The following is a 288,358-nucleotide window of genomic DNA, read 5'->3' as shown; positions in this document are numbered from 1 at the left end:
CCCGACTAGGAACCATGAGGTTGAGGGTTCGATCCCTGCCCTTGCTCAGGGGGTTAGAGATCCGGCGTTGCCATGAGCTGTGGTGTAGGTCGCAGACGCGGCTCGGATCCCTCATTGCTGTGGCTCTGGCGTAGGCTGGCAGCTACAGCTCCGATTAGACCCGTAGCTTGGGAACCTCCATATGCCGCGGGAGCGGCCCAAGAAATGGCCAAAAAAAAAAAGTGTATATCCTTTGGGAGTTCTCGTCGTGGCTCAGTGGTTAACGAATCCAACTAGGAACCATGAGGTTGTGGGTTCGATCCCTGTCCTTGCTCAGGGGGTTAAGGATCTGGTGTTGCTGTGGCGTAGATCGCAGATGCAGCTCAGATGCTGCATTGCTGTGGCTCTGGTGTAGGCCGGTGGCTACAGCTCTGATTTGACCCCTAGCCTGGGAACCTCCATATGCCGCGGGAGCAGCGCAAGAAACGGCAAAAAAAACTCCAAAAACGTGTATAGCCTTTTTCATCCCCACATTCCTATCTTGAGCTCCCATCACACCAAGGCACCCTATTCTTCTCTTTTCTTTCTTTCCTTTTTTTTTTTCTTTTTGGCTACACTCTTGACATCTGTAAGTTCCTGAGCCGACCATGGAACCCAAGGCAGTGAGTGACATGTGGGATCCTTAACCTGTCCCATTAGGCCACCAGGGAACTCTCAAGGTACCCTATTCGTGCAAAAGTGTGTTTAGTACACCATACCATGACCTCAAATGCATATTATTACCCGGGAAACGTGCATTACTATGTAGGCAGCAGAGGTTGAATGCATCATTCACGGCCCCCTTCAAAATAATTTCCTCCTTTGAATCATGTGGCCCTTTCTGTGGAAGTTGAGCCTGTCTTCCTTAGTAATCGGTTTCCCAGGTTTTCCAGGTTTTTGTCTCCCTTTTCTAAATTCAGTCAAAACTCTTCTTATCTGGTCACACTGTCCCCATGACATATGTAGCCATCTCAACACTCCTCGCGGGTGTTCCTTCCCTAGTCGTGTCAGTTTGCTTTTTTTTTTTTTTGTCTTTTTAGGGCCACACCCACAGCGTATGGAGGTTCCCAGGCTAGGGGTCAAATCAGAGCTGCAGCTGCCGGCCTACACCACGGCCACAGCAATGAAGGATCTGAGCCACCTTTGCAACCTACACCACAGCTTGTGGCAACGCCAGATCCTTAACCCACTGAGCAAGGCCAGGGGTTGAACCTTCATCCTCATGGATGCTAGTCAGATTCATTTCTGCTGAGCCACGACAGGAACTCCCCAGTTTGTTATTTTAAAAGAGTGTAGGAGTTCCCGTCGTGGCGCAGTGGTTAACGAACCCGACTAGGAACCATGAGGTTGCGGGTTCAGTCCCTGCCCTTGCTCAGTGGGTTAACGATCCGGCATTGCCGTGAGCTGTGGTGTAGGTTGCAGACGCGGCTCGGATCCTGCGTTACTGTGGCTCTGGCGTAGGCCAGTGGCTACAGCTCCGATTAGACCCCTAGCCTGGGAACCTCCATATGCCGTGGGAGCGGCCCAAAGAAATGGCAAAAAGACAAAAAAAAAAAAAAAAAAAAAAAGTGTAGACGTTTGGCTTTGTTACACTGTTATTTAGAGGCTCTGATAGAGATTTTTTTTTCTTTTGACTAACAGATTACTCTTGCTTTGATTTCAGTGTTGTTCTTCTTTGAAATGGTCAATCTAGGAGGGGAGAGTTTTACACCTTCCCCCCCACTCACCCCGTACTCTTCAGTGGAAAACAGAGATCTAGAATCTCCATTCTCTTCCTTCATGGCACCAGCCTTCAAGCCCGATTCTCACACATTTACTGAAGAACCCTAATCATAGCCGACTTAGAAACTCCATTTTGTTTTTGAAAGTCTGTTGACACAAAGTTTATTTTTTTTAAAAGTTTATTTTGTTTTCTTATGCAATCTCTATTAAAGGGATTACTAACCTATCAAATTTTTAGTTATTTTTCTTTTTCTTTTTACAGTTGTGCTTGCGGCGTATGGAAGTTCTCAGGCTAGGGGTCAAATCAGAGCTGCAACTGCTGGCCTACACCAGAGCCAGAGCCAGAGCCAGGGCCACAGCCACGCTGGATCTGAGCTGACTCTGTGACCTATGCTGTAGTTTGTGATAACACTGAATCCTTAACCCACTGAGGCCCAGGATAGAACCTGCATCCTCATGGATACTAGTTGGGTTCTTAACTCACTGAACCACAAGGGGATAAGCAACCTATTCTTAAGAAAATAATGTGAAAAGCATCTTATTTTTGCTGTGTCAAATAAGGACAAAGGATATATTTTAAAAAAATCCATCCATCAATCAATCCTGAGGATATAGAGAGGAAAATCTGAACAAATTCCCTTTATTTTTTTTTTTTTAGGGCCACACCCTCAGCATATGGAGGTTCCCAGGCTAGGGGTCCAACTGGAGCTACAGCTGCCGACCTACACCACAGCCATAGCAACGCCGGATCCGAGCCACATCTGTGATCTACACCACAGCTCAAGGCAATGCCAGATCCTTAACCCACTGAACGAGGCCAGGGATCAAACCCACAACCTCATGGTTCCTAGTCGGATGCGTTTCTGCTATACCACGACGGGAACTCCCTTGAGCAAATTCACTTTAGATGCCAGTGTCTTCAAGGTGCGGGAGGACCAAGATGATGGTGTGAAGGAGATGGTGTGATTGGATGGGATGAATTTCAAGAGGGGTCCTCTTCTCTGTGATCCGTTGGACTCTTCCCTTGCCAATTCCCAGCCCTGGATAAACACAAACACCTGTCTCCTTCATGCTTCGTCACAGACCGCTGAGCCTTGCCGTGACAAACCATACCATGTTATGCAATGTCACATGTACCCTCACCATCACCATCACTCATGGTCCTTCGTACTTCATTCCTTGTTGATGTCTCGTTCCCAATCCAACACCTGGGCCTTGCCTGCCATTCGGAAGCCACACGTCCAGATTGTGTGAGACAGGCTGCAACATGCTCAGAGGCTTAGCTGCTCAAACCCTGTCTTCTGAAGACTCCTTGAAAGAATGATGTTTAGTTGAAGAACATGAGAGCTGATTTCAAAAGTATGGTTGTCCTTCTAGAGGTCCCAGGGGCTGGAACTTGGACCAGCCAGCCTGAGTGGCAGAGAGCAGGATTGAGGGGTCAGCCTAAAGGAGGAGACATCAGAGCTGTCCACAAATGCAATGAGCTGTGATGGGCACAATTTCCCTTTCACTGGCGCTGATCATATCAAAGTTTAATCTCCAAGATGTGGTGGAAGTACAGTTTGAGGATCCCTCATGATCAAGAGAGCCTATTCTGTATTGCAACTTCCAAATTTACTGACATCTATGCAGTATTTTATTTATTTATTATTTATTTATTTATTTATTTTGTCTTTTTGCCTTTTCTCGAGCCGCTCCCGTGGCATGTGGAGGTTCCCAGGCTAGGGGTCGAATCGGAGCTGTAGCCACCAGCCTGCGCCAGAGCCACAGCAACACAGTATCCAAGCTGCGTCTGTGACCCGCACCACAGCTCACAGCAATGCCGGATCCTTAACCCACTGAGCAAGGGCAGGGATCGAACCCTCAACCTCATGGTTCCTAGTCAGGTTCGTTAATCACTGAGCCACAACGGGAACTCCTATTCAGCATTTTATGTACGGGGATACATTCATTATGATTGACACTGGGTTTCTGCCTGCCTGGACACAAATGTGAAAAGACCATAGTGCCGGGGTGTCTAAGAAAGTCCAGGGATGTCTAAGACAGCACATGGGAGGAGTGAGTACTGCTGGGGAAGCGAGGTTTTAGTAAATGAGGTGGGTTTTCAGGTCAGTTTTATAGAACTTGGCTAATGTGTTCATCTAGAAGAAGCAGCATGTGCAAAAGTACAGAAAAATTATACCTGGTGTAGATACTCAGTGAGTATAAATGATGACAAGCTTTAAAAGCAGTTGAAGGCCAGTTGTTTTGGGGGTTTTTTGGGTTGTTTTTTTGTTTTTGTCTTTTTAGGGCCACACCCACGGCATTTAGAAGTTCCCCAGCTCAGGGTCCAATCCGAGCTGCAGCTGCCAGCCTCCACCACAGCCACAGCAACACCAGATCCAAGCCATGTCTGTGACCTACACCACAGCTCACGGCAATACTGGTTCCTTAACCCACTGAGCCGAGGCCAGGGATCGAACCCTCGGCCTTATAGATCTTAGTTGGGTTCATTACTGCTGAGCCACGACGGGAATTCCCATAAGGCCAGATTTTGAATGACTCCAGTGGCTTTTGCTTGTCATGGGACGACGAAGCAGAGAATGAAATGATTGAGTTGGTGTTGTAGGAAGCTGTGCTGCGTGTGTTGTAGGAGGTGGTATGTACTCTGGAGTGATGGAGGCTGGGAGGATTCTGAATTGGGGTGGTGGAGCTGGAATGGGGAGATGGGATGGAGCAGATAATTATTGGACAATTGACACGACTGAGATAGGGGATTGTGAGGAAGCAGGATCCATTGAATATCATTCAGACACTGGATCATAACCGCTGAGCCACAACCGGAACTTCCAGATTTCTTTCTTTCTTTCTTTCTTTCTTTCTTTCTTTCTTTCTTTCTTTCTTTCTTTCTTTCTTTCTTTCTTTCTTTCTTTCTTTTTCTTTTTTTTATCTTTTTGCCATTTCTTGGGTCTCTCCTGCAGCATGTGGAGGTTCCCACGCTAGGGTCTAATCGGAGCTGTAGCTGCCAGGGAACACCAGAGCCACAGCAACTCAGGATCCCAGCCACGTCTGCGACCTACACCACAGCTCACGGCAACACCGGATCCTTAACCCACTGAGCAAGGGCAGGGATCGAACCCGCAACCTCATGGTTCCTAGTCGGATTTGTTAACCACCGAGCCACAATGGGAACTCCCCAGATTTTTCTGAATTTAAAGAAAATTTCCAACATGTATTAAAGTAGACAGAATAGCATAATGAACCCCCATGCCCCTAATCATCAAGTTTCAACAACGATCAATTCACGGCCAATCTTTTTTGGGGAGGAGGTAGGGGTATAGTTGATTTATGATGTTGTCTTAGTTTCAGGTTCACAACAAAGTGAATCAGTTATCCATATACATATATCATTCATGGCCAGTCTTATTTCAGCTCTACTTCCATGTGCTTCTTCTCCTTCCATACTGTTTTGAAGCAAATACCAAACATCTGGGGTTGTATTCTCTGGCATTAGAATGTGTATAAACAGAAGACAGGAATTTTTGCCATCATGTTTCTATCATGTTGAGGTAGCCAGTTTCATGTAAGCAGGAGTGACACTGACATAAAGAAAAAAATAAGGAGAAAGTATCTTGGTGGCTTTTGTCTTTGGTTCCTGATGTTCTAGAAGCCTTTCCACATTTTGGTTGTTCAAACCTATGGATGCTGTGAGCCAAAAATCTCCCTTTCTGCCTTAACCAGGAAGTGGGTTGAGTTTCTGTCTCTTACAACCAAGTGTCCTGATTAAGACACATCAGCAGTGCCCTAATGATTAAAGCTCCACCAGAGTGTATCCTCACCTGTAAAACAGCTTCCTCCACCCCTGAATGTCCAAATCAAGGCTACCTCTTAGTGACAGCTTCCCTAATCCCAGTAGCAGGAAGTGTCCCCTCCCATCTCTGAATCATGGGACACTTTATCTCAGCATCCTCATTTCATGACCCACATTCCCTTTTGTTCTGTAGCTATTTGGGTGGGTGATTAGCTTTCTGTTACAAATTGTAAGTACCCTGAAAACAGGAACTGTTTCCCGTCAGAAACAGTATCAGTATTTTTTTTTTTTTTTTTTTCCTTTTTAGGGCCACACTCGTGGCATATGGAAGTTCCCAGGCTAGGGGTCCAATCAAAGCCACAGCTGCCGGCCTATGCCAGAGTCACAGCAACATCAGATCTGAGCCGTGTCTGTGACCCTCACCCAGCTCATGGCAACGCCAGATCTCCAACCCACTGAGTGAGGCCAGGGATCTATTCTGCAACCTCATTGTTTCTAGTCAGATTTGTTTCCGCTGTGTCATGATGGGGACTCCCAGTATTGGTGATTTTTTATTCCCTATCTCACCCCACAATACCATACCTGGTGTAAGTTCTCAGTCCACTGATTGAATGAGAAACAAAGGATTCATTTTGTTAAAAAAGATTACATGCCATTTAAAGCTTGAGAGAAATGGATGGAAAGAGATGTAGGAGTGTTTCTCTAGAGTCTTTTAAAGTCAAGTGCATGCAATAGATACAGAGTTCATCATCATTCAGAAATACAATAAAACTGAGGAAACAGCATTACAGTTATATAATAGTAACTTAATGAAAACATAGAGGCTACCAACTTGAGACCACAACGTCTGCCCTCTTCGACAACCCCCCCTAATGAAAATATATTGTCTTCTTTCATCTAAAGGCAGAATGGCATGTTTTATGTAGCTGCTTCTCAAACTTTATACTGGATTCACCTGTGGGAATCCTGTTAAAAGGAAGATTCTGCCTCAGCAGGTCTGGCCAGGATCTGAAATGATTCCCCCCCTCCCTCCCTTCCTTCTTTCCTTTCTTTCAACTAAAGTATAGTCGATTTACAATAGTGTATTGGTTTCAGGTATACAATATAGTGATTCAATATTTTGTAGATTATATTCCTTTTATTTTTTTATTTTTTTGTCTTTTTGCTATTTCTTGGGCCGCTCCAGCGGCATATGGAGGTTCCCAGGCTAGGGGTCCAATCGGAGCTGTAGCCACCGACCTACGCCAGAGCCACAGCAACTCGGGATCCGAGCTGTGTCTGCAACCTACACCACAGCTCACGGCAGCAACGCCGGATCGTTAACCCACTGAGCAAGGGCAGGGACCGAACCTGCAACCTCATGGTTCCTAGTCAGATTCGTTAACCACTGTGCCATGACGGGAACTCCGATTATATTTAAAGTTATTTTAAGATAGTGGCTATTTTCCCTGTGATGTACCGAGATGATGCATTTCTGACGCCCAGGCTGCTAGTTCGTGGACCACACGGAGTATCAAGGATCTGTACCAGTGGCTCCCAAACATGACTACCTGCTGAAACCACCAGGGAGCCTCAGACACTACTGGTGCCTGTGTCCCACCGCCAGGTCCTGTTGATGCCAGAAAGATGTTGCCAGAATCCGGGTTCTTCTTCATGCAGTGGAAGAATGAACTTTGTGAACACACAGGCAGCAAGCAAGCAAGGTTACAAGAAAGTTACAAGTTACTTATTACAAGAAAGTAAATAGCTCCCAGGACTGCTGGGAGGGGGAGAAGAGCCCCCTTCTCTACTGTCTTATAGGAGTTTTTATCCCTTAAAGATGGGGGGTTACCAACGTGGGGTCCAGAAAGATGTGTTTTTCTCCCATTGGCTTTGCCCAGTTACCTGTATCAGTCCTTGTCCAGTATGGGTCTTAGGGGTGGAAATGTCCCGTAAGTCTCATAGTTTCTTTGCCTTTTTATTCCCTTAAACTGAGTCACAGGGGCTTAGAGATCAATGTCCATCTGGTGTCGGTACACTCCCTATAGGAAACAAGGCCTGTGGGAATGTGACTCCCTGGAGCCCTTAAGCCACAAATGTTAATCAATGGCCATATCAAAGAATGTATGGAGCCCATACTCCTACACTGACTACCTGAGTTAATATTCTGCCTCACTGTGACTTAAGTCTAGAGTGTAGCCTAGGGTTTTGGAAATTTTAAAAGATCCTCAGGTGTTTTGAATGTGCAGATGAGTTTGGGAACCACTGCTCTATTCAAAACACAATTAGAGGAGTTCCTGTCGTGGCTCAGTGGTTAACGAATCTGACTAGGAACCATGAGGTTGCGGGTTCTGTCCTTGCCCTTTCTCAGTGGGTTAACAATCCAGCATTGCCGTGAGCGGTGGTGTAGATTGCAGATGCAGCTCAGATCCTGTGCTGCTGTGGCTGTGGCGTAGGCCAGAAGCTATAGCTCCGATTCCACCCCTAGCCTGGGAACCTCTATATGCCACGGGAGAGCAGCCCAAGAAATGGCAAAAAGACAAAAACAAAAAAAAAAACAAAAAAACCCCACCACAATTAGGTTCAAAACAGTCAGATCTGAATTCCGCCTCTGCTACTTTCTGGCTGGCTGGGTTATCTTGGGCAAATCAGTTATTTCCCTGAGTTTCAGTTTTCTCATCTCTAACATAGAACCCGTGTCTCTGTTGAACCCAAGTGAGCTCTGTCTCTCAGAAAAAGCTAGAAAAAGCATGGGGACATTTTTGTAACCTCTGCAGTTTTGTATGAATATAAGGAATTTCTTTTTATTTTATTTTATGTTATTTTATTTTTTGGGTTTTTTTAGGGCCACACCTGCAGCATATGGAGGTTCCCAGGCTAGGGGTCTAATCGAAGCTGCAGCTGGCGTCCTACACCACAGCTCACGGTAATGCCGGATCCTTAACCCACTGAGCGAGGCCAGGGATAGAACCCGCAGCCTCATGGTTCCTAGTGGGATTCGTTTCCGCTGTGCCACGATGGGAACTCCATGAATACAAGGAATTTCTTGAGAACGAGTCTGGCTCAGTTCTCTATGACTTGACATGTACTCACCACCAGTGACTTTTTTTTTTTTTTTTCTGGCCACACCAAGGCACATGGCAGTTTCCAGGCTAGAGATAGAGTCTGGGCCTCAGCTGCAGCTATGGCAACACCAGATCCTTAACCTACTGTGCTGGGCTGGGGATCAAACCAGCACCTCCATGGAGACAAGCTGGATCATCATTAACCCACTGTGCCATAGCAGAAACTCCCCACTTGTGACTACTGACTGAGCACTTGAAAGGTGGCTAGTGCCACATGTTGAAAATATTTTGGATATATTGTATTAAATAAAATATATTATAAAATTAATTCCACCTCTTTCTTTTTACTTTTGTAATGTGGCTACTAGAAAATTTAATGTACGTGCCTCATGTTAAATTTCTTCTGGACCAGTGCTGGCCTAGACACTTAAAAGAAACAGTAGGTAACAAAAAATTAACTTGACATTACTCAACGCTAATATAAGAATTCTAAAGTTCCTAAGTACTTTAAACACTTAAAGGAGTATCTTGGGATGAATAAGCCCTTTCTGTGTCCTGCTAAGGCTTCCTGGCCAGAGTGCAGAGGGAGAAGGATTCTGCCCTCAGTTCAGGATGGGATATGAGTGGTGCTGCCACTCAGGCCACCTGCCCTGGTGGACCCCATGGTGCCAGGGGATCTCATGACGGGTGAGAAGACTGTGTGAGGTCGGAGAGTCCAGCACAGTCCCCTGGAGTTCGGGAACAAAGCCATGCTCTCCATAGCGGGGAACTGGTTTCCATTTGAAAAGCAGATGCTGGAATACTGCTGGATCCCCGTTGAGATGTGAGTCACTGAAGGACCACAGCTGCCCTTAGGTTTTGCTGACAAACCCACCAAGTCATTAGGCGAGGCTGGGCACAAAGGCTGGACACGACGGGAACAGTGCACCTGTGGTTAGACCCGAACAAGTCTGGAGGTCACACGTAAACTCTGCAGACAGACACCTGCCAAGTCATCCACTTCTGTGGCACCAGGCATCAGCTCAAACCCATGGCCTCCTGCAGAGAGTTCTGTCCAACTAGCCGATGGAGGAATCCATCACTGTAGCGCACCAGTGGTGACCTTAAATGGAAGGCCGCCACCGCAGCGACGCTCAGGGGTGGTCCTGAAAACAGCAGTGGGGGAGTAGGTCACTTCTCATTGGACAGAACTTCCAAAAGGACATCTGGTTGTCAGATGGATGTGGAGGGAGAAGTAGCCTGACCTAATAAAACTGTCATCTGGGGGAAGAGAAAAGCAGATTTACTAAAGAAAAAGTGGATTTGCCACGCGGCGCGGCGGCTGCTGCTGCTGGCCTGTGTCAGCTTGAGGGTTATGACTCCTAAAGTGAACCAGTCATCCAGATAATGGACTCATCTCTAGGGACGTTCAGGGCACAGGGAGCAAGGACAAGGGAAGCCACGAGGTGAGTTCCACTAGGATTGAAGTTTTGCCAGCTAAATATGATAGAGGGAGAAAGGAGCAAGGCAGTAAAGGGATTTTAAAGCACATATTGTGATGATGACACATGAAGACACCAGGGAGGTAAAGCGGTGTTGGAATTTTAATACCAACAGTGACGTCCAAGAATTATTGAAGTGGAGATTAGAGAAAGTGAGTTGGAGGGAGAGCAAGATGTTTGCAATGAATCCAGGAGTCCTAGGTCTGGGGTGGGATGATGGGAAGAAAGGGGCTGGGCTGGATTGGAGGTAAGGGGATTAAGGAATTGAAAGGCCAACACTTGAATAGTTGGATACTGAAGTCCCCTGGGATTAAGGCGGGAGGGAGGGAGGGAGGGAGGGAGGGAGGGAGGGGAGAGAGGAAGTCAGAGAGCCAGGAGGCCAAGTCCTTCGTGAATATGGGAGGAGAAGCCCGGAAGGCAGTTGGCAGGGCAGATTCTCGGGTGGAGTGAGATGTAAGGAGCTGGATGGTGGGCGGGAGGGAGGATGGAGTTCCTGTTGTGCCTCACTCAGGGGGTGAAGAACCTGACATAGTGTCAGTGAGGATGCGGGTTCGAATCCCTGGCCTTGCTTGGTTGGTTTAAGTTTCCAGCGTTGCTGTGAGCTGTGGTGTAGGTCGCAGATGTGGCTCGGATCTGGTGCCGTGGCTATGGCTGTGGTGTAGGCTGGCAGCTGCAGCTCCAAGTTGACCCCTAGCCCAGGAACCTCCAAATGCCACAGATGCGGCCCTAAAAGGAGAAAAAACAAAAAACAAACAAACAAAAAAACGAAAACGGAAGGAGAGAGGAGAGGAAGCAGAAGTGCCTCGTAAGAAACAACAGGGATCCAGGAAGAAATCTTGACATCCCCTCCTGGCCCTTATCAACAACTGATGGATGGTGATGACCTAGGAAATATGAATATTGCCAAAGTGCTGAGCTATTTCTTAAATTGTAACAATAACCTTGGTCTATAGGAAATGGATCTAATGAGGATCTATCAGGCATTTGTAGTTTAAGTAGCACAGGATAAACCTATTCGGTCCTCTAAGGTAGCCAGCAGCTATCAAGCCCTTGGAATGTGATTCATCTGAATGTACAGTGTCAAATACATACAGACTTTCAAAGACTTGGTAGAGAAAAATGTAAAATATCTGTTATAATTTCTATATTGATTGTTTGAATGATAGCATTTTTGATACAGTGGGCTAAATAAAATAAATTGATGACATTGAAAAAAATGATTGGGCTTGATTTAAACACCTATCAGTTATTATTGAGTTTATTGCCAAGCAGCGGAAAACTGAAGTTCCTGCTGTGGCTCAGGGGTCACGAACCTGACTAGTATCCATTAGGACATGGGTTTGATTCCTGGCCCCACTCAGTGGGTCTGGGATCTGGCATTGCTGTGAGCTGTGGTATAGGTCTCAGACATGGTTTGGATCCCGCGTTGCTGTGGCCGTGGCAAGGCCAGCAACTACAGCTCTGATTCGATCCCTAGCCTGGGAACTTCTGTATGCCGCAGGTGCGGCCCTAAAAAGCAAAAAAAACCAAAGCAGTAACCCTCTGAGGCAGGTATTACTCCTATTGTACAGCTTTTGAAACAGTGAAATTCCCCCAAGCACAAAAGCACTCATGCACACATGGCTTAAAATGAACTAATAGGTTTTTTTTTTTTTTGTCTTTTTGAGGGTTAACTTAAAATCCCAGTCTGTGGTTCAACTATCAAGAATAGAATATTGTGTATTATTCAGACCATGCATTTGTATATCTATTCATCTATATATACAAACAGTTATATTTTTGCCAAAATAGGACTATATCCATACGGCTCTTTAATTTACCATAATTTATTTAAACAATCCACACATTTAGGGACATTTATATTGCTGGGCATTTAAATTATTCCATGCTTAGTTTCTATGCTATGTTTGTAGATTTTTTTTTAAGTGGTAATTAGTTTAATTCTGCTTTTTTTTTTTTTTCCTGTGGCATATGGAAGTTCTCAGGCTAGGGCTTTGAATAGGAGCTATATCTGCTGGCCTACACCACAGCCACAGCAACGTGGGATCTGAGCCACATCTGTGACCTATGCCACAGCTCACAGCAACACCAGAACCCTGACCCACTGAGCGAGGCCAGGGATCAAACCCACATCCTCATGGATACTAGTAGAATTCCTTTCTGTTGTGCCACAACGGGAATTCCCTTCTTCTTTTTTTTTTTTTTTTCATTTTAAAAAATTCTCCTGTGGGATTGCTGGATCAAATGGTAATTCTAGTTTAGTTTTCTGAGGAATCTCCATACTGTTTTCCACAGGGGTTGCACCAATTTGCACTCCCACCCAGAGTGTAAGAGGGCTCCCCTTTCTCTACACCCTCTCCAGCATTTATTGTTTGTAGGCTTTTTGATGATGGCCATTCTGGCCAGTGGAACTCTCTTCTGCTTTTACTTAAAATTTTTTTCTTATGATTTTGGCCATTTGCATTTCTTTTCAAAATACAATGTTCTGTTTATCTCTTCTGCCCCTATTTCTGTTAGGAAAGATCGAAATTCATCTACATAATCTTAAAAGTCAAAGATTACTAAAATGTTTTTAATTAATAACCCCGCTTGCCTCTTCCAGCTGTTTCCCATGACTTATTATTTTTTTTTTTTTAGGGCTGCACCCGTGGCACATGGAAATTCCCAGGCTAGGGGTCTAATCGGAGCTGTAGCCACCAGCCTACGCTGGAGCCACAGCAACGCCAGATCCGAGCCACGTCTGCGACCTACATACACCACAGCTCACGGCAATGTCGGATCCACCCACTGAGTGAGGCCAGGGATCGAACCCGCAACTTCATGGTTTCTAGTCCGATTCGTTTCCACTGCGTCACGATGGGAACTCCTCCCATGACTTTTTGCTGTTTTAGTTCAACATGGTCCTTATGTTCTTGAATTAGCTGCCAAACTGGGGGCTAAACTCAAGTATCTTCCAGCCTATTTCAAACTCTTTGCCCCCTCTGTTTCAGAGGATGGAGCAAGTACATTGATTCTTATATCCTCTTTGTATTCTTTTGTGCTAAAAACTTTACCCTCTCAGATTGAAACCTGAAAGTAACATTTAAGTGTATAATTTCTAGCTTAATTTGTGACATCTTAAGAATTCAACTGGAGGGAGTTCCCGTCGTGGCGCAGTGGTTAACGAATCCGACTAGGAACCATGAGGTTGCGGGTTCGGTCCCTGCCCAATGCCGGTTAACGATCCGGTGTTGCCGTGAGCTGTGGTGTAGGTTGCAGATGTGGCTTGGATCCCGCGTTGCTGTGGCTCTGGCGTAGGCCGGTGGCTACAGCTCCAATTGGACCCCTAGCCTGGGAACCTCCATATGCCGCGGGAGCGGCCCAAAGAAATAGCAAAAAGACAAAAAAAAAAAAAAAAAAAAAAAAGAATTCAACTGGAGTTCTGTTGTGACTCAGCAGGAACGAATCCAACTAGTATCCGTGAGGACGCAGGTTTGATCCTGCCCTCTGTCAGTGGATCAGGGATCCAGTGTTGCCGTGAGTTCTGGTGTAGGTCGCATATAGGGCTCAGATCTTGAGTAGCTGTGGTGTAGGCTGGCATCTATAGCTCTGATTCGACCCCTAACCTGGGATCTTCCCTATGACATGGGTGTGGCCACAGGGGGAAAAAAAACCCAGCAGAATTCAACTGGAATATTTCTCCTGCTTTGTTTTGTTTGTTTTTTTCTGATCTTGTTATCATGTTCCCTATGCCGAGTCAAAAGTTTCCAGTATCTTCACTATGAGGCACCACCTTCCACTAGCCAGAATGGCCATCATCAAAAAGCCTACAAACAATAAATGCTGGAGAGGGTGTAGAGAAAGGGGAGCCCTCTTACACTCTGGGTGGGAGTGCAAATTGGTGCAACCCCTGTGGAAAACAGTATGGAGATTCCTCAGAAAACTAAACTAGAATTACCATTTGATCCAGCAATCCCACTCCTGGGCATCTATCCAGAGAAAACCATGACTCGAAAAGATACATGTACTCCAGCATTCATTGTAGCACTGTATACAATAGCCAAAACATGGAAACAACCTAAATGTCCATCGACAGAGGAGTGGATCAAGAAGTGGTACCTATACACAATGGAATATTACTCAGCCACTAAAAGGAAAGAAATAATGGCATTTGCAGCAACATGGATGGACCTAGAAATTATCATGCTAAGTGGGATCAGTCAGACAGTGAGACACCAACAACATATGTTATCACTGACATGTGGAATCTAAAAAAAGGACACAATGAACTTCTTTGCAGGACAGATGCTGACTCACAGTCTGAAAAACTTATGGTTTCCAAAGTAGACAGGTTGGGGGGGTAGGGGGATGTGCTGGGGCTTTGGGATGGAAATGCTGTAAAACGGGGTTGTGATGATTGTTGTACACCTACGAATGTAATAAAATTCATTCAGTAATTTTAAAAAAGTTTCCATATCTTGATCTTCCAAAACACACAGAAACTCCTCCCGTTAGGTATAATTCCCAATACTCTTCCTCTCTGGGTTACTGTCATTCTGGGAAAACTAAGCCTCCCAGAATGAGATTTATCTCCTGATCCCTCTCTTCATTCTGTGGCCTCCGTATGAAGGTAGACAGAAGGGCACATCTGAGGACTGAACTGATTTTTTGAAATTATCTCCAGGTCATGGTGCAGAGAAATAGAGCCCAGGCGGAAAGCAAGAATCTTGCTGGATGGAGGAAACAGACATTAGACTTTGGGGCTGCCAAGGTTGCTGGGGTTAGGGTCAGTGTACTTGTAAGAAGAGAGACTTGTGGAGTTCCCTGGTGGCTCTGTAGGTTAATGATCTGTCATTGTCACTGCTGTGGCTCAGGTTCCATCCCTGGCCTAGGAACTCCCTGGCCCACAGTTGTGGCCAAAAAAAAAAAAAAAAAAAAATGGAAAAGAGAACCTCAGAAAAGGAATGAAAAAAAAAATCCCCCCCCCAAATTCCCTTTTTCCTCATCATATCTTTGGCTGAATCCTACACTTAAAAAAAATTTTTTTTAATTTATTTATTTTTGTCTTTTTTTTTTTTTTTTTTTTTTTTTGGTCTTTTTCTAGAGCCGCATCCGAGGCATATGGAAGTTCCCAGGCTAGGGGTCTAATCGGAGCTGTTGTTGCCAGCCTACTCCAGAGCCACAGCAACGCCAGATCTGAGCTGCATCTGCGACCTATACCACAGCTCACAGCAACGCCAGATCCTTAACCTATTGAGCAAGGCCAGGGATCAAACCCACAACCTCATGGTTCCTATTCGGATTCATTAACGACTGAGCTATGATGGGAACTCCTGAATCCTACACTTTTTATGTGACCCTAAAAAGCCAAAAAAAAAAAAAAAAAAGAGGGGGTAATGGATGAAAAGAATGGACATTTCAACAGAGAATTAAACTGCTTTTTAAAATAACCTAGTGGACATTCTAGAAATATGAAAAATAGTGCCTGAAATTAGGAATTTATAAGACTGGTCACAGCAGGGAATGGGAAGAAAAATCTGTAGACAATACTGGAACTGATGCACAGAGGTAGTGGAGAAGTTCCTTTTGTCACCATTCTCTAAAACGGTCCCTTGTCAGTAATTAAACTCTCCAATCTCATTAGTAATTAGAACTTCATAGTTTATTCCAGGCGGAGAATGCTCATCCTTCCCTCGCTTTGAACTATGTGAACTGGAATCCAAAGGGATTCCTTCCCCCCACCCCAACCCTGTCTTGTTTTTCTACTACTCCTCATCCATCTCGTTAGCCAGTTTCAACTCTCCCGAGTTGGAGAACAACAGGATGCAGAGGAGAAAATGAACAGGATATTTCTCAATCGACTATCAAAGTGAGTTGTTGTATTCTTTTCATGTCAGGGTTTAAAGTTAACTCTTTCTTTTCCATGCACGTAAAAGGGTTCCTCAACTCCCCACTCCCGCATTTCCTATGTCTGCGTTTTCCTCTAGCTGTTGTTTACAGCTCCTTCTATAGTTCAGACGTCCCGAGGGGACAAGCTTTGCAGGTCAGCAGGGAAGGCGAGAAGGAACATTCTCCACCTCCTCCGTCATGAAAGCTTTTTAAGTTCCCTGCTTATCAGGCTCAATGAGCAAACACTACCCTGTATTATCGCTTGATCAGACCTCACTATGGCTGTTTATAGAGGGTGAATATAGATGAGACCTGCTTTATGGGCTGTTAACTTGTCTTGATTCTATTTTTTAAGAACTTGATTTCCCAATCTATAATCTGAGATGACTTAAAAAGACTAGAAAATCTTTCGGGGGTTCTTTTGTAGCTCAGCAGTTTAAGGATCTGGCATTGTCCCTGCAGTGGCCCAGGTCACTGCTGTGGCATGGATTTGATCCCTGGCCTGGGAGCTTCTGCATGTCACAGGTGTGGCAAAAAAAGAAAGAAAGAGAAAGAAAGAAAGGAAGAAAGAAAGAGGACGGAAGGAAGGAGGGAGGAGGAAAGAAAGAAACTAGGCACATTTAATTATGTAATTAAAAATTCTAGCAAAACAACATAAAATGAAAGGACCAACAATTGTTTGGAGGATATTTTTTTTAAAGACTAGATAACCTTTCAAAGAAGTAGATAGCCTTGTAAGTCCATGCCAGCTCTCATATTTTAGATCTTTAAAATTCTGTGGACCTCAAAACAATGACAGCTATAACAAATTCTGCACACTTTTATAACCAGCAAAAGATGAAGACATTACACAAACTGGTGATCTTTTTTTTTTCTTTCTTTTTAGGGCTACACCTGTGGTATATGGAAGTTCCCAGGCTACGAGTCGAATTGTAGCTGCAGCTGCCGGCCCACACCACAGCCTCAGCAGTGCCATATCCGAGCCCAGTCTTTGACCCACATCACAGCTTGCAGCAATGCCAGATTCTTAACCCAGTGAGCAAGGCCAGGGGTTGAACCCACACCATGTCGGGTTCTGAACTCACTGAGCTATAAAGAGAACTCCACAAGTTCCCTTCGTGGCTCAGTGGTTAACGAATCCAGCTAGGAACCGTGAGGTTGTGGGTTCGATCCGTGTCCTTGTTCAGTGGGTTAAGGATCCGGCGTTGATGTGAGCTGTGGTGTAGGTCATAGGCTCGGCTTGGATCTGGCATTGCTGTGACGTGGTATAGGCCAGCAGCTACAGCTCTGATTCGACCCCTAGTCTGGGAACCTCCATATGCCGAGAGTGTGGCCCTAGAAAAGACAAAAAGACAAAAAACAAAAACAAAACAAAACAAAACAAAACCCAAAGAGAACTCCAGAGACAGGTGATAGAATCTCAGAATTAATGTTCTGCCCTGGATTCTTAATATTGGTTTTACAATGTAAGCATAAAAACCTTGTCCTGGTATACAGTGTATTCCAGAATGAGTCTTTCCCTGTTCCTATGAACAAATTCAGCTCAGTTTTCAACTAAGTTTCATTCAGTGACCCCTTCCTCAGTGCTAGGCAGTTTGCCAGTGGAATGGACAATGAGAAAGGGATCGAGATGGGGGGGTGAAAAAGAGGCACAGACAGAGTGCCAGGAAGCCCACAGGTGGAAAGGCCCTCCAGGTAGGGAGGATCTAGGAAGCCTTCATGGAGGAGGTAGCAGAGCAAATTGATTCCATCGATATTTGTTTCTTTTCTTTTTTCTTTTTTTGTCTTTTGTCTTTTTAGGGCTGCACCCGCGGCATATAGAGGTTCCCTGGCTAGGGGTGGAATTAGAGCCGTAGCTTCCAGCCTATGCCGCAGCCACAGCAATGCCAGATCCGAGCCGCATCTTCCACCTACACCACAGCTCACAGCAACGCCGGATCCTTAACCCACTGAGCGAGGCCAGGGATCGAACCTGCAACCTCATGGTTCCTAGCTGGATTCGTTTCCTCTGAGCAACGACAGGAACTCATGGTTCAGTTCTCTGTATTTAATGTGTATTCATTGAGCCATTACTCCGTGCCCTGCACGGTACCATAGGAAGGCTCTGGGGATACGAGGATGAGGAAGACAGAGTCTTTGTCTGCAAAGAGTTCCTGAGCAAACAAGTACAATAGCATGGGACCAAGGTGGGTGGAGAAGGCTCCAACCCCCTCAGGGACAGGCTTGTGAAGGCTTCTAGGAGAAAGGGGCAGGGCTAAGCTTGTACTTAAAGGATGTAGAGGAGTGATAGGGGCAGATAGATAGTGAAGCGAAAGGCACTCTTTGCAAAGCCAGCAGCAGGTGCAAAGGTCTGGTGGTGGGAGAGAGAGAGCACAGCGCACCTGGGGCAAGATAAGCACCTCAGTGTCTCCAAGGCAGAAAACGCGGGAGTGGAAAGTGATGGGGGGAGGGGCTGTTGGTAAAGATCTGAGTAATCAACGAACAGAGCCCGATGCTCTGGTAAAACGAACCTAATGGCAGAGAAGATGAATGTCATTAAAATAAAAAGGTAGAAGAGATAGGCATAGATCCCAGAGAAACTCATGAGGCAAGAATACCAGAAGCCTTCTATTTCTCCAACTGTTGTCACCCCTGTCATGTGAGCGAACAACTCATCTTTTGAAAAAAAGGAGAGGAAATGAGATTTATCATGTATTGAACAATTGGATTTTCCATTTTCTCCTAAAGCGGAATTTACTTCTGTCCCGGAAAACCACAATCCACAGAAGAGGAGAATAAACGAGACATAAATATAAACAGACTCTCCTGAAGGGCGGTCGGCAGACAAAAGTCCTCTTGAGGAGATGCACCAGTTGATGTCATCGTGAAGTCAGATACAATTACTCATCTCCATTCCGTCCACTGAAGAAAAGGAGGTGGGGGAGACAGAGCGAAGGTCGTGGAAACCGTGGATGGCAAATGATTCCAGGCAAAGCCACCGTCCCAGGCATCTTTTGCTTATGCTACAGTGAATGGACAGGGGAAGTATTCTGGAAGCTGCTGTTTCCTGGCTTATCATCTGGGCTCCTTCTGGGTTGTTGCGTCCTTTGACGGTATCCTCATCCAAACCCAGACTCCACAGCAGAACAGCATCTGCGGGGGTCTAGCTCAGCCACTCCCTGTGGCACTCTGAGGGCGCAAACTTGCCAGCATGTGCTTTTAATTCAGTTCAAGTGCCCTGAGTCCTGTCCCCGATCCCCACAGGCCTCGCCCTCACTTTATAGGGACCTCACCATGTCCCGCAATGGCCCCTGCAGGCCTCCGAGACCTTGCCAGCGTCTTCCTGTCAGAGCCCTGCAGGGTCAGCCTCTCACTGCTCCACGGGACGCCGGGCCATCTCTGTCTCCTATGAACTCAGCCTGGACAGTCTTCCCCTGGCTCTTTCCAGCTTCCCCACCCTCCTAAGCACTCTTCTCTGAATCCTTTTCGCATTTCAATGGTTAAGAAAAGGTGATGTGAGGAGTTCCCTGGTGGCTCAGGGGGTTAAAGATCCAGTGTGGTCACTGCAACAGCCTGGGTCACTGATGTGACGTGGGTTCTATCCTTGGCCTAGGAACTTCTGCATGCCCTGGGCATGGCCAAAAAAAGGGGGATGGGATTTTAGTTTGCACTAGCAGAAGCACAGAACTTACAAGGAGAGAAAGGATAAGCCAGCTCTGTGCTGCTACTCGCCTGCTCCCAACGTTGTTGTGAGGGTTCCGGGCAGAGCGCCTTTTGCTACATCACATAGAACTTCTATCCTCAGAGATGTTCTGTTTGCTATACACAGCCCAGGACCAAACCCCAGGGCATCTGCACTTGTCTTCCTTGAGACAGGTTACCAGGTAGCGCAGCAATGAATCTGTGGCTCTACCCTCCAGGGGTCCCCATCTATAGAGGGGGCAGGATAAGGAGCTGAAGAGGGTTCCAGGGTAAGGAGGTGGTGGGCACATGGGGGAGAGAGAGCCCTCACTCCTGGCCCAGTCCCCTGATGGTGCACTCTCTCTCAGGGTTAACATCCCAGCGGGAAGCTGGAGGCACCAGCCCACCCTGGAGCAGCCCACTGTGTGGGGACTGTGTCTGCAGGAGCCTCTGACTAAACACGCAGGTGTAGTTCCAGTGACAGCACAGTGGGAGGACTGCCCAGCGCCAGGTAAGGAAGGCTCCTGAAGAGGGACCAGGAAGCTTCACCTCCCCGAATACACACCACCCAGGCAGGTGCAGCCCAGGCTTCTCTCGCTTCCAAACAGCATCTAAAAATCAAGCTTCACGCCTGATCTTGGCTTGTTGGCGCCTTAGCAAACTTATCCATATGCTTGAGGAAGAGGAGGGAAGGGGAGAAGTGATGTGAGTGTGGCTGCAGTGTTACTCAGTGTTACTGGTCCCTGATCATGAGCTGAAAATGTCCCGCATGAATCAGGGTGATGGTGACCTTCCTGGGAGCCAAAACTCTGTCTCCCCTGACATGGTGAGAAGCCACAGACATGGCGAGGATGACTCAGTGTTAGAGTCCGCACGCGACAAAATTTGAAAATTATGAAACGAGCATCTCAGGTGACCATGAGTCAATTTCCAGGCAGGATCCAGTTCCTTCCCATGTGTTAAGGGAGGTGGCTTCAGGCTCTGCGGCATCAGGGCCAATTTCTTATGTGCTCAAAATCCCAGTTTCTCTAGGTGTAAAGCAGAGGGTGTTGGGATGATGAAGTGAGATAATTTAACATTCTTACAGTACCTGGGTGACAAGCCGCTGGTTTGCTGGGGTCCAAGGGATTCCCAGAACATGGGACCTTCAGTGCTAAACCCATGACAGATCCAGGTAAATCAGATGCACCCTGGTTACCCCGGCAGTGCCTGCCCTATGGCAGATGATCGATAATGTCAGCAATAGGTACTTACTACAATTATTACTTTTTTTTTTTTTTTGTCTTTTTAGGCCTGCACAAATGGCACATGGAAGTTCCCAGGCTAGGGGTCGAAACTGGAGCTTCAGCTGCCAGTCTGCACCACAGCTATAGCAATGCAGGGTCCGAGCTGTGTCTGTGACCTGCACCACAGCTCACGGCAACACCGGATCCTTAACCCACTGAGCAAAGCCAGGGATTGAACCCACGTCCTCATGGATACTAGTCGGGTTCAGATTCATTAATGGCTGAGCCACGACAGGAACTCCCACATTATACAATCTTAATCCATATGCTATGCCCTTGTCTGTCAAATGGTTACTAAGCACTAACCATGTCCTAGGCATTGTTCTAAGTGTTAAACTATTTATTTATTTCTTACAATGATCCTATTACTACTATTATAGACCAAAAAGGAAGGAAGGCTTATTTGGGAGAATGGGCAGGAATGCAGAAGACACTAGTTGTGCAATTGCTGAACCTGGTATATAAAAATATGGTGACCTGAGTTCCTGCTGTGGTGCAGCAGAATCAACAATATCTCTAGATCGCTGGAATGCAAGTTTGACCCTGGGTTACGGATCCAGCATTGCTGCAGCTATGGTGCAGGTTGGATCCAGCATTGCTGCCACTGTGGAGCAGGTTGCAACTTCAGCTTAGATCCGATCCCTGGCGCAGGAACTTCCATATGCCCTGGGGCAGCCGAGAGAGAGAGAGAGAGAGAGAGAGAGAGAGAGAGAGAGAGAGAGAGAGAGAGCGAGAGAGTGAGAGCGAGAGAGTGAGAGCGAGAGAGAGAGAGAAAGAAAGAAAGAAAGAAAGAAAGAAAGAAAGAAAGAAAGAAAGAAAGAAAGAAAGAAAGAAAGAAAGAAAGATATGGTGACCAATCAGTACTGGTTTTAGTACTGAAAGTTGTATTGCAGGAGCCTCCTCAGTCTTGGGCAAACCAGGGCAGCTGGTCACCCAGTCTGAGAGCTACTACATGGCAGCAGGCCCACGCAAGCCAGAAACCCAAGGATCATGGCTCCAAGCCTGGGAACGTCCGGATGCCTCGGGTGTGGCCTTAAAAAAAAAAAAAAAAAAAAATCCAAAGCTCATTCAAGCAAGAGGAGATACAATTTGCAAAAAAGAGAAATGGATACCTACTTAACCTTCCTAGTTATCAAGGAAATGTAAAAATATAACAAGTGAGTAAATGTTTCAAATAATATTAATAATCACACCAGTTTTGGGAAACTGTACACTCATCTCTTGGTGACACTGGTGAAAGCACCCAGTGAAATACAGCTTGGCTATTAAACCCAGCAAGTTTACGTAGCAACATGGAAACATGCTTCTAGGGGAGGCTGAGTGAGAACAGAATCAGGCCCTGCTGTGTTTACCACAACCAAACATTTTTGCATAAATGTCATCAGGGCCTGGACAAGGATTTGGAAAAATAAAAACATCTGATGTGTTTTAAGGAAAATTGTGGTGTTTTTTTTGCTGTTTTTTTCTGCGGTCTATTGTTGCGGTTTCATTCGTTTGTGTAATAAATGCGAAGAAAGGCCAACACCCCGAAATGACCCACTTTTCTGTCTTTAGCAGGCATGCGGCTCAGGACCAACTCTGCCCCTCCTAACTGGCTGGGGCGGCTGGGGACTGAGCCGGTCTCCTTCCCTCGAGCCCCACCTCCCGCTGGGTTCCTCCCCTCCCTCCCGTGGTCCCTCATCTGCCTCCACCAGCCGTCTGGGGTCGTAGTTCGGGGCCTTGAGGGGGAGAAAGGACCCATCAGGCTGGGTGCTCACTCCACGTGCCTGACAGCCAGTTGCCACGAAAGCAAGATTTTGAATCCAGCACTTTGATTTCCTCTTTCTAGTTTCTCTGTTTGCAAGAGGCCAACAGGGCAATGGCAGCCTGGGTGAGGTTCAAGAGGCCTGAACTGCCTCAAACTATTGGAAGAGAGGGAGTCCCTGTTGTGGCTCAGCAGGTTATGAACCTGGCTAGTATCCATGAGGATGCGGGTTCGATCCACGGCCTCGCTCATCAGGTTAAGGATCCAGCGTTGCCGTGGGCTGTGGTATAGGTCTCGGATGTGGCTTAGGTCCTGCGTGGCTGTGGCTGTGGTGTAGGTTGGCAGCTGCAGCTCTGATTCCACCCCTAGCCTGGGAACCTCCATATGCTGTGGGTGCAACTTTAAAAAGACAGTTAATTAATTAATTAAAAAATAAAATTATTGGAACAGAGATGACGAGGTAGGTAATTTTCTAGGTAATCTGGTACCTCATAAGAGAGATAGGAGAGAGGAGGACAAAATACCAGTATGTCCTGCCAGCTGTGGGAGGGAAGATGGAAACCCCAGGTTTGGATGTTACATCAGCCAGCCTCTAGCTCAACCTTCCATTGTACAGCCAGAGAAACTGAGGTCAAGAAGTGAAATGACACACCCGCTGCAAGTTGTTAGTCCTGGTGCCAGCTCAGGCCTGGGTTTCTCCACCCCGCACCGGCCAGCTTCAGCAGCCGCAGCTGTCTCTCTGGCCTGCCAAAGGGACGGAAATTTCTGTCATGCATGAGTCAGCCATTCTCTTTGGGAGTGGCATTCTGATCTGAGGAAGTCGAGCTAAATAGTAGTTCAATTTCCTGAAAGCGGTAACTCAGGAACTCACTGCTGGCCAGGCTGGATCACTTTGTCTAAAGGTCTAGCCATAAACTAGGCCCTGGCGGAGATGTGGACAAAGAAAGGATAGATTTTTGATGGCCAAGGAGGGACCAGGGAGAGAAGCCCAGGGTGGCTGGACACAGACGCTAGAGGGGAGGGATGCGGATGTTGGGATCAGCCCATGGTTGTGGGTGCAAGAAGACAGAGTGGGCGTGGGGCTGGGGGGCACATCCCAGGCATCTCTTCCTTGTTCTTATGAACTGGAGACGGGCACTTGCCATCTGCCTCTACAACGATTGACTCCTGAGCCACTGCAGCTGCTGACTCTCAACAGCCTCTGAAAGGAGCTCAGGGTGGGGATCAGGAGTGAGGGACTCTGGGAAAACTGGCAGGACAGGTCTTCAGAGAGTTAAGTATTTTCAGAAGATTTTATGAGCCCAATCCTTGCATCTCCTCACATCTAGAAAAGCACTGAAATCTTTCATGGTGACGTCTGCTCCTCGTGATTAGCAGTTACCTTCACGAGACTAGCAGCGACCTTCTGCAAAATGCATGCTTGATTACACGTACCTCCTTGCTTCACCCAAATCACATATATTGAGCTCCCCTCTCTTTGGGGTGTTTTTTTTTCCGGAGCTCTCAGAAATGCTGTCTCCTGGGCTATAGTCCTCATTTTGCTCCAGATAAAACTTAATTCATAGCTCTCATATTGTATACTTTTTTTTCTTTTTTTTTTTTTTTTTTTTTGCTGCCCCATAGCATATGGAGTTCCCAGGCCAGGGATCAGATTTGAGCCACAGGTGCCACCTAAGCCGCAGCTGTGCCAGGCTGGGGATTGAACCTTGGTCTCAAGACACCACTGATCCTGTTGCACCACAGCAGGAACTCCTCATGTTGTGTACTTTTTTGAGTTGACATTCTAAAGTGCAATCTTGGGCAAGTCTTTCTGAGAATTGGTTTCCCTTTTCATAAAATAGGGTAACAACACCTGCCCTCACTCCCAACAATTGAGAGGGTCAAAGGAGACAAGGTCATAGCACTTTACAAGGTGAAAGCCATCTGGTGCTGGCTGGGCCAGAGAAGACCCATGTCCAGTCCAATGGCACATGGCGCATCAGGGGCCCATCTGTGGCCACAACCATCTCCAGACTCCAGTCCAAGTGTCTGACGATGGGAAGTTCTCAGATAACTGCCAAAGTGCTTATGGTTCATACTGGACCAAGGCAATCATCCCAAGTGGTCCAGGCAGCAAGGTTTGCTGATGTGCTGGATGCAGGTCTGTGCCTAGAAATTGCTGATCTCGAGAGCCGTCCTTCTGCTTCCAGGTCCCAAATGTCCATCCTTCTGCTTCACTGTAGACTGAGCAGCATTTCCCGTGCTCTGTGGGTAGAAGGGCCCAGTTCCTTCTGGCACACAGACTCCAGGACACGGTGGGAAACGGAGCACCAGGAGGAGGATGTGAAGCCAAAGTGAAAGGAGAGCTGGAGGTTTGCGCAAAAGCAACGGGGCAGGAGGTCCCATCGCGGCTCAGCGGAAACGAATCTGAATAGCATCCATGAGGACACAGGTTCGATCCCTGGCCTTGCTCAGTGGGTTAAAGATCTGGCGTTGCCATGAGCTGTGGTGTAGGTCACAGACCTGGCTCAGATCTAGCGTTGCTATGCCTGTGGTGTAGGCTGGCAGCTACAGTTCTGATTCAACCCCTCGGTTGGGAACTTCCATATGCCATGGGTGAGGCCCTTAAAAAAAAGCGGGGAAGGGAGTTCCTGTCGTGGTGCAGTGGTTAACGAATCCGAATAGGAACCACGATGTTGGGGGTTCAATCCCTGGCCTTGCTCAGTGGGTTAACGATCCGGCATTGCCGTGAATTTTGGTGTAGGTCGCAGACACGGCTCCGATCCCGAGTTGCTGTGGGGTCCGATTCGACCCCTAGCCTGGGAACCTCCACATGCCGCGGAAGCGGCCAAAGAAATAGCAAAAAGACAAAAAACAAAAACAAAAAAAACGGGGAGGGCAAAGCACCTCATGGACTATAAACTGTCACTATGTGCAGGCTTTATCCTGTATGCTTTACATTTAATCCTCATGAGAACTCTGCACCCCCATTTTGCAGATGAGGAAACAGGCACAGAGAGGGTAAGTAACTTGTCAGAATTTTCACAGCTAGCACCTGCTTGAGCCAGGACTTGAACCTGGGCACGCTGACACCAAGAGGCCCTGCGCTTTACTGTTGCACCAGGCAGCGATCTGGTGACCCCAGGGAAAGTTCCCACAAAATGTTTCTCACCCACGTAGAGTCATCTGGCAAAAATAGAGCTGGAGGAGGTGGCAAGAGTCTGGTCCTACTCCCAACTCAGCTATTAATGTTCCACTCAAATCCCAACAAGGCATCTGGAAGCGGTCTGGGTCTTGGCATCCTGGGGTAATTTGGGGTGGGGGCGGGGTGGGGCAGTCGCAGCGGGTGAAGTTTAAGAGAGGCTTCAATTCCAATGTGAAAAACGTCCCCCTGAAATCAAGAGTTTTCCCACCGACACTAGGTGGTGGTTTGTGTAGGTCAGTAGAGACAGATCTAGAGGAAGTTGGAGGCTTCCAAATCAGAGAAAAGTTGTTTTGCAAAATATTTTCAAAGACGAAGCGAACTTGTTAAAAACAATGGAGGCATTTTCTCTTCTTTCCAAAGGAAATGATTCAACCGAACCAAAGGTCACTTAACGAAAGAGACGAATTCAATCACGTTAGAAACATTAGAGATTCTGCAACTCTTCACAGCCAGCTGGAGAAACAGCCCTGGGCTTCTGCTGTGTGTGTGTGTGTGTGTGTGTGTGTGTGTGTGTGTGTGTGTGTGTGTGTGTGTGTGTGTGTGTGTGTGTGTTCCTTCTAGAGGATTCTGCTCAAAACTACCTACATGTTGAATTCGTTGAGGTACGTGTGGCTGAAATCTCAGCTGCGTCTGTCCACCGATGCCACCTAGAAACACGGAGACAAGAGTTGGAGGAAACAGAACTAGAAGCTTTAATTGCCAGGCAAAGAGGGAACACAGCAGGCTAGTGCCTCCAGGTCTGTGCTCGCCCCTAGAGGGGGTAGTGAGGAGTCATGGTATTTGAGGAGCAGGGCGTGATCAGCTCATGGACATTTTTCTGATCCGTGGGTGGTGAGATAATTGGAGTCAGCATCGTCAGCCTTCTGGTTCCCACGCGTGCTTGTGGGCAGCATAAAAAAGTTGACTTCTTCTACCCAGTGGGGGCTTCAGCACCTGCAAAAGAGCTGCAAGGACACGGCTCAGAATATTATCTATAGTCTTTGAAGAACTGAAGGTCCTTGACTTTGTTGAATGGCTGAATTATTATTACTGTTTTCTTTTTTCTATGTATTTTTTCACTTCCCGCATTAAATTGGTTCTTGGACTAAAGTTTTTCTATAAATAAACAGGCAGGTGGAGGACACACATAGGGGTTCACCCTGGGAAGCCCTCCCAGGGTCCTGCTCGGTTACACGTGCAATTCCATTTTGAGGTTTGAAAACATATGGGCCCCCTCCCGGCTCAAATTATTCGAGTCAACTAGATGGCTCAGTCTCCTCTTCTATGCTGTGATCCTCCTGACTCCTTACTCATTTTTAAAAAGCATGATGGGAGTTCCCGTTGTGACTCAGTGGGTTCAAAACCCGACTAGTATCCATGAGGATTCTGGTTCGATCCTTGCCCTTGTTCAGTGGGCTAAGGATCTGGCGTTGCCTTGAGCTGCGTTGTAGGTCACAGACCTACACAGGCTTGGATCCCTGGTTGCTGTGGCTGTGGTGCAGGCTGGCAGCTGCATTTCTGATTCGACCCCTAGCCTGGGAACCTCCAACTGCCAAAGGTGTGACACTAAAAAGACAAAAAAAAAGGGGGGGGGGGATAAACTAAGATAAAGCCTTCGCTCTTCTGACACCGGGGATGGCTTCCTCAGGTGAGGGAGACGGGTGGGGGAGACATCGCAGACACCCCCACGCTGGCACAATACGCCAGGTGTCTTTGCCACAAGCCTGAAACGGGGATTCTCTGTTTTCTTGAAGACCAAGTGTTCACCCAACAAATCAACGGACTTAAAAACTGCATTTAAAAAACAACCAATTTAATCAAAACCAGCCAAATTTTGATTAAATTAAATTGGGCCAATTTGCTCAAAATGTTTAAATAGCACTTTAATTTTGGAGGTATAGAAGCGAGAGTATACATTAAGACAGGATGTGTCTAGAGCAGTGTTTTGCAACCCTGTCTGTATGTTGTGAAATTCTGAAGTGCTGCAAGGCCTGAGTCCTGCCCAATCAATTATTATGATGGTCGAATTGGTTTGGGGTGTGACTGTGGCAAGAGGGCCTTTAAAAACTTCCCTTTAGGGAGTTCCCACTGTGGCTCAGCGGGTTAAAAATCTGATTAGCATCCATGAGGATGCACGTTTGATCCCTGGCCTTCATCAGTGGGTTAAGGATCTGATGTTGCCATGAGCTGAGGCACAGACACAGCTTGGATCTGGCAGCTGCATCTCCGATTCTACCTACCTCTAGCTTGGGAACTCCCATATGCCACAGGTGTGGCCCTATAAAGAAAAAATAAGAAAAATCAAAAAACTTCCCTTTTAAAAATTATCTCTTACATATATGCACATGCATGCATAATGCAGTGGGATCATGCTAAATGTATGTATTTGCTTTTTTAAATTTACTTTTTTTCTTTCTTTCCTTTTTTCCTCCCTCTCTCTCCCCCCTTCCTTCCTTCTTTCCATCTCTCCTTCTTTCCCTTTTTTTTTTTTTTTTTTTTTTTTTTTGGCTGTGCCCATGGCATGCAAAAGTTCTTGGGCCAGGAACTGAACTCACGCCACAGCTGTAGCCCAAGCCTTAAACTGCTAGGCCACCAGAGAAGTCCTAAATTTGATTTTTTTCTACTTTATTAAGTAATATTATTCCACAAACATTTTTATATGTCTGTATGTTCTTGTTTACAGGTTTTGTTTTGTTTTACAGCTGCACCTGAGCACATGGAAGTTCCTGGGCCAGGGGTCGAATTGGAGCGCAGCTTCTGCCCTACACTGAAGCCACAGCAATGCTGTATCCAAGCTGCATCTATGATCTATGTTGCAGCTTGCAGCAACACTGGATCCTTAACCCATTGATCAAGGTCAGGGATCGAACCTGCATCCTCACAGAGACAATGTCCGATCCTTAACCCACTGAGCCACAACAGAAACTCTTACAGGATTATTTTAACTTAGACATTTAAAATGTGCTGTTATACTTAGTGTAAATAGTATGTTCTGTACATTTTGAATGAATTATTTAGACCTTTCAACATCTTTTTTTTTTTTTTTTTTTTTTTTTTGTCTTTTTTTTTTGCTATTTCTTGGGCCGCTCCCGCGGCATATGGAGGTTCCCAGGCTAGGGGTCCAATCCGAGCTGTAGCCACCGGCCTATGCCAGAGCCACAGCAACGCGGGATCCGAGCCGCGTCTGCGACCTACACCACAGCTCACGGCAACGCCGGATCGTTAACCCACTGAGCAAGGCCAGGGACCGAACCCGCAACCTCATGGTTCCTAGTCGGATTCGTTAACCACTGCGCCACGACGGGAACTCCTCAACATCTTAATACTATTTTATATTGTGGATTTCCACGAATTATCTAACATCTATTAGATTTATAGTTGACTTTAGCCTTTTCGCTCTCGTAAATAACACGTTAGTAAACCGTCCATTACAGCATTTATTTAGTGCCCAACAATAATTATTTCCTGAGAATCAATGGCTATCATCCACATTAAACTTTGTTAACACGCATAGCAAATGGCGTTTCAATATTGATTTTTTTCTTGTTCCTCTTAAAAAAATTACTGGAGGAGTTGAACATTTGTGTATATGCATAGTCGTATTACATTTTTTTTTTTTTTTTTCCTTTTCTAGGGCTGCACCACGGCATACGGAGGTTCCCAGGCTAGGGGTCTAATTGGAGCTGTAGCCGCCGGCCTGCACCACAGCCACAGCCACATGGGATCTGAGCTGTGTCTGCAAACTACACCATAGCTCACGGCAACACCGGATCCTTAACCCACGGAGCGAGGCCAGGGATGGAACCTGCAACCTCATGGTTCCTAGTCGGATTCGTTAACCACTGCGCCACGATGGAAACTCCAAGAACTGGTGGACACATTTTGGATGACGTTCTAGACCTTCTTAAAACAGTACCTTCTAGTCCCCCCCGGGCCTGGCGTCCCACAGGAGGCTGGCTCTGGAAGCTGGAGTGATTCCAATGGGAACAGGAAGAACAGGAAGGCAGTCCCTCCTCCCTGTCTCTCTCTCTTTTCAGTTTCTCTCTTATGCCTCCGTCTGGCAAAATCTAAACGGGGGCCATCCGGCAAGCGGTTCTGGGAAGTGTAGTTTGCAGAGTTGCCACCCTGGCTCTGTTAAGTCAGGAAAGAAAGGGCGGGTCTCTAAGTAGCATACAGAAGGGTAAGACCCCAGGGGCGCAAGAAGTACACACAGGGAGGGTAAGACCCTTTGGGACATGACTCCCCTGGCTTTTATCTCCCGCCTGGCTCATCCATCTCTCCATGCTCATGACCTTCTGGGAGTTCCCTTTACCAGAGTGGTTCATTCCTAGTGCGGAGAGGCTCCTCTGTGTAGGCTCGGCTTCACGGTCACTGAGGTGTCCTTCCTTCCACACGCTGACCACTGACATGTGCTCTCTGATAGGCTATTTGCCTCCTGGTTTTGGAAGAAGACGCCACCAAGGGGCCACTAAGTCAATATTAACTCCAGATGGCAGAATGACATATACCAAACAGGAAATGAAATATTTCCCTTGCCGTATCTACAGAACACGAGTCTGTCAACTTGACCTTTAGAGAATTCTCATACCGCTTATTGACTTCCTCCCGTCAGAATGTCATGTTGCACACAATTAGAGCTTTCCTTTTCCTGCTGAGTCTCTGCATCATGATCACTCTGGCCAGAGAACACGGTAGCCAAGAATAGTAGAAATGTGCTGACCAGTCTTTGGTCCCTCTGGGTGGGCGACACCCACTGGTTTTCCTCTAGGACATGCACGTGTCTGGCTCACGCAGAAGGGAGCCAGTGGTCGTAAACCCGGCAAAGTTTCAATTCCACCTTCTTTTCATGAGCATTAACCCCCCCTCTTTCCTACTCCTTGTTCTGCTCCCACGGACACCCACCCCTTGCCTTCCAGCAGCCTGCTCTGCAGATTCAGATGCCAGAGATGGGAGTAAGAAGGCAGGTGTTCCTCAGGGGACCACAGCCAACTGCACGCTCAGGTCCCTGGGAGAGTTCACCTGATGAGTGGTCATGAGAACCTGTCTAGAGCATCTGAAAATCTCCATAGGGAAGCATCTTCCTACCAACTGAACTGGAGAAACTCCAGTCTCACCACAACCGTGAGAAAAATGAAAGAAAGGGTTAGGAGGAAATTAACTAGGGGTCTTGTACCCGCTTCTCTGCTTTACATCCCTTCTCCTCCCTCTCTTACCCCAGGAATCTTTTCATAGTCTGCCTTCTGAACTCTCTCTCTTGGTATTGCTTATTCACCCCGTTAACCTGTCATGTCAGGTCCTTCTGTCTTTTGCTTTCTCCTTGAGACTCATCCTTGCATCCCGCCTTGTTCCCATGCCTACCCCACCTGGGACAGCCCACCAACCTCCCTCAGCTATGCTAGAACCTCCATTCACGGGGTCCATTCTGACCTGTGGAGTGACCTCTTCTTCAGCTGCCTTCTTCCCTCCCCTCAGCGTTGCCCTGCTCAGTTCACGCGATTTTGAAGGAGAAGGATTTCCTTGGACAGGGGCGAGGGCCATCGTTCGCCACCATCAGTCTCCCTTTCCCCCAGCAGGATGCGATGGGAACTGCAGGAAACAACCCAGCAGAGTCAGGCCCCTGCCTGGCCCACCCATCCAGCACCCATCTCCAAGGCCAGCCGATGACTCTTATAGGTGGCTGTGATGCACAGAAGCTGAAGTCCGAGGGCATTAGGGGGCCTCGTCTCATCCCCAGAGCACACATTCTTCCTCCAAGCTCCCAAACACCTGGAGCATATGGAGGTTCCCAGGCTAGGGGTCTAATCGGAGCTGTAGCCACTGGCCTACACCAGAGCCACAGCAACGCGGGATCTGAGCCGCGTCTGCAACCTACACCACAGCTCACGGCAACGCCAGATCCTTAACCCACTGAGCAAGGCCAGGGATCGAACCCGCAACCTCATGGTTCCTAGTCGGATTCGTTAACCACTGAGCCACGACGGGAACTCCGGCCAGATAGATTTTGCTGTGCAAATATGTCTCAGAAATCTCCACACAACAAATTCCACTTAGACTTCAGTGCCAGAGCAGCTCCCATTCCCTCAAGGAGGGAGGGAGAATGTGCTTCTGCCTCTTTAATACAAACAAAGATGTGAAAGCCATCTTTGTTCTCCCCTGGGTACACTGACCCAGGAGTTTTGACAAAATTGGAGGAGTTCCAGCATGAAATTTGTGGTCCATTCACAGAGTCCCTGGGGGTGGGGGGCTGTCTGTGGGCTTGTGAACAGAGCCGCTCAGCACCACCGCCCCCTCCTCTGTTGCTGTTGGCTCTGTTTCTGTGCAGGACCAGTGATTACAGGGAACAGCAGAAGCCCACACAGAACCTCGGGATCAGTAGGTGGCAAAAGAGGAAAGGAAGGAAGCTTCCATCACTGGCACTCAGTGTTGGCTGGATTGGCGAATAACCAAATGTTATGTATGTCATGTGTGAACGAATGCACATGAGAGGAGAAGAATGGATTAAACAAAGCTGCATTTGTAAGGCCCGTTTTCTCCCAGCTTATGCTCTACCTGGGATCGAAATGAGATGCTTCCTGGCCTATTTAGCGACCTTAGGCCATGAAAGGCTCAGTCTATGCTGGTCATTTTGGCCCTCGGTCCCCTTTCCATTGCTCTGTGTGCTGCCCTGTGTGGCAGGGGGCTGGGCCCTGGGCACTGCATTTAGATTCTGTGCACTGGTTGGATTATGGCCTTGGGGGCACCTGGCAGAAGGTTGGAAGATGGGGAGGAGAAGGCCTGCCTAGCGGTTGTTCCTGCAGCAGCCGTGGGGAGGGTGGACACCTGGGATCCAGCTCAGGCTCAGTGACGTCAACAGGTTCTTCAGAAAGGTGCTCGGGGGCTGTGGCTCAGTGTAAAGGGGCCAGCAGGGGTGGTCCAGCTGTCTGGCTCCAATGGCAGCAGAGGAATGCAGGCTCTTTCTGGGGCACCAAAGTGTTGGCAGGAGGCAGGGGTGTGTGAGCCCAACCTCAGGTCATGTAGATCCCAGATTCTAGGTAGCACCATCTCCCTGTGGGCTCTCTCCTCTAGGGGTCCTCAGATGCTCCCTACGCTCATCTTCTTTTCTCTGCTCCTCCAGCCTTTCCTGTGCGTTTGTAATCGTTTCCCTGTATTCAATTCCCACTGTTGGGAACCCACAGAGCAACTTCTGTTTTCCTGGCTAGTCATCAATAGACACCTCTTCCCTCTGTAGATCAAAAAGTACACTAAGCACTTGCCTAACCTTATTCTCATACGTTTGTTTCTGAAACAGATTCTGGGGTTAAAGGACATTGGGGTGTTGCCATTCTGCGTGAACTCAGGAAAGATGGATGGTGGGCTAGGGTGATCCCCACTGCGTTTTCATAGCACAATCAGCCACCCCTCTGCAGGGTCAACCCTGTAAACCAATAATAAATAAAGCCCTTCATGGCCTGGAAAATTAGACTTGCCAATTTCAGGTCATGTCACTAGGGTCCCAGTTGGAGCTCAGTTGCGTGGAACCAATGGCTGTCACGCAGCAAAGCAGGGAGATCCCCTGGAGAGGGCCTGTGGGAAGCTGAGCTTCCCCCCTTGGGACTGGCTGAGCGGGATTCTAAACGCGAGTGTCCTGGTTAGTTGGCTTTTCCTCTGCATTTTCACATCCTGAATTTGCAGGGTGCTTGGATTCCAAACAATGTGTCTTCAGACCCATTTTATCCCTGGCTGTTGGGGAATAAACCTTGTTGAAAGTCTGTAGGTTTTGGTATCTGTAATAACAGTTGGTATCAGAGCAACTTTTGTTTTTTTCTTTTTAGGGCCGCACCTGTGGCATATGGAAGTTCCCAGGCTAAGGGTGGAATCGGAGCTGCAGCTGCCAGCCTACACCACAGCCGCAGCAACGTCAGATCCGAGCTGCGTCTGCGACCTACATCACAGCTCATGGCAATGCCAGATCCTTTAACTCACCGAGCGAGGCTAGAGGTCGAACCCACATCCTCAGAGATACCAGTCAGGTTCTTAACCTGATGAGCCACAACGGGAACTCCCATGTGTAAGTTTTTTGTGTGAGCATTTTCATTCTTGGGCATACATCTAGGAGTAGATTTAATGCTATATTTAACTTATTGAGGAACAGTTAGAGGGTTTTCCAAAGTTGCTGCACCATTTTGCATTCCCCCCAGGAAAGTATGAAGATTCTCATTTTCTTTGTGGCTACAATTTGACAGTAATTGGTTTTGTACCTCTCCCTAATGTACTCAGGATCAGAAATATTTTGATGGAAAACTCAAGACCAGGATTGGCAGTGAGGTGAGGTTTCCAGGGTCTCACCTAGAAGCAACATGGCCCTGGAGGTCTCTTTTTCTGACCACTGCCCACAGCTGTGGGAGGTATATGGCCACACATACCTCCACGTAATCATTTTCAATGATTACATGTCAGTTTACAGAATGTTCTTGAGTAGGATGATTATGAATAAACATTTGTTATTTTTTTGTCTTTGGAGCATTTAAACTCTTCATACACACACACACATATACATATGTATGTACACACACACACACACACACACACATATTTGGAGATGACTGTATCGTATGAGGCAAATCTGAAAAATGCCACCCATTTGCTTCCCCAGGATCCCTGGAATTGCCCTGCAATATGGACTCTGAGGAAGATTCTGGTGGCTGTGCAAGATCCATACTTCTTCTTTTTTTTTTTTTTGTTTTGGTTTTTAGGGCCATGCCCACAGCATATGGAAGTTCCCAGGCTAGGGGTCGAATTGGAGCTGTAGCTGCAGCTGCTAGCCTACACCACAGCCACAGCAACGCTAGATCCAAGCCGTGTCTGTGACCTACACCACAGCTCACTGCAATGCTGGATCCTTAACCCACTGAGTGAGGTCTGGGATTGTACCTGCATCCTTATGGATCCTAGTCAGATTCGTTTCCACTGAGCCACGATGGGAACTCCAGGATCCACACTTCTGATGGGAGGCAGCTGAAGCAGTGGGCTCCAGTAGCTATCAGGAGTGGCTTCTAAAAAAGAAAATGTATTGAAGTATAGTGGATTTACAATGTCGTGTTTAATTTCCACTGTCTTGCAAGGTGACTCAATTATGTGCATATATATTCCTTTTCATATTCTTTTCCATCATGGTGTGTCACAGGATACCGAATAGAGTTCCCTCTGCTACACAGTAGGACCTCATCCTTTACCCATCCTGTGTAGGCTAGTCTGCCTCTGCTAACCCCAACCTCCCCATCTTCCCCTCCCCCACCTCCACCCCCATCAGGACTGGGTCTGACTTGCCTGTGAGGTGGCCGTATTTTCACACAGTCCGTATTAGGTACAGTCTCGCTAGATAAGAGGTTTCAAATCAGAAGCTTGCTGGCTGAAGCTGGACCGTGAATATGTTTTGCTTAGCCAGCACGGTTTCCTAAAGATTGGGAGTTTTAACTAAGAAATCCAGATTTTCAGTTTACCTGAAAAAAACCAAAGCTCTGGCAGCCCTGGGCCAGTTTCCACATAAGGTAACACTTGGCTGGAGCCATTGCCTCCTGGGATGTGGTTTGAAGGGGGTGCGAACGCTTCAGTTTCCGGCTGTGTTACACCCCCTGCCCCCACCCCCACCCCAGCTTCTCTTCATTCATTTATTTTACCTGCTTGGCCCCAAGGAGACAATTCTCCTATCTTCATATAGCACCGCCCTGCCTGTAGGGTGCCCAGCCTTTGGAAGAACTAAGCCTTAAGCACTTCCGCTAAGGGCTTCAGGGAGCCATCCTTCTTTATTTTTTAAAGGAGGCAAAGTGCCTTCTTGGTTTATTTTTTATTTTTAAATTTTTTTTGTCTTTTTGCCTTTTCTAGGGTCCTTCCCACGGCATATGGAGGTTCCCAGGCTAGTGGTCTAATTGGAGCTGTAGCCACCGGCCTAAGCCAGAGGCACAGCAACGTGGGATCTGAGCCACATCTGCGACCCACACCACAGCTCACTGCAGCTCACGCCAACACCAGATCCTTAACCCATGGCAATGACGGATCCTTAACCTACTGAGCAAGGCCAGGGATGGAAACTGCAACCTTGAGGTTCCTAGTCAGATTCGTTAACCACTGCACCATGATGGGAACTCCGAGCCATCCTTCTTTAGAACAGTGGTCCCCAAACTTACCTACACATTAAAATCACCTGCAGATTTAAAAAAAATTTCCAAAGCCTGGCTACATTCCAGACCGGTTAAATCCCAATCTCAGGGGTGGGACAGAGGCAGTAGTACGCTGGTCAATGTGTAACCACAGGTCCTCTGGGGAGAAAAAAAGCCCAGATCTGTAGACTTTGGTGATTTTCTTTTCTTTTCTTTTTCTTTTTTTTGTCTTTTTGTCTTTTCTAGGGCCGCTCCCTCGGCACATGGAGGTTCCCAGGCTAGGGGTCTAATCGGAGCTTGTAGCCACCGGCCTACGCCAGAGCCACAGCAATGTGGGACCCGAGCTGCGTCTGTGACCCACACCACAGCTCACGGCAACGCTGGATCGTTAACCCACTGAGCAAGGCCAGGGATCAAACCCACAACCTCATGGTTCCTAGTCAGATTTGTTAACCACTGAGCCATGACAGGAACTCCTAGATTTTGCTGATTTCTCTGCTTGATATATTCTCATTAATGTCGGTTTCACCAATGTGCCTTCTCTAAATGCAAAAGAGAAGCAAACCATTACATACTATTTTCACCATACAGACAAAAACGGATATACTCTCAAGACTATAGATCATAGTAAAATATAGTAAGGTGATTTAGAACATTGGGGCGTTGCCATTCTGCGTAAACTAAGAAAAGTATCGATGAGTTTTGAATATTATTATCTTTATTTTTAATAAAATGCATTTGTTTATTTTTTTCTTAAAAAAATTTTTTTTTGGTGTGTAGAAGTTCCTGGGCCAGGGCTCGAACCATCTTGTGGTTACAGCTGCAATGGCAAAGACAGATCTTTAACCCACTGCGTCACAAGGGACTATCCAACAAAATACATTAAATGCAAGTTTATATAAAATTTAATTTTAAATAATGGCTGCGTTAAATACCTAGGTGATAAATTTTCTGAAACTTAAAAAATCAGCTCTTGGGAGTTTCCGTCATGGCTCAGTGGAGACGAATCTGACTAGCAGCCATGAGGACGCAGGTTTGATCCCTGGCCTTGCTCAGTGGGTTAAATAAAGATCCGGTGTTGCCGTGAGCTGTGGTGTAAGTTGCAGACGTGGTTCAGATCCCACGTTGCTGTGGCTGTGGGGTAGGCCAGTGGCTATAGCCCTGATTTGATCCCTAACCTGGAAACTTCCATATGCCTTGTACAAGCCGGCTGCAGCCCACTACTGGAACAAGCTTTAGTCATTTTCGTAAAGCTTGATCCCAAAGTGCAATAAATTTGGAGTCTGCTGATTTTGAACAATGGCCCTCAAATTTTAACAGGCTTCGGGATCGCCTGGAGGGCTTGATAAAACAGACTGCTGTGCCCACCCCTCCTCCAATTTCTGACTTTGTAGGTCCGTCTTGGGGGGGGTAGGAATTTGATGCCCCCCCCTTTTGCTTTCTAGGTCTGCACCTGCAGCATATAGGAGTTCCCAGGCTAGGGGTCCAATTGGAGCTATAGCTGCCAGCCTATGCCACAGCCACAGCAATGCAGGGTCCGAGGGGCATCTGCAACCTACACCACAGCTCATGGCAACATCGGATCCTTAACCCACTGAGTGAGGCTAACGACTGAATCCGCAATCTTATGGTTCCCAGTCAGATTCGTTTCCACTGCGCCACGATGGGAACTCCAACTTCTTTCTTTCTTTTCTTTTCTTTTTCTTTCTTTCTTCTTTTTTTTTTTTTTGTAAAAGTTCTTAGTTTATTAGGCCCCTCATGAAAATTATGCACAATCCCCACAGACACAGTCACTGCAGAATCTTTGCTCCTTCTGTTGTCCAATCTCCAGCTCACTTTTTGCCAGCAGGTCCCCTGACTTTCTTCATCCTGTTCTTGTATTCTTGTCTTCTTTTTTGCCTTTTCTACGGCCGCTCCTGCAGCACATGGAGTTTCCCAGGCTAGGGGTCCAATCAGAGCTGTAGTCACCGGCCTATACCAGAGCCACAGCAATGTGGGATCCGAGCCGCGTTTGTGACCTACACCACAGCTCACGGCAACGCCAGATCCTTAACCCACTGAGCAAGGCCAGGGATTGAACCCGAAACCTCAGGGTTCCCAGTCAGATTCGTTAACCACTGCGCCATGATGGAAACTCCCCGTTCTTGCATTCTTTTCTCTGTTTTCTTGAGGTCTTTTTCTTCTTATACAAGTCATGTCTTGCAAGCCTGAGTTTGGGCTCATTTTTCTTTGCGTAATCCAAGGAATCAAAAATGATGCCAAAGCCAGTTGTCTTGCCACCTCCAAAATGGGTTCTGAATCCAAAGACAAAGATGACGTCTGGTGGAGTCTTGTACATTTTGGCTAGTTTTTCCCGAATTTCTGTCTCAGGTACTGTTGCCTTCCCAGGGTGAAGGGCAGCAATGACCATTTATTTCTGCTGAAGCAGTCAGTTGGCCATGAACTTCCTGGTCCGGAGAGTTACTGTGTCATTCATGATGGAGACTAGTCTGCAAACAGCCAGGAAGGAAAAGAGCCTAACTTCTTCAGGTAACAATTCCTATAGCAGAGGGTGGCAGGCATGGTGAAGGTCAGATGCCTGGGTGAGTTGCTCCAACCTTGTGGATGCCGTGGGCGTTTCTTCCCCTCCTCCAGCACACACTCATTCCTGCTCCCAGGGCCAAGGGTAAGTGGGTGGGGGTGGGGAGCAAGCAGCAAAGCTCTCACTTGGAAAGGCCATTACCAGCTCCCTGGGGGCAGTCTCAAGTGCCCGACCCCGTCACCATGGAGACTGACCGGTTACTGGTGGGCTGGGATCCAGAGGAGTGAGGACTGAGTCTAGGCAAAGGTGGAAGGCTGCCTTAGCCCTTCAGGTCCAGGGGCTAAGGGGAATCAGAGGCTTTTTGTTGTGGGCCTCTTGAGAGGTTTAAGAAAAAGCCATCAATCTCTCTGCTACATTAGGTGAGAAGAGGAACAGGAAGTGTGACCTGAAGTTTGGCACCTGCCATCAGCCTCTACATGGAGTAAAACATGAGCCACTGCAGGAGTTCCTGTCGTGGCACAGAGGAAATGAATCTAGCTAGGAACAGTGAGGTTGCGGGTTCGATCCCTGGCATTGCCCTGAGCTGTGCTGTGCTTGCAGACGAGGCTTGGATTCCAAGTTGCCGGGGCTGTGGTGTAGGCCAGCAGCTGTAGCTCCGATTTGACCCCTAGCCTGGGAAGCTGCCTGTGCCTAGGTGCGGCCCTAAAAAGATAAAAGGACAAAAACACCCAAATAAACAAAAACCAACAACACAGCATGAGCCACTGCAGCTGCCGACCTGCAGCACCCCCTGGGCGGAGATCAGGAATGAGGCGCTCTGTGCTCTGGGAAAACTGGAAGAACAGGACTTCAGATGGTTAGAGATTTTCAGGAGAAGATTTTATGAGCCCCAATTCTTGAATCTCTTCCTATCTAGAAAAAAACTAAAATTCGTCCATGATGACTGCTGTCTGTGACGAGTAGTAACCTTCACGAGACCAGAAGACAACTGTGAAATGTGTGTCTGGCTGCAGGCACTTCCCCCTTCACCTTTATGACATATCTTGATATTTTCCCATTTCCTCTGAAATACTGCCTCCTGGGCTGTAGCTAGTGGGCAAAACAAAAGATGTCATGGTCACCTGTGAGAACAGCTACTCCCAAGGGCCGGCCAGTGACCCCTTGAGGGAACTCAGGAAGCCCAGACATGTACCTCTTCCCATAGCAATGGTTTCTGTAAATCTTCTGTAAACCTGGTTGTCTGTACATCTTTTGTTCCCGCCACCTCCCCACTGTTACAAAAACTCATAGATCCTAGCTTCCCCCCTCATCTCTTTGGAGAGGTTTCTCGGGGCTCCTTGAGATGCTGTCTCCTGGGCTTAAGTCCTAATTTCACCCCAAACAAAACTTAACTCTCAACTTCCAGGTTGTATTTTTTTGATGGAAAGAGGATTCATCAGGTTGGAAGCAGATGATGCTGCGTGCATTCTTGAAGGGGCTAAGCAAACAGTGACCTCCCTGGAGACTGGGGCTTTGTCCTATCCTCTGCCCCAAAGCAGGGCTTGTGGAGAGCAGAGCAGGATTTCAACACAGGCTTGCCCACGGGGAATTTGAATGATGTACGCCATGCATCTCAGAGTCCGATGGAGCCACCCCCTCTGGGTTCTATGTTCCCCCTTCATAGCATGATCTGAGAAGGCAGGGGTTCGTGACAGATTTCTATGTTCTCTCAAGACAGAGACTTCAGCTTCCTAAGCTTCGTTCCTTCATCCATAAAATGGAGATGGTATAATGGGGTCTATCATGTGGGACTGATGGAGACTTAAGTGATTCATGACAAAGTACAGAGCAGTGACCGGCAGGCAATCAACATTCACTGTTGTGACACAAAGAGCTGGGAAGCACAAATGGACTGAAGTTGGCACCCCCTACCCTGCCCCAGTGCTTCCGAAGTATCTGTAGAACATCCGGGGAGCTGTGTATGAGGAGCAGAAGCCTCTACCCTCCCAACGACCCCAGTGATGGGCAGTGCCCCCTTCACATCCTATGGTGAAAACATGCCATGAAAACTTAGGGGCTGCAAATGTCTAACTATAGGATCAATTAGAGAAGCGACAGTCCATCCATGGCATAAAATAGAATACAGTAAAATTATTTAAAATAATTCTATAGCAGACTAAAAACATGGACATGTATAGTTAATTTCAAAAGCCAGGCTATAGCACATTACAATCCTAATTTTTTTTTTTTTTTGGTCTTTTTGCCTTTTCTAGGGCTGCTCCCGTGGCATATGGAGGTTCCCAGGCTAGGGGTCCAATTGGAGCTGTAGCCACCGGCCTATGCCAGAGCCACAGCAACGCGGGATCCGAGCCGCATCTGCAACCTACACCACAGCTTGAGGCAACGCCGGATCCTTAACCCACTGAGCAAGGCCAGGGATCGAACCCGCAACCTCATGGTTCCCAGTCAGATTCGTTAACAGGTGAGTCATGATGGGAACTCCTACAATCCTAATTTTTTAAATGTATAAATATATGGGGGGAAGGGCCATAACGATGCTGGAAAGGTATATACCAAAATGCTAACCATGATTAGGGATGCTTTTTTTTTGGTAGCAGCTTTTTTTTGCAATATCACTCACTACAAAATCCACCCATTTAAAACATACAGTTCAGTGGTTTATGTATATTCACAAAGCTGCACAATCATCACCATGACCCATTTTAGAACATTGGCATCACCCCAGAGAGAAACTGTGCCAATTAGTGGTTACCGCCTCCCAGCCCTAGGCAACCACTGATTGGCTTGTCTCTCTAGGTGTGTCTATTCTGTATATTTCATGCAAATGAAATAAAATATATGTTTTTTTCCCCTTTTTTAGGGCTGCACTGGTGGCATATGGAAGTTCCCAGCCACAGCAACATCAGATCCGAGCCGTGTCTGCGACCCTCACCACAGCTCACGGCGACACTGGATCCTTAACCCACTGAGCGAGGCCAGAGATTGAACCCGCATCCCCATGGATCCTAGTCGGGTTCGTTAACAGCTGAGCCGTGACTGGAACTCCTGTGTGGTCTTTTGTTTTGAGAATACAATAGATTTAGAATAATACTTTTTCATCCCTGTGGTAGCTTGCAACAGTACTTCTTCATTCCTTTTATGACTGAGTAATATTATATTGTGTAGATATATCACATGATTTTATTTATCCATCCACCAGTTGATGGACATTTGGCTTGTTTTCACTTTTTGCTGTTACGAATAATACTGCTATGACCATTCTTCTTTCAATTTTAAGTATTGTTGATTTCCAGTAGTGTTCATTGCTACTGTACAGCAAAGTGATTCAGTTACACACACACACTCTTTTTTATATTCTTTTCCATTATGGTTTATCATAGGACAGTGAGTATATTTCTCTGTGCTGTACAATGGAATCTTGTCCATTATCCCCTCCATGTCTTTCAGTTTACGTCTGCTAATCTCAACCCCACAGTCCGTCTCTCCCCTGCCAACCCCCTACCCCTTGGCAACCCCAAGTCTGCTCTTCACGTCTGTGAGTCTGTTTCTATTTTGTAGATGGGTTTGTTTGTGCCATATTTGAGATTCCACATATAAGCGATAACATATGGCATTCATCTTTCTCCTTCTGACTTACTTCATTTAGTATGATAATCTTTAATTGCATCCATGTTGCTGCAAATGGCATTATTTCATTCTTTTTTATGACTGAGCAGTAGTCCACACATCTTCTTTATCCATTCATCTATCAATGGACATTAATGTTGCTTCCATGACTTGGCTATTAGGAATGGTGCTGCTATGAACTAGGGGTGCATGCATCTTTTTGAATTATAGTTTTATCCAGATATATGCCCAGGAGTGGGACTGCTGGATCATATGGTAACTCTATCCTTAGTTTTCTGAGGAACCTCCATACTGTGTTCCATAGTGGCTGTACCAACGTACACTCCCACCAAGCATGTAGGAAGGTTCTCTTTTCTCTACACCCTCTCCAGTATTTATTTTTTGTAGATTTTTAATGATGGCCATTCTGACCAGTGTGAGGTGGTACCTCACTGTAGTTTTGATTTGCGTTTCTCCTATGAATATTCTTGTGAAGTTTTTGTGTAGATACATGTTTGCAATTCTCTTGAATACATTTGAAGGAGTAGAATTGCTGTGTGTCTTTTGAAGAACTGCCAAACTGGTTTCCTGTCTGCACCATTTAATAATCCCACCAGCACGGTATGGAGTTTTAGTTTCTCTTACATTTATTTCTTTGATCCATGTTAATATGGATATGGATATGGAGTGAGGTAGAGGGTCCAACTTCTTTCTTTTGCATGAGGATATACAGTTGTCCAGTACTAATTGTTGAAAACCCTATTCATTCTCTATTGAATTTTCTTGGCACTCTTGTGGAAAATCAGTTGACTGTAAGTGTGAGGGTTTGCTTCTGCATTTTCAGTTCAATCTTATTTATCTCTATGTCTGTCCTTATGCTAGCGCCACACTGGTTTCTCCATTATTATAGTTCTACAGTAAGTTTGAATTGGGAAATATGAGTCCTCCAATTCTAACTTTGTGTGTGTGTGTGTGTGTATGTGTGTGTCTTTTCCAGGGCCGCTCCCATGGCATATGGAGGTTCCCAAGCTAGGGGTCCAATCGGAGCTGTAGCTGCCGGCCTACACCACAGCCACAGCAACTCGGGATTCAAGCCTTGTCTGTGACCTACACCACAGCTCACGGCAATGCCAGATCCTTAACCCACTGAGCGAGGCCAGGGATCGAACCGGCAACCTCATGGTTCCTAGTCAGAATTGTTAACTACTGCGCCACGATGGGAACTCCTAATTCTATCCTTTTAAAAGATGTTTTAACTAATCTGAGTCCTTTGAATTTGTATATAAATTTTAGAATAAGCTTATCAATTTCTGTAAAGAACCCAAATGGAATTTTGATTAGGACTATGTTGAATCTGTAGATCAATTTGTACTGCCGTCTTTATTTGTGCGTGTCTTTTTAGGGCCACACCCAAGGCATATGGAAGTTTCCAGGCTAGGGGTCGAATGGGAGTTACAGCTGCCGGCCTACACCACAGCAACAGCAACACCAGATCCAAGCCGCATCTGCGACCTACACCACAGCTCAAGCAAAGCCGGATCCTTAACCCACTGAGCAAGGCCAGAGATCAAACCGTCGTCCTCATGGATGCAAGTCAGATTCATTTCTACTGAGCCACGATGGGAACTCCTCCACAAAGTTTTATAGGTTTTGGAGTATAAGTTTTGGACTTTTGTTAATGGGTAATTTTTTATTGCCATAAAGTGTACATAAGAAAAAATTTACCATTTTGTCCATTTTTAAGTGTGCAGTTCAACAGCGTTAAGTTCATTCACCTTACTGTGCATCCACCATCACCACCCATCTCCAGAACTTCATTTTCCCAAAGTGAAACTCTACATCCATGAAAAAATAACTCCCCATTTCCCCCTTCACGCAAAGCTTGATCTTCACCATCCTGCTTTCTGTCCCTATGAATTTGATTATCCTTTATACGTACATAAGTGAAATCATATGTTCTGGGAGTCTGTCAACATTTCCCATCATCGGTGAACTAATACGTATTGACAGTGGAGCCAATGTGTGATGCATGGAATCACTCTGCTGACAGCTTGGAATCTTATCTCATTTCCTTCCTCAGACTTGCGGGTCAGTTCCAACACGATGGGTCTAAGTACTCTGGGCTTTTTTCTGTGAGCAGTAGAGCCTGATACTTGTGTCTAATCTGTACCTCTCACCCCACCTTCATGCTGCAGTACTGGGGGAGGGTTATACCATCCCTGGGTGTGCAACAGCAAAGGGGAGACCGTCCAGCTGCTGTGATACCCTCTGTCTTCTGATGGTTAGGCTTTTTCTGTCCTAACCATGTGGTCTTCCTCTCCCCAGGCAGGACAGAACACAACTCAATGCAGCAGCTTTGGCCAACGAGTCAACACGCAAACGGGAACAAGAGCCCTGGGACTTTCCTAAGATAAACAAAGGATTTAGAAGGAATAACAATATTTAGCAGAACTCAAAACTCCCACTTCCAGATGAAGAAAACACCATGCTGCAAACAACTTAAGACATTTAAAATTAGGTCTACTTTTGACCCCAAACTCTCTCATCACGGCACCAAAGGAGGTACATTAAGAAATGTTTTGAAGATGGGAAAAGGTCAGTTTCCAGCTTCAGGAAGAACGGCTGAGTCCTCAGCGGATCCACCTCAATGGCTCATCCCGACGCTTTGAGTTCATTCCTGCTTCCCCAAGTGCACGGTTTCCTGTCAAATGGCTGTTGTCCCTAAACCTTCACATTTCCTCTTAATCATATTTCTTCCCCTAGGCCCTTTGGCAGTAATGAGTCAAAGCTCGAGGCAGCTGTCACATATTCCTCTTGTGCAGCCAAGCCTCCAAAGGAGTGACACCACGAAGTAAAGACACAAGCGGATGTGACGAGGCCATTGATGTTGGACTTGGCACAGCCCTGGGCAGAGAAATGGAGCTGCAGGGGGAGGATCCAGCCAGAGCCAGGATGCACTTGACTTCCAGAAGAGTCAGCAGGATACCAACTGCACATGGCCCGAACTCAGAGGCCAGGGGTCAAAGCTCACGGGAGATCACACGGTCCAGAGGCCCTCACCCCAGCTGACACTGGGGATCGGTAAACATTGTAGACCAAGGGTCTGAAAACTGTGGCTCCTGGGCCAGCTATATGATCCTCTGCCTATTTTTGTATGGCTGGCATGCTCTGAGTGATTTTTACACTTTTAAATCACTGAAAAAAATTTAATATTGTTGACATTAGAATTTATACAGTTAAAGTTTCTGTGTCTAAATGAAAGTGTTAGCGAACACCACCACATCCATTTACCGATGCCAGTGCCTCTGGCTGCGTCCTTGCTACACGAGAAGAGCTGAGTAGTTGTGGCAGAGACTGCACGGCCCCCAAAGGCTAAAAATAGTTCCTCTCTGGCCCTTGGCGGAAAGCATTTGCTGTCTCCTGTATTAAACTTTTTTTTTTTTTTTTTGCAAACCACAGCAGCAAGAGAGGAGAAAGGAGCAGGAGGGAGTTCCCTCGTGGTCTAGTGGTTAGGACCCAGCGCTTTCACCACTGCTGCCTGGGTTCCATCCCTGATCTGTGGACTGAGACCCCATGTCAAGCTGATGCACGCCACAGCCAAAAAATAAAAAAGATAAAAAAAAAAAAATTAAAAAGGGAAAGGAGCAGGGAAAGAGTCAAGCCATAACCATCACCTCTGAGAAGGGGAGCTTCACCATGTCAGATAGGAGTACTGTTTAGGAATCACTGATTAGGTCTGGCCACAGTGTTTCCATGATGTATCTTCTGTCTCCTCCTCCTTCTTCTTGTCTTTTTAGGGCCACACCTGCAGCATATGGAAGTTCTCAGACTAGGAGTCGAATCGGAGCTGGAGCTGCCAGTCTGTAACACAAACACAGCAACGCCAGATCCGAGCCTTGACTGCACCCTACACCACAGCTCACGGCAACACCGGATCCTTAACCCATTGAGTGGGGCCAGGGATCGAACCCATGTCCTCATGGATACTAGTCGGGTTCATAACTGCTGAGCCACATTGGGAACTCCTGCATGCATTGAGGGTGGGCCAGGCCCAGTGACTGTCCCCGCTGAACATGTGTGGTAGTGTCCCACCCCACTAGGGGCCTTCCTTGTCACTCTGTGTGCCTCTGGATGACCATTATGAGAACAGCCATTCCTGTTCTAGTCCCCAGGGGAGGAAAAGTCTAAGTTCAGCTCCATCTTGCAGATGGAGAATTTGGATGTGGGTTCAAGAAAGACCTGGATTAGAAGCAATGCTGGGTGCCATGGACATACTCCTGATCAGTCCCTTCTCTAAATTCAGCTCTGGTCCTGGCTCCTTTTCCAGTCTCTGGGCTCAGTCCTGTGTCCCAGTACAGCCTGAGGGAGGGGATAAAGTCTTCAGACAGTAGCTCAGCGGAAATGAACCCAGTTGGTCTCCATGTGGACACCAGGTTCGATCCCTGACCTTGTTCAGTGGGTTAAGGATCTGGCATTGCTGTGAGCTGTGGTGTAGGTCGCAGACACAGCTCGGATCCTGCATTGCTACGGCTGTAGTATAGGCCAGCAGCTGCAGCTCCAATTCAACCTCTAGCCTGGGAACTTCCATATGCCTAGGGTGTGGCGTATGGGTCTTTTCCTTAAAAGAAAGGGAAAAAAACAAAAACAAAACAAAACAAAACAAAAGCCTCAGACTTCCCAGGATGCTTGCAAGGTCCCAGAGGTCAGAACTAGTCCTAATGGTGGAGTCATAGCAGAGTTGAACTCAAGCTGGGGAAGGCTCACTTCACATGTGCTCAGCCGAGCTGGAAGCTGCTGCCCTGGGAGCCCATGAGCTTTCTGCTTTAGCAGGAGGGCTGTGGGTTGAGCAAGATGGCCATGTCAGGTGACCGCTGGGTGCTAGGATTCTATGTATCAGAGACCTCATGGATGAAGGGGCAGAGGACTCGGACCCTGAATGCAGTAGCTCAGAGCATGAGCCTCGAAGTCAGAGCTGTCCTTAGTTCAAATCCGTCACTTCCGTGTCATTTGGTAAAGCGAGTTAAGATGAGCGTCAGCTGCCACCTCTGTAAAATGCCAATGAGGTCCTTGCCTCGTCGAGATACGGATAAATTATAGCACGTTCAGTGTCAACACGTAGTAGCTATTGTGCCCAAGAGATCTTCATCAGTGACTTATACATCAGCTGAGTCCAATCTTGGTAGGAAAATTTATCTTTCCTTTGCAAAGTATCCTCAATTTCAAAGCCATTTGAGGGCAGGGAATAGAGGACATGTGGAAATAAATAAAACAGCTCTCTTGGATTACATGTCAGCCTTCAGGCAGGAGATGGTGACTGTCCCCTGTGTGCCTTCCTGGGGTCAGTGACATCAGTGTGTATTTCACGGAGACTATTGCTTCAAATTGGGTTGTTGGGTTTTCTCCCCATGTTTCCAAAGCCTGGGTCAAAGATGAGACATGCTCATCAGATGCCTGATGGTAATATATTACCGATGCTGGTTTCCAGGGATTTGCGAATCAGAAAACATCACATTAATTTGTTTTTATATTTTCCCCAAATATTTTACAAAACCATTAATCAAGAACCCATTTGGTTGAAAAACAAACGCTGGCGGTGAGTAATGAGTACCAGCTTCCGTCACATTTGCCCTTTTCTGGGAGTTTCTGAAGTTTGGGGCTTGCTGGCTTGACAGTTTACTGCCACCAAGGGAGATTTTTACAAATTGCAGCATCTATGGGCTCTTTTACCAACGTCAGGAGCTGAGCCCACGTTTAAAAGAGCATAAGGCAGGGAAGCTTAACATGGTCTGCAAGGATGCACATTTCTTTTCTGTCTCTCTCTCTCTTTTTTTTTGGCCGTGCCTTGAGCACGCTCAAGTGCCCAGGCCGAGGACTGAGCCCTCGCCATAGCAGCGACAACACCAGATCTTTAATGTCTAGGCCACCATGGAACTCTGAGATGCATGTTTCTTGAATTCATTTTAACCTAGTTCTCCTACTGGATGCCAAACACTGTATGAGGCTTTAGAGATACAGAAGTGAGTGGGACACAGGCGCTGTCCTTGAGGGGACCATCTGGTGAGAAATGCTGTGTCCATACAAAGTGTCACCTGCCCCACACTGAGCATGGAACAGGAATGCCTTGTGCATTAGGCCTCATTGGGGGGGTGAGCTGAGAAGGCTTCCTGGGGGGGGGGTCACTCCTGAACTAAGTTTGGAAGGATCAGTAGTTAAGGTCGTCAGCAGCAGAGCTGCTGCCGAGTCAAAGGCCTGAAGGCTGGAATAGCTGGCATTGCAGCTGGAGGGAGGGATGGGTGGAACCTTACAGGAGGCCTTGAACGCCCTGTGAAACAGAAAGCCTCTCCTATGCTCTTATTCAGGAATCATGAAGGGTTGTAGGAAGACAGGAGTCAATCAGATTTGCACTTTTTTTTTTTTTTTTTTTTTTTTAGGGCCCTACCCTTGGCATATGGAGGTCCCCAGGCTAGGGGTCAAATCAGAGCTACAGCTGCCAGCCCATGCCACAGCGATAGCGATGCTGGATCCAAGCGGCACCTGTGACCTAAACCACAGCTCATGGCAATGCTGGATCCTTAACCCACTGAGCAAGGCCAAGGATGGAACCCACATTCTCATGGATCCTAGTCAGGTTTGTTAACCCCTGAACCACGAAAGGAACTCCAGATTTGCACTGTATTTTGAGAGCCAGAATGTGGAAGACCAGCTAGAAGAGATGAGTCTGGGCTTGGGGGCTGCTGAGAGGCTGATGAGGCACAAAGGACAGCAAAGACCCCTTCTCCTCTCCCTCTGAGCCCTCACCCTCTGCCCCAGCATGTCCTCATGGGAAGAGGGGGGTCACTCAGTGTTTGCTGATTCAGCAGGAAATTGTATCAGCAGACCCAAGTGCCCTGGGGTCTGCGTGTGTGCGAGTGTGTGTGTCTATTTAACAGGAGTTTCCATCAACCTTGACAATGACAGGGAAACCAGACATGCTTGCATTGTGCTGCACATCAGTCAGAGGTGAGCCATTTGCATTTTGAATTCAAGAGGCCCTCATTGAAGTCTGCCAGGGGAGGAAAAATTGCTTCCATCATGGAGCCTACTTAAACACGATCAAATTTAGCTCTTGCAGGTGTCGTAGGTCAGAGAGAGGAGGATGCATTAAACACCAGGGCTGGCAGAGGGAGGGGCACATGCATGACAGGAGCCAGATTCCCAGGCGTATGGAGAATTCCCACAGGCGTCAGCTCAGAGCAGTTCTGTGTTAGCCTTGCGAGAGCCCCGGAACACCAGATCCGAGCTACGTCTATGACCTATGCCCGCAGCTGGAGGCAACCCTGGATCCTTAACCTACTGAGAGAGACCAGGGATCAAACCTGCTTCCTCATAGATACTAGTCAGGTTCTTAACCCCCTGAGCCATAAAGGGAACTCCACAACTGAGTTCTGATAACCACAGCACTGGCGTCAGAATGAGACCATTTTCCCCTTGATAGGTGTGATGGGTGACCACGCAAAGATGTCCACATCCTCATCCCTGGATCCTGTGACTATGTCACCTTACGTGGCAGAAAAGACTCTACAGATGTGATGAAGTTAAGGGTCTTGAGATGGGAGATGAGCCTGGATTTTCAGAGTGGACCCCATGGGAATCACAAACCCTATATGAGGGAGGCTGGAGGATCAGAATGGGTAGTAGAAGATATGACAGTGGAAATAAGAGGTTGGAGTTACTTGAGGAAAGAGTCTTGAGCCAAGGAGTGCAGGCAGACTGTAGAGGTTAAAAAAGGGCAGGGAAGAGTTCCCATCATGGCTCAGTGGTTAACGAATCCGACTGGGAAACACGATGTTGGGGGTTCGATCCCTGGCCTTGCTCAGTGGGTTAAGGATCCGGCGTTGCCATGAGCTGTGGTGTAGGTCACAGATGTGGCTCGGATCCCACGTTGCTGTGGCTCTGATGTAGGCTGGCGGCTATAGCTCTGATTCGACCCCTAGCCTGGGAACCTCCCTGTGCCACAACAGCGGCCCTAGAAATGGCAAAATGACAATAAATAAATAAATAAATAAATAAATAAATAAATAAAGACAGGGAACAGATTCTCCTTTGGAACCTCCTGAAAAAACCTATTTGCAGACTCCTTGGTTTTAGTCCAGTGAGACTGTATTTGGACTTCTGACCTCCAGGACTATAAGAGAATAAATGTGTGTTGTTTTAAATTTCACTACAATTATGATAATTTATGATAATGTTACAGTAGCCGTAGGAAACTCGAAGTATTAGATACACATCCCAACATAGCTCCACTGGCTCAAAGCATCTTGAAGAAATGGACTTAGGAATGGAAAATGGAAATGATGATGCACTCATTCTTTTTTTTTTCTTTTTTCCTCCCTCCCTCCCTTCCTTTCTTCCTTTCTGTCTTTCCCTCTTTCCTTTTTGCTGTTTAGGGCCACATCCATGGCTTATGGAAGTTTCCAGGCTAGGGGTCAAATTGGAGCTGCATCGGCCAGCCTGCGCCACAGCCACAGCAACACGGGATCTGAGCCTTGTCTGCAACCTAGACCCCAGCTCACAGCAACGCCAGATCCTTAACCCAATGAGTGAGGCCAGGGATCGAACCCATCCCCTCGGGTTCCTTACCACTGAGCCACAACAGGAACTTCCGATACACTCGTTCTTTTGAATAAATATCTTCAGTGATTAGCATGGCTCCCCCTTTTTGATTAAGTTCAATAAATATCAAGCAACCAATGTCAGGTGCTGTGATGGTTAAAAAGGCAGTAAAGCATGTGCATTCCTGGCATGTAACTCCCAGTCTTGGAAGAAAACAAACATAAGTTCACAGATTTCAGGAATTGAGGCAAATGCATGCTCCGTTCAGTGGAGGGAGAAAAAGGGAGACATCACCTGGGTCAAGAGGATCGGGGAACCAGTGGAAATGGGTCTGGATTTTGGCAGCTAGAGGGTGGGAATGGGGGTTCAGAGGGCAGATGGAGGCTTGGGATGAGCAAAGGCAAGGAAGCCAAAATGCATTCAGCATCAGGGCTGACAACTCATCTGGTGAAGCCCTAACTCTCAACATGACTCTATCTGGAGAGAGACCCTCAGGGCGGTAACTATGGTTAAATGAGATCCTAGGGTAGGGCTCTAATCCCCTAGGACAGGGGCCCTTGTAAAAGGAGGAAGGGCCACCAGAGCTCATTCTTCCTGTGGAAACCCCGAGGGAAGGTCACATGAGGTCACCGCAGAAGACAGTCACGGCACCTTGGCCTTGGCTTTCCAGCCTCCAGAGCTGTGAGATCATCAGTTTCTGCTGTTGAAACCACCCAGCTGGTGGCGTTCTGATACAGCAGCAGCGCCCAGGAGCACAGCTAGCCACCAGCAGTCCTGTGGGATTAGAGAATAGGATGACATAGAGGAGGAGGAATGACAAATAAGCAGGGCCACACTGTACAACAGCTAAAATATTTGATTGGAACTTTAGAGAAAATCCAGCATCCTTCAGCGGTCAACCTAGTGAAGAAGACGAGTGAGGGGTGGTGTGGGATCGCGTGGAGCCAGCACTGAAGGGTGGCCATTCTGATGGTGTATCTAGTAAAAAAAAAGGGGGGGGGAGTTCCCGTTGTGGCGCAGTGGTTAATGAATCCAAGTAGGAACCATGAGATTGAGGGTTCAATCCCTGGCCTTGCTCAGTGGGTTAAGGATCTGGCATTGCCGTGAGCTGTGGTGTAGGTTGCAGACTCGGCTTGGATCCTGTGTTGCTGTGGCTATGGTGTAGGCCGGCATCTAGAGCTCCGATTAGACCCCTAGCCTGGGAACCTCCATATGCTGTGGGAGCGGCCCAAGAAATGGCAGAAAGACAAAAAAAAAGGGCCAAGCTGCAAGTCTAGTGTTTCTGGAGCACAGTGCAAAGAACTCTTCCCTTTTCTCCTTCCAGCAATGGACCGGTCGGGGGCAGCAAAGTCCAGCTCAGTGCTGGGCTGTCTTTAGAAGAGGGGTGGGCAGCGTGGAAGATGGGGGTGGGGAGTCCTCTGCTTCCCAACCTCCAGCCCCCTGATACACACACACCCACACACACCTGTCAACTCCCCCAGGGCTCTGTGTTTGGACTTGGGTCACCTGCCTCCCTGGACAACCCAACACCCTGTGCCTGTGCTGTTAATCCAGATGTGATCTTAGAGATGCTTAGAACACAGAGGGAGAAGCAGGCATCTAAGTCTGGTCTTGCTTCCCCTGTTTCCCAAGAGGGACTTTGCACACCCTGAACATGGCTTCACGGGCTCCAGGGTGACATCTCCATTGCTTTGCCTTGGTGATCAAACAGTGGGACAGATTTCTCAAGGGCTGGAGATCTGAGAGGGTGTCACTGGTCCGTTCGGTGATGGGGGCACTTGAAAGAGATAGTACACGACAAGAGTCCGTTTAGAACGTCCTCTTATTCCTAGAGACACCCTTGAACTTAGCATCGCCCCTTTAGGAAACCCCAGAAATCCGGTGTTCCCTAATTTCCAATCCATACCTCCCTTGTACTTGTGGGCTGTATGCACACAAGACCACATAGCCTTGTATCCAAAATGATAGGACAATTTTGAGTTCTTCGCTCACCTCACAGCCACACCCACACTCAGGCAGGCTGCTCCAGCCTTTGCGTGTAGATTATTTGTGTGGCCGCCAATCAGTTCCTCATGGTCAACTTTCCAGTGCTGTCACTGCTGCCCGTGAACCAAGTAGGGCCACGCCTCTTTTGCAGGTGAACGCAACTTAATTTTTCTGTGACTGGACTCAGCTTAGTTCCATTGAGGGTAGAAAATTCTTCTTGTTCCTTTACTCAATTCTGCTTTAAAAGTATCTTTGAGGGAGTTCCCGTCATGGCTCAGTGGTTAACGAATCCGACTAGGAACCATGAGGTTGTGGGTTTGATCCCTGGCCTTGCTCAGTGGGTTAAGGACCCGGCATTGCCGTGAGCTGTGGTGTAGGTTGCAGACGCGTCTCGGATCTCACGTTGCTGTGGCTCTGGCGTAGGCCGGTGGCTACAGCTCCGATTAGACCCCTAGCCTGGGAACCTCCATATGCCGTGGGAGCGGCCCAAGAAATGGCAAAAAGACCAACAAAAAATAAAAAATAAAAAAATAAAAGTATCTTTGGGGCGTTCTCTTGTGGTGATGTGGGCTAAGGATCTGGCATTATCACTGCAGAGGCTTGGGTCACCCCTGTGGTGTGGGTTCAATCCCCCATTTGGGAACTTGTGTATGCTATGGGCACAGCCAAAAAATAAAAAGTGTTTTTTGGATAAAATCTGGGACTCTCCCCATTTTGCTCCACTTTCTGGCTCCTTGAAAGTGGTGTGATTTCTAGAGGATCAAGGGATATCTCGGTGAGAGGATGATGCTCCTATCCTGTCATCGTCTGTCCTGACCAGCTTCTGTTGTGTTGAGTTGGCAAACCTGCATCAGACCCCGGGTGCTGGCCCTGACCTGCATCGGACCCCGGGTGCTGGTCCTGACCTGGATCAGACTCTGGGTGCAGGTATTGGCGGCTCACATCCCCGGCCCCCCTCTTTGGGGACAAGGTCTCCCAGGAACATCCTTGTTCTGACCCCATACCTCTTACAGCCACCAGTTCTCTCGGTGTTTCTGCATCCCCCCTGGGAACTGGGGGGCTCTTGCTGCTCCCTTAGCACCAGCCTGACCATGGCTGACTTTCTGTTTAGGTGCTGAACTGCTTGGCTGTAAAGGAGGCATAGGTGCCCGGTCTGGATGCCCACACAGGGGACTGTCCATCACCACACCAGAGGCCAAGATTCCGAGAGATGGCCAAGCACCCAGCTACATCCACACATGAGTCTCTGCTGCTCTGCTGGCCAAATTCTCACTGCCTTTTTCAGGGAGTAGAGGAGGAAAAATAATTTTCCCTTTGCTTTTCTAGGTTCTTAACTAAGTCTCTTTCCCCTCCCCTTCAACTGTTGTAATTAAAAGCCAATTAATAGGCAAAAAATGAAACACACGGGAGCCCCACAAAATACAGGGCTCAAAGGAGTGACCAGAGCAGAAAGCTTTGCTTCTTCTCTTTTTGGCTGCACTCTTGGCATGTGGAAGATCCCAGGCCAGGGACTGAATTCGCACCTTGCAGCATCGTGAGCCGCTGCAATGACGACACTGGGTCCTTAATATCCTGGGCCACAGGGGAACTCCAGGAAGCTTTAATTCTTTTGGATAAATAATAAATTTGCCAAGAACTGACAAAGCAAAGAAGGTGGGGGCTTGGAATAGTAAGATGGTGAAAAAGTCAAGGTATTTTTACACAACCTTCTTGACCCTAAATTCTCTGTACCTTCTACATTCCTGGCCCAGGAGGGTGGCTTTTATATGGAAGATTTATCTTTGCGTTCAGGGAGCAAAAGAGGTCAGACCGTCTTCTTGCCCTGGCTGTTTCTCAAGTACCTTTAATTAAAAGTAATCAATACACACCAAAGTGCTATATTTGGGGGTGACATTCTGAACCCTCGCAGGTAAAAGGATCATGATTAGGTCATCATGAATCTTTTGCACCCAGTGGGGCGTAAAAACTCCCCTCAGCTCCTCAAGATTGGCTTTGTATTTTTGTAATCTAGAGTCTAGAATACCTAGAGAATTAAACTTTCGGTAAAGGCTGAATCTTGCAAATTCCCTTCATCATAGTTTTTGTATTTATGTATACCTCGCTGTCTCTGTCTCTGTCTCTCTCTCGCTCTCTTTTTTTGTCTTTTTAGGGCTTCACCCATGGCATATGGAGGTTCCCGGGCTAGGGGTCGAATCAGAGCTGTAGCCACCAGCCTTCACCACAGCTCACAGCAACACCGGATCCTTAACCCACTGAGCAAGGACAGGGATCGAACCTGTGTCCATATGGATACTAGTCAGGCTTTTTAACCATTGAGCCATGACAGGAACTCTTTATGTACCTCTTCTTAAAGGCTTTTTCTATTCCCTCCTAGAATCAGGATTCATATAGGCTCTTCCTGCTTCCTGATGGAGGGGGTGTAGGGAAGGCTAGAACATAGGGAATGGAATACCCACATTTTAATATTTTTTCCCACAGTTTAATATCAAATCATCATTTATTATACAATATAACTGAAAAGAAGAACTTTGTGGGTTTAGCTTCTCCTTCCATTGAGTAAATTTGATATAATAGATTCCCAGCTCCTGAATGAATGGATCAGAGGGTACATACGTTGGTCTGCGTGGCTAATGATCTATTACTAAATGACAGTCGGAAACTTGCAATGGTCTTTTCTAGGTCTCACGGGACCAATGCTGTATCACTGAGATCAATAATGGCCACTTATTGGAAGAAGGAGAGTGTCTCATTTTTTATTAAGATTGTTGCATAATGCCAGCATGTATAAGCACGAGTTCTTGAATCAGGATCCTTATACGACCTTGAACATGTGGTTGTACAAGAAGAAGTGTCCATCAGGGCCTCTCAGCTCCCTGCCTCCCAGCTCTCTGTCCACTGCTGGGACCTCTTGACCTTACCTTCAGGCTCTGCCCAGAACCATCAGCTCAACTCACTGCTTGTTTTATTCACTGAGCTTTTCTGAAACCTACGTGTCACCTTGGGATGGAGAGCAGGGGACCAAGCTTGTACCTTTCTCCTGGTGTCTGCGCCAGGGGGGTTGGTTCTCACAGAATCAGCACTTGGCTTCTTGTTTTACCACTGCACTTGCTCTTGCTGGGTCCCTGGTGACGCCTAAGCTCCAAGGTCAGTGGGCATATTCCAGGCCGGACACTACTTGACAGCTGTGTCATTTGACACTGCTGATGCTACTTCCTTAATACATGTCTGTTAACAAGAAATTATGGTGCCGTTTTGGCTGTCTTGGGTGTTGGACACAAGTTCACATCAGCATAACTGGAAAAGCATTTCGTAATTTATAAATGTACTATACTAAAACCTCACTTTTAAAACACTTATTTTGAAATAATGGTAGATTCACAGGAAATTGCGAAGAAAGGTACAGGGAGGCCCCAGGCAGCCTTCTCCTGTCTCCTCTGCCCCCCTTTCACATCCTTCACTGCTGTAGATGACATCAAAACCATGAAACTGACCTTGGCGCTCTCCATGGAGCTTATTTGGATATCCCTGGATATCCGGATGTATACATAAGCTTGTGTATGTGTGCAAGTGTGCGTGTGTATATAGCTTTGTGCAATACATCTGCGTACATGGCCTTGCAGAACCAGCACCCCAGTGAAGACTCACACTGCACCGTCTCCACCACAAGACTCCCTCATGTTATCCCCCCAACCCCTTATTTTTTGCTTTTTAGGGCAGCACCAGAGGCATATGGAGGTTCCCAGGCTAGGGGTCAAATTGGAGTTGCAGCTGCCAGCCTACGCCAAAGCCACAGCAGTGCCAGATCCGAGCCACATATGCGACCTACACCACAGCTCGTGGCAACACACGATCTTTAACCCACTGAGTGAGGCCAGGGATTGAGCCGTGTCCTCCTGTTACTACTGAGTCATGATGGGAGCTCTAAAATTTACAATTTCTTCAGTGAAAAGTAAGTCTTCATTTCCTTAAAATAAATGCTCAGGAGTGCAATTGCTGGGTACTATGGCAAGTCTACCTTTTCAGTTTTGAAAGGAACTACCAAACTACTTTTCACACTAGCTGTGCCATGTGGCCTCCCTACCAGCAATGTCTGAGCAATTTGTCGTCTCCACATCCTCGCCATCCTTTTGGTGTCACTATTTTTCCTTTCGGCCATTCTGATGGGTGGGGAGTGACATCTGATTTCAGTTTTAATTAAGTAATTCTCTAATGCCCAGAGGCCTTGTACTATTAATAAGAAAGGCTTAGCTTATAACTCGGAAACAATCTGGATCAAAGAAATCTGTTGCAACAACCACAATGCTTGAAGTAGCATGGAATTCTTTTTGTGTGTGTGTATTGTTTTGTTTTTTTAGGGCTATACCTGTGGCATGCGGAAGTTCCCAGGTAAGGAGTGGAATTGGAGCGGCAGCGGCAGGCCTGTGCCACAGCCACAGCCACAGCGATGCCAGATATGAGCCTCATGTATGACCTACAACGCAGCTTGCGGCAACGCCGGATCCTTAACCCACTGAGCAAGGCTAGGGATTGAACCTGCATCCTCATGGATACTAGTCAGTGTCTTAACCCGCTGCGCCACAATGAGAACTTCCAGAAAGTATTTTTGATACAACGCCTCCTAATCTGGACATGTGCCTTCCTCCGTAGGCCTTTCTGCCGCTACAACCTCAAGGAAGGGGAGGGTGGCTACCATGTAGAACAATGCAGCCCATTGTGCGGGAAGGAGAATATGAAGTAGGAGAGGTTCTTACCAAGTGCGATGAGGAAGCAGAGATGCTTCTTGCAGGTGGGAGAGGGAAATTCGGACATCATTCATTCATTCGTCAAAGATCGTGTATCCACCATGTGCCAGGTAATACTCCCGTCTGTTGGGCTGTATCTGTGCACAAAACAGAGAGCCTGACCTCATGGCACTGAGAATGCTGCCCTCACCCAAAACTAGGCAAAAGGAAACAAAAACAAAACATGAAATAAACCACTCGAAGCAACAAATATGGGGAGAGAGTATCCAAGAATAGGATAAAACTTAAAATGACAAAGTACCCAGAAGATAATACAGAGGTAACCATGGTGACCTTGGGTTAGACAGAGACGTCTTAGCTCGGAGCACCAAAAGCGTGGCCACAAAAGCAAGCGTTAACAGTTTGGACCTTGGGGAGGTCCTGTCGTGGCTCAGCAGAAACGAACCTGACTAGCATCCATGAGGACACAGGTTCGATCTCTGGCCTCGCTCAGTGGGTTAAGGATCTGGCATTGCCATGAGCTGTGGTGTAGGTTGCAGACACGGCTCAGATCTGGTGTTGCTGTGGCTGTGGTGTAGGCCGGCAGCTGCCGTTCTAATTCAACCCCCAGCTCCACATGCCTCAGGTACAGCCCTTAAAAAAAAAAAAAAAAAAGAAAAAGAAAAAAATTGGGGCTTTGGCAAAATTAAAAACCTTGGCTCTTTGAAAGGCTGTTAAGAGAATGAGGGGGCAAATTAATACAAGGGAACGTTGTTTGGCGATAAAAGGCATGTGATGCATCTGCCACAATATGGATGAACTTTGAAAACCTTATGTTAAATGACAGAAGCCAGACCCCAAAGGCCACATTTAGCAGGATTCCATTTATATGAAATGTTCAGAATAGGCAAATCCATCCAGACAGAAAGCAGATTAGCGGTTGCAGGGGTTGAAGGGAGGAGGGGACAGGGAGCGACGGCTGATGGGTATGGGGTTTCCTTGCAGGGTGATGAAGTGTTCTGGAATTAGTCATGATGGTTGCACAACCTTGTGTATAGACTGCAACCGCTGCACCGTACAGTTTATCATGGTGAGTTTTATGGTATGTGAACTTTTATCTCAGTTTGAAAAATGCAACATGTGTCATTGGAGGAATTTCAATAAATGTAACTACCATCCTCTTTCCAGAATAATCCTCCTAAAACACACTTCCTCCTATGGGTTTCTTACGTGTTTGTTTGTTTTTTACTTTTTAGGGCCACACCCTTGGCATATGGAGGTTCCCAGGCTAGCAGTCCAATTGGAGCTACAGCTGCCAGCCTACACCACAGCCATAGCAACATCAGATCTGGGCTGTGTCTGTGACCTACACCACAGCTCGTGGCAATGCCAGATTCTTAACCCACTGAGTGAAGCCAGGAATCGAACCTACGACCTCATGGTTCCTCGCCAGATTCCTTTCTGCTGCGCCATGACGGGAACTCCTGTTTTTGTTTATGAACAGCAAAAAGAGGGAAGATACACTGGCTGTGGCACCTCTTCCAAAAAGGTGGCATCTTCTAGCTCCATGCTTCTGGCACAGTTGCTGTTGCCAACACAGCCTCTTGCCCACACCCTTTCTCTATGTTGGGTCAGCATGGACACTTCCTGCGATGCTCCGGAACGTGTCCATCTTCATCTCGTTTGAGCTGGAAGTGCCCTTTTCTGCCCTCTGTCCATCCCATGAGAGAAGCTCCATCACAGGACCGCACTGCTGCTGAGAAATGCAAACATGGCAGCTGTGGCTGCATGTTTCTGAATTGGAGCTAAACCCTCTCCAGGCACACACACGGCCCTCTGCCCTGTGGGTGCCTTCCTTCTCCCACACCACACTCATCTCATCTTAGCAGATGCTCTGAGCTCCAGACTCGGTGTTAAAGGGCGACCTAGCTTTCCCCAAACACCCTTTATGCTGGATAAAGAACAAAGAACATTATCTCTGCCATCCGAGTGGATGCTCTCTTTCTAGGCTCAATCAGCCTCCTCGTCCTACTCTTCCTCCCCAAACTGTAGCCCTTTCTTTTTCTAATCTTCAGACCTCAACACCAGTCAGGTAGGCCCACATGGAAGCAGAAAATACCTAGAGAGGATCTACCATCTGTGACTTAACAGATCCGCACACAGATACTGAATCCCTGAATAAGACTTCCAAGTCTAACCCTTGCCCATGACCAGGGCTTCCTGTGTTTGGTTCTCCTGCAAGAGCCTAGAATTGAGCATCCCAGCAGACTGAGAGATGGGGTCAGGCAGAAGGGACTAAAGGAACTAGAGATGACATTGTGTCCTGTGTACAAACGTGGGGTGATCCAGGCCCTCTTCTGGACCTCTTCCTATTCCAACATCCTCCATTTATCTATAATCATCTGGGAGCCTCCAGGGTCCATTGGAAACATTCTCTAGGATTCGTTCCACTCTTTTGCATTAACGATACCCCCAAGAGTCAAAGTCATAATTGGAAATTTAGGTCACCGCCCCGCAGCCCTGTGTGTTTTTTGAGATGTATCCCCATTATCTCCAGGCCAAGGAGGGGCATACAAATTGAGGGCACCTAATCCCAGTGGGCAAAGCCATCCCCGCCCTTTGATAAATCTCCTGATAGTCCATCAACCTAACAATACGCTTTGATCGCTTTTCCAGACATCGTGTGAGATACAGAGATGAATTTAGCCATGCTGTATCCCAGGAGATTTTTCCATTCCAGCGTAATTCTGGAGCATACGCTTGTCCTCTTAAGAAATAGATTCCAGAGAGAATGCAATGTTTTTAATACAAAACATAAACAACAAAAGAAAAAGGAACAAACCTGCAACTTTTGTCAGCGAACTTATTCTCAAACTGTGTGGATTCACATTTTTGCAAACAGTTGGTCTTTGTTGGATGATTCTTTTTCCTTTTTTTTTTTTTTTTTACCCCCTTTTTTGGCTTTGCCTGCGTCATGCAGAAGTTCCCCGCCCAGGAAGTAAACCTGCACCACCACTGTGATAAGGCTGGATCCTTAATCAGCTAAACCCCTGGGGAACTCCTGCATGAGATTTGCTTTACACAAGCGCCCGCTCTCTTCTCTGATGGGGGTTTCTGGGCAAGAAGGCAGTGCTGGTTTGAGGGATTTACAAAAGCTTTCCTCCTACCCTATGTCCTTAACAATGCCATAATTCCTGCCCTACCCCATGCTCCTTCCTTCAGCACCAGCAAATTACAGAGCTGGAGGCTGCCTTTCCTGAAACTGTCTTTTCTTCCATCTTCCATTTCCCATGAAGCCCATTCTGTTTCTCAGGAGCAGTGCACCTGACTGTCAGCATCCTGAAAACCTCGCTCTCCAATGGAGGTCCTGCCTCCCCTCCCTCCTCCTGGGGCAAGATGTCTGTCCCCTGGGGTCTGAGGTCAGCTTCCCAAGCCTTCTGTAAGCACTGCATCTTCTAGCTCTGTGCAGTCGTGGTGGTGGTGGTGGCAGATGGAGATGCCTCAAAGGAGGGTCTTAGGGCACAGAGGTGAAACTCCATTTCCTTAGTGCCCTCCAGGAGTCCAGGAGTCCAAGAATACAAGGATAGGCTCCCTTAGGCTTCTCACTGTCTGGCATGGGGGATGCCCAGTGGTTGGTTGTCTCTCCCAGGGTTGCTGTTTCTGCATCCCGTCCCTCTGTTGTTCCAAGTCATGTGACTGTTGTCTCGGCTCATCTGAATGCTTCTTCAGGTACCAACACCCATTTCCCCTGGCCTCTGCCTCTGTCACAGGAATACTTTTAGCTGCTCCATGAAATTCTGGATCTTCTGAGACAGAGTATTTAGATTCCCGTGTATTTCTGTGGCAGACCAGGCAACTAGAACTCTTGATCGCCCCTTGCCCTGTGTAATGGTTTGATTATGCCCCCCCCAAACACACCCAAGTCCTAACCCCTGGTACCTCTGAATGTGAGCTGACTTGGGAATTAGGCCTTTGCAGATGTATTAGGCTGAGGATCCTGAGATGAGATGGCCTTAGAGTTAGGGTGGGTCCTAAATCTGAGGACTGGTGTCCTTATAAGACTAAGGAAGGGGAGGAGTTTCTGTCGTGGCTCGGCGAGAACAGACCCGACTAGGATCCATGAGGATGAGGGTTTGATCCCTGGCCTTGCTCAGCGGGTTAAGGATCTGGCGTTGCCATGAGCTGTGGTGTAGGTTGCAGACTCTGCTCGGATCCCGCATTGCTGTGGCTGTGATGCAGGCCAGCAACTGTAGCTCCCATTTAACCCCTGGACTGGAAACTTCCATATGCCATGGGTTCAGCCCCCCAAAACCAAACCAAAACAAAACAAAACAAACCAACTCCCCCCCAAAAAAAAAAAATAGAGAGAGAGAGTGAGACAAAGGAGGGGAAGACTTGAGACACAGAAAGACAGAAAGTCCAGGTAAAGATGGAGACAGAGGCTGGGAGTATGTGGCTCTAAGCCAAAGAGCACCAAGGATTGCCGGCAGCCAGCTGAGGCTTGAAAGAGGCACAGAACCGGCTTTCCCTTGGAGCCTCTAGAAGGACCCAACCCTGCCAACACCTTGATTTCTGACCTCTGGTCTCCTAAATCATGAGAAAATTAATTTCTGATGTTGTTAAGCCAGACAAACTCTGGTAATTTGTCACAGCAGCTCCAGGAAACTAGGACACGGGCTTGCTCCTAAATGGCCTCAATCTTGGGAGCCCCGTGGCAGGCCGAGCATTGAGCCCTGAGCTCCGTGGTGGCCCCCACTCCAGAGGTCCTGCCTTGGGCCTCTTCGCTTCTCTTCTCCAGGGACAAGCTCAGGGTTTCAGCCACTCCATCCTCCTCAGAGCCTCCAGAGGGTCCAGTGAGACTATGAGAGCTTTTTTATTTTATTAAAAAAATTTTTTTATTAACTAAACTCCATAATTTATTTATTTATTTAATTTTTTAATTTTTTGTCTTTGCTATTTCTTTGGGCTGCTCCCACGGCATATGGAGGTTCCCAGGCTAGGGGTCGAATCGGAGCTGTAGCCCCAGCCTAAGCCAGAGCCACAGCAACGCAGGATCCAAGCCGCATCTGCGACCTACACCACAGCTCTCGGCAACGCTGGATCGTCAGCCCACTGAGCAAGGGTAGGGACCGAGCCCGCAACCTCATGGTTCCTAATCGGATTCATTAACCACTGCGCCACGACGGGAACTCCCATAATTTATTTTTTATTATACTTGATTTATAATGTTCTGTCAATTTCTGCTGTACAGCAAAGTGACCCAGTCTCACACACACACACACACACATATATATTTTTCTCTCACATTATCCTCCATCATGTTCCATCACAAATGACTAGATCGAGTTCCCTGTGCTCTACAGCAGCACCTCATTGCTTAGCCACTCCAAATGCAATAGTTTGCATCTATTAACCCCAGATTCCTAGTCGATCCCACTCCCCTCCCCCTTGGCAACCACAAGTCTGTTCTCCAAGTCCATGAGTTTCTCTTCTGTGGAAAAGTTTATTTGTGGCATATATTAGGTTCCAGATATAAGTGATATCATAGGGTATTTGTCTTTCTCTTTCTGACTTACTAGAGCTTTTGTGTTGGGTTTCCTCAGGGGAGAAACAAATTTGTTCTCCTCAGAGAGTTTAGCCTCAAAGATGCAGGGTTTTCTTCCGGGAGCCAAGCGGTCGGGCCGGGTTTACATTCAGGGGCTACCACCTTTGTGGTGTGGACTTGGGTAGAACATGCGCCTTTGACTGGGTCAGGCCTCCTTGGGTTAGAGTGGAAGGGTTATTCTCCACGTCTGGTGAGTTGAATATGATGTAGAACATTCCCCAGATTCTGACGGGATCTTTGTGGGTCTGATTCTTGGCCTTGTTCATCGAGAAGGTCCAGGCTGAGAGGAGATTTCCTCTATTGCCAAAGCTTCTGGGAAACAAAACAAGGTTTTTCTGATCTGAACTTCTGGACCTTTTCCCTCATCCGTTAGCTGAAACTGTTGGTCTCTGTTGTCACTGAAAGTCCCTCCAGCTCTGACCTTCTGTGGCGCCACAAAATCCTGTCAGTCTCTTCCTTCCTCTTAGAGGGGCCTTCCTTGTTTGGAAGAGCTGGGGTCCTGGGTGGATGGCCACATGTCCTGGTTATCTTCATTTGGGGACATAGGACTTTGGGAAAGTCCCAGGTACACCAGGAGAAATTACTTTCCCTAGTGCTGGGAAAGACAGGTTTCTTTGAGGACAAAATCCTTTCCACAGCTACCATATCAAATATGACTAAAATCTTTAATTTATTGTTTATTAAAAGTAAAGACAAAATTCTTTGAAGCATTCCCTTTTTTTTTTTTTGTCTTTTTAAGGCTGCATCATGGCATATGGAGGTTCCCAGGCTAGGGGTCCAATCGGAGCTTCAGCTGCCAGCCTACACCACAGCCATAGCCACATCAGATCTGAGCCACATCTTCAACCTACACCACAGCTCATGGCAATGCCAGATCCTTACCCCACTTGAGTGAGGCCAGGGATTGTATCTGTACCCTCATGAATACTAGGTGGATTTTTAACCTGCTGAGCTACAACAGGAACTCCTATAGGCATAGCTTTTAAAGTATTTTTGAATTTCTTTTCTTTTTTTTCTTACAGAGTAATGAAGTGTGAATTTTCTGATGTTTTACTTTGCTGCAGTTTAGAGGTTTGTCACCGAATGGCTGCCATTGGCTTCTTCAGAAGTACTTCTTCAGCGGTATATTCTTAGAAAAACATGCTGTGAAAGGGATTTATGGAAGGAGGGTTCCCAGGAAAGGCTGGTCGGGATGTGGCCCTTCCCTGTGGCCCCATCTGCACCGCACACCTGCTCTAGAAGTTAGAGCATTCACAGGAGAGTCGGGACAGCTGGCCTCACACACCAGGGCGGGCTCCAGGGACACCTCACCCCAGGAAGTGAGACTGAAGAGGAAGACCACTCGGCAAGCTACAACATCAAGCACATCAAGTTTCCATAGAGGTAAGTGTATCGCCATCTCTCAGGGATGCTCCAGCATTGTAAGGTGCAACGTAGAGACAGCCCATCCGCAGGGGAGCCAGGCTGTTGCTACCTCTGCACCTCTTGGTGTTGGGTCGAGGGCTGCTCTTGGTGAGATGTAAGCATCTGAGGCTTCGTGTGCTTTGGCAAAGTAAGATGCAGCAGCCTGAGGACAGTCCTTTGACAAGGAGACCCAGATTCCAGTGCCAGAGAGTGAACGTTGAGAGCTGGGGTGTGTGGAAATGGGCAGAGGTTGGCTGGCAGCGGCTTTCGTCTGCCAGGCAGGGTAACGGAGCTGCAGGAAGCTCTGGGGTCTGCTCAGGAGGGCTGTGCTCCCTCCGCTCCATCATGTGATCTGACTTTCTTGTTAGCCTCTGATGTCATGCTGAAGCTTGGTTCCCTCGGACCCTGGGCCTGCGGTGTCTCCGGGATCCTTGGGCCCCGGCACACTGGGGACTGGCATTCCCATCTTGGCCTCGGCTCCACGGCCTCACCTTCTGCTTCTTTCCCACTTCCTCCTTTTTTTTCTTTCTTTCTTTTTTTTTTTTTTTGTCTTTTTTGGGCCACACCTGTGGCATATGGAGGTTCCCAGGCTAGAGGTTGAATCTCAACTGTAGCCACCGGCCTACACCACAGCCACAGCAACACCAGATCCGAGCTGAGTCTGCGACCTACACCATAGCTCACGACAACGGCCGGATCCCTAACACACTGAGTGAGGCCAGGGGTCGAACCTGTGTTTGCATGAATGCTAGTCAGGTTCACTAGCCACTGAGCCATGACGGGATCTCCTTTCCCATTTCTTCTTCCTCTTCTTCTTCTGCTTCTTCTTCCTTGGCCGGGGGGCGGGAGGCGGGGGGAGTTGTGTATATGCAGCACGTAGAAGTTCTGGGGCCAGTGACTGAACCCGAGACCTGGCTGTGACCCAAGCCACAGCAGTGACAACGCCGGATCCTTTGCCTGCTGAGCCACCGAGGGGACTCCTCCCACTTCCTCTTTATCATCAGGTTATCTGTCTGGAACGTGCCTTCTCTCTATCACCTGCCCCTGGTGCCACGGGGTTGTCCAGGGTGACGGGAAGTGCTTGACTCATAGGTTCTCGAGTGTTCCCTGCTTGTCTCTTTAGAAGTCCTTGCTGAGCCTGATTCGCTTTAGGCTAAATGCTACCATCCGCTGCCTACTATTTGCATGTCCTCACACTTTCTGCCCCACCACCTATGCACAAAAGGAAAAGGGGGTCTCGGGACAATTCCTACAATAAAACCAGGGGCAAAGCTCGAAGATCCCAGAGGAGAGGCTCCTCTTTCCCAAATCCTCCCGAGGGTGGTCCTCGTCTCCCGCCCCCCAGCCCATCCCTTTCGCTTGAGTTCAGCCCGTTTTCATCATGCCCAAGGGCCAACCACATCTCCACCCCAGCTCTCTCCTGCCTTCCTTCCTCTCCAGCTCCTGGAAGCAGACAGGAGCAAACATGCAAATGTCGGTGCCCATCACCAGCACAGATAGAGGCGGGGCCTGAGCCCTGGCCAGAGGCCTCTCAACTTGCCATTATGAACTCACTGTGGGTCTGGACAACTGAGAGACCTGCCTGTCTGTTCTGTCAAATGCCTGTGACATAGAACACCACCAATTCCTTATCATGCAAAGAGCATTCACTGAATACCATGTAGGGGTCAATGCCCAGAGCAGAGACTGATAAAACCCCCGGGGTAGCCTCTGCTGAGAGCCTTCTTAGCACCACTCCCCAGGTCTCCTCTGTCCCTCCTCCCTGAGAGCTGGCCCCTCTCCCTCCGCGAGGATCCCTTCTTAGACAAAAGTCTCTCTTCCACCCTTACCTGATGACTTGAAGTGGATTAACACTTTTTTTTTTTTTTTTTGGCTTTTTTTTAGGGCTGCACCTATGATGTATGGAGGTTCCCAGGCTAGGCATCGAGTCAGAGCTGCAGCTGCCAGCCTGCACCACAACCACAGCAACGCCAGGTCCAAGCCATGTCTGTGACCTACCCCACAGCTCACAGCAACGCCGGATTCTTAACCCACTGTGCGAGGCCAGGGATCGAACCCACATCCTCATGGGTCCTAGTTGGGTTTGTTTCCGCTGCACCACGATGGGAACTCCAGGATTAACACTTCATTCTGCCAGTGGGACATGAATCTAGAAAATACCTCCCAGGTCTCTAGCATCTTCTGAGCATTTGGGATCCTGGCTTCTCGCTGAGTTGGTGTGATGAGGTGACTCTCCGTGTCTCATGCAGGCGGCTCTCAGAACCACACCTCTCAACGGAGTCATTAGGGGGTCTAAGGGGTCACCAAGATGTCCAGTTACCCTTATGTGACATCTTTGGTGACAGGCTCAGTTCTGTGGGCCCAGCCAATGCTCCAGCACAGCCATGATGAAAACATGCTGGCTGTTTAAGAACGTGGACATTTCATGAGAAATATGAGTAGACATGGCTTTTACCAGCAAATAACCTTGGGAAAGAGAAATGCCAACACGCTGATAAACGGCTGTGATGAAATGTTGTTTTTCTCTTTCTCATCAACGCCAGGGCACATTTCTTTGTTTTGGGCATTTTTATTTGACACTTCAGTGGCATGTGTGGGAAGAATCGGGAGTTGGGCTGTAGGACCAGAGGCAGGCTGCATTCCAGTCATTTTAATCTCGTGTCCGGCTGAGCGGTGGCATACCTATTTCATGATTTATAAGGGTCTTGGGCTTCAAACCCATTTAGTGCTTTCTGCAAAAGCTGAGCCAACAAGCTGTGATCCCAGTGGGGAGGCTCTGTTGGGTCCCATCTGGGACCTGTTGGTTAAGTCGTGCTAATTGCAACCTTCCCAGCTATATGGCCCTTCCGGAGCCACCCTCGCCTATCAGTGTTAGTGCAGGATGAATCCCTTCCACTCAAACCCTTAGCACATTCTGGCATGTCTTTTTTTTTTTTTTTTTTTTTTTTTTTTTGGTCTTTTTAGGGCCATACTCGAGGCACATGGAGGTTCCCAGGCTAGGAGTTGAATGGGAGCTGTAGCACCACAGCAACGTGGGATATGATCCATGTCTGCTACCTGTACCACAGTTCACAGCAACCCCAGATCCTTAGCACACTGAACAAGGCTAGGGTTGAACCCGCGGGCTCATGGATACTGGTCGTGTTTGTTAACTTCTGAGCCACGATGGGAGCTCCTGGAATATCATATTCTGTTTGCTTGTCTCTCTCTCCTAGAGTCGGGGCCAGATCTTTGCTATGCAGCCCCAGTGCTCTGCCTGGCAAGTGGCAGGGGCCACATAATCGTTAGGGTTTGCGGGAGAAGCAAGTTCACAACCGTTAGGTTTCAAAATCACAACAGGGAAGTCAATCTTATTTTCTTCTTGGTGGAAGGTGAGGAGCTGTTGGGAGGCGAGGTTAAGCGGTGAGGGATGGATGTGTAGGGGCACCACAAGATCACAGGTTGGTGCCTCTGTGGCTTTATTCCACCCTGGAATCCTGAGTGGGCCCTCCCTGCACCTCACACCCTGGCTCCCTTTCTCCTCTCCCTGTTCCCTGGATCCCATCATTAACAGCAAGAAGTGGAATAAAATCATCCATTCCTCATACTTGCCTCTACTCTCTACTTTCAGAATAATCAGGAAGAGGATTACTACTGCTCTGTCTAGATAGACTATATTTTTGTTCAATTGTCTATTGGGGGGAGATTCAAGATAGGCTACAGGCGGGGTACCAGCCCAGGTCCTGGTCACTCTTTGGGCTTTATTCACTATTTCTGCTCCCTGTTCCTGCCTGGCATGTCTCTCCGCTTCCGGTCCGTCACAGGTGTGCCCAGCTGTGGCTTTCTCACCACAGCACAAGCACACGCTGCTCCTTTGCGCCACTTAGCATCTGAATTCCTCAGCATTTCATGATTTCGAGGAGGTGTGGTTAGTCATTTATTTCTTATTCTGAAAGGCAATTTGCTTTTGATTATTTTTCAGGATTTTGTAAGTACTGTATATTCGTTGCAGAACAAATAATAGTACAAATTACAAGGATAAAGGGTAAATTCACCTTAGATTCTGTCATGTTGAGCTAGGTTACTGCCTTTTCATAATCTCTCCTGCATAAAAATGCACACAGAATTTTATATAAATGGAGAGGGATTAGAACAATGTCCCAGCTATACATAATGTATTTATTTTCATTTTTGCTAAGTCTCTTCACTTCTACAAGTCCTGTGACCATCCTTTCCCCTCCACATACAGCCTAATGGGACTATTTTTACATGTTCTACCTGTAAATGTACACACACACACACACACACACAATCATGTACTCGCAAGCAAACCTACACAATGAGCTATTGCTAGTGATTTTTTTATCAGAATGGATTAAAATTATTTATGTTTTTCTGATGATTGCTTTTTTTTAAAAAATTAATGAAATAGAAAAAGATTTACTTATTTATTTATTTATTTTGCTTTTTAGGGCACACCCGCAGCATATGGAGGTTCCCAGGCTAGGGGTCAAATCGGAGCTGTAGCCTCCGGCCTACTCGACAGCCACAGGAACATCAGATTGAGCCGAGTCTTCAACCTACACCACAGCTCATGACAACACTGGATCCTTACCCACTGAACAAAGCCAGGGATTGAACTTGCGTCTTCATGGATCCTAGTTGGGTTCATTAACCGTTGAGCCATGACGGGAGGACTCCCATTATTACTTTAATTTGCATTTCCCTGACTTTAGTAGTGAGGTTAAGTAGCTGTATTTTCATTTAGTGATTTCTGTTTCATTATTAAATATTCACTATATAGCAAATTTGAGTAAAGAATAACATATTCTTATATGCTCATCACCAAGATGAAACAGCTGTTTAACATTTTGCCATAAATGCTTCAGACACTTTTCTTCTTCTTCTTCTTCTTTTTTTTTTAATCAAGTTTATTTATTTATTTATTTTTTGTCTTTTTGCTATTTCTTGGGCCGCTCCTGCGGCATATGGAGGTTCCCAGGCTAGGGGTCCAATCGGAGCCGCAGCCACCGGCCTACACCAGAGCCACAGCAATGTGGGATCCGAGCCGTGTCTGCAACCTACACCACAGCTCCCAGCAACGCTGGATCCTTAACCCACTGAGCGAGGCCAGGGATCAAACCTGCAACCTCATGGTTCCCAGTCGGATTTGTTTCCCCTGCGCCATGAACAGGAACTCCAGATACTTTTCTTCCCTTTATTTTCAATCACCATCGCTCTCTCTTTTTCTTCCTTAATCTGTTTTAAGGCATGAAACTATACAAACCACTCCTATACCTCCCCCCTTCTCTAACCACAGCTCTACCCATCAGCCTGTGAGATGCCCTTTTTAACACTTTTGCTACATATCTGCCTATACACAAACAGAATATGTCATTGCCTTGAGTCATAGAAATATGCACAGTCTTTCAAATTCAATAGTATGGTGTCAGAATTTGGACATGCTGCAACAAGATCATTGCAAAGGGTGCAAAATGTTTTTGCGTGTGACTAAATCAGTTTATTCACTTCTCTACTGAAGAATGGTTAGACCAGTTCCCACTTTTTCACTGCAACAAGCAGTGCAGAGACTGCCCTTTCACCTGCCCCTTGGTACACATGGGGGAGGTTTTCTAGAGCAGACAGAGCTGGGTTCACTGAGTCACGGGCTTCGTACATCTTTGACGTGATGGGTTATTGCCTAACACTCTCCAGAGCAGATGTCCTGGTTCCCACCAGCAAGAGCTACTGTTTCCCCATATGCTCATAACAATTGCGTTATCAGACCCAGAAAAATCAGAGTGACCGACGTAATCTTGCTTTATTTCCCTTAATTACCAGTGAGGTTCAAGCTTCTCTTATATACCTAATGCCATTTGAGTTTCTATGAATTGGCAGTTCAAACTCTTTGGACTTTTTATCTCCTGAGTTGTATTTTTCTTATTGATTTTTATGAGCCTTTCTTACAATCTGAATATTCGCTCTGAATATTCGTTTGGTATATAAGTTGCAAATATTTCTACCAGTTTATTGGTTATATTTTCCATTGTTTTTTTCCTTCACCCACGGCATGCAAAAACTCTGAGGCCAGGGATCAACCCTGAGCCGGAGGTTTGGGACAATGCCGATTCCTTAACCTCTAGGCCACCAGGGAACTCCTCCATTTGTTTAAGGTGATGATTTTTTGGTCAATTCAAACCTAACAATCTTTTCCTCTGGTTTGTGGTCTTTGTATCTGGTTTCAAAAACTCCTTCCCTGATTTGATCTCATAAATATATTTTCCTAGATTTTTTCTGAATATTTTACATATATTCGTTTTAACACTCAGATGCTTTCATCTGTGCGGAATGTATCTTTTTGCACATTGTGTAAGATAAGGGTACAATTACCTCTTTTCCTTGTGCTTTCCCTAGCATCATTTATCGGAAGTGTGTCTGGTCCCATGATCTGTAATGCTGACTCTTGTAAATAACAGTCTCTGGCTCATTTTGGCGGCACATGGACCAAATATTCTTTTTTCTGAACCTGTGTGTATTTCTAGGTTCTCTCGGATGTTCTATCGATCTAGGTTTCTATCTCTATGCCAATCCCACACTTTTAATTACAGTGTTTCCAGATGCTCTGATGGGTTGAAGGGTCCATCTTTCTCCTTCTCTTCTTCTTCCTCCTTCTTTCTCTTCTTTTTTAAAAAACATCACATTAAACAAAATGTAGGTGTTCCCTCTGAGGCACAACAGGATCGGGGTCATCTCTGCAGTGCCAGGACACAGGTTTGAAACCTGGCGACTGCAGCTTGGATCTGCCCGGGAATTACATACTCCGAGGGGCAGCCAAAAAAGAAAACCAAAGAAAGAAACAAACAAAAGAAAAAAAAATTTTTTTTCTTCCATAGGAAAGGGGTTCACCTTGTCAAATTATGCAAAAAAAAAAAAAAACCAAAACTCTCTTGTAATTACTTTTACATCAAATTAATTTAAAGATAATTTATGCAAAACATAATTTACAGAAGCCGTCTTGGATTTCCCTTGCGGAGCAGCGGGTTAAGGATCTGTCATTGTCACTACAGGGGCCTGGGTCCCTGCTGTGGGGTGGGTTTAATCCCTGGCCTGGGAACTGCCATATACCATGGGTGGGGCTGAAAAACCACATTTTTTTTTTTTGGTCTTTTTGCCTTTTCTAGGGCCGCTCCTGTGTCATATGGAGGTTCCCAGGCTAGGAGTCAAATCGGAGTTGTAGCCACCGGCCTACACCAGAGACACAGCAACGTGGGATTGGAGCCATGTCTGTGACCTACACCACAGCTCACGGCAACACCAGATCCTTAACCCACTGAGCAAGGCCAGGGATCGAACCCGCAACCTCATGGTTCCCAGTTGGATTCGTTAACCACTGCACCACGACGGGAACTCCTGAAAAATCACATCTTAACTGAACAGTTTTCATGAGTTTTGTCATTTGAATACACCTTTGTGACCTTTGAATTTTTCAAGTCCAATTTGTCATTTGATTATTTTTATAGTCCTGCATTTGGATTAGTAGTCAAGAAATCTATGCCTAACTCAAGGACGTAACACTTTCTCCCATGTACACTTTAAATACGTATAGTTTTTTTAGGGGAAGGGATAGATTAGAAGGATGAGAGTAATATATATACAGTATCTATTCAATATTCTGTAATAACCTATATGGGAAAAAAAATGGATATATGGATAAGTGTGACTGGCTTACTTTGCTGTACACCTGAAACGAATACAACATTGTAAGTCAACTGTACTCCAATAAAATTTTTAAAAAACATGTAGTTCATTTTACTTAAGTAATAAATAAAAAGTAAAGCTGTTAAAAAAAAAAAAGCAATGCTGAATGTTTGATGGAAAAGAATTTCCAAGTGATTTTGGTCTGCCATTTTGCTAGAATCTAAATGGTCTTCTTTTAACAGAGAAGGTTAGAATAAGCATTTATTAGAGGTTTGAGCATATTAAAATGCTAATTTCTTGTCTTTTTAGGGCCGTACCCGCAGCATATGGAATTTTCCAGCCTAGGGGTCTAATTGGAGCTGCAGCTCCCAGCCTACACCACAGCCACAGCAACACGGGATCTGAGAAGTGTCTGCAACCTATATACCACAGCTCACGGCAATGCCAGATCCTTAACCCACTGAGCAGGGCCAGGGATTGAACCCATGTTCTTGTGGATACTAGCCAAATTTATTACTGTTGAGCCACAGCGGGACCTCCTTAAAATAGTAATTTAATTTTGGAAGAATTTAAGAAAGAAATAAGTATTTGAAGAGGACAATATCTACACGGTTTCATAATGAGTCCTGAGATCAAAGCCTGGTTCTGTTATTTCCTTCCTGTGTGTTCTTAGACAAGTCACTTAACTTCTCTGAGTCACAGGTTCTTAATCTATAAACAAGAATAACATCCACATAGCGTAGGTTTATAATGATTAGCAAAACGAGCATTTGCCAAGAGCCTTCTAGAGAGGCTTGCCTAACATACAAAGCCAAGAAAGATTAGTTTCCTTTTTTTTTTTTTTTGATTTTTAGGGCCGAATCTGTGACATGTGGAAGTTTCCAGGCTAGAGGGTCGAATTGGAGCTGCAGCTGCTGGCCTATGCTGCAGCCACAGCAATGCCAGATCCGAGCCACATCTGTGACCTACACCACAGTTCACTGCAATGCTGGATCCCTGACCCACTGAGTGAGGCCAGAGATCAAACCTGCAACCTCACGGATAGTCGTCAGCTGGTTTCCACTGCACCACCATGGGAACTCCAATTTCCTTTTCTACTTTAGGTAGCTAGAGCTCTGGCAGGGTCCCTCTTTAGCACGCGTGTCCTCTACACTGCTCCCTGGCTATAACACAGCACAGCCCTTAGGAAGAGGAACAATGAGATGTCTGCCAAACTCCAAGATTCTACACGTGGTTCAATGACAGAGCTGCGCTCTTCAGTGTTCAGAGCAAAGTCATTTTTATTGTACTGAAATTTTAAAAGGCAGTTACATTAGTTACACATATACACAATCGACTTAACTGTTAGTCATAGAGAACATTCAAGAAATACAAATGATGATTTATCCACAGCACGGTTCACATCCAGAAGAAGAGGGGTTCACAGAGAAAGGATGAAGTGCTGAAATTGTCCACGGAAGCGCGTCTGCGAAATCTCTGGTTTCCGAGGGGAAATGAGGCTGTTACGGGAAGCAAGTTGCCCTGTCCGTTGGCCACCTGCACACTCAGTGCCCCACGGGCCGAGACCCCAACACCCGGCACACCTACGTGGGCAAACGTGAAAATGTGTCTGCTGTGTTGTGGTGCCGCTTCATGTGGCCCCAGGCGCCAGGCAGCCGGACAAGGCGGACAGCCAGATCCCTTAGCACATGACCACGAGGATCTGGTCAGAAAAGGGAAGTGGACAGGGTGGGCTTTCTGACAAGTCAGGACATGGCGACCTCATGACAAACCCTGACTTCCTAGTAAGACTGGAGCATTTCCCTCCTGGCTTGTCACTGGCCGGCGCTTTCAGGTAACCGTGGATCGGCTTACGTGACAGGGCATAACCGTGAGGGAGCAGGTGGGCCTGGGGGTGAGAGGTCACTGTCCTGGCAGAGCTCATCCGCTGGCCCAGTGCTGTCCTGGTGGGAAGGGATCGCCACTTGTGCCCCTGTCCCCTGGGGTCTGACTCGTTTCTTGGCCAAGCCTGGATGGAGTGCTGATACTGTCACATGGGGCTTATGTGGGGGACAGGGTCTCTCTATTAGCCCAGGATTTACCCTCCCTGATGTCAGTTCTATCAACCATCAGCATCCTCCTACCACCTGCCAAAAGTATTCATGAAACCACAAAAGGGCTGCACTTGCTATGCTGGGAAGCAAAGAACGCGGCTGTGATGGCTCTATCGCTCCCTGAAACCAAAACGAAGGACAAAACGAGTGGGCAGGGACTTACAGATAGAGTGTTTTAGAACCTCCGTAGGCACTGTCATGGTCACTAACCAAGGCCTGGCTGAGCCTCAGTGTGGCTGCCTTTGCGTCCTCACCCGTGGTTCCGGCAGCCGCCACATGGCCGTTTTGGGTGGAAAGCTCTCTGCTTGTTCAGCCTAAGGCAAGCCAGCCGAAGGTCTAGGAGACGTGAGATGAGGGGTGGCCGAGGAAGAGTGTCCCAGAGCCAGAGGCCTGCATGGTCTCCACCTCCTAAAGACCAAACCCGCTGACTCAGGGTGCGTGTGCGTCCTGGCCTCCTGGCTGCACATGACTGGATGCAGGGAGGTTCTTTTGCAAAGCGTTATGATCAGACCCTCTGGGGCTTTAACTCTTACTCCAATTGGGCTCAACATTTCGGGGGAAGGGCATCCCTCCGGTGTGGGACCCTCTCGATCCTGTCTGTTTTCTTAATGGCCACATGGTAGCTTCTAAGGATCATAGCCACAAAGCCGAGTGGGGAAGAGAGAAAAAAGAATCGGAGCCACTGCGCTGACTGCAGTCAGACTCCCTGCCTGCACTCAGGGGACAAAGCCAGAAGGTGGAGGTGGGATTATTTAGTCACAATGCTCCCCATGACGTCTGGCTTTCAGTCACCCACGACTCCCCGCCTTCCAGGACCGAGAATGGAGTGCTCTGCCCCCTAGAAGCTCGTGTAAGTGGGCGAAGTAGGTGAAAGGTCACTGGGAGCCAGGCTGTTCTCCTGTGTCCTTTTGCAACCTCTTGGCACCCAGCACAGCCCGGGGGTGCGGCGGGCTCACAGGCAGTGTGCTGACCCCAGTGTGTGCGCCTAAGAAAATCCCCAAGTTCCCTCCCAAACCAGAAATACAAACATAACCTCCCCTAAACTTCCAAACTCACAGACTCAGACCCACAAAAAAAGTCCATTTTCATTTCACTGAGAAACCAGTCTTTGATTCCAAAGCTATTTTTGTGCCCTTGTTTTTGGGAAATAATGAAGTCCACTGCCTGGGGCAAGCTCAAGGCTGTAAAGCAGAGGTGGCCCCGGGGCAAGGCAGCCCGGAGAAGCGCCTCAGGGCTTGATGCTGTCAGACTGTGTGGAGTTTCAGCCACCTGCCACTTTTCCAGAAGCCAAAAGGCTCCAGAAGATAAAACGACATCATGTGTGCCTAAACCCCAGATCCAATCACAGCTGTATACAAAAGGGTGAGGAGCCACTCTAGAAACTGTCAAGTCAGGGTTAATTGAGACCCAAGGAACTGGCCTCCCACAAAGCTGGCTACTGGCCAAAGGAATTCTCCTGAACCACATTGGACTTTTATAGCCAGAGCTCCCCAGGCAAGGCTGGGCACACGGTCCCCTCTGCAGGCCAGTCAGGCTTGAGCTTCCAGAGGGTCAGAGCAAATAAACACTCCCACCCACCCACCCACCCCCGCCCCCCACAGGCTCCTTCCTGCAGGCTGCGCTCATGCCACACACAGGCGGCCTAGAACACCACTACTCTGCTCGGCCCTCTGGAATCTGGGGGACGGGGACACAGAGGTTGTTTCCCAGCCAGGTGCCGAAGGGAGGGCTTTCCCATGGTGGACGCCTCCTCGGTGAGCAGGTGGAATGGGGATGCAGGACAGGAGGGTGGCCGCCAGGAAAAGAGCAGAACAGGGAATTTTCTTTCCTTGGGATAAAGGGCATGGGAGGAGGCAGAGGAAAGCGAAAACAGGGGGGTGGATTCTTAAACTCACATCTGAGGGCGACACGGCAATCCAGGGACCAGGGGCTCAGAGGTCAGGGACCAGGGGCTCAGAGGTCAGCCAGGCAGAAGCTTCTAGAAGCCAGCTCTCACTCCGTTTGAGACCACCTGAGGAATTCAAGGCCCTAATGAGCATGGGGCTAGAATCAGAACTGGGACCAGAACGGCAGCCTGCGTCTTCTGCCTCAGAGACGCCACAGCTCCAGCTGGCTGAAGGAAGAAGGCTCAGGTGGCCTGGCGGGCTGTCTCAGAGATGCCAGGTCCATGCATGGGTTCACTCCTCCCCATCTCTGGAGGCTGGTCCTGGGGAAGCACTGTGCCTGGCACAGAAGAAGTCCCCTGCCCTCCCCCGCACAGCTCCACAGCAGACTGGGGTAGCTGTCAGCTCACAGGGCCCCCTTGCGGGTGTCGGGCAGGGACAAAGCCCACCTCTCACCAACAGGGCAAGGATGAGAACCCCCTGGGAGAACCAGGAAGGGCGGCTCTTCAGACCCAGTGAGAGAAGGGCGGGTGGTCTCGTGGAGTCTCCTTCACAGGAAGGGGCGGTGCCTCTCAGAGGAGGACTCGATCTGCATCAAGGGGCTTGGACCAAAGAATCGACCTATCAAGGTGAGGGGTTCCCGGCGAGGACCACTGGTGATGCTCTGCTCCTCCCATCAGCCCAGCGCCCAGGCCCCGGGCTCAGCTTCCTCTGGCCCCAGGGCCACTTAGCTTGGACGGAGTTGCATATCCGGGCTGTCCCTCTAGTCTCACACCCGGGATTCTAGACACTCACTCTGGCTGCACACGACAGACATGGGCACAGGGATTCACGGCACACTGACGAAGCACACACGTCCCACAGTACAACGGACGCACAGACAGACGGGACTAAGCCAGGGGACAGAGGAGCCAGCGTCCACCCTGACATCCCTGGGCTCCTCACCCCCAGCTCTGACAGCAAAGGCTGCGCTTCGTGCCTGCTTCTTTCCCCAACACCCCCTGAGCCCCCGTCTGTCCACAGAAGGGACCAGATTCCAGCTTCCTGGGCAGGCCTGAGGGTCCTGCTTGGGCTCTCTGGGCTATAACTGAATTTTTACAGGTGAAAATTGTCTAATATGAGATTATTCATAATGAGAGTTTAAGGACCCAATGGGCTGGTCCCCCAAGCACATACAGATAAAATACAAATAACACCACCATCCCCGTCAGCCAGGCTCCTGGTCAGGGCCCGAGCAGCCACGGCTGTGGGTTAGAAGCTGAGCAATGCTGTGGCCAGGGAAATGCAGGGGATGGGATGCCTTCTGCTGAGGGGTCCTGTGGCTGGGCAAGTAGGGCGAGGGTGGGCCCCGTTCACGTGGGTGTTGGTATCACAGCCCTGGGGGCACCGCACAGTGGCAGCCTCGCTCTGCCTGCAGCTACTCAGAAAACGGTGGGAACATGCCCAGGTCGGCAAAGTCTTCGATGTTATAGTTGCCAGTCCCCTGGGTTGGATCTCCTGGCATGGGCAGCATGTCCTGCAGGAGAGAAGAAAAGAACAGGCAGAGGAGTCGGCTCATCCTCCTGGGCACTGGTGCATCCCAGGAGCCCAGCCTGCCAGTCACTCTCGTGGTCATCTCTCAAACTGGTGGCGGGGCAGGAGCAGGGATACACCCCTACCATCTTAGGGGTGCTCTATGGGGGTCCTCAGACATCAGAGACCCTGGGAAGTTGTCCCCTCCTGTGAGCTGTCATTCCAGCAGGTAAGCACAACTGCAGGACACAAGCTTTGTCTACTGGGTAGACAAGAGCCCCAGCGGTGGAATAATCCAGCTTGGCACCCAACAAAGTACACACAACCGCTAATGGAAATGCAACAGCATTGTGGTTTGGGGAGGGGCAGACGGAGGGCACCGTACAGCGAGGAGATCTGTGTGGCCATTCCTGCATGGTTACCCTTCCCTTTAAACAAGTCTTTCCAGTTCTCTGGGCCTCAGACTACCCATCCAGAAAATGGGAATAGCAATATTTCAATCCTTGATGGCAAATTTCCCAAAGTGTGCTGTGTCAAATTCTTGGCCCATGAGGTACTCTGGGAGGAACGAATTCTGTGGACAAGTAAGTTTGGGAAATAAGGCGTACTTTGCCTACTTCCTAGAAAACTTTAGTCCTCATGAGTATAATAAAGGTTCTGATAAGTCCTGCAGTCAAGAAACTGACAACTTCGTTAAATCAGTGTTTCACAAACTTATCAGACCAAGAATTCTTTTTAGCATTGTGACCATGAAGAGCCAGATTAGGGAATTCTGCTTTGCGTGGCAACTGTGAGGCAGAAGGTTGGGCCAGGGCCCATCCTTATGGATGGAGGAAGGGGCAACAATCATAGGTCAGGGGAGGTCAGGCAAGGGCCTGGAGGAGGCACCTCTCTGCATATGTAAAAGGATTCTGCCTCCAGGGGACCTGGAGTGACATTTGGGTTCTAGACCTTTGTCTGTGAAGATGCTGTTTGACCTATGGGGAAGGGGCTTGGGATGACAGTGGGTAAACGGAAAGCCGTCCCTTGAGTCTCAGACCCCCCCCCCCAACCATGTGCCTCCTGCCCCATCTTTGCTTGGCTCTGGAAGATGATAGAAGATGCCTGGGCTCATGTTACAAGGTGCTTCTCCCTCAGGAAGACCTGGGGGGAGGGATGGCGCATCAACAGCCCCATTTGGAGCCTCCTCCTGAGCAGTGAGAAGTTTTCTGCTGAAAAGCGGAGCCATAAACACCTAGAAGGGGCGGAGTCCTACACTGTGGTGCTGCCAGCAGTGTCCATTTCCTGCTGCACACTTAGGTCAGCGTTGCCCAAGGTGCCAGGGAAGGGCCAGGAATGGCTCACACAACGGAGAGCTGCAAGGCACCCAGACAGCCCCTCCCAGCACCTGTGCTTAACCGGCGAGAAGTAGCTGAGCCTTCTAATGCCTGGACCCCCTGGAGACGGGGCTACGACCTGCCCCAGGAGGGGCCAGAACTCACAATCGCTATCAGCAGTTGGTGCTGCGGCAGAGACCGAGGGGGAAAGGAAGCAGAGAGAAGGCGCCGGTACCTACGAGAAGGCGGTGCTCGCTGATTTACCTGGAACACTTCAGTCTGACCGGGCTGCTGGTGGGAGTGCTGCTCACCGCTCTGCTGTCCGTGGTGCTGGCTTTGCCACTGCGACCAGACTTCCGAGGGCCGCCCCTGGAACTGCCCGCTACTTTGTCCACTTTCAGCTGAAAGAGCCGACGTACAGGACACTTCCTTTAAAAGCCATCCCGTGGCTCCCTGAGACCTAAGAACCACTGCAGCCCAGAGGGCCCCACATTTTTGAAAGGCACATTCCATCCAGAGCTGGCGGTGTTCACTGTCCCCCTCCTTGTCACACCGACTGATAGGTAAGTTGCTTTTGCACTTGAGAGCTGGATGGGTGCAACAGGAATGGGGGCTCTCTGCCAACCGGCAGAGAAGCTGGCTCTCCCTAGTGTACCTGCCAGGTGACCTGGACCTTTGACAAGCCTTCCAGGCCCTCGTGATTACTAAAGGGTCCATCCATGGGGCACATCTGTGGCTGAGAGAAGCCTGCTCCCCAACATGCTCAAGAAGGGAGAGGCCGTCGTGCAGTCTAGACGCCCTTGAGCATTTTTTTAGGGCCACAGCTGCGGCATATGGAAGTTCCCAGGCTAGGGGTTGAATTGGAGCTACAGCTGCTGGTCTACACCACAGCCACAGCAATGCAGGATCCGAGCTGTGTCTGTGACCTACACCACAGCTCATGGCAATGCCCGATCCTTAACCCACTGAGCAAGGCCACGGATCAAACCTGCCACCTCATGGTTCCTAGTCGGATTCGTTAACCATTGAGCCATGACGGGAACTCCAGACTGTATCTTTTTTTTTTTTGTCTTTTTGCCATTTCTTGGGCCGCTCCTGTGGCATATGGAGGTTCCCAGGCTAGGGGTCGAATTGGAGCTGTAGCCGCCAGCCTACACCAGAGCCACAGCAACGCGGGATCCAAGCCGCGTCTGCAAACTACACCACAGCTCATGGCAACGCTGGACCCCTAACCTGCGGAGCAAGGATTGAACCCGCAACCTCATGGAACCTAGTTGGATTTGTTAACCACTGAGCCATGAAAGGAACTCTGCACAGGCTGCTCTTTAAAGGAATCTGACCCCACCAGAGGAAGAGCCTCGCTCGGCTGGCCCTGAACTCCTCCAGCCTACTGCCTGGCTGAAGCCCCATGTGTCATATTCCACAGGGCCCTCCATGGGGGCCAAGAGCCACGGCCCTTCCCACCTGTCTGCATAGCCGAGTGTTTCTTAGGACCAGCTGACGTGGGACGAAAGGCGTTTGAGTGCAGCTCAGACAAGACAATAGGTCTCTTTGTGGGAATCGGCAACTTAATTTGTAAACGAGAGCAACCTTGCTTCTGTCTACACTTTACTGAAGACACCCGGTGGACAAATAGAAACTAGGAAACAAGGAGCAGAGCTTCGTCTCAAACATTTTAAAGATTCAACCCAAGGAGCTTAGTTTATCTTGAGGAGCATTAAAAACAACAACAGGAGTTCCCGTCGTGGCGCAGTGGCTAACAAATCCGACTGGGAACCATGAGGTTGCGGGTTCAATCCCTGGCCTTGCTCAGTGGGTTAAGGATCTGGTGTTGCTGTAGCCCTGGTGTAGGCCAGCGACGACAGCTCTGATTTGACCCCTCGCCTGGGAAGCTCCATATGCTGCAGGAAGCAGCCCTAGAAAAGGCAAAAAGACAAAAAAAGACACACACACACACACACACACACAAAACCCCAAACAAACAAAGAACAACAACAACAACAAAACAAACACAGGAATTTTTCCCTTGTTGCAAACTAATCATTTGAAGGCAGTGGGCTGACGGCTAAGCTCTGGGTGGCAGGATAGGCCTCATCTTGGCCCCTCTTGCTCTTTCAACGGCCACGCTGACCACAGAAATCCCACTTCCTACCTGATGAGTGGGCACTGGGTTAACTTGGGGGGGCGACTGCAAAGTGTTCAGGGATAAGAATCAATTCCCTCTCTCACACACACACTACCTGAGACATAAAGGGTTTTACTGCCTTGCCATTGGTGCTTTTCAAGCTCTGCTGAACGATAACAGGTGGTAAAGAGCGCTATGAAATCACGGAAGGATACAGTTCTCTATTTTAGAGCAAGAGGGATTTACATCTATTAGGCACATAAGATTCTGCTTTAAAAAAATGCATCTGGCTTTGCTGAAATGCCCTTTCGTAACAATCCTGCATGACACTCCCTGGGCCAAGAGGGCGTCTTTCACAATCACGTCCCCCGGCCTGATCTAGGAGTGGAACCATCTAGAGTGGGCCTGGTTCAGAACTGTGGCCACGTCAAAGGTGTAGCTGCCCTGCTGGAGCAGTGACGGAGGGCCCACTGGGCAGACCCCCCGGCCTGGAGGCCCAGGAGGCGGGGCACGAGCTGGGCCACCTGTTGCTGGGAAGCAGGATGTATGGACACAGCCCCCTTTGCTGTGGGCCAAGGCCGGGCAGACTGTGGGGACGGTCTTCCTATACTCAGAGACGGGTGGGTGACTGCCTTTCGGGAGTCCTCCAGCCTCCTGCAGGACCTTGCACCAGAGGGGTTCCCTGCTGGAGTCCTGCCCATCATCAGTTCATTCTTTCAATCCTTCCTCCCTCTATGGCCTGGATTGTGCCCCCAAATTCATTCACTGTTGGAGGTCCAACCGTCAGTATCTCAGACAATGACTGCATATTTGGAGAAGGGGCCTTTAAAGAGGCAGTTAGGGTGAAATGAGCTCAAAAGGGTGAGCCTTAATCCAGTATGACCAGTGCCTTTTTTTTTGCTTTTTAGGGCAGCACCTGCAGCATATGGAAGTTCCCAGTTAGGGGTTGAATTGGAACAGCAGCTGCTGGCCTCCACCACAGCCACAGCAATGCCAGATCCGAGCCACATCAGTGACCTACACTGCCTACACTGCAGCTTGTGGCAATGCTGGATCCTTAACCCACTGAGTGAGGCCAGGGATTGAACCAGCGTTCTCATGGATGCTAGTCTAGTCCATTCCCGCTGAGCCACAACGGGAACTCCTGACAGGTGTTCTTACAGGAAGAAGAAATTTGGACCCCGGCACACCCAAAGGGCAGGCCATGTGCCCACACAGGGAGAAAGTGGCTGTCTACAAGCCATGGAGAGAGGCCTCAGAAGAAACCAACCCTGCTATCTTGATCTTAGACTCCCAGCCTCTGGAACAGTGAGAAAGCCTTGCTGTTGTTTAAGCTGCCCAGTCTGCGGTCAGCAGACTGACACACTCCCCTCAAGCTCCACGCCTACCTCTCCTTCCTGTGGCTCCACACACACGGCATCTTAAGCTTCCTTCTCTCCTCAACCCTCTGCAATCACTCTATAGCCAGGTCCGTGTATCTGAGCCCCACTCCACAGACATTCAGAGTTCTCACTGCTAAGCTCTCTTGGGTATCAACAGCCATGACCACGACCTCCTTGAAACTGGTTGACTCCTCGGACTGCATTTGATTCTGGCTCCAGTAGCATCATAGCAGCATCTCCTCTGCTACTCCTTGTCAGAAGCCCCTGGTTCTTATGGACGCTTTCATCCTTTGACACAGGCTGGCAGCAGAGATCTGAGTTAGCCCTTCCCTTTTATCAGCGGACGAGATGGGGGCAACCCTTCTATTCCCATGAACCAAGCGATTCATATATGCATTGGGCAGGCATTTCCAAGCTCCTACTCTGACCCAGGCTCTGTGCGGTACTGTACACACACTGGAGACAAGGCAGGTCCTATCTTCAGGAGCTTCCAGCATGGGTGGGAGAGAGGAGTGAGCAATATGTCCATCCAGTAAGAGGGGTGAGCAGAGCTCGAATGAAACCTCTTTGGAGGGATTCCTAACCTAGTTAGGGCAGGTAGAAAATACTTTTAAGAGACTTCACTTGAGACTAGAAGGGGAATGATTAGTAATTAACCATGCTCAGGGCTTGGAAGTGGGCTTGAAAAGCATCTCAGACACAAGGCTTGGTCTGTATAAGACCTGGCAGCGGGGAGGGCGCGTTCCGCCCACAGACCTGTAGGAGGCTCGGGATGCCTAAGGGCCCAGAGAGTGTGACCTGGCCAGAGGGCAAAGCAGAGGTCAGGTCTGGCATCACCAGGGTGACGGATTCTGAGGGCAGCAGAGAAGTGCTGAAGGCTCTTACACTGAGCTGTGCACGCACAGATCTGCGGGTGTCTGCACATGTGGGACAGTCACTCTGTCCGTAGGCCAGGGGACAAGACGGGGGAGAGGAGGAAGGAGCCCAGTTGGGACGAGGCTGTAGCAGTGATCCTTGCAGGAGATGACAGTGGCCCGAGCTGTGGCCCCAAATGTGAGGTGGAGAGGAGTGGAGGGATTGGGGATATTCTGGAGAAGGAAGAGCACAGACCGGGGGTGGGTGGGGGGATGGACTGATGTCCAGCCGTGCTGAGGGGCGTGACAGGAGGGGCTGAGGGTGACAGAGCCACATCTTTGGTGGTGTTCACAGCCCAGCTTCTCTCCTAAGCTTTGGGTGCATCTATCTAGGCTTAGTCTAAATACTATGTCTAAATACTATGAAAGACACCTTCTTGTCCTCCTGCCTAAAACAATCATCTCATCTCACCCAGTCCAGACGTGTTGGTTCTGCTCTCACCCACCCCCACGTCCAGTCGCTCACGGGGTTCTGCTGAGTCCTCGGCTCCCCTAACACCCCCTCCAACCTGCCTCCTTCCCTCCATCCCCACAGCCACCGCCCATGCTCGGAGCCGCGCTGCCCCCAGCTCTCCCGCGTGCGCACGGCCCCTGGGCTTATCTTCCTAAAAGAGTGGCCACAGCCTAGAAACCAACACGGGCCCCCCCATCCGTGAGCACACTGGAACCTTCGCCATCTGGTTCCTGCTTTATCAACTCCACCTCCCACTTCTTTTCTTGGTGACCCCAGCCCCTCTTGCCCTAGTCACATGCGGGGCTTGAACTTCCCCCAAACGCTGCACACCGTTCCATCTCTGTGCCATTGCGCATGTGTTTGTTTGTTTGTTTCTTTCTTTCTTTTTGTCTTTTTTTGCCTTTTCTAGGGCCGCTTCTTGCGGCATATGGAGGTTCCCAGGCTAGGGGTCAAATCGGAGCTCTAGCTGCTGGCCTACACTAGAGCCACAGCAACTCGGGATCCGAGCCGCGTCTGCAACCTACACCACAGCTCATGGCAACAACGGATCCATAACCCACTGAGCAAGGCCAGGGATCGAACCCGCAGCCTCATGGTTCCTAGTCGGATTCGTTAACCACTGAACCACGACGGGAACTCCTTTCTTTCTTTCTTTCTTCCTTCCTTCCTTCCTACCTTCCTTCCTTTCCTCTTGTCTATTTGTCTTTTTAGGGCCGCACCCGTGGCATATGGAAGTTCCCAGGCTAGGAGTCTAATCGGAGCTGTAACCGCTGGCCTACTCCACAGCCACAGCAACATGGGATCCAAGCTGTGTCTGCGACCTACACCACAGCTCACGGCAACGCTGGATCCTTAGCCCACTAAGTGAGGTCAGGGATCAGACCCCAGTCCTCATAGATGCCAGTCAGGTTCGTTAACTGCTGAGCCGCGATGGGAACGCCTCGTGTGTTCCTTGTGTCCTGCGCATCCTTCCCCTTCTCTGTGCCTGCGGGATTCTACTCACACTCAAGGCCCTGATGGGTTGTGACCTTGGACGACGGACTCCCTGGGTCATGCATGCTCAGCTTGCCTGCGGCACTTGCATTGCCTCTCCGGATGGGGATGGTGGCCACCACACTATGCTGACCTACCCCTAGATGTGAGTAACTTAAGGCCAGGGAGCATATCTATGTCTGTCCTAGGCCTTTCTGAGTATAGCGCCTGGAATAGAGGAAGCACCCAGAAGTTACCTGCTGAAGGAAGGAATAAAAGAAGGGATAAGGGCAGAGAGAGAGGAGAGAAGAAAAAGGTTGTGTTCACGACCACAACCTTTTCTCTCTATTCACATTTGAGGCTTCTTAGGGACAGTCAACTTGTTTTTTTTTTTTTTTTTTTTTTTTTGTCTTTTGTCTTGTTGTTGCTATTTCTTGGGCCGCTCCCGCGGCATATGGAAGTTCCCAGGCTAGGGGTCGAATCGGAGCTGTAGCCACCGGCCTACGCCAGAGCCACAGCAACACAGGATCCGAGCCGCGTCTGCAACCTACACCACAGCTCACGGCAACGCCGGATCGCTAACCCACTGAGCAAGGGCAGGGACCGAAACCGCAACCTCATGGTTCCTAGTCGGATTCGTTAACCACTGCGCCACGACGGGAACTCCAGGGACAGTCAACTTGTAATGAAACAAACACACATCCTCTCATCACTCTTCCTCGGTGACAGCCAGAGACAAGGTAGTGTGGGCGGGGGTGAAAATTAGAGGAAGATTAGCTCTCTGTTTGTATCTGGGGGTGGCTCTATTCATTACAGACACAAGATTTTGGAATAAAGATTCTTAAACTTCTGGGAAGGGACATCTTCTTAAATGTGTGCAATAGCCAAAAAAAAAAAAAAAAAAAAAAAAAAAAAGAGAGAGAGAGAGAGAGAGAGAGAGAGAAACTCACTGGATTCCTTTAGAAACGGTATCAAGAAGTTCAGGAAGGAGAGAAGGGATTTAGCATTTTTGGAGTACTGTCTGTACGCTTGGCATTGTGCTAGACACTTTCTAGACATTATTTCATTTCATCTCCTCTTCTCTCTGACTCTGAGATGAGGCCATTATCCACGTTTTTCAGAAAAGGAAACTGGGGATCAAAGATGTCAAGAAATTCACCCAACTCATTTAGCTTATACACGCCAAAGCCAGGGCTCGAACCTAGATCCTCTGAAGCTGAAGCCCATGTGCATTCATTCAGTAAATATGGTGTTTATACTGAATGCTTCCCATAAACCTGACACTGTGCAGCAGGCTGGGGATACAATGGACTGCTATGGCCCCATCCATTAAGAAAGACAGCTGAGTAACAAGGCATTTGGAATGTTTTGTTTTGTTTTGTCTTCAGGGCTATACCTGTGGCATATGGAAGTTCCCAGGCTAGGGGTCGAACTGGAGCTGTAGCTGCTGACCTACACTACAACCATAGCCATGCTAGATCTGAGCCACATCTGCCACCTACACCACAGCTCATGGCAACACCGAATCCTTAACCCACTGAGCAAGACCAGGGATGGAACCTGTGTCCTCATGGATACTAGTTGGGTTTGTTACTGCCGAGCCACGTTGGGAACTCCCAACTGGAATTGTTGAGTGCATAGAAGGACAAGGAAGTGAGATGTAATCAACTTGTATCTCCCGGGAGGAAGTTACATACAAAGATTATCTGTTGGATGAGTTCACCAGCCACGTGGTGGGAGAGTTATAGGGGAAAGCCCTCCGTTTAGCCTCGGAACTGCATAAGTGACCTCTCTGATTAAAGAATGAGTAATAACTACAACATAACCTCTTCAGGATGACAAAGCCATGTTGGGTCTTAGCATAAACCCTGGCCCTGGCTGACCTACACTACACACAGATGGTGAAGAGGAAATGTCCACAGCCTGCACCTCCGATGTACCCAAAAACCTCTTTCTGGAAAAAGCCCCAGTGGTCACCAACATCCTGTGTGGCTTTATTGTTCCCAAAGCCATGGTTACAGCTGCAAATTGTGAGCTGGGTTCTAGTCATGCTGTGTTCCTTTTGTTCTATGGGCTTCCGGAGCAAAGCCTAGGCTGCTACAAGTCCTGGCCGGATACAGGGGCCATGTGCCAGTCCAGGGGTCCAAAGAGAAGGCATTATTGAGCTGCCACCATATGGGCCACCTGGGTGGGCTTGAGGACCAAAGGTCAAATCTTGAGTCTATAGATTCCCAGGTTGTAGAGGAAAGGGGATGCCATTTTCCTTAAAAAAAAAAAAAAATTATTGGCTTCAATGGTATAATTTCAGTCTCGCTAACATTTTTCTGTGAGATTCATCTGATTCAGAAATTGCCCTAAGGAGTTCCCGTCATGGCGCAGCGGAAACGAATCTGACTAGCATCTATGAGGATGCAGGTTTGATTCCTGGCCTCACTCAGTGGGTTAAGGATCTGACATTGCCGTAAGCTGTGGTGTAGGCTGCAGACTCAGCTCGGATCCTGTGTTGCTGTGGCTGCAGTGTAGGCCAGCAGCTAGAGCTCTGATTCGACCCCTAGCCTGGGAACCTCTGCATGCCTAAAAAGACAAAAAAAAAAAAAAAAAAAAAAAAAAGAAATTGCCCTAAGAGTCAAGGTTCACTTGAAGTCCTGCTCGGGGGTCCTATGTGATTGGATTTCACTCAATAGTTCTCAAGTGGGGTGATCTGGCCTTCCACCCCACCCCCACCCCGAGGGACACTGGGCAAAGTCTAGAGACATTTGTCATTGTCACAGATGGAGGAGCACTGGTAAGTAGAGGCCAGAGATGCTGCTAAACACCCTACATGAACAGACAAAGAATCACCTGGTGCCAAGCATCCACAGGGCGGCAGCCGAGAGGCCCTGCTGAACAAAGCCAGCAAAGAGCAAAGGGGAAACTTCTCTTATAAATGCCTTCCAGGCAGAGGGCTCCTGGTGGTTCTCAGCCAAGAACTGCAGCTCACAGCAAGGATCACACATTTTGCAAGATTTCCAGTTAAGATCGTGTCTTTTCAATCACTAATGTGTGGGGGTGAAAAGGTCTAAAAGTCCCTAAAATTTACCTGTAACAATTCCCAGGACTGAGTTTTGGGGGCAGGAGTTGGGGTGTAAGAGGGCCAGGGTGTCTGCCAAGATTTCAAGTTATTTATTACACAAACCTTCCCTCACAGTGCTTATCCTCCCCTGCTCCTCTATCTCTAATTATCTGTCCTATTTTTCACGGAAAGAATCTTCAGACATTTCTGGAATGATATAGTCTTTCAATCTTCCTCTCCAAAGTAAGGCTGCAGGGCCAGCTGGGGCAGCCTGAGATGGACATGGTTCTTTCAAGGGTGATTATGCTACAGGCGTGTTTCTTGAGCTTATTGAGAGAACGCTCACCTTCAGTGGGCGGTGTTTCCTGTTGTGACCCCACTTGATCTGCATTGACCTGCTGTGACTTGTGTTACATGTGAAGTGAATGAGATGCTTCAGCTGCCTCTGCCTAAACGGAAAAGCATATGGGGAGCAATGGACACGCTTGTGCCCGCCACGTCATCACATACGGAAGCAGAGTGATAAGACAAGAAGGTCATTCAGCCCCGGCATTGAAAGGGCATATATGCAGCCCTCAGAGCCAGTCAGGGAATGAAAGCCTGGCCTGCCACCGCACCTTTGAGCCACTTTCATGGAGCAACTTGTCTGCCTGGCGCCCTGCATTTCTCCAAGAAACATGGTAATATCAATGAGCAGACACCTGGAGACAGTTGAAACAGAGAACTAATCAGTTCAGGGGTTTGCATCACACACATCTTCCTGAATGCCACCTACATCAAAATCCCCCTTCTTCGCCCCACCTTGCCTGCAGGGACCTGGACCCTGTATAACCATTTCTCCTTTGTCAGCTGGTGCAGTGTTAGGCTCTGTCCATAGAGGGCGTTAAAGAGAGGCCAGGCATTGCACAGGAAGCTGCATCTCTGCCTAGCTGTGTCTGCCAGCGGTGCGCAGGAGGTCCACTGGCATTCACTCTTCAGCAAGTGCCTCTTTTACCCAGAGGGCTGTGAACCAGCTCCAGCTGCCAGAACTCTTCAGGGAAACCTCAGCCAGTCACCTCGCGGGGGGTCCAGCAGTTCTGGTTCACCTGCACCGTCTAGAGAGTTTCTCCGCCAGCTGGCAGGTTGCTTCTGCAGCCCAGCTGCAGCCCACAGCCTCTGGCAAGTCTGCTTATCCCCAGTAGGTTGTGTGTCCAGTGGTGGACACACCTTCAACGAGGTTGACTGTCAGGCTTGGCGGGGTGGGGTCTCCTTCAAATTCTCAGTTCCTTCCTCTTTTCCTTTGCCTCAGCCTTCGAGGCAGAAGCTGCCGCCCACATTCGCTATTCCTGTCTTCCTCGGGGTCCTCCTTTATCACCTTTTATTAGTGAAAAATCAGACCTTCTCCATTCCAGTCACTGGGATGGCTCCTGTGTCTTTCTGGGGCCCTGACTGACACGGCATCTTTCCCGCCTGGCTAGTTAAGGACATGAGTGCTTGGAGTGGTCAGTGATGCAACCCCTGGGTTGTGTGGCTTCCCAGTTCTGCTTCTGGATGCTGCATTTCAAACGAGACCAGAGACTAAACCTGAGCCAGACAGCAACGGAAACGAAGTCTGGAAACGCGAACGCAATAGTAGCTCAAGATAACTCAATAGACCTGACATGGAAGGAACACTCTGGGTTGACTCCTGAAAACTCCTGGAGCCAAACCAGCACGGGGTTCACAGAAGGGGCCGGAACTCAGCGCTCAGTGTATAAACTCAATCCACAAAGCGAACCCCGAGATGTACAGCTGAAGGGGAAGCGTTGTTCAAGAGCTGTTGCCCCCTGATGTCACCTCCTCGGCCATCAGTGGGTGAGGTCCAGCCAGTCTGCTCAGCAGGCACGCCCAAGCCTCTGCCTGCTGCAGCCGGTGAGAAGGGGGAGGTCAAGATTGACCTGGCTACCTTCTGGGCCTCAGGTATCTGGCTAAGGATAACTAGTTGAGGTGGCCGTGCTTGGGACCTTCAGGACCCAGGACCCAGGGGCACAGCTGTCTCAGCCATGCCCTCAGGGAGGCCTTGGAAAGCCACTCAGATCTGCCCCCACTGGGCCAGGGCGTGTCCGCTGCAAATACAAACACTGCCGGTTGTGCTAATGGTTTCATATCTATGTAATAATTAATGAGACTGACCTTTAACAGAGACTACGCCTGTTCCCTCTCTGCTCACCCGCTCACCCATCCCCGTCGGCTCTCCTCCCTGTATCCCACCCCTCCCTGCTCTGACCACACCTGAGCTTGCCCCCTCCCCGCCCTTGAAGGCTTCCGGGGTGGGGGGTGCTGCTTGTTTTACCCACACTCCCCAGATCCCAAGGGGGCCGCCCGCTCTCCAGGCCATGTGCACACCGTGGTTCTCCATTCTGATGGGGACTGAGCATCCCCTGCCTGCACTGGGAGCCTTTGCATCACAGAAGATCCTGCCCGGCCCCTGCACCTCCTCCTCATCCCCAGCCAAGCCTCCCTTCACTCTCTCCTCGTCTGCACCGGGTCACCTGCCCATCCCACCACCATCTGGCTTCCGAACACATACCAGCGGCATCCTCGTCCACCACCAACTGCTTGGGTAATGTTAACAAATGAATGTAAGTCCCCATGACACCTCTCAATCCTTAATTTCTCCATTTTAGAGTCTTTTCCATGCACTCAATGAACGGGTGCCAGCCCCTTTCTCATGAATATAAACCAGGACACAGCCAATTCCCGCTTAATTCTGAGACGCTCTGAAGGATGGATCAGAGAAAATGGCAAGTACAGGGTCGTGGGGAGAGCACAGATTCTGGCTCCACTCGCCAGCTGTGGGGCGTTGGGTGCGTTATCTGACCTCACTGTTGGCCTCAGTTTATTTATCTGTGCAATGGGCACAATCCTGGTTTCTCCCTCTGAGGGCTATAGTGAGTTTTAAATGAATTCAAATGTGTAAAGTGCTGAGTACATAGTAAGCGTCAGGTAAGAGTTAGTTGTTGTCATAATTATTATTATCTTCCGAGCATGAGAACGCTGGAAGTAGCTGTAACAATGGCTGCTAAGCCTGGAGCCTCCTTCCTGTGACCCTGTCCTTGGTCATCAAGATGTGCAGTGGCCTCCTGTGTCCCATCTCCATTTGCACTTCAGGGCCTGGCATTTGCTAAGTGGAGACCAGGCAGGGGCCGTCGGGGCAGGGGGTGGCATGCACTCCTTTCTTGTTAGAGCCGCACTGAGATGCTTCCAGGCCTCCGTAGGGTGAGGGCCAGGTCTCTGAGCCTCTCCTGGCCCTGCTAGAGCCTCTCCTGCCTTGAGCAGACCTTGCTTCGTTCTCCCCATCCTCAGTGTCTGTGCTGTGATCTCTGGTGGAACTGCGTCGCCTCCCCTCTGTTCCCCAGGGCTCAGCACTCAGGAGGGTGTGGTGACCCTGGAGGGTCAGGTCCAGGTGGGTCCTGTGCTTCCAGGGAGGGCTAGGTACCTGCTTGCCAGTGTCCCTTTAGGAGAAGGCGGGGTGGGGGTGGGGGTGGGGGGTGGGTCACGTAGCTCCACATCCAGGAGAGGGAGCAGATACTGCAGGGAGGTGGGGGCGCTCCCCACCACCCCCAAGCTGAGACTCCAACCTCAGGCTGGTTTCTAAGTGGAGCTCCTGGCTGACTTGAAAGCAATTGCCTCAGGGCTTCTCCTTCCTGCAATAGGGCGCTGTGCTTCTTAAGTCATGGAATAGTCTGGCAAGGATATTTAGAGGCTGAAGAGGAGAATCTGCTGTAAGTACATGGATCAGTGCTGAAGGGACAGCTGAATCCAAGGGGGAGTGACAGGTAAGGAGTGTGGGAAATGCTGTGCCCAAGACATCGGGTTGGGAGGGGGGCAGAAGTGCTGCTATTAGTGATGGGGGCGGAGAGGGGGTGGGAGCGGCTGACAACTCCAGGTATGGGCTAGGGACAAGGGGCAGCCTTTATCCTAAGGCTGACGCAGCCTAAAGGGCTGCTTGGAAATGGAAATTCAGATGCTTGAGCTCAGCTTCTTGCTGGCCTGAGAAGGAGCCATCCTGCAGAGAAACGCCCTATGAGCCACACTACCGGCCGTCCCTGGGGACGGCGCTGAGGGAAGAGGGTCACGTGCTCAGACTTTTTGCCAGAGTCACGGTCCCTTCTGAGCCCCTGCTGTGTGATAAGGAACCCTGGCCCTGGTAGATGTGCTGGGGGGTCATTAAACACCTGCAGAGTGAGCAATGGCAAGGGCTCCCGGGAAGTGCACCAGAAGGGGTGATTACTTAACCCTTTATGGCCTGAACAAAGCTAGGCGAGATGTTCTTATATGGGACAGGATCCCTCTTTTAATATTAAAAAAGGGAGAGAACTTTACAATGTTTATTATTTACACAATTATTTTACGCAATTGGTCATCCCTCTAGCCTCTAATTCTGTAGTTTTTGTTTGTTTGTTTGTTTATTTGTCTTTTAAGGGCTGCCCCTGCAGCATATGGAGGTTCCCAGGCTAGGGGTCCAATCGGAGCTGTAGCCCCTGGCCTATTCCACAGCCACAGCCACGCGGGATCTGAGCTGCATCTGCGACCTACACCACAGCTCACGGCAACGCTGGATCCTTAACCCAATGAGCGAGGTCATGGCAAGAACCTGCATCCTCATGGATACTAGTCTGGTTCATTACCATGGATCCACATTGGGAACTCCAATTCTCTAGTTTTTTGAAACAAAACCATGGAGTTTTTGACTTGGGCAACCTCGAAGTCCTTGCCAAGGGCCATAAAGGGTTAAAAGAACATTCTGATGACATCAGCCACACAGTAGAGCCCCAGGGCCTTGAACCTGATAAAGACAATCCACAAAGCCAGGGTCTAAGCAACCAGTCTCTTAGAGACCCCACTGGCCTCTTTACAGCTAGAGAGAAGAAGTGTTTGGAAACCTCCAGACCTGGGCCCAGGATTCTGGGAGCTTGAGCTCAGACCCCCAAAATCAGGATGTTCAGAAAGCATCTTTGCCGGCTCTCCCAGGAAGTCTTTCCCTCATTCCCCACCTACCGAACCCTGGAGTCCTGTTGGCAAGACTGGAGTAGGCATTCCCGCTGGGTGAGGAGGTAGCTGGGCTGGAGAGAGGACTGTAGGAGGAAGGGTCCGCCGGGTAGGTGTGGCTTGTTCCAATTCCAAACGGGGAAGACTGAGTCTTGCTGGACTGAGAGGGGATTTGCTATAATCAGGACAAAGCAGAGATGGCCAGCATCACCAGCAGGCCCCACCCCGTGGCCCAGGCTGGTCACTGCCACCTGCGGGTACAGCTGGCAGTGGCAGTCCTGCTCTGGGCTGACAGCGACTCTAGTGGCCCTCCTGGCCTGCCGGGCACAGGCCCAGGACCAGGCCAACATGGGTGGGCCCAAGAACCATAGGATGCGGACCCCAGGTCTTTGGGACAGATGGCATTGAAGTTAACTCCCAGGGCTACAAGGATTTGGGTCCTCTGCCTTCCAGTTACACTTGACCTTGGTGCTATGAAACCAAGAACTCCCCCAGCTCGGTGGACAGCCTCCTTACAGTGACTATGGGGAGCTGGGCATGTCCGCTCCTGGGCCGGGGAAATGGAGGTCCAGAGTGGTGAGGGTCTCGCTCCTGAAGGGGGGGTCTCTGTGCGCCCGCCCCCACCCTCAGCTTCCCTGGGACCTCCCCTGACTGCAGGGGAAAAAGTTGCCGAAACCAGACTGGGTACCACTGCTGGGGGCCCAGTTCTCACAGCGCCATTAGGGTGGCAGGTCCTCCTGGGAGCCGGGCTGTGTGGTCTGGGGGGTCCGGGGGTCTGCTCTAGCTCCTGAGCGCTGACCCATTCTCAGAGCTGGGATCCCAAGAAGGCACATTCCAGGTGCTCTGCACCCTCTGGGCACCTGGGGACAGTGCCCCCCCTGACGCCCATACCTGTCCGGGAAAGGGCGGCCGACTCCCCGTCCAGGCCACCTGACTCTGGTTCAGCTGCCGGGAGATTTGGGACATGTTCTGGCTCGTTGAGGAGGAGGACTGGATATCATTCACGCCAGGGACGTGAACCACTGAAGAGCTGCACGAGAAGAAAATGTATTTGCTCCCAGGAGATGCTTCACCTGCCATGCACCCTGCCTTGGGCCGCCTCTCCCTGAGCAAGCGCGCCCTCTCTCTGCCGGGGCAGTGCATCCCTGGACAAAAGCCCCAGGGTGGGAGCCCCCAGCTTTCCCAGCGCCCCCGCCAGAGCTCCCTCTACTCATCACTGCTGCCTTGCTTCCCACATGGTCTCCCCCATTCTCCTCTATGCAGCCCAATCCCACCCCTGTGTGTCTTTTGCTTTCAACAGATGATGCCCAGGAAGAGAGAAGCTTCTTCTCTTCTTCTTCTTTTTTTTTTTGGGTCTTTTTGTTTTTTCTAGGGCTGCGCCCTTGGTATATAGAGGTTCCGAGGCCAAGGGTCTAATCGGAGCTGTAGCTGCTGGCCTTTGCCAGAGCCACAGCAACGCAGGATCCAAGCCACGTCTGTGACCTACACCACAGCTCACGGCAATGCTGGATCCTTAACCCACTGAGTAAGGCCAGGGATCGAACCCGCAACCTCATGGTTCCTAGTGGATTCATTAACCACTGAGCCACAACGGGAACTCCAAGAGAAGCTTCTTAAAATAAAAATGAGTCTTGGTGCTAACCTACTCTTTGTCTCTGGTTAATTTGTTCCTTTGGAGCACCTACAAAGCTTAAGCATTCAGGAAATAGGCTAAGTAAGGGCTTTCAAAAAAAAAAGAACCTGTCAGCGGAAGCCTGCTGGATGGGGCTGGGTCCTGTCCCCAGAGCATATGGCTGTTTGCTTCTTTTGTCCCCTTCAGTTAATGTTTAATTGAGTGCAACAAGTTTTTATTAGACACCCACTGCATGCATTACTCATGCTCTTTGCCTGTCCCCCTAAACGCTGTCTCTGCCCCAGGCCTGCACTGGCTGCATTGCTGGGCACGTCTTCCGGGAAGTTTTTCCAGCTACGCCAATTAGACCACAAGCTTATGAAAGATGGGGAGGTGGAGGAAGACTGCCATTTCATCCCAGGCCCTCCCTCCTGCCTCCCCAGGACTAGCTCTGCACAGGCAGAGCGCTTGATCCACAAGTGGATCAAGCGGGAGGAAGGGGGCTGTTCACGGAAGGCTTTGGTGGAGGTGGGTTTTCAGCTGGGTTTTGAAGAAAGGCAGGTGATGGATCAGTAGAGACGACTGGATACAATCTTACTAATTGTATCACAATACAATAAAATACGCTACCAGGTAAGTCCCTCTTAAAATAGAGAGAACTCGGAGTTCCGGTTGTGGCGCAGTGGTTAACGAATCTGACTAGGCACCATGAGGTTGCGGGTTTGATCCCTGGCCTCGCTCAGCAGGTTAAGGATCCGGCATTGCCGTAAGCTGTAGTGTAGGTACCAGGTGTGGCTCAGATCTTTGCTGTGGCTGCTACGCTCTGGCATAGGCTGGTGGCTACAGCTCCGATTCGACCCCTGGCCTGGGAACCTCCATTTGCCACGGGAGCAGCCCTAGAAAAGGCAAAAAGACCAAAAAAAAGAGAGAACTCAAGGATGCTGAGACTTTCCTACACTAACCATCCTAGAGGTGAAGTCCACTGCCATCCTCCTGAAATCACGCCCTCCCTTAACCACGGGGTTTCCCAGTCTCCCTCCCGATGAATCTGTGACCTCAGGGGGCCTTTTTCATCACCGTTCTCTGTTGGGGGGGGGGCTCTCCTCTACCCCCTTAGCCCTCAGTGCCCTGGCAGCACTGATCGAGGAGAGCTGGCAGTAGAGTTGTGGGCCCCAGGAAAGGCGCCCTGGCTAAAGCACACACGGGGTCCCTCGGGACCACAGCAGGCCTGGGGGGAGGACATACTTAGGCAGCACAGCTACAGCCGTGCTGTGCTCCTGGGGGCTCCGGCTGTCAGTCATCCCACACCTCTTCCTGCTCCAACCAGTTTGGGCCCTTCAGATTTACTGGGAACTGCCCACCCAGAGGCTTAAGGCCTCAGCGTTCTTTAATTAGTTAATTAACTCATTAATTCTATAGACCAGTAATGTGGGGAGTGCCTCCCCTGTGCCAGGCTCCGCACAGGGGCTGGCATCCTGCTTGAAGCCATCCTTACACACAGCCATGGGACACCTGCCTGCCTTTTCTTCGTCGTATCTGCTCTCCAACCCATCCCACTCATCTGTTTCTGTCCTAAGCACCTGCCTGCAGCCTCACTCCTGCCCCCTCTACCCCTGCCACCTGGAACTTTCTCCAGAACCCCTCCTCCCACGGATCATCAATGATGGAGTCCGAACTGCCAGCACGAGCACAGTCCTCAGGGCCCCTGTGGTTTCGTTCTGCTTCTTCCAGACTTCTGGTCGCTCCTGCCTCCTGGGCTTTGCTCAGCACATCCCTGATGCCTGTGTGCCCTGCCCCCCGTCTCCCCCTGCCAGGCTGCCTTGAGCTGTCCTTTCTCTCCTCTGGCCTCTGCCCCACCCCTGCTTCCCTTTGTCTGGACCGGGGGACTAGGGGGAGGGGAGGGGGTGAGCAACCAGTGTTCCGAGGACTTGATGAACGCGGGCCTGGGCAGGGGCTGGCACGGAGCTACACCAGTCACTGAGTGGCTGAGTAACACAGCAGCAGGGAGATGTCTGGAGCCTTGGCCAGTGCTCAGCAGAGCAGGGTGAGCAGCCGTGATGATGGTTCAGGAGAAGCTCACTGGGGGCTGCCAACTTGTCCTCCTGTCCCCAGACCAAAGAGTTACTGCCTGAGACTCAGAACAGCCTGCAGTCCAGCGAGGCCCAGTGCAGGGCTGGTCAGAGCCACTCTGAGACCACAGGGGCTGCTACTTCGGGGGACAGCGGCTGAGCTGCCCGCTGTCTCCCCAGGAAGTCTGTCTACTGCCCTCTTGCCCCTGCCCGCACCCCCAGCACCTACCTGAAGGCCTTCCCCGAGTGTCCAGCGGGGAATGGGCTCCCTTGGGAATAGATCTGCTGAGATCCTGCCGCAGAGGCTGAGCTCATCATCTTCTTCTCCGCTGGGAAAAGCAGGGCAAGGGTTACGTTCGAGGGGTTCTTGGCCTACAGGCCACAGGGTGGGGCGTCCCAAGAACAGGAGCAAAGGTGGCGTGGGCAAAAGCAGGGGGCTACACAGCCAGGGCAGCCCATCCGCATGCAGCCTGCTCCGCCCTGGCCTCTGCATGATCACCTCCAAGGGCCCTCCCTGCTCATGAGGCCTCTGAAGCCTCGGCTGGGCCACAAGCCACCCGAAGGCAGCCCTTTTGGAGAGTTGGGAAGAAGCACAGAACTAACGAGGATTCTTCCTCAGACTCTATGGTACGGAGTCCCCCTCGCCTCCGGGCAGGTAAGGCGCATCTCAGTTTCTGCGTGAGGAGGACCAGAGCGATGGCGAAGGGGATACGCTCTAGCACCCAGCTCTGCCCCACTGATCGGAGGTGTGACCTTGGGCATCCTATCTAACCTCCCTGTGCCTCGGTGGCCCCCGACTGAAAGACGCTGATAATAACAGCGGCTTCCTCACAGGGCTGTGGTGGGAATCCAAGGAGTTAACCAAAGCACTTAGCACAGGGGCCAACAGCAGAGCAAACAGCCTCTATGTGTTTGCTGTCACTTGCTGGTGTGAAAACTGAGGCTCAGTTTGTCCAAGGTCACGAGCCAGCAAGGATGGTCCCGGGACCTGAATCCAAGCCCAGCGCTCCTCCCCGTGGTCCAGACCACTGCCCTCGCCCAGCAGGTGCTGACGTGGGCCAGGGACCGACTGGACAGCCCCTAACCTGCAAGGGTGTGAGGCTGGGCCCCTCATACAAGTGAAGAAGCTGGGCTCATCTAGGGTGTGTAATAACGGGTGCTATTCTGCCACCACAGAATGGTACCTAGAAAACTCAGCTCAGCATCTCACCCCCAGAGAGGGGCTGAAGAAATGAGTCTAAATTCCAGCTGGGCTGTTTAGATCTTACATGAGGGAGAGGTGGCAGCTTGAGAAACAGGAATGGGAACAGGAGTGCTCTTACTTCTGGTAACTGAGGGGCCCAGGGCTCCCCGAAGCACCGTCCCATTTCCCTAGGATCTCAAAATCCCTACACATCCTATCCGTACAATCCCAAAAATACTGGAATAAAGGATATAAAGGTGAGTCCCAAGGTAATTCCTTTGTGCCTACAGAGAGCCCACGTCTGCACCTGCCTTGGGGCGGGGTGGGGGGGGTGGGCACAGTGGGGGGGTCTCTTCCAATGGGTGGATATGAGCAGTGATGGACATTCAGGCTCATGGGCTTCAGGGGCCTTGTGCCAAATCTCCCCCAGGTGAAAACAACCTCCATGATGTCTTAGTAACCTGAAGGCACTGAGCCATTTTCCTGGTCCCTTTCCTTTTGCTGTGGTAATGTGGTGCTCATTGGGAAATCCTTACAGGATGGAAAGAGAACAGAATTTTGGGTGTAGGAGTTCCCATCGTGGTTCAGCAGCAAGGAACCTGACTAGTATCCATGAGGACGCGGGCTCGATCTCTGGCCTCAGTGGATTGGGGATCTAGTTGCCATGTGCTGTGGAGTAAGTCACAGACATGGCTCAGAACCCGCTTTGCTGTGGCTGTGGTGTAGGCCGGCAGCTAAGGCTCTGATTGGACCCCTAGCCTGGGAACCTCCATGTGCCACAGGTGTGGCCCTAAAAAGACAAAAAAAAAAAAAAAATCTTCGGTGTGTATTTCCTTCGGTGTGTATTTTCCTTTTCCTAAAATTCCGGGTTACTTATTTTCCTTCCCTTTTCCCCCCTTGTCTGTTAATTTTTTCACCCTCTTTTGTCATCTCTATGGGAAGGTATCCTATGTTTGTAAAATATTAAAATTCTAAATGGATTTCCCAGAAATGCTGTGGGTATCTGGTCAAGTACTTCAGGCCCCTCTGAGAGGAAGAGGAAGAAGCCCCTGAGCTGTGCGGGTGCTTCCTCTTGTTAGAAGGAATGACACTTCTTGGTGATGGGCGAGGAAGTGCTGATGTTGGCGGGTGGCACAGCTGGATGGCCAGTGCAAACCAACAGCAGGGAGCCTCCCTGTCGTGCTGACAAGTCTGTTGTGTGGGCAGCTGGACGTCGTGCTGAGTGGGCACCTACCGCCCTCCGTGCAGGCAGCTCCAGTGCCAGCCCTGCATTCTCAGCGTCTGGTCCACAGCCCCGTGGGAACGAGGGCGGGGGTCTTCCTCCACTGCTGGTGCTGGCAGTGGGAGGAGGAGATCTGCTCTCTTCCAGCTGCCCTGGGCCTCTCTGTCCCCAGCTTGTCAGAACTAGGAGGACACCGCTGGGGTTCCCTTCTGGTTACAGCATTTCCCACGCTTCCGTTGCAAGGGCCAGCTGGCTTCTCCCTGATTTCACTGTATCTTGTGGATCACGTGAAAATGGACGCTTTGCCCTGAATTTTGGAACGGACAAGGATGTTTCCAAGGTTTATATGTTGCTAATCGTAGTGGTTGTCTGAGTGGGGGAGGGAGGCGGCCACCCACGTGGGTTCCGTGTGACACCTGAACTTTGAATCGTGTTTTTCTCTAACAGCAAAGCTAACAGGTGGACACCCTTGGGACCACCATCAAAGATTAACTGTGGAATACCCATACAATGGAATGCTAGGTAAGTGATAAAAATGACTTCGATTATTTCATGATCTAGAAGATGTTCATCATAAGATGTCACATGAAAAAGGTAACCCAAAAATATGAGCTCAATTTTGTACCTAAAAAGAATTCATATGTGTAGAAAAAGACAAAAAGGACAACCTTTAAAAAGTGAAAAGAGGAGTTCCCTTCTTGGCTTAGCAGTTAAAGAACCCGACTAGGATCCATGAGGATGCAGGTTCGATCCCTGGCCTCGCTCAGTGGGTTAAGGATCCAGCGTTGCAGTGAGCTGTGGTGTAGGCCAGGAGCTGTAGCTCTGACTCGACCCCTAGCCTGGGAACCTCAATATGCCGCAGGTGCTGACCTTAAACAGCAAAAAAAAAAAAAGTGAAAAGATATTAAATCCGGGTGGGATATTGGATAATTTTTCCTGCATATTTTAAATGTAAAATGTGGTCCTTTCTCCATTAGTGATTATGTTGAGATTTTTTTTTTTTCCCCCCAGGGACATGTCTTCGGCTTGATAGAACTAAGTGGCACCATGATTAGTAGAGCTCCTTTATTCCAGCTGCTCAAATTTTGAAGCTGAGATGTCAGAGGCCCCAGGCTGGTTGCCCTAGGTAACGGGTACGTGAGAGGAAAGCGGGGACTAGAGAGGATCCAGCAGGACCCCTGCATTCGGTGCTCCTTTTATATCCTGCAGCATCACAGCAAACCCACCCTCCGTGGGGCTCTCCCTCAGGGGTGGCTGCCCCCAGATGGCCAGAGAGCGGCTCGAAGCCCCACAGTCTCACCACCTCGGCACGCTTCAGAAACTTACATGCGCTGATTCCTGCAAACATCTCAGCAAACCGCGGGTCTCTTTCCTGGGAAAAGATTGCGTCTGCCTTTTCGACAGATTTCCCAGCCTCGTGCACACCGGCTGGTAGGTTGGGGACAGGAACCTGTGTGCACATGAGAAACAACAGCATCTGGCCTGTGAGGCACAGAACCGACCCTCGGAGCAGTTCCTCGTCTCCTCCACCTGAACCCCTCCCTTGGAACCGCTGTCATTTCAGCCTTGGCTGTTTGGTAGGGTGGGAGCTTTTCTACCTACAAAGGTCAAGAACAGGGTGGGGGTGTGAAGGGGAGATCACAGAAAGGTCACTGGGGTCACCGTGATCACTTGCGGAGAAAGAAATAAAATAATCAACTTGGTCTAAACCTCAGGAAAGGTGACCATAAAGTTTAACTTACGACAAAGGCCAGGAGTTCCCATCGTGGCTCAGCAGTAACGAACCTGACTGGCATCCATAAGGACACAGGTTCGATCCCTGGCTTCGCTCAGTGGATTAAGGACCCGGTGTTGCTGTGAGCTGTGGTGTAGGTCGAAGATAAGGCTCAGATCTGACGTGGCTGTGGCTGTGGGAGGCAGCTGTAGCTCCAATTCGACCCCTAGCCTGGGAACCATCATATGCTACGAGTGTGGCTCTAAAAAGACACACACACAAAAAAGTATCCAAGAGAGAAGCCAAATACCACACAAGCTGCGGTTTCTCTATAGCCAGAAGCAGTGAGAAGCCGTTCCCGTTGTGGCTCAGTGGAAACGAGTCTGACTAGCAACCATGAGGACACAGGTTTGATCTCTGACTTCCCTCAGTGGGTTAAGGATCGGGTGTTGCCATGAGCTGTGGTGTAGGTCACAGACGCTGTGTGGCTGTGCCTGTGGGAAAGGCCGGCAACTACAGCTCCGATTGGACCCCTAGCCTGGGAACCTCCATATGTCGTGAGTGAGGTCCTAAAAAGGCCAAAAAAAAAAAAAAAAAAAGCAGCAAGAAGAGGAAGAGGGGAAGGGCAGGGGACCTGGGGAGGTGGGAGAAGGAAAGGAGCCAGACTGTGCAGGTGGAGTGGGAGAAGAGGTGTGCCGAAAAAGAGAGGGACTCAGACCAAGGCAGGAGCCACAGCGAGGAGGCGGGGGACCTGGCAAGGTTCAGAGTCGTACTGGTGGGCCTCCAAGCACGTGGGCCCTCGAGTTCCCTCGCAGCCTCTGCATCTCAGTACATGGCGAGGCACTGGTCTAAGCATGTTTTATACTCTTCACGGCTCGGTTCTGCATGGAGGAGCCCCAGCAGACCCCCGCCCCCACCTGGGGACCAAAGTGTTCTTTATGCTGTGGGGGGAGGGAGCCACAGCATCTCTTGGGCTGAGGGCCTCTAACTAAGGGTTAAATTTAGTCCCCAGGCCTTGGGTTGGAGACAGCTTCGACTGGGAGAGAGTTTTCCAGAAGTTCACCTGCGATAAGTCATATGACGACAACCCATCTCTCTGGTGCACTTCCAGCTCTGCCTGCTGCTGCTGAAGTTGCCTAGGAAACAAGAAGTCAGCGGAGAGTCACAGAGAACAGAAGTGATGGAGACAGACAGGGCTGAGCTAGAACTCTCCCTGCTCTCCCCAAAGACACAGTGGATCACTAAATGGATCTCTAAATTGGTCTCCGTTTTTTATTTATTTAAGTTTGCTCTATTTTTTCTCTCTCTTAATGCCCCACATGAAGACTCTTAAGCTTTGTTTTTTAAATTTAGGCTGTCAATATTTAGGAAATAAGTTTTGACTTAGAACTTCACTTTATGCAGGGTAAAAGACATCACACTAGAAAATTAAAAAAACAAACAAAAAAATGAAGGTGAAGCAAAGCCGAATGATGCTGGCGGTTTCAGCTAACACTTGCTTTCCTGTAAGCTGGTAGGACGTGACATCATTCCATTCAACTTTCACACTAAATTTTCATAGCGGTTACTTTATCCGGCACTAAAATTAAGAGACTGGAATTTAAAGAGGCCAAGTGGTTGTTCCAGTTGGCTGACCAGTAAGTGGCTGTGACACGGCAGAGCCAGGATCTGACCTAATACTTCTGACCTTGTTCTGCTCTCTGCATGGCTGCTCGACTTGGGAAAGGAAAAGACACCCTGAGGAGATGACTTCTTTATGTTTTAAAGTTATGGAAACTGGGTTACTTTTAAGGTACAGTGAGACCTGCAGCTCGGAGCCTAAAAATTAGGCAGGATGACTTCAACCCTAAATACCAATAAGAACGGCAGGCAAGGAGTTCCTGTTGTGGTGCAGCAGAAATGAGTCTGACTAGCATCCATGAGGATGCAGGTTCGATCCCTGGCCTTGCTCAGTGGGTTAAGAATCCAGCATTGCCATGAGCTGTGGTATAGGTTGCAGATGCAGCTCGGATCTGGTGTTGCTGTGGCTGTGGTGTTAGGCCAGTGGCTACAGCTATGATATGACTTCTAGCCTGGGAACCTCCATATGCCACGGGAGCGGCCCTAAAAAGACAGAAAAAAAAAAAAAAAAAAAAAAGAATGGCAGGCAAAAAAATTACTGGCAAATTACTGACAAAAACCATCTCAATCCGACCTCCTGCCCATGAATCCTTAAATTGAGGACATGAAGAGACCATTCAAGTATAAACAAACAACCATGTAATATGCAATATGTATACATATAATATGTATATACATATAATAAGCAAGTCATTAGGGAAACATTTCACCATAAAAATATTCAACATAAGTGCAAATTAAAATAACCTCAAAGTACAATTTTTCACCTACTAAGTTGGTAAAAATCTGCTTAGCCTGGTAGCTTGGTGTCGAAACTACTCTGGCCCCACTCTGCAGGAGAGGCGTGTGTGGACACCATCTTCCTGGAAAGCACTGTCGACCTCATTAGGAAGCATGGCGACGGTCACACCCTTCCAGGTGGCCATCCTGCCGCTGGAGGTTGTGCTAAGGAAATGATTCAGGGGCAGGAAAGAAGAGCTATCCACGCACATCTCTATGGCCATCATAGGGGAGCGACTTTTGTCACCTACGTATATTAATTTGCTGAGTAAACCCTCTACGGTCATCCACAGGGGCTACCAGGAAGATGATCTAGAAACACCTGAAGATGATCTAAGAGCATGTGGAGAAGCTCAGCACAAAACGTTCTGTACGCCGTGATCATGGCGAGAGTCTGGGGGATGCAGGAAGGAGCTGTGTGGTCGAGCCAGGAGGAAGGTGAGAAGGATGCCAGCATACACTGTGCCTCTGTCCTGCCCTCTGCTGGGAGTCTGCACTCCCTGCAACTCACGCAAGCCTCATCGTGTGAGCTCACAGCCCTGCTGGTATCGTACAGCTCCCTTTACACGTGAGCAAAGTGAGGCCCAGAGAGGCTACGAGCGGCAGAGAATAGATGCTGCTCTCGGAAGGGGAGATGAAGGCGGGGGTAGGGAAGGGGTTACTTAGCAGGTGTGGGCAGGAAGGGAAAGAGCATGGATGCTGAGGAACCCTGGGCTAGCAGCAGTGGGGGAGCCGCACGTTCCCCACGGCTGAAGGGGCGAGCGGGATCGGCTGCCTGATGACAGATGGAGCCTGGTTTGATGGCGACGCAGTCCATGCCCAACCTCGGGAAGCGGCCACACACTCCTTCCCAGCCTCCTCTACCCTGGCTGTCTGCAGCCAGTCCCCTCTACTGGCCAGACAACTGGAAGCCAGAGAGCCAGGGAGCCCACTTGGTCCTGTCCGTAAGTTCAACACCGGCCCCTCCCAAGCACATCTAAGGCAGCGTGTGGAGAGAAGTCCTCACAGGACAAACCCGAATGTCAACACAACCACCAGGCTGATCGGTGGTGAAGACTGAGCAAGAAGAGATTTTCTAACTCCGAGGACTGGAGCATTCCTTCCACTGACTATTCGCAGCTCCTGGGAACAGAGTGCACAGAGGGAGCCGGTCCGCAGCTCCCCTGCTGGATCAATCCTGCTGCTCCATCTCCTCTAATGCGTCACTGGCTGGTCTCTGCCCAACCCCACCCCCCCACCCCCAATGTCCTGGGGAGCTTGCTACTTTTCCAGGCAGCTGGCTCCATTTGCAGACAGAAACAGGAGAAAAAGTCTGTCCCCCAAACAGCCCAAATCTATCTTCTCACAGCTCCCAGTGTGGGTTCCAACTCCACCCTGGAGAGGCGCAATGTTGAATTCTGTTTCTAAACTCTTTTTCTTAGCATGCAAAGAGATGCATAATCTGAACATGATGGACGGGTCCTGCCATGCCTTTCACCTGGTGCCTCTGGTGTGTGTGTCTCTCACAAGGGAGAAAGAACATCCTAGAAGTGCACCCCAGTTGGAGGACCTGGTGAATCTGAATTTGGAACTAAGCCCAGAGGAGTCATTCCTTCAGTGAAATGTGCTGAAATACCTCCATACCAGCTACCGGGGAGAGCATGACAGATCAGAACCCATGTGGTCCCCGACCTCAGGGAGGTGACAGCCTCCAGGGGAAGATGGACAGGCCAGCAAGCAACTGTAGTATGGGAATTAAGGGCCATGATATGGGAAGAACAAGGTTCGAACACTGGACTAAGACCAGCAACACATGATTTGTCCATGAGGCCAGCCAAGCTCATATGTGTTAATACCAGGAAACAGAAGGCCTAAAAATAACTTTCCAGAAACGTGGTATTTCAAAAAAATTTAAGGAATATAATGTTTCACAGAAAAATCACAACGTTCCATATTTTCAGTTCTGCTTTATTTCAATTTCCATCTCGAGGGCAGCATCATCTTTGGTCTCAGGGCCTCTAAAATCTGAGCACCATCCTCAGAGCCAGGATGCCACCAACGTTTCTCACATCTCTGCAAACGTCTCCTTTTGCAGATAAAGAAATTGAGGCTTAGGGAGTTTCAGTGATGTGCCCAGGGTGACAGTGCTCTGTATGGCACACATAGGTAGGACTCAGGGTGAAGTCTGTCTGTCTGCAAACCCTGCACTCTGTCCACAGATGTAATAGGAACCATCATTCCCCACCTCCAAGGTATCACCTTGAGTTACCAGGTGGGACAAAAAAATTGTGGTTGGAGATTTTTGTGGGATTGGAGGTGTGAACGCCCCTCCATGGCAGGAAGCCATGGGCCACCCTCTCTCCCTTTCGCAAGTTGCCCTGCGCCTAACCTTCAACACAAGTATTTTTTTCCGGGAAATAACGACCACTCCTACCTCGTACCTCAGCCTTGGGGTCCAGTCCAAAGACAAAACCTTGGCGAGGGGGCAGTTGTGCTGCTGTGCCTGGGTGCCTGGCCTCGGGGTGAAGGGGCAGAAACCTAGCCCTCTCCACCGACCTGGCCAGCTGTGCACCCTGGGGCAGGTCTGAGATGGGACTTTGCTCTCAGCTCTGTTGCTCTGGGGGCTTTTAGACTTTAGAAAGCAACTTGCACAGGGATGTAGAAAGAAAATAAAGTCTCAGCCTTGGCTGGTAGATCGCCAGGATGCTAACCTCACTCCCTTTGTGGTCCGGACATCAGACCCTCTGTCCTGGCCTTTGGTTTCCGCTTCTGTAGCTGAGCGCATGTGGAAGAAGTGCTGACCCGCAGGCCGCCCCATCCTGAGAAGAGACCTAAGGAGCTTTCCCGGACATTTCACGGCAATGGGAATAAAAATAAACCCTGGTGTGCTTGCAAATTCCAGAGAGGGAGGAACACGGCAGCTCACTTGAAAGCTGGCCAACAGCACACGTGAGGGAACCGGGCTCCCACTACAGCAGACTGCTGCCCCCCACCCTCCCATTAGCTGGTGGACAAGAGCTGATGGTTAGAAACCAGACACATCAAGACGGGCTTCCTGTCAGTGTGGCCGCCCTGTGTCAGGAGGTGCAGGATGCAGGGCAGATGCCGTCAATTATCTCAGACGCTCCCAGGACAGAGGTTTTTACTCAGCCTGAGTAAGCGATCGAGCAGCCATTAGGGGGGCATTCAGAGGCAGCGTGTGATTGTACCCCTGGGAGTAACCGGAATCCAGCTTGGAGGCATCTGGGGGCTCAGCAAGCTCAGTTGACCACAATGAGGCTGATAATGCCCACCACTGAAAGGGTGCCGTCTGCATCCCCGCCCACCACTGAAAGCATGCCATCTGCATGCCTACTAAGAGGGGGCCCCCTGCACCCCCCTTGTGTAGGACTCTGGATGCCTGTTAAGGGGTCTGGAACTGGTCTGCTTGGGGATAGGGAATAGCATGAGTGTGGCTTTAGAGAGATGGCTTCTGGGGACACACGGGTTGGCTCAATAGAGGTCAGATGGAAGGCAGGGGAAGCTGGTCAGGACGATTACCTGGGAGATGGAGATGGCCTTGATGGGGGCATCAGAGAAGAGGCAGAGGATGCGGAGATGTGCAGAGAGAACCCCAGATAGAACCTGTGGGCCCCGGTTCTCTAGCAGGTTGTGGATAAGAGGGCAGGACCCAAGTCAAGTACGAGGATGGGGTTTGGTGATAAACTGTTTCGGCCCCTTCCTGACTCTCAGCTCTGCTGAGACCAAGAATGAATGAGACCTTCCTCATAGGTCTTTTTCACTTCCTTTTCCTCCCTGCCCCCACATCCTGCCAACTCCGGACCAGGTGGGCTGGGCCCCAGGCAGCCATCCCAGAATCCGTGGGGACGGACTGCAGGCTCTGAGACACCCACTGTGACCGTGGGCGGGGTGGAGCTCCAAGGACACACACACACCTCTGCACGACACCACTCAGTTGTGGTCGTGAAGAACCACAATGCCTGGGATGGGCTGTACCACACAAATGGCGTGGCCCCAGCAAACGCAAAGGGTGACTTCAGCCCTCCTTAAAGAGGTGTGGGACATGGGAAAATACAGAACCTGGGGCGTATGGCTTGTCTCCCTGAAAGAGAGACCCCTAGACACCAAGAAGTGGGCACCTTTCAAAGTTGTGCTGCCAGCGTGTAAAACAGGAGTCTGTATTTTCTGGATTTCCTTCCTTTTTTCTGCATCGATGGAACAGGAAAAAATGCAGATGTGAAAGAGGGCTTTTCAGCAGCTTTGCACAAACGCTAACCAGTAACACTCTATTTCCACGGAAAGTTCCTCCTGGATGCTCCCGACTCAGTGCAACTGGGCTTGTCTGCAACTTTCCCCCCAAGCACAGAGCATGAAAGCATCTTGCCTTAAGGAGCCTGCCTACCACTGGCGATGGCTAATCTGAAGCAGGGCGGACTGTTCACCTCAGGCTGTCACTGCCCCCTGCTGTCGACAATAAACACTTCCCACCATCTTCACCCATGGGAGACCTTGCAGTCCAGCAGACACCACTTCAGGCTTCTGCCGCGAGGCCATTCTCACCCCACCCAACCTTAACGAGCGGCCAGGAGCAATCATCCTCAGAAGAGACACAGGAACACACCTCTGGGAAGAGTGTTCTGTTTTGTCAATTCTGCCTGTCTTTCAGGACAAGAAATGTAAGCCTCTGCTTTTTTTTTTTTTTTTTTTTTTTTCTTGTCTTTTTGCTATTTCTTGGGCTGATCCCGCGGCATATGGAGGTTCCCAGGCTAGGGGTCGAATCAGAGCTTGTAGCCACCGGCCTATGCCAGAGCCACAGCAACACGGGATCCAAGCCGCGTCTGCAACCTACACCACAGCTCACGGCAACGCCGGATCGTTAACCCACTGAGCAAGGGCAGGGACCGAACCCGCAACCTCATGGTTCCTAGTTGGATTTGTTAACCACTGCGCCACGACGGAAACTCCTAAGCCTCTGCTTTTAAGAGGAGGATATTTCCTTCCGGGACCCGCTGCTGCAGTGCTACCCACCAGGACACTTTCTCAGATGCCCGGGTAGAAGCATTAATTCTCTTGCCTCCCCTGGTCCCTGGTGGCATTTTATTTGTCCCTCCCTCCAGCCACTTCTCACACTCTCCATGTCACCAGAGCCTTCCTGGATGGTAGTGACCATAACAGAGACCTTGAATTTCTCAGACACCTGGCACAGGTGTGCAGCGACTCTCTGCTGCATTGAACTGAGTTGCAACAAAGCCTGCGACTTTGATGGCTAATGCTCGTAGTCATGTTGGAAGTGTCGAGAAACGGTGAAAAATGTAAAAATATTAAAACTCCCCAAAAGGGGAGCTTCGGTCTGCTCTTTTGATCCAACTCTAGATAGAGGACTCTGCCCGATTCCCAGCCGGGGACCACCCTCTGCACCGCAGAGGGCGGCCCGCACTTGCTGCTGTAGGAACGGCTCCAGGAACAGGCGGGACGCGGGTTTGAGAGCAGGGCGTGGGCTGTTCCCACCACAGTCTGAAAGCTTCTCTCAGCAACAGGCAATAGACAACAGGCACCGCACACACGGCTGTGGGAGGCCTTGGAAAGAGAACACAGGTGTGGGGAAGAAGGAAAGAGGCAGACAGGGATGCATGGAAGAGAAGAAGGGAACAGGATCATAGGAGGAGGTGGCTCTCACTAAGAGACAGTCAGTATGCTGGCATCAAAAGGGTGAAAGTTCTAGGATGGCGCCCATGGCTCAGAATGTATGGTGGGCTTGTCCATTTCCACAGCTTTGGGCACAGGAGCTGATGGGGCTGGAGAGGGGTTGTGATGGGAAATGTGAGCCTGTGAACAAGCAGTAGCTTAAACAGATGCTGAGCAGATCTGCTGCTCTTCTGCTGACTTCGGCTCCCATGGGCCATACCTGGCTCTAGGTCAGTAAGCACACCTGTTACCTCCAGTCTAGGAGCCCTGCAGGTCAAGACTGTATCTCACCCCCACAGCCCATCTGTGGAGCAAGAAGGAGCCACAGAGTCCTGAGCCCCGCCTGTCTGCCTCTCCCTCTTGTTTTTCAAGCTGTATCACTTTCCCCAAGGCTAGGGCGGGACACAGGCCTGGCACTAGGGGGCGCTGCTCTGCTCCTTCTCCTGCCCCTGTTGGGGGAAGGCAAAGAAGAGAAAAACCTTCCACTTGACAGTTTACCAAGTAGTGACTAAACAAAGTCAGATCGTGTTAAAAAAAAAAAAAAAAAAAAAGGTATCTTTCACATCCCTGGATCTACAACAACTTACTATATTTGCTCCTGCTATTCTTACTAGAAGGCAGAGGTCTAAGAAGAACCACAGGAGGAAGCCAGCCAAGGGGTACGATGTAAAGAGAGAAGAGCCGGTCGGACAGTTTGGGGAGAATGACGAGTGAGGACGAACTATTGATGCGGGTCCCTAGTGGCTGCTGGAAAGCAAGTTAGGGTATTTGGTGCCAAAGCCAGGCTGTCAGGGGTCAAGAAGAGATGAATGGCGAATGGTCCACGGAGACGTGTGGCAGGGCCAGCTGGGAGGAAAGCAAGCACTGGCCGGACAGGGGTTTTCCAAGGTTTTCCAGGGGTCGAGCTGTGGGAGGGAGCCTGGGGCAAGGGATTGATGAGAACTTGGGCCACGGGAGACAGAGGATGTACTGGGAGCTAGAAAGAAGGTGGAGGGCTTGGCCCTAGAGGGACCAGCACTGGAGGAGAGGAGGGGACAGAGACAGAACTCGAGAACAGGGAGAGGTTCACACGGAGGCCCTGGCTTCTCCACTTGCTGGAAGGGAACATGCTGTGCACAGAGTTAGAAGAAACATGTACTTAGCAGATCCTGGGCAGCTCGTAGAGACAAGCCAGGAACGTGCCCAGCCACTGCAGCAGGTGGCAGAGGTGATGCCACTGCTGCCAGAGCATCAGCAATGACTGCTGCAGACACACCACTGAGCCTGCTGCTCTGCCAGAGTGATTCACACACACCGTCTATGGGCAGGATTTTGGTGGGGGGGGTCCTGTTATTCTCATTTTATAGGTGAGGTGACTGAGGCTTAGAAAGGGCAGGTGACTTGTCCAGTTGGGAGCTGGGATTGAAGCCTAGGTCACCTACCCTCTGAGGGATCCTGCATGGACCCATCTGTCCAGCTCTGTGTCTTGTGGGTCAGAGACCGAGGCTGAGATATAGAGGGTGCTGCTGCCTGGAAAAGAGGCTGCTTCCTGGGACCAGGGAGCTGGGATATGGCCCCTGAGAGCCCTGAGGCAAGCCAGGAGACCATGGTGACTGCCTGGAGGCGTCAGCTCCCTGGGGGCTGTCAGCAGATGAGGAGAGAGAGGTGGCCACCGACTCAGTGTAGAACCTGGGAAAACGGAGGATGGCGGTGCCACTGACCAGTACAGGGAGACATGGGGACCGTTCTTGTCATGTCAGCTCCTCTCACGCCCCTGCCAGCTGCTGTCCCCCCAGCACACCCAGCATGGCTTCTATGTGCTTCCAGATACTTGGACATCATTTTGTTCGGGTTGGTCCTTTGGACTTGCATTTCCTCGAGGGTAAGTCCAGAGAGGAGGCGTGACCTGCCTATAGCTGGGAGCTAGACTTCATTTAACCCTCATGGGACCCCAAGAGGGCGGCACTGTCACCCTTCCAGCTGAGGAATGAAGGCTAAGGGATGAAGGGGCACACCAGGTCAAGGTCACACAGCCAGGAAGGGGTGCGGGGGCCAGACCGGAGCCCAGGTCTGAGGGCCAGCCCGCGTGGGATACAGCTGCGGTGAAGCCAGCAGGAATGCGTCAGTGACTGGGCAGCAGAGAAACCATGTGTCCCTGAGGTGTCCACCCCCACACCGCCTGCCCGCCACGCCCTAGAGATGCCAAGAGGCTCAGCTCACTCCTCCGCCCCCAGCTTTAGCAGGACCAAGAAACAGGCACAGGCGGCAGGCATATTAAGGAGCGGACAGGAAGCAGCCAGCTCTGTCCTGCTGGGCTCTGTGCGCAGGTGACAAAAGCGCATGGGCCACCAGAGCATGTGACCGACTGTGCTGACAGAGAGGGAGTGCCGTGGGGGTCATCGCTCAGCCCTGGGTTCTTACAAACCTGGAGGGAGATGAGAGGGGGCACCTGGGAGGGAAGCAGTGATGGGGAGACAGTGTCCCTCCTCCCGCGCCTTCGTCCCTGCAGGGATTTCCAGCTGTAGGTAGAGTCAGAACGTCCACATGGGGTGAAAAGAGCCCCAAGTTGCAATCATGGGGGGGGGGCACGTACTTGACATTGGTGTTGGTGCAGATGATGTACTCGATCTCATCAGAGTAGGGGTTCTGGAAGGTGAAGCTGCTGGTGCGGATCAGCACCCACTCCCGGTTCTTGGTTCGGAACCGATACATGACCGACAGCACTTGGCCTTTCAGCTTGACCACCTGGGAAAACATTTGGAGAAGGAAGTCAGCGGGAGCAAGGACAGAGGGGGTGAGGCGCCGGGCAGCACAGGTTCTGGAGGGCCAGCAGGAGCTCAGGATGGGGGCACTGTGGCCAAGGACGGGACCAGAGGGAGCGCAAGAGGGAGAGAGGGCTGTCGCCCTCTGTCCACTTCCTCTGAGACAGGGCCCTGCATTTGGGTCATTCTGCTGCCACCACAGTGGGAGAAACCAACTAGTCAGTGGCCAGTTTATATCCGAACATTGCAGCTTTTACAAATCAGATCATGAAAACTCTATACACCTGAGGGTTTCCCTTTTTGCCTTGGCTGTCAGGACACTCTGGGTCTGGTGCTGGTACCTTCATGAAATGATGCTCACTCAGGTAGGTAGTGACATTGTCACCATGGGTTTATTTCTTCAGACCTCACATTAAGAAATTCTTGGCATTCCCATCACGGCACAGCAGAAAGGAATCCGGTTAGGAACCGTGAGGTTGCAGGTTCGATCCCTGGCCTCGCCCAGTGGGTTAAGGATCTGGCATTGCCCCGTAAGCTGTGGTGTAGGTCACAGACACGGCTCGGATCCTTTGTTGCTGTGGCTGTGGCTGTGGCTGTGGCTGGCAGCTGTAGCTTTGATTTGACCCCTGGCCTGGGAAACTCCATATGCCGCACACGTGGCTCTAAAAAGCAAAAAAAAAAAATAAAAAAATAAAAAATTCTTAAACTCTGTTTAACATGTAAACTGGATTAAATATACTCTCTGGGAGGAGATATAATCAAATAACAAATGTCTATGCATTATCTCTTCCTATGCACGTATCTATTATTACTTTTATGTTGCAGTATGGTTTCCCAAACCTTGCCAGAGTTTGGTGAGGTGGGCTTTACTGTTTACAGAGGAGAATGCTGAGTCTCAGAGAAAGGAAATAACTTGTCCAAGATCAGACAACTTCGGTGGAAAAGCTGCCCCAGGAATCCGGCTCTCGTTTCCACACCACAAATGTATTTCAGTGGACACATGGCGGGCTCTCTTGCTCTGTGTAGACACACACAGTCTATCACGTGCAGAGACCTGAAGACGTGCGGGTGGGCGTGCACGAGTGGGGAAGGTGGCACTGGGGGCAGTTCTGCTGAAGCATGAAGGAAAGGAGAACAGCTACAAAGGCCACAACGGCTGGTGGGTCTGGGCCTGGGTATGATTATGCCTCCAGGACAAAGCAAGGCGAACAGGAGCGCCCCCTCCTGGCCTGTGCACCCCCGTCCCGGAGCTGGTCAAAACCAGAAGGCCCAGGGGCCCCAGGGCAGCAGGCCTGCCTGACTATGGACCACAGTGTGAGCAGAGATAAGGATGGACCTGGATTTCCCATTGTGGCTCAGTGGAAATAAACCCAATTAATATCCATGAGGATGCAGGTTGGATCCCTGGCCTTGCTCAGAGGGTTAAGGATCTGGCATTGCTGTTGAGCTGTGGTGTAGGTTGCAGACACAGCTCACATCCCGTGTTGCTGTGGCTGTGGAGTAGGCTGGTGGCTATAGCTCTGCTTCGACCCCTAGCCTGGGAACCTCCATGTGCCACAGGTGTGACAAGCCCTAAAATGACAAAAAAATGAAAAAAAAAAGGGGGGACCTGGGCAACTTTCATATGCCACAGGTGTGACAAGCCCTAAAATGACAAAAAAAAAAAAAAAAAAAGAAAAGAAAAGAATGGGGACCCAATCCCAAGGGTTGGGGAGACCGGTGTCCCTGTCTCCGAACTGTTGGCACTTGCAGGTTATTCTGGGTGGGATGTCAGCAGGCAGCCTGGGGGGCAGGGACCCCTTGGTCACCAAGTCTCCCCCACCCTCAGCCCGGAGGCAGTGTGGGTACCACTGTCCAGGACTGGAGACAATTCAACTGCTGCGCTAGAAGCAGGTGTGACGCTAACACCTGAGATCAGGAAGGCCGGGCACACACCCAGCCCAGCCAGCTCTTGCTGAAAACATCTTAAATCATGACCATCATCGTGGAAGGCTTCTGAGCAGAGAGAGGAGGGATGTGGCGGCAGGATCCTGCCTTAAATTTCACTGGGTTCCACCCATCCTTCGCACTTTGAGGTCAGCTGGGATCCAGAGAGGGAATCCAAAAGCAGAGTCAAGGGTGGACTCAGGTTTCCCAGCCCCTGGACTGGCACGCTGTCACCCCACGAACCTCGAATTCCTCACAAATTCGATCCCACTCTGAGGTCTCAGGTCTGGGCCATTCAAATCCTTTTGTTTAAACCCAGAGTTTAAGGGCTGACCCCTAACTGACAGCCTCCTCCGTGCTTTTGCAAAAATAAGCCACTTCCCTTTATCAACATTTGTCCCCCACCCTGGCTGCAGGTGGCTGGAGCCCAAAGAACACAAGTGAGGGGCCCAAGCCCGGCTCAGTCCAGGACATCCGTGTGGCCGCTGCCGCTGCCTGCTGAGCTCTGTGACTGGGCCTGCCTGCTGGCTCTCGGGGTTGCTGCCTTGGCTTCACCTCCTGCCTGAGGAATGAGGTGGCTGCTCAGAGCAAGGGCTACTCAAGCCAGATATGGAGGTGGGATCAGATATTAAATTCTTTCTTTTCAAAACCAACCAGCAGCTTAAAAACTCAGTTGTGCTGTCAGAGGGAGAGGCCTGTGTGTAGCATGTGGTGATAGAGATGGATGCTTTCGAAGGAGGCAGGCTCCTGCCCTAGTGCTGTTATCACCTTGCTGTGTGGCTTGGAGTAGATGACTGAGCTTCTCTGAGTCCTGATTTCCACTGCAAAAAAGTGGGGATGATAATATACTGTGAAGCCTTGAGGATTACACAGGATCATGTATGACAAAGGGCCTGGCTGGTTCCTAACAGGGATGGAAAGTTCTGTCTGTTAGGGCTTCATTTCCATGTGAAAGCAAAGCCAACCCAGTCCAAACAGGATGATGCTTGATGATGCAAAGTGTATAATAATCTCCACATATTTAGCAAAGATCTGGCCTAAGAGATAACACGATTGCAATGTTTAACCATTCCGATTTCACGTTTTTTTTTTTCCAAAATGAAAGTCACTTGAGGTGGGTGATGATCCATTTAGGCTACTTGATTAAGAGCCACCCACCCTCAAGCAAACTTCACACCCAGGGGTGGAGACGATGATGAGAGGCGCAGATGCAGAGTCTGCCCACAGAGAGCTTATGTCTTCTTAGAGAAGACAGAAAAGAGAAAATCAGTGGACAAACAAATAAGACAACTGAAAACTGGAGTAATTGTGGAGGAGAAGTGAGGGGCCGAGAAGAGGTTAGGGGGTCTTTCTCAGCTGGTGTGGTCACTGGTGGTATCTCTGAGGTGACAGGAGTTAAAACCTAAAAGATAAGGAGGAGGTGTCAGTCATGTGAAGAGTGAGGGAAGAGTATTCAGTCACAGGGAACATGTGCAAAGGCCCTGAGGCAGGAAACACCATGAGGTGTCCAAGGATCTGGAAGCCAGCCTAGCCCATGTGCAGTGAGCAAAGGAGGAAGGGACTTGCAGGGCGGGGTTCCTGCTGAGCACTCTGCCATAGCGAGTAGGGAGTTTGGATTTACTTCTAGATGCACTGGAAAGCTATTGGCACTTTATTTATTCATTTAGGGCCACACCTGCGGCATATGGAAGTTCCCAGGCTAGGGGTGGAAATAGCTGCAGCTGCCGGTCTCAGGATACAAGCTGTGTCTGCAACCTACATCACAGCTCATGGCAATGCCAGATCTTTAACCCACTGAGCGCGGCCAGGGATCAAACCTGCAACCTCATGGTTCCTAGTCGGGTTTGTGACCGCTGAGCCACGATGGGAACTTCCTATTGGCACTTCAGAAAGTGAAGATATAACAAAATCTACATTTTCCGAGTGGTTTGGCCTGGGACAGGAGTGAAAGCAGGGACACCAGTGAGGAGGCTGTTGCAATGGTCCAAAGGAGAGGTACAGATGGGCGGTCTGGAAGAGCAGGAGGAAGAGGGAGGAGGGAGTGGTTACAGACGTCTTTTTAGGTGTAGCAGGAGGACTCGATGGGCTGGATGTGGGGAGGGGGGGATCAAGGACGAGTGAAGACTGTTTTTTGGGTTCTGGCCTTTGCAACCAGAAGGCCAGCGGCGCAAGGGAGGCTGGGGGCTGGGAGAAGGGACTCAAGCATTCCGTGTTGGAAGGTTAAGGGCATTCAAGCGCAGGTGCGGGACAGGTGCCTGGATGTCAGCAGGTGTGGAGCTTGAGGGATGGTCTGGGCTGAAGTCACCCCGTGGATGAAATGGCCTGGGGGACTTTAAAGAGAGGGGGGAAGGCAGTCAGGAACAGAGCCCAGGCCATCGCGGCTGGGGCTCGCAGGCAGCAGAGGAGGGCCGACAAAGGGGTTTGGCGGGTGGGAAGTAAACCAGGAGCAGGTGACATTCTGGAAGGACAGAGCAGGGTGCAGGAGGGCCCTGCGACCTTCCCACACAGGCGGCGTCCAGTTGGCACACTACATCTCTTTGTGCGGCCAGACCCAGGCCTGCAGTGGGAGGGCTCGGCTGTCACACAGGCTCCTTCTGAGATCCGTGTTAAGCGGACCGTCAAGGACTTACTCTCCCAGCTGAATGACAAACTATTATTTCCCCTTAAGAAGTCATTCAACGGCCCCCGTGCTGTAACATTGCACGTTCTTTTCCTTGCAGTGGTGGAAGCGAGTCGCCAGAGCCCCTTGAGGAGCTGGCTCTCTCTCCTCCCAGGTGGCCCTGGGCTCAGGAGGTGGCAGGCCCTCAGCACCGTGGCTCTCCACTCACACCCACGTGGCCTTAAGGTGCTCTTCCCTCACTGAGCTTCCTGCCACTCACCTGAGCAGAATGATAATGAGGCCCGCCTCCCATGACTGTCGTGGGGATTCAGGAAAGCAGTGTGTGCAAAAGGGGTTTCCACAGCGCCTGGCACATAGTAGGTGCTCAATAAACGGCAGCTGCTCGTAGTGATGCTTGGGCTGCAGGCGGCAGAGTGGCCTTCCTCTCGGGGCCCTATGGTCACTCTCGATCTGTCTCTTTCCTATCCAGGGCATCAGTAAGCCAATGACCACCTTCTCATGTGACCTCTTCTTGGGAGTCCCTTGCTCGTGCCCCATCTGTGGTCGCACCCCTCTCACCTGGCTGACTGCATCCCGATTTGTCTCTTGTTCCAGTTATTTTGCACCTTTATCTCTTCTGCATACCTGGGCTGCCAACATTGTTTTGCCTTCTTCTTTTCTTTCTTTCTTTCTTTTTTTTTTTGTCCTTTCAGGGCCGCACTCGTGGCATATGGAGGTTCCCAGGCTAGGGGTCACATCGGAGCTGTAGCCGCTGGCCTACACCACAGCAACACAGAATCCATCCGAGTCACATCTGTGACCTACACCACAGCTCACGGCAATGCTGGATCCTTAACTCACCAAGCGAGGCTAGGGATCGTACCTGTGTCCTCGTGGATACTAGTTGGGTTCATTAACCGCTGGGCAATGACAGGAACGCCACCAAACTTGTTTTTCAAAAACACTGCTCTGCTTTTTTTTTTTTCTTCTTCTTTTTAGGGCTGCACTGAGAGCATGTGGAGGTTCCCAGGCTAGGGGTCGAATTGGAGCTATAGCCGCCGGCCTACACCACAGCCACGGCAACTCGGGATCTGAGCCTCATCTGTGACCTACACCATAGCTCACGGCAACGCATGATCCTTAACCCACTGAGCGAGGCCAGGGATCAAACCCGCGACCTCATGGTTCCTAGTCAGATTTGTTTCCGCTGCACCAAGATGGGAACTCCAACACTGCTCTGCTTTAAATCCTCAAAGGAGTCCCCAGTTAAAAGACTCAGGAGAGAAATTCCTCAGCCGCGGCACATGAGGCCCTTCAGCACTTGGCTTCACTGGCCTCATTTTTGACCACCGTCCACCTCCTCGCTAAAAGCTGGTCAGTGTCACTCCAGCCCTAAGGAACTACTTATAACTCTCCCAACAGGCCAGGCTCTTTTGGATCTCTGGCGCTGGCCCCCTCTGCCTGGAATGTTCTTTCATCTCTTCTCTGCTTATCTTTTAAGTCCCATCCCGGTTGGTACCTCTCCTCAGGACTGTTCCTGCCTCTTCTCCACACTGTAACCTCTCCATCCTCTGCTCTTCTCCCATGACACAGAAACTCTTCCCCGAGGGTCTGCCTTCCCCGCTGGACTGCGAGCTCCTTCATGGCAGGCGCCCTGACTGATGCCTTGGGTGGGACCCTGCAGCCGGCCCAGCACATCATAGGACTATATCTGTGTGTACCCGGCTTCTACATCAGCTGTAAATGAGCACTGGTGGTACCTGCTGGAAGCTCTCCCGCAGATGGCTCTGATCCTCGGAGTGGCAGAACTCCAAAATGTCCTTTCCTAGAAGATCCTAAATAAAGAGACAAGCATTAATAATCCCCAAGCCCACGTTTCATCATTGCTGTCTCACTGTTTGACAAGAGTGCACATAGGCATCGCCTTCAATCTATCTCCTTTAGCTCACTCCATCATAAGGCGGAATAAGTCGATGCAAATATTCCCTTGGAGCCATCATGGAGCAGGTGTCTGGTCCCCTATCCTCAGTTCCTTTGGCATATTCAATGCTGACTTCTAATTTTGCTAAGGCATTAGATCAGCAGCTTCAGGATGCAATTTAATTTTTGTTTGCCTTGGAGAGGCAAACTGTACAGGCCAACTGTAATAAACATATTTTAATGAGCATAAAAAGAATGCAAATGCTAGCATGGGGACAGACGTGTTGTCTACGAAAACCAGAACTGTTTAATTGGGGAAACTGTAGTTCTCTTGTGCCCAGAGAAATGGTATTATCATAAAATAACTGTACGTGCTGAAAGGCTGTTTACAGCTTACCTTCCCTCATCTATGTTTTATTCAGAGGACCTAGCACTAACCCCAAACAAAAGTGTGTTTTGCAATGAAACCAACTGGAATAAGATAAACTGTCAAAAGGCAACTCCGAATGAGTTATAGGAAAGTGATCCAGTTGGAAGTGTCTTAAATGGCAAAGGATTTCATCGAAGTCATCAGTCAGAACCCAAATCAGCAAAAGGCCTCCGCGGGAGCTGATACTTGTTTGTGGAAAGGAAGGCTTATATGTGTGCCAAGAAGCATCTAGATGCTCACGGCAGGTGCCAGACGATAAATGGATCTGGCTAGAAATAGACTGCCATCAGAAGGTACCATGAACTTGGAAATAGATTAATTTTCCCCTTCACTCCACCCCAGAATCTCAAGTTTGCATGAATCTAGAGATGTAGAATTCTACAAATGGGCTATTTTTATTTCAATTTGGTCTGCTCCTAGTTCTAAAATACACAGGTAATTAAAATACCCATACCAACCTACCTCAAACTTTGTTTCTCAGAACAAAGATCATTTTTTCTTTCATTTCGTTTAAGTGCTTTTATTTTGAAAGAAACTCAGATCTATAGAAAAGCTGAAAGGGTAGCATAATAAATACCTGTGCGTCCTTTATATCCAAATATCGTGTCAATATTTTGCCACCTTAGCATTTTTCTCTTTCTTTCATACATATGTAAATATAAATATACAAGCATGTAAATGAAAGATCTTTCACACCTACACAGACACACACATATTTTTAAACATTTCTTGAATCATTTGAAAATAAGTAGCAGAAATCATGACACTTCTCCCTGAAGTACGTATCTTATAAAAATGCCATTATTTTACAAACTTATACCGTATTACAACTAAAAAATCAATAATTGATAAAAATCACTCATTACTCCGTATGTATTAGCATTTCCTCAATGGTCTCCCATAGGTCCTTTATAGCTATATGTCTTCAGGCTGAGAACCCGGTTAAGGCTCTTACACTGTATATTATTATTTTACCTCTTTGGTTTATTTGATTTTATCTTATTTCTTTTTCTTTCCTTTTCTTTTTTTCTTTTTAGAGCCACACCCATGGCATATGGATGTTCCCAGGCTTGGAGTCAAATGGGAGCTGCAGCTGCCGGCCTACACTATAGCCACAGCACTGCAGGATCTGAGCTGCGTCTGCGACCTACACCATAGCTCAAGGCAACGCCAGGTCCTTAACCCACTGAGCGAGGCCAGGGATCAAACCTGCATCCTCATGGATATTAGTAGGGTTCTGAACTTTCTGAGCCACAGTGGGAACTCCAGGTTTATTTTAATTTGGAACAATCTCTCCTGTCTTTTGGTATGTCTCATGACTTTCATGTTTCTCACCGACTTATTTAAAAAAAGATCTGGAGGACAAGACCTGAATGTGTGCCCACTGTACAAAGGGGTTCCATATGCATCTGAAAAATAAGTGGTTCGGCAAAATTCAGTGAACATCTTTAAGACTTTTCCGAGTCTTTCACATCAATATACTTTTTACGTTTCCAAGAAGGCTATTTCCTGTTAACTAAAATTAGTTGATCAGAGAGCGCCCCTTTCATAGAACATCTTAACTACTTTATGAAAAGTCAGCTAGATAAACTGAATGGCTAGGGCAAAAAAAATGAAGAGTTAATTGTAAGTGGCTCAGTCGCGTACAATATTCTTCCTTGCTTTGGAGGGACACTGCTCTACCCTGGTGGGGAGATGGATTTTTACGCTGTGTTTCCCTGTATGGTCATTCTGTTGTATCTCAAACAAATGAGGTAGGCGTATTTTACGTAACACGAAGTCTCTAACCCATTGCCGTGAGCTCAAAACTGCCTACCTGGGGTTGGTAGCCAATCACACTGATGCATCTTGGGTCCACAAATGTGATGATCCCGTCAGAGTTATGCCGGGATAGGAATTCCGTGGGCACTGACATCCCGCTCATGTCCATGCACACAGGAGAGCTGGTCACCTGCGATGGAGAAACCCACAGGGAGGTGGTGTTCACAGAGATGGAGACGGAGGTGGCACCTGAGTTACAGGATGGGCAGGATCCATGTGCATTTAGGGTCACAGATCCTTCGAGGTCATGAGTACAATGAGTCTAGAGTGTCTCAGATTGCCCCGATCACACCGTGGGCTAACTGGAACACTGGATCACTTTCACGACATTTCTGAGTCTCAGTTTCCTTATCAGTCACTGGGAATAAGGAAGCCTGTAACCTCAGAGGGTGGTTGTGAGGTTCAAAGAAACACTGAACGTTAAACCCTGGCACACCGCCTGGCACGTGGTTGGTGCTCAGAAATGTTAATACCCTCCCCTTCCCCATCTTTCCTTTGCTAAGGATGGCAAACCTGTCTAAGGAACTGGTCAAAATATGTGGCAAGTCTACACTTATGAATTGAATTTACCCAAGTGTGCGCTCTTCCCCTTTGCAAGGAATAACCAATACTTCTCTATGTGAATGGAATGACTTATTCCTTTGTCTGCAAATGACAGGGCTTAGGACATCGGGGATGTGAAAGCTTAGTGTCCTCTGCCTACATCTACCATGTCCCCATCACCAGTACAAGGAAGGCCCTTGAGGCCACAGGGAGAAAGACTGAGTGGCTACTGTGTGTGCTGGACATGGAGTCCGTGGGCTTTGTATACATTATTTAGCATATCTAATTTTCACAAAGTTAAAAGGACAGATTCCCTTCCCTGGAGGAGCTTGCATTCCACTAGCCATACAAAACACACAGTGAAAAGCTGTAACTGACATGTGACCTCAACGCTCAGCAGGGAGGAGGGAATGGCTCCTTTTGACCAGGCAGGCAAAGGAGGCATTTGACTGGCTCTTGAAGGAGGGGGAAATAGGAAAAAACCGGGAGAAGGGCTTCTGAAAGGAGAAGGGAAACTAGGGAAGGCCAGGCAGAAGGAACAGCCTGTGGACACCCCCACAGGTGGGGAAATGCATGGTGGGTTTGCAGAAAAGGGAATGATGTGGTTTGGGAATAGGGCAGGAGAGAGGGGAGGGAGGAGACGAGGCTGTGAGATGAGCAAGTGCTTTATCCTGCAGCCCAGGGGGACACATTCGAGTGATCCAACAGGGGTGTGAGACAATAAGGACCACCTGCAGAGCACCGGCAACTATACGCAATACCTTGGAATAACCGGAATAACCTGTAACAGAAAAGAATCTGAAAAAGAATACACACATACATATGGATAACGGAATCACTCTGCTGTAACCTGAAACCAACACAACACTAAATCAACTATACTCCAATAACATTAAAAAAACAAACAAACCCCAGGGCTGTGATGTGAGCAGAACTTGACTTTGGAGGAACTGGTTCCCGTGTGGGGGATGGACTGACTCAGGTCCTCAAGGAAGCAAGAACTCATGGCTCACAGCTCCCCTTCTCCCAGATTCCACCTCATCCTTCTCACACACAGTGAGACACAGACCCCAACAACACTGAGGACACAGGCGATCCAAACAGGCATCCAAACCTGCAGGCTCTTGCTGCAGTGTATACTAGTGAGCCCTCCTTGGAGACTAAAAGGGCCATGAGCCTTTTCCTACCTGGAGTCTCCCAATTGCCACAAGGCAATATTTGCTGCCTTGTCCCACATCAGCGTCTTCTTCAGGTATAGTCATTCCTGAAATGAGAAATGCCAGCGTTGTCAACGACATGCCCGAGATGACTAGAAAAGGGCCAAAAGTGCCCATGATTTTATTTACCCAATCAAAAGTACAGATCCGCTGCTGTACACGTGGGGTCTGGGAAGCTAGCCACTGAATTAGCCAGCCCCTCGCTCATTTTGCGTCCCTCTTTCTCTTTGGTCTCTTTTGATAATTTCAGGGTACGTTATCATCTGCATGTGTGGATGATGCAGAGGAATTTTTTTTTTTTGTCTTTTGTCTTTTTAGGGCCGTACCCACGGCATATGGAGGTTCACAGGCTAGGAGTCAAGTTGGAGCTATAGCTGCCAGCCTATACCACAGCCACAACAACTCAGGATCCGAGCCGTGTCTGCAATCTGTGCTACAGCTCATGGCAATGCCGGATCCTTAACCCACTGAGAGATGCCAGGGATTGAACCCGCATCCTCTTGGATACTGGTCAGGTTTGTTAACCACTGAGCCACGACGGGAACTCCTGCAGGGGAATTTAGGGAAGATGAAATTCATTTACACATTTGCAAAACTTGGCTAAAATATTTTGGTTGCATGAGAAATTTCAGTAAGAAGTATATATGGGCATTGCAAATTATGTACATATTTTACTTATTTATTGCCAAAAATCAAAGACCATGCGAGGCAGAATCATTAAAAATAAATAAATAATAAAGCTCCCTAAAACCAAAGTTACTAACTTGCCAGGCAAGCAAACACAACCAGTGTTCCCCCTTCTGGGGTCAAGTCAGGGTTTTGGAGGGCTAGAAAGGAGAAACTGGTGAGGGTGAGGGGAAAACCAGTGCTCTGGATAGAGAGGAGTTGGTTAGAACAATCCTCCTTGTTCTTTGGTTGGAAAAGTATCCGCTGTTTGGTCCAGTGGGAGTCTGGCCTCTGGGGTCACCCAGGGTACAGGTTCCCGAGCAGCTGTAGTTGGTTAGGACTGTTGTAGAAAAACAAGCACTCCGTTCTGTTATCTCCGAGGCAAGAGCTGTTACGTAGACAGTTCCCTTTCATACTGCATAACACTCGACGTAAATATTCTCCCACTAGGTCGGACCAAAGGTTCCCAGTGATAGACTCACACCGGCACCGTGACAGCCCGTCGCTACAGACTGGGACGGGAGTGTTATCGTGGCTGTGGTTCTAAGAGCCAGAGAAATGTCACTCCATCCTCATCCCACCTCCCTCTTGACACTCCCCTCGGCTTTCCGCCCCTTTCACATCCACCCCCTGCAGGCAGCCAGCCTCTCAGGTTTCTGCTTTATCCTTGCTGTATTTCTTTTGCATAAATGAACATATACGTGTGTATTTTCTTATCTCCTCTCCTTCTAGGAGAGCCGTGTACTGTAGATACTCTTTGGGGCTTTGTTTATTTCACCTAACAGAATGTTCTGGAATTCACTCCATAAACATTCACAGAGCTCTTCCTCATCCTTTCTTATAACCTCTTACTACTGTATTATGTGGACTGACCAAGGCTGTATACAACCACTTTCCTATATAAGAATGTGTAGGTGTTTCCAATATTTTGTAATTACAAACAAGGCTGCAAAGAATAATCCTGTGCATATGTATTTTCTTAAGAACTGGAGGTGTATTAGAACCTTGTCTGTTGCATCATTTGCAAAGATTTTCTCCCATTCTGTGGGTTGTCTTTTCTTCCTGTTTCTTTCTTTCTTTCTTTCTTTCTTTCTTTCTTTCTTTCTTTCTTTCTTTCTTTCTTCCTTCCTTCCTTCCTTCCTTCCTTCCTTCCTTCCTTCCTTTTTGTCTTTCTTTCTGTCTGTCTTTCTTTCTGTCTGTCTTTTGAGGGCTGCACCGAGGAGGTTCCCCAACTAGGGATTGAATCAGAGTTGTAGCCACTAACTTACACCACAGACACAGCAACACAGAATCCAAGATTTGACTGCGACCTACACCATAGTTCACAGCAACACCAGATCCTTAACCCACTGAACAAGGCCAGGGATCAAACCTGTGTCTTCACGGATGCCAGTTGGGTTTGCTAACCACTGAGCCACAACGGGAATTCCCTGTTTCTTTTTTAAAGGGTTTTTTAATGCTGTGCAGAAGCTTTTGAGTTTAATTAGGTCCCATTGGTTTATTTTTGTTTTTATCGACCTTATTCTAGGAGGTGGATCAAACAAGGTGTTGCTGTGATTTATGTCAAAGAGCGTTAACCCACTTAGCAAGGGCAGGGATCAAACCCGCAACCTCATGGTTCCTAGTCGAATTCGTTAACCACTGCGCCATGACGGGAACTCCCAGTATGGCCGTTATTAACAAGTCAACAAATAATAAATGCTGGAGAGGGTCTGGAGAAAAGGGTCCCCTCCTGCACTATTGGTGGGAATGTAAATTGGTACAACCACTATGGAAACCAGCCTGGAGGTACCTTAGAAAACTAAATATAGAACTACCATATGACCCAGCAATCCCACTCCTGGGCATATATTTGGACAAAACATTCAATCAAAAAGATACATGCACCTCTGCCATGTTCACTGCAGCACTATTCACAATAGCCAGGACATGGAAACAACCTAAATGTCCATCGACAGATTAAGAAGATGTGGAAATGCATATAATGGAATACTACTCAGCCATAAAAAGGACAAGATAATACCATTTGCAACAACATGGATGCAACTAGAGAGTTTCATACTAAGTGAAGTAAATCAAAGACAAATACCATATGATATCACTTATATGTGGAATCTAAAATATGGCAAAAATGAGACAGATCACAACTATGGAGAGCAGACTTGTGGTTGCCAGGGAGTGGGATGAATGGGGAGTTTTGGGGTTGGTGGACGCAAACTGTTACATTTGGAATGGGTGGGCAATGGGGTCCTACCGTACAGCATGGGAACTGTGTATGACTAGGTCACTTTGCTGTACAAAAGAAATTGAAGAAACACTCTAAATCAACTATACTCTAAAAAATTAAGATACCTAATTATGACAAACTATTATATACAGACTGGGTAAACAACAAGGTCCTACTGTGTACAGAGAACTTACATTCAATATCCTGTGATAAACTATAATGGAAAAGAATATGAAAAAGAATGCATATATGCATACATATATATACACATACGTATATATATATAATTAAATCACCTTGTGGTACAGCAGAAATCACCACAGCATTGTGAATTTACTAGATTTCAATTAAATAAAAAAATTTTAAAGATAAAGAAAAAAGGAGTTCCTGTCGTGGCTCAGCAGAAACGAATCTGGCTAGCATCCATGAAGACGTATGTCCGATTGCTGGCCTTGCTCAGTGTGTTAAGGATCCGGCATTGCCATGAGCTGTGGTGCAGGTCACAGACATGGCTCGGATCTGGTGTGGCTGTGTCTCTGGCGTAGGCCAGCAGCTACAGCTCTGGTTCCACCCCTAGACTAGGAACCTCCATATGCTGTGGGTAATGGCCCTAAAAAGCAAAATAAATAAATAAATAATTTAAATAAATTTAAAAATTAAAAAAATAAAGATAAAGAAAAAAAGAATTGGAGATGTAGATACACACAGAAGATACACCTATCGTAGAAGTGGGATTGCCAGGTGTCAAGCTAAGGGTTTGTGTATGTCGTTTAGTTAGGTGTTGCTGGATGTCCTTTCAGAAGGGGTGTCCCGATATGCCTCTCCACCAAGGTATGGGACGCCCATTTCCCCGGTCTTGGCCAACAGAATAGGCTGTCATATTATTTAATTTTTGTTAGTTTGGTAGCTTAAAAATGGTATTTCACTATTGTCTAACTTTGCATTTCTCTAACTATGAGTGAGTTTGAGCATTATTTTATATGTCTGAAAATCATCTTTGTATCTTAACCCACTGAGTGAGGCCAGGGATCGAACCCGAAACCTCATGGTTCCTAGTCAGATTTATTTCCACTGCACCACAACGGGAACTCCCCTGATTTTTCTTATTGAATTACAAGGGCTAACATCCCAATTACAATGTTGAATAGGTATAGGGCGCACTCTTGCCTTGTTTCTGATCTTAGTGGACATGTCTCCACTAAATAAGATACTTTTAAAAAATTATCCCTGAATTACTGTTTGGCGTTTTTGCAAATATCTTTAATGCCTTGGTTAACAATAGACAGCTGGATTCTATTATCTGTTGTGCATGAAGTCTATTACAGTACATTGTTTTACTTGAGGCATATGAAGAAAATATAGCCTCACACAGATATCTAGTTGGAGGGAGGAGACGTTTTTTTAAAGATAACTATTGATATTCTTCTTTGATATTTTCCTAAACCTTGACAAATGGTAGCTTCTTAAAGGTTAACTGCAGTGTCATTGACTATATCAATGAATTTTTTAGACCCTATTATATTAAAATAAATTGAGCCAACACACTGACTGGATCTTTTACCCATACATGATTTCGAACATCATGTATTGGTCATTTGGAAAATACTGGTTCACCAAATTATATAAATCCTTTATTTTTATTTTATTATTATTATTATTTTGCTTTTTAGGGCTGCACTTGAGGCATATGGAGGTTCCCAGGCTAGGGGTCGAATCAGACCTACAGCTGCCAGCCTACACCACAGCCACACCAAGCAGGATCCTTAACCCACTGAGTGAGGCCAGGAATCGAACCTGCAGCCTCATAGTTCCTAGTCAGATTTGTCTCCGCTGTACCACAACAGGAACTCCTATATAAATATTTTAAATGCTGACATATAACATTATACAATATAAAAAAAATCGCACTTAATATCACCATGTATGTCATTAGGAACAGTTCTAGATATTGGCTGTGATTATGGTCGTAGTTACAAGTTTTCCAAAATTCAAATTTTCACTAGAAAGCTTGAATTTTATCACTGACAACCAGTACTGTCAATTGTACTCATTCTAACTTTTTTAAGAAGATATTACCAAAAACACAAGTTCGAATAACCATAGTTAGTCATTCTTTCGACTAAAAAATGGTGTTTATGAAAAAAGCAGCTAGTTCAGCTCACAGCTCAAACAACTGCACAAATGCTTCTCCTTGACACAAGCACCACGCTCTGGTCTGCAGCAGAGGTCGTTTTAGACATACTTACATTTCAGAGTTTAATGAAATTAACATTACTAACATTTTCACTTTTTCGCCAAGGACGCTGTCAAATGAAACCAACATTTTTTAAATTTCGAAATTACTTTTTACTGCAAGTGCATGGTGCTAAAAATACAATGACTACTAGGATGGTTTGGTACCCCAGCTTTGATAGATGCTAAGGCTATGGCAGTTTTCACCCATCAATGTTTTTGCACCATCAGTCCCAATACTAACACAGTAAAAAGGAAAAATAACTTGCTTTTATGAAAATAGTTTTAGGAGTTCCCGTCATGGCACAGGGGAAACAAATCCGACTAGGAACCATGAGGTTGTAGGTTCAATCCCTGGCCTTCCTCGGTGGGTTAAGGATCCAGTGTTGCTGTGAGCTGTGGTGTAGGTCACAGACGCGGCTTGGATCTGGCGTGGCTGTGGCTGTGGCGTAGGCCGGAAGCTGCAGCTCCGATAAGACCTCTAGCCTGGGAACCTCCATATGATGTGGGTGAGGCCCTGAAAAGACAAAAAGAAAAAAAAAAAAAAAAAAAGGAAAAAAGAGAAAATAGTTTTAACTTTTGGATGCCCCTGAAACCATCTCAAGGATTCCCATAGCCAGGGACCAAGCTTGGGAACTACTGCTTTAGCTGTTGCCATTCTTCAGAGTTTGAGGAGGGTCCTCCTACCCTCATTGCTTTTGATCCTTCCCTCATTGCCTATGTTGCTGACCACACATTAAGGAGACTCAGGGTATGCCGACTTCTGGAATTCTAGACCCTGATTCCACTTGTTTACTAAAAATATCTACCACCGTCTCATAGGCTCTTCAAACTCACTATTGCTCCAATCTTCCCACCCAAACCCGCTCCTTTTTCTTCTCTCCTGTGGAAAAGACAGCTAATGACCAGACTCACACACACTGTCTTCCCTTTCATACTAAAAGAATGCATTATTCAGAGCAGCAGTGTCTTCTCTCTGTGAGAGTTAGAGGTGGGTCAGGGGACAAGCTCTGGTCTATGAGATGTAAGCAAAAGTCAATGAATGAGGCTTTCTGGAAAGCTCCTTTTCAGTTAAATGCACACATGATGATGGAACATAGCAGCTGTCTTGAATGCAGGAAGGCCACGGCCACACAATAGAACGCAAGGAGAGTGGGTCCCTAATTACGTCACAGAGCCCCTAAACCAACTCTGGACTGCCTACCTTTGGATTTCCTGTATGAGAGGAAGATTCATCAAATAAATTGTTTACGGCACTCTCTTTTGGGTTTTCTGTTATATGCAGCCAAACTCAATCACTTATTAGTATACTAATTACTTAGGACATGAGCACCAGGCATGGTCATTACTTAGGCCCCTCACTGCCTCTATTCTGGAGACCACAGAAGTTGGCGTACTGGCACCGAAAGGAGTATGTTCAGGAAGCAAGGTGTGAATTGTGCTGACAGCTCTCCATAACCAGAGCACCCTTGAGTCTGTATTTTTTTTAAAAATCACAGTGGAAAGTATGCTTCTAGCCAAGATGAAATAACAGAGATCAAATTTACCTTCTTGGAAAAAAAAAAAAACAACAAACAACAATAAACAATGGTTTCCAAGACCCTGGTAATCAGGCATTGAACAAAAGCAATCCCTGAGAAATAGGAAACAAATAAGTAAGCCTTATGATTGTTCCAACTTCCTGCCTTAAGAGAGTTTCCAAGCCAGCAACTTAAATTGCACAATGGCTGGCATCCAATAAAAAAAATTACCAGGAGTTCCCATCGTGGCGCAGTGGTTAACGAATCCGACTAGGAACCATAAGGTTGCAAGTTCGATCCCTGCCCTTGCTCAGTGGGTTAAGGATCCGGCGTTGCCATGAGCTGTGGTGTGGGTCGTAGACGCGGTTCAGATCCCGCGTTGCTGTGGCTCTGGGGTAGGCTGGCAGCTACAGCTCTGATTAGATCCCTAGCCTGGGAACCTCCATATGCTGTGGGAAAGGCTCAAGAAATGGCAAAAAGACCAAAACAAAACAAAAAACAAAAAAATAACAACAACAACAAAAAATTACCAGGTATGTAATGGATTGGGAAAATACAACCCACAATAAGAAAAAAAAACCAAAAAAACCCAAAACAACCAGTCAAAACTCACTCAGAACTGATAAACATCTTGGAATTAGCAAATAAAGATAATAAAATTGTTATAACTGCACTGTATGTGTTCAAACAGTAAAACAGAGCCATGGGAGATATAAAAAAAGACCTCAATCAAACTTCTATAGATGAAAACTATAATATCTGAGATAAAAAGTGTACTAGATCACATTAATGGCATAACAGAAGAAAAGATTAGTGAATCTGAAGACATAGCAATGGAAATAATCCAAGGTTAACAACAGAGCAAAATAAAAATTTTTTAAAAAAAGAGCCTCCACAAGTTGTCGGAAATTTGAAGTGGCCTCAGCATGTGCAATTGGAGTCTCTGAAGGAGAAGAGAGAGAAGGGAAACAGAAAAAATATTTGAAGAAATAACCATGGAAAAATTTTCAAATTTATTGCAAAGTATAAATGTGCAGATACAAGGGGCCGAACAAACCCCAAGCAGGAGAAGTGTGAAAATTTCAGCAGGACCCATCATAAGTGTCTCACAACCTGTGATAAAGAGAACATCTTCAAAGACCCCAAAGGAAAAAAAAAAAAAAGACATGTTTACACACATAGGAATAGGGAGACATATGGCAGCTGATTTCTTGCCAGAAACAATGCAAATGAGAGGGTAGTAATATATTGAAAGAACAAAACCTGTCTACCTGGAATTCTATACTAAGTGAAAATATCTTTCAAAAATATAGGTGAAATAGAGACTTTTTCAAGCTTTACACACACGAAAGCTGAAATAATTCAGCTCCAATAGACCATCACTGTTAGAAATGTTAAAACCATCTTTAGGGCAGAAGAGAAACAACACCCATTGAAAATACGGCTCTACACAAAAGCATGAAAACCACTGGAAATGGTAACTACATGAGTAAATAGAAAAGATTATTTTCTTATTGAGGAGAAAAATGGGTGCACACTATTGAGAGCTTTTTATACTGTACATGAAGTAGTATATATATATATATATATATTTTGTTTTTGTTTTTGTTTTTTTTTGGCTGCGTCCATGACATGTGCCAGGGATGGAACCCACACCACAGCAGCAACTAGAGACACTACAGTGACAATGCCAGGTCCTTAAACTGCTGCACCACATAGGAACCCTGGAAGTGTTGCTCGAAGACAGACTGTGATAAGTTAAGATGCATATTATCATAATCCCTACAGCATCCATTAAGGTACCAAAATAGTTACAGCAATAATTTAAGAAAGGAGGTAAAACGAAATCATAAAAAATTCCAAATGAAGGCAGGAAAAGAGGAAAAAGGAACAAAGAACAAACAGGAAAACAAAAAACAAATAACATAAAGGAATCATATCAATAATCACATTAAATATAAATGGTTTAAATGCCCCGATCAAAAGGCCAAGTTTATTAGATTGGATAAAAAAGCAAGACCTAACCATATGCTTCTTAGCAAGAATATATTCTGGTCATGGCTCAGTGGAAATGAATCTGACTAGCATCAATGAGGACGAAGGTTTGATCCTGGGCCTCGCTCAGTGGGTTAAGGATCCGGCGTTGCCATGAGCTGTGGTGTAGGTTGCAGACATGGCTCAGATCTGGCGTTGCTGTGGCTGTGGTGCAGGCCAGCGGCTATAGCTCCAATTCGACCCCTAGCCTGGGAACCTCCGTATGCCGTGGGTACGGCCCTAAAACAACAAAAAGAAAAAAATACATTTTAAATATAAAGACATAAATTCAAGCTTGTTTGCAGAGATGGTTTTTAAATCTTTGTGGGGGCAGGATCCACACACTTCGATTTCACTTAGTGGGAAGTACTCTAGCATAGGGGTATATGCCACTGACAGTAAGTGACATAAGAAAGAAGGGCCACTGGAAGGAGCCACGCTGGCCTTCCATCTGAGCCTGCATTCAAACGGTGGTTCAGGTGACGTCACCACATCCAGTCTGGGAGAGACCCCTACATGCTCCCATGCTCATGAGTGGTACAGCATCTCCTGCCAATGATCAGAGTGGTACAGCATCTCCTGCCAATGATCAGAGTGGTACAGCATCTGCTGCCAGTGATCGGAGCTCCAAAGATCACTTGAGAGGGAAGTTCAAGTGTTGGAAGACTTAGTGCACTGATTCATGTCCTCGCTCACTGATTGGTTCATGCACTTCTTGACGTCTTCAAAAGGGGGCTGTAGCAGAAGCAGTGACTGAGGGATCTGCCCCACGAACGCTTTAACGCCCCCCTCAACTCCTTTTTCCACTGGTTTTGGCTGTCCGTGGAAAAAGTCTTGAGGGGCCACTTGACTCACCATTTCTCAGGTTCTGTGGACTAAACTGAGTTCAGATCTGAGTTTTTCAAACCATAGCTTTTCCAGCAAGTAGACAAATGGGTATTGTGGTTTAGGCTCAACCAAAGCAGAGCCTGAGACCAGGACTTCAGTGTGGATAGTTTACATGGGAGGTGAAGAAAGGGCAGGTAAGCAAGGAGAGCGAGAGAGAAAAGGAAGAAAACCAGGATCGGGGGAATCTCCTCCAGACTCTGGGTTTTGCCTGTAACTGGGCCCAGGGTGACCCCTTGAGGGAAGTCTCTGGTGCAAAGGAGAAAGACAACACATCTTTTTTTTTTTTTTTTTTCCCGCTTTTTAGGGCTGTACCTGCAGCATATGGAGGTTCCCAGGCTAGGGGTCTAATTGGAGTTACAGCTGCAGGCCTACACCACAGCCACAGCAACTCAGGGTATGAGCTGTGTCTGCCACCTACACCACAGCTCATGGCTACACCGGATCCTTAACCCACTGACCGAGGCCAGGGATCGAACCCACATCTTCATGGTTCCTAGACGGATTCGTTTCCACTGTGCCAAGAAGGGAACTCCAAGACAACCTATTTTTCTGTCCTATCCTTTGGAGGGATCCTGCAGGAGAAGGCTTTAACTGGCTGATACTTGAGACCGTCTGCCCAGAGATATCACAATCCATTTGTCGATGCCTTCTTTATCCCGCCGTGATGACTGAGAACTTTTGTGGGTTTTAAAAACTAGCCACAGGAGTTCCTGTTGTGGCACAGCGGAAACGAATCTGACCATGAAGTTGTGGGTTTGCTTCCTGGCCTCACTCAGTGGGTTAAGGATCTGGCACTGCTGTGAGCTGTGGTGCAGGTCACAGATGCAGCTCAGATGCAGCACTGCTGTGGCTGTGCTGTAGGCCGGCAGCTGCAGTTCCAACTGGACCTCCAGCCTGGGAACTTCCATGGGCCGTGGGTGTGGCCCTAAAAAGCAAAAATAAAATAAAATAAAAAAATAAAATAAACTAGCCACACCCATGCTCTTTATGTACCTTCCATCAAGAAGTGAAGTTAGATTCCCTTGTGGGTATTCTGACCATAAATTACAGTACAAAAGTGTTGGGCTTTGAATAAGAGGCCCCAGACATGATGGAGCAGATACAGGTCATCTTTACCACATCCTGTCTGAATTCCTAACCCACAGGATCTGCGAGTATAATAAAATAGTGGTGGTTTTATGTCTATCAATAAGATAGAGCAAAATAAAAGGTCTCAATTAGAAGGTACCTGAGCTTAGAAGTGTAGAGGAAGAGACTTGATGGGGCCCTAAGTTCTCAGTCCTTTAAATGTATAAACAGCCTCATTTGTAAGAATGCATTTTAATCCACCAACTAAAATTAGGTTAAAATAATCCCTTGGCATTGCAGAAATAAAGTGGAAAATTGCAACTGATTAAATAAGTGGCTTTGGCCTTAATGTGGGCAAGTCATCCTTAGTTGCTAATAAGATCCAAGTATGTGTTTGTTTAATTTCCAGAAAATCTTTAGTAAGCCCAAACTTCCTTAAAGGAATGTCCTCTGTGCCTGTCTGAAGGTTCTCCTTAGGACACTGGACTCAGCATCCCCATGGAAGGGATGGTGTCTAAACCAGAGGGGCCAAGCATTTGTAAAGATGTTTTTTTGTTTGTTTTTGCTTTCTTGCTTTTTAAGGCCGCATCCCTGCGGCATATGGAAGTTCCTGGGCTGGGGGTCTAATCGGAGCTGCAGTTGCTGACCTACACCGCAGCTACAGCAACATGGGATCTGAGCTGCATCTGTGACCTACATCACAGCTCATGGCAACATCAGATCCTTAACCCACTGAGCGAGGCCAGGGATCAAACCCACAACCTCATGGTTACTAGTCGGATTTGTTTCTGCGGCCCCACTATGGGAACTCCTGAAGTGTTTTGTTTATTTTTACAGAGAATATTATTAAAATATAGATAATCAAAACTGTCAACTTTTACTCTGTAGTTTTTGCCTTTGGTGTTCTTTCTTTGAAAAGTATAACTTCTCCCCTGAGAATATGTAAGATTTTTAGCCATATTTTCAGACAGTACTTTTGTAGTTTCATATTTACCTTTTATTTTTGGCTGTACCTGTGGCATGAGGAAGTTCTGGGTCAGGGATCAAACCTATACCACAGAAGTAACCAGAACCACAGCAATGACAATGCCAGGTCCTTAACCACTGAGCCACCAGGGAACTCCCATATTTACCTTTAATAAATCTGAAATTTATTTTTATATGCTATATTTCATGCTTTTCCAAATGATAAGTCAGCTGGCCTCAAACGATATACTAATTTTTTTTTCCTTTTTCACTAACTAAAAACGTTTCCTCCATCACACAGCATACTTCTAAAGATACTTGGGTATATTTCAGGTCTTTGATAGCTGTTCAATATTGGAGTTATAAGGTTTATTTATCATGTCTTAATTATTTAGAATCATTTAAAAAATATTTTCACATATAGTAAGTCAATTACTTCCTAGTACTCTGTTAATCAAAATTTTATTAGCTACTTTTATATTTATTTGACCTATGAATTTCAGAATTAATTTTCATTTAAAAGAAATCCCATTGGGATGATTATTAAAATTGTATTAAATCTGTAGATTGTATTAGAAAAAACTGAAATATTTAGTAATACTAAACCTTCATATCAAAGAATACATAGGACTCTCCACCTTGCTGTATTCATATATAATTGGTACATTAGCTATATTCATATTCCCCAACATTACTTTGTAGTTTAAGTAAATAAATCTTTTTTTAAATGATTTTTACTTTTTCCATTATAGCTGGTTTACAGAGTTCTGTCAATTGTCTACTGTACAGCAAGGTGACCTAGTCACACATACATATATCATATATACATTCTTTTTCTCACATTATCCTTTGTCATGCTCCATCATAAGTGACTAGATAGAGTTCCCAGTAAATAAATCTTATTTATTTCATATTAATACTATTAACATGTATTTTATATTGTTGTTATTTTTATACATGGGTATTTTTCATATTGTATTTTCTAATGTGTTACTACTTTTTTATTATTTCCCAGATGGGTTTATACTCCTTTTTCTAAAAGATTTTTCAGTAGGTTGAATCTGATTTTTCGGGCAACATATAGATATACCATCTGCAAGTAATGTTAATTCTATCATCCTTTTCTTTCTTGTCTTCCTTTCAAGTAATTATGCTTTATTTCTTCTTATTTTATTGCCTGGAGTAGAGATCCCAAAACAATGTTGATTAAGAGAGGTGACAGTGAGCATAATCCTCTCATATTTTAATTATTAGGACCCTTCTAACATTCCACCATTCTGTAAGATACCGATTATTGGTCTCAGACATTTGTTTTATTTGCATTAAGGAAACATATTTCTATTATTGGTTTACAAAGACATTTCTTTCTTTCTCTCTCTCTTTTTTTTTTTTTGCCTTTTTTGCTAGTGGTCTAATCAGAGTTGCAGCTACCGGCCTACACCACAGACATAGCAACACAGGATCCAAGCTGTGTCTTTGACTTACACCATAGCTCATGGCAATGCCAGATCCTTAACCCACTGAGCAAGGCCAGGGATCAAACCCACAACCTCATGGTTCCTAGTCGGATTCGTTAATCACTGAGCCATGATGGGAACTCCTGTATATTAACTATTTCTTTGATCTGCTAACACTGAATTTAGCATCTGTGTACTCATACATGAAGTTGGGTTCATTGTTTTCTTTTCTGAAATGCCTTTGTCAGTTTCTATTTCAAAGTTGTGCACAGTTTAAGAAACAAGGCAGTATACTTGCTGTCTCTTCTTATGCTCTGTAAGTTTTTAAATAATTTTCCCATAAAACCTCTAGGCCTCGTACCATTGGGAGAGCAGTTTTTGTTAGATTTTAATTTTCTTGCCTTGTTTTGATCTTCTCTCATTAAAAAAAAAAATACCCTCTCCTTGATTCTATTTTCCTAGAAATTAGCTTTCTTCCCAAGGATTTTAACATTCATCAATATAAATTATGCACACTATGTTTGTAAGTTTTTAAACTTTCTCTGATAAATCTCTTCACTCTTAACATGCATTCTTGTTCTTTATTTTTACAAAAAAAATTAGGATTAGACTTGTCAGAGTTTTTCTCTTTTACCAGTCTTGATGAATAACTATTTATCAATAGGATAATACTTTTGTTTTCTAATTTAATCTTTCTCACTTATATTTTTCATGACTTCTATCCTCTCAGTTTGCACATGGTATTTTGTTATTCTTTTTCTATGCTCGTAAGCTAAATAAGTTCTATTTTCATACGTTAAATTCCTGATTCTTAAGTTAAATTTCCAGCCTTCCCACATTTAATAAGAAAAGCATTTCAAGCCACAGCTTTCCTCTAAACACTGTTTCGGCCTCATCCCCTAAGCCTTGATATGGATTGAGGCCATGGCTCTTAATTACAAAATAGTCTGTAATGAGAGTTTAATTTTGATTTCCATCCTTCTCAAAAGTTAGCCAGGAGAGGTGCCTTTGTACGAATCCTGTATCTGGTTTACCCTTTCATAAGGACACCAGTCATGTTGGATTAGGGGCCCACGCTCCTCCAGTATGATCTCATTTTAACTTAATTACATCTGCAAGGCCTCTATTTCCAAATAAGGTCACATTCTAAAGCACGAGAGGTTAGGGCTTCAACACACAAATTCTGCAGGGGGACACAATTCAAACCAAAACACCTCTGTGAACTCTCTGTGTGTATTCTTGGCCTTTTTAGTAGGTTAGCCATAAGACAAATACAGCACACCAACTGGGAGAGCCCCTTATGCCCATGACAAGGGTCCCTACTGATCATGGCATACTTTCTCACTAGCTACTGAAACAGACCCCAAACAGGTCATCAAGAAGAGCCTTAAAATGAAATCTTTTGTCTTTTTTGTTCTCTTAGTGTTTTATTATAAAGTGGTATAAATTCTTTCGATGTTCATGATTAAAGAATAATTTTCTTTTCTTTTATTACTATTATTTTTTTGCTTTTCAGGGATGCATGCGAGGCAAATGGAAGTTCCCAGGCTAGGGGTCGAATTGGAGCTGCAGCTGCCCGCCTATACTACAGCCACAGCAACACAAAATCCGAGCCGCGTCTGCAACCTACACCAGAGTTCATGGCAACACCAGATCCTTGACCCACTGATTGAGGCCAGGGATCAATCCCTCATCCTCATGGATACCAGTCAGGTTCATTACTACTGAGCCACAACAGGAACTCCCTAAATAACAATTTAAAATAGTGATACTGGTAAATCTGGGTTCCTTCTGGGTAGGTACTACAGAGTGCATAAGTGGAAGAGGCAAAGAGAAATTTAGTCACCAAACACTCACCAGGCCCCCTCTATGTTCTAAGCCCTATGCTCAGCAGCTTAAATAATACAGAAATGCATATGACCTGGTCCTTGCCTTCCAGCAGCACTGTTAGAAGCAGGCGAGACAAAGAGATGCAGGAAAGATATAACAAAAAATACAACTCAACACAAATAACTTGGCTTGGGAGTTGTTGGTGGTGTCCTGGCCAAGGCTGTGTAGAGAAGGATGCACCAGAACTGGGCATGTCTGTGAGGTGGGACCAGAAGAATCTGGGGAGAGAGATGTCTCTGGGGATGACGGGCATCAGGGGGGCAGGAGGATGAAGCATCTTGTCTTAAAGAGTCTGGCACCGTTACGTATAACACCAAGGCTCCAAGTCCACACAATCAGGGCAGAGACTCCAAATAATTATTTCTCTTGTAAGAAAAAAGCTGATAAAAGCACCTCGCCCATCAGCAAATTATAGGTTTTCAATCCCAGTAAATCAGAACAAGGTCTCTATGTAACCCTGACAGCTGTCCCAAAGGCCACTCACTATAGCCTGGACACCTGACTCTCCAGAAGGGCTATCAGTCCCCAGCTCACTTTTATTCCCTTTACTCAGGATAGTCCCTTTACCTGTGATATGACACGTTGTGCAGTTTGGTTATGTAGACTGTGCAGGATGTGCAACAGCAATCTGTGATGGGATGGGAGCAATTACAAACAGGCACATGGAAAGAAACAGTGTCAGCCCCCAGCAGGTGGACTAGAGGACAGTGAATCCTTACAGCGCATAAAAAGAAACAAACAACAGTCCAAACAAGCAAGCAACCAGCAACAACGGCCGCAGGGGAGGCAGCAGTGGGCCGAAAAGCCCTGAGGACATCTTTGCATTGTCCTTTCAATGCCTGTCCAGCCCTGGTCCTCTGTCAGGCCAGCTCTGAACCATCAAGGAAAGATGAGCCTCTCATTTAAGCAGACAAAAATTCTCTGGGATGAAAGATAAGGCAAACAAAATTAGATAATGAACAGCAGCCAGAAGAGAATATTTGCAATATATAATAGACAGAGGATGAATACTTGTAACACTTAAAGACCTCCTATAAGTAAGTAAGAAAAGCACAAGTCATCCCACAGGAAAATGGGCATATACCATGAACAAGCAGCTCACAGTGAAATACAGAGTCGATGCACCCAGGAGAGAGTGTCTCAAGTTCACTAATGAAGACAATCCAATTTAAAATGCCTCATTTCCCCCTAAAACTAAGAGATTGGATAAACTTACAAAAGAATAAAAATATTCAGAGTTGGTAGGAGAATGGGAAAATGGACACACATCCTGCCTTGCAGGGAATTTGATAATATCTATTAAAATGTACTTGTATCGTCCCTATTCCACTTCTCAGATTGTCCTACAGAAACACCAGCCCTCATGAGTAAAGAATCACGTGCAAAGACATCCACTTTGGTACCCTTTGCAAGAGCCCCAACCTGGAAACAATCTTAAGGTTCCCACTTGTGGAAATAACGGATGGAATATTACACAGCCATTTAAAAGCATGAAGTAGTGCTGTATGTACTAACCCAGATGACGTTCATGAAAAGTTCTAAAAATAACCCAGGCTGTGTAGCAAATTATACATACAACATGAGATCCATTTTTTTTAATGTATAGAAAAATATCGAACACCCATGACCAAGTGGGATCCATCCCAGGATCACAAGAGTGGTTCAACATATGCAAATCAATCAACGTCATACACCATATTAACAAAAGAAAAGTCAAAAACCACATGGGCATCTCAATAGATGCAGAAAAAGCATTTGACAAAGTCCAACATCCATTCATGATAAAAACTCTTACCAAAGTGGGTATAGAGGGAACATATCTTAACGTAATAAAAGCCATTTATGACAAACCCACAGCAAATATAATACTCAATGGAGAAAAGCTGAAAGCCTTCCCACTAAAATCTGGAACAAGACAAGGATGCCCACTTTCACCACTTTTATTCAGCATAGAAAAATGTCTAGAATAAGAGACACTGGAGTGTTATCCACTGGTTTTTGGGGGAAGAACCAAGGATGGAAAGAGAGACTTATTTTTTCCTTCATAACCTATTAAAATTTTAAAAACGGGTTTACAGAAGAATTTTACTTTATTTTTCAAGATTTTACAGATCTAAATTTCTTTAATAAAGATGGGCTATTTTTATTATAATAATAATAAAAAGATGGTAGAAAAAAAAAGTCTGGCCCATGATGTAAGGGATTTAAAAAGCTAGGCTTCATCTACCTGGGAAAGGTTCTCCGTTTGCTTCTCCAACACTGTCAGAAACATGAGCGTGGTGTTCTCCAATTCAGACCTTCGAACTCTGCCCCTGATTACCAAATTGAGGGAAAAACGTGCACGATGCTGGAAATTTAATTCTCAAACATCTGGCTGAGAGGCAGCACTTCTTTCCAAATTAACCGCCGTCAAATCATGAAAATTAACATGCATCTTCTTTGGCCTAAAGGGAAAGCTGTAAATGAATATTTTCTGTATAAACTTGGACTCAGAAGACAGAGCTTCATTTCAAATAGTAATCTGTAAACAAAGTTAGCTAAGGGGCTGCAACGATAAAGCCACACTGAGATGCAGCGGGGACGGCAGGGGGCACGGCAGCCGCCCCTCTCTAGCCTTCGACCTCACCACGGGTATGGAGAGGATGGGCCATGAGGCCCCCAGCACCCCCACCCACAGTGGGACCCTTGAGGGTCCCTGACAGAGGAGGCGGACTTCAGCAGAAAGCAGTGGGCTGTGTTCCAAGGCAAGGGAAATTACGCTGAGCCTCTCCTCCGCTCTGTGGCTTAGCTGTGGCGCTGCACTGCTATTTTTAGCTTTTGGTTATAAAAGTTTGGAGATACATGACATGCTCCATGGGCTGGCTCCCTGTGCAGCCCTCCCACCCCCATTTCCAGCATCTAGAAGCTACAAATCCTCTTGTGCAGAATGGGCATCTGGGAGGGGGGCTGCCATCCCACAGCAGTCCACCTGTCACCCATCCCTGCTCCAGGGCTACTGGGTCGCTCCCACTTCCCATCACCGACTTCCCATCACCATCCTTCTGACCTGGCTGGCACCCAGAGTTCCTCCATGACTTATATTCTGCCAGCTCATCACTCACCATAGCCTGTGCTCCCAGCAGCCCCGTGTCCCTATTCTGCTGTCACCTCCTACCACCCTCAGAATCTGGCTAATTCCTGCTCCATATCAGGTCTCCCCCGACGAAGATCAGCCTCCACGTGCCCTTGATCATTTTTCCCAACAGCTCCCAAATAAGTTCCTGACAGTTCCTGGGAACTGTATTCTTTGCAACTGAAGACTGGCGCCCCTGGGCGTCTACCTCTCAAGGACTCTGTGATCCAGCCGCTTCTGTGGCGCCTCCCTGACTGTGACTCCTCCACAGGAGAGGCTGCTCCCTTTCTCCTTCAGCCCTGGTCACTGGCCCCTGGTCCGTGATGGGCCCACAATCACGGGCCCTCGGGCCTCCTGATGCTGCCTTCACACGGCCTTCCCATTACAGGTGCTCAGCCATCTCTTCTTCCAGCGTGTACTCCTGCCACTTTTTCTTCTTCGGCCCTGCCTCCCCCTGACTGTGTCTACCCTATGGCTACTTTCTTCTGGCCAAAGCACAGCCTGGACCATACTTCAAGCCCCTTTTCCCCAAAACCTCCAAGGCCTCCCATGGGTCACCAGTTTCAGGGCTGTTCATTCCATTGGGGAAACTGAGTTCTAGTGAATACTCCCTCGAAGGCACATCTCAGAACCCGTTTTGGTGCAGCTCATCCAGGTAAGAATCTGGACATGGCAAAGAGATAAGTGATACAAAGGGCACAGCTTTCTGATGGGAGAATAAAATAACTTTCTGCTACAGATTGGCTGAGCTCTCCTTCCTGCCTCTCCCGACCCTCACGGATACTAGTCAGGTTCTTAACCCGCTGAGCCACAATGGGAACTCCCCCACATTTTTTTTTTAATACTTGAAATGAGGGTTACAAGACTCTCTGGGAATTAGAGACACAGGTGTCACTCAGTGAGTTCACTGAGTGGCAAAAGTGGCTCCAGGAGAGAACCCTTTAAAGGGAACATGGTGGTCACGGCACCGACACCGACAGACGACAAGCCTATGGACTCGAGTGGCCTGCGGGGGATTACGGGCTCCAGGACTGCAGTGAAGTGGCCAGAGGAGTCCCAACTCAGGAACCCTGACTCTACTGTTTACTGACCGCAGAGCCTGAGGCCTCTGAGTATCAGGAAACGAGAATAGTCATTGTTATGATCTGTGAAATAGGGACAAGTGCAGCTCTGTGGGCATCAGATGAGAAAGGAGAGAACCAGCATTTAGCACAGTGCCTGGCACTGTGGGGCCCAATATGTCCAGCTCTTGTTTTCGCTCTGATGCTGCAAATGCCATCCCTGGCATTGGTCAAAAGACGCAGAATCATCCCCTTTCTGAATTGGCCTCTTGTGGCAGCTGAGCTCCGCCAGGCTGCAGGCTTCCCATGCTGGGTTTGGGCTGTGATCAAGGTCACGGGAGAGATGTTGGGGTCAGCAGAGAGCAGGGCCCTCCAGGGTAGCAGCTCCCTCTGCAGAGAGGAGGGGCTGGCTCGGGGCAATGCTCAAGGTGCTCTTTGACTCTGACATTTTGGGTTCAAACATCAGGTGAGAGTTTGGCCATGCAATCCATCAAGATTGAGATACTTTCTGAGCACCTGCTAAATGCCTGACAGACTTGGGATTCAGCCTGCATGAGACCAGGTCCTCCCCTCAAGGAGTTCACTGGCTGGTGGGGGAAGAGAGAGAACCAGATCGTTACAGTGCCATGTGGTTAGTGTTAGAACAGAGAAGCGAACACGCTGCTTTGTGGAAGGGCGCGTGGCCAAGGCTGGATGCCAGGGCCAGGAGGAACGGTGTCAGAAGGCAGCGCTTCCTGGCAGGAACTGCAACATTTATCAAAGTGGTTTTTAATAGGAACAGGATAATTCCAGCCATTCCAACAGATTTCAATGATTTCCTAATTGGTTTCACAAGCCCATTTTGCACTACGTTAAATTACCTTCTCTTTGGAAACGCTCTTCACCAATGCCAGGTATAAATAAATCCTGAGGAATATCAACAACACGCAAGTGTAACTGGAAACTGCTGTTTGGGATGGAACGTGGCATTGGGTCGAGAGGCTTCCTATCAAGGGTTGCATTAACCCTGTGCAAACACTCACGGGAAGCCGGGCTGTTTGTCAGTAACACCGGGTGGAGTCTGTCTCGGGACTCACAACTTCCCATGGGAATTGACACAGTTTTCCATTTGACCGCACACGGAGTGGGGGAAGGGAATAAAACAGCCACTTCGTGCTGCGTGCCATTCAGGCCACTCGTTCACAGCGTGTTTTCAAAGGATTCTCTGAGGAAAATTAATAAGTTTCAGGGAAAAAAATGACTCTGGCCAAATGCATTTGGGAAACAGTTTAAACAAAGATAAACAGGTTTCATCACCGCAGGGCTTCTCAGAAAACATGCAACTTTGGAGGACGAGTCTCTAGGGGAGAGAAGGGCACCCAAATTATTGACCAGAAAATGCTTTTTTCATGGTGTATCCCTGGGGACCGTGATCTTGGAATATACTTTGCTCAAGGCTGTCCTGCAGGTATTTTGCCTTGCAGGGTTCCTGCGGGTGATCTTAATGAGCTGGATCCCCCGCTTTGCGAAGCAGAGCTGAGAAGCACACCTAGTGCGTTTGGCTCAAAGAGCAAACAGACTGCTTGAGAAACTCCCCGACCCTCTCAGATCTCTCTGGAAATGACCAGCGTCTGAGATAGGAGAAGGGGACGTCAATACTGGAACCCAGGAAGAGTGACCTTAACAGAGTAGCAACTGTGGGAAACTTTCTGGCAAAAATGGGATGGAGGGTAGAACTGACTCAGCTACAATTCTCTGTACATGAAGGAAAATGGACTGTGGGAGTTCCTGTTGTGGCTCAGCAGTAACGCACCCGACTAGGATCCATGAGGGTGCGGGTTTGAGCCCTGGCCTCGTTCAGTGGGTTGAGGATCGGGTGTTGCTGTGAGCTGTGGTGTAGGTCACAGATGCAGCTTGGATCCTGTGTTCCTGTGGCTGTGGTGTAGGCCGGCAGCTACAGCTCCAATTTGGCCCCTAGCCTGGGGACCTCCATATGCCATGGATGTGGCCCTAAAAAAAAAGGCAAAAAAAGAAAAGGGAGTATGTACAAGGCCCCCAGCAGGACTGACTTATGAGCTTGGAGCTACTCTGGCTTGACAGAATGGGGACAAGTCTCAAGAGAGAGCAAATGTCAACTCCATACCTCCCGGGAGGCAGCAGGGCGGCAGAACGCCAGGGTGTCCCATCAGGGTTGCCTATGACGTTAGTCATCTCCCCACGCCGCCACTGACCCCCATCCGCAGAAAAGTGAACTCCTGGTCAGGTACGAGCAAAGCAGAACAGTCCTCTCTGCCCTTTTGCAGGGCCTGAAAGCTCCTCCTAGAATCCACATGCTCAAATGGAACCAACTCCAACTCTCAGCAATGGGCAACCACACAGCGACCTCTCTGAGGTGAGCTGCCTGGACAAAGTCTCTCCCGTGTCTCATCTGTAGAATGGAGGTGATCACAGTGCCTGGGCCTCATCGGGGGTGTTTTGAAAATGGAAGCATAAGGCAGGTAAAGGACTTTGGACACAGTGAACACTCACAAATGAAAACGGCAATCAGTTCAGCTCTGCCCTCATCCACCCTACTCCCTATGCCTATAAAGCATTTTTTTTTTTTTTTCATCTCTTGAGGGCCGTACTCATGGCATATGGAGGTTCCCAGGCTAGGAGTACTAATCGGAGCTACAGCTGCCACCCTACACCAGAGCCACAGCAATACGGGATCCGAGCCACGTCCGTGACCTACACTACAGCGCATGGCAACGCTGGATCCTTAACCCACTGAGCAAGGCCAGGAATTGAACCCACAACCTCATGGTTCTTAGCCAGATGCATTAACCACTGAGCCACAACAGGAACTCCCAAGGCATTTTTTCAACTAGCAAACTTTGACCTCTCCCTTATGCTTCTGTTTCCGCTAAATGTCACTCTCTCTTTGCCTGTTAGGCTTTGGAGAGAGAAGCTGACCTTGACGGTGCTAGCAGGTGGGCTCTCCCTCCTATGTGCTTCCCCTGTGGATGTCTCTGGGGACCCCTGATCCTGGGCTTTGCAATGACCTGCAGCCTATCCGACTTCTCCACTGCACTGTGAGCTCCTTAAGGGTGGGCACTATATCAGACTCACCCTGGGGTCCTCAGGACTTAGCAAAGGCAGGTGCTCAGAAAGTTCTTACTGTAGGAAATAGAAGAGTGGCTTTGCCCTGCCTGAGAAGGAGGACAGAAGACTCTGCCTACCGCTATTCTCCATCTCACAAGCTACGTGCAGGGCTTTGCTATCTGACTAGGATGTCAGAGTGAGGTCCTGAGCAGGAGCCCGAGTCCGATGTGCACAGGCAACCCCAGGCAGGACAGAATGGCTTGAGGGCAGGAGAGCGCAGGGATCCAGCCCTTGCCTTGCGGTGGGTGGATGGCTTCAATACAGACATGCAGCTTTTGGAGATTTTCAAATGAAGGAAAAAAACACATACTCTGTTCAACAGTCAAACTTCAAGAAGCGCAGGCTGTTGTAGATGAGCTCATGGCAGGGCTGAGCTGTCTGCCGAAGTGACAATGCTGGCCTGACCACTGCTCGTTCGCGCCAAAACCCCCAAATAACCTCAGGCCTCTGGCATGCTGTGGCTGAGGCTTACTGAAAGTCTAGCGGCGCGGTGAAGAGAAGCATCGCCTCACCCATGAGAAAGCACGGGAGGTGCCAAGAACCGAGCCCCTTCCTGACCAGGATGGTCCGGTGGGAGGGAACCGGATCTTGGCCAAGCGCCCCCTCTGCTGGGGCAGACCTTGGCTCTCCTGTGCAGACACACGGCCAGTTAATCAGAGATTTTTCCATGGATTGTTTGATGATGAATGAAGCACATCAGATGATGAGTACTGGAAAAGAGGCCTCTGTCAAAGAAATGGCTTCTGGCTCAATGCTGAATGCCGGTCTGTGACATGCACGGTGCCAGGGTGATGACAGTGGGGTCACTGTCATATCTTCAGAATTTCAAAGTTTCCCTTGGACCCCGGACATACCTCACAAAATGCAAAATGCAACCCATCATGGGTGATTCCTTCCTCATCTGCAGGGATTTCTTCTTTACTATGTTTCACACACAGTGTCTGCTTCTTTGGACTGAAGGCTTAGACAAGGAAACTTTGGAACTCTGTTTTACTCTTTAGTCACACCCATAAATATTTTACTTTTGTTTATTTTTGGTCACACCCATGGCATGCGGAAAATCCTGGGCCAGGGGTCGAACCCTCACAGCAGCGACCCGAGCTGCTGCAGTGACAATGCCAGTTCCTTAACCTGCTGAGCCACACGGAAACTCCACACCTTCAAATTTCTTAAATGACATCTGTACAGTATAAAATGCTCTGAGACTAATTGGGAAGGCCACTGTATACTATAAAGGACTTCTGGAATACGACAGAATTTCTTGAGACATGATGGTCTGGTGCAGAGTCAGCAGGCACCAGGTCAAACCTTGAGTTCACAACTCATCGGTTCAGGAATAAGCACACGTGTTGCAAGCAGGTTGTGAAAGAATTGTTTATGAGGCCCTTGTTTGCCGTACAAAGTCTCATCTTTAGAGACTTCCAAGGTCGCCTGTAGATATTTTTAGCAACTTTGGTGATTAGGCATCTTCATATTTTCTAACCAAGTCATTGTTTATAATTAAGGAGCTTGAGCCCAAGAGCAAGCAGGGGCAGCATTCCTCGTGAACATTTACGAGGCATCATTTAGACATTAAGGGAGTTGCTGTCCCAATGCTCCAGTTCCATGACCTTATTATAGGGTAAGAGTGCCAATGACCTCATTTCAGCCACCTCATCTAGGCCAGAAGACTGTCTCCACCATCTCAAAAGATTTCTGGGAAAAGGGGATTCTATAAACATCTTCAGAAATTCTGGCAAGAAGTTCTTTCACATACTCATCCCCTCAGGTCAACTATTTCTTTTGTATAGGCAAGACTGCTTCTTTCTTTCCTTTCTTCCATCCATCCATCCATCCATCCATCCGATGTGCATGAAATACATTCTATGTGCCAGGTCTGAGCTAAGCATTTTTTCATTGAGAAAAATGGAACATGCACTTGGTCTTGAGATCTAAATGTAACTGCTAAACAATGTGTTGTGATACATGCGCAAAGAATGGAGTTATCCATCAATAAACAGCATTAATAGCACGTCAGGTCAGGATCCCGGAGGCACGATATTATCATCATGTGTGGATACAGGCTTGTTTTCCAGAACCTCTATCTTCACAGAGTCACAACTAGGACAACAACAGAACCAAACCAAACCAAACCAAACCCAAATCCAAACAAAAATGGCACAAATTTCTGAATTCAGTGCAAACCACTCAATCTAATTGTCTGGAATGCTGTTTAGAAAATTCAGATTGATTTCCTAAAAATGTCGTTTTTTCTGATTATGAAAGTCATGTAAAAATTTGGAAAACGTGCAGTTCCCCAGTGGCCTTGCAGTTGAGGATTCAGCATTGGCCCTGCCGTGGCTCAGGTTTGATCCCTGTCTCAGGAAATTCTGCATGTCACAGGCACAGTAAAAAAAAACTGGAAAAGGCAACAGCGAATAGAGAAGAAAAGGGTAACCAATAATCTACTAAACAGAAATAACAATGATTAACATTTTATAATATTCTATATTATTAATATTCTACGAACAATTTTTCAATGCACAGATACACCGCTCATTTATAATTTAAAAATACAATTGGGGTCATGACGTTTACGTTGTATAACCTGTCTTTCTTTTCCAACACTTCTTTGCACTTTGCTTCATTCTTAAAAGTCTTTTGAAAGCATGCCCATTTATCAGTTGTCCAATGTTCTATCATACAGAGGTTTCATGCTATTTTTAGCCAATTCTTTGTTATTGAAATTTCAAATAATTCATTTTCACAATTGTAAATAATGTTTAGGAGTTTCCGTCATGGGCAGCAGAAATGAATCCCACTAGGAACCATGAGGTTGCGGGTTCAATCCCTGGCCTTGCTCAGTGGGTTAAGGATCCGGTGTTGCCATGAGCTGCAGTGTAGGTCCCACACGCAGCTTAGGTCTGGCATTGCTATGGATGTGGTGTAGACTGGCAGCTGTGGCTCCGATTAGACCCCTAGCCTGGGAACCTCCATATGCAGCTGGTGCAGCCCTAAAAAGACAAAAAGACAAATAAATAAATAAATAAATACTATTTAATCATACACACATCTCTGGTTTTTTTTTTTTTTTTTTCAGGGCCACACCTGCAGCATATGGAAGTACCCAGGCTAGGTTTCTAATTAGAGCTACCACTGCCGGCCTATACCACAGCCACAGCAACACAGGATCCAAGCCACATCTGTGACCCACACCACAGCTCAAGGCAATACCAGATCCTCAAACCACTGAGTGAGGCTAGGAATTGAACCCACATCCTGACCGATACTAGTTGGGTTCTTCACTTGCTGAGCCACAATGGGAACTCCTCTAATTAATTCCTTACAGCAACTTCCAGGAAGTATAATTCCTATATAGTAAGGAATGCACAGTTTAAGACACTTAATATTTCCTCCCAAGTTATTCGTACTGATTTATTTATTTATTTTTGTCTTTTTAGGGCTGCACCAGTGGCATATGGAGGTTCCCAGGCTAGGGGTTGAATCAGAGCTACAGCTGCCGGCTTACACCACGGCTATAGCAATGAGGGATCTGGGCATCTTCAACCTACACCAAAGCTCACAGCGACGCCAGATCTTTAACTCAATAAGTGAGGCCAGGGATTGAACCCACAACCTCATGGTTCCTACTCAGATTTGCTTCCACTGCGCCATGATGGGAACTCCTATTTGTGTTGACTTATATTCCTACCAGGAGAGGATAAAAGTGTCCATTTTTCTGAACCTTACAAATATTGTGTATTTGCTTTATTTTTTTGCCCTTTGATAGGATGAAATAAAATTATTTTAACTGGCAGTTCTGATTAACAGGAGGCTGAATTTTTTCCACATGCTTAGTGTGTGTATGTATTCATATTTGTATATATACTTAAAGCCCTAGTCACAGCTTTTGCTCATTTCTCCCTATTAAGTTAAAATCTGCCTTTTGGTAACTTGCTTCTTTTGGTCCAAACTGTGCCTTCTGGAACTAAGCAAGTATAATCCCTCCTTCATATGACACCCCCTCAAATACTTGAAGACAGAAATCATGTCTTGCTTTTTCCAAGATAAACACTCCTGGTTCCTTCAACCATTTCTCATGTGGCAAAGTTTCAAGGGCGGGTGATGAAGACTTAATGCATAACAAGTCCTATGGCCCCTCTTACCCTGTACACTCAGTACTCTCGGGCACAGAACTCCATGTGGCCCCAGCAAAGCTGGCCCTGAATCACCCTGGCGGACTCTCTGCATGCAGCCACTTGCCCACACCTTGAGTCTCAGCCTCCTTTCTCTTGCCCATCCCAAGGATAACAGGAGTGAGTCAGTCTTACCAAGATGGTGGCATTTCTTGTGACACAGAATTGGAGATTCTTTTTTTTTTTAATAATTTTTAAAAATTTTTCCACTGTACAGCAAGGGGGTCAGGTTATCCTTACATGTATACATTACAATTATATTTTTTCCCCCACCCTTTCTTCTGTTGCAACATGAGTATCTAGACAAAGTTCTCAATGCTATTCAGCAGGATCTCCTTGTAAATCTATTCTAAGTTGTGTCTGATAAGCCCAAGCTCCCGATCCCTCCCACTCCCTCCCCCTCCCATCAGGCAGCCACAAGTCTCTTCAGAATTGGAGATTCTTGTGACGCAGAGTTGGAGCTCAAGTAAAGTGGTAGAAAAAGAGCACTTTGAGGCCAGAAACAGGAAGAAGGATTTGCCTGGTATAATGAGAATGCTTAGCTCCAATGAGGAAAGCATCAGGGACATGGTCTCTTATCTCAAGGGGCTAAATTCAGCAGTGGCTCTATTGTGGGCCTCATCCAGGAAGACTCTCCTGACCCCAGGGCAGGTTAGGGACCTTTCCTCCGTCCCCAGGGTCCACTGCCTGCCCACATTCTACAGGAGTCATCTGCATACATGTTGATGTTGGTTCCCCACCAACACGCCTGTGCTTCCTGAAGAATGGGCCATCACACGTACTCAGTGAACTGAGCCGCAGCTGGAAATCCCTCTCCAGGCTGCCCATGTCCCTTTGCTCTTATTCGTTTCTCACTGAACACCTTCCAATAACAAATCTGTTGTCTCGTGTGCTTTGAAACCTCATAGATTCCCCTGGACAATGGACATGGGCATCTAAGCCAGTGATGAGGCCATCCCAGGGAATTAAAGAATTGCACCTAACACATCGGCTTCTGAGAACTCTTCCTGAAAACCCTGGGTCTGATCAGTTCTATCGTACCTTCAAGACTATTTATGGAACTACAAAGCTGAAGTTCAGGCTCTGGATCCTGTGAAGGTTATCAAGGCCTTCTGAGTCCCAGTCTTTAAGCAAGCACTACCTTGACAATTTTGTGCATTATGGTTTAAGTAGAAAAATATTTACAAATAAGATATAAATAAAACACAGCCAACTTTGAACAAGATTAACATAAAACCTCACACTAGTGCTTGGTTCAGCAGCACATATACTAACATTGGAATGATACAGAGAAGATTATCATGGCCCCTGCGCAAGGATGACATGCAAATTCATGAAGCATTCCATATTTTTAATGAGATCCTGCTGAGTAGCATTGAGAACTATGTCTAGGTACTTATATTGCAACAGAACAAAGGGTGGAAAAAAATGTATACATGTAAATGTAACTTGGCTCCCATGCTGTACAGTGGAAAAATAAATTAATTAATAAAAAAACAACAACAAAAAAACCTCACACTAAAAGCCTGTTTACCTCAGCTCCTATTGCCTGATACATCATGTGTAGACTTCAACAAAGATTTACAAGGCATGTTAAAGGGCAAGAAAAAAAACACATCTTGGAGACAACATAAACATCAGAACAAGACTCAGATATGGCATGGATTTTGAAATGACTAGACTGAGAATTTAAAACAACTATCATTAATATGTTAAAAGCACTAATGGAAGAAGCAGGCAAAAGCAAGAATAGATGGGTAGTGTAAGCAGAGAGATGGAAACTCTAAGGAAGAATCAAAAGGAAATGCTAGAAATAAAAAAATTTCTAACAAAAATAAATGCCTTTAATAGATTCATCAGGAGACTGGACACAGCCAAGGAAAGACTAAATGACCTTGAAGATATGTCAACTGAAATTTCCAAAACTGAAAGGCAAAGAGAAAAAAAAAGACTAAGAAACCCAGAACAGAAAACCCCAGGATGTTCCTGTTGTGGCTTATTGGAAACAAGCCCGACTAGCATCCATGAGAACGCAGATTCAATCCCTGGCCTTCCTCAGTGGGTTAAGGATCCGGCATTGCTGTGAGTTGTGGTGTAGGTTGCAGATGCAGCTTGGATCCTGTGTTACTGTGGCTATAGTGTAGGCCAGCAGCTGCAGCTCCAACTTGACCCCTAGCCTGGGAACTTCCATATGCTGCCTGTGTGGCCCTAAAAAGAAAAAAAAAGACCCCCCACACTCTAGTCTAATTTCAAAAGATGTACAGGTAATTGGAATACTGAAAGGATAAGAAAGAGAATGGAACAAAAGAAATATTTGAAGAAATCATGTCCAAGAATTTCCCAAAATTAATGACAGACCCCAAACTACAGACCCAGGAAGCTCAGAAAATACCAGCCAGTACACATAACCCAAAACAAAACTAAACAAATTACACTATCATATTCAAACTGCAGAAAACCAAAGACAAAGGAAAAAATCTTGAAAGATGTGAGGAAAAAAGTCTCACAGTGTGTATAGAAAAGCAAGAATAAGAATTATGTGGACGTATCAGAAACAAGAAGAATGTGAAGTGAATACTTAAAGCACAGAAAGAAAATAACGACCAACCTAAAATTCTATACCTAGTAAAATTATCCTTCACCTGCGGAAGAGGGAGTTCCCATTGTGGCACATCAGAAATGAATCCAATGAGTATCCACAAGGATGCAGGTTTGATCCCCGGCCTCACTCAGTGGGGAGCCACGAGCTGTAGTGTCTGTGGTCACAGACGTGGCTTGGATCCCATGTTGCTCTGGCTACGCTGTAGGCCGGCAGCTGCAGCTCCAATTTGACCCCTAGCCTGGGAACAGCCATATGCTGCCGGTGCAGCCCTAAAAAGCAAACAAAACAAAACAAAAATACACCAAGTTCGAAAGAGAAATAATGGTTTTTCTCTGAAAAACAAAAATGGTAAGAATGCATCACCAGTACAGCTGTCCTGTAAGAAATGTTTATAGAAGTTCTTCATGAAGAAAAAAATGATATAGATCAAAAACTCAAAATCTACACCAGGAAAGGACGCTCCCCAGAGAAGGAATAGATTAAGTAAAACAAAATCTTTTATTTTTATTATTCTTAATTGAGCTAACAGATTTTTTGTTCAAAATAATAATCATAAAATTGAACAGCACAACGGTTAGGGGTAGTGACCTTCCACACAGTCCCTGGCCTGGGACCTTTCATGTGCCATGAGGATGGCCATAATTAAAAAATAAATAAAAAAGCAATGGAGTGTTGATTCCTGCTGTAATGTAGGTGACCCTTGAAAACATCATGCTAAGTGTGCTAAGTGACAGGAGCCAGATGCAAAAGACCACGTTACATGACTCCATATATGCGAAATATCCAGAATAGGCAAATTCATTGAAACAAAAGTAGAACTGTGGTTTTTAGGTGCTGGGGGGGGGTTGGGGCGTGGAGGCAGGGGAGGGAAAAATTGTGGCCAGGGACTTAATCAGAGCTACAGCCACGACCTACACCACTGGTGCAGCAGCAATTCTGGATCCTTTAACCTACTGTGCCAGGCTGGGGATTGAACCTGCCCCTCCACAGTGACCCTAGCCACTGCAGTCAGACTCTTAACCCACTGCACCACAGCAGGAACTCCAACACTTCATTGCTTTCTTATTGCTGCATAATATTGTATCATATGGCGATACCGCTTTTTATTTATCCACTGATGTACACGAGTGACTTGTTTCTTCGTCTTGGCCACTGTGAAAAATGCTGGTTTGAACATTCAGGTACAATTTTCTTTGTGGACATATGCTTCGAATTCGCTTGAGTATATACCGAGGGGTGAAACTGCTGAGTTACACGTGGTAACTCTGTGTTTAACATTTTAAGGAACCTCCAGCCTGTTTTCCAAAGCAACGGCACCATTTTATGTCCCCATTAGCCAAGTATGAGGATTCCAACTGCTCCTCCGCATCCTCACCAACACTTGTTACTGTCTATTTTATTTTATTTATTTTATTTTATTTTATTTTATTTTATTTTATTTTACTGTCTATTTTAACCATTCTAGTGAGTGTGAGAGGCCTTTCATCATGGTTTGGACTTGCATTTCTCTACTGACTGAATACAGTTATCATTTCACATGTCACTCTGACTTTACAGGGGCTCTGGGTGACAGACCATAGAAGGGTCCATTGAGGCTCCTATCCCCTTCGGAGGACTGCTCGTTTTAGAAACCCTTGTTTCAAGGTGCAGGACTTTTTTTCAGTGACAAAGTTCATTGCATTCTAAGTGGTAGGGAAAATAAGAATATTTTCCTGTCTCTTTTTATAAAAATGCCTTTCTGGGAGTTCCTGTTGTGGCTCCACAGTACTGAACCAGACTAGTATCCGCGAGGACATGGCTTTGATCCCTGGCGTTGCTCAGTGTGTTAAGAAGCCGGCATTGCTATGAGCTGTGGTGTAGGTTGAAGACAGGGCTCCGATCTGGTGTTGCTGTGGGCTGTGGTGTAGGCCGGCAGCGATAGCTCTGATTCCACCTCTAGGCTGGGAACTTCCATATGCCGCTAGCTACGGCCTTAAAAACAAACAAACAAACAAACAAAAAAGAATGCATTTCCAACAGGACACCAAGGTGAGGTGAAACAGCATCCAATCCCTTTGAAATGAATATGCAATTGCCACTTACCTGCTGGAGGCCAAGCCTTGATGTAGCCTGTGCAATGGACCACAGCATACTGAGCTTCTCCTTCTTTGACAGGGCCAAGGCCATTCCTAGAGAAAGAAGGTTTGTGAGCTTACTTTCAGCACCTGGAGATAGGGCAAGGATGTCCATGACTCCTTTGGAATCTAAGCTACTGGGTTCTAAGCCACTTGTTGCCCTTGGGGTTTTATTTATTTATTTTTTTTAATTTTTAAAATATTTATTTATTTATTTGGCTTTTTTAGGGCCGTGCCCTTAGCATATGGAAGTTCCCGGGCTAGGGGTTGAATCAGAGCTACGGCAATGCGGGATTCGAGCAGCATCTGTGACCTACATTACAGCTCATGGCAATGCCGGATCCTTGACCCTCGAACGAGGCCAGGGATTGAACCCTCGTCCTCAAGGATTCTAGTTGGGTTCATTAACCGCTGAGCCACGAAGGGAACTCCGGCCTTGTGTCTTTAAAATTGTAACTTCCCACCATCCTGTTCTTTCTTCTCCTACGTGGGCTGAAGGTCCAAGATAAATCCACCCAACTCCTTTTCTCATCTCAGCCACCGCAACCCTGATGTACAGGCCTCTGGGTCCTCCCTCCACTCAGCCCCATCTTCAAGTTCAGCTACTCCTCGGCTTAGTGCATTTTCGCAGTCTACCAGCAGCGTCCAAGGACATTCATCGGGAAGACTTACTGACCTGAACCTTTTCCTCATGGTGGTTATTCTGTTTAGAGGAAGGTGGTCCAAAGGAGCATTTCCACACCTAAGATGTGATAAATATATTAGAATGAGTGAAGACCTAGGCAAGGTTATAAAACACACAGCACTGCGGGCAAGTAGAGGGGCCTGATCTGCTGTGTGCACCCTTACTCAGGTGCACACAATTTCTTTCCAAAGGGCAGTAGCAGGGCTGCATGCCTGTGAGTTTTGACTGTCACCGAAGGCAAGAGGCACGCGCCTCACTTTGCAAAGCACGCAGACATTGTTATGGGACCCAGCCCAGGAGCTGGCGATCTACAGAAAGACGCCAGGAGGATCCTGGCCATGCTCTGTCTTGCAGATCATTTCAGTGTAACTGGGTGGCTTTCAAGAAACAAGGGAAGAGGGTGATGACAGCAACAGTGTCTCTTCAGGCTTGAGCAGAGGCATCAACTCAAAACAGATGTTGCCAGTTGATGAACAGAAGCATCTTCTCTGGCTTGACTTCACAGTGTGCAAACTCCCTCCTCCCATGCAGCATCCTGGCTCTAGGAATACGCAGATAGCTGCAGGCCTGCGGGGACCGAAGGACAGAGTGGGCACAGAGGGAGGGATGGGTCTTGGATCAGATCTTTCTGTGCATCCTTCTCTGGGAGGCAGGGGGTGTGAGGTGCCCCACTCCCCACTCTGGCAGCATCTTCTCTGCCTCTCTTTTCCATAACCTTCTCAGCATTCCAGGCTCTGAACAGCCAAAGCCTGCCCTGTGGCCATGCTCTGACCTCTACTCTCAGTACGTCCATTCTTTACACGTGCTTTCATTTCCTAACTACACAGTAAGCCAGACCCTCAATATTCAATACAGCAAAGATGAGAGTCCAATTAGACTCTGAGACCTGGGGAAGCTGCCAGCATGAGCATATTTTCACAGCAGGGTCCATCAAAGACACTGCTGCCTGGGAATGCTGCCGTGGTCCTCTGCCCTCTGGCAGATTGTGCCCAGTGTCTGCCTGAATCTAAGCTGCTTTATTTGGAGGAGAAGGTCATGCTCTCAGCAGATGGCAGTGCTGCTCACCTTCCAGGTAAACCCAGGTAGTGTAGGTAGGCCTGGCGCTGGGGAAAGCCACCTAGAGCGTACCTCAAGAGGCACAGGACAGGGAGGGGACTGCCTGAATCAGGTGGATGGGCAGTGATAAGGGCCCCGGAGGCCCCTCACTGAAATGGTGTACCTGATGCTTCCAATAAATGTATTCACAAGAGTACTGCTTAGATGGTGCAATTAAGAATGGATCTTGGAGCTCCTGCTGTGGTGCAATGAGATCGGCAATGGCTTGGCAGTGCTGGGATGCGGGTTTGATCCCTGGCCTGGCCCAGTGGATCTGGCATTGCTGTGGCTTAGTTCCTGGCTGCAGCTCAGATCTGATCCCTGGCCCAGGAGCTCCATATGCCCCGGGGCAGCCAAAAAAAAAAATCAATATTAAAAAAAAAAAAAAAGAATTGATCTTGCAGGTACAAGACCAAATGCCCACCAAGCCAGGATATGCATTTACCCCATTGGCCAAAGCACTGAGGAGAGCCCTTGCTATGGTGGCTGATGGCACTTTGTCCCTGCATGGACACTAATGCATGTGAGTCGAGCCACCCAGCTTGCCCTTGTTTCGAGTTGATGCCTCTGCACAGACTCAAGCCTAAGCTGCATGGAGATGTTCATGGGTTGTCACTCCAACACCTCCTTAGAACCCGAGGCGGGTGGTGAAAGGGGTTCCACCCGTGTCTTCTGGAGAGTTCCAGAAGCTCCACCTAGAGAGAAGCTGACCTGGAGGAAGGATGGCCATACTCGAATCTTCTGCTGGCTCTCGGGGCCCCGTAAGAGGTTAGAGAGGCAGGTCTCCTCTCAACACGGGGGATCTGAGCTGGACCAGCCTGTATTAACAGGTTTCGTTGAAGAAGTACAGTTGCTTTGAAAGGTGACTTTGAATTAGTGAAAATATATACTTAATTTAGAGTATCGATTATTTAGAACTTCATGGTCCCCAAAAGACACACAAGTGGCAAGTCCCAGTGCCAGCAGCAAACAAATGCAGGGAGGTGACACTGGTCAGTCGCTCCACTAAGTCAGGCCCTGAGATGGGAGCGGGGGATGGCTTGGCAGGGCAGGAAGATGATCAGAGAGGGCAGGAGACACCAAAGGTGAAACAGGATGGTGGGGAATTGGGTGGACCTGTCGGGAGAGGAGCTTGAGGAGAGCCTGGGAGCCGCGAGCCCAGGACGGCGAGACTGGCTTCTTCCTTGGAGGAGAAGAGGAAGCCCGCCTTGGTCACCTGCCTGCAGCTCCAGCTGCTGCTGCTTCCCCCTGTGAGGTCCAGGGTTTGCTCCTCAGTTCTTGTATTCGGGTCTCAGCAGCTGCATTTGGCAGTGGGTCACACCTTCCTGCTAGAAACCTCCTTCCCCCTCTCCTGCTCCCTGCCCAGCCTCTCCTTCTGTCTCCACCTCATCTCCCGGATGCAGCAGGGGCCTGGGCCCAGAGCTCGGACCGCTCGTGTGTCCACACTCCCTTCCCAGATGCTCTCATGTGGCTCAGCACGTTAGACACCGTCTCACCAATGTCAGTCCTCACGTCCACAACTTCAGCCGCAGCTGCCCCCTGAATTCCAGAATTAGACATCCAACTGTCTACTCATTGTCTCCGTTTACAGGTCTGCCAGGGATCTCTCACTCTTCAAATGCTTGAAATTCCCTCCGCCCCCAAACCAACTCCCCTGACAATCTTCTCCATCTTATTACATGGTGATGCCACTTCTCTGGTTGGGCAGGCAAACTTTTTAGATTTGCCCTGGAATTCCTTTTCTCTCATACCCTACACGAAGGCTGGCTCTATCTTTGAAGTATATCCAAAATCTGAGCACTTTGCACCACCGTCACTATTTTCTCATCTGAATTTTTCTTTATTTTTATTTTTTATTTTTTGCTTTTTAGGCCTGCACTTGTGGCATATGGAAGTTCCCAGGCTAGGGGTGGAAATGGAGCTGCAGCTGCCAGCTTAGGCCACAGCCACAGCAATGCAGGACCCAAGCCACATCTGTGACCTACACCACAGGTCACAGCAATGCTGGATCCTCAACCCACTGAGCAAGGCCAGGCATCGAACCTGCGTCCTCATGGATACTAGTTGGACTCATTACTGCTGAGCCACAGTGGGAACTCCTTACATGGATTTTTTTTTTTTTAACAGTAACTTCCTCATTTTTTCTCCCCCTTCAAGTTTATTCACCACACAAGGCCAGAGTGACTTTTTACGGTAATTTAAAACATATTACTCTTGGAGTTCCCTTCATGGTGCAGTGGTTAATGAATCCGACTAGGAACCATGAGGTTGCAGGTTCGATCCCTGGCCTTGCTCAATGGGTTAAGGATCTGGCGTTGCTGTGAGCTGTGGTGTAGGTTGCAGACGTAGCTCAAATCCCTAGTTGCTGTGGCTCTGGCGTAGGCTGGCAGCTATGGCTCCGATTAGACCCCTAGCCTGGGAACCTCCATATGCTGCAGGAAGCGGCCCTAGAAATGGCAAAAAGACAAAACAAAACAAACAAACAAACAAAACACATTACTCTTATGATCAAACTCCAACCTCATTCAGAGTAAGAGCTGAGGTTTTATGCGGATGACTTGACCTAAGCCCTCTACTTCTCGGCTTCATCTCCTATCATTCCATCCATACCTCACCCCACTCACCCTGCTCCTGAGGTAGCAGCCTTACTGTTCCTTGAACAGGCCAAGAACATTCCTGCCTCAGGACCTTTGCACTTTGCTATTCTCTACCAAAAGTTCTCTTTCTCCAGATACCCTAGGTCTCTTTTGGGTCTCTAGTCAAATGCCACCTTATCACTGAGGGCTTCCCTCAACCACCCCATATAACGACATGTACATTAATGACTCCTAGTACTTCCTACTCCTTAAATTGGCTTTACTTTCCTCTGTAGCACTAATTACCATTTGACATGCCATGCATTTATTTGGTACTTTTGTCTTCCATGCATCTCTCCACCTAAAATGAAGTTCTCCAAGTCAGGGAAGTTGTCTGTTCTCTTCAGTGTGGAATTCCCAGAACCCTGAAGAGCACCTGGCACAGGGGGACCCTCAATAGAAATGTGTTGAATAACTCAGTGAAAGACTAAAAGAATAAGTGTTGCCTCATGCTATTGCCTCAGGAATTCCACACCCCAAACAGAACTGACTCCATCCTGTCCCACCTGCCTTACAGCTAAAACCATCTATCCCTCTGGGGCCACACGGTTGAAGGTATAGGGAAGTCCAATTTGGATTCGAGGATTCAAGATCTAGTTCTTTTTTACTCAGGGACAGAGCAATTCCCTTAGGACTCCAAAGTTCAGTCACTCCTGCATTCCTTCAATAACCATGCATTAAGCAGATATGCACAGAACACTGCGAGATTCACGGGAGACTCAAAGAGGTAAAGAGAAATCGAAGCCCCTATCCTCAGGGGATTATAATTTACCTATGGAGCCAAAATACTCACACTTAAAATATCAGTCAACAATACAGTAATTAAAGACTAATTTAGGAGTTCCCATTGTGGCTCAGCGGTAACAAACCCAGCTGGTATCCATGAGGACACACATTCGACCTCTGGCCTCGCTCAGTGGATTAAGGTGGATTAAGTGCCAGGAACTGTGGAGTATGTCGCAGATGCAGCTCGGATCCTGCATTGCTGTGGTTGTGGCATAGGCTGGAAGCTGCAGCTCTGATCCAATGCCTAGCCTGGGAACATCCATATGCCACAGGTGCAGTCCTAAAAAGCAAAAAAAAAAAAAAAAAAAAAAAAAAAAAGAAGAAGACCAATTCAAATTGTAGGAGTTGGCATAAGGAAATGTGAGTATGCAATCCATAGGTCTTACATAAAATCCACTGAGAAATAAGGAACTGGGAGAGGCTGGAGTTGAAAAGGGCCTGAAAGACAGGTGGAATGTTGAGGCAGACAGGGCAAGGGGAAGCCAGCCCCGGAATGGGTAGAAGATGGTGGGAGGTGAGACAAGGTGGAAGGTGAGAAAGAAGGGGGAGGTTCTTCCCAGGTGGACCAAGGAGTCTGCAGGTTCATGTGCTGCAGTCAGGGGACAACGCCGCCAGAGTGAAGGTGTGATCTTAGCAGAGCCCATTGGGAATCTTAATGGCAGGTGAGAGGAGGCCATCCAACTACATCCCAGCCCACTGCTCCCCAAACAGACCTCATCCTGCAGATGAAGGACCTCCGGGAGCCCATGCACATCCTCATGGACGACTGCTGCCCTTCTTTCTTGACCGTCCCAGTCTTCAGATCCAAGATCCGGCCTGAGAGAGACAGAAGGACATTTGCTGAGCCTCTGCCTTTGACTTCAGGGGCGGGGGGTGGTGGTGCAGGTGGGAGGAGAGCTCTGCAAATGAGGACAAGTGGGGCCCTGCACAGCATTTGTTTCTTGGTGTTTCCAACATTCTTTGGCAGGAAACACACGGAACAAGGAAATCTCTCAATTCTAAAGACCTTGTTTTCTTCAAAGAGTGGTCTACCCTTGACTTCTCTGTTTTGTCCAATTCCAATTTGATTTTCTCCCCCATTAGTTCGTGGAAACGGTGTTCATCAACATTGCCAACAACTTTCTCATTGCCAAATCCAAAACACGTGCCCCTTTGTCTTATCTGACTGCTTTGCTGAACTTTCACACAATGGCCCAGTGATTCTCAAGCCCCTGCTCCCCTTAGCTTCTAACAAGCACTCTCCACTCTCCTCCCGTCTGTCCCTCCATCTCCCAGAGGCTCTGACCTCAGCCACCTTCTCTTCTCATCCTACGCATCCCCTTTGCAATTTTATCCATTCCAAGCTTATGATGATCACCTCTGTGTGCCATGACCCTACATCTACACCTCTAGCGCCAAGAACTAAACCACCAGCAGCTGACTCTACACCTCAAAGGCAGCATCACCCGTTGCTCCCCGGATACAAGCAAACGCATCTCCATCAAACAGAAAAAGAAATCAGAATCCTAGATGTCATCTCACCTTCCTATCCCTCACCTCTTGCACTGTCTGCCTCTCCAGCTCAACTGCCTTGTTCATTGCTGCTGGCTCATTATCCCTCAGAGGAGACTCACTCACTTCCCACTCCCAGCATCCTTTCTCCTCGGTCCCATCTTTCACACAGCCGACAGATGTCTAGACACACATATCTTCTGTGCCCCCTCTTGGCTTAGAGCTGAATTGCTTATAGGAACTCCTTACAGGGCCCTTCATGATGTGGCTCCTTCCAATATTCAAACACCACTGAATCTCTTTCATCATGAGTTGGGGGAGTGGGGGGTGGGATAAAAAGACATCTGAATTTCCGGCCCTCTCGCCACCTGCAGTCGGATGTCCTGTCCACACACGAGTCTGCACACCCTGCTCCTCCTGCTGGCTCAGCCCCTGCTCTCTGCCTTCTCCACAGCTCACAACACTACTCAAGCCTAGACCACAGGGTCCCTGTGTGTTGCCACATTTAACACACACTATTCAGTCCCTCTCAATTTCATCCCTGACTTTGACCAGGCCCGCCTTCTGGGAATAGTCTTACTCCAGGACACCACTTTCTCCTGCCTCTCCTTTGCTGGTTCTCGGCTCTCGTGGTGGCTCTTCCTCCCAGCCCAGCCCCTCGGTGTTGGCACTATCGACGGTGGGGAAGCGGGGGGAGCGGGGCTCGGCCCTTTTCTCTCTCACTCCCCCAGGACCCTCCCAGTATGCCAATGACACCAAGATGCCATCAGCCAGAACTCTGGGAAGCTCCTCTTTGCCCAACTGTCTCTTGGCATCTCCTGGACACCGTACACTCCACAGGTCCAGAACCAAATCTGTCCTCCTGTCCAAAGTGCCCAGAGCTGCCCTTTCTCAAAAGGTCCCTGCCTTGGTCATTGGTACCACCACTGCTCAGCCGTTCAACGTAGAAATCTTGTAGCTAAAAGCATGGACCTAGCTTTCAGTCCTGCATCCCTTATTTACTGTGTGGCCCTGGGCAAGTTACCTAACATCTCTGTGCTTCAGCTTCATCATCTGTAAAATAGGATAATAATAGCATGTCCCCCAGATGGTTGTGAGGATTAAATGAGGTTACTATTATAAAGTGAACATGGCTCACAGAGAGTGTTTTATAAATGCTTATTAAATAAAGAATATGAAAAACTCACTCAAATATCTGCTCAATCACTCACATCTGTCAGCTCTACCTCCTGTGCACCCCTGGCCAATGCACATCCATCTTAGATGCCCTCACTGCTCGCCTGATGGGGGGCTGCAACAGTCTTGGCCCTTTCAAGCCACCTTCTGCACTGGTACTGGAAGTCTTTACTTAAAACACAAAAATGGGGAGTTCCCGTTGTGGTGCAGCAGTAACAAACTCAACCAGTATCCATGAGGATGCGGGTTTGATCCCTGGCCTCGCTTAGGGGTCAAGGATCCAGCATTGCTGTGAGCTGTGGTGTAGGTTGCAGACGAGGCTCAGATCCCGTGTGGCTGTGACTGTGGTGTAGACTGGCAGCTATAGCTCCTATGTGATCCCTAGCTGGGGAATCACCATATGCCTCGGGTGTGGCCCTAAAAAGACAAAAGACAAAGAAAAGAAAAGAAAAGAAAAGAAAAGAAAAGAAAAAAGAAAAGGAAAGAAAAGTGGCGAGAAACCCGCCCTGTTGCAAAAAAATCATATGGCTTTCTATTACTTGAAATTTCAAAAGGTCCTCAAAGAAGACACCCCCTCATCCAAGCTGTCTCTCACTGCTCCAAGGGGGGCGGGGGTGAAAGCCTGTGAAGCACAGGGTGGTCTACGCTCCTGAGGCCCCCTGTGCTGTCCTTGAAACCGGCTCCTTCTCTCTGTACCCGAGCATCTGGCACAGTGTCAGCACTAAAACGCACAGCAGCATTTGGGACCCTGCAGCCTTCACTCCCCGCGTGGACCAGGGCTCTGGAGGGTGCACAGCCCTCCATAATCTCCACTTGTAATCACCATCATGCCCACAATGGACCCTTAAGCAGGATGTGTAGCTCAGAGTTCAACCCCATCAAGGGCCCGACTCAGTCTGCTGGGAGCTATGGCACTGCCTGGGCGCCTGCAGGTGCTCTGCCCTCTGTTTGTGTCCTGGGTTTGACACCTGTCTGTCTCACGCGCAGACATCTTCTTTGTAATGGCTCTTTTAGTGTCAATTGTCACTTGCTTTATCATCTACTAAATGGCAAATGGTTTCAGCTGTGAAGCAGGCCAGCCAGAGAGTCTGTCAAATTCCAAAGTATGCTCTGAAAATAAATCACAGCTGCAAAGCACAGGAGCCCTGGAACATGAGGAAATGAAAAAACACATTTGCATGGTCTGCTGTCATGACCCTGAGAGGCAACCGCATCAGCGTTTATTTCTCCGTGTGCTTCTCCGGTTTCCTCGGGCACAATGAGACCCCTCTGAGGCTCCTCAGGGATGGAAAGCATGCCTGCTTTATATGTGGTAGGTGTGTTCCCGAAAGACTTGTGGATATTGGACTTTTGGCAAATTGAACAGCAGGGGAGACAGGTGCCTGGCCCTGGGCAGTGAGTGACCGTGTGATGGGCTGGGAGTCACCATTGCATGAGCAGCTGGGGGTCGGGTTTCCTTACAATGGGCTTCCTAGAAGAGAAGCAAGCATGGAGACGTAGCTGCTATAAATACGTCAGCTTCTTTCCTGACCCATGGAAGCTTTGCGTCTGCTTAGAACCATGGATCTGGCTTTCTAGGGCTGGTTCCCTGTGGATCCCTAAAAGCACAACCAACCAGGCCAAATCAGACCCTTTCCAGAGTCTCTCCTGACCCCCAAACTGACCTGCTGGATCAGGAGGACTCATTCCTTTGCAGTCCTGTCACTGGGCTCGTCCCACCATGGATCCCATCCTGCTCTCCTTTGGCCACCTGGTCCTCTCTCCTCTGTCCTCCTCACCCACGATCCAAGCCCCTGCTCTCCTCCTTTTCATCTCCTCTAGGGTGCCCTCTGCAATGCCCACTTGGCAATAAACAAACTCCTACATCCTCCACTCCCTTCAGAAATTCGCAAACCTCCTGCACGAACACACCATCCTGACCTGCTGCTTCCTTGGCAGAAGTTCTTCTGGAGAAGGAGCTTGTTCTCCCACATCCTGTATATGCCACGGGGTCAGGGGTAGGTTTGCCATCTCCCCTGGCCCCCAGGGCCCTTCCAAACCAGCACCCCTCTCATACAACCCCCAGCTCCTTCCAGACGTATGACATCAGGCTCACCCTCTCTAGTCTCCTCACCTCCGGTCACTCCTCCTCCTCATGTGACTTGAGCACGTTACTCATAGTCTTTCTCTTCATCCCAAGACCAATCATCCTCCATGGTCTCAGCATCCGCGTGGAGGACCCGCCCCACACCCCTGCCTCAGTACCTGCCCTCCTCAACTCCGAGCACATTGCTCCCTCTCCAGGGCAGACACTGCCCCCATAGTTATTTTCTGGAACTCACATGCATCTATAGCTGTTGCCATGGAGATTTTACATTCAAGCCCCCTCCATCCTTCTGGACCTTGACTTTCACTCTCATTGTCCCTTCGCTCTGGCCCTCCCGCTTCACTAGTTCTTTGAATGCAGTGAGTCCAGTGCCCGAAGCCTCCCACCCCATCCGCTTCCTCTTTTCATTCAGTACAGGAGCCAGGAGCTTCTCTCTGAGCAGTGGCCGCCTGTCATCAGAGCAGGCAGGGCTCCCATTACACAATGGCCCGCTTTGCCAAAGAGGCCCCAGAAATCTTCCAACACAACCAGCAGCTGTGGAGGCAGACTTTTTTCTGGATTTGATGTAGTAACATGTAATAACATATTCCGAACCAGAGGCATGCTATTTCAAAGTGCGAGGGGCAGCAGGGATGGGAGATCTGGCTCCTGCATGTGTGGCTGTGAGGGAGAGGCAGGTCACTTCCCGTCTCTGTGTCTCAACAGGCTCAAAGGTGCCTACTTGGAAGGTTCTGTGTGGATCCGAAGACTTACACATAGGAACTCAATAACCCCTTTAGAGAATTGGAGTATAAGTGACTGCAGGCTCCGGGCAGCCACTTTGTGAGTCCTGAGATGACTGTCCTGGACTAGAGAGCACAGGTCTGAGAGGCCCTCCTAGAGTCAGCCCAGTTTCTGCCTCCCCTGCCCCTTGGCTTCTCTGAGGAAGGTTCTAGAATAATGCACACAACACTGTCTCAGGATAAAAGGTTGAAGAACTACTTATTTTTCTCCTTAAAATACTTTCAAAAAATACTAAAACTAAAATGGTCTTTGTAGAAAAATCAAATGTGTGTGTCTGCGTGCACGTGCGCGCACGCGCGCGTGCACACACACACACACACACACACACACACGCATAGATAATCTTCCTCTGTAGACAAAAATACTACTAACATTCAAGCATATTTCCTGACAATCTTTTATGCATGACTGCTCTTTTCTTTTAATTAAACAAGGTTTCATGGTATCTATTTTTTCACTTTATATCACAACATAAATTCATAAGGATTTAATTATAAACATTATTTGAAAGGCTCTGTGAATTATTTTGAGTAGACAATTTATCATCAAACATTAAGTTGTTTCCAGGTTTTTCCTATGGCAAATAATGCCATGTAAATACCTACGCAGAAAAAAAATAGCCATACCGTCTTAGGACAGATTCCTAAAAAATAGAGTTACTGCATGAAATGAAAATTCCTAAGGCTCTTAATACCAGCTCCTAGCGAACCCTGCAGTCAACATGTTGACCAATATTCAGTGTTTCCATTCTACAAAATGGGGAGAAGAATTATGATGCATCCCAGGGTTACTTATTTTTTTATTTTTTTGTCTTTTTAGGGCTGTATATTGAAGTTCCCAGGCTAGGGGTTGAATTGGAGCTTCAGCTGCTGGCCTACACCACAGCCACAGCAATGCCAGGCCTGAGCCATGTCTGTGACCTATTCTACAACCCATGGCAACATCGGATCCTTAATCCACTGAGTGAGGCCGGGGATTGAACCTGCATCCCCATGGATACTAGCTGGATTTGTTTCTGCTGAGCCATGATGGGAACTCTCTCAGGGTTTTTAACTATAATTTTTAAGAGATAGTTGAAAAGCAAACTGCTTTAGGACAGGAGTTGGCCAACTCTAACCTATGACCCAAGGCTGGTTCACACTCTGGTTTTTTAATATTTGGAACACTGCCAAGGTCATTCGCTTATTTACTGGCTATGGCTACTTCCCTGCTACAACAGTAGAATGAAGTAGTTGTGAAAGAGACTATATGGCCCACAAGGCCAAGAACATTTACTATCTGGCCCTTTACGAAAAACATTTGCTGATCCTACTTTAGAAGAAGACTGATTATAAAGACTCCAACAACAGACCCCCTTTTTTTATGGGCAGAGGGGCCCTTCTGTAATTGTTTTCAGTTATCTGATTTTTTAAGTATCCTTTTAGTCAGTAGTAAGTTTTTTAAAAAACAAGAATCAGAAGTTTGTCTTGGATAAGATCACAAAAGAAGGTTTTGTGCTCATAAAACTGCTCCCCAGGCTATAGGAGAAATACAAATACAAATTAGAATTATTTCATCAAAAGAATCCTTAAGAAAACTAGAAACATCTTATCTTGGTTTAAAAAGGAGGAACACAAGAGAAAATGATTAGCAACAAAAACAAAGCCGTGGTCCCATGATGGACAATATTTGATGTTGTTCCAAAAATGTGTGGCCCCTGAAATGGGAGCCCAGGGGTTGGAAGAGACTGTGATTGCTGTTCCAGTGACAATGTGTTCTCATTATCAAAAGGCTGAGCCCAGCCATTACAGCAGCTGTGCACACAGGAACAAACACCGCCCACAGCACAGGAATCCAGGCAGTGCGCACGAGGTCTGCTCCAGAAAAAGTCCAGAGCGTGAGCTACGTACTGAGCCCGGGAGAGGACGGGCCTTCTGCTACTGAGGGTGGGGGCATTTTCCTTGTATTTCATTATCTCTGGTGGGTGTTTGGACATAGCTAAGGGTACAAATATACCAATTTTCAAGTTGTAACCAAATTATTTTCTTCTCAAACCAGAATATAGGTATCTGGATGGGCAGCAGAGTTACTAGGGACATCTGCTATTCCACCCACCCAGAGTAACCCATGGTACTCTTGTTCTATTTCCTCATTATTAAAGTCAAGCAGGAAGTTGCCATCTTCTAAGATCCCACCTCCCTGGCTGTGGTGACTGGTTGAATGTTGGGCACCTGACAGAGCTGAGCCAATTACAGTACCTCATTCACACTTTGTCCACAGTGATTGGTTGAGAGTTGAGCATCTTACGCAAGCTAGGCCAATCACAGCACCTCATTCACCTTATGTCCACGGTGACTGGTTAAGAGCTGGGCAACTTGACATGAGCTGGGCCAATCATTGTAACTCACTCCTCCTCTGTCCAAAGTGATCGGTCCTAAGACTAGGACTGATTCAGCCAGGCCAATCAGAATCGTCCACAGGCAGTTTGTAACCATTTCTACTTCTTCTCTCTTTTTCTTTAGGAATCTGAGCATGACTTTTTCAGCAGCAATGATTCTAGCTTCATGTAGAACTGGGTCTAAGACATTGAGGCTGACTCTAGGAAAGCAGTGAAAACATAAACCAGTGGAAGAGTAACTTCACAGTGTTCAACTCTTTGGTGCCAATAAGTTCGCCTTTTTAATACCTAAATTATTCCACTTTTTGTTTCTGTCGCTTGCAACAAAATAGCCCAGACTAATACAATTGCCTTTGACAGAAGAGGAAGGACAAAGGATTAACTTGTAGTTCACTGAGGATTTTACTAACAGCCAGTTATTATCATCAAATATTATTAAACACTTTCTCTGCCTTATTTGTTTGATCGACATTGCAATCCTGGGAGGTAGGTCGTGGTGGTTTACCGAGGTAGAGCAAGGAGAGGGAGAAGGGCTTTGGAGCCATCGGCCTCAGAGGGAAGAAATATTTTATTACTGATATTGCCAAGGACTGCTGGTACAGGGTGATACTTTAAAACAGATGAAGTTTTAGTCAGCTTTAGTATTGCCTTTTAAATCTTTGTAAACAATGCAGCCCTTTATTCCTGGCAGAAACTCCCAACAACACCCTCTCTGTGCTAGCCCCTGGGTAGGCTGCATTGGTCCCATGAAGAAACAGAAGCCCAGAGATACTAAATAACTCAGCCAAGGTGGGTCTCATTGCAGGGGAGTGGGGAGTCAGGATCTGAACAAGAGCCTATGTTTTTCTCAACACTGACGGCTCCAGGGAGCCAGAAGGCCATTCCCCTCAGCAGAAAAGAAGACGGCACCCACCAGAGAGAAGCAAATGGGCTGTGAGAGGGACAGGGGGTCAGCCACCCGCAGAGGACTGTCGCCAGCCTGTGGCTGCTTCAGGGTCAGAACCCTAGACTGGGAAAATGAGAGGTGTCATTCTTGTCATTCTTTTTTTTTTTCCTTTTGTCTTTTTAGGGTCACACCCGTGACACACAGAAGTTCCCAGGTTAGGGGTTGAATCAGAGCTATAGCTGTCAGCTTATACCACAGCCATAGCAATGCTGGATCTGAGCTGCGTCTTCGACCCACACCGTAGCTCACAGCAATGCCAGATCCTTAACCCACTGAGCGAGGCCAGGGGTAGAACCTGTGTCCTCATGGATGCTAGTCAGATTTGTTTCCACTGAGCCACGATGGAACTCCCAGTCTTGTCATTCTCATTGTGTGTTTATTGCTTTTCAATTTTTCCTTCTGATTGAGTTGAGATCTATAGATTACGCTAGCCTGTCGCAGCCATTCCTAAGACACTTGCTGAAATGGGCTTACATCTTTATCTGGACGGAGTTATGCAAGGAGCAGGACCCCTCAGGACAGGCATGGTTAGAGTGACCACACATGCTGGTTTTGCCTGGGCCTAGTCCTGGCTTTTGCCTAATGTCCCAGTATAGTTGCTAGTAGCGCTTCTTTTCACGCTCAAAGTGCCCAGGTTTGGATGAGAGACTCTATACATACGGTCACTCTTTAAAGGTGATAGCAGGAGTCCCCATTGCGGCTCAGCAGAAATGAATCCATTTAGGACCCATGAGGGCACAGGTTTGGTCCCTGGCCTCGCTCAGTGCGTTAAGGATCCGGCATTGCTGTGAGCTGCGGTGTAGGTCATAGACGCGATTTGGATCCTGCGTTGCTGTGGCTGCGGTGTAGGCTGGCAGCTACAGCTCCAATTCGACCTCTAGCCTGGGAACCTCCATATGCTGCAGGTGCAGCCCTAAAAATAAATAAATAAATAATAAAATAAAATAAAGGCTATAGCAGAGGGAAGCGGAGTGAGAGATGGGTTCCACCTCATAAAGGGAGAGGAACCTGACTTGACTCAAGGCCCCCTGGCCCCCTGCCCCTGACTCGGGCTCCTCTCTGTCTTGTCTTCAGGGGCAAGGGGGCGGTTCTCCAGGATCTCCAAGAGGGAAGCCCCTGAGAAGAACAGAGAATGCTAGCAATGCAGTCCCTGGCTCAGCGGGACACGTTCGCAAGAGTGAAAGTTCTTTCGAGTTTGGGAAGCGGGATTGAAAGCTGGGGCGGAGTGGGCAAGCTCCGCGCTAAAGAAGCCCTCTGGGGGCCTGAGTGAAGCTGCTGGGCTGAGCTCAAGCTGCACCGGCCTGCACTGCACGGGGTCCCACTGCACCAGGACCACGGCCTGAGTCCTATTCGGGGGTTGGACTTGTTGCACACGCTTGGCGATGACCGTGAAGAAAACTAGAGATGAAATGTGCTCGAAAGGGCTTCCCTTTTCCTCCTCCTTCTAAAGCTCTTGCTTGAGAAAGAAGGCCTTTCTTCCTTAGCTTTTCTTCATCACGAATCCATTCACAATCATCTTGTCTGCAACACTGCTCTACTATTTCAAATCCACCTGCAAGCATTTAACGGTGATGATAGGCTGGGAGCTTCTCGGGGGAGGGACCCTGTGTTATTCCTCTGGGGATCCCCCACGGCCCAGGGAACGCTCCGCCCATCCCCTCAACCAAACAGTACCTGTGTTCCTTTCTATTGCCCTGCAGCAAATTAGCACAGACCCAGAGATTTAAAACAACACCCATGTACTAGCTCATGTTCTTTAGGTCCTAGTCTGTGTGGGCTTGACTGGGTTTTCTGCTCAGGGTCCCACAAGGCCAAAATCAAGGTGTTGGCTGGGCTGGGCTCTTGTCTGGAGATTCTTGGGCAGAAGTCACCTCTGAACTCATTCAAGTTCCTGGCAGATCCATTTCCTTGCAGCTGTTGGACTGAAATGCCCATTTTCTTTATGTTTTTTTGGGGGGGGTCACTCTCAAGTGGCCATTCCCAGATCATTTCTCACCATCAAAGCTAGGAGTGGCACAATGAATCCTTTTTGTGCTTCCAATCTCTCTGGCTTTCCCTTCTGTCACCAGCCAGATTAAATTATTTGCTTTTATTTTATTTTTTATTGTCTTTTGTCTTTTTTTTTTTGGGTTGCACCCGTGGCAAATGGAGGTTCCCAGGCTAGGGGTCGAATTGGAGCTGGAGCCGCCGGCCGACGCCACAGCCACAGCAACGCCAGATCTGAGCCATGTCTGCAACCTACACCCCAGCTCACAGCAATGCTGGAGCCTTAACCCACTTGAGCGAGGCCTGGAATCGAATCCGTGTCCTCATGGTGCTAGTCGGGTTCATTAACCACTGAGCCATGATGGGAACTCTAAATTATTTGCTTTTACATGGCTTATCTAATTGGGTCAGACCTACTCGTGTAACCTTCATTTTGGGGGGGGGGGGTTTGCACCCACAGCATACAGAAGTTCCCGGGCCAGGGATCAGACCTGAGCCACAGCAGTGACAACGCCGGATCCTTAACCTTCTAGGCCACTGGCGACCTCCAATCTTCATTTTTTAAGGTCAGCTAACTTGGGACTTTAACCACATCCATCACATCCCTTCCCAGCAGAACCTAGACTCATGTGTGACTAGATAATCAGGCAATATGGGAAGCTTGAGGAATCTTGGGATTTTAGTCCTCCCTCCCATTGTCCCTAACATAACTGCTACCTGGGCAGGTGACATGCCTCTCTTCGGGTCCCTCAGACCAGAGTGCTTCCCACACGGTTGGTACCCAACCTACCGTGGAAGTTAAACAGTCATGACTGTACAGCTGTCCAACTGCAGTCCTCATGCTCCAGTGAATGTCCCCCGGGCTCTCTTCCCTGAGAGATCCCTAAGGATTTAGGACCAGAGCTTCTTTCTCTCGCCCGCCTCAAGCCCAACAGCGTTTTCCTTGGTCAGTAGGAGCCCTGGAGGCTGAGCTCCTGACATCTCCTCAAAAACACAGAGACTGTAAACACGAGCCCTCCCCTAGCAACCTGGGCGCCTGATCAATGAATATATCTTTTATCCGGGTCTTCTATCCAGGCAGGGAAAGCCTGGTGACATCCATTGAATGGCAGGCTGTGTGTATCCCACTAGCCAGCTCATAGCTATTTATCCACTGGGGACACTGGCGCTTGACTCTGGAAGGGGTTTTGTTAAGAAAGAACACATGGTTTCACGGCAGCCACAGAGGGATGTTTCCTTACCAGTGAGAGTTAAAGGCTATGCTAAAATCAACCCACCAGGACACTGTGGTGGACAGGGTTCCCCATATCACGTCACATACGGTGCTTGCGATTCGGGCTGGGAGGGGAGGGCAGGGTGGTGGGCTTATAGCAAATTTAGACAAGAATGAACTACAACAGGCAGCCCAGTTACCCTGGGATGGAACTAAACCATACAGAGCAATAGATTTTTTTTTTTTTTTGGTCAAAATAATATTTTCAAAAGAGGGTACATAGAAGCTCTGGAACATCTGAAGGCTGGTAGGGAGCAGGGATCTTTTAATCGGCTCTATGCAACAGAAACTTCAAAGTGCACGTTAGAGCAAGCTCCCAGTTAGGGGGGAATGAGACCCTGTTCTCACCCAGCTATTCAACCAGCTCAATTGAGGTCTGTAGGAGAACTCCAGACAGGTAATAAGGCGGCCCAGAGCTAAAAGGGAGTGCTTTGTGTCAGAGAGCACAAAAGGGTATCAAGGGGGGCTTCCTGTAAGAGGCGGTGTTGAAAGGAGCCCTGGAGGTCCAGGGAGGTGGAGCTGGAGCGGAGGGGTGCCCCCTTCCCCCCAACCCTGGCCAAGGGATCAGAGCATGATGTGGGACAGTGGAGGGAGGGGTCTGTGAACAGGACACAGTCCTGTCCAGCTGGAGCTCAGCAGGCGAGAGGACAGGGCCCAACCTCAGGGCCAGAAGGCCAGGAAGGCATGAACAGGAGCAAACAGAGGAGTCCAGCCTTCGGGGCTGTTCCGCTGTCTCTCACAGAGGCAGGAGAGCCAGAGCCTCCAGATGTTTAGGAAATGTGCTTCCAACAGACCCATCCGTCCCTTGATATTGTTGGCAACAAACAGAGAATGTGCTTTGCAAAGGCCACGTCATATTGCAAAAGCAAAACTTTCAACTGCCCCAGAACTGCCTGGGGAAACTCATATGACTTGTATTTTAAGTGTAAGAATAACAACAATTTCGATTTCAGAAACAAAAACGTGTAAGACTAGTGTTAATACCCATTGCATCTACCTCTGACACCCAGAGAAAGAGATACCAGCCTTGAGGTGTTACTGTCCCAGTCACCTGGGGAGAGCATGTGGTCTGCAGCAAAATGAGCCTGCTGGTGTGGACAAAAAATGGTTGCCTGCCTTTCAAGTACACAACAGAGGTTGCCTGTCATCCAGCCACCAGCCACTGTGTGCCCTGAGGGGCGTTCAGGATGGAGAAAAACAGGATACTGGCCCTAGGTAGTTAAGATGCATATCCAAGGAATGATTTCCATAAACCCAGACTCTTGCATCTTCCCATACACAGAAAAGAATTAAAATAATTAACTTGAGATGTCTGGTTTTTGTGATTAACAGCTAAGTTTTGTTGTTGTTATTGTTGTCTGTCTTTTTAGGGCCACACCTGCAGCATATGGAGGTTCCCAGGTGAGGGGTCGAATCAGAGCTTCAGCTGCTGGCCTACACCACAGCCACAGCAATGCATGATCCGAGCTGCCTCTGTGACCTACACCACAGCTCACAGCAACACCCGGTCTTTAACCCACTGAGCGAGGCTGGGGATTGAACCCATGTCCTCATGGATGCTAGTTGGGTTTGCTACCACTGAGCCGCGACGGCAACTCCCAACAGTTAAGTTCTTCACGGGTGACCATCTGGCTTGTATTTATATTTATTGTTTGTTCGTTTGTTTTAGCAAAAATGCCTCTGTTTCCTGACTCCTCTGTTACCTGTTTGGAACAGTTCCTCGTTGCTGTCTGAGAGCCTGTCTCCCAGGCTTTAGTCCGCAGTAAGTTCCCCCGAACAAAACCAACTCTCAACTTTGAGGTTGTGCTTTTTGTCTAAGTCAACACAGGGAAGAAGTGACTGCTGGCAACGGGAATCGTGTTCTCTGAGCAGAACGGTGCTCCCAGCCGCCCCAGAGGGGGAAGCGTTTTCAGGGAGCAGGGACAAGTTTGAGGGAGACAGCTCTCCTCTGAGCCCGTGTGCTTTTCTGCCCAAGGAAGCTGGTGGCTGGGGTTTGGGTTGGGACTCTAGCCTGTGGCTGTGGAATAACACAATAAGCAAAAGGGCTTCCAGGGACCCCTCACCAGGCTGGCGAAAGGGGCTGAGCATGGTGACTCACAGGCCTGCAGACACTCAGAAGGAGCCTCCTTGCCAAGCAGTCTGGTTTTCGTGTCAATCCTTCTGTCTCCCCACCCTACCATCTGGGGAAGGTGCTAATGAGCCGCTAACTAGGCAAAGAGCAGGCAGCAGCTCTTCAAGAGGAGGGCAGCAAAAGTCTGCCTAGAGCATCAAAGGGATCATCCCCTCTGTGCAATGACAAGCCCAGGACTGGAACACTTGGGGCAAATCCATACCAAGGGGCAGAGAGCTCCAGGATGGGTGACAGGCCACACCACCCCTACCACCAGAACAACAGCCTCACGCTCTCTGAAAAGCCCCAGAACCTAGCAATCTTCTCCAGCACTCGCATTCCAAATATGACATGGAATCACAGGAGCACTGCCTGCTGCAGCCTGGGGCTCTGCTATTCATTATAAAATCATCACCCCACAGTCCCCCCTGCGGCCGGCACCTCTTCTGCTATTTAATCTGAGACAACAGTACAAATTCTTCATCCTGTTTAGAATATGCTGGAGTGTGATTTAAAGAAATACATTCCTCTTGGGGTATCATGCTACAAAAATGCCAGAAATGCCTGCCTGGGGGTAAATGATTAACCCTCCTCTCTGTCCCTGCTGGAAAAAGCCCGCCTGGTGTATGGAAAGAGGCCAGGCTGACATGCAGTTCAAGAAGGCAATTTCAGGTCGCGCCTCGCCTCCCCTGCAAATGGCTAATGAAATGATCAAAGAAACACAAGAGTGGCCGGGAAAATCTGCACCTATGCAGAAAAACAGTAGAAGGGGCCTTGAATGGATGAGAAAAGAACAATTTCTGCAAGAAATAGCACATCTAGGATGGGATGGGAATGAGTAAGAGCAGCCTTTTGGTTCAGCAAATGCAAAGGAGTGGGCTGCCTCGGAAGGAAGGGAAAGAATCCCCTAACAGAAGTCCCCAAATCTGCAAGCAGGAAGGAGACCAGGGAGTCAGGAAGCAGAGAAGTGGCCCAGGGTCTGGACACAGAGAGACCAAGGGCAGAGCTGTCACATCACCTTGACTTATAGCACCCAATCTGCCCCATAAAGAGGAAGAAAGGCTGCTTCTGAGGGGCAGCTTTCTAGTTGGAGGAGTAGGTGATGCCCCTGCCAACTCGAAGCTGCCATGACCAGTGCACATGGCTGCCCCTGCCTGCACAACCTCATAGCCTCTCCTAGACAACTGGAGCCTCAATCTAGAAAAACTAAGTTTCAAGGAAATATACAATGACTGAAACCATTTCAAGTCTTGAAATGTTAGGAACAGAAGATGAATAAAAAGGTGAGGTGGGAAGGTCCACTTAAAGACACGAAAGAGCGAGTTCCTGTCATGGCACAGCGGAAGCGAATCTGACTAGGAACCACGAGGGTGCGGGTTCGAGCCCTGGCCTCACTCAGTAGGTTAAGGATCCAGCGTTGCCATGAGATGTGGTGTAGGTCACAGACTCGGCAGTGACACCTGAGGAGATTTTACATAAATAAAAAAGAGAACAGGAGTTCTTGTCGTGGCTCAGTGGCTAACGAACCCGACTAGGAACCATGAGGATATGGGTTCAATCCCTGGCCTTGCTCATTGGGTTGAGGATCTGGCATTGCTGTGGCTGTGGCTATGGCTGGCGGCTACAACTCCGATTAGACCCCTGGCCTGGGAACCTCCGTTTGCCATGGGTGCGGCCCTAAAAAGATAAATAAATAAATAAAAGATCAAATTGAGATCAGGAAAAATTGTTTTGATGTGAAAAAACATGATTTCAGGATTGAAAACCCAAAAGGATGCAGTAAAAGGTGATACTGCTGGGAGTTCCCATTGTGGCTCAGTGGGTTATGACCTGAGGGTTGACTAGTATCCATGAGGATGCAGGTTAGATCCCTGGCTTTGCTCAGGGCATTAAGGATCTGACATTACTGCAAGTTGCAGTGTAGCCCACAGGTGTGGCTCAGAATCCATGTAGCTGTGTCTGTGGCATAGGCCAGTTGCTGCAGCTCTGATTAGAGCCTGACCCCTAGCCTGGGAACTTCCATATGACTCACGTGTGGCCCTTAAAAGAAAAAGAAAAGGGATACTGCCGAAAGCTCAATTGCTGAACTAGAAATCACTGAGAAATTCTCCCAGAAATCACAGAAAAAGGAGGTGAATGCAATAAGCAAACAGCTAATATTCTGAGGGAACAGAGTCAGGAGATTTATCACAGATATTGCAAAACTGAGCTGACAGAGGAGACACAGGAGAGGCACTCAAATGAACACTGAAAGGATCCCTGCTTCCAACAAAGACAGTAACAGGGGCCAGATTTATCTTCCCTTTTGAAACAATCAAAACAACTAACAAAAAGAATTCTACTTCTATATTCTGTCAATTAGAACTTGAAAAAAATATCATTTACAATAGCATAAAATACAAAATACTCAGAGATAAATCTGACAGATGTGCAAGATCTGTATACTGGCAATAAAATCATGCTGAAAGAAATTAATGAAGAAGTAAATAAATGGAGACATATGTACAGTACTCTGGGGTCAGAAGACGTACTATTATTAAGACCTCAATTCTCCCCAAACTGATCTATAGATTCAACACAACCTCAATCAAAATCTCATCACAGGAGTTCCCATCGTGGTGCAGCAGAAATGAATCTGACTAGGAACCATGAAGTTGTGGGTTCGATCCCTGGCCTCACTCAGTGGGTTAGGGATCCGGCGTTGCCATGAGCTGTGGTGTAGGGTGCAGACACAGCTTGGATCCGGCGTTGCTGTGGCTGTGGTGTAGGCCGGCAGCTGCAGCTCCAATTAGACTCCTAGCCTGGGAACCTCCATATACTGTGGGGGCAACCCTAAAAAAAAATACAATATAATAAAATAAAAAATCCCATCTCATTCTTTTGTAGGATCAGACAAGATGACTCTGAAGTTCACATGGAAATGCAAAGGACCTAGAAGAACAAAAAGGCCTCTGGAGAAGAACAGAGTTGGAAGACTAACACTGGCTGATCTTATGATAGAGCTGCAGTTAATCAGGACACCGTGCATGAATACACAGAGATCAATAGATCCACACAGAGAGTCTAGAAACAGGTACATGCACACACAGATAACTCCTTTTTTTTTTTTTTTTTTTTTTAGGTTTGTACTAGCGGCATATAGAAGTTCCCAGGGTAGGGGTTGAATCAGAGCTGCAGCTGCTGGCCTCCACCACAGCCACAGCAACACCAGACCTGAGCTGTGTCTGCGACCTACACCACAGCTCACAGCAACGCCAGATCCTTAACCCACTGATCGAGGCCAGGGATCCAACCCGCATCCTCATGGATGCTAGTCAGCTTCATTAACCACTGAGCCACAACAGAAATGCCAATATCCTTCAGTTTGGAAGGTAACAATCATTTCCTTGGAGAGGCTTTTCCCTGCTCCACTCCCCGCCACTTGTGATGTGGGACTCAGGGTCCCTTTATTTTATATTTATATGCCCTCCTTTATTTCCCCTTGAGAACATAGCACCATTTTAATCCTACACTCACTGCATAAGCATCTGTGTGCTCTTTTCCCACACACCAAAAGTTCCATCATACATGATGACCCTGTTTGTTTCACCCACTGCTGTATTGTCAGTTTCTAGCCCAGCGACATGTGCGAAATAAGTACCTGTTGGATTAAATAAAGACATGCAATTTGTCTCCCATAAAGAGGTTTCCCCTTCATCCATGAAGTGGTCAAGCTCTGGGAACTGGCCTCAGTCTCGGGCATGGGTGTTGCCAGGCCTAGAGGGCTGGGGCAGTGAGCAGGTGCGTGCGTGTGTGTCCAGAGCCGTGTCAGGCTGTCTTAGACAAACCTCAGCTGCTCTTGTGGGCAAGCCTGAGGATCACCAACTCCACCCATGGGTTTCCTTACTTCAAGGGCTGTCCTGGCCACTGTTGATGACCCAGCCAAATCCCCTAGGGCTGTCCTGGCCACTGCTGATGTCCCAGCCAAATCCCCTGGATCTCTTGTACAATCCGCAGATCCCTCCTTTATTTGCCAAAGATGCTTCAATTAATGGTTCACACGTGCATCTTCTCAGAGGCCTTGGAGCCACTTTGAAGCCACCTGGCCTAAAGTTGCCTGGGAATCACACCCATCCCTCAAGGTCTGAGACCTGCGTCAGCCTGCTTGCTTTCCTCCAGGTGGGACAAACTCTGGTGCAGTTTACATTCCCAAGCTCCCTGTGGCATCAGGCTGACCTACTGCTGCTCTGTCACCGGTCCCCCTAGGGAGCTCTTCCAAGAGGTACATGCACAAATCCCCAAGAGGTACATGTCTGGGGATTCCACCTAAGTCCAAGGCTGCCGGCTGCAGGGAGAGGAGGGCAACAAGCTTTGACCGAGCATGTAGCACACATTAGGCACTTGTCTTAGGTGCCAGCCACACGCCAGCCCTGGGGAGGAAACAGAGACCCATAGAGAACCCACCCCTTGTTCAAGATTGCCTCAAGGGTGAGACCAGACCCAGACTCTGCCTCCAAAGTCCACGTTCTTCACTACTGCCTGGCTGTGGGCAAGTCCCATCAGACTCCCAGTCCCATCAGACACACGAGCTAGGCTGTTTAGGAGGGGCGCAGGGGTGACCATGGGAGGGGCTTCCACCCGAACACCGGGATCTTAGTCCAAAGCTGCTGAGGCCATCAGGTCAGTCCCAAAGGAGCCAGGTGCCCACTTCACAGGTGCAGCCTGGAGGGAGCTGGGTGACCCAGAGAAGAGCCCGCCTGTGTGACCTCTGAGGTCCCCACAAGGCAGAGCTCTTAAGATTCTAGGTCTCCAGAATCTGTACCTTCAACTCAAGGTTAAAGAACAACGCTGGAAATAGCTCACTGGAGGGTGATTCATGTCATCACCAGAGAGGAACTGCTGCTTGAGCAACTGGCAGGCAAGGCCTTCGCTGGAGGATAAGAAAAGAATCTACAAAAATAAAGGAAAAACCGATTGCAAATGTTTTCCTCACTTAGCTTGTACTGAGAAAGCAATAAACAGCAAAGATCAGCGCTATACGAGCATTTTTATTTAACCATTTGGTGTGAGTCACAGCATTTCAGAGGGAAACATGTCTATTTTTAGTGAAGTGAAAGGAAACTATTTTAATTTCCTTGATCACGCTGGGATTTTTGCAATTAAGTTATTTTTAACCAAAGTATTACAAAGTATGACTATCACGTGAGAATATTACCGAAACTAAAATCATAGCAGCAGGAAGCAATGACTCCGTGTGTCTTTTCAAAAGTCCCAAAGTAATTCCAAATCATCTTATCTTCCTGAAAACAATGCTACTATACTTCTAGGTTATTTTTTGTTACAGTTTCCTATTATAGATGGAGAAAAAAAAGTGGTCTATGTCTATTTACTTCTCGAACATCAATATTAGGACAGAAGATGCTTCCTTAAGAAATCAAGACTCTTGCAAAGAGGTTCTAAAATGCTGACGCTGCTCATTTTTCAATGGTGTTACTAACTGATTACATTTTTAACATTCTGTCTCTTGGTTATTTTGATCTTGTGCAAATTTCTCTCCTACTGTAAAGCAGATGAGGCTGTATTATTTGACTAGATTGAGACATATGTGGATCTCAAGGTCTAGTTTGGAATCACCAGGATTTTTACAAATACAGGTGCTTAGGCTTGAGCACAACAGAGTTCAGGAAATGGGGTGGGAGCCCAGGAGAATTTTTAAAACCCCCAATAAAAAATGTGATGTGCAATGAGATTGATAACCACTGCTTTAGGGGCTGGGTGTTTAAAAAACTTACGTCCATGCCGTGTTTCAAGTACCACTTGGATATTCCTCACCTTAAGAAAAGCCAGGATACAAAAATCACCCTGGCAGAGAACAGATCTTTAAGAGGTGATTTTCACATCACAGAGAAACACTCCAGTGGTTCTTTTGTATGGTTACATCTCTGCATGAATCTGAAGCGAGATTTAGAGTTCTCAACAGACTCGTGGTTCCTAGCGGGAGGGGGGAGGGAGTGGGATGGACTGAGAGTTTGGAGTTGACGGATGCAAATTATTACATTTAGAATGGATAGTCAATGAGGTCCTACTGCAGCACAGCACAGGGAACTATATACAATCTCTTAGGATAAGCCATGATGGAAATAATATTAAACAATTTGGAACGGTTCCCTTTTCTCCACACCCTCTCCAGCACTTGTTATCTGTAGACTTATTAATGATGGCCATTCTGAACGGTGTGAGGTGTTACCTCATTGTAGCTCTGATGTGCCTTTCTCTAACAATTAGTGATGCTGAGCGTCCTTTTTGTGTGCCTATTAGTCACCCATATGTCTTCTTTGGAGAAATGTCTATTTATGTCTTCTGCCCATTTTTTGATTGGGTCGTTTTTTTGTTGGTGAGTTGTACGAGTTGTTTATACATTTTGGAGATTAAACCCCTGTTGTCTATATTGTTTACAAAGATTTTCTCCCACCCTGTGGGTTGTCCTTTCTTTTTTTCTTATGCTTTCCTTTGCTGGGCAAAAGCTTTTGAGTTTAATTAGGTTCCATTGGTTTTCGTTTTTATTGTCATTATTCTAGGAGGTGGATCAAACAAGATGCTATTGCAATTTATGTCAAAGGGCATTCTGCTTATGTTTTCCTCTAGGAGTTTTATAGTTTCTGGCCTTAGGTTTAGTTAGGTCTTTAATATATTTTGAGTTTATTTTTGTGTATGGTGTTGGAGAATGTTCTAATCTCATTCTTTCACATGTAGCTGTCCATTTTTTCCCAGCACCACTTATTGAAGAAGAGACCATCTTTCCTCACTGTATGTTTTCACCTCCTTTGTCACAGCTTAGTTGACCATAGCTGCTTGGGTTTAATTTTGGGCTTTCTATCCTGTTCCAGTGATCTATAGTTCTTTTTGTGTGCCATTACCATACTGTTTTGATTACTATAGCTTTGTAGTATAGTCTGAAGTCGGGGATCCTGATTCCTCCAGCTCCATTTTTCCTTCTCAGGATTGCTTTGGCTATTCAGGGTCTTTTGTGTTTCTATACAAATTTTAAAATAATTTGTTCAGGAATGTAAATTAATACAACCACTATGGAATACAGTCTGGAGGTTCCTCAGAAAACTAAATATAGAACCACCACGTGATTCAGCAACCTCAGTCCTGGGCATATATCTGGACAAAACATTCATTCAAAAAGATACATACACCCCTATGTTTACTGCAATAGCCAAAACATGAAAACAACCTAAATGTCCACCAGCAGAGGAATGGATATCAGAATATGTGGTACATATATACAACAGAATAGTACACAGCCCTAAAAAATAATGGCATTTGCAGCAATATGGATGGAACTAGAGATTCTCATACTTAGTGAAGTAAGTCAGACAGAGAAAGACAAATACTATATGATATCAGTTATATGTGGAATCTAAAATACGGCACAAATGAACCTATCTACAGAACAGAAACAGATTCACAGACATGGAGAAACAGACTCGCAAACATGGAGACTTGTGTTTGCCAAGGAGTTGGGGAGTGAGTGGGATGGACTGGGATTTTGGGGTTGGCAGATCCGAATGATTCCATTTATAGTGGTTAAGCAATGAGGTCCCAGGGAACTATACCCAATCTCGGGATATAACATGACGGACAATAGTTTGAAACAAAGAATGTATATATATGCATAACTGGGTCACTATGTTGTTCAACAGAAATTAGCACAACACTGTAAATCAACTATACTTTAATAAAAAAAAATACATAAAGGAGCTGCCACTGCGGCTCAGTGGGTTAAGAACCCGAGTAGTATCCATTAGATGCAGGTTTGATCCCTGACCTTGCTCAGTGGGTTAAGGATCCAGTGTTGCTGAAAGCTGCAGTGTAGGTTGCAGATGTGGCTCAGATCTGGTGCAGCTGTGCTATAGGCCAGTAGCTGCAGCTCCAATCTAACCCCTACCCTGGGAACTTCCAAATGCCACAGGTGTGGCCCTAAAAAGAAAAAGAAAAAAAAACATAAAAAATAAAATTAATTTTTAAAAAGAAAATAATATGAAACAAAAGAATGTATATATATATGTGCGTGTGTGTATACACATATATATGTATGACAGTCACCTTGCTCTACAGCAGAAATTGGCACAACACTGTAAATCAACTTTAACTATAAAAAATGAAAAAAGTTTTAGAATTCTCCAGTCTAATTCACATACCATTATAACGGGATGGAAAACGTGTATGCCGACCCATTCAGGAGAACTTTAACCTCCTGCTCTCCCTTTATCAGGACAGACTCACTGCTTTCACTTCTCCCCCTGGACATTGCAACCACACACCCGCTTCTTCTCAAACTTGGCTTCCTGATTGAGCGAGGGCACGGGGCTGAGGGCTCCCTTGACTTACCCAATGAGGGAGGCAGCTGGTTCTCTAACACCAAAAGGACGGAACCACTCGGCTGTATATAAATACACTGGACACGGTGGCGGCTGTTTCACCTGCATCCCTGGCTACCTCCCTCCTCCGGAAGCCCCCGTGCAGGAGGCCTGTGCACCTGTAACTTCTCTTGAAAAGTGAGGTCCATAACGAATGGAAAGCCCAGGCATTCGGCACCACTGCTGGGAAGGTCTCTTCAAGATTTACAAAGCCGGGCACATGTCACTTTTAGACCCTTTCCCTAATAAGCTGCCACTCTGCACAATGCATGATGGGTCCTCAGACGTGGAAGGCAAGGACAAGAAGAGAAAAGAACTTGGGTCCCATGAGGGGATGGATGCCCTGCCCAGCTTCAGGGTCCAACTCTGCTTCTGTCCCCACAGAAAGAAAGTACCAAGTGGTAAGTCTGGCCCAAGGCGTGGGGGGAGAGGGGGCGGGTATTGAGGGACGAGGGGTGGGCAGGACTCAGATATCAGACAGTGAGTCAAGTCAGAACGAGGGCAGGCGGAGAGAGATGGGAGCCCAGGCCAGGAGCCGGAGCCAGCGTGAGAAGCAGGGAAAACCTCTGGGGCACTCCTGAGGAAGGAGACTGCCGTCCGTGTTGGGGCGGGGTTGGGGGGGACACCAAATTCCAGGCCCCTCTGGCCCTGAGATGCATGGAGAGGAAGAGGAGAAGGGGCGCCCTGTATCCCCCCCTTCAGGCAGGCCTGAGCCCACTTCCCGTGGATGAGGGGTGAGCATCGGCAGGTCCAGCTGGAAGGAGATGAAGGGGAGGGGGAGGAGGGTGAAGCAGAGGTACTGAGAGAGCACAGCTCAGCCTCTCCAGATGCTCAGACCTGAAGGGGCAAAGACTGGAGAGGGGCAAGTCAAATCCACCCTACCCGCAGGGCTGCAAGACCCAGTGCTGGGGTTGTGACATTGTCGACTCCTGGTATAGGACGAGTCACAAGGATGCAAACAAAACAACATGGAGTCTCTTTACTTCCCAGCAGTGAACACTGAGGATGGCGGATCATGAAAGGAGGCTCATGGGTCCAGAGGGGTCCACCGGGGATGCAAATGCAGGAAAGGAAGGAATATGTTTTGTGACTCGATTCAGCACGACAAGTCGGGGGCCACTGAGGGGGTGCCTCCCGCGCTTTCCAGCCGAACTCACTTTCGGTGGGAGAAATTTGTTAATAACAATACAGGGCAGCAACACAAGGTCACCAAAGGCCTTGGATAATCAGCTTTTTAATCGTGATTTGGGTAGAGAAAGAACGAGAACTCGAGTGAATGGACCAACTGCCCCTGTTAGTTTTGCTGCCTATGAATCTCTTGAATTTCCCACTCCCTTCCATGTCCCCTATCACCACCTGCATGGGTTTGAGGGGTGTGTCCCCAAAGGCATGTCCACCTAGAACTCATGAATGTGAGCTTCTTTGGAAATAGGGTCTTTGTAGATATAAGCAGGTTGAAATGAGCTCGTACTGGGCTAGGGCAGCCCCCTACCCAACACAACTGGCATCCTTATTAGAAGCGGGAAATGTAGAGACAGAGACCCACGCCGAGTGATGACAGAGGCAGAGCTGGAAGCACTGTGTCAAGAAGCTGAGCAACATCAGGGACTGCTGGCCACCACCAGAAGCTCGAAGAGAGGCCTGGAACGGAGCCTCTCCAGAACCCATAGAAGCAATCAACCCTGCTGACATCTTCGTTCCTGACTTCTGACCCCCCAGAACTGTGACAGCAAATTCCTGCTGTTTTAAGCTGTCCGGTTTGTGCTAATTTGTGACTGCAGCTGGAGGAAACCAGTACACCATCCCACTCCCTGCCTGCATCGCTACCTCTGGCTAATTCCAACCCCCTCCCTATCCTGACTCCCCCCACCCAGTCTGACCCCGCAGCAATGTGCTCCCCACTCCGGAGACAGAGTGCGCTTCTCACATCCAGGGACCCCTCTGGTTAAAAGCCTGCAGAGGGTACTTAGTGCTCTGGGAATACGCATCCACTTTCCTCATCCTCTGCCATCTCTTCACCAGGCAACCTTTAACTCCCTTCCGGGGTCTCACTAAGCATCATTCACCCACAAGAGCCTTCTCCAACCTGCCCAGGACAAGCTGGATCCTATGTTACTTGTTTTCATTGCCCTGCAAGGACTTTTCTTCCTTAACACTTGTCGTGGTGTGTTACGGATGTCTCCACGAGAGCCAGACCGCATGGATTTTGTCCCTCACTCTATCCCCAACACACAGCACAGCATCTTGCTCAAAGTGAGTTAGTACTCCATCAATACGTGCTAGACGAATGAAGGAATGAACAGAACAAAGAAAAGAGAGTAAGCGCATCTTTACCCCCCCTCCTCCTTCTGAATGTGCGATGGATGTCGTGGAGCACAGGGTGGAAGAGGGGACGCCATCCTTTGATAACTGGGCACAACTCAGAAAGGCCAACGTCTCCCCACCTTCCCTCGTCAGCAGTGCCAATATCCTAAGCCACGTTTTAGAGGGCTAAGAAGGGGGAAAAGCCCAGCAAGATGGATAGCTGGGAAAACCACGGATCTGTATCAGTGTTTAGATATAATGTCCAGTGATTTAAAACTGAGTGAAATCTCTCCAGTTCCCAAAACACCACTATTAATACTATCCCACGTGTCATGTTCTGCATGCTTCCACGCGGTCCTGGAGGGGACTGATTATTGTCTGCATTTATAGGCTGGGAAACTGAGCCCAGGGAGGTGAAGTCACCCACCCAAAGTAAAGAGCCATGACCCGTGCTGGCACCAAGTCTGCCTGACTCCAAGAGCAGGGATCCTTCCACTACCCGCAGTGGCCTCCGCTCAGCACTCTGCCCAGCCCACCCTCAGCCCTCAGCTGCCCTGGTTAGTACACACACACACACACACACACACACACACACACACACACACACACACACAGGTCAGTGTGAGCTCTCTCTGCGTGCAAGGAAGCCAGCCCTGCAGCCAGAATCTGCAATGTGTGTGAAAATACTGCTCCAACTCCTTTATCTGCTGTGACACCAGAGTGATAATGAACCCAGCAGCCTGAGCTGGATATCTGTCCGGATTCATGAAATATCTTTCACCACAAAGTACGAGAGAAAAACACAAACAGTCCAGCAGCATCAGCATGCTATGCATGTAGTGAAGCAAAACAAGGCAGGTTGTATAAATATTTAACAATGAGAAAGAACTGAACTGGCGCCAAAGAACCATCTGGGATGAGACCTAAGTAGGCTGCGGTTTCTAGTGGGAAAGTCACGGTGAAGACATGAAAATAACCAGCCCGTGACTCTCAGATTTCACTCTCATGTGCCTTTACCAAACACTTCTAGCAACCCACCTCTAAGGGCTTCTTTCCAGTGGCCTAAATGTTGATGACACAATTGGGCAATTTCTAAGGAGCCTAACTCAAATAAACATGCTTTTCTTGCCACCAAAACACTTTATTTCAATTTCCAACAACAGAAACCCAATAATAGTGTTAATAGTTGATGCGGATAACATCAGGATTGTTTTTTTCCTTTTGCCACATTTATCTACGTTACCTAATATGGCATGAAATGAACGGCTGAATGTGTTTAGGATTTCAGAGTCTGGCATTGGTCCAAAGACGAAGTTGGGGCATTCCAAAGAAAATAAGCTATATGTTTGCAAGTATGGTTTTCATGAAGTTACCTTCGTGACTGATATTTGGAAACAGACCTTGTTTTTTCCAGAACTGATACTGCAGGGGTGGACTTCATAGTTCCTGGGACCCTTGTGGCACCAATTATAGGCCTGATACTCTTTGCTGAAGCAGCTAACTGCAGGCTGAGCTCGACACAACTCTTGCCTAGCCCTTCTCTGCAAAGGGTTACGAAGGAGGTCAGCTGCCGTTGGTGGGCTGAGGCTGAATTCTGACAACCGTCACTTCTGTTCCCAGGCACACCCATGGCATGCCTGCTGTCTTCTGTGGCGTCAAGCATAACTGGGTTCACTTCTGCTCTAGTCTGGTCCTCACGGGGCACCGTGTGGGCCCCCTCTCAGGTCCCTGCTCTCCTTCTGTTCTGCAGCGGAGGATGCCAACTGCCAACCCGCAAACCTGGTGGAGACTCTCTGGTGTGTGGACCACAGAGCCAGGTCCCAGGGCTGCAGGCTGTTCTGTGACTGCAGGCCACCCCCCCCACCCTCCTGGCCTGGCCAGCCTGTGCCCCAGGCAGCAAGAAGAGGGCAGCAAACTTCTGATATCTCTCTCCAAAGGCCTGGCCTTGGACCAAGAGCTGGGCAAATACCAGCCTGGCAGCAGAAGTCTCGGGGGCCAATCCCACCACTTCAGTCCCAGCCACTGGAAGATATCCTGGATGCCAGCTGCTACAAGCCCCCAGCCACAACTTGCTAAAGTCTTCAGTGCAAGGCTTCTCAATCTACCACCCCCCCCTTCCCCTGGGGGGAGCTCATGAAAATGTAGATGCTGAGTCAGGAGGCCTAGGGTGAGATCTGTGACTCTGCCTTTCAAAGAAGCTCCCAGGAGATGCAGGTGCTGCCAGGTCACAAAGCACAAAAGCACAGTCGCTAGGTCTGATCAGGGTTTACCCTCCAAGTAAACATGTGTCTTGAGCTTCATAGTTAAGAAGACATTTCATAAAACCATGTATTCCCCATCTTTCTAGGAGGGGAAATTAAACTCGAGATATAAAAGAGCCTGACGAGGTCAAAATAGAGGTGGGCTCAATCCAGGCAACCTGATATCAAGTTCCAGGATGATTTCCTGAAACCAGTGATTCGTTAACTTCCGAGGGCATCAGAATGATGTGGAAGGTGGGGAAAAATACAGATTACCGGGCCCCCACAGCTTCTGATGCAGCAGGCTCAGGGTTCAGCCAAGGATCTGCATCTCTAACAAGTTCCCAAGTGATGCTCATACAGCTGGACCAGGGATCACACTTTGAGAACCACTGCAGCCCCGGAGACCCCTGGGGCATCTGACTTCAGTCTTGAGGCTTTGACACCATTTACCAGACACGTGCCCCTGAACTCCACTGACAGCACTTCATTCACCCGCCGTGAGTCAGGGCCCCCAAAGCCCAGGGAGGGGCCACTCTGACTGCACTTGCTACATCGGGCCACGCCAAGGCTTTCGAGGCTTCTCAGGATTCAGATGCCCCCAAAGGAGACATAAGGCAACGGACGCGGGGCAGACAAACCGCAAGTTCGATCTGGTGGGGAGAGCCAGTCCCGGGGGTGTTTGGGGTGATCCTTGTGGGTGCTCTCCCATAGAATGGGGAGCATGTTCTCCTCTTACCAGGAGTGCTGGGGGCATCTGGGTTACACTATTCTAAGCTGAAGATGGAACCAAGGTCAGGCATGAAGGATTTCACTGAGGACGAGCTCCACGTATGGCAGCTACTGGGCCTTAGCTGCATGGCCCTGGGACCCTCTCAGTGGCACCAAGCTTCTCGCTTTTCACCTGTGAAATGGGATCACCCCCCCCAACACACACACACACACACACACACACACACACACACACACACACACACAGAACTGTAATGCAGCCCAGAGGAGTGAAGGTTCCCAACATCACCTGTGCATCAGAGTCACCCTGGAAGCTTTCACAGAGTACCGGTACCCAATACCCTCCCCGAATCCTTGGCAGGTGTATTTGCCACATCTCCCCACATGACTGATTCTAATGTGCAGCCCAGGTTCATATCCACTAAAGTGGTAAAAAAGTGCTATAAAAATGTAAGGGCGTTGGCATTTCCGTCATGGCACAGCAGAAATGAATCCGACTAGGAACCATGAGGTTGTGGGTTTGATCCCCGGCCTCACTCAGTGGGTTAAGGAGCTGGCATTGCCGTGAGCTGCGGTGTAGGTCACAGATGTGGCTTGGATCTGGCGTTGCTGTGGCTGTGGCATAGGCTGGCGGCTGCAGCTCCAATTCAACCCCTAGCCTGGGAACCTCCACATGCCGCCAGTGTGGTCCTTAAAAAAAAAAAAAGTAAGGGCATTTTTTAGAGTTGTTAACATCTCACTCTTAGAGTGGGATGAGACAACAAAGGCAAAGTGGGCCCAGCATCACGCAGGCGTCCCCTCTGGGGACGAGCATGGAGACTGCAAAGCGAATGCACCATCTTTAAGCTCTCACACCATCTTTAAGCTGCGTGATGACAGGTCAGTGAGTAGAGCCAGCTGAGCACAGCTCTCTGGTGAGCTGCTGTCTGTGCCCAGACCACGGCCCGGCCAAATCCTGTGATCCAAGGCTGAAGGCATCTCTGGACTTGGGAAGATAGGGAGGTTTAATCACAGCTGATTGGAATATGAGAATCATGCACAAGGGCTTTCCGGCCAAAGTCCACAGGGGCCATCCTGGCCGGAGCTGTCCTCAAGTGATCACAAAGAATCTGGTCTGGAACAGTTAGCAAATGGGGGATCCATTCATTCAACAACAGCTGGAAACTCCTGTCTGACCAGGAAAGGAGAGGCTGCATCCTGGATGACCTTGCAAAACAGGTATTTGTTGGGATGAATAAATAATTTTTTAAAAGTAGTGATAGAATAAAGAGAGGGAGGGAGGGAAGCAGGAAGGGAAAGAAAGAAAAAAAGGAAGGAAGGAAGGAAAAATGGATGGAAAGGAGGAAGAAAGATGAATGTAGTTTTCGCTTACACTCTGTGCTTTTGGACTATTCTGACTCTTTCTTCTTTTCTTTTCTTTTTTGTCACCTCACCTGCAGCATGTGGAAGTTCCCAGGCCAGGGACTGAACTCTTGCCACTGAAGCAACCCAAGCCACTGCAGTGAGAATGCCAGACCCTTAACCCGCTGAGCCTCACGGGAACTCCCTGGAAAGTTCTGACTCTCGCAAAGTTCTTCCCTACACCGAACCAACAGACTGATCCAAGCCTCTGAAAGAAGGGAGTCCAGCAGAAACAGAGCTTGCAGAAAAGCAAAGGGGAGAAATGGGTCAAGTGAACCTTGTCGTGGGTTATCCGCGTCCACGTCCGCTTCCTAGCCAGGGACACTGGGCACTTTCTACGCAGTACGGTGCTCAAGGTCACCGGCAAGGCGTCAGCAATCGTCAGGATCAAGGCTTTCCAGAGTTCGGCAACCACGGGATGGATCTTAGGACAGGCCACAGAAGACAGGGGACTCGTTCCCTCTGCACTGCCCCAGGTGGCTGCTGTGCTGCCTCTGAACCCCACCCCTTGGGCACACAGTCAGAGACTCTGGTACCCTCTAAAAGCCCTGACCCTCTCCTGGTTTTCTCTCCTTCTACTTAGTGAGCTGGGGCTCAGGTCACTCAGAGATCCACAGTAATGATTTCTGCAGCCCCTCCTTCCACCAAATTTTACCTGATGGCTACCCTCCTTTGTACCTGATCTCGGCTCCATCTTCCGCTCAGAATCCTGTAACCCAGATGCCCGTAGAACTCCCAGTAAGAGGAGAACATGCTCCCCACTTCCTGGGAGAGCACCTATCCTTCCCCATAAGGATCACCCCAAACACCCCCGGGGCTGGCTCTCCCAGCCAGAGCAAACTTGCGGTTTGCCTGTCTCCCCAGATCTTGAGTCTAAGTGTCTTGGGTGGAGAACGCTGGCTCAGATGCCCTAGCCACTAGAACTGAGCAGGGCAGGTGGCCCAAGCTGAGGCAAGAGAGCCAGTCCTGGGACATTTGCTGGGAGTGCTGGGAAGACACTTTGTTTCTGTTACTGTGGCCAAGCTAGTAGCAAAGCAACCCAGAGATGCTAAAACACTTCTGTTGCCCATGAGGAGAGCCTGTGTGAGAATCAATCCTGCCCAGGAGTATCCCACTCCTAGCCATTGCGTATATCCTAAAGAGTAGTCAGCAGGATCTCACAGAGATATCTGCACTGTCATTTTCTTTTCTTTTTCTTTTTTCTTTTTGTCTTTTTTTTTAGGGCCACACCAGTGATATATGGAGGTTCCCAGGCTAGGGGTCCAATTGGAGCTACAGCTGCCCATCTATACCACAACCACAGCAACACAAGATCCAAGCCACGTCTGTGACCTACACCACAGCTCACAGCAACACCAGGTTCTTAACCCAATGAGCGAGGCCAGGGATCAAACCTGAGTCCTCATGGATGCTAGTTGGGTTCGTTAACTGCTGAGCTGCAATGGGAACTCCTGCCCTGCCCTGCGATTTTCACTGCAGCGTTGTTGACAATCACCAAGATACAAAAACATTTCAAATGCCCACGGACAGATGAATGGATAAAGAAAATGTGATACATATACATATGTGTGTGTATATATATAAATATACTCCATTTACACAATGGAATATTATCCAGTCTTAAAATGAAGTTCGTTTTATCATTTGTGACAATATGGATGAACCTAGATGACAGCATGCTATGTGAAATTAGGCAGTCACAGAAGGACAAATACTGCATGATCTCACTTATCTGAGGAATCTAAAGTAGTCAAACTCTGGGGAGTTCCCGTCGTGACTCAGCGGAAATGAATCTGACTAGTATCCATGAGGAGGCAGGTTCAATCCCTGGCCTCGCTCAGTAGGTTAAGGATCCGGCAGTGCAGTGAGCTGTGGTGTAGGTCACAGACACGGCTCGGATCCCGTGTGGCTGTGGCTGTGACTGTGACGGAGGCCGGCGGCTACAGATCCAATTCAATCTCTAGCCTGGGAACCCTCCATAAAACAGTGGTTATCAATCTCACTGCACATCAGATTTTTTATTGGGGGTTTTAAAAATTCTCCTGGGCCCCCGCCCCATTTCCTGAACTATCGTGCTCAAGCCTAAGCACCTGTATTTGTAAAAACCCTGGTGATTCCATGCCCCTACTTTGCAACAATTTTGTTAGTGATTATGAAGAAGAACCAAAGTGGGGAGCAATACAGCAGATGGAGTAGTGGTATAAGTATATATACCAGAAGCCTAATGGCAGCAAGTTTTATTAGTCAGAATATTTGGTTATGGAAGTGACTGATGCTAAATAAATTCTGATTATTTTTTATTAGATAATTTCTCACCTATAGACTTAAACTGTCAGCTTGGTAGTGTCTATTAGTTAAACTTTGTAAAATATATATATATATTCTTGTTTTTCCATTGTATGCAAATTGAAAGAAAAAGATGTACCATTTCTCTGTTGTATGTTGGATTATGTAGGAAATGTTTGTGAACAATTCAAAAAACATGAAAAAAGTTCCTGTGGATGTTTTGTGTAGTTATCTTGGCATTTGTACTGATAGTTAAAAGTTCACTTCCAAATAAGTAAAACTCCCATAATGTTAGATTTGATGTGTGACCGATTTGAACAAGGGTTGATTGACACCTGTAAAATTTGTTAAAACGTTCCTCTTGTAAGGAAATACAGTGATCTTAAATTATGAAAACAAAAACAAAAACAAAAAAAAAACCCTGGTGATTCCAAACTAGATCTTGAGATCCCCAGTATGTCTCAATCTAGTCAAATAATACAGCCTCGTCTGCTGTAAATAAATAAATAAAGTAGTCAAACTCAGAAAGAGAGAGGAGAACGGTGATTGCCAGGGGCTGCGGGGAGGAGGGGATAGTGGGGAGTTGGTGCGTTACGGGTACAGAGTTGCAGTTACCCAAGAGAAGTTCTAGGGATCCTGCTTATAACACTGCACCTATAGTTAACCATACAGGGAGGTGCCCTTAAAACAGGTTAAGAATAGATGTCATGTTCAGTGTTCTTACAGAAAAGAAAGGAGAGATAAGGAGAGAGAGGAACAGAGGAAGAAAGAAAGAGAGGAAAGGAAAACAAACTCATCAAATTGCATACATTAAATATGGGCAAATTTTTGGTGTATCAGTGATACCTCGATAAAGCTTTAAAATGAAAACAAAGGTGGGAGATGGAGAAACACACACAGTTGATTCTCATTATTCACAGTAATTCTTTTCTACTGAATTAGCACACGCTGAACCCACTGCCCCCACAGGAAAATCAGGGTTAGGCTCCGTCAGCCACTAGTCACAACGTTCCGATCAACCAATGGACCCATGATCATGCTGCTGTGTGTTTCTGTTTAAAGACACCTTATTGAACACGTATTTATCCACTAACACTGAACTCACAGCCAGCAGCACCATGAGTCACGCCTGAGTGAAGTCTGTCCAACACACATCGTCTCTCCGTAGGTCACATCACAGCCTGGCACTGAAGAGCACTTCCGCACTGCTCTAGGGGGTCATTTTAAACAGCAGAACCACCCGCAAAAAGCACGAAGAGACTGAACAACACGGCACAAAATATACTGCAAGAAGAACACGTGGTCCCCGTTCTGAAGGCTGCAACCAGAAGGCACCGCGTCATCCTGGGTGACCTCAGCAGGTCTGTGTGTATCAAGCAACTCACATCTCTGACCACTCTGTGCACATCTGCAAATGACCTCGAAGACTGTAGATATTGATCTGGGGGTGAAAAGGAAATTTTGCTAGTAGGAAAATTCACAAACACTGAATCTGCGAATAACGAGGATTGACTGTACTTTTGTTCAGTGTTTGACCGGGGAACTTTCTGAGCCTGAAGCCAGCAAAACTCCTTTCAATTACATGAGCCAATGAATTTCCTACTTTGCTCACTTTGAACTTCCCTTCACTTACAATTAATTTTCCTTCTTCACCTTTCAGGGCCGCACCTGCGGCATATGGAAGTTCCCGGGCTAGGGGTCGAATCAGAGCTGCAGCTGCCAGCCTACACCACAGCCACAGCAACACAGGATCCGAACTGAGTCTGCAACCTACACCACAGCTCACAGCAATGCCAACTCCTTAACCCACTGAGTGAGGCCAGGGATTGAGCCTGCAACCTTGTGGGTCCTAGTCGGCTTTGTTACCACTGAGCCACCATGGGAACTTCCGAGGTGGGTTTTCCACTGCCTGAACCAGGCTGGTTCCACAACTGCTCTATCCTACAAACACGGAGGTCTCTGGCGGGCCCTGCGTCCTCTAACCTTAGGATCCTCTGAAATCTGCTGAGTGCCCCTCACCTCTATGGAGGAAAATCTAGTCCTTCCCAGGCATTGCTTGTGGGGAGATCTTGCAGGTTTATATCCAGAGTCCATCAGCTTGAGATGACAGATCTCTTTTCCCCTCCCACCAAAATAAGTCCTTGAAAAGAGCTGGGTTCTTCTTGTGAGTGAAGACACTGTCTCAAAGTATAGCCACTGAGTCCTGAAGAATGAACGTGCTTTCGGCACCGCTCTTGTTTCCAGGGCCAAGGCTGCCTCCCTGTCCCCCAGGCAGTGCCAGCCCACAAGGAGGCTTCACAGGAAGCAGACCCAGTAGGGGCCTGATGCCAGCTTTTTGTGCCTCTCCTCCCGCCTCCCAAGCATTTCTCAAATCAATGGATTAAATTCTACACTGGGGCCCTGGGCAAGGCTAGCATCTGAGCTAGAAGGGTCTTAGGAAATTCCCTTGGCTGAGATAAGGAGAATGAGGGTCAGCCAAGAAAGGAACTTGCCATGATTGCAAAGCGAAAACCACAACGGGGCTCCCAATGCCCTTCTGGTAGCTTCTCTACCGACGGCGCTGCTGTTGCCTTGACGTGGCTGCCGGTTGAGGGCTCCACCTATTCCCTCCTCACGTCAATACATCCCAGTTTTTACCCACAGACAAATCAAATCATTGCCCTGGCCCACGCCGTTGCATGATGCATGATGCCTGGGTCCATTCTAAGGAGATTTTATGTGTCTTCTGACCCGCTCTTTGTCACTGCCTCTCCAGCTTGGAGAAAACTTTAATTCCACAAAGAAAAACGCCATCATCACCACCAGCCCGGTTACTCTGTGCAAGCATCGCTTTTCGGGGATCCCCAGATCAGCATGGGCAGGTGCCAGCCCCACTGCTGTTAGGTGCGTTCCCACCTTCTGTGCTCACGCGGTGCCCCACACGCTCCCTACGGGCCACCCTGCAGGACCCCTGGATGGGCCGGACTCACTGCTGACAGAGAGGCTCAGAGAAGGGGAGCGCCACTGGGCCAAGTGGACCAGGCTGCCCTAGTTCAACCACCCCGACCCAGCACATCGTGCCTCGCCAACCCCCGCCCCGCCCCCATGCCCTCCCTCCCACCTGGGCTCCCCACCGAGTGGGCCATGTCACCGCTCTCTGGGCCCATAAAACCAAACATGCCTCTGGACAGAAGGGTTGAGACACTGTCGTCCAATAATCGAAAGCATCCAATCATCTCTGAGGGATTTTGTTTTGTTTTTTGTCTTTTGTCTTTTTCCCAGGCTAGGGGTCGAACTGGAGCTCTAGCCACCGGCCTATACCACAGCCACAGCAACATGGGATCCAAGCTGCATCTGCAACCTACACTGCAGCTCATGGCAACACTGGATCCTTAATCCATGGAGCAAGCCAGGGACCGAACCCTCGTCCTCATGGATACTAATCGGGTTCGTTAACTACTGAGTCACGACGGGAACTCCCCTGAGATTTTTTTATTACAAGTTTTTATTATGTCTACACTTTGGCTGGTGACGAAGCCCAGCTCCTACCCAGTCCTATGGGCAGCAAATCCCTGAGGTTTGTCCTAGTGGCAGCCCTGCCGCCACGGGCTGTTCCGAGTTCCCCCCATTGGATCAGTAAGCTTTTATGTCATATGTCCTGGCCGAGGGACATCACTCTCTCGCTCCCCCCCACACACCCTCAGGGGAGGACCCACATCTCCATCCCACCGCGTTCCTCCTACAAGGAGCCTGGCCACAAGGGCTCAGGGGCCTGGCTAGTCCCAAGGGCTCTCTGGCAGCCTGGAGGACTTCTCTGCTCCACTAGCTCTGGCTGCCGGGGCCACCATCCAATGTCCACTCCAAGGACATTTCTGTCCAAATGGGGTTACCGCTGCCCCTTTAAATGCTGCAGACACATGAAAGCTCCCCTCAGACAGAAGTGTCCACCCAGCCCTGGCGAGCTGGCTAGCAAAACCCTTGGCTGGAGCCAGAGCCTGACCTGCCCTTGACCATCACTCGCCAGACCAACTGCCCAGCGGGTCTCCTGACTTGTTTCAAAAACCCACATCCTCTGTTCAAATCCTGAAGTCTGCGAAAAGATAGCTCTTTGCAGGGAAGGTGATTTCAGCTGTCACACCCACACTTCCTGGCTGATGTACTTGTCCCTTTTGCATCCCTCCAATGTCCCAATGCCACTGATAGACTGGAGACAACTGGAGCAGAATGCAAATTTTGTGCTTTCTTATGCCTGACTTGGTCTATAAGAAATACTGGATGAGGAGTTCCTGTCATGGCTCAGCAGAAACGAATCTGACTAGTATCCATGAGGATGCAGGTTTGATCCCTGGCCTCGGCTCAGTGGGTTAAGGATCTGGTGTTCCTATGAGCTGTCATGTAGGTTGCAGACCCGGCTTGGATCCTGAGTTGCTATGGCTGTGGTGTAGGCCGGCAGCTGTAGCTCTGATTTGACCCCTAGCCTGGGAACCTCCCTAATGCTGTGGGTATGGCCCTAAAAGACAAAACAAAACAAAACAAAACCCAAAAATCCAAAAAACAAAAAACTATTAGGTGAACACAGGTAAACCACACCCAACTGAACCAAGCATGCAGGGACACACGAAATGCACACACTCAGGCACACACCAGCTCCCTCATTTACTGTGTGTGCTACGAGCCACATCCATCTTACCTGGTGTGACAGTTTTTGATTTCTGCCTGATTTTGCATGACTTCTCTGCACCATTTCACAATAACACGCAAGCGCCAGCCCTTCTGAATCTCACGTCCACAAGGAAACTTCAAGTCAGTTTCAAAGTCAAGTGCCATATTTATGGAAATATTTATAAATTTCTTAACCATTTAATGTGTAAAGCTGTGCTCCCATTTTTATCAGATTCCCAGTTGTGTTCTCATCTGTCACTGACAAATTTTTGAGTGTTGTGTTCACAGCCCATTTCCCCCCATAAGCCTGTGGGTTTTTTTCATGACTCTGTATATTCTAGGAGTTTTTATAACATGTATTTTGTGTTGGAGCACAGCTGACTGTATTCAAATGTTTCAATAAGAAACTTCATTTCAGGTAAGTAAGGCCTGGGAAATAAATGCCTATGTTCACAAGTGTGTTCACAAATAATCACACACTTGAAGCATCATCTTCATTACAGAGCATGTGGTTGTGACTAATGTGTCAACAATGCCTCCTAGTGGCAATATCCCCTAATTGCAGGTAAATATAGGAAAAAAATGCACTAAAAATGAATTTTTAAAATGTTACAGGATAAATAAAGCTATTACACCAGCTTAGTCAAATAGATCCCTCATATTTAGGCAATTTTTTATGATCCAGATTCCTGATCTGTTTTAATTACAAAATTTCTCTCTAGGGTCAAGGAGCTTCACAGAGCAACACTGACCTGTCATTGAGTTTTCTGAGGTGCACAGCTGCTCTCTCAGCTTCTCCACATCGTCAGGATGCACCTGTTCATAGAGAGTGCTTCCAAACCACTCCGACTGGGGCTGGTTCAGCACGGGGGTCACAGAGTCAGACACATAAATCACTCTCCCCGTCTCAGCCGCCACTACAAACAGAAATCCATCAGCTGCTTCAAGGATGAGATGCTTCAGTTCCTGGGAAGGAAAAGATCACAATTAGGACCAAGCATGGGCAAATCCAGGCCAGGGATATAGTCTTATTAACAACCTTCAATTATTCAGCTATTCACTGTGATACACAAAAAGCTTGGGACATTTTCTTGTTATTGGAAAATAAGCTTTAAAAGAACACAAACCTTATACTAGCCCTAAAATACAGCTACTCCAACCCTGTTGGCCCTGCCTTAGCCAGCCCTCTCTTGGGGAGAGAGGAACGCCCCAGCTCAGGGAAATGACAGAGTACGATGTGATCACCAGAAGGTGCTGGGTTGCCAGAGACAGGTGTAGGTGGCCTCACCTATATATTCAAACTGCATTCTTGGCATTAGAGTAGAAGGGCTCGGTACACCCAGTGCTGGTGGAAGGAAGGGCAGAACAATGGGAAAGTGAGACAGAGACGCAAAGGCATTAGATGTCCCTTCAGCCACCCCTTGCCACACTGCCAGTGCCTTCTTAGTCCTCTTCTCTTCCTGGACTTTCCAGGCTGAATGCTGGTGGTGGTGATGAGTGTAACACCTAACATCTGCATGCCTGTCGAGCTTCCGGAACTCTTTGACAGCTGACGTCTCAACAGACTCTCAGAGTAATCCCAGGGGGTGGCAGGGCGCCTTGCGTTATCCGTGTCACTTTACGGTGAGAAGAGAGGTGAGCTGCACCTGCCCTGGAGTCCTGCTGATGCACAGAGCTCACGGCTGTCAGTGACGGCAGGAAGGAAGCTGCTTGGGGTCAATGAATGGGCGGCAGGAAGCCTTGCCATCATTCCGATGGGGCAACATCAACTTTGTTAAAAAGAGGTGTCTTTTCTTGGCAGTGCCTGAAGGCAGCTCAAGTGTGGCTGCCTACTCTGCCATCCTCCCCTCCAGCTCAGGAGCCCCTCCCTGCTGAATGAAAGGGCTCCATTCCTGCAGGAGTTGGGAAACTCTCTCTTCCACGTTTGCCAGAGGCCACAGCTACCACTCCACCCAGCTCAGCGCTCAGGCCCCAAAGAACCAAGGGATCTTTTGGGTCAGTGGTTGGCAAGCATATTTTGCTGGGAATATTTTGTTCACGTGTCATCTTATGTGGCAGCCCCGCTGTCACACAGACTGAGGGCCACCTGTAGGTGAGTCTGAAGCATTTGGCCCCACCCTCAGTACCAGTCCTGAAGGGACTCAGTCCAAGGACATAAAAGATTAGAAAACATGTATCTGGAGTTCCTGCTGTGGCTCAGCAGTAAAGAATCCAACTAGTATTCATGAGGACATGGGTTCAATCCCTAGCCTTGCTCAGTGGGTTAAGGATCTGGCATTGCCGTGAGCTGTGGGGTGGGTCGAGGACGCGGCTCGGATGTGGCATTGCTGTGGCTGTGGTGTAGGCCAGCGGCTACAGCTCCAATTAGACTCCTAACCTGGGAGGTCCCATATGCCACAGGTGCAGCCCTAAAAAGACAAAAAGAAAGAAAAAAGAAAGAGACCTGAAACTGCTGGGGAGCAGAACCTGGGGAGATCTGCAAGGATCTCTGAGCTTTTGGATGCGTCATGGATGAGTCAGAATTTGAACATCCTCTGCCTGGGAAGCTAGGGCAGAAGCAGACTATACCAGCATTTGTTAAGGAAAAGTTGACTGTGCCATTTCTCTCGCTTGACACTTCCGCTGGGCCACATCTCTAAAATGCCAACTTAGTTCAGAAGATAGGGTCAGCAGTTTTATTTTCAGCTCTGAGATCTTCCCGATAGAAAGGACTGAAAAAATCAAACAGGCTGTCTGGGAAAGCAGGGAAGCCCTGTCTCTGGAGGAGAGGAAGTAGACTCCCACGACTTCATGTATGTTTTCAGTTCCATGCCTTTTGCAAGGACTGTGGGAAGGCTTGAGGGCACAGAGCCTCACCCTTCTCCGGCCCCTCTTTCTATACTCTCCTCCCTGGTTTTTATCTTCTGGAAGCACATCACTGGTTATCAAGGTCCTGTGTCCTGAATCCAGAACCAGCCTGGCCTCCCCTCTCTGCCTAAACCAACCGTTAGACTTAACAGCACAGATTGTGGGGAGTTCTTTGGTGGCTTAGTGGATTAAGGATCCAGCGTTGTCACTGCTGTGGCACAGGTTTGATCCCTGGCTCGGGAACTTCTGCGTGCTGAAGGCTGAGCTGGGGGAAGACAACAAGGGTGGATGGTGGAGTCTAAAGGGCCCTTCTACTTCACTGTGTAGAACTGTGTAGAACTTTGGGCTCCTTACTCAATATCTTTAACTTCCATATTTTCACACCTTCTTTTCCAGTGAGATTTTTGTGAGATTACATTAGATTTTGCATGTGAAGGACTTAGTAAGGGTAGATGCTTGGCACAGAGTAGATGCTTAACACACGTAGCTGTTGTCATCAAGAACCGACCAAGGGGAGTTCCCGTCGTGGCTCAGCAGTAACGAATCTGACTAGTATCCATGAGGACGCGGGTTCCATCCCTGGCCTCCTTCAGTGGGTCAGGGATCCGGCGCTGGCCTGAGCTGTGCGGCAGGTCTCAGACGTGGCTTGGATCCCGCATGGCTGTGGCTGTGGTGTAGACCTGCAGCTCTGATTCAACCCCTAGCCTGGGAGCCTCCATATGCCGAAGTGCGGCCCTAAAATGCACACACACACACACACACACACACACACACACACACACACACACAAGAAAGAAAGAAAAAGAAAAGGAAAGAAAGAAAGGAAAAGAAACCAAGGAACCAGAGAGAAATGTGGGGAGGACCCCTGTAACTTGCATAACCGTTCTCTCTTCACTCTGCTTTCTTAATCCTCAGTCATTTAAGGAGATTAATTTCCAATACTGATCCGGCAGGATCTTTGTAAGGATTAAAGAAATGTAGAGAACAGCTTTTTTACTGACCCTGGCGATTAGCAGGTACATGGTCCATTTCTGCCTGCTCACCCACCAGCCCTTCACCCTTCCTTGACACCAGCCCCGGGTTAAACATCCTGCTCTGCTGCCTCCCTCACCTGTCACCACGACCCCAGGGGCGGAAGCCCCTGCTTTCCTTTGACAGAGGTGGAAATGAGGCTGGGCACTGTGTTCAGTGGCCTCCAGGGATGGTCACTGAGCTGTCCCACCGCCTCACACCTAGAGGCGAGGCACAGGTGGCACTGGAATGACGTCTGCCCGTGGGAGCAAATGTTAAGTCCTTTTCCCCTGCTCTTTTTCTAAACCTGCCTCCCAAGACATGAATAGATCCCTCGCTCCAGCAGAACAAATGATCCCGTCTCTTGGCACACCCTGCTCAGCCCTTCCTCTGAGGCTCTGTGCTCGCTGCTCTCCTCCTGCCGACGCCCTCACTGCTCCTCTCTTTCTGTGCACAAGCGGGGGCCCTCACGGCCTCCCGAGGCTGGCTCTCTCCTGGGACGCCCCCAACGACACCTCACATTTTCTGCCTGCATCCCTGACAACATCACTTTCCCTTCCCCCGCGTGCACCATTTCAAAGTGCTTTCAAGCCCTTCATTCCTTTAATCCTGCAGAAGCCCTCAAGAGTCAGGAAGGCAGAAAGCTCGTGCTCATCCACAGACAAGCAAACAGCGGTTGAGCGCGTTCCTGGATCTGTCCTACGACCGACAGGCATGAGGACCCAGGGAACAGGCCTGCCAGCTCATGGAATGGTCAAGGGATAAAATACTCCAACCGTTTCGTGAGTTCACTCTTTGCTACTATGCGAAGACTGAAAACACGGCTTTGGCATCTGATCAGCCTGTGTCAACCCTTGGCTCCGCCACCGAGCAGCTGACTGAATGCTTTCTAAGCCTCCACTTCCTTATCTCCAAAGCAAGCCTCCTTCCTCAGACCAGAAATCAGGAGTGGATGAAATCCCACCCAGAAAGATATGACTTCGACTGGGCTCAGGACCGAGGCCGGCTAAGAGTGTTTGGATCCCTGTCACTATGATTATTGCGCCAGCTACCAAAATTTCATCATGATTGTCACCACCGCTATTCTGGCACAAAGGAACAATGGTTTTGCTGACTTTCCCCTGGGTCAGCATGCTCAGCACATTGTTCAGATACTCGATGTTTTTTTTTTGTCTTTTCTTTTCTTTTTTTTTTTTTTAGTGATGCCTCATGAAGCTACATGGGAAATAAAAAAACAGACGCACAATCGGAGGCCCACTCCCTGGAAGAGAGTTTCCCAGTGAAGCATGGAGGCAAAATCGCTTGGTTTCCATCCCCCGCAGCCTTCAAGCCTATTTCCCCGAGTGGCTCATCTCATCTTAGGGACACCGTCATTCTCCCGCCTCCCGAAGATGCTGTCGCCGGGGGAGAACAAAGCACAGAGGAAGTACCTGCTCCGTCAGGAACGAAGGCTTGTAGGCGCCGTCCGTGGACTTGTTCCCTGTGCCCCGCATGGACTTCATGTGCGAGACGGCCATGCGCAGGATGGTGAGCTTGTCCGGCTTCCGGGCCAGCGCGCTGCACGTGGGGACCATGTCCGAGAGCTCGGTGATGTACTGTGTCATCTTGTTCCGCCGGCGCCTCTCGATCTCACTGTGGTTCTCTCTTCCCGAAAGCACGAGGTCAGGACGGGGCGGGGGGGGGAGAGAGAAGGATCAGACCAGGGGTTACTGTCTGATGGGGCAAAAGGGCACGTCCTTAACATCAAGGAACCAGGAGACAGGCTAATTCAATGCTCTGAACCACACCCTGCTCAGACCAGCCCCCGGACACCTTAGCGAGCTTCTGGCTCTGTGTGATGGGGGCACAGGTTTCCACAGACACCTCACGTCTTGCCTCTAAATATGGACTGAAAGCTTCCCACTGTTCCCAGGTACCTAAGTACTTTTTATTTAATTTTTAAAAAATTTTTTGGCCATGCCTGTGGCATGCACAGGTTCCTAGGCCAGGAATCGAATCCTAGCCAAAGCAGTGACCTGAGCCGCTGCAGTGACCATGCTGGATCCTTAACCTATAGGCCACTGGGGAACTCCTGTAAGTGCTTTTTAATAAACATAAAGAATAAGACACTATCTTTCAGGTCTCCAAAGGGAATCCATTCATGCACCCAGGAATCCACGCCCACTGGGCGTGCATGCTCGCACACACGCATGCATGCACACACGCACCCCAAAGGTAGTTACCATCTGCTTGAATATGTGATTTACTTTGACCTACAGTGAGAAACATGTCCATCCTTGCCATTCACCGTGTCACTGAGCAGACAGCCATGCCATAGACAGACTTACTCCACATAAAGTTGTGAACAAGCTTTTGTTCTATACCCAGCGAATTAATTCTCTACAGCAGAATGACAGAACAGGTGCATACCACTTACTAAACAACAGGAGCCAATTAGAAAAACAAGCATTTCCAGGAATTCCAAAGGCAGCCTTTGGTGATGTGTTAAGATGAAAAACTAGCAAAAGGGGTGGTAGCATGTTTCTGCCTTGGGATTATCACCTCTGGGCTTGAAAGGGAGTAACAGCCAACCCAGTTCAACAACAATGAGACAAAGCTGTTATTCGGGATGAAAGAACGATCTAAAAATACATCACACATCTGTGGTAGGATTTAGGGTTTCACAGGTGCTCCAAGTATGAGGGTGACACTAAAAGCAAGACAGAACCAACCTTGGCAAGGCTGCCTCTCACACTGCATGTATTCATGAAGCTTCGCACCCAGGCTGGGAGCAGAGGACAGGCTGTCTAATCACAGGCAGGTGGCAGCGCTAAGGCCCTCTGCAAATGCACAAACCTGGGGAAGCAGGACTGAGGGGGATCCTGCGGTGAACTGACCTGGGCAGCCTCGTGTGGGCCAAAAAGCACTGAGCCAGGCCTGCAAGGGGAGGGGGTGAAGGAAACAAGGAATGTCCCACTCCTGTCCTCAGGCAGCCGGTCGTTTAGCTGGGAAGGTAAAACATCACTTGCATAGTGGGAAGGAAGGCAGAACGAACCCAGATGCTCCTCCAAGAGGCACATGGAAAGTAAAAACCACCGCAGAGAATAAGAGGGGAGAGGAGAAGGTGCTCTTGGGGGTGATGGAAGCTCAAAGGGGCGGGGGCGGAGCTGGGAGGAAGCTGGCCCTGATCCGGCAGGGGGCAGAGGGGGAAGAGGATCAGCTGGAACTGGGAAGAAGACTCCTCCGTGGCCAGGAGCAGACAGGCCTGGATGGAGAGGCAGACCCGGGGCTTGGAGGAGCAGGCGGAGGAGCCACGAGCACAAGAAGTGGGGACAAGTTGCCAGACCGCAGAGAAAGCTACTGTGGAGGCGGGCTGATAACAGGGCCTGGGTCTACCACGGCCCTCAGAGGGCTTCTGGGGAGCAGTTCCGAGGTGGTGAGCCCTGCTTCCGGGGGCAGGATGGAGGGCAGCCGGGGCCAGCAAGGGGACTCCCGGGGCAGGGTGCTCTCCCCCGCGCCCCACATGGCGAGGACCCTTCCGCTGACTCAAGAGTGCAGGAAACATCCAGAGGCAGTGGGAGAGCTCCTGGGCCAGGGAGGACACACCGTTTAGGGAAATTGCTCTTGGTAACTGGGCAGGGGCTTATTTACTATGGGGAGAAAAAGGCAACCGAGAAGAGAAGGGTGATCACAGAGACGGGCCCAAGCAACAGGGGGCATTAGGTCAGGGAGTTTCTGCGCACCCGTCTTCATCACCACCCCCGGCTGTGCCCTCCTCAGCATGCACCTGTCACAGGTGGCCTGGAGGCCCTGGCCCACCAGGCACTGGAAAGGCTGGGTGAGCTTGCTCAGGCGCGTGTTCCCCACCCCACCAGCAAGCACCTCACCCAGGCAGACAGGAGGGGAGGTGGTGTACAGAGAACACCGCCTGGGGCTGCTTTACAGGGTGTTGGCAGCAGCTCTGGCCACTCAAGGACCATATATGAGGACGCAAGATGCAGCGTGCCCGCTTCACCCACCCTGCACACCTCTGCAGGGGGGACCCTGGCCGTGCTTCGCCCCATCTCACGCTTGATGTGGTCTAAGTCCCGTTTCCTCGGCCAGACTCTGCCCCACCCACTGCCCCCACCCTCGGTGGTGTTCCAGCAGCCGCTCGGCTCCTCCACGGCCCTCACAGCACAGGAACCCGCATCTCCTCCTCACCCTCAGGACAGCACACAGTGAGCTGCTTCTTCCCCTCCCACCTGGTCCGGATCCAGATCCCATTTTTCCTAAGCCTCTCCTGGTTCTCATCCACCTTCTCCTGGGCCACACCCCTGCCTGGCACCGCTTCTCACCTCGGTGCCACTGGTCTCCCACTGCCTTTCTGGTCCCACCCGGTTCAGTCTGCACTGCTGCAGCCAGACAGATATTTTCTTATAATGATTTTTATTTTTTCCATTATAGTTGGTTCACCGTGTTCTGTCAATTTTCTACTGTACAGCAAAGTGACCCGGTCACACGTATACAGACATACATTCTTTTTCTCACCTTATCTGCCATCATGTTCCATCACAAGTCACTGGATATAGTTCCCCGTGTTACACAGCAGGATCTCAGTGCTTATCCACTCCAGATGCGATAGTTTGCATCTATTAACCCCAGACTCCCAGTCCATCCCACTCCCTCTCCCTCCTCCTTGGCAACCACAAGTTTGTTCTCCAAGGCCGTGAGTTTTTCTGTGGAAAGGTTCCTTTGTGCCGTGTATTAGATTCGATATGTGATATTATACAGTATTTCAGACGGATATGTTTAATAACGCAAACCCAGCCCTTCCCTTCCACCCCTTCAGTGCTGCCCTAAACCTACAGGGCCGAGCCCAAGCCCATGCTAGTTATCATGGTGGCTGATCCAAGGCAGGGCCAGGGCACACTGCTTCTGATACTAGTTCCAAAAGAGCCACAGACCATCTTTATCAACATGGGGCGGGGGAAAGAGTCTTTGTGAAGTTCTTAAACCTGGATCTAGAGCAGTCTTATCACTGTGCTCGATAAACCCAACTCATGAGAGCAGGTGCTTGGAGAAGATGTGAGGGAAACTGTTTAAAACTGACTCTACTGACTGACTAGTGCAGAAAATGCTCCAGTGAAATAAGACCGAAAGAGTTACTAACAGAAGCCCAAAATGATGGAGCGCTGCCAGTTCCCTAGCAACAAGATTTGATAAATAAGTGAGTATAGCTATTGACCCTATTAATATATATGTATATGCAGTTTCATTTTGAAAGATCACGGAAGCAAGAAACAGGAAAAATGCCATTTTGTGAAAACAGAGGACTATATCCAGGACCAAAGCAATCTCCACAGGCTGAGGGGCAATGTGGGGTCTGCTTGGCGGAGCTACAGGGGCGGCCTCTGAACTTGGCATCGGAGTTGCATGGGCCCCAAGTGCAGCATAAAAAAATGAGCCCGTTCCCCAATCACAGCTGGGGACGCGGGCACAGCGTCAGTTATGACAGTTCTGCTGCATCAAGAGGGCCCACAGCCTGGCCCCAGGGACATGGCTGCAGAAACCAAGAGCCAGAAGGAGGAGCTGTAGCTGCACTTGGCCTTGGGTTTTTCCTCCAACTCAGCTCCTAAAAGGGACCTCCTAAGGGTAATCAGAGCAGCAAGGCACAAGGTCATCCTGATTAAGTCCAAAAAAGGAGAGTTTTGAGAAATCTCAGTAAAGATCCCCTTCAACTCTGCAATGGCAGTGGTCCCCCATCTCCGGTGGGAAGGGAACAGCAGCCCCGCACGGGCAGACTGATGGGGTGGGATGGCGTCTCCCGGTCACCACAGGCCCAAGACACCCGGGGTGCCGAGGGGTCTGGGTGCTGGTCACAGGTGGACGGGACACTCACAGCAGGGGCAACAGAGTGAGGACACCACTCCTGCGCATCTACAGGGTGAGGTGCAGGTGTCGTGAGTGTGTGTGACACAGAGAGTGCCCTGAGAAAGTGCCGTTTAAGCTGAGACCCGAGAGAAGTCCTGCGATGTCTCCAGGAACCCGAGGGCCCGAGACCCTGCACGCCCCAGGGCAGCCGGGCAGAGAGGAGGAGTGTGGTAATCTCAAGGCCTCCAGCTGCCCCACGTCACTAGCTGTCAGCCCCGGCGGTGCTGGCAGGCTGACACACACCCCATCAGGGACACCACCAACTCCCTCTCTGCCTGGTCACTCACACTGCCAGGTTCCAACCCTGAAAAGCCAGTGCAGACACAGAACCCTCCCTTCACTGGCAGCTTAGTTGCTCCACAGGTGACACAGGACTGTTGGCAGAGCGGTGCTGCTCCAGGTGGGGCCAGGGCCACGTTCCTCGATGTCAACTCAGCTTCCACGGCCACCTCCTGACAAGCACACTGCTCCGCAGACCAACAACGGACCCCGAACAAGCAAATGCCCCTCCCGTCCACTTGGATACACACACGGCCAAGCAGCAGCACAGGTCACATTCAGTAAAGGCGAGGGCACATCTCAGACCAAAGAAGGGTCTGGCTCCCCAGCAGGGGGCGCAGACCGTGGGAAGGGGCCCTTTGCAGAGGCACAGACCATCTGGCCTCCGGGGTTGGGCTGGGCAACCTGCCCAAGGAGGGGTTCTTGCAGGCGTGGGGGCAGCCTTCCTTCCTGGCTGGCAGCAGCCTCTGAAAGGGTCACCCTCAGGCGGGTCCCAGCTCCTCCTCCCTGACACCAGGAAGGAGACTGTATCTTGCGGGCTTTCAGGGAACACCCTTCCTGTCCTGGCCAGCCCTTCCTGGGCAGCAGGGCAGGGCACTGTGAGGACTGCAAATGCCCAAGGAGTGCATTTTGTGCAGCTCCACAATGAGGCTGGCCACAGGCCCTGCAGAGGGGACCCACGGAGGCGGTTTCCCCAGTTTCCGAGGCCTCCGCAGAAGAAACAAAGGATGCTCCTCCTTGGGAAGGAGGGAGGCGCCCCGGTCCCAGGAGCCATCCAGGGCGTGGCTTTCTGCAAAGCAGCTGCAAGGTACCCATGTGTTTAGGCTGAAGATAAGACTCAAGCCAAACACGGGAGATGGGGTCCGGGAAAGCCCCAGGAGGGAGCCAGACCAGCCTCTGATGATCCCTGGCCCCAGCAGGACCACCTCCTCCACGTCTGCACAGCTCCCAGCTCCCAAGTACTCTCTCAGCCATCACTGCACTGGTGCTGGCAATGCTCTTTTATGGAAGAGGACCCTGGGGCTCAGAGAGGAACTGACTTACCAGGACTTACTAGGCTCCTCAGCAGGGTGTTAACAGGTCCCGAAGTCAGAGCTGGAATGCCCAGCGAGACTGGCGGGTACCACTACCTAGGGCTCTATGCAGAAAGGAAAGGCCTGGCAGCTTGCAGAGAGACACCACTCAGAACGACTGATGACCCCAGAAACAATTTCCTCCCCTCCTCTACAAAGTCCTGGTATTACCGGGTACTGTCATTTCAAATCATGGTTAATTCTGCAGGAGAAAAAAAGAACGGGCTGGGGTTGCTGACCAAGGAAAGAGGGGGCCTCGAAATCACAAGTCAATGACATGACAACCAAAAATGTCTACAAAGAGTTGACTGAGCCAGAGACTTTGCTATCACGGATATCTTTACGTTTAGATTAGGTTAGAGGGTCACTGGTGAAACCCTGAAAAATATACAGACTTCTTCAGGACTGATGCAATCAGGTGTGACCTGTTGTCCCTAGAGAAAGAGGTAAGAGTCCTACAGATGATGGATGGGACCTCAGGAGGTCAGCTGGTCCCTGAAGAATGAAAGGTGAAAGGTGAAAGGTGAAGGAAGGTTCAAAGATAAGGCTAAAATACCTACTGACCGGAGTTCGCATTGTGGCGCAATGGTTAATGAATCCGACTAGGAACCATGAGGTTGCAGGTTCGATCCCTGGCCTTGCTCAGTGGGTTAAGGATCCAGAGTTGCCGTGAGCTGTGGTGTAGGTTGCAGACGCGGCTCGGATCCCACGTTGCTGTGGCTGTGGCGTAGGCCAGTGGCTACAGCTCTGATTCGACCCCTAGCCTGGGAACCTCCATACGCCGCAGGAGCGGCCCAAGAAATAGCAAAAAGACAAACAACAACAACAACAAAAAAAAAAACCATCGACAAACTTTCGACTCCAGGTTCGCAGACAACCCCCATGCACTGTGGCTCAATTCACAGTAACAGGTATGAGATCTCCTTGCAAGACCTCCTGAGTCTTCTGAGAGAGGATGCAGAATGAGTGTGAACACGGCAAAAATCAGGTTGATAGCATGCAGTGACAAAAAATTAAAGGTTTGGGAGTAAATACTCCCTTGATCTTAAGTTACAAATCTAACACTTAAAATATTTGTTTTTCATGTTTCTTATGTTTTCATGAATGTTATGCACATACACACACAGGTGTATGGACATATATGTAAGGTCACGTGCAGCACGTGGTGTGTAATGTGGACTGTTGATGACAGCTCTGGGATATCAGCTGTCCTACTTGTGAAACAGTATTCAAGATGCCACTGAGCTCAGCTGCAGGCACAGGGAGAAATCCTCGAACTCACCAGATGATCAAGCAGGTGGCCATTAAAGTAGGAAGAACCTCGAACAGCTCAGCATAATGAAAGGGTTTTGGGTGTGGGGATGCAGGATCTGCTGGGAAGAATGGGCGTCACCTCCTGGGAGACCAGGGTAGGCAGAGCAGGGACCAGCTCAAGGGGTGCTCACTCCAGCCTCCCTGGAAGGAGGGTCTGGCCCCAGTGCCACCTTCCAGGGAACACTTTCTGGTGTGTAATCACTTTTCCCAGTGGTGGAGAGCTTGCCACCATGCACTGATAACTGGAGTTCCCAGAAGCATGAGGTGGAGCCCCGCTGCTTCTTCAGGTCCAGCCTAGCAAGAAAAGCAGCTCCAAACCCTGGCTTCTCTGTGCAAAAATGCCTCCTCCTCTGACGCTTACACATCTCTCTCCATGAAAATCCAGGCTCCTTGATGCTGGCAGACAGTAGGACCAGCACTATCCCGCTCAACAGACTCAGCACCAGGTGGGCAGCCTGCCTGTCCCTGCACCCCTTCTCTAGCAGCCATCCCCTCCCCGCCAAGCCTCGGCCAACCTCTCCCAGAGCAGCGATCCCCCACGGTCCGAACACTGAACACAACACAACCTCTGCATCTCCAGCTCCCTCAGATTTCCCACAAAATCAGAACATTCCCCTGCTGGCCTGTAGGGGGCGGAGGCTTACAGGTGTGCCCGGGAGGGAAGGTGGGACACCAAAGGGGGAATTCCAAGGAGGCTGGCCAGGGGAGGAAGGGATGTACAAATGTTAGGCTCCGATTGAAACTGCAGCCCACAGAATGTAAATTGGTGCAACCACTGTGGAAAACAGTATGGAGATTCCTTAGACAACTAAATATAGAATTACCGTTTGATCCAGCAATCCAACTCCTGCATCTATCCAGAGAAAACCATGACTCGAAGATACATGTACTCCAGTGTTCATTGCAGCACTATATACAATAGCCAAGACATGGAAACAACCTAAATGTCCATTAACAGAGGAGTGGATAAAGAAGATATGGTACATATACACAATGGAATATTACTCAGCCATGAAAAGGAAAGAAATAATGGCATTTGCAGCAATGTGGATGGACCTAGAAATTATCATCCTAAGTGAAGTCAGACAGTGAGACACCAACATCAAATGCTATCACTGACATGTGGAATCTAAAAAAAGGAAACAATGAACTTCTTTGCAGAAGAGATACTGACTCACAGACTTTGAAAAACTTACGGTTTCCAAGGGAGACAGGTTGGGAGGTGGGGGGAGGCGCTGAGGGTTTGGAACGGAAATGCTGTAAAACTGGGTTGTGATGATGGTACCACTATAAATGTAATAAAATTCATTGAGTAATTAAAAAAATAAATGACAGGAAACAAACGAAAAAGTAAGAGTAGATAATGGTCTAGGATGCTCATTAATCTAGTGTTCTGTAATGGAAAAAAAAAAAACAAAACTGCAGCCCTGCAGCCCACAATCGTGGGCTGGCACCCGCTGTATTAGTATGTAGTTTCCCTTCATTTTCTCCCGTCATCAACTCTCACTCCTTCCTGGTTCCTGGTCTCACTTTCTTCCCTCTGCAGCTGGACCTAGAGCTTGACATCTTCCAAGGTCCTCTCCTCGACATCAACCCCTCACCCCCACCACCCGTCCCCCGGCTGCACCTGCTGAGCCCCCAGCCCTAGGCGCATGCGCCTTCTGTATTCTCCCGTTTCCATCCGCCTGGGCACTGCTGGAACAAAGCTGCACGCCAAGACCGTGTCTTAGTGTTTGGGGGATACAGCCTGTGCATCCTTTCAACCCAGTCATCCCAAACGTCTGTCAGGCATACCATTAAGGCTCTGTCCCCGAAACACCCAGCCCCACGCCCTGCTTAACCAGACAGGATCTGCCAGCAGAATGAACCCTCAACTCCCCGCTGACCAGCAGCGACGGCACACCCAGCTGCACCTGCACTCCCCACTTCTGCCTCTGAGCAGGGGCGGTCCTCTTGAGGGCCTTGGTCTTTCCGTCCCGTTCCCCACTCTCCTGGATCCCTCTCTCCTCATCCTCACTCCAGAAACTTCTGGATCTCTAGTTATACTCATTCTTCCCTTAAAAGGGACTCCCTCCCACCCTGCAATCCCAAATGCCCTCTTTTTATCTACATCCAAATTGCTCAGTGATCTGTCTCCACTGGTCCTCAATTCCTCATCCAAATCCTCACCCCCTAAAGTCTGGCTTCTGCCCACCCGGTCGTCGGTCCCTTTGTGTGGGAGGAGGGAACCAGCTAGTCAGCAGAGCCACATGCTGCATCTCTGCTCCCAGCGGGGCATGAACTGCGTGTGGGGGAGGCCGGAGCCCCCAGGATGTGGTGAAGCGGCCCTCAAAGCACTTCTAGCCCTGGGACCCAGGAATATGTGTGCTTGTCTGTGGGTGTGCCTGTGTGCAGTGGCTGGAAACACGCATGTGCGTGTGCATGTGTGCAATCAGGAGGCAGTGGGTAGCTTCACATCTGCCCCTTTGTTCTCCCTGAGACCGGCTGTGCTAAGGCAGGAACCAAGCCAAACTGGCTATGATTTACCTGTGTGACTGTGACCATACAGAACTGAGATGCGACATCTGAGGATAGGTCAGGCCTTTGAACTTGGGACTGCTCTCGCCAAAAGCTGGGAAAGCTGGCTGCACAAACATCAGGGGACAGAACTCACGGCAGAGCACCCTGGCTGGATTCTGAGACAGCAAACACCACTGGTGAGATGCCTGCATCTCAGCCACTCTCCCTTCCAGGGCCTCCCTCCAAGGGCTCCCTTGGCTGACTATTAAGTAGGGGAGCAGGAAACAGCGCCATGTCCACCCCTGGAAGGAGACAGCCTGGATGGAGCAGCCCGTCCAACCCTCCCCTGGGCAGCAGCCAGAGCAGCCAGCAAAGTGGGGGTGGGTGGACTCAGTCATCTCTCCGGCCGGGAGCAGCCCGGATACACCCACAGGCTGCCAGGGCTATCAGTTCTTCTACCAGCACAGACTGCAGCGGCCCCAGGCTCCCAAGGACTCAGCTCCACAAGGACCAGCGTATGTTGGAAGCACATCCCATCTCTTCCTCTGGTTTTTAACACATGGGGGAAAGGATGTGGTTCACAGAAGCCTAGGTTTGAAAACCTGCCTCACTGATGGGCTCAGGAGACAGGTGCACAGCGTCTAAGGTTTCTGCTTTTTACTGATGGGGCCCAAGACAATGCGCTCTCTGTATCCCTGCACTGTTATTTCATCACTGACGCTGATCGTCCATGTCAAACAAATGTCACTTCTCATCTCTCTCTTCCTCCTCCTCTTCTGAGACCCAGGAACCATCATTTCCTGAGGTCACGACAGCACAGAATGCTATCTCAAGGGGAATTCTGACTCAGAGAAATTAGAAGTCATTGTTTCCTTATAAAAGAGAGGCTGTGTAAGGCAAGAGCAAACTAGGATGGGGAGATGTGTGCCCAAAGTCCCGAGGCTAGCTCCCTTTTAGGAACAAAGTACCCACTGCTATTAAAACTTATCCCAAGAGATGGGTGGACATCCAAGGAGAGGCTCTGCCTGCACCGAGGGAAAAACAATACACGCCTTTGCTATTGAAACGCGTGTCTTGTTTTGGTTGGCAGCTCCGGGGTCGTTAGAGATCAAAGCGTGCTCCCCCTCCTCTCTGTCTTGCCCGAGCTGAAGCGGGAGGCTGAGCGGCAAAGTTCCCTGAGAGGAAAGTGTATCAAATGACCAGACTTCCTATGGACTCGGAGGCTCTGGGAAGCCCAGGAAGAGGGACAAGATGCATGTTCCTCTTGGATTTGGGGAGAGGGTGCATGATTCACACCCACAACATGGGTAAAAGGAAGCCCACCCAAAACAACTGCCCTGGGGAAGAGCAAACTGGGGGGATCCAGTTCACTCATCCAGGGCTCAAGATGCACTTCGTTCCTCTAAAAACTTTGATAAAATAACTGAGGCTGACGATCCAAAAGGTGCACTGCACATGCAGAGAAAGGGACCCGTCACCTAGGGTAGGTTTTCAAATTCATCAACAACCAAGACTTAGCAAGGCTTGGGTGCTGGGGAGGAATGTCAAGCCAGGCCCTTCCATAAGGAAATTGAGTACAGGTGGGAATCTTGCTAAGATTGATGGAATGATCTTTGCTGTTCTCTCGACATGGCCAAACTTCCTACCCTAACTTCAAACAAAACAAAAAGAACCATGCAGCTGGACCCGCCTTATCCTTCAAGTATGTAATACTCTACCACCAGCGACATCCATGGTCCAGCATCCTTCTGTGAGGCAGTCTGTACCTCGGACAGCCCACAGAGCCTACTTAGAGATGCTGTCATGTGGCCAGAAAGTGATATAGCTCTAAGGAACTCAAGGTCCAGTTTTCTAACCTACATCCAGAACAGGACCACCCAGGTTTCTTATATTTCTCCTTATTTTCCGTGGTAGGAGAAGAAGCTTTATCCTGATTGTTTTTCTGAACTTGAAATCTAGGTCTGTCATTTAAAACAAAGGAATCCATTAAAGTTGGCAGTCCGTGTTTCATGCAGAAAGCCAACAGAGTTAATACCTTGTTACTTAACTCTTGATCATCTAGGCTGGGATATAGCAAGTACACTACCAGTTTCCTGTCTCTGGGCCAAATACTGACAAAGAATGAGGGACAGGGAAGGGAGTCCCACTCCAGGCAACAGCTGTTTTTCAATGACAAAAGGCATTTCGATCTCTCTATATCCCAGTAAGGTGATAGCTGGCTATTGGTTTAGGTCTAAGGAACACAAACTCACCTTGAAAATTTGCTGGGACCTTCGCCATCTTCATCATCAAAGTCCATTCTGAAAAGTCAAGGTCACCAGTGAGCATTCACGTCAGGTAGAACATTTAACTGGTAACACGAGCCGCTGGCACAGAGCGGGCTTTATCCCGTCAGACTGCTGTCCCACCGTCCCCACGCCTGGCGCTGCAGAAACACAGTGTCTCTGCACAGTCCCTGGACAGCTTCGGGACAAGAAAGATGACATGAAAGGTCTTCAATACGAGTGCCTTTATGGGAGTTCCTGTCGTGGCACAGTGCTTAACGAATCCAACTAGGAACCATGAGGTTGCGGGTTCGATCCCTGCCCTTGCTCAGTGGGTTAAGGATCTGGCATTGCCATGAGCTGTGGTGTAGGTCGCAGACATGGCTCGGATCCCACGTTGCTGTGGCTGTGGTGTAGGCTGACAGCTATAGCTCCGATTAGACCCCTAGCCTGGGAACCTCCATATGCCGTGGGAGCGGCCCAAGAAATGGCAAAAAGACAAAAAAAAAAAAAAAAAAAAAAAAAAAAGAAAAGAAAAGAAAAGACGAGTGCCTTTATGTATGTGGTTGGGGACTTTTGCCGCAGTGCAGAAATGTCAACTCGACCCCTCGAGAACCCTACACGGGCCGCCAATGGGTTGCTTAGGCTGTGCTGGAAAAGTCAACACCCCTGGTCTCCCATCATCTTTGGGGATACCTGCTCCCCTCCAGTTCATTTATTCTACCCCGAGACTTCCTTCCTACATTACCTAGCAAAGCTCCGGGGGGGGGGGGAGTGTCAAAACCAGAACGTTTTAAGGACAATAAAGGGATCATGAGGGAAAGAAGACACACTACTGGTGGCCCATGTAAGGATCTGGCTGGTCTTGTTGAGTCCAAGTGATAAAGGCATTTCAGGCCATCATCTTATAAACTCCAGGTCTCAGTATATGGGTGTGGGAGGGGGAAACAGCTGTTCGAAGCCTAAGCGGCTCAACGTGGCTATTTGCTTATTGAAACTCACCAAAGAAAGACTCAGATGCTTACCTTACCGGGCCCCTCTAAATAAACATAAAACAAAAAGTCTTAATAGATATTTGTTTAACTGATATCCCAGACTCTCCTTCTCAGAAACCCAGTCCTCGTTAAGGTCAACTAATTTTACCCTTGGGGACGCTGGAGCAGACTGGGTACTTAATTAGGATAAAGTGTCCCCAGAGTCTTTGGGAACAAAATGAGAAACAGGACAGATGTCCGGGCTGTCCTGGACATTGAGGGGGAGTGCGGGTCTCACAGCCAGGGCGTTCCCCATCTTGTTCTTTGTGCGACTGATGGACAGAAGGGGTGCTGTTCCCTCAGACTCTGAGCAGAAGGGAGGCCAGCCTGCCTGGCAGCCAGGGTGGAGAAGTCCCTTCTCAGAACACCCAGCACAAGAATGGCAGGTGTGCTCAAGGGCCAGAGCTACCCATGCCTGGGCTGTTGGCCCCACAGGGAGGGTGCTTCCTATCCTCAGCTCTAAGGGTGGGACCCCACTGGGTAATGGGTGACAAGGGGAAAGCACAGGGCACCCAGGCCACCAGGAAAGGCCACGCACACTGTACAGGAAGAACCGTTCCTGCATAAGCACCTGTGAGAAGCCCCTAATAAGATACAGCATATTCTCTAGGCTTTGGAGTAACATGGGGGACCTAGGTCAGGGGACTGGTATTACACAGGGAAGAAGAACACTTTCTTCTTTAAAATGCTATCCTTTTAATAGTGTTTTATGTGCAGTGTGGCCAGAATTCTCATCTGGGCATCAGTCTGTGGGGGAGGACCTGATGAAATTCACTGCCAGTTTGGGATCCCTGATTTCCACAGGGGCTCGAACTAGCTGCTGGGAATGAAAGAACAAATGGAGTTAGATAACTGAGAGAGATGGCCACAAGGATAACAAAAATACCTCTGCACAAAGAGAAGGGGAGGCAGGGAAGAAAAGTGACAAGAAAGGGAAAATAGAGTTAAAAGACCATCCGCCCATTAGTGGGAGACAACCATGCACCTCCTACAATACAGACAGGGCGACCAGGCACCAGACAGCAGCTGCACAATTGTCTGTGTTGTGGGAAGATGTGGGCTGAACACATGAATTTCTAAATGAAGTCAAGTCATCAGTTTTCTGCTTAGTTACTAAGCCACCGCCTCACCTTTCCTGAAAATGACACCTGGGAGATAAGCACCAAAGAGTCTGCTCGGGGAGCACTGTGCCTTTGCGGAGCCGCAGAACCACACTGCCACCCAGTGTTCATCATGGGTAAGAGCGACTCTGCTGTGGACACGAGGCTTAATAATACCCTGGGCTGTCAACAGTTGCATGTGAAGAAAAAGAAATCGCATTTTCAAAATTCCAATGGATTTATGCAAGCCTTGAGCAAAACCTCAAGTGGGTGTGAGATGTACAGTTATCTTTAAAATGCCTTTCAGCTCAAATTGATATGAGTGTGATAATCTGGCTCCTGCGAGACGCCATTTATTAGTCAGCGGTTCCTCCTCAGCCTGCATGATCTTTGGGGCATTTAGGGTGACCAATCGTCCTGATTTTCCCCGACTGAGGGATTCGTGAGGTAGAGGACCTCAGTGTTAAACCTGGGAAAGTCCCGGGCCAACTACACAGATAGTTGGTCCCCGTGGTTTCCGTAAGGACAGCTCAGGTCTGTGCCCGGTCCTCATGCAGCAGGCAGATGGGGAGGTGAGGCACAGGGCAACTGGTCCCAGCTGGGACCAGGTCAGCCCACCTGAGCAGAGGGTATAAGAGAGGATGGCTGGGCTCTGGAGCCAGAGTTTTCTAGGGGCTGTGGAAAACGTAGCAGGATTTGTCTGTGAAAAATTAGGGACCACAAAACTGTGCCTTCCCGGCTGTGCAGATGCTGCAGTCACATCTCGTCCTTCTGAAAAGTGTGACATGGAGATGGACTCAGGAGAGAAGTCAGGACATAACAAATCCTCAGGGTCACTCACTTGACCCCCAAAGCAGGCTCACTGCTCACAGGCCACACAGAGAAAATCAGCTTCTGAGGACAAAGGAGCTTTTGGAGGAGTGCTTGCAAAAGGCTGCCTCCGGGTCTTCTGCCACCACGGCAAATGCGCCGCTGTGAACATGACCGCAATAGCTATGTTTATTTCTTCTGCTATAAAACCTCTGAGTAAATCATCTCTTATTTTATGTCTTTTCTGTGTCTCAACTACACTGAAACATCTGGATAATAAAAAGGAAAAATCAAAATATGACTTTTAAGTCCCGTTGTGTTCACCTTAAAGAATTCGGTACAATAAGTGGATAACAAAAGAGTCCTCCAACGGTGGTTTGAAATGCGTTTTACCCGTCAATTTACATGAATAAAAAGCTGTGCAAGTCACTTCGGAGCCTGCCCCTGGTTAAGAGTGAGGGATGTGAATCTGCCCTACAGTGACTGTGTCATAATAATAATGATGCATCATCAACGATGAGTCACCAAGCGATTCACTTGTGCTCTCATGAGAAAGGATGTGAGGCCGTGCCAGTGAGGCTGGCTCTAGAGCAGCAGCAAAGGAGTGACCCCGGGCCAGCTCATAATATCTGCTGACAAAAAGGGAAGTGACATGGGTGCCGGCAAATGTCCTTTCTTCAGAGCCTGGATCAGGCGGCTGGGGCTATAGCGACATCACGGCATAAATGCAAACCCAGCCGAATACCTGCTTATGTGCTGTGAACTGTATTTAACCACAGTCCAGCAGCCGTGGGGTTACACCGGAGGGCAATACCAGTCTGCTGGCTGTGCACACTTTGGAAACCGTCTGCCTCAAGAATGATATTTGAGAAGCCCAGCATTTGATTCCAAGGCAGTGGGAAGGTGCTGGTACATCCAGGTACCACAGCCTCCCTCCTCCCTCCTTAAGGGCTGGCTCTGGGGCACAGCCGCTGTCTAATCTAATCACAGCCACTTCCCAGTCACTGTAAAAGCACCCATGTGCGAGTTCCCTTCATGGCTCAGCGGTTAATGAACCCGACTAGCATCCATGAGGACGCAGGTTCAATCCCTGGCCTCGCTCAGTGGGTTACGGATCCAGCGCTGCCATAAGCTGTGATGTAGGTCGCAGATGCAGCTCGGAACTGGTGTTGCTGTGGCTGTGGTGTAGGCTGGCAGCTGCAGATCTGATTCGACCCCTAGCCTTGGAACCTCCATATGCTGTGGGTGCGGCCCTAAAAAGGCAAAAAAAAAAAGGGAAAAAAAGGCATCCATGGGCCCTGTGGGTGCCCCCCCCCCATCCCCTCCCTGAGATCAGGGCATTCTTGACAAAGATGCAGTCCAGGTGACTTGCTTCTGCTCTTTTCTCTCACACATGTGGAATCACTTTTCAAAGAATCTGAAACTTCTGAACCTTCACCTTGTGTCCCCACTGCTAGCAGAGCACGCAGCTGGCTAAGACGCCGACTGGGGAAGGCTGTCCGGGGAGTGGAAAGAACATTCAGCCCAGAGGATCCAGGGCATCGGGCCAGGCATGTGGCCGGGGATCCAAACCCCACGAGGGGTCAGTTCTACTCGGCTCGGAGACACTGGGGCGGCCTGGGTGGTTATCCTGGGAAGCTGGGACATGTTCCCTCCGCCAAAATAACCAGGTCAGAGTGGGAGGACCTAGGCAGGGACTGGGGGGGTGGGGGGTGTAAGGTCTGTGCCTCCTCCTGTTTCCCCTCTCCCTCCACCCCCCACTTTGTCTCTCCTTCTCTCCCTCTGTGTGTCTCCAACTGCGCCCCACATTTGCTCGCGGAGAGGAAGAAAAGCAGCGAGGCGGTGACCAGGGCGTGTGGACAGACATGCCCTGTGCAGGAGCAGGGGCCCCACCTTGGGGTGGCCTGTTTTTTGCTGAATGCGCTGTCCATCAGGGTCTCCTTGGTCCTCAGTGTATGGGCTGTGGTCAGAGGCGTGTTAGCACCGTTGTGGCTGTTCTAGAACGGCGGTGGCCTCCATCACAGAATTCCAGCAAAACATGTAAAAATGTCAGATGTAAACATTACTATGGAGCGAGTTTCTGTTACGGCTCCATGAACCCGACTAGTATCCATGAGGATGGATGTGGGTTCCATCCCTGGCCTCGCTCAGTGGGTTGAGGATCTGGCGTTGCTGTGGCTGTGGTGGAGGCTGGCAGCTGCAGCTCCGATTTGACCCCAGCATGGGAACTTCCATATGCTGCAGGTGTGGCCCTAAAAAGCAAACAAATAAACAAACAAACAAAACAAAAAGGACTATGGAAACGGCCCTGTAAAGATGGAGATCTCCCTGCTTAGACACAGAGGATGCGCCCCTAAATTGTGGGGGCTGAGCAGAGGGAAGCAAGGTTTGCTTTCTCCTCCCACTGATGGGGGAAAAGGAAGCAGACACACAGGCTCCAGGAACTGACAATGGAGTGCAAGCCTTGGGAGGAGGTCCCTGACCTGCCTTGGGAGGCTGGAGCCCTCAGAAGGCCAGTGGTGTGTTGGCAGTTGCTGTTTGGCCCCTTGAATCTCATTTCTTTTCTTGCTGTTGTGATTCCTGAGCTTAAGTGGAACTAACTTGAGGCTCTGTCTCGGCCCCCCTGGGTCGCCCTCCACCTCTGTTGTTACTTGGCGTCTGTGTGATCTGGTCAGAAAGGGGGCAGCTTGGAGGACTTCTTCAGAAAAGAGACTGAGCCCACCCTCCACCATCAGCTCAGAGGGCAAGCAGAAGTCAGGTCTGGATGCCAGGCTGGTGTCAGGAATAGGAAGGCAGAGGAGGGAAGTAGCCTTGGTGCACTGCAGCCCCGTCCCCAGCAGACCCAGCACACACTCTGCGGGAGGGGTCGGGTAGCAGAAACCCCTGGCAGAGGCTTGGAGACAGAGACAACGCCCCTGCACCAAGGAGAGGGCTCCTTGTCCTGTAAATCCTGGGCATCTCTGCCTGCCCTTGGCCCTGGCCCAGCCTTCTTTCCTTCATCAAAGAGCCCCGAGCCAGCCTCTTCTTAAAAAGGATGGGCCAACCAATAGGACTCTGGCCCCAGGGAATGGAAGTTAGCATGGATATTTTAAACATTTTTAAAAGAGCTGGAATCTTAAAAAAAAAACCCAAAAAACAGTAAGTTGATATGTTGACAGCAAGTGCATTCTTTTAACAACCCGGAGTCCACTGAGCTTAGCACCTAGTTAGCAAGAATAGCTGGTTAAAGTAGGACGGCTGGATTTGCAGTAAGCCCCAGAGGCAGGCTGCTGCTTTATTACAAAGCTGATCTGAAGAGTTTTGCCCCAGACATCATACTGCTCCTTATAGCTCTACTGGTCCTGCTGTAAAACGGATGGCAGCTGTGGACAGAGAACTGGCTGCATCCACACCCTGGGAGGGACAGAGTGGGACCAAGAGAAAGCCGGGTAACCACCCTGGCTGACCCTCTCAATAATCCCCCAAATCTTAGCCCCTCTTTTGAAGACAACTGCTCTACACAGCAGCGGTCTTTTTACCAACTGAAATTATGATGCTGAGGATGCTTTTTCATCCAACCCTATTCCATTCCAGATCCTCATACCCACCTGCCCCCCACCCCACCCCTGTCCTGCCCCCTTTAAGAATCACACTGGTTTAGAGGAAATGCTCAGATTTAAAATGCTGGACCATTTTACAAATGAGACGGATCCTTGTCTTCCTGGGCAGACCGGTGTTACGGGAAATTGCCTTAGTAGGACAAATTGATTCCACTTCATGAGTAACTTTGTATATCACATATTTCAGTGAAAATAAAATTGATTCATTAAGGAAAGGGGTGGGTGGCTAAACAGAGTCTATCTGAAAATATCCTTTATGTTTTTCCTGCAGGGATATGTGTTGGATGGTTTGTTCCTTAGATCTGCTGCAGATATTATACATTATGAGTAGATGACTGCTTTCAGATTCCACCTTCTCAAGAGTGATGGTGTTTCTGGTCCTACCGGAAGTCATCATTGTTACCAACGTCGCCTGCAGAGCAGGTTACAATGTAAGCTTCAGGAACTGGGCTAGAGCCAGTGTTTTGGAAAGGAATTCCTGAACACCACCTAGCGATGACTGGTAGCCCAAGCAAAGGAGAGAAGGCGCCAGAGGGATCCTTGCTGCCTACAGGAGCTGGCGCTCCACCTGCAGGGCTGCCCTCCAGCTGAGAGGCTGGGGTTGGGGGATGAGTGAGTCCCCTCCCTTGGAGAGATGGCCTGAGCGAGGCCCAGCAGGATCCAGAGTCCTTCTCACCAGGAGGACAAGCAAGCAGAAGTCCCCAGCTGGGTGCCAAGGCCTGAAAACACTTAGAGGCAAATCACATGCATAGTTAGGAATTTTGCACAATCTAAACAGGATGCGCACTGCTGAGCTTTTAGTCTCCAGGAGGGGGAGAGACAATATTTTCCTAACAGGTCAAGAGTGTTGCTCAACATATGAGAAGCCCAGTTCCTGGAAACGCCGAGATTGCTTACCCGGAACGCCGTTTTCCTCCTCGGGCAGGCATGGCCCCAGCCATCCTCACCTGTCCAGTGGCTGCCATGGGGGCAACGGGCAATGTCACCGATCCAGGGATGTCCGAAGCCATTTCTGGAATTCAGCAAAGGGGAGAGGCTTGGTTAATGCCAGAAAAGTCTGGGAACAAGCAAGAAAATTGTCCGGTGGACCAAAAGCACCACCTGGGAGGAGAACTCAGGGACCTGCGTCCTGGGCCCATCACTGGTCACGTGACGCAGGTGAGCCCATTCCATCTGGGTGGTGCCTTTCTCCTCTGGAAAAGGGTATCCCTGGGCAGGATGTCCATGTTTAGTTTAGATGGGAAAACAGAGTTCAGGCAACTAACTTAGCCGCTTTCATAAAGGACTCCTGTCTCCTGTCACCTGGAGGCAGGTAAGACATCCAAGAATCTAGGTGCATAGAACCACTGCTGGTCCCAAATCCTGGGAGTCCACGTGGGGCAAACCCAGAGAGCCAAGAGAGCCAAGAGAGCCAAACCCTGTGGCCACGCTGCTGCTGATAACCGGTCTGCACCCCGGGCATCTGTGTTCAAGTGGAAAGATGGTTCTCTATCCTAAATCTGGACTCAGAACTTCTGGATACAGAGCCCCTGCCTGGCCCTCCATTCATGAGAAGGACAGTGACGTCCAAAGCCCTGAAAAGCATCACCTCAGGCTGCACCATGAGCCAGTGACAAGGGCTCTCCACAGGCAGGCCCTTTCCAGGAAGAAATATTAATATAAACAAAAAGAAGGTCTGGCATGAGATGAGAGTACCTTTCCTGTGCATCATTACCATAATATATTATCTCTTAGGAGTGGGAAATTTTTGGACACTGCTTAAGGCCATGGTAAGCATCCCTAGGCTCAAAGAAACCACAGAGTTACAGAGTTTCTCCTTCTCACTTTGTGGAAAGCTCCAGAACTCAGGGCACCCTCTCTTCAGACCACTAAACAGCAAGAGCAATACTCCAGCAGCCTCTCTGATCCTGTTTATTGTTCCTGGGAAGGCCTTCCCCAGGGCTCGCTCTCCTCCGCAGGGGCAGAAGGAAAGCAAGAGTCTATGACAACGTATTTCAGAAAGACAGGTGGGGATAAATGCGAGACCCGAGCCCCTGTTGGTGAAGCAATGCTGGTGATGCTCAGAAGCCTGACTGCCCTCTGCCTCCTCTCAGAACCCACGGCGGCATCAGACAGCTGACCCACCGTTCCGTCCAAAGACACTGTGTTTAATAAACATACGCCAAGGGCAGCTTGACCTATTCCACTCAAAACTTCTGAAGAAGAATTCCATAGTACTAATAAACAAAGTCTTAATTTAGCTACTCTACTGTGTTCATAAAAATTGGAAAGCTATTACAATTTTTTTTTAAACCAATGTACACACTGGAAGGTACTCCAGGAAAAAAAAAAAAGTCCCTTTCTTAAAATAATGCTCTCCCCTTTAGACAATCAATGTAGTGGACCTGAGACATTTAGACAACATGAACAGCAACGACTTAATAACCGTATCATCTGCCTGCTTCTGATAAGAAATCTGCAATTTTTTTTTTTTTTCTGAAATGAAGGCTAAAAAAAGCATGTTGAGTCCATTAAGTCCCCAAAGTGAATGGCTGAATCACTGCCAGCACAAACATGGACAAAAACGTAAGTCACCACTTCCCAAAGGAAGTCCCAAAGGACATCAAGCCCTAAAGCTTCTCCAAGGACAGGGGTTTCATGGTCCAACAGGTTAGGGAAAAGCCACACACCTATCCCCCTTCTCGGAGATGCCGATGTCCACTAAAAACATACTGAGAAGTCCCAATATACGGTTTGTTAGTCACAGTTTGTTTAATTAACACTGCATATCATAATGGTCTTTCCTCGTGAAAACTCGTTAAAATGTGTTATCTCCACAGCTAATATTCCATGCAACACTAGTTTATGTATTTTATGATTTTATTTTATTTTGTCTTTTTAGGGACGCACCCACAGCATATAGAGGTTCCCAGACTAGTGGGTGAATCAGAGCTACAGCTGCCGGCCTACACCATAGCCACAGTCACAGCAACTCGGGATCCGAGCCGTGTCTGCAACCTACACCACAGCTCATGGCAATGCTGGATCCTTAACCCACTGAGCAAGTCCAGGGATCGCTTCTACAGAATGCATCCCACACAAATACAGAAAGACGGAGGCTCACCATCTTCAATGTCCCAAACTACCCTTACCCAAGAAGCACTGCTAAGAACGCCTGACACATTCCAGTTCTAGTTCTTCTCTTGGCATCTGCATTTGTGTATCTTGTACCCATTTCTCTACTGAGATTCAGAGGTTCTTATTTATTTGCATGATCTCTCTTTTCTTTTCTTTTTTTTTTTTTTTCTTTTTTTGGTCTTTTTGTCTTTATAGGGCCGCACCTGCACCATATGGAGGTTCCAAGGCTATGGGTCTAATCGGAGCTGTAGCCGCTGGCCTACACCACAGCCACAGCCACAGCCACAGCCATGCCAGATCCAAGCCGCACCTGTGACCTACACCACAGCTCACGGCAACGCTGGATCCTTAACCCACTGAGCAAGGCCAGGGATCGAACCCGCAACCTCATGGTTCCTAGTCGGATTCGTTTCCACGGCGCCACCATAGAAACTCTTGCTCTCTCTTTTCTAATAAAGAAATTAGAGCTTTGTCATGTTTTCTGAAAATACTTTATGCTATTTCCCCGCTCTGTTGCTTGCTTTTTAGGTTGAAAGATTTTTTAATACTAGAGACGGCATTATGCTGCAGACTTTTAAGAAGATGGGTTGGTCGGCTTGGGTTGCCATAACAAAACACTACAGACCGGGTGGTCTAAACAAGAGAAATGAATTTTCTCACAGTCTGGGGCCTGGGAAGCCCAAGGTCAATGTGCCAGCCAGTCCCGCTGCCGGTGAGAATTCTCTTCTTGGCTTATAGACATCCATCTTCTCTTTGTGTTGTCACATGTTCCCTTGCTATGAGGCCACACCGATCCTAGGGCCTTACTCTCACCACCTCTTTTAACCTCAATTACCTCCTACAAGCTCTATCTTCGAATAAGTCACATTGGGGGTTTGGGGAGATACAATTCAATTCACAGCAGAGGAAAAGATGAATTGTTGCAACCTCATTAATTGGGGAGTTCTTCCTTTTCCCCTGAAACTTTTTGATGCTCCTTCTGTCCTATTTTTTTTTTCTCCTTTTCTTTTTTTCTTTTTTTTTTTTGGTTGCACTCACTGTATGTGGAAGTTCCCAGGCCAGGGATGGAACCTGCACCACAGCAGTGACCAGACTGGATCCTTAACCCACTGAGCCACAAGAGAACTCCCCTTTATTTTACCTGAACATAGAAAATGTGTCTGTTTCTAGAATAACTATCTTTTTTGTCAACTACCCAGTTATCTACACTGCACCATTATAACATATGTAGTGATGCAAGTTTCTCACACTATTCTTACCTTTCAGAATTATCTCTGTTCTTCTTCTGGCTTATTCTTCCACTTAAATTTTAGAGTAATTTGAAAAAGATATAAAATTTAACCTTCGGGAATTAATTGTATTATCTTGAACCTACAAATTAATTTGGGGAAAAAATGACATTTTTGCAATAATGAGAATTTTCTTTTGTCTTTCTTTCGTTCTCTTTTTTTTTTTTTTTTTTTTTTTTTGCTTTTAGAGCCACACCTGTGGCATATGGAGGTTCCCAGGCTAGGGGTCCAACTGGAGCTACAGCTGCTAGCCTACACCATAGCCACAGCAATGCAGGATCCGAGCTGAGTCTGCCACCTACACCACAGCTCACGGCAATGCCAGATTCCTAACCCACTCATCAAAGCCAGGGACTGAACCCAAAACCTCATGGTTCCTAGTCAGATTCCTTTCCACTGAGCCACGACAGGAACTCCAAACTCCAATAATGAGAATTTTCGATCAAGAATAGACACATGCCTATAATTCACTCAAGACTTCCTTTCTAGCTCAATAAAGTTTTTCATTTTCATCATACAGGTCCCCCAAATTTCCCACATTGCTTAGTTCTGGATACTGTGCATTGTTATTATGATGTGATATTGCATGGTGTATTGTATCATTGCATTTCCCAGATTATTCCCTAACTCATTAGCAGCTAAAACGATTGTGTTAGGACAACTCTGTCATAACTGAGGTCAACTGATTTGACCCGCAGCTAAGGTAGGTGCTGTCTTCCCCACCCTTGCTGTTCTGTGTATCTAGTTTCCTTTCAAAATTTGCATACCCAGTTTAAAGAGTTTCTAGGACTATTACCATGTATTCTATCATTTCACCATTAAAAAAATTGTTCTAATAATGTGCCACTAATTCTCCTGAATTTTCTAATTTTACAAATTCTATGGTCTACAAATAATGATACTATTTTCTCACTTCAACTAGTTAAATGTTTAATTTCTCTTCATGTCTTGTGTCACCGACCAGAACTTCCAGAATATTCAGTAATAATGACCCATAATTAGGTAACAGAAAAGCCATAGTGCTTTGCAGTGAAACCTACTTGGTTTCAAATCACAACTCAAACACTCCCTAGCAATCATCTACTTTAAAGGATCATTTTTAAGATGAGAGAGAATGGATGTGAAGAGCCTAACACAGGGCCTGGGAGGCATGCTTGAGCAAAAATGATGAAAATTATCATGATTATGGTGATGATAAGCAAACTTGCTTGGTCCTTGAATTTAATTGTAATGACCTGCTGGTTAGGCTAACTATGCTTTATGACATCAAGGGAAACTGCTCCTCTCCCTATGCCTTGGTCTATTTAAGGAACAGATATCTCATTTTACCAAATGCCATTTTGGTAACTAAGATAGTGTGTTAGATACCAAATAAGCCAAGTGAAAGATGCCGTCAGTGAAACTAAAATTCACTTTATAGGTTAAGCTTTTCTCTAGTATCTTAAAAAAAAATTTTTTTTTTTTTTTTTGCTTTTTAGGGCCACACCCTTGGCATATGGAGGTCCCCAGGCTAAGGGTTGAATCAGAGCTACAGCTGCCAGCCACAGCAACTGGGGATCCCAGCCATGTCTGTGACCTACACCACAGCTCATGGCAACACTGGATCCCCAAACCACTGATCGAGGCCAGGGATTGAACCTGTATCCTCATGGATCCTAGTTAGATTCGTTAATCACTGAACCACGAAAGGAACTCCTCTAATATCTTTTAGGAGCCCCTCTTAACACACCCAAATAAAAATATAAACAATGTCTCTCTTCTCTGTAATCTATGTCCGTATCTACTGTGTGATTAGCAGTCAGCCTCCCTTGAAAAGTGACAGCCTGCTCCCCAAATCTAGCAACTTTTCCATATGACTCCAAAATAAGTTAGCAAAGCTCCTGGGACATCTATCCAGAAAAGGTGGCCAGAGGAAGGTCACTCAGCAGGTCAGAGGTGAGCGTCCCCAAAGCAGAGTCTGGTGTTAAAGGGAGTACAGAGGCCTATCCATTTGGATGGAAGACAGCCCTGTGAGCATGTTGTGGATTCACTCCAGGGTCTTTGAATTTCACCCCAAAAGGAAGAAAAGTGGAATCCTGACCACAGCTCCGGGCAGAGAGGAAATCAGCTCAGTTACCTACTGGTGACGATGTGGCCGAGGTCATGCCCTACCCTTGGAAGTGCACACGAACACAGCCTTTGTGGAGGATGACCTGGCGGTATGTGACGAGAGGGTCCCAGAGCTCTCTGTGTGTGTGTGTGTGTGTGTGTGTGTGTGTGTGCGCATGTGCGGGCGCGCACGCTACATGCACAGAAAAAGATAGAAGGCAGATACAAGTCCATCAATGTGTTAAGCTTGGCTATTTCTGTTGTGGGACTTAGAGGTGGGTTTTATTTTCTTTTAAAAGCTCTTTCAGTTGTTGACTACACTAGGTTTTGTTTCTATGAACATGTGTTCATTTGATGTCAATCTAATGATGGGCTAATTTAATGACCACAAAGAGAGAAATAAATATTTTTAAAAGGTTTCACTGTAAGACACAGTAGAAAGCATGTATGCCTGGAGAGATAGAAGCAATGAATGATCGAGACAGAGATAAAGGAAGGGGGCACTTTTTACAATAATAAGAGTGTCACAAGGGGATCCTGCTGTGTAGCACTGGGAACTATGTCTGGTCACTTGCGATGGAGCATGATAATGTGAGAAAATAGAATGTATACATGTACGTGTGACTGGGTCACCTTGCTGTGCGGTAGAAAATTGACAGACCACGTAAGCCAGCTATTGTGGAAAAAATAAAAATCATTATAATAAAATAAAATAAAATTCACAGCAAAATTGAAAAAAATAATGAGTGTCCAACAATGGAATGGATTGTCTTAATAACGATGATAAACATTCTGCATAAAAATATTTAAAATACTTTGTATTGGGAGTTCCAGTCATGGCACAGCAGAAACGAATCTGACTAGGAACCATGAGGTTGTGGGTTCAATCCCTGGCCTCGCTCAGTGGGTTAAGGATCCGGTGTTGCCGGGAGCTGTGGTGTAGGTCGCAGATGCGGCTCGGATCCTGAGTTGTTATGGCTATGGCTGTGGCGTAGGCCAGTGGCTGCAGCTCTGATTCAACCACTAGCCTGGGAACCTCCACATGCTGTGGGTGCGGCCCCCAAAAGACAAATAAATAAATAAATTAATTAAATTAAATTACTTTGTATAAAAGTAGTAGGATTTGGAGTTCCCATCATGGCTCAGTGGTAATGAACCCAACTAGTATCCATGAGGATGCAGGTTCCATCCCTGGCCTCGATCAGCTGGTTAAGGATCCAGCGTTGCCGTGATCTGTGGTGTAGGTTGCAGACGTGGCTCAGATCTGGCGTTGCTGTGGCTGTGGTGTAAACTGACAGCTGCAGCTCCAATTTGACCCCTAGCCTGGGAACTTCCATATGCTGCAGGTGCAGACCTAAAAAGAAAAAAAAAGATAATAAGATCTGTGTTGGGTGCTAACCATGTTCCAAGCCCTTCACGCATGCTTTATATCCCGTCTACAAGATCGGCATAAAGCCAACCCATTTTACAGACAGGGAACTTGGGCAGAGAGAGGTCAGTGCCACGGCCCGACCACATGGCTATGAAGTGGCGGGGCAGGACCTCACCGCTCGGCCACCCACCGCAGGGCCCTCGGCTCCACAGTCCTCAGGCATAGGACCCCGTCCCTGGGTGGGGATGGGGGCAACTGCAAATCACAGGCTCAGGTGGAGGTTGTGCAATGTGCAGGAAATGTTCACGATTTGGGGTCACAGGCAAACTATTTATCACCCCTAAGCTTCAGATTCCTCAGCTATAAAATAAGGAAAATACCCAGATTGTTCATAGTTACTGTGGGGATTAAGGAAGATCACTTATTTAAGATGCCTTTCAGGAGTTCCTGCTGTGACTCAGTGTTAAGGACCCGCCCTTGTCTCTGTGAGGATGTGGGTTGGATCCCTGGCCTTGCTCAGTGGGTTAAGGATCCAGTGTTGCCTCGAGTTGTGGCCTAGGCTGCAGCTGCAGCTCTGATTCAACCCCTGGCCCAAGAACTTCCACATGCTGCAAGTGCAGCTATAACGAGGAAAAAAAAAAAAAAAGATGTCTTTCAGAAGTTATTTTCCCTCTCCCCTTTTAGTTTTCCCCAAGAATGTTTTTTAAAAGCAGGTGTGTGTGTGTGTGTGTGTGTGTGTGTGTGTGTGTATTTTGTCTTTTTAGGGCCACACCCGCGGCATATGGAGCTTCCCAGGCTAGGGGTCGAATCGGAGCTACAGCTGCCGGCCTACACCACGGCCACAGCCACGCAAGATCCGAGACCCATCTGTGACCTACACCACAGCTCACAGCAACATCGGATACTTAAGCCACCGAGTGAGGCCAGGAATCGAACCCGCAACCTCATGGTTCCTCGTCGGATTCGTTAACCACTGAGCCACGACGGGAACTCCTGTGTGCGTATTTTTACACAACCTTTCAGCAAATAACCTCAGTCGTCTTATCTATAAAATGAGCATAATAATAAATACTAAATACTTCATGAAGTTGCTATGAGGATTAAAAAAGCGAGTATCTATAAAGCTCTGAGAATGATTCCTGACACACAGCAAGCACTTCTAAGTGAGTGTTAGGTTAAACACACACACACATAGAAACCTGATGACCTTTTTTTTTTCATTGTAAGGAATTAGGTCACTTCTATGTCTTTATTTTTGTCTTCTTAGGGCTGCACCCATGGCATATGGAAGTTCCCAGGCTAGGGGTCAAATTGGAGCTGTAGCTGCCAGCCTACACCACAGCCACAGCAACATGGATCCCAGCCACATCTTCAACCTACACCACAGCTCATGGCAACGCCAGATCCTTAACCCACTGAGTGAGGCCAGGGATCGAACCTGTGTTCTTTTTTTTTTTTTTTTTTTTTTTTTGTCTTTTTTGCTATTTCTTTGGGCCGCTCCTGCGGCATATGGAGGTTCCCAGGCTAGGGGTCTAATCGGAGCTGTAGCCACTGGCCTACACCAGAGCCACAGCAACTCGGGATCCGAGCCGCGTCTGCAACCTACATCACAGCTCATGGCAACACCGGATCCTTAACCCACTGAGCAAGGGCAGGGACCGAACCCACAACCTCATGGTTCCTAGTCGGATTCGTTAACCACTGCGCCATGACGGGAACTCCCGAACCTGTGTTCTAATGGTTACTAGCCAGATTCATTTGTGCTGAGCCACGATGGGAACTCCTATGACTTTATTTTTAAGGGTCTGTCTCACAGAAGGGCAGGAAAGGGGAACAGAGGGCCTCAGAAGGGGGTGTGGCCATATGACTGACTCCTCAGCAGCCCCCACTCCTAAAACATTCCCCAGGGTGATGCTGCCGCATAGGGAGGCAAAGGGGTTGCTCCAACCCGGGGCTGCCTGAGCCATGGTTCTTGGCCTGTGCTGACCCCATGCTGCCTCCCTCTGCAGAGTTCTGCCTTTAAACTGGCTGGTCCGCCTTATATCCCAGGGGGGTCAGCAGATGGGCCCCGAGTGTGCCTCCACCCTCCACCCGAACGCCACTCCCACCCACGTCCCTGCAGAGCTTCATGCACACACCCCCCACCCCCACCCGGACAGACGCGGACACAGCTCCCTCCTCACTACACCCTGCTGTCACCCAGGAGAGCTTCGTCTGAGCAGGTGCACCTGCCCAGAAGCTGTCACCTTCGTCCCATCGCAGCCGGGGGACCCACATCCCCATGGAGCCTTCAGAGGGTTGACAAGGGCCAGCAAGGGAGCCTGGACATCCGGGACGAATCACCCATGCTCTCTCTGCTTCCCTCTGGGCAACCCAAGCAGCCACTGGCAAGGAACTCAACTGAGAGGAGCGCGAAGGTCATGGTCCTTGCCTTGATGTTCCCATGCGGTTGAGGGCTGACCACACTTAAAAATGAGAGGCTGGTGCCGCCGGGAGCGTGGATGCCTCCTACTGACCAGAACACCACTTACCCACATGCACACCCATCCTAAGAGCAGATGAGGAAGTGACAGCTGTACAAGTAAAGGCAGAGTCACTGCTCCCCTTCAGGCCTCACCTCAGGATCTCCTCACCTCCCACTCTCCCTTCAGCCCCGGGCAATCAGGACTTTGTCCTGTCAGCCCACTGGGGAGTGGCCGTCATCACAGGGTCTCATCTTATCAAGGCAAACAGTTGCCTCTCTGCTCTGACCTTTGGTGTGGATGCAGCTCCGGCCCCTGTCACCAGCTCCCCATCCTGGGTCGCCAGGGGCCACATGCCTGTCCTCCCCGACACGGGGCCGATCCCCCCATCTCAGCTCCTCTACCAGACCTCAGGGCACTCACACAGCTCCCTCTTCTCCATCTATTCTCTCTCCAGGTGACCTCACTCAGGCACTGGCATCTCTGCCATTTCTTGACTGATGATTCCCCAATCCAATCAGCAAGTCACCTCCTAAGGGTCTCTCCATCCCCTGGGTTCTGCGGCTGGCCCACCATAGGACCTCCCGGTCTCTCAGCAACCCCCTCCCATTATTCATAGGGGAGCCTGAGCTGACTGGTCCAGCCCTTGCTTCCACCAACTAGCAGGTTCCCTTTGCTCTTGGCACAAATGCGGTGAGTTCCTGTGGGGTCCACCCTTCCTGTCCACCTCTTTGGCTCTGGTCATAGTGCCCTATCAGCTCTATATACACACCACCTTCCCTCTCACCCCAGGGCCTTTGCATATGCTGTGTTCTGTGGCCAGAACACAGCATATGCAAAGGCCTCTCTCCACCAAGTTAACTCCTTTAAGATTCAGCTCCAGCATCACTTTTCCAAGGAAGCCTGTCCTGGGCCAGGACCTTTCCCTCCAATCTAGGTCTGGTCCCTGGTGATTCACTCTCATTGTACCTGTACTTCTGTGAATGAATGAAGGTCACAGGGGTCCAGGTGAAAGCTGGCAGGACCTGAACGATGGAGGCACAAAGAGGGCATTCCGAAGGAAGGAGATGATGTCAATGCCTCAAAATACATGATGTGTCACCAGCAGAGCCCAGAAAGGGAAGACTCTAAAAGCCTTGGTCACCTGATCCTCCTACACTGAGACTGCATGGGGCAAAAAATTTCTGGAGAAGGAAGATAAATATGGTTGGGTCGGTTGCATATTTATATCTCCCACAGCACATACTTGGTACACAGGGACTCTGCCACAAAGTAGAGGCGTGTGCCTTTACACCTTCCTCCGTCCACCTATTTGGAGGTTGCACGCTGAGTAGGCGTCTGGTTCTAGTTCTGGCTTTATCGCTACACAACGCAGTCTCTCCATCTATTCTCCAACTGAAAAATGGGGTTAAGCAGCACCTCCCTTCCTTCTGCAGAAAGTGCCGTGAGAAAATGGGGCCTGTTTCGATTACAAGCAGCATTTGCCACGCTCGGATTTTGAGCAGCTGTGCTAGAAGCTGGACAGTCAGAGGTGAAAGGACCCATCCTGCCTCTGACAGGTTCCACCTGGAGTGTGAGGGAGACATAGCCAGGTAATTTTATACCGAGAGCTGGGTGCTGTGCAAGAGACTGGACTCTGGGTTGTGGGCATGACTGGGGAGATCTGAGAAGGCTTCCTGGAGGAGGCCACACCTGTGCTATCCCGGCAACAGACAGCAGAAATGCTTCAGGGAGGAATGAAGTGTAACAGAAAAAATACGCTTTTCCTAAATGTATCCCTTTGATGGTGCCAGAACTTCTGAGCAGCTGCCCTGCGGGGCATACCCTCTTGTTCACATCCAGTCATTGAAGCTTTCTGGCCTTTTACCCCCCATGGCACCTCCAAACAGGACACAGAATTATTCCCCACCTCACACACAGCTCTCTTGTATAGATCCTTGCACAGGACCCCTGGTCATCACCAATGACAAATATACCAATAGACAGAAATATCTCATCTACAGCAGCCCCGCCCCAAATGCTAATCTCCCCCGCCCCAGGGAAAGGCTCTTTTCCATTAGACACAGGGATGGAAGGACCGCCTGCCCTTACACAAAGTTGCAGGTTTTCAGCTCACCGCAACATCACTCCGAGCCGAGGATTCTGAAAGCTTCACCCTAATACAGATTATGCTGCTTATGATACAGCCTCTAGCTAAAGACTACTTCACATTTCACATGCAGACATATTGTGTAGAATTCCTAAAATATAGTAGAGGCAGCGAAAACCTGGAAAAATGTGAAACATGAGAGCATTTACAGAGGAAGAAAACATGAGAAAATGCAAAACCACCGTTTTGTCCACCCCACCCCTGGCAAGGTTTCATGGGAATCTAAAGAAATCTCTTCATCGTCACACTAAAAATCTTAATGACATGCAAAGTTTCATGATACAACATAATATTAATAACCATTCCAATAAAGAAAAACAAAAAAAACCAAAAAAACCCCCCAAAAGGGTCTCTTCTCTGCATGGTTTGGAGGGAATGAGGGGAGGTAGCTAAGCTAAGAAAAACGCTCTCCTCACTATTCATCTCTCAGAATAATTCTTTTCACAGAAGGCACATCAAATATCACAGCCATACCTTTTCAGAGGGATTAAACAAAGATCTTTCTTCCTTGTGACCAGCACCTTCTTGAGAGACTCTGTTATCCGTGCAGAAGAAATGTCAGAAACCTCTGGGAGGAAATGAGCCGCATTTGTATTCCGCTCAGAAAATGTCATCACAGATCTGTTTACCTTAACTGTGGACCATGATTCAGCCGTGACAACTGTCTTGCATACTGATCAATTTATTTGCAGCAAAATTTCTAATGTTAACTGCTTAGGTTCTGAAACATCGGTGACTTGGATTTCGTGGGCAGCCACAACACACATTTGAAATCCCTAGGCTGTTATCAAAACAGTTCAGGGAGCCATCCAAAAGGATGCCTCCTCCTGATGGGCAAATGAGGGAGGGTCCCTTCCACTTCCGGAAGGAAGGCCCCCAGCACATGACTCCCAAAGGCCCTCCTTAGGGTGGGATGTTTGTAGCACGATGTAGAGAAAATTCCTGAGACTGAGAGCCGGGGGGATTCTGACTCCAGGTCCTTGCTGGACTTGAACCAGCTGTGCAGCCTCTGGTTGGCAGCCCTCATCCAAAGGCAGGCTGGGCAGGGGTCTCTGCAGCAGGCAGAAGCGGGGACACATGGGAGGAGAGGACCACTGGACCCCGGAAAGGAGGCAGAGGCCAGGTCCTGCCTCCACCCTCTGGTGTCTCCTGCCTGGACGCCGAGCCCTGGCTGTGGGTTTGAGCCACTCCCAGCCGGCTGGCAGGTTTGGCATCAGGGATCCAGTGCCAGACCCAAGGCAGCCTGGGAAGACACCCTCCCACCTCGGCTAACAATGCTGGCGTGGGCAGAGCCCTGCTCCCTGGCCCGAGTGGGCAGGGCTGTGGCCTTTGGAACACACGGCACCAGAGCCCACCAGGGTGTTAGCACTCATACGCCCACTAGTATCTAAGCCCACCCTGATGGCTGATGTCCCTGCAGCCCTGCGTGGAACTTTATGAAAAGGGAAAAACCTACAGACCGGGAAGAAGATGGGCAACCGGTAATTCCAGAGGAAGAAAGGTATGGAGGCTACTGTCGAGGCTATGATTCTGAAGGAGACAGTAAGAGTGAACTCCACACGTGGCCTGGGCCCCCTCGGTGAGATAACAAACAAGAACCCACATATCTAACCACAGTGGGGGCTCTACCCACGACTTGTCTTAGGCTTGAGTCAAACGCAATAGCCGCAGACCATCAGCGGACGGTGGGTCTCATCATTCAGGCAGAAGGCAGGCCAGAACACCGGGGTTGAAGGCTTGCCGTCCATCAGCAGACAGGCTGCCCCCAAGAGGGGTCTAGAGGCCCAGGGTGTGGCCCTCGGAGGCCCGAGTCTTCAGCATCAGAAGCTCATTGCTGCAGGACAGACCTCAAAGAGAAAGTGCAGGGTATCCGACTAGTATCCACGAGGATGCAGGTTCAATCCCTGGCCTTGCTCAGTATGTCAAGGACCCGGCGTTCTCATGAGTTATGGTGTATGTCCCAGACATGGCTTGGATCCCACGTTGCTGCGGCTGTGGTGTAGGCTGGCAGCTACAGCTCTGATTCGACCCCTAGCCTGGGAGCTTCCATATGCCGCAGGTGCGGCTCTAAAAAAAAAGAAAAAGAAAAAAAGCTCCAAAAGAAAATGCAGAGTAATGGGCTGGCGGTGGGAGATCCTGAGGTGGGCTCAAAGCTCTGACTCCCCACATTGGGACGTACAAGAAAGAAGGGTCATGGGATGGGAAGAGTTCAAACACTACACTGAGGGGAACCTGCCAGACAGCCAGACTTGTCTGCTTGAAGGACAGTCCTTGAGGCAGGAGGCAAAAAGAAACTCTCTTCAAATACGTGTGAGAGACCTTCCTGTATAAAACGGGAGAGGCCGGTTCTTGATTATTGCCGAGGCCTTGGCGTGGTGGCCAAGGATATGGAGGGTGAGGGAAAAAATGAATCACTCAGATGCGTGTTAACTGTCCAAACACTATTTGAAGTTGAACAGAAACCAAATGCATGAAAAATGTCTGACATAAAGCGAAAAGCTAATAAATTATGGAATACCCACACAGACAAAGATCACTCAGCCATTTAATATCACAACGCCAAAGAATAATGTTACCGGAAAATGCTAAGGACACATTAGTAGAGCAGGATCCAAAATCTTATAGGCAAACCTATTTGTCAGGGATCCATCAAAATGCCGCTTCAGCCACAATACCTGCCCTACCATTTGTCTTGGCTTCTGAATGAATGCCTTGACCTTTGAAAGGACAAGTGGTGGAATATCTGTCTCAGGCTCGTGGCTGGCATCCGCGAACATGTGGGTAATCAATGACCCTGTGATCACACAGGTCACCCTTGTCTCTACATCTATATTAGATCATCAATACTACAGATGAGAAGGGCCACATTATTATTTAAGTTCAAATATTCATTCAGATATAAACAGGCACTCTAGATGAGCTAATGTTGACCATCTCCTTGGATGTAAGATAAATGTCTCAATTCTCTCATTCAGATGGTTAGGAAATACATCACTGTAGGAGTATAATGTGTGATAATTCACTGCCATATGGTGAGCTATGACTTTTATGTGCAAAACCGATTATTAAGAATTTTCAAATACTCAAAAGGAAGGGGAAATAATGCAAATATTAAGGGTCAACGCATGAGCTTGCTGCCTTTAGAAAGACCATTATATTGTTTTTGAGCCAAGATGTCCATAGAGCCATAATAAGAATACAAAGCAGCATAAAAGAGATTCTTAGAATATGCTGAATATGTTGGAATTAATATCTTTGTGGAGTTTTTTGGTATAGGTCCTGGTCTTTGTAGCAATAAACAATTACCAGGATTTTATATTTTTAAAATCTACTTGTTTAGGCCATGTAACTTTCAAGAAAAATTCTTATTTGGAGATGTTCATATCTGTACAAGGATGAACTAAGAGCCAACTCTGTCAACTTTGCTACCTCAAAAATGCACAAAGGAGAAAACCTTCAAAATCAAGAACATCGAGATGATTTATAGTAAATCATCAATGACGTAAATGCAGTTGAGAAAAAAGATGAGAAGAAAATGCCAGGGAAAGACAAGGTCCCCCCAATATCTCTTGCTCTTCCACCAAGCTCAACTGCAAACAAACATCTATTTAATATCTCCGGCTGCAGCACAACGAACACAGGAGCACATCAGCAGCGGACGGAGCCCAGGTATGCTTCTTTCTGACCTCGATGTCAAACTTGCACCATGTGACCACTACTAATAAATAATAATAGAATAGTCATAAGACCTACTTTTGTTAAAAGGTCCAATTTCCATTTAGCGATGGTGACATTCAGCTCCAGCCTCAATCACAGCCAAATATTGACGGCCAGACATCCAGCACCAGGGCCGCCTGATTTAATTCAATGCACATACATACATACCGCAGAGACAGACTCTGTGTGTGTCTTGAGGTAAAGACACTAAAAAGGGGACAAAGCTAATACCTGAATGGTAAGGCGACCTGTGATTTTTATTTCCCACTTACCATTTTCTTTTTTTTTTTTAATTTTACTTTTTTTCAGACCACTCCCATGGCATATGGAACTTACCCAGCCAGGGGTAGAACCCAAATCACAGCTGTGACCTACACCATAGCAGCGGCAGCCACTGTGCTGGGCTGAGGTTCGAACCCTCGACACCACAGAGACAATGCCAGATCCTTAACTGGAACTCCACCATTTTCTACGTAGCTAAGCTATTAAAACTCAGGATAGAAGACTCTTATGATCAGGAATACAATGCAAGTGGTGGAATTGAAAGTAAGAGACCAGACACAAGATACTGGACCCTGTGAGCAGGTTGCTTGGGAGCTCAGAACAAAGGGCTCAGAGTCGTGCAGCCACCCAGAGCTAAGCAAGTCTACCCTGGGGGAGGGGAAGGGGACTGGAGGGGAGAAGGCAAGCCCACTTCCCTGCAGGGAGGGGACCAGTTCATCTGCTCAGTATTATTCAGAAATCTGACTTGGTCCTGAACTGCTCTTGGCCGTGCCCTCCTCTCAGACATGACCCCACACTTACCCAGCACTTACTAGGTGCCAGGCACAATGCTGAGCTCTGAATAGAGAGAAGGAAAGATGGAGCCACTAAGGTGAGGAAAGGAGGACCAGCAGACCAAAGACAGGTGGCTCTGTGAAAAGGGACACACAGGTAAGTTCAGAGAGCTACCGGTGTCGGCAAACCCAAACCTGGACAGCGATCAGCCGGAAGGGCCCAGAGGCTCTGGGGGTGGTAAATGAGAGCGTTTGGGGTGAACACTGCTGAACCAATAAGCAACAGACAAAGCGAGTCAGGCTGGAATCTCAGACACACTGTGGCCTTATCAGTGTCATCCAAACAAGGACACCTCTGACGGGAGAGTGGGACAAGGATTAAATCAGACAGCACACAACGGTGGGCAGATAGCATGTGGTCTACTTGCAGGACCGCTGGCCCAGCCCCAGGGAGAAGGGCAAGCTACCATCTTTGATACCAGGATCCACATGCCATGAAAAGCAAACACAACCCCACCAGGACACTGGATGGTTAAAAATCTGGTGGATGTGGGTCACCTGGGAATACCACTGCCTAATTTAGACTCTCTGAACCACTGGGCAACCAAGACTTCTGGTACATTTCACTCAAGCGCTAAGGGGGTGGCACTGTGACAGAGACCCTCGGGGAGACATGGTGGAAGCAAGACCACGTGGTTACAATCTGCTATTAGCGGAATACAGGTCTCTATTCCCTGAGGGCAGGGAGCAGAGTCTACTCATTTTTCTCATGCAATCATGACCTCCTTTCATGACTGTCATGTTTTCCTTGTTGCCCTGTTCGAGATGAACTGGGTCCCTTAGGACGGGGCTCCTGGAAGCCCTGGTGAACGCTCAGATCCCAACTGCTCTCCTGAGCAAGAGGGCTTTACCCACTTGTTGCAGACCATATATTTGTGTCCTCCTCAAATTCATATGTGGAAATCCTAACCCCTAAAGGAATGGTATTTGGAGGTGGGGCCTTTGGGATGTGATTAAGTCACAAGGATGGAGCCCTTGTGATAGGAGGGCTTTTTCAGTAGAGACAGGCATGCTTCCTCTCCCTGTCCCTCTGCTCCTGGCCACGTGAGGACACAGCAAGAGGGTGTCCTGGTTGCATCTGCCAACCAGGAAGAGGACTCTCACCAAACACCAAACCTGCCAGCGCCTTGATTGCGGACTTCTCAGCCTCCAGAACTGTGAGAAATAAACATTTGTGGTATAAGCCAACAGCCTGGGGTCTTCTTGTTACAGCTGTCTGAACAAAGACACCACCTCTGGCCTGAAAGCCAGCAAGAAACAGGGTGCCTGTCTGGTGAGAAGTTGGGACTTGACCCATGGCTGGCTCACCCAGGCGGGATGAAGCCCCACACCCATGTCCTCAGTAAAGATGGGAGGGGGGAGCTCTACAATGATGAGAGTTGGGCAAGGAGACAGAAAGAAGGAGGGGGTGACTGGGTGAAGTGAGTGGAGGTTTCCCATACAGAGGATGGAGAGCGCGTGCCCGCTGCTGCTCGCGTCTGCAGGGCATCATAGTGGAATGCCCTGGGCACTCAACACATACTTTTCACATGAATGAATGAATGAATGGGCAGATGAATTAATTTTACTCTGAAGGCGGCCCAAAGGGGCACATAAGAGGGTCTCAATTATTCAGGTGCAAAATCAGCACCAAGTGGCCAATGGCAGTTTGGAAACTATCTATGGAGTCTACCCTCCACCACGTCCAACCTAGTAATGGCCTTGGATAGAGTATCCTTCTGACTGCCTGCTGCATGTGGAGGGAGACAGGGGAGAAAGCTGACCCGAGACTGCCTGGGATGAATGTGGTCAGAGGTGCACAGGAGATGCTGCTGTTTGCACCAGGAGGGAAAGGGAGCCCATGGGAAGAGGAGGAAGAGAGGACGGGGATCCCGCCGTGAAGGGAGGTCCGTTCAAAGCACTGAATGGCCTCGGCTCAGCAGCACTGGGTTCTGCCACCTCTGAAGCAAGAGGCAGATAGTGGCTCTTGTCGGGGCTCCTGTGCCCTGAAGCCTAGACCCTGAGGGCTCCTGAACAGTGGAAGCCAATGTATAAAGGAGCAAGTTTTCTGGATTGCTGGACTTTCTAGCCCAGAGAAGGAGGGAACCCCAGAGGGAGAGCTGGGAGCCGGGGAGGCAGGGGGGGCATCGCAGACAAATGGCCGGGAGGCAAAAGGAGGGAGGCCACAGAGGGCCAGGAGGACCAGTGCTGGTCACCTGCTGTAGACATCAAGGGACATGTGGCTCCCTGATGACCATGAATGCGGGTGCAAACTCCAGGGGTCCCAGTCGCTCACCTGGAAGTGGGATCCAAGTGCGGCCTCACAGGAGCAGGACTCGGAAAGAATAAATGAGAAGGTGGCCTTGGTCTTGGATGTTCCCACCTTGCACCCAGGACTTAAGAAAAAGCCATGGAAAAACCTCCAAGAGGGTAACACCTTTTTTTTTTTTTTTTTTTTTTTTTTGTCTTTTTAGGGCTACACCCAGTGGCATACTGGGGTTCCCAGGCTAGGGGTCCAATTGCAGCTAGAGCTGCTGGCATATACCACAGTCACAGCAATGCCAGATCTGAGCTGTGTCTGCAACCTACACCACAGCTCATGACAATGCCGGATCCTTAACCCTCTGAGTGAGGCCAGGGAGCGAACCCGCAACCTCATGGTTCCTAGTCGGATTCGTTAACCACTACGCCACGACGGGAACTCCCTCGAGGGTAACACTTTTGACCTTTCTAACTTAAGCGCCTGGTTTTCCCCTCCTCACCTCCACTGTCCTGCTCCAGAACATTCTTCCCACCCCACCTTCTCCCTCTCTTCCACCCCCACCCCACCCTGCCTTCCTCCATCCCCCTGCTCCATCTCCAGCCTGCCGGCTCTCGCACCCTGCGTCAATTTCCTCCTGACCCTTCCCTCTGTCTCTTGCTTTCTGGGTCCACTTCTCAGCCCTTGGTCATCTCTGATTCCTGCCAACACTCTGCTTCTCCCTGATGCAAAATCACAGATGAACACCCATGCACACCATCACCCAAACACTCTCTGAGGTCTCTCTGCCCTGGTTTTGTCCCTGAGGACTCTGCCTCCAGCTTCAGGTTTTCAGGTGTGGTCACATGTGACTGCTTGGCTCCACTTGGAGGTTCATGTCAGTGAGGTCACCTTTCCACAGGGGAACACAGAAAAGAATGTTGTTACACAGCCTCAAGTCCATGGATGCCCCATGTCACACTGTCAACGGGGCAAGGGCGAGCCCTTCTTGTGCAGGAAAGCTTGTCAAACACGAACAAAAAAGACACAAACCCTTCTGATTCCTTAGCTGCACTTCTTTCTATAAAATGCCTTTTCTCAAAAGAGAAGAAAAACATGGAAACATGGCCCACAAAAAAACTAATTAAGGAAATCATGTGTCCTTCCAGAGATATAAAATTCCCTTGAAAAAGTTTTATGACACAAAGTGGTTTGCTTGTTGAATATACTCCTTGATGAATGTAAATCATCCGTCATTCAAGAAATACATTTTGTGTTCAGTTTTAAACAGTGAGTTAGTCTACAAATACAAACTATGCAAAAGGGTAACAATGTTTATATGCAACACATTAAAATCTGTTTTCAAAGGGACGATCACATCGCTTCTGCCTGTGCTCTTTGGTACCAAAAACCAAATGGGATTTGTTCCCCGTGGTCCAATTTCTGCTGGGACCCTGATATTTGAAGGGAGGAATGGGTGAGCCCCTGGAGGCAGCTGCTGGGGTTTCCCGGTTCCACAGAAAGCCTGGGAGTGGCCCTCGGTCACCAGGGGACCACACTCTCCAGCTACAGATGAAGACCCCAGCGCCCAGAGCTCATGGCAACATCACTTTGTGTCTCGGAGACTCTGGCCCACACAGAAAGTCGCCCCCAGTCTGGTCCATCCGGGTCAGAGGCCGGCACACTTTTTCTGTGATGGGACCCATTTTTGGCTTTGTAGGCCATGGTTTCTGTGGCAACGCCTGGTCTCTGTGGTTATGGTCCCAAAACAGCCATAGATGGTATGGAAATGAGTGGGTTTGGCTGTATGCCAAGTTATCAACTGACATTTGAATTTCATATAATTTTCACATCTTGAAATATTCTGTGGATGTTTTCACCCAACCACTTAAAAACGTAAAAATCATTCTAGGGAGTTCCCATCATTGCTCAGTGGTAATGAACCCGACTAGCATCCATGAGGATGCAGGTTTGAACCTTGGCCTCGCTCAGTGGATTAAGGATCTGGCATTGCTGTGGCTGTGGCGTAGGCTGGCGGCTGCAGCTCCAATTAGATCCCTAGCCTAGGAACGTCCCTATGTCGCAGGTGCAGCCGTAAAAAAAAAAATGCAAAGAAAACCCCTAAAACGTTCTTAGCTTGTGGGCCACAGAAAAATAGGAGGCAAGCCAGATGGGGTCTATCAGCCATTATTTGCAAGCTCTGGTCTAAGCAGATAGGCCTAAATATTCTGCCTGAGAAGGGCCCAGGAGAAGCTGAGGAATCTTCTATCTCAATTTAGCTGACTGGAGGGCAAGGCATGGCCCTCCTGCTGTGCCCCCAGAGACAGAGGTGAACAGCTGTGAGCTTGTATTTCCACACCCTACAAGAGCAGCAGTTAGATGGGAAAGACGTCGCAGGTTTACCTATTGAGAAGAACCCCAATAGCTTTGCGATGCTGAGCTCCCAGGAGTTAGGATCTCGACCAAGTCAAACTCTCACGAGGTCTGTGGTCAGTTCCATCAGACCACCTGAGAAAGGGACTGGGGCAGCTGCACCTGGGCTTGTCCAGGCAGAGATCTAGGGGTGGCTGGTCACTTCAGAGAGCCAGCTTCTACTGCTCGGCCTCCTGCCAGATGTTCCCACCCAGCAGGCCCCCCAAGCATGGACAGAGAAAGTTTCAATCTCCAGGGGATCATTCAAGAAGGATGGGGGACACACAGCCTGCCCTCGGCACCAGAGGGCTGGCGGGCCAGGAAGAACTGCGACAGCAGCGCAGGCAGATGAGGAAGGTGGCAGAAACCTGCAGAAGCGGCTAGGAACAAGCCCTCGGGACATGAGAAAATGCCTGGACAGGCTGCAGAGCTGGGGGCCTTATGATAAGAAATGGGAGTGTCCCAGCCATGAGGCTTGTGGGGGACAATGCACAAGCATGAGTACAAGAGAAAGTGCAGTGACAGAGAGGATTTGGGCCTGGCCTGCAAGAAAAGTCAGTCAAGCTGCTTCCACATGTCCCCACCCAGGCCCCCAGCAAGGGGCTGTGCCTCTAACGGGGTTCTGGGAGGGGGCTTAGAACAGCTGGCCTCGGAGACCAGGGCAAGCTCAGTGCAGGCAGAGTGCCCTCCATGCCGCTTTCAGGATCCAGAATGAAGCCTCAGGGTTACCTGGGAAAGAAGCGGGCGAGGGGCTTTCAGAGGGAAGCAGCTGGTGGGAGAAGCGCCTCAGAGATGAGGCATCTCCTGTCCTGGAGATGAGGAGGTGGGGCCAGATCTGGTCCTCTCATGACCAAGACATGGGCGGGAACGACATAGACGCTCCACTCAACCCCTGTCACAGGGCTGTCGTTCCTGCAACTCACCTGCTCCGAAGAGAGCCAGGGCCTCTGGGAGGAGACCGTGCAGGGCAGACCGAGGACCAGCTAATCACAGGGCTTGTGCTGCTGACTTGGCAGGGACGATTCAAGGTTCAGGTTCTGTTTTTTTTGTTGCCTTTATTTGGGGGGGATGGGATGGTGGTGACAGGTGGCTTTTCCTCAGGAAAATCCCCCTGTGCCGGTTCCCCTGACTGCTGCCCACTGCCCCATGCAGAGTGGGGTGGGGGGGGATCATGATACTGGTGATGGATATGAATGAAGATGGGCAGAGTGCCGGCTGGCGGGACACTCCCCTAGGACATGGTCTAGGGCTGCAGAAGGTGAGATTCATGCCCATACAGCACTACCCAGGGCAGGGCTCACACCGAGCAGGGTAGACTGAGCTCACAGATGAGCTGACCAGACAGAGATGCACTAGGTCAAACACCCTACGTGGACATCGACCCCTTTGAGATGGCCGCATACCTGAAAGACGGTGACCGAACCGCCCAGCCAATCAACTGTACTGATGAACTATTTGCGGTGATGGCTTGTTGCTGGGCCTTAGATCCAGAGGAGCAGCCCAAGTTCTAGCAGCTGGTACAGTGTCGCCCTAGGGGCCTATGTCTGACTCTACACTCACAGCCCTGCAGCATCAGGAGGAAGGCGTCTGTCACGGATGCTTCATACAACATGCAGCACCGACAGACGCACATTTGTCTTCCAGAACACTGTGCCTTAGGAACACTTTGGAATCTAAACTTTTTAAGACAGGCGTAATGATGTGGAATATTTTATTGATACCACTTTTATTAGTTGAACTGAAAGGGTTTTTGTAAATTTTTTTGGCCAAAATTTTTTTAAACATAGTTAACTTTGGACGAGGGGTACATTCTTACAGAATAAGTAAACAGTTTTTAAAATTGTTAAAAAAACAAAAAGAGAGAAAGAGAGAGAAAGAGACAAGAGATGCACACCCGTGCCCCCTTCCCCCAACCCTGGGCCTACACAGGCTGCCTGACTGCTTTCCAGTTTCTGGTGGAGGTGAGATTATGGCCCTTCATTTCCACACTCCCAGTTCTGATTATTTCTCTGTGTCCCTAAAGCAAAAGAGACCACCAGAGCAGAGAAAAAGCCCAAAGCCACATCCAATATCCCTAAAGGATAAGGCAGATCCCAGTCCTTCAGAGGCAATAGGAGGAGGGGATGAAGAAGCCAGGAAGCAGAGCTGACGCTATGTACATGTCATATTTAAGGCTGGACGGCAGCCTCTAGGGTCCCTCTGGGCTCTGTCTCCTTTGGGCTTGTCTTCCTGGCTCTGGGGGTACCCAAGACGGAACACATCCAAGGAGCTTCCTAATGGGAAAGCTTCTGACTCATGAGCTTTGCTATGGGTGTGAGTGGTTCGATCATACAAATGACGCATAGCTGATCTTTCCATTTTCTTGCGGTTTTACCTTAGATCTGAAGTGCGGAAGGAAACTGGCTGGCATGGCGGCTGGGGAACGGGGCGGGGGTGGGGGGAGAAGGGCTGGCTGGGCCTGGGAAGTGGGGAGACCACACAGATTTCAGTTGGGACAGGTCTCAAGCCGGGACCACACAGGGCGTCACACGGCCTGTTGACTCATCTTAGAAGGCGACCCCAGAAAGCCCAGTCGCAGCTATGGTATCACCTCAGAAGGCCCAGGAAGCCATGGTGGCACTAGGAACTGCGACTCCCGTGCTGGGGTAGAGACCTGAGTAGCACGAGAAGCCTTCTGAGTGGGTGGAAAGAGCCTGATGATGGCTGGTGGTCTCTCACCTGCTGCCCTGTTGTCTCCTCTCAGGGACAATGCTGTCCTATGGAAGTGACTCTGAGGGGGGGCAGCGCCGGGGAAAAGGGGGTGCTGGGCAGGGTGTCTGCTGCATCCTAGGACAGAAAGGTGGTCATGACCCCTGGTGGCACAGAGAAAGGGCCTGGCTTTCTTGGTTGCACAGAGGCTGAGCAGTATTAGGCCACCACCTTTCTTTGTTCTGCAAAGCGGTGTCAGTCAAGTTCATCTCCTCTGCTTTCTGTGCTACACGGAGGAGGTCTGGAATTCAGGAGAGGCCTTCTGAGAAGAAAGAACCTTCTGGGGACAAGTAAAGCCTGCATCTTTTCCAAACCACTTCCTGGCATGAAGTATGCGCCAAATAAATAGTGAGGGTTCGGCTCATTACACATCACAACATTATTTCTGTCTATTTCTAGACGCAGAGGCCAGCTGTGGATGTGAGCAGATGACGGAGAGGGGATGTATATTAAAGGGATGATGTTTTCTCTGAACCAACAGTGGTTCTCTGCTTCCTCAGAATCCTTTCATCTCTTTCCGGAGGAGAACAGAACTCGCTCCCATTAAACTAAAGAATCTGCTTGGCGAAGGCACGTGTCAGGGATGGAACACAACGCTTATGGTCTCAGCTCCGTCAGTTCCTCCCCCGTGTGACCCTGACCCTCCCTCAGTGTCACTTCCCCATTTGTCGCCGTAGGACACAGAAGGGCAGCCTTCGCTGCTCCCCTGTGGAGCTGGGGGAGCCGCTCTGACCCCCCATCCGTAACGATGCATCCCTTGTACTCATGCCTCATGGGTTAAGGTCCAAGAAACAGTAATGGGTCAAAATGGCAACGCACAGGTGCGTACGGATCACGCTGCTCAGCAGTTCCCCTGGTGCCCGTGGAGTCCATACGTGGACGCGGGCAGGATGAATGACTTCATGGCACTGCCACCTGCAGGGCTGGAGGAAAAGCCTGAATCTTGGGCCTCTGGCTGACACTGAATATTCCACTTGGTCCTTCGACAAGCCCAGTTTTTGTTATGCACCTACCAGTGGTGTTTAAGTCGCTGTCCTAACCCCAGGCAAACAGAGACTACCCCTCAGCATGGCGAGGGCCAGCTGGTGAGGGTGGGTGACCTCACACCAAACGCTGGAGAGACGGTAGGAGGCAAGGCTGGGGTGGGACAGGCAGGAGGAAGGGAAGCTATAGCTGTGACTGTCATTCCCAGATAACAGATTGAGGAATAAGGAGGAATTATAGTAGAACTGAGCAGTAGCAGAGAACTTTCCAAAAGCTGGGACGGGTCTGCCTAAATGCCTTACAAAGGAATAAGTCACCAAGAGTGGACCAAGCAAGCCCCTGGCCAGGCCTCGGCTTTATCACAGGGATCCCTGCTGTGACTACAGGGTTGAGACAAATGACCTTACCTTGCTAAGAGGGATGACCATATGACCTTCAACTACTTGGCATGCATGTGTGGCTCAGAGGTTTCCCAGTTAACCTCAACCTCTATAAGCTAACCCTGAACTCAGTTTTTCCTTCCCAAACCATCTGGTAAGATAACTTCCATTCTCTCCCAGCAGACCCTCACTTGTTCTCCATCTTGAGACTCAAAACTCCCCTGCTTCCCTTCCGCTAAGGTTTTCTAGGCCCGCATCATGTATCAGGCAGCATATCAGGCCCGGCCCGTGAACTCAAAACTGAGTGGGGTTAATAGATGCAAACTATTGCCTTTGGAGTGGATAGGCAATGAGATCCTGCTGTCTAGCACAGGGAACTAAATTCAGTCACTTGTGATGGAACATGATGGAGGATAATGTGAGGAAAAGAATGTGTATATATACGACTGGGTCGCTTTGCTGCACCGAAAAAAACTGACAGAACACTTTAACTATGATGGAAAAAATAAAAATTATTTTTTAAAAAAGTAATGTTGTGCTCGTGCTGTGGATGGAATGGTGCCCTGTCCAAAGTCATACATCGAAGCCCAAAAACCCAAATGTGAGAGTATTTGGAAACTGGACTTTGGGAGGTGATTAGGTTTAGGGGAGATGCTGAGGGAAAGGCCTCATGATGGGATGGGTGCCCTTAGGAGAAGAGACACCAGCGAGCTTGTGTCCCCCTTCTCTCCACCATGTGAGGACATGGCAAGAAGGTGGCCCTCAACAAGCCAGAAAGTGAGCTCTCATCAAGAACCCAAAGGGCTGGCACCTTGATCTTGGACTTTCCAGCCTCTAAACTGTGAGAAAATCAATGTCTGCTGTTGAAGCCATGTGGTCTATTTTGTTAAGGCACCCTAAGCCAACTAATACAGTGGGCCGAGAGCACCTAGTCCAAAAGAAAGTCCTTTGTTTGTGAAACGTGTTCCAAACTAAGATAATTTAACCAGGTGAAGAGTAGTGACGCCCTTTTCCTCTTTGTGGACACCAAGAGGAAGCCACCCAATGACTGACGATCACACCCGAGTGAAGCAAGCCCTCCCTTCCTTTGGCCCTGCCCCCTCCTAGGTAGTAGCCTGGAAAGAAAGGGCCCCTGAAGAAGCTGGGTTTGGCTTCCATGGAAAGAAGGTCAAGAGGAAGTGAATTCTGGTGGCAGCCTAGGGCTCCTGTGATTGCGGGGTTCTATGCATCCTGTTATGATGACATCCTAAAGTCCAACTCTATTTGTCCAGCTCTGTTCAGAGTAGAAAATGCGGGCATCAGCCTGACCAAGGTACAGGTGAGGAGCTGTAAATAAACCATATTCAGGAGTTCCCGTCGTGGCTCAGTGGAAACGAATCTGACTAGCATCCATGAGGATGCGAATTCGACCCCTGGCCTTGCTCAGTGGGTTAAGGATCTGATGCTGCCATCAGCTGTGGTGTAGGTTGCAGACTCAGCTCGGATCTGCGGCTGTGGCTGTGGCACAGGCCAGTGGCTACAGCTCCAATTTGACCCCTAGCCTGGGAACATGCTGCGGGTGTGGCCCTAAAAAGACTAAATAAATAAATATAAACCATATTTAGCTTGAGAAGAAACACAGACCTCAAAAATCTTCCTCCCCAGCCACAGAAGGAGCTAGGCAATCAATCACATTTCCATCGTTCCTCTTTAACCCATACACCAAACAAATGCTATACTTTTCTTTTTTAAATCTCCAGTTCTAAGGAGTACTGAATTCAATCGAGCCTTGTGGACAGACTCGGGACCCTGAAACAGGGAGCGGACGCAGATCATGACCCTCAGAGAGCAGCCTGTGGAAACGCTAGTGAAACACCGTCTTCATCAAAGAGAGTGGAACGGAAACATGCCCATTCGGATTTTAAATTTTAAAACAGCTAGAGAGCCACGGTGGCAAAAACAGGACGTCTGCTATACAGTTAAGAAGTCAAAGATTACATGGCACTTCAGGCTCCTGGGGAGGGCATGCTTGCCTCGAGCTATTTAAAGACACCGGAGTCCCCTGTTTGCCCTCACCTTGATCATCTCATTTATGTTCATCTCGACAGAAAAAGGCTACTTGGAGCAGACTGTTCATACTGCAAAGCCAAAAAGTCAACCTGCCCAGACCTGGAACAGAGAGGTTGGATATGGCCTGACATCCCAAGTTACCTTGCAAAAATAGCTTCATGATTTGTTTTTAATTTAAACAACTCACTTGTCGTCTATCTTACAGGATGCTTCCATTTCAGCACTTTGTGTGACAACATAAGATTTATTTTTTCATGAGGAAGTTTACAAAATTCATGTCAGAGTCTTGGAAGCAACCATAGATAGAGAGGGCCCCACTTTTACACCTTTGAAGGAAGGATTCTGGGTTTCAGTTGCACCTGGAAGCCTGGGTTTGCAAGACAAAATAGAAATCCATTCTCTACTGGCTTTTTTTGGGGGGGGGGCTGTTTGGGAGGAAAACAGTAAAGGCTGTTTTGTCAAAACCAAAGAATGGAGTTCCCGTTGTGGCGCAGTGGTTAACGAATCCGACTAGGAACCATGAGATTGAGGGTTCGATCCCTGGCCTTGCTCAGTGGGTTAAGGATCAGGTGTTGCCGTGAGCTGTGGTGTAGGTCGCAGACTCGGCTTGGATCCCATGTTACTGTGGCTCTGGCCTAGGCTGGCGGCTACAGCTCCGATTCGACCCCTAGCCTGGAAACCTCCATATGCCGAGGGAGCAGCCCTAGAAAAGGCAAAAAGACAAAAACCAAAAAACAAAGAGCAACAACAACAAAAAAAACAAAGAAAAATTATGACTCAGATGACTGAAAAGAAAATGCTCTAGGTGACAGTGATGCAGTAAGGGCACAATCACTCTGGTAGAGTTTCCCTGATTATTAGCTAAGAGAATGCCAGAGTAAAGCCAAGTGGACACTGACAATGATGCCTCCCTGGCTGCCCCATGGGGGTGCTTTGAAAGAAGCGGCACAGGCTGTCCTGGAGAAGCAGCCCTCCCTCCCCCAAGAGAGAGGAGCCCTCAACTCAAACTGACTTTACCCCTCAATCGTCCTGCCCGGGTGGGCAAACTTCTCAACATCTCCTCAATAAAAATGGGAGCAAGGTGATACAAAATCGAACTTCGAGGGAGTGGTGTGCAAGCCAAATGACACAACCAAAACCTGGGACACACAAAAGCACCTGACCATCCAGGGATACTCATCTGCTGTACTGGCTGTCCCGTCCCTTTCTTTGGTGACAGTGCCAAGAACATTATTTGAGACACGTCCCGTCTCCCACACACAGTCCATGGGGCTCAGGTAAGTGGGACCATGCCCAGAGCGGCTCAGTCAGAGCAGTGCATGCCCTGGCGACAGACACTGGCTCAGAGATATCCTCTGACTTGTGCCGGGGTTCCACGGATGAGACATGTCACTGGACCACCACTTGGGGGAGGGAGCCTGCCTGAGATGAAAGCCAGGACCAGGGGGAAGGGCTCAAGGACCAAAGGACCGAAGGGAAGATTCACAACGCCACAGGTACAAAGCTAGCATCTGTAGATCTTTACTTACCTGAAGCCAAATGCCCACCTGGTTATCCTAATTTTATGAACAATTCCTGTATGGTTTGTTTAAGCTACACTGAACTGGGCTGTCTGTCTTTGGAGAATGAAAGAATCCTGACAAATATTTTGTGATTTTATTTTCTGCGCGTCTCCTCCCCTTCCTCCCCTACCTTTTTTCCCCCTCCACTTCCTCCTTCGTCTTCATCTCTCTCACACACACAATAAATATTTGTTATGTGTATACATGATGGATTATTTGACAAGCACAATGCTTCCCTGACTATACTACAAATTCTCTGTTTGCAGAAAAATCATACTCATTAATATGAATGGAAAAGCCCTAAATAAAATCTTAGCAAATCAAATCCAGCAGATCTTTCGACAATAATACTAGGAGAACCATGCGGTGTTACCACGTACCTTTCATGTAGGAAGATGCAGTTATTTCAACATTAGGAAATCTATTAAGAGCTTAGGTAGGAGTTGGAGCTTCAGCTGCCAGTCTACACCACAGCCACAGCAATCCCAGATCCAAGCCACATCTGCAACCTACACCACAGCTCATGGCAATACCAGATCCTTAACCCACTGAGCAAGGCCAGGGATTGAACCTGTGTCCTCATGGATACTAGTCGGATTCATTACTGTTGAGCCACAACAGGAACTCCTTTAAATTTTAATTTATAGAAAATGTTAGGACATACAAAAGGGAATGAAATGTATACAAATTTACATTCTTAAGAAATAAAACATTCACAGGAGTTCCTGTCATGGCTCAGCAGTAACGAACCCAACTAGCATCCATGAGGCTGCAGGTTTGATCCCTGGCCTCACTCAGTGGGTTAAGGATCCAGAGTTGCTGTGATGAGCTGTGGTGTAGATCACAGACACAGCTCAGATCCCCCGTTGCTAGAGCTGTGGCACAGGCTTGCAGCTACAGTTCCAATTGGACCTCTAGCCTAGGCACTTCCATATGCCATGGTTGTGGCCCTAAAAAAAGCAAAAAAAAAAAAAAAAAAAAGAAGAGAGGAAGGAAGGAAGAAACATTTCCTGTTGCAGCTATAAACTTTCCCAATGGAAAGTTTCCCACTTCTCTGTATTACATATATTAACTATGTTCCTTGTAAAAGACATATAGCTAAATATATTTAAATATTGTTTGACAATCTTTGTTTCCTAATACAGAAAATCTGATCCATTTATTGGAAGCATTTATATGTACAGATTTATTTATACTTTTTTTTTTTTTTGGTTTCTATTTGTCCCACTTTTTTTTTTTTTTTTTTTTTTTTTTTGTCTTTTTGTCATTTCTTGGGCTGCTCCCGCGGCATATGGAGGTTCCCAGGCTAGGGGTCGAATCGGAGCTGTAGCCACCGGCCTACGCCAGAGCCACAGCAACACAGGATCCGAGCTGAGTCTGCAACCTACACCACAGCTCACGGCAACGCTGGATCGTTAACCCACTGAGCAAGGGCAGGGATCAAACTTGCAACCTCATGGCTCCTAGTCGGATTCGTTAACCACTGCGCCACGATGGGAACTCCTGTCCTACTTTTTCTGTTTCTTTTCCCCTCCTTTGTTACTGCTTTATTGGAGATGGGGCTTATATTCACCATCTGTTCTTTGCTGCTCTGCCAGTTTGGAGGTGACATACTCTACATGCATTAGTTACTACTCTAGAAATATTATTTTGCACACTTAGAGTTTAGTGATCATGAATGGCATAGCTCTACCTCTGGTCACCCCATAAAGCACATGTTGTTATTATGTACAGTCAATGCATATTTATATTTATTCTGTACTCATTACTTTCCTTGCTCAGCATTCTTCCTTGTGCCTGAGAACCTCCATGTGGGGTCACTTAATGGTCTTCCCAGAAGCAGATCCTTTAGAGGCTTCTTTGATGAAGTCTCTAACTCATTCTTTTGTTTTTCTTGAAATGTTTTTATCTTCCTCTCATTCTTAAAAGACAAATCTTGTAAAGTTTAGAATTCTAGGCTTACAATTATTTTCAACCGGCTTGTTGAAAATTTCATCCTATCCTCGTCTGGCCTGAGTTACTGATGTTGAGAATCACTCATCCATCTACAGCTGACCCTCGAACAATGCAGATTTGAATTGCATGGGTCCCCTGATACGCAGATGTTTTTCAATAGTAAATACTATAGAACTACACAGTCGGTTGGTTAAATCCATGGATCAGAGGAACAGGGCTATGGAGGGCCGACTGCAAGGTATATGCAGGTAAAACCTGCTTCCCCTTACTGTGCAAGGATCAATGATTACTGCCACTCCTGGGAGATGACCTGTCTGGTTTTTTTTTTTTTTTTTTTTTTTTTGTCTTTTTGCTATTTCTTTGGGCCGCTCCCACGGCATATGGAGGTTCCCAGGCTAGGGGTCGAATCAGAGCTGTAGCCACTGGCCTACACCAGAGGCACAGCAACGCAGGATCCGAGCCGCGTCTGCAACCTATACCACAGCTCACGGCAACGCCGGATCCTTAACCCACTGAGCAAGGGCAGGGACCGAACCCGCAACCTCATGGTTCCTAGTCGGATTCGTTAACCACTGCGCCACTACGGGAACTCCGACCTGTCTGTTTTTTGTTACTGTGCATAGTATCTCCTCTGTGTCCTCGGTGTGCTCTGTTTTCAACACATTTTGTTTAGATTTGGATTTTTTTTTTTTTTAACTTATCTTGCCGGGTTTGTGTTATAGCTTCTGAATCTCAGGCTCAACGTCTTTGGTTAGTTCTGGAAGGGTATCAGGCTCTTCTCTTTGAACACTGCCCTTTTCTCCCTACTCTCTCTGACTGGGATTCCAATTCATGCACGTAGGGAGTAGGAAGCCCAGCCAGATGCCTCACGGCCACTCCTTCGTATGTTCTAACTGTCTCTATGCTGAAGGCTCTGTCATTTCTTTCATTCTACTTTCTAATTCGTGAATTCCCTATTCATCTGTGTTTAGTAGCTACTGAATTCATCCATCAATTTTCTAATTTTCTTTATTTTTCAATGCTGTAATTTCCCAACAGCCCACTTGGACTAAATGACAGCTAGCCGGCAGGCTGCTTTCAATCAGACCCCGAGGATCTGGGTAATGAGTACCTCCCTGGGAATTACAATTGACTAATGACCGGAGGCCTGTTTCCAATTTTCCTGAGCTGTGTAAGGCCCAAGGCGTCATAAATAACCAAAGGGTGCATCTTCCCCAGGAAAAATGAGACTGGATATTCCAACAGCCCAGCTGGAAGGGATGAGGCAGGTTTAATTGGATGGGTAAAAACAAAGCAACAAGATGGCATTTCCACTCAAGTTATCATAAGAAATTCATACAAGTTACACAATATTGTTTGGTGCATTAGGATTCAAAAGCAATAAATGACAGGGTCATTTGTCTGCACTGACCTAACAAGACCACGGCCAATCCTTTCATTTTCAAACCTTTTAACCACTTTTTTCAAGTTGAAAATAGAAGTATATGATGATATAATTTGGCTTCTGTTGTTTTACCCAATTAGAGAATCTTTTTATTTTAAAAGAAAAAGCGAATCTTAGGTGTTTCTTTTTGTCTGTCTTGTTAATTAAAGTGTAGTTGATTTACAATGTTGTGTCAGTTTCTGCTGTACAGCAAAGTGATCCAGTCACACACATATATATACACTCTTTTTTAGATGTTTCTTTTAAAAGCCACTGTTTTCCAGCTAAAGGCGGCACAGTGAGCCCATGACTTGTCCTCTCCTCTTCCAGACACCCCATTAAAGACAGTAAGGAACTTAACCCCTAATGCCAACAGGCTGGCATTTTCCCCAAGGAATGAGACTAAAGATTTGTTTTCCAGGAGTTACTGTTGTAGCTCAGCGGTAAAGAACTCGACTAGTATCCATGAGGACACAGGTTGAATCCCTGGCCTTGCTCAGGAGGTTAAGGATCCAGCATTGCTGTGAGCTGCAGTATAGGCTATAGATGCAGCTCGGATCTAGCACCTCAGTGGCTACACCATAGGCAGGCAGCTGTAGCTTTGATTCCACCCCTAGCCTTCCACATGCAGCAGGTGCAGCCCTAAAAGGACAGGAAAAAAAAAAAACCCAACAGATTTGTTTTCCAAAGAAATATAAACCAGAGGAGTTCCCACTGTGGTATAGTGGTGGGTTAAAGACCTGGTGTTGCTGCAGCTGTGGTGTAGGTTGCAACTTCCGCTCAGATTCGATCCCTGGCCCAGGAACTTCCATGTGCTGTGGGTGTGGCTGAAAAAGAAAAAGAAAAAAAAAAAAGAAATATAAATCTGATGAAAACAATCAAGGATCTAGGGAATGAGAGAAGACACAAAGGGTCAATCCAGGATGTCTGTATCCAACTAACAGAATTTCCAGAAAGAGAGGCTAGAGAGAAAGAATTTATTTTAAAAATTTCTGCAGCGCTAAAGTCAGATTCTCTAGATTGATTGAAAGGGCCCACTGAATACCCAGCCAATAAATGAAGTAAGTCCCCACACCAAGACCCAATCCTTTATTTTATAGATGAGAAAATAAAAGTCCAAAGTGAAAAAGTGGCGTTCCCAAGAGCATAGATCCAGGCCAGTGCTGGACAGAGCCAGGATTGGGCTCAATACAGCACTCTTCCCACTCTCAGAGCACCTGGAATGCCTCGTTCACACCAATAGTTCACACCTCCCCAAGCTAGTTTCACTCATTCACCCAATCCACCCAGGGAGAGCCAGTGTGACAGTGGAAAAAGGGCGCACTTGGGATCAGAACCCCGTGCTCAGTCTCAGCCCTGCCACTCACCAGCTGTCGACTGCCCATTTCCTCATCTGTGAAATGCAGCTATTAAGTCAAACCATCAGAAAGATCCAGTAAGTTCATGGACCCAGAAGCCCTGAGACAGGTGAGGTAGCTGGCAGTGGGAACGATACTGCCTTAGCTGCCTCTGCTTCTGTGGACCTGAAGGGTGGTCCAGCAGCATTGGCATCACCTACGAACCTGCCAGAAATGCAAATGTCAAACCCCTCCCCTGCCATCCTGACCACTCCAGGAGAGCCTCTGGGACAGGACCTCACTGTTCTGAGGCAGGTCAAGTTTGAGTGACGGAGCTGCCTGTGTGACCGCGCCACCTAGTGGTAGAGAGGGCTGGCCGATCCAGCCCGCTGGGAAAGGGTTTGTCCTCAGCTCCCGAATTTTCAGCCTGGATGACCCCCAGAAAACTGCAAATGCTTAAAAGGCACAACAGACTATGCTGTTCTTTCTAACCAGTATACTCCCAGCATTGAAGCACCACAATTAGTAAAGGACAATTAATGAATATTTGTTGAATGGATGAATGGAGATGAATGAATAAACCTGAATTAAAAAGTCGCATTTCTAACCTGTTGTACAAAACTAAATTGTCCTGGGATGCAGCCTGAAGCCCAGTGGGGTCAGTTAAACAGGTGAAAGGAGTTGCCACCTGCAGAGGCAACTTGCAGGAGTCCAGGCACAGTGTCCCAGACCACAGCAGCCCTAGACAATCCACAGGGGACTCTGCTGGGGGATCAGCCCACCTGCTGTCTCCTCTGAGCATAGGGCGCAAGGAGGGAGACGCTTCCTAAGACAATGGGACCCTTCCCTCACCCTCAACTATAGGGGAGGAGTGGGTAACAAGGCATTATGTACCGATGTGCACTTAGGGGCAGGACTGGGGCAGAAGGTCTAGGAGGGGTGGTGAGAAGGAGAGTCACAGCACAACCCGAGGAAAAAGCCTGGAGTCCAGCAAGGTGGGGAGGGGACCATCCCGGGCGGCCGTGCAGAGGAGCCCCAGCAACGCCGGACTGCCTGCTGCACAAGAGCCTCCCTCTCTTCCATAAGCACATTTGGTAATTTGCTCCCCGAGTTTTCCCTGCCCAGCTGGACAGATGCCCTGCCCTTCTGAACCCTGCATTGTGGCCCTGCCCCTGGCAGAGACAATTACAGTCCCATCCAAGTCATTGCTAAATATAACCATCTAACCCTCACCACGACCAAGTGAGGCACCCCACTGTACACGTAAGGGAAGCAGTGACAATGAGAGGGTAACTAGCCAGCCCAGGAGCCACGGTCACTAGTGACCTACCTTGACCCCGGGGGCAGTGTCCTGCTCATCTCTGAATCCTGAGCCCACAGAACAGGTTCTACTGCCCAGTCAGTGCCCAGGAAAGGAACCGCTGCATTTTACAGATGTGAAAACTGAGGCCCTGGCCTGTACTGGCTCCTGGTAGATGACACTGTCACCATGTACACAGAAAAGGAGGCTGGGTTTCCAGATACCTGCCTAGCAAGATGAATCACTGTTACCTCCTGGGGCGGACTGAACATTTCCACTGTCCTGTCTGGTTCCTGTGGGTGTTGAAAGAAGGCGGGGAGGGAGGGAGGACAAATAGGAGAAGCTGGAGGAGGAGGAGGTAAAGGGAGAAAACAAGTTAGGGAGCAGAAGGAAGGAAAGAGAGAGGGAGGGGAGAGGGAGGGAGGGAGAAGAGAGGGAGGGGGAGGGAGGGAGGGGAGAGGAAGGAGGGGAGATGAGGGAGGGAGGGGGAGAGGGAGGGAGAAGGAGGGAGAGGGAGAGAGGGAGGGGTGGGAAGGGAGGTTCTCAGATTACCGAAAAACTCAGCAAGTTTCTGCAGGCAAATTATGCATACACGCACACCCCCCATCTGATTTTAAAGTCCCTAGGTCTTTCTTTATGAAGTCACAGTAAAATGCAAACTTGTTTTTAAGTGGAACAAACGCAGGAGTAGCAAATCCACTTCCGAAAATGAACGCAAATACACTGGATAGGCACCAGCAACCCAAAACAGGACAAACCACATGCTAATTACTGTTTGAATGAAGATCTGACTGCTAATTACAACACGTTTCAGGCATTCCACATGAGCAACTTACCTGAAAAGCTTTCCAATTTGTATGTCAGGAAAGTTGGTAATTAAACACTTCAACTCCCTATTGACTTTGGTAGAGATATGATAATCCTTACAGAGTTCGATTATAATTATTTTATTTGTCAAATGAAGTTGATATTTAGTTAGGAAAGCATCAGCCTTACAGTCTTTAAACAACAACAACAAACCCTGGGGCCTGTACTTGAGAAGAAGCATCTGACGCTGCCTATGTAGGGTGTACAGAACCCAAAGAAGAGGTGTGCCAAACACGTGGGCAATGGCATCTGGGATGGCTAGTCACCTGTCCCTGGCCTTGGCTGCACAGGACTCGGACTTCATCAGCTAAGAGACTCCCTTTTAAGTAATGCCTGCTAAAAGCAGCCCCGTGATAACACATCACTTTTGCGGTGTTTTGATAAAAATGTTAAAAGTTACAGTCCCATGTAATCGTGAGACAATGTCAAACAAAACCAAATTGAGGGAGATTTCAAAGTGACTAGCCCTTATGCTGCAAAAATATTCAGGCCCTAAAAGGGGAAGGAAAAAAAAAAAAAAAGAGCAATCATTCCGGAATTAAAGGAGATGAAAGAGACATCATAATTTATCATCCTGAATTAAACCTAGATCCAGAAAATAATAGTCTGGCTCTGAAGAACAATTGGTAAAATACAAATAAGGTCTGCAGCTTACAAAGTACAGTTAATGCCACCTTCCTGATTTTTGTCACAAATTTTAGTTCTAGGATGGGCTGATTCTTAGGAGACACACACTGAAGTACTTAGCATTAAAGGGGGTATGGTGTCCACCATGTATTCTCAAATTGTTCAGGGGGACAGAGAGAAAAACTGAAGAAACGGATAAAGCAAATGTGGGAGATGTTAATACCTGGGGAATCCGGGTGACAGGCATAAAGGAATTCTCTTGTACTACTCTTGCAACTTCCCTGGAAACCTGAATTTACGTCAGCATAAAAAGTTACTAAAAGTAAAATGAGAACCTCGTGGTGGTCATGCTCGTTTTTACTGATCTGCAACTTGGGGGGCTTGGAGACCCATTCATTCATCCATCCGTTCAGTTAATAATATTTACTGAACACCAAGGATGTGTGCCAGGCCTCATTCAAGGCACTGGGGATACTGCAGCGAAAAAAAACAAGTTCCAACTCTAAGGGCTATGAGGCAGCTCGAGGTTGCTGGCAAAGCCCCATCCCACTTGGACGCCTTGAATTCACAACGCCTTAAAGTCAACATGTCTGAGACCAAGCTCGTCATCTCCCTGCCACATCCACCAAAGTGCCCCCAAATACCGGGGTCTCATCCGTGTTACCCATCTTGGAAGAATGGCCCCGTCCCCACCCCCTGACTGAGTCAGCAACCTGCCACTCCCACCCTCTGTTACTTGTATCCATCCAACCTGTCATCTGGTTCCACTGGCTGTACCTCCTGAATTCCCCAGGCATCCACCTGCTTCTCCCCAGGCCCACTGCCACCCAGAGCAGGCCTCCACGGTCCCCTCCCTGGACTGTGGGGTGGCTGCCCTTTCCTGGCTGGCTTGATGCAACAGCCAGAGGTCTTTTCAAAACCCACCTCCCGGCACATCATGGCCCTGCTCACACTTGAATGGCTCCCGGTTGCACTTGGGCACAAAGATGCCTTTCTTTGTGAATACTCACTTTAAGGACACCATCCCCCACAAGACTGTTTCACGAATGACCGACTCGCCCCACAGTGAGCTCTGTGAAGGCCGGGACAGCGCCTGGCTTTGCACACCGCTGTGAGCACACAGTTGGCATTCAATTAATGTTTGTTTAATTAGGTGGATGAGCAATTAAAATAATTAATGTCGGGCTTGGGCCAGTGAATGAAGAGCGGGGCCATTCACTGCCACAGGGGACCTGGGGGAGGGGGACAGGTAGGAGGTGTTGGCTTTGCAGAATATGGGGGGGGGCCGTGGACAGAGATGCCAGTTGGGCAGTGGGAAATACAGTCCTGTGGTCGGTGAGACTGACTTTAGGAAAAGGCACACACATTAGTCCTAAAATGAGCTATGTGGCCCTAAACCACTCCCAGAGCATTTTCCTTCTGCCCTTTAGGAGGGACCTGGGGGGAGATGGCCCTCTAGCCAGGGACCGGTCACTGGCATACAACTGTCCCATCGCTGCCTGGAGGAGAGACAGGCTGAAAGCATGTGGAGCCTCCTTCTATCCCCCCCGCCCTGGGCACAGTGCCCTTTGTGCGGGAGGGCAGAGGGTGCCTGGGGAAGGCTGGCTGAACCGAATTAGAAGTTTTCTGGTGTGAGATGCTTTCAAAGAGAGAGAACACAGCTGTGATCCTTGATCACATTCATTCATCTCATTCTTTGGGGGACTTGGAATCCATCAAGCATATCAAATTATGGCAAATGACTCCAGACTATGCCTCATTTCAAACTTGCTGATGTGACAGAAACATCAATGCTGTTCTAAAAATAATAATAAAAAAAATCCGCACAGTTCTGTTATTTCACATTTAAATTAACTTCCATTACGGATATCGTAATTATCTGAGAAGCACCATCTTGTTTTTAAAGCCACTGTGTTTTCTCAGCCTGAAGTGGTCATCACAGGGCCAGTCCCTTCATTTCTGCCAAGCCATGCACTCCACAGAACCCCTGGGTTCCTTTTGCAGTTGCCACTGCCGTGAGGCCCCTCAAATTGGGGTTCTTCAATATGGCCCTGGTGACAGTTGGGGCTGGACCACTCTTGTTGTGGAGGCGGCCCTGTGCTCCATAGGATGTTTAGCAGCATCCCTGGTCTCTACCTCCAAGATGCCACCCCTGTCCTCCCTTCCCACCCACCCTGGTGTTGTGACAACCAGGAACGTCCCCCATTTGATAACCCCTACGTGGACACATCTCTGACCCCCATGCCAGGGTTCTTAGACGCTCTGCCACTCAGCTCAGGAAGGGTCTCCCCAAGATAAGAGAAGAGTGTTTGGTGATGGCTATGAATGAAATAAATGGGGCTTCCTGTTGCCTCAAAGTCTGGTACCCAGCTCATCTATTGATGTCTACAAGGAGCAACTGTGTTGCCTTCCTGGCCTCTCCCCAGTCATTCATCGATTTTAGTGGCTTTCTCCTTAACTGCTGTTAGGGCATTTGGCAGGCCAGGCAAACCCAAGCAGGAAGCTGCCTTCCTCAACAGGCAGAGAGCCTCCCATGGCCACGGGTGGGTCCCTGCAGGGTCCCAACAAGTGTCTGGCCTCGGCTACCAGCAAGGTCCTCCATGGACCTGGCTCCGGGAAAGCCCTGCATCCACCCAGGGAGCTCGGTTTTGGCTTGAGCCATCTCCCCTGCACTCTCTACCCTGCACTCTCTACCCAGGACACAGCATCCCGGACCCCTCCCAGGCCCCCCAACACCCAAGCCTTCCCTTTCCAACTGAGCTTGGGTACAGAGGTTCCTGCAGCTGCTGTCTATTTTTTTAGAATTGTGGAAGAAAAGCAGCAGGCACCCAAGTCAAAAGCAAACTTGTTTACCCTCAGCTATTAAAACCTCCTGAATCTGCATCTGACGCAGGACCAACTTCCACAGCCTCGGGGCAGGGGTGGGGTGGGGGGGGGGGCGGTCAGCCAGGTGCCCTGGGTAGAGGCATGCAGCTCAATCCAAGGAGGATGTGTGGACAAGACAGGGAGCAAAGGTGTTCAAGACAGTTAATGGCACGTGTGTTTGGAAAGGTCATCGGTAAGGGTGGGACGGAGGGAGAACAGGGGGGCCGGGTGCAGATAGAACCTAGCAGGCAGGGCGGGAGCATGGCGGGGACTGCAGGGCACCGCCTGGGAGCAGGGATCACTGCCGGCATCTGGGCTCATGTCCTGCTTTGCCACTTATGCACGGGGGACCCCCGGGCAGGTCTCTGAACCTCTCTGAGCGTCTGGCTTACCCTCTGTGGAACGCAATGTAAAATAAGAACACATCAAACCCCTTGACTACTTAATTCCACTTCTAGGAAGTCACCCCAAAGGAAAAAAAAAATCAGGTAATTATATATTCACACACAGGGCTATATACTACAACGTTGTCTATAATCCTGACAAATGGAACAGCACACCAAATATGACATGCCTAAATACAAGTGACTAAGTTAATAAACAATGACATGCCCATAAAACTGATACTTCAGTATCTCTGGAAAGATACACTACAAGGGTGCATGTTTGGGTGTGTGGGGGGTGAAAATAAAATACTATCTTCAGAATGATGCTACTTTGTATAGCTATGCATAATATTTAGGAAAAAAAATGTGTAACCACATATGCAAAAAATGTTAGCTAGTAGGTAGTAGACTATCTTAGCATTTTTATACGTTTTCCAAATTTTTTAATAATCCACATGCATCTTTCTTGTTAGATTCAGGGGGAAGAGCGATTATGGAGAAGAAAGAAGCCAACTCCTTGGACGGGGCCAGGAGAAGACCCCCAAGCTCTGCTCAGCAGCTCTCACAACATGACCCTGAGCAGTGAAAGATGCCCCGTGTTTCTGTACAATGACAAAAGCAAGAACTACCTACTTTTTCTTTTTGTTTCTTTCTTTTTTTTTCCTTTTCCTTTTTTTTTTTTTTTTTTAGGGCTGTACCTGTGGCATATGGAGGTTCCCAGGCTAGGGGTCGAATCCAAGCTGTAGCGGCCGGCCTACCCCACAGCCACAACAACATCAGATCTGAGCTGCATCTGTGACCTACACCACAGCTCACAGCAATGCCGGATCCTTAACCCACTGAGAGAGGCCAGGGATTGAATCCGAAACCCCGTAGTTCCTAGTTGGATTCGTTTCCGCTGTGCCATGACGGGAACTCCTACTTTTGCTTCTTTGTGGATTTGTCTGAAAATGGTCTTAAAAGCCACAGAGGCTCTGCTTATCTTCAAAGGGCCTGGCTCCCAACCCCGGAGCCTGCAGCATTCAACGCTTTTTCCCAGGACCATGTGGATGCCTCCTGCAGGGTGGGGAGTGGAGGGAAGGGTCTCTCTAGCTTCCCACCACCCCCACCCACTCAGGCGTGAGGACAGAAAGCTGAGACTCATCCGTGACTCTTCCCCCCAGCCCCCAGCACCTTCTCCCAACCTGGTACCAGAGAGCTAGGGCTCTACCCTCAAAATAGGGCTGCCATGTGCGGCTAAGCAGAAGGCACCAACCTAGTTGCAAAGATGGCCAAGGATGTAACTGGTACCACGGGAGCTGCTTAGCAGGGCGTCCTGGCCCCCAATACATCTCACCTCCATCTCCACTGCCAGCCAGGGCCCACATCAGCAACATCTAATGGGACTCTTGCTTCTCCCCTTGCCTCCGTTGAATCTGTTCTCCAAACGGCAGCCAGTGCAGGCCAGATCACAGCCCTCTACTGCTCAAGACCCTCCCGGAGTGCTCACTGCTCTTAGACTCAAATGGGAGCGCCTGGCCCAATCCATGCCTCACCCCTTCTCCAGCCTCCTGCTCCACTGTCACCCCTGCTCACCCAGTGTTCTCCAGCCACACCGACCTTCTCCGGGTCCTCAAACCAGCGTGGCTCTACCCAGCCTCCAAAGCTCTAACCCCACCCCGAGAGCACTGAGGACACAACCACTTGCAGTTCCCCATATTTTTCAAAAATCTGCCCACTCACCCACCCCCATCTCTAAGTGCCCCTTCCTAATTCCCTCTCTCTTTTTTTTTTTAGGGCCACACCCACAGCATTTGGAGGTTCCCAGGCTAGGGGTCAAATCAGAGCTGTAGTCCCTAGCCTACACCACAGCCACTGCAACGTAGGATCCAAGCTGTGTCTGCAACCCACACCACAGCTCACAGCAAAGCCAGATCCTTAACCCACTGAGCAAGGCCAGGGATCGAACCTGCCTCCTCACGGATATTAGTTGGGTTCATTACCACTGAGCTACAATGGGAACTCCCCCTTCCTGATTTTTTAGAAACCTAAAATCTCTCTTTTTGAAAAGCTCAATTTCAGAAGCTGCCTCCCTACAAGGCTTCCTTTGGGTTCTCATCACCACACAAACACACCTAGTCAAGTTCATTTCCGTCTAGCTTTTCTTATAAACTTAGTCTTTTGGTGCCTCCCCTGTTAAGACTCTGAACTCCCTGAGGTGGAGGGACGTATCTTCACACTGCCCTGTACCCTGAAAGTGTTCAGTACGTCACGAATGTTCAATGTGTTTGTTGAACTGATCCAACTATCCCTCCCTCTAAGGCAATTTGAGCCAAGAATCTTCTGTATTATACAATCAATTCTAAATTAAAATGCCAAAGACTAGAAACCGGGAGGGAAAACAAATCTAATAACTGATTTCAGAAAAAAGTAGAAATTCGAAACTCTTAACACATACCTTTGAAATTTCAAAAATATGCAAGCCTTATTAATACTCTGCAACTACTCATTTCCAAGGGTGGGCAGATAATGCATAATTTCTAATGATCACTGGTCTGAATTTATACCTGATTCCTTCATGCTTAAAAATTAAAGCGGAAACAATGGAGTTGGGAAAACAGTCCCCTTCTCTATTGTGCCATTTCTTTTGCAGATACCCTTTCATGCATGAAACCAATTCAAACTTCACTATTCCATACAAATCAGAAATGCTTACATGTCACTGAAAGGAAGGGAAACAAATAACACATATACAAGGAACAGAAGATTCTAGGACTCCATTCTCTAGAGGACATATTTGTTTCTGTCCAGAAAGAAGAGTGAAAATATACACCACAACAGTATTAGCAACCAAGGTGGGGACAGCAAATGGCCTGGAAGTAGGAAGGGGTCAGAGGCCCCAGGAGGTGGGAACCAGACCCAGGACCACTGTGTGGCAGATGCCACGAGGAGAACATCTGAGATCCGCATCCTTCCTTCTCCAAAGACCTCTCCTCCTCCTGAGTAACTTGTCGAATCCTAAAACCCAAACAGGGGACCTAGAAGGGTCAGGTTAGGGGTTTGAACCTGGCTCAGAACATGAGAGTGTGAAAATTTCACCATCACCTGTCATCACTGAGACCCCAGAGTGCCCCCACCATGCAGCAGAGACAGGTGTCACTGCACATGGGCCTGCTGGGGAGCAGTGGTCAGCTGGGGGGAAAAAAAAGTGCAAAGGGGGAAGTGGGTGGAGTACGGAAGGAATGGCCTGTTACCTCTGTTCCCTGGACACAGACTTGCAGCAGAAATAAATCTTGGCGCCTCCCAGCCCATTTGCCTGTGTTTGCTAAGCTCTTATTCTCTGCAAAGCAACAACATGTGGGGAGAGGGGTGAGGAAGAGGAAGAAGCATTCAAAGAAGTCTCACCTGACTCCTCCTACCTGTAAGAGGTGGACTCGGTACCAAGCTGGGGAGCCCTCTCTCTCTCTCGATTGTAAACTGCCAGTCAAATCTGAAATCTCTCCAGGCTTTAACTTTTAGCTGAATTCCTTGAAACTAGATCCTATCACCAAAGAATTTAGAAACTGACATGGTGTGAGAACTACATGCCCCACGGATCTGAGTGTTCTCATAGAGGACCGATCAAAGGAAAGACAGTGGATAAAGAGGAAAGGTGACCCCCTCAGGGAATTTCCCCTCGAGAAGGTCTCACCACGCTCAAGATCTCTGGCATCTATGCCAACAGAGAAAAGAAATGGCATCACTGTCTATCAAGCGGGCCGAGGTGTTTACAAATAATAGAAACAATCCCTTGCACCTGCACAATTCAGGTGTCCTACAGTCCAAGGCACAGGCATTAATGTTCAGCACTACCAAGCCGGGCAGCTGTCCTATATTTCTACCATTCAGTTCACAGAACAATGTAATGGACAAAATGCCTTAAATGGGGGTGTGTGTGTGTGTGTGTGTGTGTGTGTGTGTGTGTACATTGCCTCTGATGTTATTTCTACTTCCCAATGTAAACCTATATCAAACTAAAATACCTTTGTTTAACTTCTTTTACTTTTTTTAATGTCCTAACATTTAAGTTGATCAATTTGCTCTTGATTTTTAAGCAGCTGAACAGGTTGCAATGGGAGGTTTCAGGTGCAAGCAAACTGGCACAACTGCTTTCAAACCAGCCACGTTCCCACTCAGCATTCTGGACAGAGAACTCAACTGTTCTTCCAAGACTCCCTACTCAGACTAACAGAACCTCCTTCCTCCGAACTCAGGCTCTGCACCTCCGTGTCTCCACGGACATCTCACCTCTGTGTATCCGTGGTCTCTTCCTTTACCCTTACTCCAAATCTAAGCAAATTCTGTGTTCCTCCACCAGCCCAGTGATGCTATCCCTCCTCTCTCTATTCCAAGATGGTGCTGCTAACTCTCACCTTCCCAGCACCTGCCTCATTTCAACCCGGCCTCCCTGCCTCCAGTTTTGCTCCCCTGTTCTAGGCCACCTCACATTGCTAATCTTCCAGAAGTGCTGGGATCATGTGACTTCCCTGTTTGACACCCTGGAGAACTCTCTCTTACTGTGGAGGGAGAGAGTTCACACTCCTTAGCCTGTCCTTCAAAGCCCTCTAAAGCCTGGCCACTGCCAATTCACTCTTTGTGAAATCCCGCTGCTCCCTCTTAAACCCCCAGTGCCCCCACCCCTGGCTGGCACCTGCACATGCTCAGAGGAAGTCCACCATCACTGCACCATCCCCTCTTCCTGCAAGTCCCTTCAGCACCTGGCTCCGTGTATTCAAATCTTCCATTCTTCAAAAGTCCAGATCTCTAAATGCCCTCCCTTACCACTTTAGATGGAAAGGATCCTTCACTCTTAACTCTGTGATACATGTTTTTTTCTTTGCTAGGCATTGTAGATGTTCAACACCCCCCCCCGCCCCCACCTCCCTGTACCGGGAACTTCCTGAGGGCTGGCCTCTGCCTGACCTCCCTGCATCCTTCGCAGGGACCGAGCACCATGCCATGGCCGCAGCAGTCACTACACAACACCCAAAACTTGGTATCAGTCAGCCTAGGTGTCTCCCTCTCCATGCTCGGACACCCTTCAGGTTGTCCTACTCAAAAGGTAGGGCCTTTTCCCAACGAAAATAGAATTTCCCGGCTACAGTCCCCAAACAATTCAATATTCTCCCTTGATCATGATGTCTTCCCATTTCTGAAATATTCCCAATGGGCACAGTTGTCATAGATCGCACCCTGCCAACAGGTCAGCCCTAAAAAGCAGAGGATGCTGAATTGGTCCGGGCTTCTCCACTCCACGTTTCTACGGGTGTGTGTGGGTGGGTGGGTATTAAAGATGAGGGTACACAGTAGCTGGTCGAAAAAGGCTCAAAGGACCTGCGCTGGCGGGGCGAGGCGGTCAAGGGAGAATCGGGGAGAATCCACCCTGTTGAATCCTGGCTCCAAACTTTTCCCTCCGTCAGCGCGGCACCCTCCTACCCGCCCTGATGCGACAGGGGCCGGACCGGAAGAGAAAAATGTGTCGGATGGGGAAAGCAAAGGTAGTTATTTTCGGAACTTAAGGGGATCCCCGACCGGCCCTTCTGGTTTCCAGGGATGCGCGGCCAGCGTCCGGCGCATCTTGGAGACCGAGATGGGGCAGAGACTGGGATGAAGATGCCGCTGCTGGTGCTGGTGCTGATGCTGCCGCGCCGAATGACAGCCGCCCCCCCACCCAACCCGGGGGGCGGTGAGCGCCCGGCTCCGCGCTCCCAGGGACGCTTGGCGCGACCAGCGCCTCCGGCCCGCTCCGGCCCCAGGCGGGGCCTGCGGGCTGCGCCGGGCGGCGGGGCCCGCGGCAGCTACTCACCCGGAGGGTTGACCGCCGCCGGGGTTGCCATCTTGCTCGGAAGGCTGGGCGCGCGCCGGGCGGGGCGCGGAGGGGCGGCGCGGAGCCCGGCGCCCCCCGGGGCAGGCGCGGCCGGCGCAGGCCCAGGCGCCGCCGCCACCGCCACCGCCGCCGCCACACAAAGGACGGCGCGGGCGGGCGCTGCCTCCGCGCTCTCCCGCCGCCGCGGCCGCCCGCCGCCCCCGCCTTTATCGCCTCCGCCCCCTCCCTGGCCGCCGCCTCCTCCCGCTCCTGTCTTTGTCACGCGGCGGGGGGCGCGGGTTCGCGGCTCCCCGGACCAGGCCGCAGCACCGCGAGACTTGGGGCCGCGGGTGGCGGGACCCCCGAGTCGGGGGTCCGCCCCCTTGAGCCCGCGCAGGTGCTCGGCCTGCCCCGGCTGGGACTCGAGGCGCGCCTCTTCCCTACTGACTGGGTCCCCCACCCCAGGTGTCCGGGATGCATCACGGAGGGCGCTGTCCCTAGGCCAGAAGGGCCAGGGCGGGGGCGGGGAGGGGGGCGGCGTGGATGCGCAGCCCATTAAGATGCAGAGGGAAGCGGGTCCTCAGAGCCGGTGGCGAGGAACAAAGGCGCCCCAGTGCTGCCCACTTAGCATGCCAGGGCTGCGCTGCTGGGCTCCCTGGGCCAGAGCCATGGCCCCCGCGCTCAGGAACTCCTAAGGCCACGGACACCTCCAAGGCCACCGCCTCAGACAGCTTCCAAGTACACTACGTAAACACCCAGGCAGAGGCCACCGGCCCGGGGAAATAGAGAATGACTTGGCTTTGAGAAAGGCTGTCAGCTCTGCTTTCCTTCTTGCATGGTGACCGTCATTGGTTATTACCCGAAGTTGTTGCAAGAGCCTTATTTATGCAGCCACCTCATAAAGATTCTTTAAATGGCTTTTGTCTGCATATCCTGGTGAAGTTAAGCTTGAAGGGATTGTTTCTCTGCCAGACCCTAGGATGCCTGTGGGGAGATCTTGGCTCTTAGGAAAAAAACGACACTATAGTGGCGCCCTGCAAAGGGCCCATGGAAGAATGAACACATCCCAGGTGAGAGCCGCCAAGGGCAAGATGGCCCCTAAATGTAGACATGTTTGCCAAAACCATCAGTTTGTCTTAAATCCTTCCAAAGAAGCCTTTAGGGGGTGGAGAGACTCATAGAGAAAAAATGCTTGGGATGTATTTTCAAATAAGCACTGTCTTCCGGGGAGTATTTGTCACTATTGATTTGACTAATAGGCGCTTAATGATATTCATTTGTTTATCGATTCCACGAAGTTGAATGTCTGCTGTGTACCAGGCACAAAGCTAGGTATTGGGTGCACCATGGAAAGAGAACCACGGGGGATCTGTGGTTCTCTAGTCTGGGGTGGCCAGGAGAAGAGCAAAATAAGGTATTTGCATCAAGAAGCGCACAGCTGCCTGGGGAGGCACTGTGGTCCCTGGTGAATGACTGAGGGCGGAGAGAGGGTAGAGTGAGTGGGAAAATGCAAAGCAGGCTTTGCAGAAATGAGCAGGATATGAAGAGGTGGGAAAGAAAGACACTTCGAGGGAGGACCAAGGCATGTGTGGATCTGGTGTCAAGATGGTCAGGCTAGGGTAGAGAGAGGACAACTCAGGTATCAGCTGGGACCACCCCATGCTTGTTTCAAGGGGCTGCTCCTGATTTCCCCAACATCAGCCACATGAGAGCCCAGCTCACGTCCACGCACTCAAATACGCACATGCACTTAATAAACACACAATATACTTGACGGAAGATTAGTTAGGGTAAGTGGAAGAGGAGTCTCACTTCACTTACTCCATCTCAAACAAGGTAGAAATCCATCTCCGGTGGAGTTCCTGCTTGGCACAGTAGGTTAAGGATCTGGCATTTTCTCTGCAGCAGCTTGGTTTGCTGCTGAGGTGTGGGTTCGATCCCATGGCCCAGAACTTCCACATGCTGTGGGTGTAGCCAAAAAGAAACCCATCTTAAATGCTTTCGCTACTCAGAACAATCCCCTTTTGGGCCCCCGCAAACTGCACCCCCTCCCACCAACTGGCAGTTTTGTTTCTGGCAGCGCATCCTCACATCTCACCCAGCATCCCCGCACCCCTGCTCCCACCAATCTCTTTCCATTTTCCAACTTTACACCCCTTAGAGGTAAGCAAGTTCCCCTCCTTGGCATTCATAGTCAGCCTCCATATGTAGCTCATTTGGGTATTGCCTTCAAACAAATACATTTTTAATAATCTCCCTAAAAGATAAAATTGTAGTGAACATGACCATTATACATGCATGCACACCCATCTTTAACTGTGGTGGTGCCTTCTGTCATTTTTCTAAAATGTTACTCTGCAAATATCTTCAATCCTTCTTCTTGCATTTGTCCATGGCAATAAAAGGTAGGATGTGGACACCTACAAGAGGTTGGGACCCTTGCCGTAGTCTGCTTGGAGTCTGTTGTGCTGTGGTTCTCAATAGGTAATAAATACATCTGAGTTTTAACAGAAGAGACATTTCTTCTCCTCCCCCAATCACTCCAGCTTTGACATCAGCCAATTTAGCCCCCAAAGGTCAAAGATAAGGAGACTGAAGCTTAGAGTGGGAAAGCAACTTTTTTTGGGGTCTTTTTAGGGCCAAACCTGAGGCATATGGAAGTTCCCAGGCTAGGGAACTGCAGCTGCTGGCCTACACCACAACCACAGCAACGCCAGATCCCAGCTGCATCAGTGACCTATACCACAGCTCACAGCAATGCCAGATTCTTAACGCACTGAGTGAGGCCAGGGACCGAACCCATATCCTCATGGATATCAGTCTGGTTCATTATCGCTGAGCCACAAAGGGAACTCCGGGAAGTGACTTTTTCAAGGTCACACAGCTCAGTAGCCAGACGAGACTTGGAACTGGGTCACCCACAGTGCTGGGATTGGATGGTGGGGGTGGGATGGGGAGAGTGTTGTGAAGAAATAGAAGAATTAGTGATTTGGGTCCTCATCCTCTCTGTCTCTCAGTGTGAAATAGGCACCTACCCAGAGACATGGAATCGGGGTGGAAGCCTCCAGTCTTAAGGAAACAGCCTGAGCCAGAGCAGTTAGTCATTACTGAAAACCGAATGGCGCTTGCACAATACAGCAGCCTTGTGCTAATTAGGAGAGCTAGTAGACCGTGACCAGTTAACAGGCTCAGAATTCCACTCAACCTCTAAACAACCTAGAACTCTTTTAAATTCCAAAGGAGGCTATTGCATTTGAAGCTGAGACTTGCATTAAAAAAAAAAAAAAAAAAAAAAAACTAACTTAGACCCACAGGGCCCATAGCACATGATTCTGGATAGGTTCTCCCTGAAATGTTTCCGGTTGCCAGTCGCAGTGCAAATATCCCCTGGGGGAGGAGAGCCATCACCTTCCCTCTGCCTCGTATCCCTTTGCCATGGGAGATGCGACTTCCATTTATAATGTGTAACAATCCCAGGAGTTGTTATCTTCTTTTAACTTTAAGGGAGCAAGAGACCAGGAATGGACACATGGTGTGAAAAAACGCTACCAGGAACCCAGGAAGGAACTGACAAAAGTCACAAAGGCAGTACAGCCTTTAGCTCAGCTTTTCCTGCTTTTGGATAGAGCAACAACACCTGATAAATGATATGTTGAGTTGGGGTTTGTTGTTCATTCTTGGCCATAGTGTGAGACCATAAGATTCTGCTTCACTTACCTGGCAACTCTTCCTCTTAGCATGGGTCAAAGTCATCTGGCCTCAAGGGCAAAGCACGTGGCTGTGATTGAGTGGGTTTGGACCATAATGGGACAGGCGTAATCTTTTTTAAAAAATGTTTCTTATAGTTGATTTACAATGTTCTGTCAATTTCTGCTGAACAGCAAAGTGACCCAGTTATGCATTTATCTACATTATTTTTTTACATTATCCTCCATCATGTGCCATCATAAGTGACTAGATATAGTTCCCTGTGCTATACAGTGGGATCTCATTGCTTACCCACCCCAAATGCAATAGTTTGCATCTACTAAGCCCAAACTCCCAGTCCATCCCACTCCCTCCCCCTCAGCAACCACAAGTCTGTTCTCCTTGTCTGTGAGTCAGTTTCTGTTCTGTAGATAGGTTCATTTGTGTCATATTTTAGATTCCACATATAAGCGATACCATATAGTATTTGTCTTTCTCTTTCTGACTTCCTTCATTTAGTGTTAGAGTCTCCAGTTCCATCCATGCTGCTGCAAATGGCATTATTTTGTTCTTTTTTATGGCTGAGTAGTAGTCCATTGTGTATATGTACCACATCTTCTTAATCCATTCATCTATCAATGGACATTTAGGTCGTTTACATGTCTTGGCTATTGTGGATAGTGCTGCAATGAACATATGGGTGCGTGTATCTTTTTCAATGAAAGTTTTGTCCAGGTATATGCCCAGGGGTGGGATTGCTGTGTCAAATGGTAGTTCTATATTTAGTTTTCTGAGGTACCTCCATACTGTTTTCCACAGTGGTTGTACAGGACAGGCGTAATCTTCATCCCTGGAGATATTTGTCTCTCTGGAGTTGCTCTATGCAAAAGAACCCAGTGTCCTAAGGCCTGAGCATCTTCAGATACTGGGACAGCACATGCTGGCCCCCGCCCTTCTTCTGGCTGTCTCAGTTGCTGGTGGCATCTGAATTTACCTTGTCTTCAAGTAGAGCAATGGCGGCCTAGCAGCGTAGACTCTAGGCTTCCCTCAAAGGATGGCCTCAAAAGCCAGACAGTCAGTGTTCAGATCTCAGCAGCTCTACTTACCTACTATGTGGGTTTAAACTGTGCCTCAGTTTCCTCATTGATGAGATAAAAGATAATAATAGTACTAACCTCAGAGGAATTTTGTGAGAATTAGAGTTAATATTTGCAGAAAGCTTAGAACATCCTCTGACATGTGGTTGGTATGATGTATTCGTTGATGTTATTGCTATTATCAGAGAAGTAAGGTTCAATAACCAAGGATGAGATGGGGCAAATTGGAAAAGAAAAAGAAAAAAAAAAAAAAGGAATTCAAAACCACAGCAACTCCTCAGCTCAAACTGGCTCAAAGGAGAGAGCTTTTTGGTGAGGTGGTATGTAAGCCCAAGTAATCCAAAGAAAGAAGTGAATGAAACACAGAGGGCAGGGAGAGAGTTAGATCAGGAAAACCGGATCCAAGCATCCAAACATCACCCGATTCACTTGGCATATTTTTCTCTTCTCCTCCTCTTGTGGGTCATTCTTTTTTTTTAAATTTTTTAATTTTTATTTTATTTTATTTTATTTTCCCACTGTACAGCAAGGGGATCAAGTTATCCTTACATGTATACATTACATTTACGTTTTTTTTCCCCACCCTTTGTTCTGTTGCAACATGAGTTTCTAGACAAAGTTCTCAATGCTACTCAGCAGGATCTCCTTGTAAATCTATTCTAAGTTGTGTCTGATAAGTCCAAGCTCCTGATCCCTCCCACTCCCTCCCTCTCCCATCAGGCAGCCACAAGTCTTTTCTCCAAGTCCATGATTTTCTTTTCTGAGGAGATGTTCATTTGTGCTGGATATTAGATTCCAGTTATAAGTGATATCATATGGTATTTGTCTTTGTCTTTCTGGCTCATTTCACTCAGGATGAGATTCTCTAGTTCCATCCATGTTGCTGCAAATGGCATTATGTCATTCGTTTTTATGGCTGAGTAGTATTCCATTGTGTATATATACCACATCTTTCGAATCCAATCATCTATTGATGGATATTTAGGTTGTTTCCATGTCCTGGCTATTGTGAACAGTGCTACAGTGAACATGCGGGTGCATGTGTCTCTTTTAAGTAAAGTTTTGTCCGGATATATGCCCAAGAGTGGGATTGTGGGGTCACATGGAAGTTCTGTGTATAGATTTCTAAGGTATCTCCAAACTGTTCTCCATAGTGGCTGTACCAGTTTACATTCCCACCAACAGTGCAGGAGGGTTCCCTTTTCTCCACACCCCCTCCAGCACTTGTTATTTGTGGATTCTGACTGGTGTGAGGTGGTATCTCATGGTAGTTTTGATTTGCATTTCTCTTATAATCAGCGATGTTGAGCATTTTTTCATGTGTTTGCTGGCCATCTGTATATCTTCCTTGGAGAAATGTCTATTCAGGTCTTTTGCCCATTTTTCCATTGATTGATTGGCTTTTTTGCTGTTGGGTTGTATAAGTTGTTTATATATTCTAGAGATTAAGCCCTTGTCGGTTGCATCATTTGAAACTGTTTTCTCCCATTCTGTAAGTTGTCTTTTTGTTTTCTTTTGGGTTTCCTTTGCTGTGCAAAAGCTTTTCAGTTTCATGAGGTCCCATGGGTTTATTTTTGCTCTAATTTCTATTGCTTTGGGAGACTGACCTGAGAAAATATTCATGATGTTGATGTCAGAGAGTGTTTTGCCTATGTTTTCTTCTAGGAGTTTGGTGGTATCCTGTCGTATATTTAAGTCTTTCAGCCATTTTGAGTTTACTTTTGTGCATGGTGTGAGGGTGTGTTCTAGTTTCATTGCTTTGCATGCAGCTGTCCAGGTTTCCCAGCAATGCTTGCTGAATAGACTTTCTTTTTCCCATTTTATATTCTTGCCTCCCTTGTCAAAGATTAATTGACCATAGGTGTCAGGGTTTATCTCCGGATTCTCTATTCTGTTCCATTGGTCTGTCTGTCTGTTTTGATACCAGTACCACACTGTTTTGATGACTGTGGCTTTGTAGTATTTCTTGAAGTCTGGGAGAGTTATGCCTCCTGCTTGGTTTTTGTTTCTCAGGATTGCTTTGGTGATTCTGGGTCTTTTGTTGTTCCATATAAATTTTTGGATTGTTTGTTAAAATATTTCACACCAATAGACATGCCAGAAAAGCAGGAGTTGCAACACTCATATCAGACAAAATAGACTTTAAAACAAAAGACATAAAGAAAGACAAAGAAGGATACTACTTAATGATTAAGGGATCCATCCAAGGAGAGGATGTTACTATCGTCAACATATATGCCCCAAATATAGGGTCATTCTTTCTCACTACACATTGCCTTCCTTCGCGTGGTGCAGAACAGAGCTCCTGACAGGTACAGATGAAACTATCTTTGGCTCCCATGGACACAGAGGGGCAGGGGCTGGGGCTGGCCCTGGCTTAGATGCCTACTCTAGCCCAGCCATGTCCAGGAGGCAGGTGACCATGACTGTCCCATCTTGAGGCAGGGGACCTGATCATGTGAGCAGAACGCAGCTCCAGATGAAACCCTGTGGCTGGAGTCCCAAAGAAGCAGTGCTCAAAAACATGGGGATGTGGTTCCAAGAGAAGGATGGAAAGGCTAGGAGGATGTTTCCATGGACGGCCGCTACAGAGTGGGGGGCATCTAAAGCAGGAGAAAAATCAACAAAGAGAAATGCAGAAAGCGATTTAGCAAGCACACAAAGAAGCACTGATCAATTAGGATAGGGCTAAGCCTTGGGTTTTTCTGTCTTTTTTGGTCTTTTTAGAGCAGCACATGTAGCCTATGGAAGTTCGCAGGCTAGGGGTTGAATCAGAGCCACAGCAACATGGGATCCCAGGCGCATCTGCGACCTATGCCTGCAGCTTGCAACAATGCTGGATCCTTAACTCACTGAGCGAGGCCAGGGATCAAACCCACACCCTTATGAATACTAGTTGGGTTCTTAACCCAATGAGCCACAATGGAAACTCCAGGGCTGAGCCTTGGGAAATGATTTTCGTGATGCTCACTCCACCACCCCCAACTATGCTCCAGTGAAGTCCAGCTATTGTCATTGCCTACACATGCACCATGATGCTTTCTTTGCCCAAATTGCAGTCACTATTTATTGGTTGCCTTCTCCCTCCCAGGCAGTGACTGTGTGACTTCTTCCATGTAAGGGCTCCATGTCCCTCCTTTTCCTTTATTTTAGCACATGTCTCACTGAATTGGGATTGGTTTTTTACTTTTTGTTTGTTTGTTTCATTAAGCTGTGAGATGCTGCCCTTATTTTTCCCCCTCCTTTTGTACCTGGTTAGCTCATATCCTGACCCATATGAAGTGTTCTAATATTTGTGGGGTGAGCGTTTGATCATATACCCACTGTGACCCCCCCTTGATAGGATACACAGAACTAAATGTTGCTTCTTCTTCTTCTTCTTCTTTTTTTTTTTGCTTTTTAGAGCCACACCTGCGGCATATGGAAGTTCCCAGCTAGGGGTCTAATCAGAGCTACGGCTGCCAGCCTACGCCACGGCCACATCAGATCCGAGCTGTATCTGCCATCTACACCACAACTCACAGGAATTCTGGATCCTTAACCCACTGAACGAGGCCAGGGATTGAACCCGCAACCTCATGTTTCCTAGTCGGATTCCCTTCCGCTGTGCCACGACAGGAACTCCTAAATGTTGCTTCTGACATCTCACACATTTTCAGTGGTAGGAAACCCTAACCCCTCCATTTTTTAACTCCTCTGGGCTGGGTGTTTATTTTTAATTCACAGCTACAGTTCTGACTCACAGTAAAAATGATCTCAGTTCCTTTTGGAAAACAAGAGGGAAATGAGTATGAAAACCAATATTCTACCCAATGCTCAGCGCTCTATGCAGAGTAAATCTTCATTTTCTCCAAGTGCCTAAGAACAATTTCAGTAACTCTATTTCACAGGCTTGGGCATCTTTGACTTGGCCTTATTAGTGATGAAATACTCCATGTGTGGAATTATTCAGATTTTAATAGATAACCACTTTCCTGTTTTGTATTAATCCATTTGGAAACTACCTCGCAGAATCTGGACATTTTAGAAGGTAATACTAGCTATGTGCATTTGGTCTTTTCCCATGTTATGTATTTATGGAGGTAATTTTTGCTTTAAAATGCCAAGTGAATTAATGGGGTTAATGATTACTCTCACTTTCCAAGTGATTTTCAACATTCTGTTGGCGTCCACACTGGTTACTCTGATACAACACGTCTAGACCAAATTCATTATCCAACCAACTGGTCTGCAACTGTTCCGTCATTAGCATGCAAATTACCACAAATAAAGGACAGGTGACAATGACTTCCCTTCCTGCAGGTCACACTGTTAGAGGGAAATCAAGGATGTTTCTGGTTAAGAACATTTATTTTGAGAATGCTTAGTCTCCTTCACTGAGAGGTTAGATTTTGGTCTTTTGACTACCTTCTGGTTTTAAACACAGTCCTAGAATTTTAGAGGTGACCTTTCAAAACCATCTAGTATGTAATTTGAGGTAAGCCTTTGAAACTTTCCAGTTCTCCTTGCTTATTGTAGCTGTTGGGCAAGTAAAGATTAGTGATGGCACAGATGAGTACCATTTTAGCATCCTGGGCAAAGTGGGTGCTTTTGAAGGGAAAGCAGTCGCTATCACACCATTTTTGTGCCTCAAAGTACAACATAACCACCACCCCCCATTAGCAAGAAGTCTAGTCTTTCACCAGGTCTCCCACACCCAGGCATCGCTGCGGGTCCTCAAGGAATTTGAATTTCCCATGAATCTGTCTTGGTTGCCTCTTGCCACCTCGGGTGGCCACCTCCCTTCAGCATCTGAGTCCTGGCTTCTCTCCTGGTCAGTGCCTGTCTCTTTGAGTGACCCTGCTAGACTCCTGCTCTGCTGGACACTGCTGCCACAGTGCCGTGGCTGCCACCCCACGTTGGCTCTAGGGCAGGCTTCAGCTCTCCTCGTTTACAAAGGACCACTCCTGTCCCTTCCTGTTACCCAAGGATGGGGCCAGACCCCAGAAGTATCTCCTGCTATTGGCCCTCAAACTGAGTGCTCCAGGAACTGACCATTCTCTGTGCTGCTAATTCACCTGCCACTTGCACTGAACACCAGCTTCCTATCAACTGAAAACGAAGCTAAACCAGACAAAGCAAAAAGAGGCACGTTGGTACCACTTGCCTGGCTCCCCTCCACGTGCACACCCCTCACCACCAGTGCTCTAGCCTCCTCTCCTCCTTAAAGTCCACAGTTCCAGGTTCTTCTATCTCCCAAAGAGCTGAGACCATCCCTCTCTCAACTAATTCAGAGCCCACCTCGATTCCTGGCTTCAGATTTCCAACTTCCCTAGAGAAATGAAAGTGGGAACAAGCTTTCCCTTCTTAACCAATCAGAATGTGGGTTTCTCCCCACTGTTCCTGTGGGCTTGATAAGACGGTGATGAGACTGATAATGGCACACTTCCTGAAGCACGGATTTCTCAATCTTACCCATGCTGTTACAGAGACAAATCAGGATGACATCATAGGATGACAGCAGGGGTAGGCCTGGGTCTCCTCATCCTCATGTCACTGAGCATTTATAACACCTTGCAGGACGGAGGGAAAAATGAGCAGGGAAATTCTTAGGAGAAAGCACAGAGCCTCATGTGGTCTCCATTTCATCACTTGAGCTTCTAACAGTATAACTTAAATGGACTATTCATTCATCAAGTCCTATTTGTCTTATATTATCTTTGAATGGAAAAGTAATCCTGACAATCCTTATATTCATTGTGAGAACCATTCTGCTTTGGCCCCTACAGTCCCCTGGCATTTGCTGACGTAACAGGATTATTTGGTCAGATAGCTAGCTATCTATCTACCTAGCTAGAGTCAATAAAATACAAGCATTAGGGAATCAATATTATCCCATAGATCTCTTATATTGCTCTCAATAAATGACTGAGAAATAACTAAAATTCCCAACAAGAGTAAGGCAACTCAGCCACCAAGGCACAGGTAGGATTCTTTTTTTTTTTTTTTTTTTGCTTTTTGGGGCTGCACTTGCAGCATATGGAGGTTCCGGGGCTAGAGGTCTAAAGGAGCTGCAGCTGCCGGCCTACACCACAGCCAGAGCAATGCCAGATCTGAGCCACGTCTGCAACCTATACCATAACTCATGGCAACGCCAGATCCTTAACCCACTGGGCTAAGCCAAGGATCGAACCCACAACCTCATGGTTCCTAGTCGGATTCGTTTCTGCTGCTCCACGTGAACTCTGGTACACGATGGGATTCTGAGCTACCCTTAGACTGTGGCAGGTATCTACACTCTGCCCACACAAGGCATTGCTTATGTGCAGTAATGCTGGGTCCAAAACACAAAGAGGCAGGAAGAAAGAAACAAACACTATTGTTACAGTTCTAAGAATGGGCCCATCAAAATGAAAAAGTCAGAAAGGGGGGATTTAGAATTTAGAACTGATTCAAGATGGGATTAATAATATTTATGTCCTTTTTACTTCCTTTGAAGGGATTTATTTTCCCAATTTTCTATACTCTTTCATTTTGAAATCATTTTAGGCTCATGGTAAAATATAAGAAAGAACTGTCCTATACCTTTCACCTGGGTTGTTAACATTTCACAGCACTTTTTTGGTACTATTTTTTTCTGAATCATGTAAGAATACTTGGAGATAGTATATAACCCTTAATGCTAAATACTTCAGTGTGTATTTCCTAAGAACAGGGCTCTCCCTTACATAGCCACATTATAAATATTAAAATCAAGGAATTATCACTGATGAGACATAATTATCTAAGCTACATACTTCATTTTTTTCCAATTACCCAAAAAGTGTTCCATATAGAAAAAAAAAAAAAATTCTGGCTTAAGAGTCCAGTCCGGGATCACGTGTTACTGTGTCCCTTTAGTCTCCTTTGATCTAGAAATGTTTCCATCTTTTTCTTTAGTAGACTTTATTTATTTATTTATTTGCTTTTTGTCATTTTAGGGCTGCGCCCCCAGCATATGGAGGTTCCCATGCTGGGAGCTGAATCGGAGCTGCTGGCCTACACCACAGACACAGTAATGCAGGATCTGAGCCGCATCTGGGACCTACAGCACAGCTCACGGCAGCACCAGATCCTTAACCCACTGAGCAAGGCCAGGGATCGAACCCACGTCCTCATGGATACCAGTCCGTTTGGTTAACCGCCGAGCCATGACAGGAACTCCTTTCTTTAGTAGACTTTATTTTGTTGGAACAGTTTAGGAGTCACAGAAAAACTGAGCAGAAAGCACAGAGCATCCCCACAGACACGTGCCCACATAAGCACAGCCTCCCTGCTATCAGTGCCATGCACCCATCAGTGTCTTTGTTACCTACACTGACACCTCATAATCGCCCAAAGTCCATAGTTACATCGTGATTCTCTCTTGATGGTGTACTACATCTGTGGGTTTTATCAAATATATAACAGCATTGATCTTAGAGTTATAGTATCATACAGGGTCATTTCTCTATCCTAAAAATCTCTGGTGCTTCACCTATTCATCTCTCCATCCTCTTGTAGCCAAAACCCTGCTTCTGTACACCTGCACAGCGAAGCCTCAGAAACAGATTTTGGGGTGAAGCAGAAAGAACAGCTTTAGTGCTTCGCCAGGCAAAGGAGGCCACAGCAGGCTAATGCCCCCTTTAGCTTGAAAAAACAGGGCAGTTGGTAAGGATTAGGGTGCCTGCATTCTTCTCCCTCCATAGATCATTTCAAAGTGGTCAAGGCCGGCATCAGGTGGTCCAGTGATGGCTTCGGGGGTCTCTGGGGTTAGCACACCTTGACTTTCTCTCTGGATTGAAGTTTGCTCACAAAGGAAGGGAGCCTTAGGGAATATTTCAAAGGAAAAGAAAAGACCAGGTGCATAATGTAACTCTAACTAGAAAGTAATCATTAGTAAAAGAAAGCAATGAAGCAAGGAAGAAATCAAAAACCAATTAGCGCAAGGGAGTGGGCCAAGGCAGGCATCCCGTTATGGAGACTGTTTTAACTAGTTTTTGGCTGTAACCCTCAACCCCTTGCCCAGAACTCTGACAATGATTGATTAGTTTACGCTCTCCATAGCTTTGCCTTTGGCAGAACATCACGTAGTTAGAACCATATGATACGGTCGGCTCGCCATATCCATGGGTTCTGCAGCCACAGATTCAGCCAACCTCTGATGGAAAATATTTGGGAAAAAAAATTCCAGAAAGCTGCTTGACTGACAACTATTTCCATAGGATTTGCATTGTACTAGGTATTACATGTAATCTAGAGATAAGTTAAAGTATATAGGAGGATGTGTGTCAGTTATATGCAGATACTGCTTTATTTTATATCAAGGACTTGAGCATCTGTAGATTTTGGTATCCAAGGGGCATCATAGAACCCGTCCCTGCAGACACTGAGAGACAACTGTGTGCAGCCTTTTCAGATTGGCTTTCACGTAGTAATAGGTTTCCTCCAGTCTTTAGATGACTTGATAGCTTTTTTTTCTTTTTTTCTTTTTGTCTTTTTAGGGCCGCACCTGCAGCATATGGAGGTTCCCAGGCTAGGGGTCGAATCAGAGCTGTAGCTGCTGGCCTATGCCACAGTCACTGTAACGCAGGATCCAATCTGTGTCTGCGACCTACACCACAGCTCATGGCAACGCCGGATCCTTAATCCACTGAGCGAGGCCAGGGATTGAACCCGAAACCTCATGGTTCCTAGTCAGATTCGTTTCCACTGTGCTACAACAGGAACTCCCATGATAGCTCTTTTTTTTTTTTTTTTCTTTTAGCGCTGGATAATATTCCATCATTTTATCCATAATATTCTGTAATATTCCATGATGTACTGCAGTTTATATATTTATTAGTCTGCTGAAGGACATTTTGGTTGCTTCCAAGTTTTGGCAAATATGAATAAAACCACTACAAATATCCGTGTGTAGGCTTTTGTATAAACATCGTTTCCAATACCTTTGGGTAAAGACCAAGAGGCTCCATTGTTGGATCAATATGGTAAGAGATAGCACAAGCATCTTTAAGTTAGAAAGAAACTGCCACACTGTTCTTTTTTTTTTTTTTTTCTGTCTTTTTGCCATTTCTTGGGCCGCTCCCACGGCATATGGAGGTTCCCAGGCTAGGGGTCTAATCAGAGCTGTAGCCACCAGCCTACGCCAGAGCCACAGCAACGCGGGATCCGAGCTGCATCTGCAACCTACACCACAGCTCACAGCAACGCCGGATCCTTAACCCACTGAGCAAGGGCAGGGACCGAACCCGCAACCTCATGGTTCCTAGTCAGATTTGTTAACCACTGCGCCATGACAGGAACTCCCCACACTGTTCTAACGTGGCTGTGCCACGCTGCATTCCACCAGCAGCTGAGAGTTCCCATTGTTCCACATCCTTGCCAGTACTTGGTGTTGTTAGCGCTTTGGGTTTTTTACCATTGTAGCAGGTGTGTCGTGGTAAAATGTTTCTACTTGTTTTTAAAACATAAATCTGAATGTGTATATATGATATGTATAACTGGATCACTTTTCTGTATAGCAGGAATTGATAGAACATTGTAAGTCAATTGTAATACATTTTTTAAAGTCTGTGTTTTAGTTCTTTAGATTTTTTTTTTCCTTTCTTTTTCTTTTCTGGCCACCTTGCAGCACATGGAGTTCCCAGGCCAAGGATCAGATCTGAGGTTCAGCAGCAACCTGCAAAGCTGTAGCAATGCTGGATCCTTAACCCCCTGTGCTGGGCCAGGGATTGAACCTGTGTCCCAGCGCTCCAGAGACATCCCTGATCCTGTTTGCCACAGCAGGAACTCTAGTTCTTTAGCGCTTGATCCATAGATCATATCTCTATGTCTGGACTGGCTGCAAAAGTGACTGTGTCATAATGAAGTTGTATAATGAACTCATTGCTCATGGGGTGACCTTAATTAATCATGAATAACTGAATCTTCATTCTAAGTTGGGCTCTAGTACAAATAAATTATCTATATAACTTCATATGAACGTTGGCCTCAATTTTCCATTTATTTGAGACCAAACATACACATATTCTTAAAACATTCTTAGAACTGAAGCCTAGGTATAATTTATTACCTTAATTATTTGATAATTTACATGTACAGAACCATCACAAAACATTATAGCAGCATTACTAATAGCTATCTTTTATTGAGTGTTTAATAGGTGCCAGGCACCATGCTAGGGTTACATTTGAATTTTTCTCACAACCACCCTGAGAGGAAAGTTCTGCTACAGTATCTCATGGATCCTAGAATGCATGTTTCTGAAAATGAGATTTGTCTTGCAGTCTGTGGAGTTTCACAGTCCATGTCACATCCACACAATTGTTACTCTCTAACCACATACAACTGGGACAAAAACCCTTTTGTTTAAATCTTTCTGGTAAGAACAAGAAAGCATAGCATCAAGACTTGCAGGATGTCCTGAAGACAGCAGACAACAGTGGGCCATTCTTGTAAGAAATGCTTTATCTCCCACGCTGCCGATGGCCCAGAGGATTGCATTATAAAGAAAAACATGGACACTGACTCAGCTGAAAGCAATTCAGGAATGTGACCAAGTTTTAGGAAAAGATTAACTAATGTATGCATAAGAGTGATGTATGATTTTCTAAAAAGTCTCTGTCTAAACTAAATGATCTCTCTCAATGATATGAAATACAAATTTAAATGCTAAGAAAGTATCACGTCGGTTTAATTGCACTGTTTCTTGTGCATGTGTGTTTTTGCTGTGGTACAGAAATCAATGATGTCTTTTACAAATTAATTGATCGTGTTTATGGGAGTTCCCGTTGTAGTGCAGCAGAAACACATCTGATTGGGAACCATGAGGTATCAGGTTCGATTCCTGGCCTGCCTCAGTGGGTTAAGGATCTGGCATTGCCGTGAGCTGTGGTGTAGGCCGAAGACGCGGCTTGGATCTGGCATTGCTGTGGCTGTGGGTAAGCAGGCGGCTATAGCTCCTATTGGACCCCTAGCCTGGGAACCTCCATATGTCAAGGGTACAGCCCTAAAAAGACACACACACACACACACACACACACACACACACACACACAATTCAAAATGAAAATTAGAGGCCATATCAACAAGCAAGATAATGAAAATGTCAGTGTAAATTGAGTCAGGAAAAACACAGAACAAGATATAAATTCAAATTTAAGGTGGCTTTGGGGGAACATAAGCAGAATATTCTTGGCTTGTGTTCCCCACAGTGTCCCCTTCAAAACACTGTGACCCACGCGGCAGCACAATCACCATTATTGCAGCTCAAATGGTGAAGGCAAGGCACAAAAAACAGCTTAACTGCTCTCTTTTATTGCTTCTTGCATCTCACAAATATGTTCCATTATTCAAATTAAGTTGTATCTAAGCAGCTCAATCCAAAAGGCAACATTTCCTGTTCTCACAAGGCATGTACCCTATTTATCCCAGAACACAGTCAAAGAAAACATACTTCTAGAATAACTTTCTTATTTTGCTGGAAGCAGAATGTACAATAAAGGACATCAAACTTAATTAGCACATTAACATAATCACATCAAGCGTAGACATAGCACTTGACAATAGGAAATTGGGTAAATGAAAGCAAATGATTTCAGCCCCATGCTTTATAATTAGACAAAAAAAAAAAAAAAAAAAAAAAGAATAGCGTAAACGCTGTCAGATGCGTTTACTATCGTTGTTCCTAATTGATGAGGTTGGAGTTGTTGACACCAAAAGAGTACTTAAATTTATCTTCATATTCAAATAAGTCAAAAGTTTAAGCACACATATTTTCCTACTTAGAGACTTCCTTTTGACCTTCTGTGCTAAGCGTACATGCTCTTCTGCTTTCAACAGCATCCACCACTGGCGCTATAATGCTACTGTGAGGAATTTTGTATTGAAAACAGTTGTCATGCAGATTGCAAGAACTCTGGACCCAAAAGGCAGAAAGTGAGCAGAAACCCGGTGGGAATTTTCTAGGTGGGGCTTGCTTGTATTTTGCACCAGGCATTTCCCAGAAATTCCCATGGATTTACCACTCTCAACTGCTGCTTCCCAAACTATTTAGGCGATCTGCAATCACAGGTCATTTTCTCACGGAGGCAGAAAAAATGTGACACATCAGATGCTATGTTGATGACAACTCAGAAGACAAGTAAGAGACAGAACACACAGAGGACAGACACAGAGTGATGACAAACTCAGGTGATGGGATCACACAGACCGGGATCTGTCACTTAGTCGCTGAGTCACCCTAAGCAATTTGCTTAACCTTTCCAAGCCTCAGTTTCTTCGTACATAAAATGGGAATAATGACACCCAGGTCACTGCACTACTATGGGAGTCCGTTGACAAAGTAGAAGTAACACATGGCCTGGCACTTGGTAAACTAATCCACAGATGTTGACTAGCCAGAACAAGAATGAGATGGTCATTATGGGATAAAATGTAAACAGTTCTTTAAAGATGGACCCCAGGGATGAGCACTGAGTAGCTTTGCAGAGCCGCCCCCCCCCTTATTTTGCTTTTTAGGGCCGCCCCTGTGGCATATGGAGGTTCCCAGGCTAGGGGTCTAATAGGAGCTGTAGCCACTAGCCTACGCCACAGCCACGCCAGATCTGAGCCCCATCTGTGACCTACACCACAGCTCATGACAACGCTGGGTCCTTAACCCACTGATCGAGGCTAGGGATCGAACCCTCATCCTCATGGATCCTAGTTGGGTTTGTTAACCGCTGAGCCACGGAGGGAACGGCCCACCTCCTCTGAAGATGATGGCGTTCCTTTGCACATCACCAAAAGAAAACATCAGGGCAAGTTCAGTCCCAGCCTGTCATCTGAACTGCTTGCCTCCGTGAATTCCGGCACCTCCCTCGATCTTGTTCTCAGTCTCCTTGGTTGCTGTTTGATTATCTCTTAGACTCCTTCACCCTTGAGGTTCCTTCCAGTTCCTACCCTGGTTGAAATACTCCTTCATGGCTCCGTTTATTTCCATCTCTTCCCTCCCGTCCCAAGAAGTCACACCTTGGCCACCTCCGCCAAGCACTTAACGGCACCGCTCTTGCAGTCCTGGTGATGTTTCACCATCCCCATTGCCGTCTGTGCAACTTGAGCTTTTTCCACTCACTGGACAGTAAGCTTGAGGGCAAAGGCTGCATTCCCTGTTTATGTCCCAACCTGACGATCGACACCATGCAGCTGCCTTGCCCAAGACATGACCCATTTTCCCCGAGAATGCCCCCTTCGCCAGCAGGGTGTCCTGCAGCTGCCATGCTGCTCTGGAAGCCTGTGCTAGGTGGCCACTGTTGTCTGGATTTAAAGGAGACAGATGTGCATGGGGGGGGTGGCAGCAAGGTTGGAATTCTGCGAAGGACTGGCTGAGGTGAAGATCCTGGGTTTGGGGAGGAGATGACTAATGCCTGTACCGGATCTCATTCATCCCCACACATTACTCAGCTCCGTGTACATGCTGAAGTGTGTGACATGACCCCACCCACCTGTTCACTGATTCTTCATTTGTTGAACAATCAACCGGAGGCACTACTATGATTGGAGTGTTTTGTGTACAGGAAAAGCAGAGGTGAATAAGCACTTCCCCTACTCAAACACCTCATGCGCTGGAGGGGGAAATAATCAGGCAAAATATAATGAGGATGCAGCGGCATCAGAAACAGACTTGTGACTAAGAAGTACCACCTGAACGCAGAGACAAGGAGCCACTCACCTATCGGAAAGTGTTCATTTAAGTTATACCATCTACTTCTTATAAAAACCCCACAAGCTTTCATCACACAGAGGAAGAAACAAAAGCCCAGGGAGGTAAAATAACTTCTCTAAGGCCACACAACTCTTAAATAACAGGGCCAGACGTGAGTGCACATTTTCCAAAGCTACGTCCAGTGCCCACTTCTCTGTGCAGCCAGGGCCTTTGCACAGTGTTCTTCTGCAGTTTGTGGCATTATTATTAACAGACAGCAAATGAGACCGTGCCAAGCTGTTTGTTTCTGTTTGAGCAACATTTGGAAGAACAGCACTGCCGTGGCTTCTTAAAGCAGCAGTCCACTTCTTCAGAAGTGCAAAGAATGGGACTTGTCTTTCAAGATTAAATTACATTTTCTTTCTTATTGCTGAGTTATATAGTAAATCTACGTTTAGCTTCTTGGGGAAGTGACAAGCACTTTTCCCCAGTAGCTGCATCATCTTACATGCACATGACACATACAAGAATGGATGGAGACTTGCCCTTCCTTCTCATCCTAATTAACATCTCCTATTTTTCATTATCATCATCATCATCATCATTATCATCATGTTATTTGGTATGAAGTGGTATCCCATTGGTTTTTTGTTTTGTTTTTTTTTTTTTTTGCTTTTTAGGGCCGAACCTTTGGCACGTGGAATTTCCCAGGCTAGGGGTCTAATCAGAGCTATAGCTGCCGGCCTGCACCACAGCCACAGCAACTCAGGATCCGAGCCGCATCTGCGACCTACACCACAGTTCATGGCAACACCGAATCCTTAACACACTGAGCGAGGCCAGGGATCGAACCAGCATCTTCGTGGATACTAGTTGGGCTCGTTACTGCTGAGCCACAGTGGGAACCTCCTCACTGTTTTGTTTGTTTGTTTGCTTGTTTTTTGTTTTTTAAGGAAACCAATTATATTGAAATTCAGCTCTCAAAATATAGTAAGACAGGAGGGAGTTCCTTGTTGGTCTAGGGGTTAAGAATACAGCATTGTCACTGCTGTGGTTCAGGGTTGATTCCTGGTTCTGGAACTTGTGCATGCAGCAGGTATGGCCAAAAAAGGGGAAGGGGGAGATTTGTGACACTTAGTATACACCTGTGCTTCCCTAACACATGAAATACTTACAAGATCCTGCAGTAACTGTGAAAAGAGGTAGACATCTGTGGGGATGAGGTCATAGGTCCTGAAGTCACACTACTGTGTGATCTGTTGTCTGCAATCATAATGGGAGGAAATACTGCATCTCAGCTGGAGACTCTTGAAAATATAGATGCACATGCCTACAGGATGTGGGTGTGTAATAAGGAAGTAGTCTAAGCCAAAAGCTCACACAAGACAAGTGTTTTCAATAAACTGACTGCAGTCAAGCTTAAATGAAAAGGTATTAAATCACACCTCGATTTGCTTTGCCACATTTTTAAGTGAAAATTTCCTCCTCTGACATGCTTTCCAATAGCTGGCATTCATTCCTTGGACTTGATCTTTCTATAAAGCCAGGGATCCCCTTCTATCTGTACTTTTTTTTTTTTTTTTTTTTAGTGTTTTCTGGACCAAGATAAAGAGAAATGTTCTCTCTCTTTTTGTTTTTGTTATTTGGTCTTTTTAGGGCCACACCTGCAGCATATGGACATTCCCAGTTAGGGGTTGAATCAGAGCTAAAGCCACCAGCCTACGCCACAGCCACAGCCACAGCCACAGCCACACGGGATCCAAGCTGCATCTGTGACCTACACCACAGCTCACAGCAACACTGGGTCCTTAACCCACTGAGCGAGGCCAGGGATCAAACCTTCATCTTCATGGATACTAGTTGGGTTCATTAACCACTGAGCTACGACAGGAACTCCCCAAACTTTTCCTTTTAAATACACAGTGGTATACTTGAACATTAGAATTGTATATTTATTTTGACATATGAGATAATTTTATTCTGTTGAAATTTCTGTGGTGAGGCACTGTGGTTGGGGCTGGGGTATGCCAGACTGACTCAGGGTGGTCTTATTTGATATCTATTCACATTACTGCTACAACCTTCATTAAAACAAAAACACTGGATAGGAGATTCCATTGCAGCTAAGGGGGTTAAGGACCCGACATAGTCTCCATGAGGATGCAGATTTGACCCTTGGCCTTGCTCAGTGGGTTAAGGATCCAGCATTGCCATAAGCTGCAGCATAGGTCACACAGATCACTTTGGATCCAGTGTTGCTGTGGCCGTGGCCTAGGCCAGCAACTGCAGCTCCAATTCGACCCCTAGCCTGGGAACTTCCATGTGCTGCAAGTGCCATGGTTTAAAAAAAAAAAGAGGGGTTCCCATTGTGGCTCAGTGGTAACAAACCCTACTAGTATCCATGAGGATTTGGTTTGATCCCTGTCCTTGCTTGGTGGGTTAAGGATCTGGTGTTGCTATGAGCTGTGGTATGGGTTGCAGATGCAGCTTGGATCCCGCATTGGTATGGCTGTGGTATTAGACCAGCAGCTACAGCTCCAATTTGACCCCTAGCCTGGGAACCTCCATATGCTGCAAGTGTGGTCCTAAAAAGCAAAAAGCAAAAAAAAAAAAAAAAAAAAATTAATTAAATAAACACACAAACAAAAACACTGGGTAAAGCTGGTTGGCCGTATTCATCAAAGTTTGAAGCTTACTCTTGGTGATGTTAGCGGGGGATGATGAGGGATTCTGACAGCACCCCAGCCTTGGTTATGAGTTTAGATGACTTATCTGTTTATAATAAAAAACCCTGGCTGGATCCCTGAGACCCTAAAGGAAACAGCAATCCGAAGAGTTTATGCAAAATAACATCCTTGTCTGGTCACTGGCCCAAGAGGTGTGTTGGGCAAGACTGGAAGGAGCCTGTTGGTGAAGCCCAGCTTCCACATTTTAGCCGCTCCTTAGGCACGTGAGGTCAACAGGCTCACAAATGTCCTGAACATTTAGCAAGGAGCTCTCACAAGCCAGTCCGAGGGGATTTTAGCATCCTGCTGCGCAGCACCCCAGCCTATTGATTCTTTATATTCTTCCTGCTGCCCCTGTTCTCATGGGTAGCCCTTTCTTCCCTTTATTCCTTGTTGCTTCCACAGGAATATAGTGACCTGGCCCAGCTCTGTCCCTCTACCATCTCTGGTCTGGCCTCCTGTGCCATTTCCCATCCCAGGCATCCTTCTGGTCTTAGCACTCGGTGTGGCCTGAGCAGCTGCACCCTCTGGGTCTCTGCCGACGTCTCTGTAAGCCCGAGGCTCCTCTCTGATTCTTCCCCTGTCTGCCAGCCTCCCTGCTTCTCTGCTCAGGCCTCCTCTGCCCACTGCAGCCCCGGCATCCCTCCACCACGCAGGAGGTTCTTTTCCAGAGTCTATTCAGGAATTATGTTTCACTGGTCCTCTCTCTTACTGTTTTCCTAATTCAGAGGGAGATACTCTCCATGGAGAGTGTCTGCTGAGGAGTTGGCACAAACAGTGGAAGCAGAGCTGACTGAGGGTCAGGACACTGATTTCTCCTTTCTTCACTGCTGAGATGTTACATAAGACACGCCTCATCCCCAGACCTGGGGGTGGGGGCGAGAGCGGGAGGACAGAGCTTTCACTTCTGTGTCATAGAGAAAAGCCGCCAAAATGTGATTAAGCTTTTGGAATTAGAACTTAATAAAAATGCCTTTGCTATCGGTATCCATGGCCATCCAATGAATAGAGTGAATACATTTATAGAAAACACAAAAAGCGGTTTTAGAGCCAGGGCAGGATGGAAGACGTATTCCTTCTACTATTTGCTCCTCCGATTTTAGCACCATAGACCAGATTGGGAGACTGGAAGATGCTGGTGGGAGCATTTTCCCTCCAAATCCTGAGTAGGTTTGAACTTCTTCCTAAATAAAGAAAAAACCTAGATCTATAGGAAGACAATATCTCACTATGAGCTTTGTGCTTCTTCTGAGATAGCTGGCCTTGAAGAAAATGGACGGGAAAGTTGCTTCCTGGGCTCCTAGATTTTATGCAACCCTTCCCATTCTAGGGGGTCTTTGGCTATGGGGAAGATGCCACAGCATCTTCCACTGCTCCTCTTGGCCACCAGGACCTGTGGTGGAGGAAGATGTGAGAGAAGAAGTAAAGACGAGTGGCCAGGGTGGTCACGGTAGCTGAACTCCCAGCACCAATCCCACTCCAAGTTAAGCCAGGGGTTCACGACCAGAGGCTCTTTTGCCCCCACCCCCACCCCCAGCGGACATTCAGCAATATCTTGGCCACATTTTTGGTTGTTGTGTCGGGGAAGGTGCTACTGGCATCTGATGGGAAAGGGCCAGAGAGTTCTGCTAAACATCCTATAAGACCCCTCACAACAAAGAAGAGTCTGGCCCAAAATGACAATAGTAATGCAGAGGTTAAGAAGCTCTGGCCTAATGGGTTCCATTAGCCAATGCTTGGTTTAGAGACAGGAAATGTGACTTAATACCAGTTTATTAGAACCAAGGTGGGAGTTCCCGTCGTGGCTCAGTGGTTAACGAATCTGACTAGGCACCATGAGGTTGCAGGTTTGATCCCTGGCCTTGCTCAGTGGGTTAAGCATCCGGTATTGCTGTGAGCTGTGGTGTAGGTCACAGACGCGGCTCAGATCCCATGTTGCTGTGGCTGTGGCGTAGGATGGTGGCTACAGCTCCGATTAGACCCCTAGCGTAGGAACCTCCAATATGCCACGGGAAACGGCCCTAGAAAAGGCAAAAAGACAAAACAAAACAAAAAAGAACTAAGGAAAAGTCTGCTGTAAGGTCTCCGAGAAAGAGTCTTTCATTCCTAAGAAGAGGAACCAGAAGAGACTATGTTTCTTCTTGTGGCTTTTGTAGCATTTGGACATGATGTCTGGAACTGTTGCAGCCACCCTGAGACCATGAAGCAAACCATTCCAAAAGCAATTCAGCAGTATCCAGTAAAGCTGAAAATGTGCATGACTTACAACCCAGCAACTTCACTCAAAGGTATGTAACCTGGAGAAATCTTTATAGGAGTGCACTGGGAGGGTATATAAGCATTCCTAGTAACATTATATATAACAGCTAAAACCCAGAAATACCTAATAGACGAATAGGCAAATAGATAATTAGTTTATGATACATGAATATTCAGCAATGAGAGTGAAGAAGTTATGCATGTGGATGCATATCATAGATACTAAGTAAGAAGTACAAACTAATCCCTCCCCACTGCCCCTACTTCCTAGCCACCTCCTCTTCTGAGAAGCCCTGGTGGATGTGACACGGGCTGGCTACTTTCTGGGAGACCAGATATGTAGTGGACAAAGGGGAGGGAACTTTTTTGCAGAGCTTTACCTTCATCTGTCCAGATGGCTATAACAAAAAAATACCGTAGACCGAGTAGCTTAAAAAACAGAAACTTACAGCTTTCCCTGGTATCTTAGCAGTTAAGGATTTGACATTACCACTGCTGTGGCTGGGGTTCAATCCCTGGCTCAGGAATTCCACATGGCACAGGTGTGACTGCCCCCCCGCCCCCCAAAAAAGTAAGGACCAAAACAATGAATATGAACCAAGGTCCAGAAATTTTAAAAAAAGAAAAGAAACCCAGAAATTTACTTCTCACTGTTCTGGAGGCTGGGAGTCTGAGATTGGGGATGAACGTGGTGACAGCCCTCTTCTAGCTGCAGGCAGTGGCTTCTCTTTGTATCCTCACATGGCAGTGAGCAGAGAGAAGTAAGTGCTCTCATGACTCTTACGAGGGCACTAACCCCATTCATGAGGGCTCCACCCTCATGACCGCCTCTAAGCTTAACTA

General features: G+C 48.3%; 1 protein-coding gene across 7 annotated transcripts; it reads right to left on the bottom strand.

Moving 5' to 3' along the window:
* ARNT2 (aryl hydrocarbon receptor nuclear translocator 2) lies at positions 73,280–264,633 on the bottom strand. 7 transcript variants are annotated; one of them, XM_021098858.1, is made up of 19 exons: positions 264,063–264,633; positions 218,992–219,106; positions 211,540–211,587; positions 199,661–199,874; positions 195,125–195,338; positions 158,849–158,951; positions 153,610–153,675; positions 152,902–152,987; positions 121,769–121,845; positions 120,034–120,168; positions 117,628–117,702; positions 111,174–111,325; positions 101,601–101,673; positions 100,150–100,273; positions 96,648–96,747; positions 93,629–93,767; positions 92,747–92,912; positions 79,064–79,229; positions 73,280–77,516 (listed from the first exon to the last, which is right to left on the bottom strand). In XM_021098858.1, the coding sequence occupies exons 1-19, from the start codon at positions 264,616–264,618 to the stop codon at positions 77,252–77,254; spliced, it is 2,874 nt and encodes a 957-aa protein (XP_020954517.1). In that variant the 5' UTR covers positions 264,619–264,633; the 3' UTR covers positions 73,280–77,251. The 7 variants fall into 7 exon arrangements, with proteins under 7 accessions (XP_020954517.1, XP_020954518.1, XP_020954521.1 ...); XM_021098859.1 differs by having other exon boundaries at positions 92,747–92,897; XM_021098862.1 differs by lacking the exon at positions 264,063–264,633 and adding an exon at positions 261,472–261,584.

This window comes from Sus scrofa, chromosome 7, assembly GCF_000003025.6.
Source record: "Sus scrofa isolate TJ Tabasco breed Duroc chromosome 7, Sscrofa11.1, whole genome shotgun sequence".
NCBI classification, from domain to species: domain Eukaryota; kingdom Metazoa; phylum Chordata; class Mammalia; order Artiodactyla; family Suidae; genus Sus; species Sus scrofa.
The sequence above is the reverse complement of the archived record's forward strand: the minus strand, read 5'-3'. Positions and strand labels throughout refer to the sequence as shown.

Excerpts from the sequence above, each read along its gene's own strand:
- ARNT2 (XM_021098858.1), bottom strand. The coding sequence starts at position 264,618 with ATGGGCTGCGCATCCACGCCGCCCCCCTCCCCGCCCCCGCCCTGGCCC. Across the intron at positions 158,952-195,124 it reads CTCAGAAAACTCAATGACAG|GCCGGATCTTGGATCTGAAG; the intron begins GTCAGTGTTGCT and ends TGTCTCTCTCAG. Across the intron at positions 96,748-100,149 it reads GTTTGCAGGAATCAGCGCAT|CGGAGAAGAAGATGATGAGC; the intron begins GTAAGTTTCTGA and ends TGCTTTTCCCAG.